The 270823-nt window shown below is 40.4% G+C and overlaps 1 protein-coding gene across 3 annotated transcripts; it reads right to left on the reverse strand.

The window, feature by feature from the left end:
• Positions 1 to 9325: 9325 nt before the first annotated feature.
• Positions 9326 to 209062, reverse strand: PTPRO (protein tyrosine phosphatase receptor type O). 3 transcript variants are annotated; one of them, XM_037033894.1, is made up of 27 exons: positions 208505 to 209062; positions 96417 to 96690; positions 86889 to 87047; positions 85107 to 85259; positions 83076 to 83519; positions 81028 to 81189; positions 78035 to 78231; positions 74252 to 74372; positions 73737 to 73930; positions 72710 to 72821; positions 70346 to 70497; positions 69019 to 69139; positions 54848 to 54987; positions 52762 to 52894; positions 50524 to 50644; positions 46168 to 46236; positions 43678 to 43761; positions 38457 to 38492; positions 35060 to 35141; positions 26523 to 26613; positions 25203 to 25279; positions 24479 to 24613; positions 24130 to 24252; positions 18085 to 18239; positions 16118 to 16253; positions 11513 to 11633; positions 9326 to 10511 (listed from the first exon to the last, which is right to left on the reverse strand). In XM_037033894.1, the coding sequence occupies exons 1-26, from the start codon at positions 208577 to 208579 to the stop codon at positions 11529 to 11531; spliced, it is 3651 nt and encodes a 1216-aa protein (XP_036889789.1). In that variant the 5' UTR covers positions 208580 to 209062; the 3' UTR covers positions 9326 to 10511; positions 11513 to 11528. The 3 variants fall into 3 exon arrangements, with proteins under 3 accessions (XP_036889789.1, XP_036889790.1, XP_036889791.1); XM_037033895.1 differs by lacking the exon at positions 43678 to 43761 and having other exon boundaries at positions 208505 to 209061; XM_037033896.1 differs by lacking the exons at positions 38457 to 38492; positions 43678 to 43761.
• Positions 209063 to 270823: the final 61761 nt, after the last annotated feature.

Below are 270823 nucleotides of genomic sequence, written 5' to 3' on the forward strand. Positions count from 1 at the left end.
AACTGTGCAGCCTGCCTTATTTTCCCTAGAGCTAGTCTTACGGATCTCCTAAGCCAAAATTCCGACCTGAGACCTGCATTGCTGAGTCCTCGGAGGCTGTGACGTTATCCTTGTGATGTTTACTTTTTCCCAAAGGGCAGGTAATGGTTCTGGGTCCAAGACAGGAATTTCCATCTCCATCTGTTCTTACATCTCTTTTCCACATCTGTTACCTTTCCATCATCTCGGTGGTTTCTTAATCCTCCGTTTCTGCAGCCTCTCCAAGACCTACTCCTTCACACATTACTCACAGCCTCCTTCCTGGGCTCTGCTCCTTGGCACTGTCCGAGCTGAGCGCAAGAAAAGCTGAAGGAGCCAGTTGCCTCGAGCTCATCTTCATGGGAAGGGCTCACTTGTTTTGGTGGAGAGTGACGCGTGCACTGGCCTGCAGTGCCCACGGCATTATGGATGGAAAATCAAGACAAATTCACACGGACTACCAAGTCCTGTGGAGGAAAAGGCATGGTATGGCTACTCCCTCAAGGGGGGAGCACCTCAGAATGGCCTGGCTACCCTCTCAGGGGAGAGTGCCGACCCTTGCCTAGATAGGCTTTTATTGGTTTTTTTTGCACAGGAGTTCAGGTACAACTTACTAATCATTGTCAGGCAGAGATAGCATACAAAGAACTATTAGGGCTTCTTCTAAGTCAGGGTCTACCAGCTAAAAGGCTACAAAACTTTGGGAAAACAAACTCATTTTCTGCCTGGGCCTTTATCATTTAACTAAGAGCATTCTTAGCAAAGCAGGCTTCACAGGATTTTACATATCCTTTCTCAGGCCTGACCACCCAGGGAACCGCCCTTTCCAGCACAGGGCCGCACTGCCCTCTGTCATTGTTTCAGGCTTAAGTCAGGCAGAGGAGGCAGATAGCCAAGGAATTCTTGGAGACTTTTCACGGACAGACTGAGGACTCAGGCTTCGTCAAAGCCAGGGGGCAAGGGTCCATCACCCCCTCTTTGCTGCAGCCCCCCCGAGTCCTTCCTTGAGGGCCTCCCAAGTGATCGTGTCTGGCTTAGGTTGCCCCCCTCTGAGAGGTCTTACCCGTCACTGACTAACTGACCAAGCGTTGGGGGCCAGAGATGGATGAAGCAGAAGCAGCGCTCCTGCCAGGGGGATAAGCTTTGTCTCCTTAGTGGCTTATGGTCTGAAGGTCGCTCACTCAACCTTAGCCAGGGTGGTGGGGAGGGGCGGTATACAGCTCCTGAAACCAGGCAGGGCAGTTCCCAACAGGAGAGGGTCATAGTTATCCATCTCCTAATACCTAAACATTCAGGTTTATCTCATTACATTTGTGAAAGAAAAGTTATAAAATGAAAAACTAGTAACATCCCGACATGATAAAAGGAATTACTAAGAACTACACTGTTAGACTCTAAACTCAATTGGGGTATGATATGGCTATGAGGTGCCCGGGGGAACTGAAGTACTTACTGAATCTGAATTTCTGTATCAGGATATTTTTATAGCTGCCTGAAGAGCCTTGGGCACATCACCTTTTTTTGGTGCTGGGATGAGGTGGGCAACGAACCAGGGCTCCTGCCAGGCCCAGATGGTCCTGGTCCAGGCCAGTCCCAGGGCCCTTTCCTTCCTGACTGTGGTCCCAGGCACGTGGCCCAATTTCTGCTGCTTCTCAGGGCTGCCCCGGTAGCCCTCAGGCAGGTGGTCTGGTGCCTCGAACCTGGCTATGGAGTGGGACGTAATTTCTCCAGCTTCAGTCATTTCTGTGCCTACAAATGAACAGTCTCAGATAATAGAAAAATGAGGAATTATACACACACATGTAGTGAGGAATTAACATCTATGGGTCTTCCATAGCTTATCCTATTCTAACATTTCTTACTCTTAGCTGGTTATGTATACACCAAGATGTTCTGCCCTGCCATCTGTTCTTAAAGAAAAGGAAGCAAGGACTGACCTCACGTGTGCTGCAGTGTTTTACAAGTATCCCCACTTCTACAGACAAAACAATTGAAACTCAGACACAAGTTGAGTAGCTTATACAAAATCACAAACTAAGTGGAACAACTGAAGTTAGACTCACTTCTCTTGAACTTCTATGTATTCTGCAAATATTCTCTCAGCTGTCATAGGTCAGTATATTTAAAAAAAAAACTTAAGCAGAAAGTGTTTTTTACACATGAAATTTTATATAGTGCCCCACCATATATAAAACAGGTAAAATGAGAGTTTGTCTCCTGAAGCTGTGGGGCAGAGACGTGGAGTCTTGTGTGAGACCACTGGTCCGGGCCCCATAGACCACCTCCTCCAGGAAGACTCTTGCAGGTGACTGTGAAGGTGGGTTGGGAGCTGCTTGTTCATGGCAACAAGTAGACCAGGAAATAGAGTTCTTGGTCTCAACAGTCATTCACGTCTCGGGGGAGTTTCATCAGACGGCTGACCAGGTCTTCAAAGTCCCATTTGTTTCAATAGGAAAGGTACCTCTGCACGTCATCTCCGAGTTCCACGTCAATTCTTTGGACTAAAAATTATATAAAATACCCCAAAATCAGGGCAAAAATGAGCTGATCCTGGTCCCAGTCTTGCATGGGATAGGCTGGAGCCGGGAATGGACACACCTTGACTGTGAGCTAACCCTTGGGATGGCTTATTCAGTTCCCATAGGAACGGCAGGGTCTTCGGGTCCAAGAATTCCTGTGGCAAAAGGGTCAGTTCGACTTGTGCTAGTGAACGAGTGAAAGCGGCAGATCTATTGGACCACAGGCTCAGACGGTGGCCACGCTCTGTCGTCCAGCCTTCAACACACAGCCCTTGGCCAGGGCAGAAGTTCCAGAGTATTAACTTGTAACAACCCACTGTCCTGCAGCCACTGAGTGAAAACACATTTCATGTTAGGAAAATGGCACCGGAAAGTTCATTGCCTCTTCTCTACAACCAATCTTAAAGGAAGAATTTAGACATTGGGACAATTCATTTCACTTATCTTGCAGCAATAGAAAAAAATGAGGAAATGACTTCTTATTTCCTGCTTTGGTGACAGCACCATGGATTTACAAAATGCTAATTAAAATAGCAATCTGGGAATTACTTGGATGCTTCGCAGTTCTTTTAGCATTTGCCAGACTCACTCTCCCAAAGCCCCATCAGACGTGTGTGAAGAGACCTCCCTGACCAAGGTGCAGACTCCAAGTTTGGCTGCACTTAGCACAGAGCTTTGCTGCCCCTCTTCTGGGGAGCAGGCCTTGGCCCGGTGTTCGCTCCTGGGGGACCCTGGATCCCGTGGGCACGCTCGCCCCGGAGCTGTCTGGCGCTGCAGTGAGTGGGAAGGCTGGGTGGTCCAACTGTGCTGAGAGAGGTAGGGGATTGTGCATCATCTCTTCGTGCTGAATTCCAGCTGGTGCTCTGCACATCCAGTTCTGCATTTTACCACAACTCCACAAGGTAGATGCTCCTTTCTTTATTCTTTTGTGGGAAGACTTGGCTAAAAGGTAGTAGGTGACTTCTCTAGGGACCACGGCTCCCAAGAGTCAGAGCACAGCGTTTGTGATTCAAAAAGTCTGTACTCTTCAAGGCTGTTACCTACATCCTCAAACCACCAGGCACCATGCCAGGGGCTTTACATTTCATCCCTAGTGCAACCCCGTGGAGGAAGCACTTCTTATTCCCACTTACGAACAAGGAAACTGGCTCAGAGCAGGTTTACATGGTGTTCACAAGTGGCGCCTGCTCACGCCAGGCTTATGTGCTTAACCCCATGCAGGCAGACTTAATGTATTCCCTTTTGTGCAGATTAGCTCTTTGTCTTAGAACAAGTAGCCTGCTTGTCAGACGGTGTCAGTGCAGCGAATTTGCACAGACTGCCTGCACAATTGCAGATACTTTTACTGAATCGGAAACAGGTGCTGGCATAGCTGTCTGGGAAACCCTCTAGCCGTGTGTGAGGGACACGAAGCACACACATCACTGGTGCACTTGAGAATAGAGAGTCAAAGCGGAAAGCCAGGCCCGGGCAGCCCAGGACTCTGATTTAGAGGTTCGGCTCCTGCTTTGGCACCTCTTGCCCGAGACTCCAGAGTCCTCGCTGGGTCACAGGCTGTACCTCCTTTCCATTCTGAGGTCTGAGACTGTGTGTGAGGCAACAGCGTTTCAGGTGCCACCCTAGGGAAACTGAGTCAGTCCAGCTCAGGGCCCAGCTTCAAGTGCTCTTACAAAATTTCTTCCAGAATTCCAAGATGTTCCTCGGAGACTGGGAGGTTTGCTTGTACCAGGAAGCCATGTAATATAATTTGCTAGGTTACTCCACGTCTTGTTTTTAGTCCCTGACGCATTATCTCTCTTACCTTCCTGAAGCCCTATGAGGAAGCTACCATCACTGAGTCCATTTCACAGATGAGACCACCAAGTCACAGTCAGGTGCAGTCTCAGCTCAAACCTTTCCCGATCCAGTCCCTCATCCTAACCCGCTCTGCACGGCTCCACCACTGGGCCCTGTGCGTACTGCTGCCCAAGGTCACCGGTCAGGGGAGGGCGTGATCTGGTTTGGTTTTGAACATGAAGGAACCGTTCCTGGACTGTTCTGTTTTGTGTTTGTAGAGGCAGTAATAGATGCAGTTGACCCTTCCTAGTTGAAACAGCCCTTTGAACTCTGTGGTGTTCTTAAACCTGCACAAAACTATTCTGTGTCAGCTGGCTTTGGACTCCTGTCCCTGCCCTGGAACTCTCCATGGCACACAAGCCAAAGGCCTGGCTTGCTCAGCGTTGTCCACGTGCCAAGCCCCTTGGCCTCCTGTACGTTTGGGCTCTTACTGATGTGAAACCACTGTGGGGCCTATTGTTCACAGGAATCCAGGGCTCTGAGTCAGAGCCAGGAACCTTGCGTAAGGCTAAAACATTCTAGCGAGTTGCTTAAGCAATGGTCTTGTTGTGGGGTTTGGAAAGGGACAAGAAAAAAGAGAGAAGGAGAATTCTGACTCTGAGGAAATCCACTTCCAGGGAAGAATGCATATATTTTAATAGAAAAGTTTGTTTATTAAAAGGACCCCCCCTTTATCTTGTGGCCTTTTCTGCAGTCCTTGTGTGCGCTGTGGGGTAGCCTGGCTCTGTCTGTTTCACCTTCAACCTGTTGTCTGGGAATTTTGTTAGTCACACACCGCTGCCCTGAAAAACTTCCACTGTAACTGGGGCCATAATTGTAAAGGTGTCCTTTTGCAGCCGTATGAGTTACGGGAGGTTGACTTCTACAGCCCACAATCCCAGAATGTGCGAGTCAACAGGATAGCAATCTGTCCCTTGATTGCACCAGGGCCCGTGAAGGCAGGGGCTCCTCCCCCAGGGGGTGACTCAGGGACCTGTCTTTTTGGCACCACAGTCTCTGCTGGGGGTGGGAGGAGGGAGGCAAATAAAAGGGTGCTGGGTGCTGAGCAGGGGCCAGGGCTGGCGTCACTGCTGCCTACCCTGCTTTAAGCAGAAGTGACTGTGAGGGGCTCGGAAGCGTAGCCCCAATGTGCACCGTGACATTTGCCGTGACGATAAATCGAGCAGCTTCTGCTGAGTAACACACGAGCATCTGTGGGGCCTGGAAAGACGTTTTCGCTTTGGAGTCAGCAGGACAAGGAGCATCAGAGGGCAGGGCAGACAGTGCAGCTGCCCACGTGGGCCCGGGACGGCGGCAGCAGGTGTTGGATGCGCGTTTGCCGAGGGCAGGAATGAGTGCTCACGGTCAGCTGACCTGGTGTGGCTCCACGGTCTCTGACACTTTGATGTGGTACCACAGTCTTTCCTGGGCCTTTCAGAAAAAATTCCCCCGCGCTTCCCTCGGGCCCACATTGGATGCTTTCTGTGTTTCTGTCACAGCACTTGGGACACGTCGTTGCCCTTTGTTTCCCCCACCAGCATGTTACCTCCGGAAGCAGGACCTGTCTCATCCATCCTCACTCCACAGCCCTCCTGCAGACCCTGACATGGGGTGTTCAGTAAAGTTATTTTCTTAGAGGGTTAGACATAAAATATTTCCCACAGTGAAAAGTTACCTTCTACAATAAACTCGTGGCCTACAATGAAGCTATTAATTCTACTGTATTTTAGTTTATCAATCATAAATATGAATGAGAAGCAGCATGAAGTGGAAGTTAGACTCCCCAGTGGTGGTTATATTTTACGTAACCTAAGTGCTTCTCCACTCCTTCACCTGTTGTATGGGTGTTCTTAAGAAATTAAGAGAATAGGTATATAAAGAGCTTATCACATTAGAAGAAAAATAAAACACCGTTACTCCCCTGGGAGTCGTGTGCAACGGCCACAAGAAGAACCAGGCTCTGTTTAAAGCTCTGGGCAGCTTCCATGGAATGACTTGTCATGCCCTGAGCGCTGGCGTGCTCAGAGCAGCCGCCCTGTCACCCAAATGGGGAAGTGGAGGTGGGCTTCCAGCCGTATCCACGAGAAGCACGGACGCATATGCCCTCCATGGTAGAAAGGTCCTTAGCTGGGCGAACAGAAGGAAATGCGCTCTGACAAATGAAGGGATGGGCTGCCGTGTGAGGTGGCAGTGCCACATACTGGAACTGTTCGGTAGAAAAGAATTGGCCGTCTGCCAGGCATGTGTTTGAGGAGGGCCCTGTTTGGAGCAGGAGGCCAGGCTACCTTGGGATAGCTCATCTAGAAAGTGGTACCAGGTCTTGGAAAAGAAGATTTTTGGGGTCCTTTCAAAAACAGCAATGCAACTTTGATTCCATAACATATTTTTAAAAATCAGCACATAGCACCATGTGTACTTGTATAGTGCCTCCTGTACTGCACGTAGCGGAGAATTCTTTCATTGATTGGTGGGTCGATGGATGGACAGATTCAGCATGGTCAATAAATATTTGCACAATAAGTGACTGACTGAATGAATGAATTTCTCTACTCCGGGCTTAACACCCCCACTTTTCCCAGGTGCTGTCACTCTCACCCCTTGTTTTCAACATCCCTCATGGTTCTCGTGACCCTGTCCCGGACAACCCTCCGTTCATTAATGTCCTGCTTATGATGCAACTCCTGGAGCTAAACATTATATCCCATCTGTAATCGAGTGACTCAGCAGGACCAGGCCTTGTGATGAGCGTCAGTTAAAATTGATGCTGGGAGGCCAGGCATCAGAGACGTCCTGGCTGAAGTTTCCTTCTGGTGCATCCAAATGGGGCTGCTAAGGCACCAGGGGTAGACATTTGCAGCTTTCGCACGTGTTGTACTTTTGTTGCTTTATAACCCCTTTGGCCGAAGTAGATGCTGTGTTCCATCCCGGGTGTGGCCTCCGGACTCCGAGCCTGTGCCAGGTGCCAGACTAGTGATCTGCAAGCTAGGAAACGAGCCAGCCAATGTGAAGCACATTACATCAGACATTTCCCGAGGTGGAGAGGAAGGCCTCCTTGCTAGAAAGCAGGGAGGATTTTGGCTCTTAGAGATTGGATTCAGTAACTTTAACTCCTTGGCTGAGGTCCAGCCCTCTCGCAAGCGGCTATCATATGATCTGCAAAAACTTCAGAGCCAAAGCCACCAGCCCCTGCTCCGCATACCGACACCGCAGCCTGCCTGCCTGAGGAGATACACACCTTGTGAGGGGCAGGGACAGCTTTTAGAAAGAGGGGCATTATAAAATCTGATTTAAAATTTTATAAAAGATTAAATAGGTTCTATGAGAGATCTAAACAATCTTACTATTTTAATTTTAAATCCAGAGGCGCTGAGGCAAGGCTGACTTTGTAGCGGCAAACTGTAAACCCAGAATTAGACCATTATCCAAAAAAAATGTTGTCCTCTATCCCTTTCTTTTCTTTTCAAGTTAAATAAATTTATATAATCTGCAGTGATGGATATATTGGGGTTAACTAATTACATTTATAAATCAGACCCTGATGGTAGTTTTTCAGTTAACTTCAGAAACGGGCTTTGCACCATGGAGACTGTTAGGAAGTGCATGTTCTAATGCCTGTGCAACAGTGGAAAAAAAACACTGCTGAGATGAGTTTAAAAACTAATGATAATAGAGGCCCCGGAAGCCTCCCCTCTGACTGTCTGAAACTAAGTCCTGCAGAGGACATTAAGCTGGTAAGAGTGGCTGTACACGAGAGAACAAGACAGAAAGCACCTTTGGGAAAATGATCATATCTGATACTCCTTACACCCTCAAAATACGGAGCTGTTATTAGGTTTTTCACAAGTTTATTGACTGAGACTCGGGAGAGATGAATTTCCAAAGTCATCTGTCAAGATTAAAACGCAAGTCTTTTGACAGCTTGGTGCTTTTCCCACCAGTGAGCTCACAAACCGAGGGGCACCTTGTACCAGTGCAGGAACTGTAACCCAGACCCAGGGATGAGGCCCTGACGGGTGGCCCGGGAAAGTGCCTCAGTGTGACCTTCCCGCAGCCTAAGCTCTGAGTCTTCAGTCTTCAGTCTGGACGCTTCATCTTCTCTTTTGGGAAAACTGATCTGGTACTATTTGATCCCTACCGTGAAGGGGCGCTCAAGACCAACCTGAAATATTTATGAAGTGCTTTAGGTTTCAGGGGACGTAAGGTTCCCATCTACGGAAATTGGAAATGTGTTCCAGCACAGCCTTGCATCCAGTCAGCTCACCCGGGGTGGCAAGCTTCCCTTCCCACCCGGCCCTGTGTGAAAATCTAAGAACGGCGCCCATCCATGTGCCACCTTTCTTGAGCGGTGTGCGTACCTGAGAATGGAGTGATACGTTATCAACATGCTCAAGAAGGGAAGAAAAGGGTGGGAGAGGGAAGAGGGGGTGGCGGCAGTGAGGCAAGAAGGTGAGGAAGGGAGGTGAGTGGAACTGACAAGCCCCAGGAGCCCAGGCTGTTCCCCAGCAGGCTGTGGCCCCCTCCCCTCCCCCCTCCCCTCCCCCTGCAAGGCGAGCCTTAGCCCCGCTGGCCAGCACTTGGGGAGAACCGCGCCAGGGCCTGCTGCGGCCAGGTATTCTCAGTGACAAGAGACTGTGGGGTGCCGAGCTGTTCAGTTGGCATCCTTCACCATTACTAAGGTCACCGATACAATGTTAATCTGATCCTGCGGGCACGGCTTCCTGAAGATGATGGGGAGTGGAGGGAAGCCAGGGCGAGGGGCCGTGATCTGAAATGCAGAGAGGAGCAAGGCCTGCTGAAGCCCACGGCGGGAGGGGGGGGGGGGGTGAGGCTCAAGACAGCCACGCCGTCATGGCGAGGCAGCCAGCTTGGGTTTACTCTCCGCTCAAACTGTCTTCCTTTGTAGATTCATGCTGTCACCCCTTATTTCTCAGGAAGGGACACAAAGTAACAGGTTTCACGATGCCGTCAATGTCCGTTTTGACAGCACTCATGCCAAATCGACAATCGTGTACTGTAATTATACAAAATCTAAAGAATGGGATAAAGTGTTACTAGTTACAGTGGTTAAAATAAAAATGGCAACCAAGAAAGAGAAAAAAAAGCCAGAAACAAGAAGAAACCTCTGTCAAAATTCATAATGACACTTGACAGTATACCAAAAAAAAAAAAAAAAAGCCAAGTCATTGTCCCAGCATGCTGCAGGTCATTGCCATCAGCTCATACACTCCCAGCTGTTTGGGGGAAAGAAAGTGCGCTTTCACATCCGGTATAGTTCTCACAGAAAGAGCTTTCTGTGTATGCGGGTCAGCAGAGAACGGGGTGCCACGTCCAGGCACTGGGGACACTCAAACAGCCACGGAGGCGGAGGAGTGGGACTTCCGACTCCTCTGAGTCAGATCCGGTTTGCAGAGAAAAAACCCAGACTGTGACATTAGCCTAAAAGGGCCACGGAAGAAACACTTAACAGTTAATGCAGAAGAAAACCATCAGGAACTAGAACAATGAAGACTTAAATAGTTTTTTTCTACTCTACTTGGAAGCTGAATTACAGCTTTTTGTATTTGAGAAAGAAAGGTGGAGAACTCGCTCTTCCCACTTTCAACCTCCCCGCTCCTGACCCAGTAGCTTAATGTCGGGGTGCAGGTATCCCCGGTTCAGTTTTCGTGAAGCAGAATTACCATTTCTCTGTATGTGGCCACGCCTCTTGTTAACAGTGAGGTATAATTTTAGACTGACAATGCCTATTCCTTCCTGGGCTGTGGGGTTAATCAGTTGTGTGGGCAGAAAAGAATTCCACTTCCTGATAAAATCACACAATACAAAAACTATTGCACTTAAAAACAACAACAACAAAAAACCTCAGCCCAACCAGCAAAGGGCCAATGAAACTCTTCAGAAGAGGCTGTGTTCCCTGCCCTTCGCAGAGCGTCTGGACGTATCGGTGGTCGGTTGAATTTGGTCCATTATTAAATGTCCAGGTGTGAAAGAGTCCGAAAGACACTGTAGGTCTCTTAAGGCTGTTTTTCCGGTGCTTCTACGAGATAAATGATCTCCTTGGCTACATATTACAAAGCAGGGGCTCCTTTCGGTGAAGTGGCTAGCAGACCCCCCTCCTGAACTCCGGAAGCAAGGGAGGAGGGGTGCACACCGTGTCCTGTCCTGTGAACGAGAGAGAGAAATGGTGAGCAGCCTGGGAGGGCAAAGCCGCACGTTGGCAGCCTGGTAGCTGGAAGTACAGCAACTTCCTCAGACCCCACCACTAGCTCTCATTACACTCGCCCCCCAGCCCAGGTGGAGGTAGCTTATCTGTGCATCTACCTGTGCATAATTCCTACTTCCTGTGGATCTGAATGTCTCTATCCAAAAACTTGTCTTTCCTTCCTCTTTTGCCTTCCTGCCTCTTTGTGCTCCCTGCCTCACCTTCTTGATGGAGGTAAAGGCAGGATGCGGGTCCTGTCCAGCCACCCACTGGTCCCTATGCTGCTGCTTCTATGTTTCTCCCACGATGCACCCCTGTCTTCTCCCCACCCTGTCTGTGGTCCTGCCCGTCAGTATATCCAGGCACGTTCCGCACTCTGCTGACCGAGTTGAATAGGTGGATTACTTTTTACTTCAGCCAAGATTACATACACCTCCAAAATCTCATCTCCTGGTCACAGTTGGAGCACATGACATTGAATATGTTACTCATGCATTCATGAAGTTCTCAAGGAAGTGCTTATGATGGATAGGATCGGAGCATTGCTAGACTCTGCCATCCTGAACTACTGTCAATATTTTCTTCTTTGGGGTGTTTATTCCAGCTCAAGTTGTCTTTGTAATCCTTTTTGAGCCTTCATAATCAATAAAATTTTACACAAAATGTCTAGATAGGGTGGGTGATAATATCCTGATGTTCCAGGCACAGAGCCAAAATGAGAGTAATTTAAGCTTCATGGTGGAAGGAGAGGAGGTCAACTCATCGTGAGGGGCCGAAGCCTCTTCGTAGTGCCCGCCAACCAAGGCGCACCGAAGCCGTGAGGTCTGCCGAGGCGTTTGTCTCTCCCTGTGCCCACCGCCCCGCGACCCCCTCTGTGGGCCCAGGGCAGCCCAGGCGGCAGCTGCCGCCCTGTGTTGTGTCCCCTCACGCCCTCTCCCATGATGGGCTCTTCCCTACTTACTGCGCGGGACTCGGAACTAGGACTTGCTAACGTTCTCGTAGATGACGTCACTGATGCAGAATTGCTGCTTCTTCTTCATCCATATCAGTTGCACACACTGATGGATGAAGATGTACTGCTCCTGGAGCGGAACACAGGGACACGCAGGGCGTTGTGCACAAACACACGCAAAAGTAACATGTGGACGCTGTGACAGCGTCGAATACGATCTGATGCCAAAGGAACCAAGTTCCATTATTTAGGAGACAGTTTTCTAACTAGAAAATCCAAGAGAATCGACTGTAAATATATTTTGAATAATAACAGAGCTTGGACCATTCTTAATGTTAAAGACAATGGACATTCGATCTATAAATCATGGATTATTTTTTAAAAAGTCTTCATAATATACCAAAATCAATTCCAGGGAGTTGAGTAAATTAAGTCATAAAAATATTGAAGAAAATACAAGTTAATTCCTCTCTAATTACACTGAGAAAGGGCTTTCTAAACATCAAAGCAATGGAATAAGTGACAAATAATTTTAACCTACTGTATATATTTTAAAAAGTGAAAAGAATAAAAAGCAAACTAGAAACAGGGAGGGAAAATATTTTACAAATTATGACAATGTTTATACCTTTATTTTTGTCTAATATTCATCCAAAACCGTAACACACACACTTGGGCTGACAAATATACAAGTAAAATGCATTGGCCACCAAACCAAGCATCTGTGGACAGCATGGATTGTGCCTTTTTTTATTCTTAAAGCCTATTAAGTGTTTTTTTAAGGAAACTGAGGAAATATTAAAATATATGCAAAAATGGCCAAGTAATGAAAAATGTAAATGAAAACAGTTGTTTTCATTAAATAGTGAGCAAAAGCTAAGGGGAAAAAGTACCAGCGATGACCTGAGTTTGTTGAAACAGTCGTTTTTAACTATTGCTAATGGAGGTATAGTAAATAAAGTGCTTATGAAATGGCATTGTGAGCACAGATAATAGTGAAAGGGGTGGAAAAGAACCCAATTTAATATCCTATAAAAAGGAGAATGGTTGAAGTAATCAATGGTATATCTATATTGAAACATTATTCAGGCTTTAAAATGAAATTTATATCATTTTGGGCAATTTGTGGCAATTCCCATAGCAGAGCGTTAAGTGAAACATTAGAATTTAAAATTAGCATATGGACACATAGTGTGTGAGCATGAGCTTGTGAAAGTCATATCTGAAGGACGGCTGGGTGCAGTGTGCTGAAATATTGAGAGTGGTGGCCTTCTCCTTTTTCTTCACTCCCCAGACTTTCTCTGTAAGTAATGCTGTCAGAAGTGACCCTGCAACAGGAAGCAGTCACCATGCCCACAGGGTCTTAAGGAGCATTTTTGTATGACAACTTTATACAAAGGAGAAGGTTAACTTTTGAACTTCACTGCTTCAAAGATTGAGGTGGGGCTGCTTCCTCAGCCTCACCTGTACTTTCCAACAAGATCCAGAGAAAACTTATGCCCTAATATTGTGATAGTAGCACATCAGTAACCAAGCCACCCTCTCTCCTACCGTCCGTCACGCCTCTGTTTCCATGTTGTGTCGGTCCTGGGCATAGATGAGGCCCAAGACCACCAGGCTTCTCAACCCAGAACTAGTCTGTGGTCAACCTTGACTCAAAAAAATTGTAGCCAGATTACAGAATAAGTAAATAAAGACTATTTATGGACGGGACCCCAAGAGTTCCTGAGAAACCTAAGCTGCCCATCAGGAGCCTGGGCTACTCAAAGCAAAGCCCTAACAGACCTCTGGGGAAAGCCTATTAGAGAAAATCAAACGGAACATTTGATAAAAATAGCAGAGAGCCTGCAGAGAGGCGGGCGCCAGCCACACGTAGCACTTTAGTTCCAAAGCACTTAACTAGATGTTGTCATTTCACGTGATGTGCACTTCGCAGCAATTCGTGAACCCTGTCGTTCACCGTTTACAGGTGAACAACGGGGCTTGGAGAGGCAAGGTGAGCTGCACAGCGGCCAGACCGGGACCCAGGCCTTCTCGTGGGGCCTGGCCAGACCACCCCACTTTCCTTCGCCTTGGCTGCTCTTGTGGGGAGGGTGGAGTAGCAGCCCGGGTAACAGGGTGGGCGGAGCTGGAGGGGTGGGAGGGGCTAGTGAGGAGAGAAAGGGGAAGAGGGCACATTGAACACAGCCCATGCCATAGGCTGCGATGACCAACACGGGCCTCTGAGGACATAACCAATGTAACCAGTTACTTCCACTGTTTCTCTTTATTTTTTACGGGAGGCATCTCCCTCTGAGTGGTGCTCTGTGCCTTCTGCTTTTGCCAGAGGACTGAAAGTGCTCAACCATTTCTGCGGTTTTAGAAGGGAGTTGAGGGGTGGAATCCAGGTGACGGGAAGTCAAGAGAAGACAGGAAAATTAGAAGCCCTGATAGGAAGAGACCCAGTACACAATACACAGGCGGTCGATACATTTTACGTACACAGAGTCAGAAATCAGCTGGAGGATCATTCTGGCCTCTGGAGAATCGTTAGTGTCAAAGGGGTACACTGGGGTGAGAAAGCCAAAGAAAATAACGATCTACTCTGCTCTTTACTTGTGAACATCAGTGAAGTAGAAGGCAGCAGGCCTGGGCTGTGAGTAGGAAAATCCTAACATCCAAAGCACAGGTCGAATCACGAAGAGCGGGACAAGGAGGAAGAACAACGGTGCGTGGGGGAGATGCACCGGACATAAATAAATAGCTCGAACTAGAGAAGAGCCACTGCCAAGTCCCGAGGGAAGTCAAGAGTGACACAGAGAAAAATAAGTAACCCGCGGGGACCTTGGCTCTCTTGCTGACTTTGAACTTTCCCACGAGTGTCCAGGGGAGGGATATCATACTTAACCAAGGCCGTTTCCCTAGCGATGTCAACCTGAAATGCTGCCAAACACCCGAAGGAGCCACACCACCAAGGTCCGGGGCAAGAAAGTTGGGAGGGAAACGCCGTTTTCTCGGCTTTGCAGAAAGGCTCATGGAGGCTGGGCCAGTTTTGTGCGATCGCTGCACGGGAGGCTAGACCCGGGGCTGAGCAGAATGGGGGAGAGGGCTGCCTCGGGAAGGTACTGTTTAAAAACGGATTAAGACTCCATACTTGGAAAGTCAAAAGCAAACAGGCTATAATCAAAGTCTATAAAGTTATAAAAGGTATCAATTAAGTCAGTGTGACAGACCATGTGTCAAATCCAAAATACTTAAAATAAGGAGCAGTCCTTTGAAGCATGGGGATTAATATACATAATAGGAAATTTTAATCACGTAGTAGGATATCAGTTTATGGATGTGAAAGCCAAAAAGACGGACCGGCTCATAAAGCACCGTCTAATCATCAGATAGTGGGCCTCTCGGGGAAACCTGGGCCTGTTAAAGGAAGTGAGGTTCGTGTCCACACGGCAGTAAATTACAAGACTGGGGACCTAGTGGCTAAGGAACTGAGGACACAAACACATGTCTTGCTTCCTAATGGTGCGTTGAGACACTGGATGTGAATGGGGTTGCTTTTCTGAAGTGGTGTGTTCCTGCTTTGGCTCAGAAGTAAACGCACTGAAAGGGTTCCCATCCAAGCCTTGCTCGGATGGGAGTGTAGGGGAGGCTGGAGAGGAAAATTGAAAGGAGAAACCAGGGAGACCTGGAGACCGCAGCCATTGACGCAGGTTTCTGAGCTACACTGACATCTAGTGCTGCTTCCCGTGAAAAGCACGGGGAAGACCAGGGCAGGGCTGAATTGGAACTTTAGGAAGAGGCTTCTGGCCAGGGTGTGTTCTACTCTGCTGCTCTCACGAGAGAGCCTTCGAGACAGGGACTACCGTGCACCTGATGCTGAGGAGCTGCGGGCATGGGTGGGCGACTGGGATTACATTATTGTGCGTGGGTGCTGAGGCCCACAGCGTGCACACCCACCGTGGCTCTGAGGTCGTGCATGCTATCTACGGGCACCCAGGCTGCCACTCCTGCCTGAGCACTTTCCAAGCTTCAAGGGAGGAGGCGGCTTGGGTGAAGAGGGGGAGGAGGGAGGGATGTTTCCAGGGATGCTGCCTCGTTGTTACAATGCTAAATGGACTCATTTCGAGGGAATGGGAAGTGCTAGTAGGTTGGGGGCTGGAAGTCCTTAAAATCACGATGGGCACACAAAACATAAATCCTACCCAGGATCACAATCTGAAGTGAACTGGGACAGAGTCACATGGTGGACAAACCAATGACAAACTTTTGAATCAAATCTAACATTTCTAAAATAAATTAAATCACATCAGTTCCACAGTCTCCATGGGGTGGCATTTTCCCAAACTGGCTGTCCTGAGGCTCTCGGTCGGTTCAAAGAGGTTCTGTTGTATTACAGATATAGCCATGCGCTCTGAGTTACTGAGGGCTTATGGCAGCAAGAAAAGTTCAAGCACTGTAAGGATTTTTAGAAGCCAGTGTGATACTTTGAAGAATGTGAGCAATAAGAAACTGGGGATAGCAGATGCAGAAGAAGAAAAAAAATTGAGATGATTGTTTTGAAATAGGAGATGGAATAATGGGAAGTTTTCGGTCAAGGGCAAATGTAAAGACGCATATCGATTACATCCCTACCTCTGTCTGCACCATGGACATCCGGTACGACCTCATTTCCGACACCAGCCCTAGGATGTCCACAAACTCATGCTCCCGAATGTGCTGCAAGAGCCTGTCCAAGGCGATGAATGTTCCCGTCCGGCCCACGCCAGCGCTGCAAGAGTTCAGACAGCACGTTAATCACACGGTGCTTCCCCACTGCTGGAAACAGAGGTCGGCCACACCTCTCTGCCCCACATGAAGGACCCTCAGAGCTAAGCCCTCCCAGGCAGCTCAGAAGTCCAGGTGAGATGCCCCCACCTTAGCTCCTGCCCTGGGGCCACACCAACCTGTGTGGCTTCAACCCTAGCTTGAGTTCACCGTTCCACACCTTCCTTATAGCACATCTTCCCTCCTGGTGAGTTGTAGAGCTGCTTCAGTCTCCCAGTGATGTTTTAGGTGACTGTCTCAAAATCAAACTTAACATGTGGACCCCATCAATGACAGCCCCCGTGCCCTAGCGCTCAGAGAGAGTACAGGGAAGTGAAGTGATCTGCGTCGACCGATTGCCATTTCTGGTTCATGTGTGGAAGTCAGCTCTTCTTCAGGCTAAGTAGTTGGAATTATGATGGAATGTGAGAGAAGAGGAAGTCAAAATTAATTTCTATGCAGAATTCGCTGGAGGAGAAATCCAACAGTAAAAGCCCCTGTTCAGAGCCCCTGTTTGCTGTTTGTATTGGACTACCCTTCCCTCCTGGAAGTTGTCTTCTCAGGTCGAGCGGTCTCCTCCCCTGGGTGGACACCTGTACAGTCACACCCAGAACTGTACCGCTGCCTGCACTGAAAGGAAGCATGAGCTGGACCACATGGCTGAGCGACTTGACTTTTGGCTCTTGGGAGGAACCACTGTGAGACTAGGTAAATCCATTGGGTGAAGCACAGTTTTTCATCTGTGAATGCTGAAGGTGGACCAACAGAGATACCCTCCCTGATCAGGAACTTGATAGCTTAGGCAGCATTTTTTCTTTTTTCCAGGGAGACACATACTTTCTCTCTCTCTCTCATATACCACCCCCCCCCCCAAATAATTCTAGTCCACAGAGGCCAAGGTGCTAGCTGGATCCAGGACTGTAGCTCTACTTGCTTAGGCTGATACAGTGGCCACCACTTCCTCTAACATCTTTATCATACTTCTATTTCTGATACACAATGGGATCATATTTTATCCCCTGCTCCTCAGAGATTGCATAAAAATTTTACAACAATATGCCACACCAATGGCTTTTGGTGGAGCTTGTTCACTTGGTAGGAAAGAAACTTAAATTTGACAATAACTCTTCCCATAAGGAATTAGCATGGTCCTCGATTCTTTGATAATGCAATGGGTCATAATACTCCCTTTCATTTTAACTATCTGGCAATTTAAAGGAGATATTGAAAAGCAATCATTGTAACTATGTGTGTCTCCATGAGCTGAAGAGTCTCGTTTCTCCTTTCCCTCACCTGGCTTATCTGTCTGTTTATATCATTTTGGGCTGTGGTTAGCTATTTTTAATTTGGCCTTGTATTTGAACGTTTTATAAACCACTCAGTGTCCTTGGTAGGATAGGGTAATATCACACAATGCTTAAAGGCCTGGCTGTGGAGACCAGTGTGCCTGGATTTGAACCCTAACTTGTCCATGTTAGAGTCCATGCACGAACCTGTATGAACCTTTCAACCCTTCTACTCCTCAGGGTTTTTTTTTCTTCATCTTGAAAGGGGAATAATAAATGTATCTTAGAGGCTATAGGATATAAGGTGGCCATACTATCAGTAGAGAATATATCTAGTAAGACTTCAGTTAAACACAATGTTTTTTAAAAAATCACAAATCTTCTTATTGTTCATTCAACCTGATCAGGAATTTATGGGCTGACGGGCTCTTTTCTTTGTCAAACAGAACCGGTCGTGCTGACCGGACGTGAGGACGTTAGAAGTGCATCCGCCGCATCTGACGACGTTACCTGCAGTGCACCACCATGGGGCCCTTGCTCCTCGCCGCCTGCTGCCGGACCACGTGGACAAACTGCAGGATGCTTTCTGCTGCATTTGCCGTGGGCACTCCGTGATCGGGCCACGCGGTGTAGTTCAAGTGCATCACATCCTGCATCTCGTCAGCCTTTAGGGGAGAAAGACAAAGTGAGCATTAATCTCTCAGTCCAGTGTCAGAACGGACCTGGGCCTCCACCGCAGCCCACACGCTCATGGCACAAGAAGGTAAAGCCGCCTTCCACCCCTGGCCTGTACACGTCCCTTTCCGGCTCTGAGCATTGTGTCCAGCACAAAGCAGGACCTGAAAAAAAACACAACTAACCATATAAAGCTCCGAATAGGAGGATGAATAGGCTAATCCATGACTTAAGCAGATTAGGGTTTGCACCGAAGCTTTTGCTATTTAGTAATTGCATCAGCTTTGCCCAATGAATTAACTTGGTGGAAAGTGGTGTTGGTGCCCTGTGGGCCCCCCTGCCCAGCTGCTGTCAGCAGCCCAGAGCTGCACCATTCTGACAGTCGTCCCCACTGAGGGGAGCCGCCTTGAAAATGCCTAAGAGCCTGTGTTCTCCTGCTCAGGGCACTCCGCAGTAACCGGTGACTGATAATGGGGTATAAGAAATGGGCCCCGTTATGGCAGGGTGGGACAACTAACTACAACGGTGCCATTTGTGCCCCAGCACTCTCCTTGGGGCCCAAGTGACATTAGACTTGGCTTCCTCCTTGTCTTGTCCTTCCTGCTTTCCTTGTTCCTTCACAGAATTTCCCCAAGATTAGACTTTCAAGAAAGAAAAAAATCACCCCCTTAACAGTCCCTGTCTTGGGCTCTGATACTAGGTGCCTTGACCGAAGGCAAACTCAACACCAATTTTCTCATATCTAATAAGGGTCTTTCCAGACATTGTAGGGTAGCGTAACCTGTGACGGGTTGTGGTGGAGGTGGAGTGTGCTCACGTTTGTGAAGGACGGTACCTGTTGGCTGTTATTATTGTCATCTCTGCTGCCTCGTTACTGCCACTCACTTGACCCAGCTCCGGGCAGGTGTATGGTTGGTCCCGGGAATCCTGGCAGGTGGGTATGTTTTGTGTGTTCATCCTATTCGTACAAACCCATCCAGCAACTATGCAGGGGTGGGCAAATGTAGGTTTACCATGCCACTGTGGTATTCTTTTGAGTTAATAAAGCTATTGTGAGCATCACAACCTGCAGGTCTTTTCCCACCCAAACAACTGTTAACCTACTTTTGCCAGCTCGTATTGTTCCCTCAGTGCTGAATTACTATCAGTTAGGATGTGCATCTCTCACGGTTTACTCTTTATAGTCCCTGCTAATTCATAGGCATAAAGATTTATTCTGCACTTGTTATCACTATTCCAAACCCAGGCCTCACAAAGGTCTAATTCATCTCCCCTCCATCAGACTTGGTAAAGGCCTAGAATCCATTCTATGGATGAAATCGTATATAATAATTTAGAAGAGTATGGCTTGACTATGACGTTGGAGTTAAAGTTTAGGTTCAGGTATAAAAGAGACATGAATTCTAAACAGTCAGTCGTCTTGGGTGTAGTAAAATTTATGTATGTATAATTAAATGTATATATAACTTATCTTAACAAATACATAATAGGATTCATATAAATATAAATGTTAGCACTTCAGCTAGACCCACGGTCCCCGCAGCATCCAAGGCCATCCATCCCCAGCTGTTCTCAGCGCCTCCCTTGCCGGGGGCTCTTTCTTAGACACCCAAGTCTCTGTCGGTGTTGGCTACCATGACTGCTGTCTGCAATGACTATGGCAAGAAGAGGACCCAAGCATAATAAATGGTGCAGAAGGACCCAGTTACTCAGCAAACAGTATGAGGAGTTAAGGGCACTCAATCACTGGATAGCTTTGCACCCAAACAGCTCACAGAAGTGCTCATTCTTTCCAAATGCTAATGGCAGACTTAGTACAAAGATTGGAACAGTGTAGGATAAATATATATAAATATTACAGTTCACCTGAAAATGTATCCAGCTAAAGTATTCAAGATGCTTCAAAAATAGGAAATACTTAAATCAGTCTCTGTAGCTGCAAGACAGAGGTCTTTGAATCAGGGTGATCCCTGTCAGCTGAATATCAAAGCACATGCACCTCAAAGGGACAAAGGACTTATTGTGGGTTTTTTTTGGGGCGGGGAGCTCCAGTTCTCGCTCAGTTCATACAAAGTGACAAATTTTGTCATGGTCATGTTCCTCCTTCTGGTTACAGCCCATTTAGACTTTACAAAGTTTCTCTTACCCTGATTTCTTCAGTTATGTAATTTTACCTTGTTATAGTTGAAGTTTCCAGATATCAACATGGAGGGAATAAAGAAAGGTATAAACAAAAAAATGGGACAAATAAAAACTCATATTTGATAGCACAGCACAAGGTTCTTTGGCAATTTAACCTTCATCTAGAGAGCTTAAAATTTAGATTATGTCCGTTTATGGCCAAAAGGGGGCACTCTGGCACCTAATGCTTATAGCTACTGTATAAACACCTTATCAGATTCAATACAATGATTTAACCTTTTATTCCTGTGTTTCGAGCCCCTCACATGCTTGTCCTTGAAAGGTCATCATTTAAGACCAAGGACAAGAACCACATAAATGACATAAATCACCATGCCATCATCTATGTGATTCTGCGCCATCAATGGGATGTACCCTATTTTGTGCTCTGAAATGTTTTCTCCAAGACGCAAACCTGGGGAAAGATTTGTTCTCTATTTGTCTGTTTCCAGTGACTTTCCTACCGAAATCACCAAGAGTTCAAATTGCTTTCAGATTGCCAAATATTTTTGATGGAAATCTATTGATGCTTTCCAAGCACTTTATTATTTTTGAAATTATTCACTGCTTTATTCACTCCACGAGTACTTTTTAAGTGGCTGAGGGTTGGGTTTCAAGGATTATTAACACAGGGTACTTGTATCAAAAACTCACCAAGGGAGGCAGACATGAAGCCAGTGAATTGTAATAATCTATGGTGTGCTGTGATGGAAGAATACCCATGAGACTAGAACAGAAGAGGAAGGGGCCAAAGGTCTTCTGAGACTCGGGGAAGGTTAACAAAGGAGATGATAATGGAGTTGAAACTGAATAGGAATGTGCTTAGGGAAGAGAAGAAGATGAGCATTTCAAAGAGGTGGAGCAGCATGACGCACCGGCCTCCAGTGTCACATTGGGGTTGCCTGAATTCTCAATGTGGCCAAAACCAAGTTAACTGCCTGTGGTTAGGAAGTGATTTGTTGCTTGTAAGTATCAATAAATGGGTAAATAGTGAATGCTTATGTTGTGCTAATAATGGACAATCTGGTTGTACTGATAATGGACGATCTTTGGTTCCATTGTCTATATGAAGCTTAAGCAAACATTTCTGTGCAGGGCAGATAATAAGCACATTAGGGTTTGCAGGTCCTGTGGTCTCGGTTGCAACTACTGCAGCTTGGCATGGCGTGAAGGCTGCCGCAGATAACATGTAAACACACGTGTATCAGTGTTGCAATAAAATGTTATCTGTGGGCACTGACATTTGAATATACAATTTCCATAGTGTATTTCATGTGAAATACCATTCTTCTTTTGATTTTTTTCAAACACTTAAAAATATAAAACTTATTCTTAGCTCACGGGCTTTACAAAATAGACAGCAGTCAATTTGGTCCCAGGCTGTTAGGAGGGCTGTTTCTAAGCAGCAACTGTTTAAAGAGGACTTTCCTATTATACTTTGTTCTCAGTCATGAGTACGTTCAAGTGGAGGAAACCAGCAGAAGTGCCCTCCTATTTCCTGGGCTTCTCTACGTGATGGCCACAGCAGGGCAGCTGTGGGTGGGCAGCTCAGTGCCTGGCCTGGCACACGAACGTTCTGCTTGTGCACCAAGCTTGTCCTCAGAGAGGTGGCGGGCCTGACGGGAGAAACAGACTCTCTGACAACCTACCAATCAGAAATCATTAGCATTTCAAAAGAGATATGAAACTATGATTGGTAGTGCCTCGAAGAACCTTTGAAATGATAATAAACAAAACCCAGAACAAAATAAGAAAAAACGTCAAACAAAACAAAATCTAAACTATTGGGTTTTGTTTGAGCATTTAATTTAAAAGTTAAGTTTGCCTCGCCTTGGCCAGGTTGATCAGTTGGTTGGAACGTTGTCTGTTAAATCATAAGGTTGTAGGTTCGATTCTTGGTCAGGGCACATACCCATGTTGTAGGTTTGATCCCCAGGTGGGGCTGTACAATCAGAGATAGCCGATTGTTCTCTCTCTCTCTCTTTCTCCCCCCTCCCTCCTTCCCTCCCTCCCTCCCTTTCTCCCTTTCTCTCCGTAAAATCTATAAACATATCCTGGCGTGAGGATCAAAGACATTTTTGTGTGAGCCTTGCACATCCTAATCACACTCAGATACATTAGTGTAAGTAAGGAGAACATGGCCCTCCTCAGTCAGGCCTGACTGAGTCAACAATGACTCCCCGTGGCTTCTGTCACTGGGATAACCTGAGTCAGAACAGGGCCCCCTCTCCTCCTGTCTCCTCAGGCCCCCATGGCCAGCCAATTCCTCCACATCATTCTTGATAAAGGGGGAACCAAGTGCGTTAAAAGTGGACTTTTTCTCTGGAAACAAGCAGGTTGCAAAGCCTGAAGAGTTCATGACCTTGTACAATGGTGGGTTGGTCTTCTCCCACCTCGGGGGGCGGAGGGGTGTTCCCTCAGCATGGGGACAACACCTGAATTTGAGCTTTGTGACTTACATAGCTGATCCGGAAGTGTCTACAGGCCCAGTCATCCTGCTCTTCCTCCGAGGTCATCTCCACCGTGATGTCTCCATAGGCTATGGGTTCTTCCGAGAATGGCCAGTAATGGTCACACTTCACCTGAGGTGGGAACAGTACAACGTTTGCAAACACATGCACTGGGGAAGAGATGAAGTCTCTGTGCACTTAGAGAAAATGAAAGTACGTGTGTCCGTAGCACCGTAAATGTTACTGTGAGGGGAAATATGAAGTGAGAACAGTTTCTGGTGCAGGGTAAGCCCTCAATGCATGGCGGTGGCCGGTGCGGGTCCCTGGCTAAGTGGGGACAGCCCCCTGAGGCACTTACCCTCCTTTTCTCGTTGCACTGAGTGAGCATGACAATAATCTGGGACTTCTGTTGGAGCACCATCTTCCAAAAGTCGTTTCTGGTTTCAGGCAGTGGCCCTTGTGTGGCAATATACTCCTGAGATGAGTTGTATCCCTGAAAGGTAAGTGACACCGCTGTCACCCAGGGAACGGCCGCTTACATCAAATGTTGTTCTGTGCAAATGAGAAAACACTGCAGAGGTCCTGGGATAAACCTGACAAGGGACCACACACCCCTGTGACCTGTTCTGTTNTGGTCAGGTTGATCAGTTGGTTGGAAGGTTGTCTGTTAAATCATAAGGTTGTAGGTTCGATTCTTGGTCAGAGCACACACCCATGTTGTAGGTTTGATCCCCGGGTGGGGCTGTACAATCAGAGATAGCCGATTGTTCTCTCTCTCTCTCTTTCACCCTCCCTCCCTCCTTCCCTCCCTCCCTTTCTCCCTTCCTCTCTGTAAAATCTATAAACATATCCTGGGGTGAGGATCAAAGACATTTTAGTGTGAACCTTGCACATCCTAATCACACTCAGATACGTTAGTGAAAGTAAGAAGAACATGACCCTCCTCAGTCAGGCCCAACTGAGTCAACAATGACTCCCTGTCTCTCTGTCACTGGGATAACCTGAGTCAGAACAGGGCCCCCTCTCCTCCTGTCTCCTCAGGCCCCCATGGCCAGCCAATTCCTCCACATCATTCTTGACAAAGGGGGAACCAAGTGTGTTAAAGGTAGACTTTTTCTCTGGAAACAAGCAGGTTGCAAAGCCTGAAGAGTTCATGACCTTGTACAATGGTGGGTTGGTCTCCTCCCACCTGGGGGGGGTGGTTCCCTCAGCATGGGGACAACACCTGAATTTGAGCTTTGTGACTTACATAGCTGATCCGGAAGTGTCTACAGGCCCAGTCATCCTGCTCTTCCTCCGAGATCATCTCCACCGTGATGTCTCCATAGGCTATGGGTTCTTCCGAGAATGGCCAGTAATGGTCACACTTCACCTGAGGTGGGAACAGTACAACGTTTGCAAACACATGCACTGGGGAAGAGATGAAGTCTGTGTGCACTTAGAGAAAATGAAAGTACATGTGTCCGTAGCACCGTAAATGTTACTGTGAGGGGAAATATGAAGTGAGAACAGTTTCCGGTGCAGGGTAAGCCCTCAATGCAGGGCGGTGGCCGGTGCGGGTCCCTGGCTAAGTGGGGACAGCCCCCTGAGGCACTTACCCTCCTTTTCTCGTTGCACTGAGTGAGCATGACAATAATCTGGGACTTCTGTTGGAGCACCATCTTCCAAAAGTCGTTTCTGGTTTCAGGCAGTGGCCCTTGTGTGGCAATATACTCCTGAGATGAGTTGTATCCCTGAAAGGTAAGTGACACCGCTGTCACCCAGGGAACGGCCGCTTACATCAAATGTTGTTCTGTGCAACTGAGAAAACACTGCAGAGGTCCTGGGATAAACCTGACAAGGGACCACACACCCCTGTGACCTGTTCTGTTTTCGTGGAAAAGGCTGCCAGAGTAGCTGGCTGTACAGGTCCGTGTGATGAAGCGTGATCCTTGGGAGGCCTGTGAAATCACACCCACCCTTTTTTATGATAACAACTGCTATCTTTATGGACGTGTTGGAAACACAGGGGTTCAGGGGGAGCCCTCTGAGTTTGGCTGCTAAAAATATTTAAACCCAGGAACCATGGTCTTTAACTTAACGACCTACTTTCCTGTTCACTGGTATTTCACCAGGAAACACGAACTACTCTCTGAGCTTCTGTTTTCCCTGTGGTTTATTCTGAAAGGGAATAATCGGGGATGTTCTTTAGAAGGATAATGGCTTTCTTCTTAACTGTTTGGCATACTTCTGTATCCCTTGTGGTTCTCCTCTACCTGGGCTGAAATTCGAATACCTGATTTTTCAAATTTTATTATTATTATTATTATTATTTTTACTTACAGGAATGTAGTTGGCATTGATGTAGTCTGCTCCTTCCTCTTCATTCATGGAGATTAATCTTACTCGGCTAAAGTCATCTATGAAGAATAAGAAGAAAGAAAAATGAAAAATCACAGTGGAAGGAAGAATTGTTTCGATCAGAGGTTCCCAACCTCTGGGCCAAACACTGGTACCGGTCAGGCCTGTTAGGACCATGCGGCACAGCAGGAGGTGAGCTGGAATGTCATGCACTTGAACCATCCCGAAATCATCCACCCATCTGTGGAAAAATTGTCTTCCATGAAACCAGTCCCTGGTGCCAAAAAAGGTTGGAAACCGCTGGTCTAGATCCTCTCTTCCCAATATCAAGTCAAAATAGTGATAGAATAGATAAAGTTTCTCTTAGCTTGATATTTTAGCCATGTCTCTATCTTAGTTTCCTGTGGAAACAAATATATAAATATCTCTCAATCATTATTTTCTCCCACCGGTTCTCCTGTCCTCAGAAGAATTAGGTCCATATTTTGGGGGAGATTGTGCAGAATAGTTAGAGAAACTAAAATTTTGGTAGATTGTATGGGAGGCAATAACCTAATTACGTGACTTCCACTTCACGTGGGGACATCTGAGAATTCACTATCTTTGGGAAACCTAGAAGAGAAGATTAAGTTGCATGGGTCTTTTGTGAATGGACTTCACATGAGCAAAGTGAATTCTGAAACATGTACAGGTATAAGATGTTACAATGATAATACTACCTACTATTATCCAAAAACCTTATTAAGGAAAAGATTCTCTTTCTAGAGCTTTTTCACCCTCCCTCTTTCCACTTTTCCCTTCTTTCTCAGCTCCCCTGAGAGTAGAGCAGAAAGTTAAATCTATGTAGGGATATATTTTCATTGTCTTACTAGTACTTTATATTACTTTTCTTTAAATGTTGCTTTTATTTAAAAATGCTAAGCAACAACAGAACTTGCCGGAAGTTAGAAGGAGGGGGCATTTTAGACCATTGAGTTCCATTTCTATTTGCCTCCTTCCATGGCCAATGAACTGACTGAAAGTGTATGTTATTCCTAGTTTGGTTAAGACATTTTGATTACCAAAGGGTTAAATGGTCAATTTTTCCTGTTAAGATGCAAGTCCCTTAAAAGCATAATGGTTATATCTTCCTACATATAATAGGATCTTAGGACATCGGAGCATGAATTCGGTCAGAGATGGCCTCGAGGATCCAGACCACACCTGGGTCTGGCCAGAGACTGGCGAAACTGATTAATTTGCAGTAATCAACCTTCAACCTTTGAAAGACATGGGGAGGATCGGCACAGTTGACAGTCTTACATGGTAGGATGTTTGTGTAACGATTTTTACATCGGTTCAGTGGAAGGTCTGCAGCAAAGTGCGGAATATCCAGCCCAATCAATTTCAACTCCTGTAAGTGACAGAGAAAACATTTGAAATTTCCATACATAGTGTGCATTGGATTATTGTTCACCCTGAACCATCCTTCACTCACCCCCAGCCTATAACAGAATCATCACATCCCCTTCGTCATAGGATGTTGTGGTAGCTCCTTTTGGGGACAGAGTGTACTTCTCCACCCCACTTGTCTACTTGCTTTAACCAATGAACTTGTGTAGAACTCATATCCAAAAAGAAGCTTTAAATGTGCTTGTTTGGTCTGGTTTGCCCTCTTGTGCTTCTGCCGTCTGCCGTGAAAAGAACATGAGCAGGAGAGCTGCTAGTCCCTGAGAGGAGACACGTGAAACAGCCCTGACCCTGACCTATGGCCTGAAGCAGAACGGTCCCTGCTGCCCCACAGGCCCCAATGAGAAAAAGAAATGTTGTTGTAGGCCACTAAGATTTTGGTGTTTCTTACACAGCATTATTGCAGTAATAGCTGACTAATACAATACATAAGTACCATGGATAGTCTAGTGATCATTTGGAGAAGATGAGGATTATAGGCACAACACTCAGGGTGTGAACAATTTGAAAACAAACTTGAAAAAAATCCATTTTAGATTTTTGAAGGTACAGAGTAACTGAAATTTATGCAATAGCATAAATGTTTCCTATTCTATGAGGAAATGTTGGTATGCCTCTCTCAGGCAATGAGCCACAGAGAAAACAGTAAAAGAGAGAGTGAGAAGCAACGTAGGAGTGTTCTCCATGTAACAAGATGTAGGATAGACAGTTACTAAATACATAGTAAAGAAACCTCAAAAATAAGGATGAATCATAGCGGGTAAGCAAAACCTTCAGTGAAAATAAGAACATCCAGATAAAGGCTTGTGTGTACCAGTACTTCTATAAATCCTATTATCAGAAGGTGCATTAAAAGAGCATTTTTTTTCTATAAACTGATAACCATCACTCCTCAAAAGGTTATGCTACCGGAAAAGGGGATTTCTAAGCTGCTTTGTCGTGTGTCTCTGAGGAAACCAGGGTGTGTGGCCAGGCTGCCTGGATTTCCGTGGGGTGTCACTCATGCTGCGGTCTCGGTGAAGGCGGCTCCCTGCACTTGCACAGGGCGCAGCCAACGCCGCAGATCTAGTTACACTGCTGAACGCATCAGAGGGAAACGTGACTAAGCAGCTAAAAGTGGGATTATTCCCATACAGTAAGTAGCACTGCACCTTCCTGTAAGACTGTGGGGGCAGTGGAACAGCCACTTGTACATTGTATTTACTTGGATGGGAGGTTAATGTTGCAAACGAGTTTTATTCTTCACAGTTCCGACCAACTAGACTCCAATGCATCGATACCAACTATATTGCAAAACTCAGGGGAATGCGTTTTCGTGTCTTTGAAAGACTTTTCACAGCAAGTCGGAGACATTTGACCACGTTTTGAGAGATTGCACTGTGATTGCTCTTTCATGCCCTTTGTGTCTGGATTCCAGTGCTCATTGAAACGCATGTGCTTCAGAGAACTGGTTCTTGAAACCTTTGCGGTTTCCACCTCAAAAGCCCCTGGATAGCTTAGTGCGAGTGTTTAATGGCATGGGGGGATAAGCCTGCAGTCAGCAGGGATGAACCGATGGGAATTGTCCAGATTTCTCTGCGCCTTTGCTCGGTATCACTTTGAGTTTCTAGCTCACGAAATCTTAAGATTTTTGGCTTAAATTAAAGCCATTGTAAAAGAAAACTATGTTAACTTTGATCCCCAATTCACTAAAATTAGAAGTTTTTCCATCTTAAGCAAAACCCTTCTTTGCCAAATGCCTTTAAACACAAGCTCATGACTGTTACTTTCTTACTGGTTTTCCATTTTAAAGGGCTTGCAATGGCTGACTATATTGTTCTTGTAAGAAACGAAATAGTTTTAGCAACTTCAGCTACATCAGTGTTAGGTTATTTCCTTTTGGCAGCTCCAAGTTTATTTAAATGATGTTTCTATGGTTTAAAGCATTTTGGAAATCTCCCTCCTTTAGAGAGTGCCTTATTGATAGCTTGTCAAAACATCTGGCTTATTTTGGAATACTGCTTACAAACTGTACGGCCTTCGAGATGTAGTTCAACTCTCTTCAACATCAGTTTAATTACTTGTAAGGTAAGGCTGATCATTTCTCCATACCTCACTGGTGCATAGTGACTACCAAACAAAATGATGAAACTCAACACATATTAATGCAGCGCTAGGGATAATGGTTGTGAAATGTGTCTGTTTTGCTTGGCTTGGCTCTCCATAATTCTCTCTCCTTTGCCATTTGTACTAACAGACTGACAACTCTCGCCCCAAGTCCCCTGCTTTGAAGGCAGACTGATAAGCCCCAGGAAAGGGCCTCAGATAGGAAAGAAAGGGTGGAAACAGATTGCGGCAGAGAGCCGGAGCACATATGGAAGCTGACTAGCTGATAGAACTTTAATTGCGCTGCCCCCCTGCTGTAAATGCCCTGGGTTGACGAGAGAGGTTTAATTGGCTGAACGCTGCACATGTAAATTGCCAGAGCTGAATTGCAGCAAAGCAGGAACCGCACGTACACCCTAGTGCTTTGCAATCTTTTATAATCTGGCCTGTCACTAAGTGGAAAATTGAACACAAAGTTTCCGGTTCAGGAGCTTTGCAGCTCCTTTCCTTCTAATCATATGGAATCTCCAGAGGCTTAAATCTTCAGCAAGTCCGAGTATGAGGGCGTGGCCTGAAACCAGCATAAATCATGATTGAATTTTCTCTTGCCGGTTTTGTCTCCAATATAATTTGTCACTGTGGGTTTTTTTCTAGGCCATGGAGTCATTCATATGAATGGTGGTCTCCCCAAAGATATATCACATCCTCCAGAACATCTGAATGTGGCCTTATTTGGAAAAGGGGTTTTTACAGATGTAATGAAGTTCAGAATCATAGTTCTCCAGGTGGGTCCTAAAGCTAATGGCAAGTGTTCTTCTAAAAGGGAGGAGGGGGAAACCCACAGTGGTGGAGGCACCAATGTGAGTTAGGCACCTGCAGGCCATGGAGGGCCCGGAGCCGCCAGAGCTGGGAGATTCTTCCTGACGGCCTTCAGAAGGGGCATGACCCTGCTAACACTTTGATTTTGGAATTCTGGCCTCTAGAACTGTGACAAAATAAATTTCTGTTGTTTAAAGACACAACATTGTGGTAATTTGTTATGGCAGTTTCCCTGGGAAACTAACACAGTCACCAAGGCCCAGTGGAAAACTACCTTGTGTGGCTACGTTTGAAGCATGCAGGTCTTGGAAAGCAAAGCAGGAATATATGCCCTGTATTAGTCTGCTGGGGCTGCCATAACCAAATACTGCAGCCGAGGTGGCTTCAGCAACAGAAATTTATATCTCGAAGTTCTGGAGGTTGGGGAGTCCAAGAACAAGGTGCTGGCAAGTTCGGTTTCATTCTGAGGTTTTACTGGACTTTTAAAGCCAAGTAAAAATGGCCACCATCTCCCTGTGTGCTCACATGACCTCCTTTCTGTGCTTGTGACGGGGAGGGGAAGGAAGAGCTCTCTGATGCGCAAGGGAATCGGGCAAAGTTCAGTTATGCTTCAGGTAAATACAAAGGAGGAGAAAGGATTTAGAACAAGATGTTTAGTGAGGTTCTGTATTAGTTTTTCCATAACAAAGTAGCATAACCTGGGTGGCCTAAAACAACACACATTTATTGCCTCACAGTTCTTGAGGCTGGAAGTCCAACACTAAGGGGTCAGCAGGGACAGTTGCCCTTTGTAACCTGCAGGGGCATTTTTCCTTGCCTCTTCCTAGCCTCTGCTGGTTTGCTGGCAACCTTTGGTGTTCCTTCATTTGCCGCTGCACCTCTCCAATCTCTGCTTTGTCATCACATGGCAGTCTCCCCATTTGTCTGTATCTTCACATGGCTGCCTTTTCATAAGGACACCCACCCTCGCTTAGTACGTCCTCATCTTAACTAATGACATAGGCAAATGACCCTCTTTCTGAGTAAGGTACTATAAAGGGAAAATGGGATGCGGTAGTGATTGGGATCCTGGGCAGGTGATGGGACATGGCTAAGAAGAAAGGCAACCTCGGGAGCGTCTAGCAGTAGCTCCCAGAGCCCTGGGCTCTAGGATGGGATTTAGGGACAGCCCTTCGATCAATAGACAAATCACTGGTACAGGTATTTGGAAACAGAGATCAAACCTAGGGAATTAGAAATGAGAGGAAAGAAAACTCAGGTCTCAGATCAACCTGAGTTAGACCTCCAGCGTGAATACTGCCAGAGAGGGTTCAAGGTGACTTTTTTCAACAGGAGGGCAGGCGGGTCCCTAGTGAACTGGACTGAAACACAAGTAAAAACAGTGCAAATGGCAGCTACTCTCAGAAATCAGAGGTCATCTCTCATAGACTGTGTGGAAGGTAACGTAGTTTTGTTTTCATCTTTGCAGACACATTTCTGAACAAAGAAGGTGAGGCTTTCACGGGCATCTCGATCCCACACAGAGCACAGAAAACAGTGGCAGAACGAGTGATACATTGTATGTCTCATGAGCTCGCAAACTTCAAGCTCTAAGTCTGGCTCTTCAGAACCTCTTCCAAAGGAGACAGAAGAAGTGCAAAACTGAGTCTGATCCCTGGGCCTCCAGCCTCCTCAGGAAAAGACGTATATTTTTGTTAGAGGAATAATCAGTCTTTTTAGTGATTCAAAGTCAGACACAGGGTGAAAGGGAAATTTATTCAGTGAATGCAAATTAGCTACTGGTATAGCTTCACGAACAACTTATAAATGTACTGGTAATATATGTAAATCCAGACATTAGTCTCAATTTGCATTGTGCTTATAAATGATGAAACTTCTCAGTATGAGTGTGAGCTTTCGGTGTCAGAGTCAAAATGAATACAACTGTCCATCATTAATATAAACAGAATAGATATCCATTCAGCTACTGGACTTAGCTAGACCTGCTGACTGAGCCATTTAACACCCTCTTGGGTTTTCATTACAGAAGGAAACCTTTTCCTTCCTTCTTGAGCCTCAATTATCAATTTCAGGAAAGTTTGAGGGCTGCAGTGTGGAAGTTCTGACAAGCGCCCTGAAGTCAGGTAGGGGAGCACGGTGCCTCTTTCACAATTGATGAGGACCCTCTGACCGTGAACCTGAGCGGAGGGGAGGGCTGGGAACTGGAAATGTCTGGAAGGCTTTCAAATGAGAAGGCAAGTGAGTCAGATCAGTGGGTCACTGCTTGAGCACAAGTTGGTCCAAAGCAAATCATCTGAGCCCGTGATTTAAATAGAGCAGACTTCTGGAGAGTGATTTGCATTTTCTCCCCATAGCAAGGATGCAATATATCAGGACTTGGCACCAAATAAGTTATATGCATGACCAATAGTGTTCTAAGAACAAAGATATATTTTAAAAGCTTCATAATAAATAAAAATACTAAACACTCTCTTCAAATTATGGTGTGGTGGTTCGCTTTATGGGTCAGCTTGGCTGCGGTGCCGAGTGGCCTGTTCAGACATCAAGTCTAGTTGTTGTAAGTAAATTTTTTAGACATGATTAATATTTTAATCAGTAGACTCTGAAAAAACAAATTACCTTCCAAAATGGGGGTGGGCCTCAGCCAGTCAACTGAAGGTCTCAAGAGGAAAGACTGAAGTCCCCTGAGGAGGAAGGAATTCTGCTTCCAGGTTGCAGACTTAAGTGGCAAGGTCACCTCTTCCCTGGGTCCCCAGTCTGTCCTGGGAATTTCAGACCTGCCAGTTCCAACAGCCAATTCCTTAAAATAAATCTCTCCATCTTGCTTTCTCTAAATCCTATTATATCATCTATCTGTCTGTCTATCTATCTGTCATCCACCTACCTATCTATGTCTTATTGGTTCCGTTTCTCTGGAGAATCTTGACTAACACACATGAGTTATAAAGCTGGGAAGTGTCCTTGTCCTTCATTTAGCCCAGTGTCCTCAGTGGAGCATACTGCCTCAGGACAACTCTTTGTTACGGGGGACTGTCCCACTTACTGAAGAACATTTAACATCCCTGTCCTTCTCCCCACTAAATACCACTAGCAGCTTATGCCCGAGCCATCACAACAACCAAAAACCACTCCAATGCATCCCCAAACCCACCTAGGTAACTGCCCGATATTGACCCCATTGAGAACCACTGACTCAGTGCGAACTACCATTTTATAGATGACGAAACTGAGGTGATGAAAAATTTGACTTTTTTCAATATTAATTAGTGGTGATATGGTAGTGAGGACCCAGGCGTTCAAATTCCCAGCTTAGTACATTCCTACCTCTTTTATAAGTCCTATAAAATAAGCCGAGACGTGCTTATTTTAACATTAAATGTATAAAAGCTCTCAACATATTATAAATTGAGCATTTAGCACACACAATTTGCCATTCAACTTGTTCATGTTTTTGCAGCATGTGCATCTAAGACTCTAATCCCGTGTGGTTTGGCTATCCTGGACCTTCACTTTGAAAATAATGCTCTCCTTTGATTTAGCTTCATGCTTCCAGTAAGAGCTATGGTTCTGCCCCTCCCCCCCGGGCTCCTCCCCCCAGCACCTGTGGTTTCAGTGGACATTATGGCCCAGACCAGCCAATTGGAATCCTCCCCTGTTATTTTTCAAACTACGAACAAGAAGGAGAGTCAGTAGTTCCCTTTGGAAACCGTGGAAACCATAGGCTCTGACCCAGGAGCTGTTGGTGGTCACGTTCTCCACTGAGGCAGATGCTGGTCTGCAGTGAAGTGAAGCGAAGACAGAGAAGCAGAAATGAGCCATAAAAAGAGAAGGGCTCTTCAGGGGTGTGGCGCCTCCTCCCTGTCCTTCTCGTGCGTGACAGGGCTGCTTCCCCGCCCTCCTCCTGGTTTAGCTGCTCACCCTTCCCTTTGAATGTTGGACACAGCAGTATCTTTTGAACAAACCTCCTTCCTCTGTGGTCTAAACTAGTTTGAATTTTGTTGCTGTCACTGGCAACTCAAACAATCTTTTCTTTTTACCAAAACATGACTTTGAATTATGTTATAGTGAGGCGATTCAGACACACAGTAATAGTTACACCTCCCAGCAAAGGCAGCGATTTAGCCGTGTAACCAAAATCATATATTCTTGCAGAAATGAAGGGGCCGTGGCTTCAATGAGGTCAAAAGTGTGCCTATATCATAATTTTCATCACCATTATCAGAATTATCTGGATATTCACTTTTCCTGAGCTTTGGCTTATGTGTACTTATAAAAATCTCCTCTCTCATTGGCACACTTTTGTGAAATGCCATCCTCAGTGTAGATCTCCAATTCACATCAAATGGCTGCTCTCGGAGATGCAGCGTTTGGTGCAGCACCTGCAGCTTCTCGGGCACCTGCGTGCAGCGGCTACCTGAGCCAGGCTCTGTGTGGGATCGCTCACAATGCAGGCAGCCGTGAGGGGCTTTGCCTCTGATGACACATACGGCTCTTTTCGTCCTTAATTTCCCTGTTAGAATCTTCACACCAGGACTCCTGCTGCTATTTGCAAACCAAAGCTGTCCTTGGCTGATGGGTGGAATGAAGGAGTAAATATGTATAATGAGGAGAAAGCTACCTTCTACAACCTGGTATGTCACAGGAAAAAGCACCTCTGATGCTTTAAAAAAATCTGCAGTATTTGGAAAAGTCCCTGCACCTTCTCCTTTCTGTTTTCCCTGAGTCACGGACCACCCTGTAGTGACCTGAAGGATGTTCGCCATCCAGACTGTCTTACATGCTGTGCAACGTGGGAAGAAAACTTAAGGACCTGTAATAGTTCCCATCCGGCTGAGACCCAGGCTTCCACATGCCCGTCCACTCTGACACATGGTGTGGGACCCACGCACAATGTGTGCGCTTCAGAAAAAGGTGTTTGCCATTTTTTTCTTTGACACAAACTACGTGTAACTCTCTTCCCCCTAATTTCCTCAAGAAAAATCACAGAGAAATATTAATTGGAACACCAGGAATCCTATAGGCCTAAGAACCCCACTATAGGCTCTTATATGCCCAGAGGACAAATGGGTCCATTTCACCCACCGTGTGCTGTGGCCGACGTGGCATGAGAAACACGAGAAATCCCCTGAAGGTGAAATTCGGTTTCAGATCCCAGCCTGATCCCAGCTTGCTTTCCCCTGCAGTCTGAGTCACCTTGATTTTCAATGGTGGCTTCTCCCCTAACCGTGTCTATTTACCCCGGCACCTGCATCTTTTTTCCTTTATTTCTGCCCCCCAAGCCCAGACCTAGTTCCGTAATTAGGGGTGAGCATCCTATCTCTAAACCAGCAGGTCAGACACCCTTGAGCCCAACCGCCGCTCTGCTCAGCATGTAGCCTTGTCCCACGTGCTGCCCAGGGAGCTGGGAAACGACCTCATCACAGACTCGCCCCTTCTCATGTCCTGTCTCGTCTGCCACAGAGGGCAGGACCTGCTTAATCACTCACCTCAAACTGAAGAGAAAATTTGTAGTCAGAGTCTTTGGCCATGTCCCTGAGGTAGGCATCGAAGTCATCCAGTTGAACCGGGCTTTGTCAAACACAGAAAAACATATGTTTTACAAATCTTATTGATAGGCTTTGGTTAATAGTGTACTTCTCAAATATGAACAACTTACTTGGATAAAATAGAAGTTTTGCTTCTCAAAGTTTAGCGCTCACTTTTTTTTTTGTTAAAATTACCAGGCCTAATATATGGTGATTAAAAAAGGGAAGCACTATATTAAACTTCCTTGAGACAGGAAAACCCTCTAGAGCTTCAATTGGCTCTTATTCTAGCAGTAAGACGTCATACACATGCACACCCACACATGCGAGTGTGCTGTTTCTAGAAAGCTCTGGGAAGAGTTTATGGATGAGAACAAAGGATTAGACTCTGAAGAGCTGTGTGAGTTATGGTTTTACTTTATTTCCTGTGTGACCTCGTAGAATGTACCTAACTCTTCCAAGATTCAGCCTTCTCATCTACAAAGTACTACTATCATACCAACTCACAAGGTTACACACAGTATATGATAGAACTTTCAAGTGCAAACAAGCTTTACAAACAAGGAATTGTGCTGCTAGTTACACTGTCTCCCCAGAACCAGGCACGACTATGGGTGGAGCACATCGTACCCGCAGACTGCTCCCCAAGCCTCCCTCCGAGAGAGCCCTGCCTGGAGGCTTGCACGCCCGCCCGCCGACACAGAGAGGTGCAGGTTCAGAGACACAATCAAGTAAGACACCTGAGCATATGTTTCTGCCTCTGTAGAAAACGTTCTTACCTCCTTTCTTGTTTGTTTTAAATAAGGATTATGTTTTATTTCCTGTAGTTTTCTGTAGCTGCTTACCGTTTCTCGAATCTACCAGCACCAACCTGCTCCCTAAACTTCTGCGGAATGCTGCGCTCTGTCACCTAACCCAAGCTTTTCCATTCGTCCGGGTCCACACAGCTGACCCTCCCTTCAGTTTTGTTCCACGTTGCTCAACTCATGTCATCTACATGTGGCCTTCTGTCCTCATAGCAAATACACAGTACCTAGTAGTTACTTGTTTAAAGTTGTTGAGCAGCTAATCTAATAGTTCATTTATTTTAAGATTTTAGTAGATGTTAAAGGGCATTACACCTTTCAGATAATACATTTAAACTTTCATGCTTTTTCTTAGTAACATCAATGACTTACATATATATAACACTATAGATCTGAAATATTTCCATATGTTACCTTGCTCTATTGGTGGTTGAGGTCGACATGGCCAACACTGCCCCATGCTCCAGAAGTGAGAGTCAAGGCTATGGAAATCAGGTGAGCAGTCCATGGTCGCATGGCTGCCACACCGTCACACCCTGGGTGCTAGCCAGGGACGATGGTGCCTGATTAAAAGCTTTTTCCCTTCAAACTTTCCCTCCTTCCCCAAAATGGCTAAACATGGGAGGACCCATAGAGACAGCAAGCCAGAGAAAATGTTTATGGGTTAGAAAAACCAAAGGCAGGAAAAAAAGGGAAAAGAGATACAGAGGAATAACCTCAGGGAAATAGAAATAGGCACATCGGGGAGAGGAAGAGGATAGTAAGGAGGAGAAAACAAGTGCCTGGAGGGGACAGAGCTCAGCAGGACAAAGATTTAGAGGGAAGGGGGAAAGACAAAGTGAAGGAAAGAAGTGGTAGAACAGAGATGAGTGGACATGGGAAGGGGGGCACATGGTGGTCGGGGGCATTTGGAACAAAAGAGCAAAGGTAAAAACAAAATGACTAGAAAGGCGAGGGAGGGGGAAGAAAACCCCTCAACACATGACTTTTAGAGAAGGAGATGGGATTAGAGGCAAAATGAGAAGAGGGAATGAGGAAGCTGGTTTGATGCAATGTTTTGGTTTGTGGGCAGTTTCCGCCACTCCTAAACTCAACTCAAACTTCTGTCCACATCCTGCTTCCCTTTCCCCTCTCTGCCTGTGTCTTGGGAGAAAAAGTCCCGACAGAGTCTCAACTTTCAGTCCCGAGACCTTGTCCTCTAATTAATCTAGTCTATGCCTCCCTACCCCACTTGACTCAACCAGTAATTTGGGCAACAGAGTGTTTTCCTTCCAGTCAAATCATTCCTTCCAGGTGCCGGTACCTCTTCTCTCTTTAGGCTGGTCTTGTCTCCCTTGCATCACTTACATATGCCAATGGAAGGCATACTGATGTGAAATAGATTTAGGAAAAAAATAATTCTCTTACTTATATGTGCCACCATATTATGTCATTCAAGGCTAAACAGAAATATTTTTGCATTGACTTTTCTTTTGTATTACACAGTCCCTGAATTTATCCCATTGGCATGGGTGCCCTTAATCTGGCTGGGACCCCCTGTGCCTCATGTTAATTCCCTCACATTCTATCCTAGGCAAGTGTCAGGGATGAACACTATTGGTAGGGACTTTCTCCTCTTAATATGCACAGTTAACTAAAGGCCTGGAGGTGATCATCTAATTAGGTTTTTGAAATCAACTGATGCTTAATTTTCATCCATCAGAATCTTAATTCTCAAGAATTAACAGTTCAGTAGTTAAGGGAAACCTCAGGCCAGCAAGAGCAATTTCCTTTTTCTATTTATTATGAAGATTTCCTGAGGCAGCATCTCTCAAAGCATTTACTACAGCTTCAAAAATAGGAAAAGCCCTTCCCTGCAATAAGCACAGAACTTCAAAATACAAAATGGCAAAAGTTTTTTGAACAATTTTGATGTGGCCACAAATTACATTTTTGTATAGATTTAGAGTAACAGGCTTTCTTCTGAAAGACTTTTATAATTCCTAACCCATTCTCTCTCCGATTTCATATGTTGATATGTTTTTTAGCCCTGACATGGTTTCTGTGACATACTTTCTTAGCAATCACGTCCATCCATATGTGTAAACACACAAACACACAATAGCTCGGCTATGTGAATATGCATTTGCTTCTTCCTTTCTTTTTCAAGTACAATTTTATAAGAGTTTATCTGAGCCAGAGTGAGGACATATGCCTGGGAGGAAGATCTCCAGTGCTCCTGGCCTCTTTCTTAAGCATCTCTTCTATTTGAACAAGCAATCTTTTCAATTTGTAAAGTTACCATTATGAAGACCAATTTAAAATTAAATATTTTAAAATCAAGTAGTAAGAAAATCTTACTGTATTATATACTTCCAAACGGCTGAGAGACTGGTCCTTAAATGTGCTCACCACAAGTGGACAGTGACGATCACGTGTCACAAGGGAGGCGTTAGCTAACGCAGTGGTGGGAACCATGACGCAGAATATAAACGTACCAGGTCAATGTATTGTGCACCTTAAACTTGCATGATGTTAATTATCAATTATATCTCCATAATAAAAACACTTACTTAGTCAGTTTTCTCTTCTTTAAACCATTTTTACTCCTGAAAATTAAAAAAAAACAAGACAAATTTATCTGGACAAAAAATTGACATGATGGTTAAACTTGAAATGTTTTAAATAATTACATCAGGGACCTCAATATTATTTAATTTTCATTAAACATATCTCAGGTTTGTTTAATTACTTTTCTTTAAATGAGAAAATAATAATAAATTCAGATTCACTTTTGAAACTCTATTAGATTGCAGGAATATACCTACATTGATGTTTAATATTTGCAAAAAACAGAATTCTGGAAATATAGAATTTTTTGCTAGTGGTGATTAGGTTGCTGAAGTATTTTGGAAATATATACAAGTACTGACTGCCTGAGTGCTCCCAGTTCTGAGGCAAGAAGTGTAGACTCAGGGAATAGAAGAGAGACGTCATGTGGTGAGGGTGTATGCGGGTCTCTGATTGAAGACTGAAAAAGCTTCTCTGGACATTTTCGCTGTGACTCTGTGCTCTCAGTGTTGGCCTGTGTCTCATATAATTCTACAAGGGCACCTTCATATTCAGTTTTAAACCAGCGTTTAAGCTACTGAGAAGTTGAGCTTATTACTTTCTTGTCTTAATTCATTCTTAATTGTCCTTAAGTCACCTGTTCTAGCTCAACTCCATGTGATGCTAAGATATGCATCAGCTAATTATATTTCTAAAGGTGTATTTAGAGTAACAGTTTTTAACCAACAAGTAAGATAACTAACTTAATGCTAAGATAGAATCTGCTGAAACACTTCAGCATTGTATTTTAATGTCTTATATAAGTAATAAATATTGCAAATGATTGTGAACGATACTTTTTTATGAATAATTTTCAAAGGTCTTTACAAATAGATGGAAGCATCCAAACCTTTAGAAAATGAACAATCTGCGGTACATAACTGGGTGTGATTTGAGTGCTCTCCTGGGCCAAACTATTTCTTTGCAATGAGAAGTCTGAGTGTTCGGATACCCGCATCCCCAGAAAGCCGTCAGCAGAATAAAGCGCCACTTCCCCTGTGCCTTCACAGCGCTTTACTCAGTAAGGGTTTCTCACGTTGTCTGACCGTCAACCTGTCAGTCGGTCTGACTGCTAGACCACCCCTCCCCGCAGAGCTGAGCACAGTTCGTGGAACACATAATGGGTGGTTAGTGAATGCTTACTCAATTGAATTGAAACAGATGTTTTTGCTGCGTTACCCTGACCATTTTACTGAATGATTCAATTAAGAATCTGATACTGGACTTGGGCTTCCTGAGGTCCCAGTGGGGAAATGGGACTTGTGGATGGGGAGAAAGTAAAGCAGGACAGAAAATGTAGAGAAGTATCCAGAAGGCAAGGAGTGTTTCCGGTTTCAAGTGGTTTTTATTTCTTCCCAATGATGCGTGAAGACAATTCATTCCATAGGTCCTGTCCTCCTGTCTCTCCTTCACCCCCTCTTTGTCTTCTCTCCTTGAGATTTAGATGGAATAAATATTCCAGTTTTTACTTTGCCTTTCCCTCACCCCCTCAAAAGGCCCTGCTGTAATATGAGACAGAGCTGTGTCCTAGAAGCATTTGGGAATCTAAAGAAATACCTCTTGAATAATTTTGTCCTCAGCCCCTGCAATGAGTGGACTTTAGGGATCCCACAGTTACCTCATGTAGCAGGAACCAATTACTGAAGTCCTTGGGGAGAGCAGAATGTGAGCACACATGACAGATCTGGCAAAGTCAGAAGGCGGCCAACGTATTTTATGTGAATACAATATGTATTTTTAGTGAGTTTTTTTTAAAGGAAGAAACCTTTCCTATCCAAACAGACTTGGAGGGAAACTGGGAAGAAAGAAATGTATGTGGGAGGTGACACTGAATAAATGCAGCTCTGAAGCACTAAGCTGCTACTATTCAACGTCTGTGCAGAAATCGAATTCGTGGGCCAGGCACACTCGTTTTCCTCTTCATCTCATTCCCTGGTTGAATGAACTTCAAACCGATACAAAATTTTACCACAGGTTGCATACGACTTTCTGTCATACTCTTATCCTTAAGTCTGTGTCTTCATGATTTGTATTCAACTTTCATTGTTATGCCGAGATTCTGTTAGATTCCTCTAGGTGTCCCATGGCTAGGGGACATGACAAGACTGAATTATGAGACTCCATAGCAATACTGATATAATTTTCCCTACATTTGTAATTGCTGTGTTAATTCTAAGACTAACATCCAGGGAAATTCACTTTTAAACATGTGATTTAAGGCTTTGCTAACAATATTAATGTTAGCATATTGTGAAAAAACCTAGGGTGTGTGCATGCATGTTGCAGTGAGCGTTTTGGGTGATGCGTAGGGTAAATTCTTGTTATTGCAATAGATTTTCTGAATAACTGATAAATAACAATCATCCATTATACATTGTACATGCATATAGGATCATCCACTTAAAATTTTTTGCCCTTTCATTTATATCATGGCAGGTTCAAATCCCTAATGATTTCAAGAAGCTGAGACACATTATTTGTAAGTTCTTCATGGTATGACAGTCTTAGAAAGCCACCCAGATTGGAATTCAGACTGGAATTCAGTGCAAAGAAGGATATGAAGCAATGGCAGAGACATGGGAGTTATGAGAGTTAAAAACAAAACCAATGACAGCCCCCAAATTCTAGTCATCTCTAATTCCCTGAGCACCACTTACTTTCTCATGAGCTAAATGGAGATCACCCCCAAATCCTAAAGAAAGGTCTTTAGGGCTATAGCATTCTCTCAACAGACACGCAATAACCATGAGTGAAGCTGAGCATTCTAAAGTCAAGGTTGCTTCATGCTTATAATGTCAACTGTTGACGATTTAGAATAGGCAGAAGCATATTTGAGGACAGCATGAGGGTGAATATGGTAGTAAGAGAAAGGAGAGTGATGACATTGAAGCCTTGAACAGGAGAAAACAATCGGAGATCATAAAAGCCAGAAATCCTGGCAGAAAACAATCTGGAGACTCGGCCAATGGAGCACTGGGGTTCTTCCCTGGTCCCTCTACAATCTTGGGAAGAGATTCGAGCAACACTGTGAGAAACAGGACAGATTTCCACGTGAACCACTAGACACACTGGGAGGAACCTAGAAAATCAAGAGCAACGTATCTTCTCGTGAAGGCAACAGTTCAGGGAAGGACCTTGGCAGTCAGTGAGCTGGAGGGGGTGGGTGAGTCGGTAGATGACAAGGAGCAACCCGGGGGTTTGGGTGGCTTGCTGAGCACTGAGCTAGGCTAGGAGCAGGGACCATGAATTTACATCTTTTATGTTGGCATGGCACGAGCCTCGGGCTGAAAACAGAGATTACAACTTTTTTCCAGTATGTTTTCACTGGTCGACAAGTCTGTAGTTTACTGAAAGTGACAGAAAGCACAAGGTTCTATATTCTGCCTTCCCTTCTGGCCTGGAGACAGCCCGTTACAATTTCAGGACAGTTCTGAATGGCACTGCAGGGTTTTGACCCCTAGGGTGGGTCTCCTGTTATTTGACAAGGGCTGTAAATAGTGAACTTTGAAGGGATTGCTGAAATTTGATCGTGTATTCACCAGAGAGGTCTGTTAAAGAAGATATGCAAATAAGCATAGGCCTGCCTGATAGAAGCTTAAAATGACTGGTGGAAAATGAGAAAAATCTGAGAATTAATTAGGGGAATGAATATAATATTATATGCATTTCCTCTCTTTTAGTTCAGTTGAAATCTGTGAAGAGTACCTTGAGGGTATTTATTAAAAGTATTTTAACGATAGGTAGAATACTCAAGGATGATTAGATGTTGAGTTAAAAGTAAACTTATATTTTGAAGGATGAAATGGAATTTATGTGCGCTTCTCATACTTGAGAGCTATTGGATATTAAATACTTAAAAACATTGTATTGACTCTGAAGAACCCCTTGCTGAACACTGCATTGAAAACAAACAGGGTGATGGCGGACGGGTCCTCGTCAGCTGGTGCGTCCTCTGACTTCATTACTTACTCACTGCTGTCTGCCCCCCTTCAAAAGTTTGTCTCAAGTCTCTCTTGTTTTCCTCTCTCTCTTTTTAAAGAAAATACAAATTCTAGCATTGACAATCTGTATTTGAGAAAGTCCCTTTTTTATATTTCTTCCACTGAAACTTAAAGCCCTAAACTTTTCCAGCTGTATTTATTTTGTCCTCACAGGAGCTGGAGAACATTTGATCAATTGTCCTTTTGGATAAATAACTCTCCAGGTTGCTTTCCATTTTTCCTTCTTCTGCCTCAAGCGTAGGCCATTTTTTTCTCAGTCCATGAACTTTTTTAATTTTCTTTTTTTCTGAGTCCTTCTCGAGTTGTCCACATTTCTGGATCCATCTGTTTGCACATAGTTTAAAGATGATACTTTTTGTCAGTTCTCTGGGAAAACACTACCTTTTTTATGCTTAAGGGAAAGAAATAGTACTTCTAGACTATTTAGTCTCAGAATTCAAGATGATCATGATTAATATTATTATTTTATAAAACTAAAAAAGATATTCTTCAAGACTTGGTTATCAAAATAATTCAAAAGCCAAGAAAACAAGTATTTAAAGGAGGGCACTCCTTAGACAAGAAAGAATAGACTTCAGAGACACCTGGGTTTGGAAGCTGAATATTCTATGGAGTGTGATGTTAAGATAGTTAATTTCTCAAGCCTCTATTTCCACATTCTTAGAAAGGGGTGAAAATACCCTGGGCACAGTTGTGGGGACAACAATATAAGATAATTACTGAAAGAGGCTTGAATATGGTCAGTTGCTCCCTATTCATGAAAGAGTTAGCATTTGTATTCAAAAATTTTGGAGGCCCCAAATACAGGGTATAATACTCTGGGTTTCTTTACCTTAATATATTTCTTTCTTCTTGGCAATATGGAACTCCGAAATGGATGGAGATGGTAAGGAAAATGGAAAGCAGAATTTATAAAGATGAGAGCCAATGGATGGCCTGATGAAGAAACAAATGACTAGTAATGAATGGAAGGAGAGCATGCCAAGAACATCACAAGGAGAAAATTTAATTGGAAAACATTGTTAGCATCTTGGTACCACTATGCGCTTTGATCCATTTTAATGTATAACTAATAATTTTAGGTGCTGCCATCACACAAAAGAATTCTTCTCTTTTGCTTATTTCCTGAGAGCTCAGTTTTAAAGATTGTGTTAGGTAAACAGTAAAAAAAAAAATCACTTACCAAGGATTAATATAAAATGCCAAAAGATAATCAGTCCAAAGACATGAAGGTAGCAGGGTTAAGAAAGCAAATATACTCCTACGCCTGTGAGCATTAATAGATAACAGATGTAAAGATGAGGAAGTGGCAAGAGTTAGTAATATAAATTGTGAACAGACAGCAGTACATTACTTACTGAAATCAAGTATAATAACCACCTTAATTATGATTAAATATCATTCCACTCCGTGAAATTTAAATCTGAGGGCTGAAGTGTTATTGTCAAAATCAGCTTTATTCACACACAGCCTTTTATTGTAATTAGATACATTTTTTCAACTTATTTTGTGCTAATTAGTCTGCCGTGAGGTGATTACATTCAGCATTCAGGTAAATGAGGTGCTTCAATGCCTCATTAGTTATCTTGAGGCTTATTCTTGGCTATTACCCTTGCAGTGCTTAGGCCTATTTTAAGGAGCCTGCATAACATCATTGGAGAGCTAACAGCAGCTTGTGGGAGGAAATATAAATGGGGACTTTACATAAACCGATCCTGGTGGAGACCCTGAGCTTCCGGAACATGTTCTTCTAAAGCTGCACTTCTGGTGCAGTACTGTGACTTTCCATATTGTTTTTATATTAACTTCTACATCATTTCGAAAAACTAACCCTTAACATGGAGGTACAACGTGACACTCGGGAACCATTCATTCAAGAAAAGCAGCCCCTCCGTTGCCTAGTCGGTAATCTGAACCAATACTCAGCTGAGTGGGAGCCCATGATTTCGTTTCACTTTGGTTCTAATTCAGACGTTTGGTTGAAAATGCGCGGTTCGAAACCAATTTCAGACATTTGAATCACTTGTATACTGGAATATGCATTGATGCAGATTTTAGAGTGCCCTGTGGCTGCATCTACAGTTATTCTGAGAACCGGGGGGAAGTGCCGTCACCTTGTCACGTTAGCCACCATACATCTCCACTGAGACGTCTATTCTCCATCAGCCAGAAAAGGCTGGTGCTGGCAAGTCTGTCTGCCAAGCGTTGCATGAGAATTTTCTTGATTTTATGGGAAGGTCCTGAAGTGAATGCTCTTTTGCCTCACTTCTCCCTAATGGGTGCCCCATATTCTGTAAGTTGTGACTGGGTGTGTAGGCCATACATAGCTCTCCCCAGTCACAAGTATAAATGCATCATTTCTTTCATGGACCACTTGTCGCTGCTCTGTGACTGCGCCTTCTTTAAGGATGGGCCAGGTGAGAAACAAATATCAGTGAATTAGTCTCTTACTCTTCAGAACAGCATTAATATATCTGAGCAGTGCTAATACTTCAACAGAGCTAAGACATTTGAAATCTAGAAATGTTTCCTAACTTTTCACTGTCGAGGGTTTAATGGGTTCATTTCTCTTCACAGTTGGATCAGTGGTATCTGAATAGCAAAATTCCATTCAGGCTAAAATGTAAAAACAGCACAAAAGAATCCTATTTCAAGTCGACTTTCAACTAGAGTGGGTATCAGGTACATAGGTGCTAACTCAGGGAGGTAGAAGTCATATTTTCAGTAAAGTCCTCCCTGCCTCATTGATTCTGTTGAGTAAAACGTCCCATCTTGAAGAACTAGGTGCCTATTTCTTCAAGATGAACCATTTTGGGGAACTAGTAAAAACAGAAAAAAGATTACTTACTAAGACTTAATATGAAATATGTGTATTTAAATGCACTATGCCCAGTTGCTTGCACCAAAGTCAAACCAGATCCTATAGCAGTGTCAGCTTCATAGGAAATGGTTACTTAATTAGCAGTCTCACTGGCTATTGACTGCAACGCACTGTTAATGCCCTTTTACTATGACTGTTAAATACAATGTCAACCAATTTAATCTCCTGACAATGCTTTCTGAATTCTCAAAGTACCTCCTCCCTCCGCGTCCTTAATATCTGAGAATAAAGAAAAAAATGATGCCGTGTTTTCTCATGGGACTTTCCTGGCTTTGCTATTTATTCATTTATTTATTTTGGCTTTGGTATTTATTTACCGGTAAGTGTAAGAGCTGAGGGGCCTGGGCCATGTGATTCTACTTGATTTATGAACAGAACGGGTGGCTTATGTCCCCGGGCACTGAAATGAGAGTTTTAAGTAGAGACTATGTTCTGTCTCGTGCTGCGTCCAGAGGGTACCTTATCCTGCCTTCAGCCGCCTGTGTTCAGGCTGGCTCCTGCATTTAAGCCCTTCTTGTGCACGGTTATGGGCTACTCGCAGAACTGATAATTTAGTCCTTTGTTTAACACAGTAAGTACAGGGCAGACTTGACATTTTTGCCATTTCATAATTGCATTAAACTAGCATATGCCAATATAATCTGTGAAGATCTAACCTTTGAAATTCCTTGTCAAAGACATTTTGAAAGAATAATCAGATGAAACCATTTATCCCCCAAAGACTAAAATAAAGTTTGCAGAACACACAGCACACCTAGGTTGTCTAGAGGCTTGTTTCGAAAGAGCACTCACCAGTTGTATGGGAGCTTTCCATCCCTCTCCAAGGACGCAAAATTGACAAAAGTTCCTGCGCCACACTCCCTGCGTGAAAGGAATCGCAAAATCAAGGTTACTGCTTGATGGAGACACACTCTTTCACCTTGACCCAAGAGGCTTTACCCACTTATCATCATGGCATTTTTCTAAAAGTTAAAATAAATTCTATGGGTTTTTCAGTTGCATAAAATACAAAATAGAAAGATAAAACAAAAGTTTTTCCCAAGGTTGCACACATCTCTATAGCAAATAATTTGAGGCCCAAATGTTTCAGTTCATAATCTTTCCAAAGGGCACTCAGGATCTTGAATAAATCTTTAACTATTTTGGATTTAATATGTTTTACAAAGTAAATTATAGTAAATATCCTAAAAATGAAGGATTTTTTTAGAGAACATGCTTGATGGGGTTTTATTTTTTATAGCGTACTGGTTTCCTCTCTATAATGCTGATGGATCAAGCTGTATGTTATCTTCTGGCAAAATTCTCCCTCCAGTTGGGACACCCATAGCATTCATCACTTGAGATGCGGTGGAAGAGGCTGTGCAGAGCCTCTTACCCAGAAAATTGCTTATTTATCTGTCAGCAGAAAATATGGTTAATATTTTTTCTAGAATTGGAGTTAAAAGGTAAACATATTCTCATGCCTTCACCATCTTTTGCCTAATACTATGTATGGATAACATACTCACTGGGGCTCACGCACCTCATTTTCCCTCTACATGAAACTGATGGACTTATTCAGACTTGCAGCAACAATGTTGACATTGGCAACATGTTATCTTCCTGTTCTTATTAGATGGTCTGAGAATAGTTTTTTTAAAAAATGCACAAATATTTTATTATAGCATATTGTATCTTAAATTACATATCCCCAATTGATTTTCCTATGTTAATTTCCTATAATATATGAAAATTTATTTGCATTTAAATTAGAAGGATAATTTTTACCTTCCAGTTCAAGGGTTCTTAAATTGGGGTCTAAGGAAGGAATTTAGGGCTTTATGAACATATGTGAGGAAAAAGTGTATCTTTATTTTCCTAATATCTCACTAAAATTCAGCACTTCCTTTAATTAATAAAGTAGGTAACAAGTCATAATATTATCAGTACTTGTGAGATTTGCTAACAATAGATATTATAGATATTTTCCTGTAAAAGACTTGCTGCAGGTATTGTTCACACTTATCACTCTGGTGAAATAGGAGAATTACTAGACACCTACTACATATTGTGATCTAATGTATTAATAGAAAAGCATACATCACATTTGTTCTTTTCAATACCTCGATGACCATGCTTTAACCTAATCGTTTGTGACAATCCTGTGTATTTTATTTTATGCACTTGAAAAGAAAGCCCTGTCCTCAGAGGAGGGCTTTCACCAGATTGCCGGGCATCATGGCACGAGGTGTCACAAATCTGTGCGCTAACCACCAGCAGGCTGAAGCAGAGCCACGCCTCCGAAACATTGCGCTGTATGCAGCCCTGAGGATGCACCTGCAATAACATCCTCATAAACGCCACTTTTTCCATTGCTGCATCACTGCCCCCTCCACTGTTACCATTACAGGCTAACATTGATTGCACGCTCCCTATGAGATGAGTATTATGTCATAGCATTATTGCATGATTGCTCCTCACTATCCACTAATGTAGGCGTCATTATCGCCTTTTGATATACGTTTTTCCCTGGCCTCCAGGCCACCTCACTCTTCCTTTTCCTTCCATTGCACCAGAGGTCTCTTGTCAGTCTCTTGCTGCTACCTTTTTTCCTCCATGAAAATCTTAATAGTATATTAATCTAGGGCTGTGTTCTGTAATCTCCACTTCCTGGATTTCATTCCATCTACAGCTTTAATATCATTTATACGGTAAGAACTTCCAGATTCATATCTTCAATCCAGACTTTTTCCTGAACACCAGATTTTTATGTTCAACTGTCTCTCCCCACCTGCACTTGGAGTCATCTCAAACATAAAATTTCTAAAACTAAAGTCTTTTTAACATATGATTTCGGTTTTTTTAAAACATTTTGTTTATTTATTTATTTATTTACTTATTTATTTATTTTAGAGAGAGAGAGGAAGAGAGGGAGAGAAACATTGTTGTGAGAGGGAAATATCTATCGGTTGACTCTCACACCCACCCCTCCGCCCAGCCACCCTGACCCCAAACTGCAACCCAGGTATGTGCCCTGACCTGGAATCAAATCAGTGACCTTTTGCTTTACAGGATGATGCCCAACCAACTGCACCACATTGGTCAGTTCCAAAACTGAAGTGTTGATGTTCCCCCAACTCAGACACCCTTTCACCCGCAATCCCATTTTAGTATATGGCAATTCCATCTTTTCCGTTGCTAGGGCTGAAAACCTTGGAGTCATCCTTGACTCTCATTCAAATCCATTCAACATGCAGCTTGTTGGCAAATCCTGTTGCCTCTTTTTTCAAAATTTATCTGGAACCTGATCATTTTTTCCCTACCCGACATCGCTGCAACTCTGGACCAAACCACTGCCATCTTTGTCTTGCCTGGATTACTGTTGTGGCCCCCTCCCCCAGCTCACATGCCTGCCTTGGTCCTCGTTTCATTATAGCTTGTTTTATATAAAGTCAGAACGAAAATGTTGAAATGTAAGTCAGATATTTTTAATCTTCTGCACCAACTCTGCAATGGCTGCCTACTTGTTTAGAGTTAGAGCCAAAGTCCTTACCACGGTGTAGGAAACCCTACATGACCAGATACCATCTGCTACTGCTCCTTCGTTCATTTCCTCCACGTTAGCCACTCCAACTTCCAGCTGTTCTTTGAACCTGCTAGTCATGCTCCTACCTCTTTGGGGCCTTTGCCTTGGTTCTGCCTTCTACTGGGTACACTCTTTCCCCAGATGCCAACTCCCTCATGTTCAAGTCTTTTCTCAAGTGTCACCTTTTTAGTGAGACCTACCTACCTCCCAGAGCTCCTCTCCCCACATTCCCCACACAGGCACTGCCAATCTCTCTTGCCCTGCTTTGTTATGTGTCTAGTATTGTCTGCTAACATACCATATAATCTCCTAACTTTGATCTTTATTATTTATTGTCTATCTTTTCTATTGGAATAGGAGCTGCACGGAGGCAGAAGTTTTGGTCTGTTTTGCATACTGTCATGTTCCAAGCACCTGGAGGAGTCTGACACACAAAAGGTGTCCTCTGGTATTTGTTAAAGGAGTGAGTGAAGTTTCAGTGGAACACACAGAACACACAGGTTATAAATCAGGGTTTGACCCCAAGCAGTATGATTTCAGAACTTTATATTCTAGCTGCAGCGCTATAGCACTGCCCTCCTGATCCTTCTAAAGTTCATTCTAATGCCAGCATTAAGGTGCTTGACTTTTATGTTCTTAACTAATCTCTTTTCTTTACTTTCATGTTATCCCATTTTTATTTCCTTCCTGGCACAAGTCCATTTGCACCTTTAAATATATTTATTTATGTACATCTCTCCAGCTAGGTTCTGAGTGGACGGCTTGGATGTCTGATTTTTGTTTGACTATGCCATGCAGGCACACCATAGAATAGTTATTGGATGGGTAAGTTTATGTATGAATAGGTAGCTGACAGAACTTTGACAAAGGAGAAGGATGCTTATCAATGACAAGTCAGCGGGCTAACACTGGGCAAATACACACTTGAATCAAATTTCCTAAACCCCATAGTACTCAATAACAGGTTTCTTTTTTTTTTTTGGAGAATTGATCATTGCTTTTATAATATAGGAGACCGCAGAAGGTTCTTGACAATGTACTCCAAGAAGAAATGCATCAGTGGTCAAAAGAATAGAAAATCCTCAAGACCATAAATCAAAAGACCTCTCTAACAGCAATAATGATGAAACTGCCTACGACTCTGAATAACATAAAGAAAAATGATAGGGGAATCTCTACAGACCTAGCCATAAACTCTACACATACTTTCTCATGAGAAATAAGGAGAGGGAATTCTTTTTTCTCCTTGTGGTCTCCGCATATATTAACTTATTTTATTAATCATACTCAGTAGATATAGATTTTTTTATTCCAAAACAACTTTGAAATTATCTAAATGTAATCTATGGAATACTTAAAATTACAAGATCCACAGTTAAGAGGTCTCACTTTGTGCAAACCAATAATCTTTTGCTTTACTATCCAATGGTAGTGTTTTCTAAAATAATACTAAAAGTCTTCTTAGAAAACATGAAATAGAGGTAGACACTTACTGCTGTAAAACTGAGGTCTGCAAAAACACACATGCATGATAAACAGAATATTTTAAAGGCTGTGGGTAACATTAACCAAACCCAACTCACCTAGCCATCTGCAGGTGCTTTTTCCTAAGGATGATCAGGGTGACCAGCAGCAGTCCAATCAGCAGTGTGCTGAGGATGGCCAGCACCGAGATGACTACCACGTTGGGATTCATCTCTGTAACTGAACAGATCATCCATACACTTTAATCACAGCTCCCATGGCATGAAAATTAACAGAACCATTCACTGTTATCCATCTGATTTTAAGAGCAATGGACTGCCCTGGCTGGTGTAGCTGAGTGGATTGAGCGCGGGCCTGCGAACCACACGATCTTGGTTCGATTCCCAGTCAGGGCACATGCCTGGGTTGCAGACCAGTTCCTGGCAGAGGACACACCAGAGGCAACCATACATTGATATTTCTCTCTCTCTCCTTCCTTTCCCCTCTAAAAATAAATAAATAAAATCTTTTTAAAAAAGTTAAAAAAAAATAAGAGCAATGGACTTATGATGACAACAATGGCAACGGTGATGCTTCTCCAAGCTGACAATGTCTTCTTCCTGTCCTCTTCCTGGTCAACTCTAAGTTACTAGACTGACAAAAATATTTAAGAACATACATTCTGGATGTTCTTATAGAGGGAAATGATTAACTGTGAATAATTCCTGTGACATGGTTTAAATTCATTTGATAACAAAAAACACTCTAGAAGTCATTATCGTGTATTCTCATTTTTTTACATTTTCAGAAGCTTGCAAGTTCTTATTTCATGCCCATGAGCTTAAAGGCAGAAAGCACAACTGTCTATTTCGCTCACAAATAATAATGTATATGAAAAAGGCATTAGCACGCTACCATCTGCTACAGCACTTAACGCATTGCTAGAAGCAGGCACTGATAATCTGTAGCCATATGTTGAGAGGTTTCCATCTGTACAACTCAAGAGATCAAACATATTAATAAGTTGTAGGGCCCTTCAGAACAGGGGCTGTGTCCCTCTCATATACTTCATGTGATAATTGGTCTACCATGGCACTTACACATTGCTCAGTTCTTCACACTTCATGGAAGAGCAGAATATTAACAGTGGGATTATAGGTCAACTGTGTTATAACGCTCTTAACAGTGGATGAGAGGAGAAGAGGAGAGTGCTGACATCCTCTGTACTGTTCATAAAATCATGGAATTGGCCAGCATACACAGTCCTTCAGTCTCTGGGTATCACCACTTCCCATTTGAGACAATGAGGCCCCCGTTCCCGGGCAGAGTACTTGAGCAGAAAAAACATCAGACTCATGGTCAAAAGAGCTTGTTCAAGTTCACGTGCCTACTAATTGCCATTTGAGGAGGCTATTTTATCTATCTTTCTTGGCCTCATTTTTCTCATTTGTAAATAAGTTTAATAATGTCAACTGCTTCACTGGTTTGCTATACAGATGACAAGAAATAATGAACATTCTATTATACCAAGTAGAGTGCAAAAAGATGTAGAAATGAGAGACCATTGATATGATAGATCAGTTAGATCTATTGTTGTCCTCTCTTCTGAAAAAGAATTAAAAAACCTAAACACACAAATACAAGAAGTCCACGCTATTCATCATTGGATACAGTGGCTAAAGATATGACAAATGTTACAGAAATGAAAACAGGTCCCGTGAAGGGTTATGTGATAGCAAGCATGGTTTCATTACAGGTAGTTTCGTGGGAGATCTGAGATTGTGGGGTCAGATCTAACATACTAACATACGGGGGAATAAAACATGTAACTCAGAAAAAGAGTAAGAACACTACATTATTCTAGACCTTTCATTATTTTTAAATTTCCCCACTCATAGTGTCTGCTTGATTAGAAACTTTGCTGCTTTGATTCAGTAATTGAGGCTTGCCATTATGTTTTATCTAAGGGCCGAGGCTGAAATAGATGAAGCACAGCTAATTAGGGCACTGCGGCTACTAATGAAGAGGATGATGAAATTGGTAACAAGTAGCTTTTAGACAGCATATGCCAGCGTTTTGTGCCCTTTATTTCTAAGCCTCAAAACAACTCAATAAGGTACAAATTATAATTCTAGTCTCACAGATGAAAAAATAAAGGTTTGGAGATAGTAAACATCTCCCTCTAAGCCATGTAAGGATTGAAGTTAAGCACTCCCGGACCTCAAAGCTTGGAATTTTTCAACAGAACAAATACGGGTTTCATTAAAAGGATAGATTCTATCTATTAAAAAAAATAGGAACAATTTGGGAAGATGTGACTTTCAGAAACACCAGACCCCGCCAAGGTATGCAGTTACCCATTGTTGAGACAGCTATGAACGCGGGGACGCTGGGGCTGTCGTGGCTGATGCTGGTGACACTGCAGTTGTAGGAGGTGGCCGGGAGAAGGCTGGAGATGGTCACAACGTGAGAAGAAACAGAAACCGGTTCCTGGAGATGCAAATGAGAAAATGAATGTCATGTAATCTCCCATTTTGATTTTTAAGTTTTTCATAATTGAGTTGGTAATGTAGAGACAGAGTAAAAAATTTAAAAGATGGAAAAGGAGAGCAGCAAAAGAAAGTTATAAACAACGTTACAGTGAATGTAATACTGCAATTATGGGGACATAAGTAGGTGTTTGCAAACACATAGTGTTGTGTGTGTGTTTACATTCCTAGCAGTTAAATTGCTGGGTCAAAAGTCATGTATTTTTAATTTGGAAGTTATTGACAAAATATCCTTCATAAACATTTTCAAGTTATTCACTGACTATCTATGTTTGAGAACACTCTTTCCCAGCACTACTTCTAACACAGGATGGCGGCAAATTCTCTGAGGTTTTCCAATCTTGTTAGTGGATTTGTGTTGCATTGTAATTTCACGTTGCCTGTCATTCACCTTTTCATATGTTTAAGAGCCTTTTGCATCTACTTCATATAAAATATTTGTTTTGAGTTGTTGTTCTTCATCTTTTTTTTTACTCATAGTAGTTCTTAGTTCTTTGTACGTCAAGGACACTATCATTTTTATCTGTATTCTCTCTTTTTAAATGACATCCACCAAAGGCACAGTGACTTTCCATCTTCACAAACACTTCGTACGAACCCATTATATGTAGAACAGGTTGTTAATGCAGTGAGCCAATAGTCGGGCTAGGGACAAGCACTACCGTGCAATATAAAAAGGGGAGTAAGCAAACACTCTTTCAAAACAAGGATCTGAAGCATCAGCACCTAGAGGCCCGGAAGGCACCAGCACTCACTTCCCACTCCCATCTCTCCTTAGCCTATAAAGGAAGGCTTCTAAGGAAAGGCTTTTGCTAACAAGACTCCGTTATAGTCAGTCGCTGCCATCGTTTTCTTTGCAGCTGCAGGAGGAAAAATGTACCACTAGCGGAGCAATTATTTCAAAAAGGATTCTCGGCATTGAAAAAGGATTCAGCTGTTCAGTACAGATCAAAAAGAGATAAGTTAATAGAAAGGAATGTAAAAAAAGGGCAAGGAATAAAGCAAATTATCTGAACATTCAGTATAAAAAGATTTGTACTCCCAGAAATCCTTTAATCTTCTCAGTCTCGGGGACTTCATTATTTAAAAAGCATCAGTTATTCATGTTTTGTGGTACTCATCTCTATACTGTGTTGTTAATATCCCTCACAATGCTCCCTTTTCCTTCCATGTCTGACTGTAAACTATTTTTTCTTTTGTGGCTTTGTTACCCTGACAGCTGCTGGTGCATCCCCTTCCCTCCACTTGTTCTGACCTGGTGGACAGTGCCGTCACCTCTGCAATCTGTGATTCTGAGGCGCTAACAGTCATCTCTCTCAGCCTTCATTTCCCCAGTGAAATTGTCTTCCTTACTAACTGCATACAGACGCTTTTTTAAAGTTTTCTTAGTACTATGAACCTCTCCTGTGGCACTTGGCTCACTGCAATCATTTCTAGACTAATGAAATATCAACAACGGTGTGAAAAAAATTTGTGAAGATAAATATTAGTTCTACCAATCGTGTTCCATATAGCGACTCTCACAAAACTGGCAACCAGTTGTATTTGTTAAACTATGTTTTATTATGGCAGTGTCTTCATCCCCTCAATTAACTTAATGCCCAACAGGAAAAATTAACCACTTTAATTCTTCAATGTGAACTAGAGTGGCTCAGGTTTATGGACAAAAGATAAATACGAAGATGAAAATAAACTTCGCAATTTAGCAAGTTGGTTCTCAATATGTTTTCTGCTTCTTCTAAGCATATTGGTAATTTCTATCACTGAAACACAAAAGCATAAATGAACAGTTTTCATTTCTATAGTTCAAAGACATTAAAGATTGGTATTTTTCTCAGATAATCAGCTTTCATCAAAATTAACTCAGTAAAAAAAAAATCAATGTCTACAGTACCTGGTGCCTCCTTTCCTGGCCAGAGCCCATTTGTTGACAGAAGACCTCAAAGAAATCAGCTACTCCCTCTTCCACCCACAGCAAAGTCACCGACGTCTGGGTTTTATTCACTGCAAAGAGTGATTTGGGAGGAGCTGGTTCTGAGCAGAGAAAAGGTTTTAAAAATTTAATTCAATGTAACATATTCTTTCTTCTTTATTGATCAGCAGGATCTAATAGCCAGACAAATTCAAAGTTAGGCACTTCAGACTGCTGCAAAGATTTTCTATTTCTTTTGAAATACGTCGTCGTTTCACGAAGATCGTCATCTAACTGTGACTTTCCTCCTCTTCTATTTTATACTTCTCTTTTTTGGAACACTTCTGTTTTCTACTTCAGGTTTACTATAGACATAACCTATTAATAGTTTGTATGCATCTACACAGGAGTTGGCATTGCTCTGATAATCCAGAACTTAATGGGAGAGAAACAAAAATCTGTACTTACGAGGCTGAGAAAAGTAAAAGTGATGTGTTCCCTACTAAGGGAGAGATTCAGTCTGGTGCTCAGCCAGCAACCTGCCTGCCTTTCTCTGGAGACTATTTACAAAAATTTAGTTAGGAATGACTTCCTGAAAATATAGTCAGAATTAAAAGGGGCAAAGCTAAATAGATGATATGATTTCTTGTTTAAAGGAAAGGATGGAGGGAACAAAACCAGACTCACAGATACAGCGAACAGACCGATGGTTGTCAGAGGGGAGAGAGGCTGGGGGAAACGTGAAGGGACTAGGAAGCACAGATGGGTAGTTACGGAATAGTCGTGGGGATGTAAAGTGCAGTGCAGGGAATACAGTCCATAGTATCCTAATAACTGTGTATGGTGCGAGCTGGGTACTGGAAATATCAGGGGGAATGCTTGGTAAAGTATATGATTGTCTAACCACTATGCTGTACACCTGAAACTACCACAAAATAATATTGAGCTGCAACTATAACTGAAACATTTTTTAAAAAGAAGAAGATTCGTAGAAAGGGACTGGATGGTTAATAAAATGTTACAGAACTGATTTCTTTGTCTTCCTCTTTTAGGCATTTTATCTTGGCCAGTAAATGAATTCATTAGTCATGAAAGCCATGCAGCCCTGTCCCTTCATACTCATTTTTAGTTACGCAACTGACTCACTGAACTTGTGGGCTTGAGACCCAACCCCTGCCTGTTCCTGCATTCTCGGAAGTGATCTGCTGCCTCATCCCTCCATTTCTGAATCTCTGCTGATCCCCTCGCTGGGCTGCTGCCCTTGTAAACCAGAGATCTACAAAGCGCTATGCCTTAAACCAGGTTCCCTGTTACCTGCTCAGACCTTTGCACCTCACATTGTACATATCCCGTCTTGCTGTTGGATTCACATCCCAGTGTACTCTGCTCTCCTGCCGGTCTCTGTCAGACCACTACTCACCCTGTTTATGTGTTACTTGGCTTTCTTTTTATTTTCTGCCCAATCTCAAGTCTGTCNGAATCTCTGCTGATCCCCTCGCTGGGCTGCTGCCCTTGTAAACCAGAGATCTACAAAGTGCTATGCCTGAAACCAAGATCTTAAACCAGGTTCCCTGTTACCTGCTCAGACCTTTGCACCTCACATTGTACATATCCTGTCTTGCTGTTGGATTCACATCCCAGTGTACTCTGCTCTCCTGCCGGTCTCTGTCAGACCACTACTCACCCTGTTTATGTGTTACTTGGCTTTCTTTTTATTTTCTGCCCAATCTCAAGTCTGTCTCAAGTTCCTGGCTTTTAGAAGTGCTTGAAAAAGCCCTGGAGGCCCTTTCACTTCTTTGGCAGGTATATGTCTTTGTATGGGAAGGCTTAGGCCTTCTTTGTGGAATAGCATCATCATGGCCTTGTCCAGAACCAAGAAGGATGTCAGAATCCTTTCTGACATGATTCATTGCAGGTAACCTAAATCTGTGTCCAACTAAAAAGAAGGCTTTGTTCCATTCAGAGGCGACTTGACAAGGTTAGGCAGAAGAGTTGAAGGAGGAAAGAGATGAGTTAGTCTTGGGCAAGATTAATTCACAGAAGAGGTCAGGACCCCTTTCTCGTTTGCAGTGAAGTGTCTACTCTTCTAAACATCTTATTGTCTTTCTTCCCTTCAGATGAAGACAGTTGCTAAAACACAGAAGCCAGCTTCCACTTCCCACAGCCTTCACAACGGTCACTGTTAACAGGACTGTGAGTCAGAGGATAAGTCCGCCAGTGATTCTGGCTTGGGTGGAACTTGGATCTTTGGAAGAAAGTATGAGGTTGTCTGGAGCACAGATGAATGATTTGTTAGGCTGAGCCTGGGGTGTTTCTCTTAAAAAAATACACACCACTGAAGGGTATGCTTCTTGGACAATGATTATAAAACCTGGGACATCTCTATATATTTTTTCTGATGAGTAGATGAAATCAATTTAGTTATCTGATAGGAACATTGCCCAAATTCGAATCTCCAGGTCTGACCTTTTTACACATGTATTTCCAGTCATCTATCATCTGTGGTCACTCAAATACCTCACTGTTACCTCAGACTCTGTGCGGACAAAACAGACCTGGAGTCCTGGCCTTCCCACAGATCAATTCTGATTTCCAGCTCCTCCTGATTCCCTCAGGAGAACCACCACTCTTCCAATCATCTAAGCTGACAGTTCTGTAGCTCTCCTCTTGCTTCTCAGAACCGGATAGCATGTCTTTTGATAATTATTGTCAGCTCTTCCTTTTGTCTGTTCTTTTCACGACGTTTCAGGCTTTGTCGTCACACTTATCAGACATGACAGTAGTCCCTTGCTCCTTTTTGCTGCCTCTACTCGGCTTCTTCGTTTCTCAATGATGGCTCAGGTCACTTTAAAACACACTTGGCTCATGTTAAATCTCATCTGTGCCATGATCATGGTGACTTTCAACCTTTTTCACCTCATGACACACATAAACATTACTAAAAATTTTTAGTGTACCCCACACTATATTATATTTTTGTCACCTTGACAAAAAAGTAGGTGTAATTTTGATTCATTCACACACTGGATGGCTATTGTTGTGTTGGCAGTTGTCATTTTTGTATTTGACAATCTAAGGGAAAAGAGGTCAGTGACCCTGATGAAAGAGTCATGTATTGTCTATTTTAAAAATTCTTGTGGCTCCCTGGTTGAAAATCACTGATCTGTTGCGATGGCGTCTGTTGTGTCAAATCCACATGGGCCAAGTTTTACAAAGATCCTGTTTCCATTGGCCACAGGTTACCCCTCTGCCATAACCACCACCCGTCCTTCAGAGACACGCTGCTCCCAGGAAAGCCAGGCTTCTCGCTGACCATCACACAGGCCACACTGTGTCTTAATTCATGTATTTCCCCTTACTGTACCCTTTCTTTTATTCTGACCATTCCGAGGGCACAGTGAAGTCTTAACTCTTTCTTGAAGCCTTACCTGATGACTCTTTCTTGGTGACCCTCCTATCTCTGACCTATTGCCATTCATGCTTTCCTATTTAATCTCTATGAGTGAAGTTCTGATTCTACTATATCCTACTAGGTTATTTAAGAGCATGTGCCACATGTTATAAAAACATTATATTCTCTTTGCCTTGAACCAGCCACCTGTAGAAACTCAATATATATTCTCCATTAAGATTTAAAACATAGGTCAAGATGCGTTAACCAGAGATGTTAGAATTCAAGCATCAGTCAAGACCAGACATGCCAGGGTTGAATTTTGATTTAGTTTGCCTTTTTATTGTAACAGTGTTTATAAAAATCATCAGCTTTCAGTAGCAGAGTCAAGAATTGTGTCTTGAAAACTGGAGTAAAGCTTTCTTTTGACCTGGCTGAGGATGTGGATCTAAGTAACAGCTAAACATTGCTTATTATAAATAGTATTAATTTCATATGATAGGAAATACAATTACACACAAGAACCTAGAACCTTTTTATTGGTCTCTGTCTTTCAAAATTGTATTTCCAGCCCTGGCTGGTGTAGCTCAGTGGATTGAGCGTGGGCCTGCGGACCACACAATTGGGGTTCGATTCCCAGTCAGGGCACATGCCTGGGTTGCAGGACAGTTCCTGGTTCCCGGCAGGGGACATATGAAAGGCAACCATACATTGATATTTCTCTCCCTCTCTCCTTCCCTTCCCCTCTAAAGATAAATAAATAAATAAATAAATAAATAAATAAATAAATAAATAAAATCTTTTAAAAAATTGTATTTCCACAAAATTCATTTGTTGAAACCCTAACCCCCAATACTTCAAAATGTGATGGTACTTAGAAGGAGGGCCTTTCCAGAAATGATGAAGGTAAGACGGGGCTGTCAGGATGTGCTCCAATCCAACATGACTGGTTTCCTTCTAGGAAATGTGGGCATGGAGACACCAAATATGAATGGGTACAGAAACAGCCGTGTGAGGACACAACTAGAAAGAGGCTGTTTGCAAGCCCAGCACAGAGGCCTCAGGAAAAACCAAACTTGCCAACACATTGATCATAGATTTTTACCTTCCAGATCCATGAGAAAATATATTTCTATTGGCTAGGTCACCTAATCTGTCATATTTTATTATGACAGCCCTAGCAAGCAAACTAATATAGTCTTTTATTATTCAAAAATATCAGATATAATCTAGCTTATAAAAGGGAGGGACAAGAATACCTTGTTTATGTTATAAATAATAGATGAGCTTTAAGATAATGTATATAAAAACACTTTATGTAATATAAAGAATCATGTAGATATTATAGAACATCTTTTGATTATCACTTTCTATCTTTATAGCACATTTTAAATCTTAACTTCTTCAAAATTGCCCTGTTCCACAACGTCAGATTTTCTTTTGGTTAAAATAATTTGAGTCTATGATATTTGATGTGAGGATCTTGTAAAATAGATAGACTGTTGTTACAAAACAGGGTATGGAGACAGCGTGGTTTGGTGTTAAGCACTCTCAAAAAGCTTTCTCACATTGCTGGTCTTGCAATAGACTACTGGGCCCTCTCCCTTTCCTTGTTTTCTCTCCCCTTCAGTGCCTCTCCTATGTGAGCTGGCAGTGCAACCTCATTTTATAAGGAAATCCAGCACCATTCACAGAGCATGCGCAGGCTGGAAAGCTGCAAAGCTATCTTTACCATTTAATTTAGATTGGATTAAGAGAGGCTCGGGCTGTTGCTTAGGCGCTCTGGGGAGCGAAGGTGACCTTGGATGAAGTACAAGCGAGTGTCTGACTCTCCTTCTCTGCTCTGGCAGCAAATCTCTTATTTCCTAAGGAATTCCAAAGGGAGCCAGGTGTAATATTTAGCCTTGGAGCGGAGAGGAATGTATTTATTGCCTAAAAGTTCATCTTTTTCTGACAGCTATTACATTGTTCCTTATTTTAATGTGACCCATTAGTTTAGCTCTTGTAGAATGGTGTTAATGAGGCCAGAATTCTACCTAGGAGGGCCAACTAGGTTCATGCTGCTTACATTTCATACCTCTAAGCTGGGTCAGTCATTTTACAAGTGTGTGGCATTGGAAATACAGGGAAGGCAAACAAAACCATTGTAAAAAAGGATCAGTTGTGGCAAAATCTATTTTTAATAAATCCTCAGTTTCACTAACAGCAATTTACTAGTATCATAGTGTACAAAGGATGGTATTTAACGTCTATGTTACATGTCTTTAAAGTCTATTTTTATTTTCTTCAACTCAGGCAGTTCCACCTTAAGCAGATTAAGTTGTACAAACTTGGCCAAAAAGCAACTTGGCTTCAGCAGTGTAAACTGCGTAAGTTATGTTCAACTTGGTGAAAACATCTGCAAAAGGAAGCACTATTTTAAAAAAAAAAGAGAGTAGAGAAATTATTGAGAGTAAGTTAACATTGATATGCAATAAAATTAAGAGTAAAATTATACTGAAGAGCCAGAAACTTTGGTTAGAATTACAGTTTATTAGGCCTATTCTCTTGTTGACCTTGAGAGATTCTCTCCCTAGATACATTTAACAAGTAATTAGACCATTTAAAAATGGCACTGAGAACTTTTAAAAAACTACAGTCAAATACTTAGCATTAAATTGTAATTAGGCCCTATTCATAAACAAAATTTCTTCAGGAATTAGAAATACTTGTCTTTCCACTGCAGTTTAAATAAAGCGTTTACGGCTTAATGATAGCAAATGTAATGTCCCCCCGTGAATAACTGGCTATGTTTATGGTTTTACCAGTTTATGTAGCTTCTGAAGATTGGTAGAATTTTCCAGAGAAAGGTCTCATTTAACTTAGTTTCAAGACAAAATGTCTGAGTTCCTTTTTTTGGCTCCAGGAATATGTACTTTTACTTAGCACTTTTATTTAGTTAGGAGTTACATATTGCACACTTCTTAGAACAAGATCACTGCTCTTAAGGATCATTAACCTTGTTGCCTTTACTTACGTCTGAATTAAATTCTAAAACTTGAAGGAACATTGAAGACCAGTTAGTCCAGACTCTCATTTTATAGAGGAGGCAAGTAGGAGCCAGAGGGCCTGAGCCCCCTTTCTAAGGTAACACAGCGTATCTGTGAGAGTGACAATCGGGATCCAGGCCTCTGTACCCCTAGTTCAGGGTCCTTCCTACACGGGCTTCCTCCCCACCAAATACGGGTGTTTCCCCCTCATTTCCAAGTCAACTGGGGATGACGATGCCCCCTTGAAAAAGTTCCAGAAGACCAACTTATCCAGAGTGGGCACTTGCATTATGTACATAAGTTAGTTCAAAACATCACAATCACGACCTTATGAGTCCATCATTGAGATTCTTCTAATACATTCCACAGAAACTTGCAAAACATGCAAGTCACTTTATGATGGACAGGAGAAGTACTTTAAAGGAAGTGCTAAAGTTGTGTGACATGACTGTGGGCAGCTGGCACATTGCAGTGAAACTTAGAGACCACAGTGGCAAACGGGAGCAATATACAAGCATATTCAGACGAGGTATCAGTTAGCCGCAGATACAGGAATAGAGCCGTGGAACGTGACATGCCTGGCAGTCTAACCCAGAAAACACTGCCTGCATGGGGCTGCTGGCCATCCAGGTCTATACAGGAGGAGTTGCCCAGCAATGATCCTCTGCAAACCTGAAGGACATGTGTGCATGTATAAGGAATCAACAGAAAAGACTTCCACAAACTCCCGTCATCACTCCCACCCTCCTCACCTACCCCATTACTGCCCTTAGACTCTATCCTTCACCATCTCACAGCAGGTTCGCTCAGTCTAAGGCCGCCTCCTCCACGGGCACCCTGGGCCGTCTCCTCTGGCTCAGTCAAGGACATCACTCTAGCAAGTCTCACCTGTAACTATTCTACATAACCCATTTTCTGCTCTGTCGAATCATTCTGATTAGCTCATGGAAAAGCTGTTTCCAACTATTTAAGGAAAAAGAAAAAAGAAAAACGAAACAAAACCCAACCTAACAAATGAATACTCTTGGATCCTCTCCTTCAGATCCTCCTTTTCTCTTTATAATAACACCCTTCACAAGTTTTACTACTCCAGCTGGCGTCAGTCTTGAAATCCTTTTCATTGTATGTTCCCCTCAGCACGCTACCTACGTGCCTCCTCTCCAAGTCACCAGCGACTTCTTGGTTGCATAGCTCAGTGGTCGGTTCTCATTTCTCATCCTGACTTTGCAGGCTGGACAAGTAGATCACTGTCCACTCACCAAAGCACGTTCTCTGCTTGGCTCTAAGCATGTAACATTTTTCTGTTTCTCTCTGTACTTCACTGTGCTCCTTCTTAGGGTTTTTTTGTGTGTTTTTTTTTTCTGATTCCTGCTCACCACTCTGACTTCTTAAAGTTGGAGTGCCTGCCTCTAGGCTTAGTCCTTGGATAGCGTTCTTCTGCTTGGCTCTTAGCACCCAACATTTTTCTATTCTTCTTTGTATTTCACTAGCCACTCCTTCTTAGGTTTTTTTTCTTCCTTTTTTCTTTTTGCTGATTCCTGCTCACCACTTTGGTTTTTTAAGGTTGGAGTACTTCTGGGCTTAGTCCGTGGACAGCATTCTTTTTTCTTTACTCATTCATTCCTCCATAACCTCATAGAGTCGGTTTTCTGACTACCCACAGATTTGTACTTCTAATCCTGAAGTCTTTGAGCTCCTACTGCCTACCCAGCGTCTGTTCTTTGATGTTTAATTGACACCTTCAAATGACAACACATTCCAAAACTTCTGTTCATTTTCCCAACCTGCCTCTGCCATAACATTTACCAACTCAATAAATAGAACTTCTGTCCTTCCGATTGCTCAGGTCCCAGACCTTGGCATCTCCCTAGACTCCTTTCATTCATTCTGGACAGCACCTAAATTTATCAGCAGATTCTCTCAGCTTCGATTTCAAAATAAAATTTTCATCAACCTCATGACTACCATCATGATCCAGGCAAGAATAGTCTCTTCTCTGGATAGATGCAAGAGCCTCCTAACTTTGAGATGACCATGTAATTTATCAACAGTGTCCAAATTAAAATACTTTGGGGGAAGAAAAGGACTGGTAAGGAGGATGACTACTTTGTAAGTGATCCATCACAGATGTAAACTAGTGTTTGAGACAACAGGGATGTATGGTCATCTTATCTGTCTGCCTTTACCCTCACCCTGGAACAGTCTGCTCTCACCAAAGTGATCCCATTGTGACTTCTCTGCTTGAACCATCCAGTGGAGTGTCATTTACTCGGAGTAGAATGTCTTTTCAATGACCCTTCATTATCTGCTCTGTTGCTGCCTCTGGCCTTTTTATTTACTACTCTTCTTGTTTACTCCATGTCAGCCACACCGCCTTCCTGAGTTTTCCTTGAACTTGCCAGGTACATGGTTGTTTCCGGAGCTTTGCACTGGGGGTTCCCTCCCTGTTATTGATTTGGCTCACTTCCTCCTTCAGGTTTTGATTGAAATATCATCTTTACAGTGAAGCTTTCCCTATTCCTACTCCTACAAAACTGCACCCTGCCCTCCATAACACTTCCTCTTTTTTGTTTCACTTTTCATAAATGTGTCATTATTAGACATTCTATATTTAGTCTATCATCCCCTTTTCTTCACTGGAATAGGGGTAGACACTTTGGTCAGTGTGTTAATTTCCGTACTCTCTACACATAGGTTAGTGTATAGCATATAGTGAAGGCTAAATGAGTATCTGTTGACTGACAGAATGAATTAGTTTTTTTTCTTTTTTTAAAATATATTTTATTGACTAGGCCATTACAGTTGTTCTAATTCCCCTCTTCATTTCCCTCTACCCTGCACACCCCTCCCCCACCATTCCCCCCTTTAGTTTATGTCCACATGTCTCAAGTTCTTTAGATTCTGTATTTCTCCTACTATTCTTGCCCTCCCCCCTATTTTCTACCTACCATCTATGCTACTTATTCTCTGTACCTTCTCCCTCTTCTCCTCCTCCCACTCCCCTGTTGCTAACCCTCCATGTGTTCTTCATTTCTATGGTTCTGCTCCTGATCTAGCTGTCCTCTTGGTTTGCTTTTGTTTTAGGTGTGGTTGTTAATAACTGTGAGTTTGCTGTCCTTTCACTGTTCATATTTTTTATTTTCTTTTTCTTAGATAAGTCCCTTTAACATTTCATATAATAAGGGCTTGGTGATGATGAACTTCTTGAATTTGATCTTATCTGAGAAGCACTTAATCTGTCCTTCCATTCTAAATGAAAGCTTTGCTGGATACAGAAATCTTGGAATGAATTAATTTTTTTAAAGTATAGTACCTTAATTACTTTATTAACTTCTTTTAACTGATGGGATGTATATATCTCACACTTTCTTTTCTAACTTTCTTCCTTCTTTCCCTCCATTCATTCTTTCTTCTTTTTTTCCTTTTCTTTGTGTTCCATTGACACAATTTATTTGTGATCTTATTTCATGGAACTCACTTCCCCTCTTTTGGTGAAGTTAAGGAGGATAACAACTTAGTCACTTAGTAGGAGACCATTTGAAATAAGTATGGGTAGATAGGGAGAGGAACTTTGGTTTGCCATGACTCACAACACTTAACTTCCTTCTTACCAAGAATAAGGACTGCATACACCCAAGCAACTATTTCAAAAATTATAAACTCAATGATTTCAACATAAGAATAAACAAATTTTCTCAACTGGGAGTGAGACCCTGAGGGGCAATACCATGTAATGCCTGGACTTGTATATAGGTAGAAATTACATTACATCCAAATCTCTGTGATTATTTGTACTCTACTTGAATATCATGATAACCAGATTCTAATATCATCCAAATTCCTAATATTTGAAAGTAGTTTGATTCTTTTTTGTCCATAGTCAAATTATGTTATAAAGATTTTTAACTGATATAAAATCTTTCATGACTGAGATAGTCAAGCCACCATCTCCAATGTCATTAATACCTAAATTCTGGAACAGAAACAGAAAGTCACACAAATGGGTGTGGTCAAATGTGTTAATAGGAAACAGAAGTTCTTATGGAAAAACACACCTAAATCTAGGAAAATATAGCCAACGGATGGATATAAAGTACTGAATCAGTGTTTCTAGATGTGGGCTCAGCAGTGGATCAAATTTCTCAAGGTTCCAGCTTGCTCAAGTGGAGACATTGCACTACATTACAAATTTCTTCCCACACTAAAGTCATCTAATTCCTTATCTTGAACCTGCCGGAACACATCTGTGATAGGGATAAGACAGAAGTTTGACAACGGTGCTGTGCACATTTTTCTGTCTTGGTTTTCTCTGACCTCATTAATTGTTTCTTTCCAGGCTCTCTTGCTGGCTTCTCCTTCTTTGCTCAGATTCTAAATGCTGGGGTGGTTCTTCTAGTGTAGACTCAGGCCTTCTCTTCTTCTTCTTCCTACTTCCTTCTTGGTGATCTTATCCAGACACCTGTAAATTTATGTTTCCCGGCTAAAATTCTCTCCCAATCTCCAGACACTTATAGCAATAATCTCTTTATTTGACAACAGAAAACTTGGATGTTTTCTCAATATTTTTATATACAAGGAAGAAGCCTTGATTCTCACCTTACCCCAAATTTACTTCTTCTTTGGTGTTTCCAGTCTTTTCCCCTCTCAACAGATTGTACTACTATCTAAATAGCTGGTCAAGAGGGAAGCCTGTGAGTCATTCTTGATTTCCCTTTCTCTCGTTTCCTATTTTCGTTCAATCAGAAAGCCCCATGAGCACAGCATCCAAAATAGCTCTTGAATTCTGTCCACTTTTCTCCATCTCCATTCCTACCACTTTACTCAAAGTAACCATAATTTCCCATGGTACTTGTTTAATTTAGAATGCGGTTGTTAAAGCTAAGGACAAATAGTTCCTTAATTGGTCTCCCTACCTTCATTATTGACCCAACCATTCTATCTCCCTTGAACAACCAGAGGGATTCCTTTAAATATAAGTTGGATTATTTATTTTAAATTCTCTAAATGGCTTCAAATTGCACTCAAAATAAAATCTCAATTGTACGCCTTACAAATCCGGTACACAGTAGTCTGGCCTCTGCCTATTCCCTCTGCCTGGGAAATTATCATGGTTTTTACTCAGGCTGCTATGGAGTATGAATAGTATCGTACCAGTTCATGACTTCAACCCACACTCGCTTGATAGATCATCCATAATGTCAGATAACAATGACGCAAAGCACACAATGGGCCCACTGAATGCTATTTTTGTGAGATCGCCTTTGAACTTGCATGTTAGCTGGGACTAACAAATCAAATGAGTTGGTTACGGCAGCTAGGACCTGAGATCCCTTTACCATAGTGATAAAGTTTTGGAAAAGAAAGGCACAGGGCACATGAGCACAATCTTCAGGTAGTTCTACTTATCCAGAAATGAGTTTTAAACTGACATTCATATATGGACAAAAATTACAGGCAATGGTTAGAATTAATAGGCAAGCTATTTTTTCTTTTCTTTTTTTAAAGCGTATGTTTTTATTTTTATTGTTGTTCAAGTACCGTTTTCTGTCCTTTACCTATATCCCAGCCCACTCCACCAGCCCTCCCCACCTCCCTCCTGTCTCCACCTGCCACCTTGTTATTTTTTCTTAATAGAAAGATCATGCAATGTTGGAAGCTGACGATCTCCACATTCCTAAAATTCCAGTGCAGACTGCCCGGGAAGAAGAGCAGATTGCCAGCAGTGCCCCAAGTTAAACTCTACCAGCAATTCTCAACATAAGCAGTACCGCCCCCTTGAGGGCATTTTGAAATATGCAGAAATGATTTTAATAGTCACAACAGAAATTGACTGGACTTCTGTGAGCAGGACACAGAAATGCTACATGTCCTGCAATGATCAAGAAAGGTCCAACAAAAAAATTTGTCCCACATCCAAAGTACTTCATGACTGTCTAATGTTACACCAGAATTACTCCACTATAAATATAATCGCAAGTACTTTACCATGCAATGATATTGGACTTTTTTCAAGAAGTTAATTAACTTAGAAGAAAACTGTCAGTAAGAAAAATATATACATAGAATTAAGATGCTATTTTAAAAAATTAGTTATTTACTTTTTTGCTCAAAATGTCATGTATTTCCAACTACCTATGTAATTTTAAAGGGTTTCCAATATGAGAATTTAGTTTCTGCATGGCAAAATGATACCAAAAATAATTAAGACAGTGCAATGAATTAAAGAGAACTAAAATTATCAGGTAAACTAGGGAAATACTATGTTTTGTATTGTTTGGAGAATGTTCTAAGAGTTTTCTAAAGGTACCTCACCACCAACCATGCTATTCATGGTATTTAAGCTGCTAATAAAACACCCTCCATTGCTCTCTACCTAGAGCTGCACATATGAACACATGCAGCAACAGTGGTGATTGGAGACTCTGATGAAGACACTCAGACCCAGAGGACAAATCAGCAGACATATGAAACAGTGATGTCACTACTGTATTAAGTGTTTTGAGAATACTTTATTGCCCTTCTGTGTATTTTAATTTTTAACCTACAAAATAAGCTCTCCCCTGTGAAAATCACACTTTAAATTGGAATGCATTTATTTGGGGGTTGGTACTTTGAAACCAATACTGCCCCATGAGGTCTACCAAATGAGTTTTGCCACTCCGTTCTCTTTTGCCTGCTGCTGATTCTAGGATTGTCATCTATGAAGTAACTATCAGAAAAGAAATGTTTATCTCAATACATGGTAGATTGTTGAATGCACAAGCTGTGTTTGTGTTACATAGTATCATATCTTAGTTGTGTTTCATAATACAACAACTATTTTCACACTATACTGTACAGTAAATTCTAGCTCATTTTCAAGAATATCATACTTTTCTGATTTTCCCTCATCCACATCCTATTATTTTTTGGAATGTTATCTAAACTTTAATTTAGGTTATTTACCCCCTTTCTTTTATTATATAAAAATACATTTAGTCTCTTACTACTTATCTGAATTTTTGTTTTTAATTCTCAAGTTTACCTGTACTTACACTTGCTCAGTTATTTATAACTAGTCAATATGAACTTGTTCATTTCTTCACTTACTTTTATACTTTTTATATAGAAGAACTATGGATCCTTTTACTTTATGTAAACTCAAACTTATTCATATAATAATGTGTAGCCATCAGGCAATTTCATATGATTTTTAGAAGGATACTGCATATGAATATATACATGGAGTATCCATATTCTTTTATTATAAATTATTTTATTTTATCTTGAGTTTACATTAGAGTTAGGACATTGTATCAAGTTTTTAAAAATTAGTATGTGGGTTGTTTTACCTACGGATTTTAATCGGAGATATTAAAGGGAGCCTCACGTAACAGTTACAGGAACAAGGAACGGCTTCTGATGGGACTGAGCACACCGCTCTAGATAGTCTCCAAGGTCCGTCCCTCTTTCAAGTCCTGAGACTCCTTAGCTCCTCCTACCTTTACCGTGAACGAGGAACACTCCTGTCTCCCAGTACGGTAAACACTGCATTCGCAGAAACTTGTACTAAGATGAACACACTCTTTTGGTAGCGTAAACAACTATTTTGCCCTTATTAAAGAGAGTGAGCCCTTTTTCCATTGTCTCATAGAGTTGAGAAGACCATGCTAAACTGAAAAATGCAAATGGTAGTTCCCCCAGCATGTTATTTCCACCGCGTCCCCTCCCCCACTGCCATGCACTCATCTTACCGAGCTTGACAAGGTGGAGCGTGGAGGTATTACTTCCTCTTTCAGTGCAAGCAGTTACCGAGAGATTGTAGATATCTCCTGGGGGCAGGCTGAGAATTGCAGTCATGACATTGCGTGTTACCTGTAAGATCAGGAAAACTGAGGGTTTAACCTCCTAATAAACCTGAACTGTAATACCATTCTAAACAACTTCAGGACTATCGAAGACATGGCCTCTCTGTTCTGTGATACAATCTACAATTGATTACAGCCTTATAATATGTTATTTCCTCTAAAAATGACATGAATTCCTCACCTGAGCCAAATAAATGCAAAGTAGCTCTAAACACACATAGCATGTATCAAAGCATGTTTTCAATTAATTCCCTTCTTTGGAATATGTATCCCTCGGATATTTTTCTCCATAACTCACAGACATTTTTAGAAAAGACAATTGGTGTGTTGCTCCTGATACGTGTATTTCTCAACCCTAGTTGAGACACTCAGAAGAAACCTAACCATGTCTGGATACTTGTCTTCTTAACCAGAGATTGCATTTCCCAGCCTCCCCTGCAGCTAGAGGAAACCAGGTGACTCAAATCTGACCCATGAATTCTAAGTAGAAGTCACTTGGGCAACTTCTATTTAGTTTCCTTCACATCCTATAAGTGCTGGGCTTTCCCATCCTCTCCTTCCCCTTTTGCAGGCTGGTCTGTGAATGAGATGCCAATGAAGGGCCACCTCTGCAGATGAGAACTACGTAGCGCGGCCCCAGGAGCAACAAGGGAGAGAGAACCCTTACAGAAGAGGTGCCCCAGTTGCCCTGGGCTAGCATGACAGAGACATAAACTGTGATTTTCTTTGAGCTATTATCATTTTTGTTTTGTTTTGCTTTGCTTTGCTTTATTACAGTCATTTAATCTGTACCCTACTAATACAATGTCAGTAAAGTTAATATAGGAGAAAAGAAATCACAATTTCCTACCCCAAATCACTATTCCTAACATACCCAAATATTTAGGTGTTTGGGGATAAATGAAGAAAATGTTGAAATTTATTAACTGTGGTGTTCTTGAAAATGTTTGGCATCCCAAAGAAAAAGCTCAAATCATAACTTTATAAGGGAAGTCAATAGTTACAACTATTTCAGCTATTGGAGATGAAAAAGTAGGCTCCATAAAAAAGGGGAACTTAATTTTGGTCCACTAGCCAATCTTCAGAGCCCGATACAATGCCAACTAGCATACAAACATTTGTTTACTATTTCAGTAAACTTTGCTTAGTGGTTTTCCATAGTTTATGCAAGCAAGTGTCCACATGCTCAATAAAGGGATTCAAAGAAACATACGCTCTTTTTAATTTTCTTCTTTCCTTCGGCAACGACCACCCAGTGCAGCATTCTGGAGTGGGAGAGATCAGTAGTGTCGTCCCCGTACGTCCAGCTTATGTATAACAGACTGTTGAAATATTCCACAGAAGTGATTTCTGGAGCCACTGGGGCTACACGGGGGGGAAACAAGAAACTTGAGTATAAGAGACTACTGAGAGTAAAGTACTTATCAATAGAGCATGAAACCCCATATAAGGTTAAATAATTAAAATTCACACCCCATGGTGGTCCTGGACACCCTTGGGACTCTGAGGACTGCAGTGAACATACGTAGTGCAAGGTTTCGTGGGCCCTCACCTGTACGGCTCTGACCAAAGGCAGCACTATCCGAACCCAAGAATACCAAGGTCTACTATACAAGTTTTGCAGTTACAAAATTCCTGAAATGTTCACTTGTTCAGGTATGCTTTTGCATCAATGAATTCATTATTAAGCACTGGTGAACTTATGTTCAAAGAAGTACTGGAAACTCTGGGATTCTACAACAATATCTTTTTCACTGGGAGTGGCGAAGGTGTGTATTGGAATAAAGGGCGGCAGGATCCATGAGCAGAGGAGCAGAAAATAAATATTATTTGCATAAAATACAAGGCAACGTCACTGGCAGTGTCTTAATTGAAATGCTTTGCAGCAGGTAGGTTTTTAATAAATGCTGCTGAGGCAAGAATAATGGAAGGAAGAAAAGGTATTTTTATCATGCTGCAAAGTTAAATTCTCTCTAACACTGAGTTTATTAATTTATTTTATATTTTTATCCATGACGCAGCATAAAGCCCACTAAAATATTTGGCGGAGAATTTCTACAAATCATAATGAATTATTTTCTTTGAAATGTTACTGATATTCCAAACATACATAACTAAAGATGCTTTGAAACTAAAAAGAAGATGAGTAAAAACACATTTCCTGTTTGATGTGAAATAACAGTAGCATTTCCATATGTTTGACAATAAAATCTTGAAATATCAGCAATGTGCCTTAGCAAGTAACACAGACCCATATCATACTTCAGAATATTCTAATAAAGGATAATAACCCTGGCTGCATTATAGCCTCTTAATATATTCCTACAGCCTTCATCGTATACAGCTACCTACACTTACATTTCTTCAAAGGATACTTTCTCATGTCCTAATTCTAGTGAGGACAAGAAGCATATTTAAAATTGCAAATGCAGAAGTATATATCTCCACTTAGATTTTTGTACTCCATCCTGTTCCTCTAAAACCCAGCATGGTACTGAAGGACCACAAGATGTCACTCTCTGTTTATTAAACACCACCTGGTAGCCCAGCATAATCATGAACGTGACTTGCAGACACCGGAAGTTGCCTAACAGTGACAGTAGACTTGATGTCTAATAAATCACACCTTACTCAAATATTTTGTTACTCTTTCCTTTTATACTGCACATTGTGGCAATTCGGGTCACAGGCAAAAGCACAGGAAAATGAAGTATGAGATCCTTAGTTGCTTTAAAATTGAAATGTCAGAAGACAAAGAAAGAGCTAAGTTTAACTAATTTTAAAAATAAGTGTAAAAACAAAACAGCTACCATTACATATTACTAATGATTTAAACTACATAATTTCATTTGCATAGTATCCTGTGGGATATTATGCCCATATTATAAATGTGAGAATTGAGACCTAGGCTTCAAGATCTAGAACGAACATTTTTAAAATTTACTTAAAACTTTGTATTTTGCTAAGTAGCTTATTTAATTGAGGCAATAATAGATAACAACAGAGAATGGATCATTTATCATCCCTGTTTTCCCCCATAACAAAACTGAGGCTTAGAAAAGTTAACTTGCTCAAGGTTGTACGTGCGTGGTATGCGGCAGAGCCATGATTCAAACCCAGGTCTACCTGGCTCCGAGGCTTGTCTTAACTCCTGCAGAGAACAATACTGCAGTCAGCCTGTGACTTTAGAAGTGGCTTAAATAACAAGGAAGGGGAGGCCCTGTAGCAAATACAGTCATCAAATGGGTGAAGTCAATTGAATGCAGTGTGAAGCTAAAAGCTTTGCCTGCGCCATCTCTGGTCTAATCAAATTCCAACACAGGCACATAACTCAAGGGCAGGGACTCAGAAGAAAAACAAATCAAGGACAGTAACTCAGAATAAGAATGATATTTTAATTTTTAAAGGCTATTGTTTAAACAAATAATGATGTTCGGACTCCAGCACGTTATGTTCCATGAAACTGGAGCGCGGTCAGTCCTGTGTGAGCGACTGACACACTCCGGAGGTGCCTCCCTTTGGAACCGCCACCAAAGAGTGTTCTCTCCTTGGAAGCCATTCCCCTCGCGCCGCTCACCTGTTATGAAGCTTATGGTGGAACCTTCACAACAGCTCAGTTCCGGGTCTCCCCACGTCACCATGGTCACCCGAAAGTTGTAGTACCACGCGGGGAACAGGTTAGCTATTCTCTAAAAACAGCAAGGGGACAAGAGTCCAGGGGGCAAAAGCATATTTTTGGAATAGAGTTATTTTTACCTGCCATAAAAAGAATTAATAACTAATGTTTGTCTTTCTTTTCCGTGGCTTGTTGTATACACCACATTTTCCATTAAAAAACACCTCTTTTTGGAATGAGGTAAGGTGTAAATAAAATGTTATGCAAAAATGTGATAGAATTTTCAAAAGTGATTCAAAGGTATAGAGTCAACTATTTCCAAAGCTGGTTTTATTTTGCACTTTTCTAAGTTATGCTACACAAGTGAAATAGTACTTATTTGCAAGTGATTGTTTGTACACATCTCCCTATTTCTATGCCAAATGACTTTTAACAACTCTGTATTCTCCCAGCTTGGACCATAAGCACATGCCCTTTATGGGTGGCAATTACCAGAGCTATCTGCTGGGTAGAGGGCAATTGTGTGTGACCAATAGGTAACCTGCACTGTACAAATTATTCAAGTTTTAGAAAAAGCAGTCTTTATCTGCTCCCTAATGAGGTGACATTACAGTATTTAATTGATTTGTAGATGTCAAGAACTGTCATCGTTACAGTTAAGCAGCATCAGCCAATCATTAAATGATGAAAGGTAATCTGTTGTGTTTTTCTCCCTTGGAGTGGTAACAAACAGTAAGTGCTTGATAGCTCTACTAAAATACGGACTAACAAATAATTACGGGTGAAAGCTAGTTTCACACAATTCTCTCTCTTCTTCCAAACAAACAAATAAACAAAACCAGAAAACAACCCTAACACCAACAATGAAAAAAACTTGATAGTAGCAAGCTGCCTGTGTGTATCTACAGATACCTTTTTCTGACCCTTGGTACACACAGGCATGTCCATTCACACAGAAAAGTGTGCTAGACAGTTAAGGAGAGATTACCACGGATGCAGTTAAGGAGACAGTCGCTGCTATTTCATAGTAGGTCGTCCATTCTGATGTCATTGTTGCAGGGTTGAAATAAAACATTTCAACCACGTATTTTCTGAACACTCCTAAGTAAGGTCTGGTCCAGCTCAAAACCACTGCTGTAGGGCCCAAGGGGTAGAGCATTAAATCCTTTATTCCAGTTGGAACTAAGGAGAAGGGGGAGTGAAAAAAGAAACCCAAGAAGAAATGTTTAACATCTTAGTAATGGCTTCAAACTTCTTTTTCATAACTGAAGTGTTCACTCTTCTGATACAATCATTGAAAACTAAACATAGTTGCCCCTGATTCGCTGCTCCCCACCAGCAATAAATGCTATAACTGTCCACCAGCTGCATAATTGAAATAGTTTCTTACTCCGAAGGTAGGATATTGGGTGAACAAGATGATGATAATAACATGAGCTTGGACATTGCACCCCTCCACACAATACTTAGATGAAGTTATTATTCTTATGGTTGGCAACTTACCAATGGCAAATGTCACGGGGTCTGAAGGTGGTCCAATCAAAGGGCCTTTTCTTAGGTACATCACCACCTGGTATTGGGCACCAGGAACCAGATTTTCAATAACGGATTTGCTCGAGTTCACCTTTAAAGCAAACACCCAGTAAGATTTCTTCAGAGCTGCAGTTTTAGAATGTGACACAGAGGCTACCATTGTATTCAGGGATTTTTTTGTGAACCCACAGATGCCTTTGAAATCCAGAATCCTTTCCTCAGGCCAGGAAAGGTCAGATTCCAAAATCAGGGTGATTTATAGTTTGTGTGAACAGTGAAGAGGGCCCAGAAGATTTCAATTCTATGGCTGGATTTAATAAGCCCCGGGAACTGCTTTATACCCATCAGTGTCAATTGTAACGATGTCCACAAGAGACACATCAGCCTCTAACTGTAATCAAATCAGCAATACTGTAAGGATAGTCTGATACCCTAAATTGTAGTGTCAGCTGATTACGTTACAAAGATCAGTGCAGGAATGCCCTCAGTCCCTTGTCACCGAGAAGCACACAACATCTAATTATGGAGATGGAAACGACTTCAGAAATTACCTAGTCCAAATTTCTCGTTTAATAGATCAAAAAAGTAAAGCCAGAGAATAGCCAAGGTCACATATTGAGATTCTGTGGGGGTCTAGAAGCTGCGCCTGTGCCCTCTAGTCCACACTTCCGGCTCAGTGTGGAGACCAAACAGAACACAGTTTGCAAGGCCACTATGGCTCTGCAAAACACCGTTGTCCGGAACATTTCTCATTGGATGAGCTCTTCTTTACTGTTTTTTTAAACTCTGGTCATGTAACAAACACCCTATAGAGAAGCACAGAGAAAGCAGATAAATAAAATGTAGCCATTCAAGTTGAATGTTGCTGTGCAGAGGAATGATGATTAAGAAGCGTACTGCTTTAACCTTTAGTACTTCTAATTTTAACACAGTCTTGCTTGGTGGAGAGAACGCAGGTTTTCTATTCAGACTGCCTGAGATCAAATCTTGACTCTACCTTCACAAACATGGGAATTTGTTGATAATTTAATTTATAACTTTTAAAGCAATTCTTACCTTGGCTTCCTGATTGATAAACTATAGATAATACTCTTATCTACTTCACAGAGAGCTGTAAGGATGTTTAAGCCAGAATATTAAAAAGTTGACTCTTATTACTCAGCTTTTGGCCCCGAGATTACATAAAATTGTAAAACTGCTGCAAAGGGGCATGAGTCAAGGGAAAACAATATATTGTTGATGGCTTATCTGTGCCATAATTTTTTAAAGTCTCAGCACTATTTTAAGAATGAACATACAAGACATGAAGAACATACACATGGTGAGGACAAATTTAAATTAACGGATACAATATACCAACGTGGAAGGCCAGATGAACTTAAGGTTCGAGTCAAAATTGTTCTATTCCTAACACTTCCCACGGGATCCACCTACCACAGAGACCCATGGAGTTGGAGGAGGAGGAGGATGGGCACTAGCGGTGAATCTCACGGATGATCTGGGTGAGAAGTAAAGCAAAGACCCTGTGGTACAGTTGATGGTGGAGGCAAAATAGGGAGGAGGAAACCATGAAATAGTGAAACATTATGGTAATTGTTAATGTGTCTGGCTTTAGAATCACACATAGTTTTGAGCTGTATTTTGAATTTTCTGTTCAATGTAGTCACAATACCACTGAATATAAAAGTGAAGACATATTATTAGTATTTTCTTTCTGTACAATGACTGCTTTAACCCAGGTCAGTCAGACCAGTCCTGGCGAGAACACCTCCTGGATTCCTCTGACTAATGGCCATGTGACTGTAGGCCAGTTTTTGAGACTTTTTAAACTGATGTTTCTGCACCTGGAAGTGTGTATGTGCACATGTGTAGTGGGGCAATGGATGGGGGTGGTGTGATAATACCACAATCCTCAAAACATCCTTGTGGCAATTGAGACAACACCTAGCACACTGGTTTTTTAGTTCCCACTCTCCACTTAAAATATCCATCTCCCTGCCTATAATCTTTAACAGTTTCATGTTCACACTTCAAAAAGGTAGTATCTAGGTGCACTTGGGTCAGCCTTTTCTGGCTCATGTATAATGTATACTATCTCTCTGTACCTTTAGGCTTTTGTTTCCATGCAAAAGATACATAACTTGTACATTACCTGGGGAAAGGGAGAAATGTCTCTTGGAGCAGTCAAGTTGTAGGACACGTTTGTAAAAGAAACACATTTTTCTACCAATGTAGACGGTCAGTCATCTTGGGCGCGCTCAGGGAAGGAAGCTTCTAAGCTGCACAGTGAGCTGTGATTTCTACGGTGAATTGGCTCAGCCTATTTACTCCTTAATTTAATTCAACTCAAGGGGGGGCCTCATTTTAAGGATGGGCTTATCTCAGCACTCCAAGACTTTCGACTGCTCCGAGGGCCACAGACCCTGAATTCATGTTACCAATTCACAAATCCTCCCTCTTTGAGTTGCATTAAATGCCTGTTTTTTGTGGTGTAAATGGAAACATTTTAAATAGCTTTTATATAGCATACATCTCTTTTGATTATTATATTTCCAGTGTACTCCACATGAATTAAATTTTTTTTTGCCTTTAGGGAGGTAAATATCGTGTTTGTAAGACACCAAGAAACAGTAAATTGATCTAATGAAATAATAAAGTGTCATAGATAACAAAACAAAATAATAAAATGTAATAATAAATCTAGGTTTTAGGAAAATAGGATTGGGCTCCACCCAGACTTTTGGTGGGGAGTCAGGGCAGGGGAGAGCGAGGTCTGCTCTCAGGCCCATGCGGCTTGGTTCCGCGCAGGACCCATGACTGGCCTCTGCCTGCATTCTGGCCCTCACTCCCAGAACTATGGATTCTCCCACTAGCCACCCCGCCCCCTCCCTCTCTGTGCTCCCTAACTCCTAGTCATCCTTCAAAACTCTTATCAGTTGTGATTATTNATAACAAAACAAAATAATAAAATGTAATAATAAATCTAGGTTTTAGGAAAATAGGATTGGGCTCCACCCAGACTTCTGGTGGGGAGTCAGGGCAGGGGAGAGCGAGGTCTGCTCTCAGGCCCATGCGGCCTGGTTTCACGCAGGACCCATGACTGGCCTCTGCCTGCATTCTGGCCGTCACTCCCAGAACTACGGATTCTCCCACTAGCCACCCCGCCCCCTCCCTCTCTGTGCTCCCTAACTCCTAGTCATCCTTCAAAACTCTTATCAGTTGTGATTATTGAGTTTCTTACTTTATATACTTCTAACTTTAGAATTATTTTTTAGTCAGCCTATATTACTTTTACAGTTAAAATAACAAGAAAGAGAATGAGAAAAAAGCAAAACAACCAAAAACTCCCCTAAGCCTTCTGCACGGTTGCCTCCTCCGCTGGGGGAAGTTTGTTTCACCCGGGTCCAAACCCTCTTGCCCCCATCCAGGCCTCCTCACGCCCCCTTCCTTCCTTCACATGGCCTCCTGATCACTTACGTTTAGCCTCGGCCTTGTTTTATACTCCGCAGCAATTATATGTCCCCCTATCCAGTGCTCTCACTAGATCATACTCTCTGCAAAAGCAGGGTGAATCAGAATGACCTAGACCCCCAATACCTGTCCCAGAACCTGGCAAAACGACAGCGAAAGGAAGAAGGCCAACCAAAGAGGGAAAGGGAGGCTGACTGCGGCCCACGGCCCCGCGCATGGCCCCGGGCCGCGCTGCCTGCAGGGAGAGCCCCAGTGAGCCCCAGGGCACGCCGGCTCCTTTACCTGCGTGCAGTACTGTTTTTCCAGCCTCTGGCTCTCCTTCTGTTTCTGGCAGGTGAGTGACACCACGGACACGATGGTGCCGTTGTAGTTCTCTTGGGAAGATGTCCAGGACATCAGGGCGGTGGTTGAGCTTAGGACATGGACACTCACGTGCTGCGGCTTCTCCGTGAGTTCTTCAATCCACTCTCCGGAGGGGCCTGCGTGTTTCAAAAGAGAGCACAAGGGGTGTTCAGGCTGAGATGGTTGAGATGAAAGGTTCGGTTTTAAAAATCATGTGGCTTTCCTTCGCCCTAACAAAGACACTCAAAATAAGATTGGCAGCCAGACTGGCAGGTCTGTACACCCCCGGCCCAGCCACTGCCCTCTGCGGCCTCAGTCCTCATCGGCCTAAAGGGCCTAAATAATAGCAGCCGCCACAGCCTGTCTGCTGAGGGACAGAAGCTCCACTTCCATCGTCATGTGCATCTGAGTTACTCTCGAAAATTCTTCGCCACACAGACTTTACCCCTCTTTTAGCAAAGAGTGGACATCGCAGTGTGACACTTCATCCGTGTTTGTAATTTCCTTGCTACTAGGATCTTTGGTCTCCAGAAATAATTACTTGGACATTCAAGCTATCTCCTACTACAGCTGATGGAAAACAATTCGAATTTGGCAACAGCAGGATGGAAGAGGCACGGCGTGACTATATGAGAAAAGAAATGGGCAACAGGCTGGCTTAATTAGAGAAGCTGGCAAAAACCTGTGTGATAATTTGAAGACACGGTAGGTTTCTCATGCTAAAATATCACCGTAGCAGTGGCCGCGTTAGTTTTGTTCCCTTCAGTTTCTAAAGGGGTTATTAGCACAGTGCCTCGCACATAGGAAAGGCTCTACAGTTGCTATGGTGACTATTATCTGCAGAAACATGCCAATGTGGAACTTCCTTTTATTTGCTTAGGAAACATGTCTCTGTTCCTTAATGGAAAGCTGTATTCCCAGGCTGGAACCCAGGACAGGAAAAGGAGCACCGGCCCGTGCTGGGGACAGCAGCGTCTGGCTCACCGAAACTGGGGCACGGGAAATGATGACAATGACGATGATGACGATGACGATGATGATGATGGCAAAGAGGTATAGCATTCACTATATACTAGGCTCTGTTTTAAGTCTATAATGTGTCTGTATATTGAATCCTTCAATTTCCACAACAAACCTGTAAGATCAGTACTAGGTATTAATCTTACCCTCAGATGAGGTAACTAAGGCAGAAGGAGAGTGAGCTGGAATTCACACAGTCTGTTTCCAAAACCCATGTAGTGGTTGAATAAATATTTGTTGAAGGTACAGCAGAATTAATAAATATGCAAATAGTAGAACCTCAGGCTACAAGCAGATGTACACAAATAAAATAAATCTGGAAAAATAACACACACACACACACACACACAAGCTCTGTGTTTTGTGTCATGTGCTACAAAACAGTAGAAGCTCAGAGAGGGGAAGAGCCAGTGTGGCCAGCGTAGCTGAGGGAGTTTTCCCGGAAGCCATCCCCACTTGAGGGGGATCACTAGGAGCAGCTAGGAAATCTTTTGGTAAATGAAACAATTTTAGCCTCCTGGGAAGACCTGAATAATAACCTTTGTTCTTATTCTCAAATGATCTCACAGCAAAGATCTCCCGTAACTGGAAGACACTAAAGGCAATCATGATTATTCTTTCTGCATGTCTAATGGTTCTTCGAGGCCTTCTACCAGTGGCAACATTTTTGGTTTCTTAAGAAAAAAGAGCCCTGGCTGGTGTAGGTCAGTGGATTGAGCGCGGGCCTGCGAACCACACGATCGAGGTTCGATTCCCAGTCAGGGCACATGCCTGGGTTGCAGGCCAGTTCCCAGCAGGGGACTCACGAGAGGCAATCATACATTGATATTTCTCTCCTTCTCTCCTTTCCTTCCCCTCTAAAGATAAATAAATAAATTCTTTTAAAAAAAGATTACAGTGGCAGATTGCGGCATCTGTTTAAAAAAAAGGTTATAGGACTCATGGACATGGACAACAGTGAGGGATTGCTGGGGAGAGAGGGCTGGAAATGGACTAAATGGTAATGGAAAAAATAGAATAAAGATTAAATTTAAAAAGTTGTATGGGACATTTCCAATGTTGTTAAGCTGCTAAATAAATTGATCTCTTCCTCTGCCCTTGTCCTCCTCATCTTGTGCTCCTTTTGGAGGATTATTGGATGAACCATGTAGTGTTCTGCCTTTGCAGATAATGACAAAGTGTATGGTGGTCATCCTGTTTGGAGAACAGTTTTTATCTATTCGTTTCTGTGTCTTCTTCCTGCTTACCCAAGGCACCTTGAAGTCCTGATGAGCTACATAACTGATTTTTAGTCTCTGAGCTGCTGGTAAAGGTGCTCAGGTTAGAGAAAAACATCACAGCCATGCTCTGCAGGTACTGCATTTAGAGGCTACTTACTATTCTGCCCGTCCTCTTTGTGGGATCAGTAGATGCCGCCCCAAGACTTGACATTGGGCCTTTGAGGATGCTCTAGCTTTTTCTTTTTGTAGCAACTTTATGGTGACCACCCAGGTCTTACTAAACTCCAACATTTGTGTTTCATTTGAGCTCTATAAGCTCATACCTTAATGAGACTTTTCACATAGCCTAACAATAGTACGTTTCTTTACGACCTTAAACGCAAGTCATAGTTCCAAGACTGCGTGTTTATATCCTTTGAGAGTTTGTGTGGCTAGTGTGAAAGGTCAGGTTAAAAATTGTGCGATTGTTACGATAATAAAAACAATTCTTAAGTTAAATGCATGAGTTTGTGACTATGAAACATACATATATTTCCTCTGCTCTCAAAGTGGCATGGATTTGGGATTCTCCTGACCTTGAAGAATTAGTGTCACTAAGGTTTGATAAGTAATTCATGCCTGGGCATTATCAGTCCCACCAGTTCCATTGTTCCGACTCCCCTGTAAGTGACACATGGTCTCGCTGGTACTTACTGATGTAAAAACTGAGCGATTTTGCTGACTGACTCTTTCGCGTTTGACAAGATCCCGAGGAACTAAAGGTTGTCACAGATAACTTATATTTCCCAGGCTCCTTCAGTTCTGTAACAAATTCGTGTGCTTCTTCAGCCACTGTCAAATGTTCAGTAAAGTTTTCTGAATCATACATGAAAAGAGAAGATATATAAATTGATAACTGGAAAAACCTCAACTATAGACAAGTCAGTTAATACAAAAGTATTTTTATTGTCTCTTTCTTTTTGTTAAATTCAATTATATCTCTAAGCTAAAGGCACTATAAATAAAAGATAGTCAAGGGTTTAAAATGATTTCATAGTACTTTTAAATGACCAAAATAAAGTATGGTATATAAATAAATAAAATGAGGGTGAACATATTTGATTTATTACATACAGTTACCTGACTAAAATAAATGCACAGAATAGAAGTAGAATGTCAGAAGATAGCAATAATTGACTTTCTCATCTGAATATAAGTAATTAAAAAAATAACCAGCAACAAATATTTTAAGAGTTCTTTGTGCTAACAAAGAATATCCAGAAATGCCTTAAAATATATTGAATTACTTCTAGTTAGAAATAATTCTTCTGCACATATTTTCTGACACTTGTAATATTTTTATCTGCTTTTTCTCAGAACTTTCAAAAGTAAAAATAATTTTTATATTGCTTCAAAGTCCATCTCCTATTTCTTATTACTCCATTTTATTTTATTTTATTTTTTATTTTATTTATTTTTTTTCAACCCTGCCTGCCCCCCACCCCATGCTCCCCGCCTCCCTCCATTTGATTTTAATAGCCTTCAACAGTTGGTGATTATAATCACTTCCAACAGAATACAGTAAAGTCAGATAAAAGCATGCTTGAACCTTCATGGAAATGAGCATTAAAAAAATCCTGAGTTACAAGACCCTATTTTCCATAAAGTATATTAGGGAACAGAAAAAAAGCCAGATTATGGGAACTTTTTTTTAATACAAGTAATTTCAGGCAAATGTTAAGGCTTGTGACTCAAATAACTGGAAATGAAAAGGATTTCAATTTTATACAATATCTGGGTATGGTTTACTGCTCTATCCTCTAGTGTATAGGAATCCACAGATTTTTGTATCTCGTTCTACTAAATAAAGTAGAAGTGAACAATATGTCAAATGTGAAACTGCATGATCCTAATGCTCTACACTGAAAACGACCTGTCATTTTAACTTCAAATTTTGACAACTTGACAATCTTTACCACCCAAACTACTAGACTGGAAAGCATAAAATGAAGTATGTTATCGTAAAAACAAGACAAAGAACAAACAACTATAAACATCTATCAGACAACAAGTTAGATATTATTCATGACCCCAATTTATTGAATGCCGAGGCTTTGCTTTTTATGAATCAGTGGGCTAAAAGATAAAGAATGACTCTCAGATGCTGGCTAAGTGAATACAATATATAACATAGTCACTGCAGTGGAAACACCGGTTGCAGTGCGTTTTCTGTTTTACCACCAGCTCCTCCTTGGGAGAACACACATGCGTAGTGTGCATTCCCAGGAGCACACCCCAGGGGAGATTAGGAGAAGCTGGGTAAGCAGGACACAGGGTTGGTGCTCTTGATAAAGTAGCCGTTTTGTCAACATGATTCTTTTATTGCATGCTTTGAAAATGTTTGAAACACAAAATTTCTCCAGAATATTTTGTAATTTGTCATGGTGGTTAGACCTGCAGATGCAAATCTTTCCTGAGTAGCCTGGGGTCCATAAAATGTTGGGCAGTGAAATGTTTCCAGTTGCCAGTATTTGCAATGTAAGAACTAACCGAACCTGCAGATTCTGATCTGATTTGTTCATTTTGTTTCCTAGTCTCAGTTCACATTGGAAACTTAGTTAAATTCTTCCCTTTATCATTTTTCTTTAGCTATTAACTGTCTCGCATCAGCTTCTCTTTCTAAACTTAGATTCAAAAATGTTTCAATTCCCTTTCCTTTGATCGTATCATTTCTCATTTCCTCTGATTTCCCATTGCTTTACCTTCTCTTTCTATTTGGATATAGAACCCATCAAAGGCAGTGGGTGGCTTGGGGGGTAACCAACTCAATATCATTTGCACAGGGAAATATGAGAAAGGGCTTGATGGCGACTTCTCGGTGTCAGAGACTGTATTGTTATTTTCGTATGCCAGGGGAAGTACACTGACAAGTTCATCTTCAGTTTCAGGAGTTGCAGATGCACTGTCCCACCAATGTGGCTGGGATGTCGTTTCGTAATCACTGCTGTTAAAATCAGGCCAACCAGAAGAAATGTTGCCTGAGGGAATATCCAGAGTTTCATCCGTGAAGTGGAACAGTTTGTCTTTTGCCATTGTATCTTCCGACCTCATGAACGATTCCTCAGGGAAACTGCCACTCTGTTCTTCCCAGTTGTTTCTGTTCAAGTTTATAATACGAACCGAGATATTTCGAGGTGGGTAAGGGGCTGTAAGAGAAAGAATTTTTATTTTCAAGTACTTTTTAAACTCTATTATAGTGAATGCTTAATTGATTAATGAGTCAGATCCATGAGCAAGTTAACAAAATAGAGTTCCATTTGCCTTCTATATATTTCTGTTCTACTTTATGATTCCAGCACACATACCTCTATAACTTCCTACGTAGTGTGCACATTAGTCAGCATCTGTGTTGGCTTGTGATGCCGTACTTGTCCAAATGGTAATTTAACCGCTTTCAAGACATGGACTTACATTAGTATTTTTCAGTTATCATAATCTCCTTTTTTAAAAATCTGAATCTCTGTACCTGGATTTTTCTTACAAAAAAAAGCAACTACACATCATGTGCTTATAGGTATCAAGGCAAAAATACTCCTTGTGCCATAGCTTTACGTAGGTGCATGCACGGATGAGTTGCCTTTTGAATCATTACCACCCAGGTTAGAAATATGACTTCACTCCTCACCTCTCAAAAGTGAAACATATGAGCCCAAAATTAGTTTATGGATTATCAAAGCATAATTCTCTAGAGGTAGAAAATTATAAAGGCACATTGCACAGTCTTTACCTGCAATAATTTCCACCCGTTTTTCAAGTATAAACTCAAATATCACCTCTTCCATGAACTCCTCATAAAATTAATCTATTCTACCTTTGGGTTGTTATATAACTTTATACATCTTTTATAACATGCATTGCAGTCTGTGTTTTATTGCCATTTGTACAGAAAGTCTACCATTTTTGCGGACAGAGAAACTTTCTCACCAGTCTCTGTCTTCCTCCCAGTACTTAGAACAACTCTCAGGTAAAAGGTTCTCAATTAATGGTTCTTTACTTGAACTGAATAATGAAAAATACAAACAGAATCTTAGATGTTGACATGAGGTGAATTATATATTCATTTTGCCTTGGCCTAATTAATGAGAATCCTGACAACTTTGAATTTCATATTGGAAGGGTCTCTGGGATGATCTCACATAAGCCATTCCCAGTGTGCATATGAACGGCCTCTTGAGCTTTCCTATTGAGTGTTTAGGCACATTAGACACATATTTGTATCGGTAATGGATATTTAGTAGGTATATATTTGTTTTACCCATCTGTTCTTTTATCCATCCATCCATCCATTTTATAATAGTGTTTCATATTAGTTGTGCTACTAAAATTAAGCACTGTAAGTTTTGGATACATCTGAGTCCCAAAATTCTCCTTTAACAATCTAAAAATCTGCACTCAAACATCTTCAATCTCTTTTTCTGCTAGAAAGTCATATAGAAGTGATGTCTGCTTGATCTAGTTAAGTTATTTAAGTCTAACTTTCACAGGATTATGTTCTTTTTATTCAAAGAGTGTAAATCTGTGATAACATTGACACATTTTAGATTTTCCTTATTGAATACTTTGCCAGGTTCCCTTTACATGAATAGAAACTTTATTTTAGATTATTAAGAAATACATTTATTTTCTTTCTTAGCTCCGGAGCAGAATTTTTCTTAGAATGATAAGAAGTATACATACAATAACAACATACAACTTCAATTTTTTCACTAAATTTAATTTTTCAGAATACTTACCGGTTCTGTGTAGTTTGGGTTCATGACTGACACCACTGTACTCCACAAGAGTACTTTTATTAAAAGTTGCCTCTGATACCAGCTGAAAGGTAATATTACTATAACATATTCCTGGCAGCCAGTGATTAAATACTGTTTTTCCCTTAAAGAAATCTGAGAAGAGAAAAATGAGCTATGTTAAAATATTGGTCTTCTAAATGACACATTCTTTTAGGAAGTTCTAACCAATCTGATTCAATATCAGTAAATAATATTTCCTTCAACTTCTGGCATAGAGAGTAATAAATATTTGGTATAAAGGTACAGACAAAAATTTGGATTTTTAGAAAAAATTTCCTGAAAGTAATAAATATTTGGCATAAAGGTACAGACAAAATTTGGATTTTTAGAAAAAAATTTCCTTTCAAGAAAAGGCTTTTTTTTCTATAAGAATTGGATATAATTGGAGTTAAATTTTGATTATAGGAACATTAGGTATATTAAGTGGAGAACATGTATAGAAATTGTGAAAATTGGGTTCATGTTAGCTACTTAGTTTAAGATAAAAACCCAAGGTATTTTGCCACTTTATGACTTAGAAAAAAGTAATTTTACAAGAAATGTTTTCTGTAGGCTCACTCATAAAACTTAGTCTATTTTAAAAGTAGAAATCCAATGCAAGTTAGAAAAAAATGAGAGAAAAAAATAAAAAGTATCTCTTATGTAGTTAAAAGCCACAAGTAATTTTAAAAATTGAAAAAAAATGAGCACATTCACTTATTTTTAAACTCATGCCTATTAATTCAGCAAAACTTCCAGTGGCTGCTTTTCAATCATTTGTACTTAAGTGTGATAATCTGTTTTCACTGAAAATAAAGAATGCAATAATTTGTGGAATTTATATTTATTTTTGTTTACATGTTTTAAAGTATTAAAAACTGTAAAATGCACTGTGCATGTTTCAAACGGTGTCTCATTAAAAAAGAAAACAATCCATGGAAGAAAGGAATTTGTAAAAGCATCAGTCAAAGCGGTATTTTTCTGGCCAGCGTGCCCTCTGTGCTTCAGTACGCCCTCTCCACCTCACCAGCATGTTTCCTGTTGCAACCAGGCAACTCTCACTCCATCATCCACGGCCCTGCAGAGACATGTGTGGTCTGGTGTCCTGAGAGTAGGGTACTTCCTCCACCTCAACTCACTCCCAGTGCAGCTGAATGGTCTCTATTCCTTCCCTTTCCACCCTTTGCCCCCACACCCTTGCCCACAGCAGTCTACTCAGAGAATTTGGCTTGGTTCTGTTGAAATTATTAATTCCCCTTGGCTTTTGTCTTTCTCCCCACAGGTTTTCTATTAAACCAGTAAAAACAGTAAAACTAGTTTTTGTATATTAATGCATTTAACATCACACAGATAATAATTTGGACCATATCCAAGAAAAAATTGGTGAGAGACGTCTGTCTAGATTCCCAGTTCTAGAAGTGCCCTTCTCACACACCCAGAAGGAAACAGTGTGAATTCATTTCCTGTACCACATGTATTACCTTTGTCAAGAATAACATGTAAGTGACAATAATTGGAGTATTTCTAAAGCCTATTCATGGCACATGACTCTAATGAAGCAAACATTCTAAGACTCCTCACAACAAGATTGTCATGAATCAAAAATTCTTTTTAATGGTTTATTTGTGGTCAAATAGTGAATTTATAAGATCTCTTTAGAGCAAGAGAACAGACCATTTAGTAAAAATCATGTAAAAAAGTAATAATTACTCATCATTTACTCAATCTTCCTTTGCCTCTTACCTTTGTATAACATTGTCCGGAAGTCTTTACCTTCCCAATAGCTTATGTTCACTCTTGTGAAAACATTGTATTTTTCTGGATAATGAATTTCAAACAGGACTCCTGTTTCAGGAGAAGGTTTATAGTCATATATTGAAACACTGGTTACAGGTAGAGGTTCTGTAGGGAAAAAGTAAATGAAGGAAGAGGAAATGGAGCAAAAGGGAGAGAGGCCATTATTCACACTTGGAAGTACCAAAGATTACCCCTGTGAAGACCTTACACATATTTTTATCATCGGCGAGCACTAAATCCTTCAGTGCTCATGAGCTGAGCACTCTCCCTAGCAGTAATTAACAAAGTATACTTGATGTGGAGTTTTCTGCCTTTCAAATAACTTCGATGCTCATTTTTCCACTTGCCTTTTGCAACAACCCTGAATCTAGGAAAAGCAAACAAAACAGAACCTTGATGACTCAGAGACTTCAAATTACTTGTCAGAGGTAACTCAGTAAGCAGAATATGTAGCAGAATCGGTGTCTCCAGATTCCTAGACCATTTTTCTTCTCCCCAAGTCAATAAAGTTCGATATGAAAAATAGGCCAGTAACAGAAAATATGTTTTTGCTCTGATCAAGGATAAATGTTTATTTGAAGATTTATTTATTTGGGCAAACTTAGCACTTATTTTTCTATTTTGAGTATAAGATTACAAGCCATCCTATTTTGTGAGAATGAGAGTTTATGGTGTTTATCAAATTACTCTTTCTTTGGAAGTTTTAAAAATGTTTATTTCTATTTTGCTCGAGTTGATAATTAATCACAAATACTCATTTTTAAAAACTGATGGATGTATGTCTGTTTTTCCTCCACATCCCACCCTTCAGCAAAATCTTTGTAAAATGACAGTGCTACTCCCCTCCCTGCTTCTGAAGGAATTATTAGATAATTTTCACTTTCATGTATTTTATTCAAGAAAAAATTTAAACTAATTTGGGTGGCAGCTAATCATTCTATTATGGAAGAAAAAATATTTTGATTCAAAATTTTAGAATAGAGAGGATATTTGGACATCATCTATAGACTAAAAGAAAGCAATATCCTTAAATTCTACACTTTTTCTGTGCAAGATTTATTTATTTATTTTATTTTTTAATTTATTTATTTATCTTTAGAGGGGAAGGAGAGAGGGAGAGAAACATCAATGTATGGTTGCCTTTAGTGCGTTCCCTGCTGGGAGTTGGCCTGCAGGGAACCGGCCTGCAACCCAGGCATGTGCCCTGACTGGGAATCGAACCTCGATTGTGTGGTTCGCAGGCCCGCGCTCAATCCACTGAGCTACACCAGCCAGGCTCAAATTCTACACTTTTAAAATTTCAGCTTAAATAATGTAGAAAACCAAAATATGACTTAGTTTGTTGCACAAATGATCAAATAGCTACTGTGTCTGAGTATGTAGCTAAATAACTTTCCTTTTGTTCCTCAGGATCTTCACCTATTTTTGCTTTTGCTTTTGATTGAAGAGATCCAGGGAGGACTGGCGTTACATGTTAAAGCTATGATTTTCCCTGGAGTTTTTGTAAATACAAGCCGACATCTGCAAAAATTAAGGAGGCCTTTAGACTGCCGTGTATGTTGTGATCATGTCTCTGCAGAGTGAATTAAAGTGTCTCTACCATCTCCCTGTTCTTCTTCCTAAAGGTAACAGTGACAGACTGAATTCACTTAGGTGTCCCATAAACGAACGAAAAAATAAACAAACAACCTCCCCCTGCTGACTCTCTCTCTCTCTGATTAATACCAAAGAAGTTTTGAACCATCTGAAGGTCCTTCGACTCAGTCTAATTGCGAACTCAGAGAGTCTCCCAAACGTAGCTATTGGCCGTGGATCTAAGAGAAACAAAATGAAAGGTAACAGCAAAGGCTGCGGCGGAGCAGGAGCGCTCCATCTCTGCAGTGGGGTTTCTCACCCTCACCGGCGCTCTGTCTACCCAGCAGGGAACTCGGGGGTCTGCTCAATCTTTCATGCCCTGAGAGATGAAGTCGGGCACATCAAAGCTACACTCAAACTTTGAAATTCAAGGGATACATGAGGATTAGACACAGATACTTTATTTTGTGATTTGTTTTGTGGCTGCACACTACTTAAATTTTAAACTAAGGGAATTTTTTAAATGCCCACTTACATGTTTGCGTTTTATATTTCCCTCGACTTCAGCTTCAGTGACCGAGGTCAGCTGTACATTCTGACATCCAAGCCTAGGCATTACTGAGCCATATTCAAGCCAAGAATTACTGTTTTCTATGGAACTCAAATGCATTCCCTAAAGATATTTTACTATATCTCTCCAGTTAATTTCTTTATTATTATTAACCATTATTATGATTGAATTAGTGGTGCACCATAAACCAGAGCTGTTATTACTGTGTGCTTTGCAGTGATGACAAGATTAAATCTTTTTTCATCGTTTTTTATTGTTATTCAATTACAGTTGTCTCCATTTCCCCACCACCACCCCTCTTCCCCTCAGCCATCCTACAAAATTAAATCTTGAGTTAATCAATTAGCTTTTCTTTGCCAGACATCCTCTCATTTCTTGCTTTAGAAATCAGGCTGGACAGAGAAATGGGTATGTTAGAAACTGTAAATCTTTTTTACATTTATTTGTTTATTACATCTTTTGTCCTCAGATCTCTGTTTTTTCAGATATCAAGCTTTACAAACAGAGTTTAAACTCACCCATATTCGTCCAGATTCCAGGTGCTTCTCACCCTGACCAGCGGTAAATTGCTGCTCTAAATTTGCTCTTTATCTTCCCATGTATGTTTTTTACTTTCATATTTGTATGTGTCCAGTTTACACACAGGATGTCATTTCACATTTCAAAATATTATATTAATGGTGTTATGGTATATGTTTCATTCTGCAGCTTAATATTATCACCTAACATTACTTTTGAAATTTTTCCATTTTGATGCAAGTGTCTATAAAAACTGTACAATTTATCTATTACTCTTTTGTTAGGTTGTTTTCAATCATTTATTTTTGCAAATAATACTGTAATAAATGTTTTGAGACTTTTCCCTGCCTGGTCTGTTCGATTCTCTTTTGCTCCCAACCCCATCAGTATTTCCTAATTAGTGGCATTGGAATTGCTTCTATTTATTGAACTTATTGTGGGCCCTACACATGTTGTCAAGGATTTTGGTTTCATGTTTTACATTCCCAAAGTTTTTACATTACTGTATAGCACTCTCTACCAACTCAGCAAAATAGAGCCCGCAAGCCAAACCTGGCCTGCCACTCACTTGCTTTTGTGGGATTGTCAGTGCAGAATGGTTTTACATTTTCAAAGGGGTGACAAAAATTCACAGAGCAATACTATTTGATGACACATGAAAACTATGTGAAATTCAAAATTCAAATCTAAACTTCGATGTTTAGAAGAGCACTCCTGTCTGTCTGTGACCGTCTATGGCTGCTTCTGAGCTGCAGTAGCCGCTGGTTTGGATCATGGCAATACAGACCGGATGGCCCACTAGGGATAAAATACTTATCATCTAGGCCTTTACAGAAAAGGACTCTTAACCCCTGGAATAGGTTATATATCAGAAAACTAAGATTTAGAAAAAGTAATAATCTACCTAAGGATACGTTACACTTTCCAGCTTTCTCTGGCTCTCAAGTTCATGCTCTGAACCACTCCTCACAATACCTGCTTGCTCATTTGTCTGTTCCAATGCAGGACAGAGGAGCCCGTGGTGTACAGCTCCGTGGCTAGAATAAAATACCTCCATCACATCATACTACGTCATTTCTTTGTATAAGATCTGACATCATTCCTTATGCCTTATAGATTAAGGCCTTGACTCTTCTGTAAAGTATTCTAGGTTCTTCCCAACTTTTCTAGCCACCTTTCCTGTGATTTTCTGGAACCACGAAGCTTGAAATCTTAACTCCTTGCAGTTCATAAGCATGTCATACTGTTGTATGCCTCCATTCTTTGCACACATGGTTCCCTTTCACTTCAACTGTAACACTCTACATTTTATATTAGTTTGGCACATTTGCATTAATTTTTCAATGATTGTTTTTTTCTCTGTGACGCCTTCCCAGTGTCCCCTAGGAAGACTAGGAACTACCTCTTACATCATTCTCATATAGCATTTATCATTTCTTGAAATGGCTTGTTTATCTGTCTTTTCCACATTAATATACCATCTTTGAGTGTGAGTATTTTTATTGATCTTTATTTCCCTGGCACCTGGGACATGGCACAGGGAATGTAAGCAATAAATAAGATAGACACTTATGAGTTACTTTTATTTATAATAGATACATTTGTGTAGACTGTTTTATCTGTGGAGTGTCTCATGTATTCTGCAGTGCGTGCAGACACTACCCCCATGACTATCAACAGAGGAGACAGTTGTGTGTAAATAGCATTTCCCCAAGTTCTAAGCAATTGTTTTCCTGTGTTATTTTTCTGTTAAGAAACCACTTCTTCTCTCTGAAGTGTACACAACAGACTGAAAGTTCTCAACCATTTACATATTAATCAGATGTCAGAGCCTAAGGGCTGTGAAATTCTTTTGAACTGGCCAATGTATTTGTGTTAAATTTATTCTTTGCCCAGTTTCTCAGCTTTCTCCCAGAGGGCCAGCCTCAGAACAACTATAAAAAAATATCAAAGGAGTGCCCCAGGGCCAACTGCTTTGTCATTTCTTATTTCATCAAGACAAGGTACCCTTTTATCCTCAAGAGCAATGTGGCAACTCTGCGCATAGATACTACAGATGTTTCCTAAACTTTTAAAGAAAACTTTTCATTAGAAAAATAAAGATGGCAAAATTCCATCATTAATGAGCAAATAATAATAATTTTAGAGCTCAAAAGTAATCTTAATATTTTTTTTAGGTTTTTTAAAAATTTATTTATCTTTAGAGGGGAAGGGAAGGAGAGAAGGAGAGAAATGTATGGTTGCCTCTCGTGAGTTCCCTGCTGGGAACTGGCCTGCAATCCAGGCATGTGCCCTGACTGGGAATCGAACCGCGATCCTTTGGTTCACAGGCCTGTACTCAATCCACCGAACTATGTACGCCAGCCAGGGCCTTAATATGTTTTAAATCTCTCTATTTATGAAGAGAAAGCTGAGCCCCGAATGTTACCTCATGCCTAACGTCACAGAAATAGCTATGCATTGACTGACACAGTGTTTGTATTCCCAACCTGTCAACCCTTTCGAAATCTGAGATGATGTAACTGAGCCTTTAAAAATGGGGTAGAGGAGGAGACACAACAAACCCCATTCATTTTTAGTTTTTAGACATTTAGGCCAATTTCCTCTTCAGCCTAGGATGTAGAAAGCTGAAAGTCAGTCTCATTTCCCAATACCCAACAATAAGAAGAAAAAGCCAAATAACTCAGGAGATCGTAACTTTTCTGGCATCTATCAGAAAGGTGAGATTGCAGGCAACCACATTGAGTAAATTCCAAGGAGCGACAAACTCCTCTGAGGACACAAGGGACACACGGTTTTACCTTTAGCAGAGGTGGTAGGAAGAGGGGGGTACCAAGAAGGAAGGAAGAAGACTAAGATTTTAATGCATTCATAAGGATGAACATGTTCAAAATGACAGTTTAGAACTGTTCTGTCCAATAAGTTACTAGCGCCTGTGGCTATTTAAATTATATATCTGCATAAATCAATCAACATTAAATAAAACAAGGGTCAAGTCAAGGGACATGTATAAAGGACCCATGGACACAGACAACATGGAGGGGGAATTGAATGTAGAAGAAAGTGGGGGTGGGTAGGGCGGGAGAGAGTAATGGGGGATCCTGGGGACGACTGTAACTGAACAACAATAAAAAATTAACAAATAAAAATAAACATTAGTGGTTACTGCACTAGATAATGCAGATAAGGAACATTCCCATCACGGAAAGTTCTAGGACAGCGTCGGTTCAGAACGACTGGGAGTCCGCAGGTTCTCTCCGGCTCCTTTCATGGGCCTTCATCGGGCACTAAGGGGAAATAGGGCAAGAGAGCCACCCTCTGGGCCACAGGCGTGCAGGAGATAACTGGTGTCACCAAGAGACCAGCGAGAAAACTTACTTAATTCTCAGGACCTTTCTTCAGGCAAAACAGAAGCTTTAGGGTATTGGGCGGGGACAGAAAAAAATGCTCCCTCCCATTTCTCAGGCAAAGGCACGCCACATCTGAGGGACAGGCAGAAGTGTAAGATGTCAGGTCCCAGGACAGGGGCAGAAACGCTTGGCCCCATTCATGGCGCACTGATACAGCGTTCTGCTACCCACCTGGGAAGGGGCAGGAAACGAGCTCCAGACTTTCCACGGATGTGTCGGTTTAAAGGGGGAGTAGAAATGCCAAGAATGCCTCACTTGGGATCACAGGGTCTGCCTAGATCTGAGCCTGGATCAGGAGAACCAAGAATCTCCTTTACCCCCACCAAAATCTTAGCACTTATGAAAATCGGCAGTATTCCATTGTTAGGGGAGGGGTAGAATGACGGAGCCCTTCTGTGGGGCAGGGGTTCAGGACTTGCTGAGTGAGCACTGCAGCTGACACCGGAGAACCGGGAGACACCCTCCCCCTGCTGCGCTACAGCTGAGGAAGGTCAAACCTGTGACGAGCTAAAGATGACTAACGCCTTGAACCTAGTTCAACCACTACCTAGATCGACTCAACCTCCCACACGAATGGTTTGGTAACACTGTTGATTTAAATTTAACGATAGACATAATTACATTAGGTATAAATGCACTAAACTTCCACTATCAAAATTGGCAGCCACTAGCCACAAGCCACAAAAGGCTCAGAATGAGGCTAGTGCAACTGAGAAAGTAAATTTTTAATTTTACTTAACTGTATGTTAAAACTAAAAGAAGCATTATTTTACTTTATTTTTATATTATTGTATATTAAAGTAATATTTTGGATGCAATGGATTAAATAAACTGTGCCATCAAAATTAATTTCACCTTCTTGAAAAGTTTTAAATATTTTCTACCAGAAAAAGTAATATTACATATGTGATTAACATTCTATTTTTATTGGATAGGGCCGATCTAAACACCTCAGTTAAGGGGCAGGGATTTTCCAGATTGGAACAAAGCAAGACCCAACTCTATGCAGTCCACCAGAAACCCAGGAAGACATAAGTAGATTGAAAGTAAAAAGATTGCCCTGGCTGGTGTAGCTCAGTGGATTGATCGCGGGCCTGTAAACCAGACGATCGTGGTTCGATTCCCAGTCAGGGCACATGCCTGGGTTGCAGGCCAGTTCCCGGCAGGGGCCAGTTCCGAGCAGGGGATGCATGAGAAGCAACCATACATTGATGTTTCTCTTCCTCCCTCCTTCCCTTCCCCTCTAAAGACAAATAAATAAAATATATAAAAAAAGATAGAACAAGTACACTACAACAATGTAAAAGAAAACTAAAGTCTATGTTATGACCAGACATAATAGACTTCAACACGTGGCATATTACTTGAGATAAAGAGGGACATTGCATAGGATGAAAAGCCTGGCTCCACAAGAAGACAGAGTAACCCCAAGAAACTTGCACCTACAATGTAACCACAGAGCTGCAAAACACGTGAAAGCACACACTAAGTGCAAGGAGTAGACGAATCCACAGACACAGGTGGAAGCTTTCTCACTCCTCCATCAAGCATTGTTAGAACTCGTACACGGAAAAGCAGGGAGGGTGTGGAAGAGTTGAACAGTCAACCTGACCTCACTGACACTAAAATTTGCCCAATGAGTACTCGCAGCCTATACAGCAACATACACAATATTGGGGGCCATAAAACAAATCTCGGTAAGTTTCAAGTAACCAAAACCACACAAAACACATTCTCTGACCACAACAGCACTTAAGAATCAACAAAAGGATCTCCGCGAAGTCACCACACTGTTGGTCTTTCAGCAACGTCCTACCAAGCCCACAGGTCAGAGATGAAATGATAAAGGAAAATAGAAAGTATTTTAAATAGAACTCACTCACGTGCTGAAATTTCGATGAGATATTCCAGAAATCCTCTAATCAAATGTGTATCAAATTTCTTCATGAACCATCAGCTAACTCTGGCTTTGTCTAATTAAGAGTGGCTGAGGGCATGCTAGTGAATGTTGAGTCAGCAAGTCACTACGGGTTTATTTTGTTTTGCGTTTTGTCTTTTTTTTTTCCTGGTTCTTTCTCCTATTATTTGCTGAACTAAATTGAATTAATATTTATTGGTCACCTGGTAAGCATAAAGTTTATGTTAGATGTTTGTGAAATTGTGAAAATGAGTAAGGCAAAGCTTCTGATTTCAAGGAATTGTGTTATAGGTACTGTATCCCTACATCTGCTGCCTGGATCTATTAACTCTCAGTTTACCTTTTATGGAACTTTTTAAAGACAGTGTTTAACCAGGCAAGTTCTTCCTTAGATTCAACTAGGTCCCTGCATTGGTTCATTACATCTATAAACATTGAACATCTTGGGTCTGTGCCTTTCCTAATTTTTAGGACTCAATACAGATCTTGGGACTCTGCCAAGGGAACATTTCAATTATTTTTTTTACAGACATGTTAAAAAATATGCCCTCTAGCTTGATTCTGAGTTCTTGCTTCTTGGTGTTTTGCTCCTTTACTCCAACAGAAAATATGTCCTTTTAAAAAACACAGTTGATAGAATGATCACATATAGTTGGTATGGTAAAAATTGCAGCTGCTGAAAAACTTGCACTGAAGAACGATGAGCAAAAAGAACTTTGTTGAGCCATTAAATTGCCCCAGCGATTAACTCTGCCATGTCACAGGTAACAGCTTTTCTCCCACACCTCAACGTACACAGCAGAGTTACATCTTACTTGGAGATTAGGTATGGAAGTCAGAGTAAAGTGAACATCCAAGTTAGAACCACTCCTAAAAAATTCCTAATATCAGCATTAACTCTTTAAGGCGTGGACTACTCAAGGTTAAATGCCAATGAGGGTTTTTTGGCATTTTTTTTCTTGGATGCTGGATGCCAAGGGTATCATGAGGATGTGGTAGGGAATAGAGCTGATAAATCCTGATATGTTTTTTCTCTCAGCTGAAAATGTAAAATGGAATTTGAGAAGGCTAAATATGAGTATAAACTCATGTTTCAAAAACCAAACTGCTTAATATGAGAATACGTGTTATGGCAAAAATAACTTAATTATGATTGTACTATTAAGTAATAGAAAATTACATGGTCCAATCATGAATCTAAAATTGTCAGTCAGTCTTAAAATACCTCATTCAGGTTTACTTTCTTTTAGTTTTAAACGTTTTAAACATGATGCAACAGTAAAATGTTATTACGTTTGAGCAAGAAACTATATTAGTATAAAACAGAACTTCGAATGTACGTGACTTGACTTCAAGGAGAATGTATGTCATTTGACTTCACTTGATCTTGCCATTCTGGGCTAATTTTTCTTTTAATTGAGGTTTCATAAGAATATACGCAAACACTACACACGAAGAACAATATTACGCACGATGCTTACTTGTTAACACAGTGATTGATCTGGATGGCTTAGTAACCACATGTCCATTTACCACCACCAGAGTGATTATGTAATACAGGCCGTGATAATTGGCCTTAAAGATAACAGGAGGAGGCAAAGTGCTGTTGAATTGCTCAAATTCGAAGAAGTAATTTTTTGATTCACCAGTTATCTTCACAACATACACAGATGATGGACTCATGACATCTGAAGCTTCTAAAGAGACAACGATGCTATTATCATCTTGAACAGTTACATGGAATGTCGTGGCATTCTGTTTAAGAAAAGAGAAAACACGGAAATGGAGGTCAAATTCATATCATTGGCAATAAAGTTATACTGAGGTAATTTTTCCAAAACTAATGATGTGGTAAGCATTACTTTGTAAAATAGAATTATACAGTATACAAGGAAAGGCAGCAAAAGAGATTAAATCTCTTATGTCTCACGATTGTCTTGGGGTTTTACTTTGAGGATTCTTCTGCATTGAAAAGGTGCTTCCAGTTCATGGGTTGTGTCATGTAATAAACACAAAATAACCGTCATGGAAATGAGCAAATAATGAATGGATGAAAATCATCTTGGCATTCAACTTCCAGAGAAGGCCTTGTTTTCAGCTCCACTAGAGAAGCTGTATGGTTTGGAGAAGCTCCCTGTTTTACCTTGGAGGGAGAGATGCTGAGATAGTCCTGGGAGAATTCTAGCAGACTGTTTGAAGGCCTTTATTTCCTCCCTCACCTCTCACTTGTCAGCTCTAAAAAAATAAAAGCCAGCACTGAAAAACCTGTGATAATCCTCCTCATTAATGGTTAGCCAGCTCTTAATGACCGAAGCTAAGATGGTCTTTGACCGAGGATCCACAGTGTATGTGGGAAAGTCCACAGTTAGCGGACTGGAAACTTTGCCCCTACTCTCCAGGTGAGTGTTTACGGACAGTATTTGAAACAGCATTTGTGTAGTTGGTTTAAATAGCTCTTCCTAATTTTTTCTCAGGCCCTACCGGCAGAATCAGTCCTTCTGCTCTCTGGTCTCATGCCAGACTCATATATTTTGTACCATTTTCTGCTTTGTTTTTAATGTATCTCCTTGGTGTGCAGGAGCCAGGACAAGTGATTTCATGACTCTGGACCTCAGACTTCTCTTCTCTGAAACCGGGACAGAAGAACTGCTGCAACTTGTCACCGACTTACAGGGATCCAGAGGCTCAGCCGGGCCTTAAGTTGAGTTAATCATCTCAGTTAATACCCAAATGATCAAATACAAGAGCATTATTATTTTCTCCTTTTAAATTTTGTCACCATTTTAATTGTATTTTTTCTATTACCATTTATCCCCCTTATGCCCCTCCCCCTCTGCAATCGCCACTCTGTTGTCCATGCCCCTGGGTCCACACGTATTGTCAGCAGACAAACCAAGCATACAGTACCTATCACTACCCTAGAAAAAACTGCACAGACCTAGAATGTATGAATATTTTTTCTTCTTTGTTTATTTTTAGAAATCTAGTTCTTACAAGTCCTAGGACTTTTAAAGACAATTTCACCCGAACAGTCACATGCTGCATTAACATGTAATGGGCTTAATTGTGTTCACCCTACTCTAGGCACACTGGACCCTGAGTCCTCTAAGGACAGAGACTGTGTCTTATCTCTAGCTGCATACCCAGCTCCAGGACCAATGCCTGGCATCTGCTAGTTTCCCATTATACTTGGGAGGTTCCTGGCCAGTTTGCAAACCAAGAGTACTTTTGGGACCAAACACAAAATGTGACCCATTCTATACAGTTATGCACTGTGTGATGATGTTTTGGTCAATAGTGGACCACACATGTGATGGTGGTCCTATGAGATAACAATGTAACTGAAAAACTATAGCCTAGTGCGGGCGGCAATTGTGATATTGATACAGGCTGCAGCCAAGAGGGGGGCCCCCCGAAAGATTTGGAATGGTGTCCAGAACTCAAGGTGTATAGGGTTATTGGAGAGGCATATAAGATGTCCTCACCCCTTCCCCAACAGGTGAGTTGGGGGAAGGGACACATGGAGCAGGAACATGCAGGGCTGTTTTGTACAGCCCCAGCCTTGCAGCTAATCCATGGCCTGGTCATTTAACACATCTATAACCTTTGGAGGGTCACTTGGATATGTTAAATGGCTGTGGCCAGGCTTGGAGCCAGGGGAATAAAGTCACTTTCCTTCAAGATGTAACTGGGGGGCAGGTCCCCCGAGTTACAGCGCCTGCGTGGGAGCTTGGAGGAGACTGGCCCTAGGACATGGGGCCATACTTGCCCAGACTAACGACGGCAGCCCAGTAAACTTGTAATAATACAGAAATACTGGCAGGTGTAACTGATTGTGGGAGGAATCGGAAATAGGAGTACAGAGGAAGATTGGCATGAGGATTTAAAACCCGAGACACAGAAGCCATTGGAGAGAGAGCCATGCGGTTTTGGGCAGAGTTAGGATGCCCTCTTGCCCAGGTGGGAGAGAGAGCCACATGGTTTTAGCAGAGTGGGGACCCCTGCAGCCAGGTGAAGAAGAAAGACTCGCGCTTTTTGGTGGAGTGCAGACCCCTGCAGCTTTGGTTGAAGAGGCCCACTTGGCTTTGGGGCGCTCCCTTTGGCCACGTGGCCTGGAAAGCAGGAGAGACTTTGCCTGGAAAAATGGGTACACAGAACTCTTACCAGTGGATCATGAGAAGGAGCCTCATGACTTTGGATTAATTGGAGATCCCGCCTGGACGGCGACACAGCTGACAGTACCAGTGGCCTAGAAAAACGGACATGTGCTCTTTTCCTGATTTAAGGTACCTGGAGTTAGGACAGGGGGAGAAGGGAGCGCTGTGCGTGTGTGTGTGTGTGTGTGTGTGTGTGTAGGTGTATACCCTAAAGGACTTTGATATTTTAATAAAGGCATTAGGCCTGAATAGCATTAAATAAACATTTTGTTTCCTTTTCACAAATCTCTGGCATTGAGAGATGTTTTTCCAATTGGTGACTGACCATCGGGCCCAGTAGGGGGCTTCGGACGGTATTAATATACCATCCTCTGGAGTCTGGGCCCCCATGTATCTGTTCTGTGACAGTTTTTTTGGCATCCCTGGGTGCCAAAAAATATTGCCAAATATTGTCCCCCTTGGGCCTCTGGTCAGTTACAATATCATAACCTTTTTTTTAAAAAAGATTTATTTATTTATTTATTTACCTTTAGAGGGGAAGGAGAGAGGGAGAGAAACATCAATGTATGGTTGCCTTTTGTGCGTCCCCTGCTGGGAGTTGGCCTGCAGGGAACTGGCCTGCAACCCAGGCATGTGCCCTGACTGGGAATCGAACTGCGATCCCCTGGTTCACAGGCCCGTGCTCAATCCACTGAGCTACGCCAGCCAGGGACAATATCATAGCCTTTGAAACGCTGTATTTTGCAATGTATTACTCATGTGTTTGTGGTGATGCTGGTGTACACAGACCTACTACTACACTGCCAGTTGCTATAGCACCTAATACTTGATCGTGATAATAAGCAACTATGTGACTAATTTTTGTGTTTACCAGACTATACATTTTATCATTACTTGAGAGTGGAATCTTTCTTTTTTTTTTCTTTTGAAATTTGCATGTTATTGAATCTTTTATAGTCATACCTGAAAACATTCTTATATTTTAGGTGAACAATGGTAGGGATGCACACCAAGAATATTTGACTTATTGGGGACACGGCCAGTACAATTTAGACACCACTGTTCTAGAAGATCAGGATGCTGTGTGTCTTAGTCACCTTGTAACTCCAGTGCCATTTTTTCTTCTTTCCAGTCTGTTTATCAAAACTCGTTATATGATGGCATTTGTGATCACCCAAGGTGTGCACGTTGCAAAGATGTTAACCTCGTTTGCCACGGCATCTTCATCAGGAGTTGATGGTTTTTTTAAAAATATATTTTATTGATTATACCATTACAGTTGTTCTATTTCCCCCTCTTCAATCCCCTCCACCCGCACACTCCCTCCCCCACCATTCTCCCCCCCTTAGTTTATAACCACGTGTCTCAAGTTCTTTGGATTCTATATTTCCCCCACTATTCTCGCCCTCCCCCCTATCTATTTTCTACCTACTGTCTATGCTATTTTCTGTGCCTTCTCCCCGCTTCTTCCCCTCCCACCCCCCTATTTCTAACCCTCCATGTGATCTCCATTTCTATGGTTCCACTCCTGATCTAGCTGTCCTCTTGGTTTGCTTTCGTTTTAGGTGTGGTTGTTAATAACTGTGTGTTTGCTGTCCTTTCACTGTTCATCTTTTTCATCTTCTTTTTCTTATATAAGTCCCTTTAGCATTTCATATAATAAGGGCTTGGTGATGATGAACTCCTTGAACTTGACCTTATCTGACAAGCACTTTATCTCTAGAAGATCAGGATGCTGTGTGTCTTAGTCAACTTGTAACTCCAGTGCCGTTTTTTTCTTCTTTCCAGTCTGTTTATCAANTCCCCGTTTCCTTTCCATCACTATTGGTTTCCTGTGCATCTCCCTTCATTTCAATTAGTTTAGCCTTCATATGTTCCTCTAATTTGTAACTTTGTTCCTCTAATTTGTGACTATAATCTACCAGTTCTGTGAGCATCCTGATAAATAGTGTCCTGAATTGTGCTTCTGAGAGGCTGGCAATTTCTCGGTCGCTTAGAGCTATTGGCTCTGGGACTTTGAGTTCTTCTTGCGCCGTCTTTCGGGTTGTTCGTGCCTGTTCCATAGCAGGATCAGAGCCCTAAAGTGTTCACTAGAACAGGGCAACTAAGTCGCTGGGTTGTGACGCTGTATGTGGGGGCAGGGTCAAAGAGGGACTATGCCGTCCTGTCCGCTGCCTGCCACCACGGCCCTCACCGGTGCCGCAGTTGCTGCCGTCACCTGGCCCACGCGTTTCGTCCCACTGCTCACGAGTGTGCCACCGCCGTCAGCCCTCGCCCCCTGGGGCCTGCGTGGTCTGTCTCACTGTGCGCGAACATGTGCCCGAGGTCTGCCCCACACCCCAACTGGTTCCCGTCTGCCTGCAGGCCTGGGTCGGGGGCCCTGTCCTGCCCGACCCTGCTCGCTGCTGGCTCCACCCCTCTTACCGTCCCCATTGAACGGTTAGATGTAGTCGGACTTCCGTATAATTCAATTTTCTGTCCTTTGGTTGTGTCTTTGTTTCTCCAAACCTTTGTTGTATTCAAACTTGGTTGTGGGAGAAGGCACAGTGTTCACCTATGCCTCCATCTTGGCGGAAGTCTCGAGAGTGGAATCTTTCTATGTATAAAGAAGTTTGCTGTGGAACAGTGTGCTGTGGAACGCCAGCAGCAGCCTCACACACTGTGCTGGCTTCAATCTCCTATTGTTTTGTCCAGGAACGTGCTGCACAGGCTGGCAGCCCAGGGGCCATCAGCTGGACCACACAGCTCAGGTGTGTTGTAGGCTAGACCACCAAGGCCTGGATGAGGGCCCTGTGTGACGTAGGAACAGCAGCAAAATTGCCGAATGATGTTTATTTCTCGGAACGATTCCCATCATGTTAAATGGAGGGTGACTCCATTGCCAGTGGCCCTGGTGAAACTGTGAGGCTGAACCACGTTCTGAATGTGCAGTAGCACTGAATTCTGGATTTTATTAATTATTTATGATATTTCTTCCAGGAGCTGATCCACTAATTCAGAAAACAATAAGTTCACAAACATCACATTCATATTTATTAAGAATTTTTTGCTCTATGTTTTAACAGCCAATATCTGAAAGTTTTATGATGATCAAAAGAATCAATTCAATTTTGTAAATTGTTTAACAAATGCATGTCTGTTGTGTCTGCTTCATAGATGCTGAATCTTCCAGAGAAAGGAGTTAATCTTTTGAAATCCAAGGATATCTTTGGGGATGGTTGTATCAGCCATGAAAATAAACACTGGCTGTGTGCTTGCATGTTGCCAGAAATAAATCAGGGTGGGCTGATCAGATTCAGTCAGTGGGACTAACGAGAAGAAAGCAATGGGTCGGGTAAGATCTAGGCAGTGAGCCTGAAATGATGCGGGCATCGGCCCGCAGTGTCTGCGTCATTGTGGATGAAATGAGACATTCACACAGACTACTGAGTCCTGTGGAGGAAAAGGGACAGCGTGGCTTTTCTCTTAAGGGAGCAAAAGCCTCGGCCCTTGCCGTGACCAGCCTTTCTTGGGTTTTTCGGCACATTACATGATGGTCCTTGTTTACTATACACAGGTTGCTTTAGGTGGTTACCTTTTACAGAAAACAAAGGAGAGGTTGCCAGTAATCACATCACAGAAGAGGGATATTTGCAAATGAAAAGACAAAATTGGTTGAACCAGTTACACTCGTCCTTGGAAGGTTTAGCATGGATTTTAGGAAGTTACTTTGCAGTAAATGTTTGCCACTGGGGGCTGGGCCCACGCCACACAGAATGGTCTCCTATACTGAAAAAAACGTCAGCATGGGATTTCTCCTCTGTCCTCTTTGCTTCTGCTTTCCCTGGAATCTCTATTCGGGAGAAAATTGTAAATATACGCTGCAGGCATGTAACCTCTGCTGAGAAGTGGAGAAAGAAGGCAGAGCTAAAAGGAAGGGCAGTGCGATCTGACAAGCTTAGGCAAGAACAACACTGATAGGTTTGGTTAATGGAAAAATATTTAAAATGTTTTTTTTTTCTGAGATGGAGCAATCGCTTGACTCTGCAGTGAAAATATTTTCACTAAAATTTCCTTTGCATAACAAACTTTAATACAGAAATTTCTCCAGCCCACCACCGTTATTTCATACTCGAGAGAACAGTGGTGAAAACTGATGCAGAACAAGGTCTGGGATCCACGTGTCCTTAGGGTTGTTGGTATGATTCCCACGCTAGGGTTAAGCTGCTTGGGGCAGTGAAAGGGGCCTGGGTGCTCAGCTGCAGCGAGGGTGGGAGAGCCCAGGAGGGTGCTACCTGTTCCATAGCCAGTCCTGGCGGCTATAGAACATCCCTGAGGCAGAGTGAGCAGCACTGAAAAGAGGAGCAAAGTGCAGGATGAGTCCCTAGGGTGTGAAACCAGGAAGAGGACTGGACACAGACACATACGGAGGCGCATACAGTCAGAAATCCTTGGGCAGTCCTCCAACCACCCGACAAATGTAACAACTATTATCTATTGATCCCCTAATCTGGACCAATCTTCAGAAACAAGTGTTGCTCTCCTTATTTTACTCAGCTAGCTTAAATACGTTGCTTAGGAGCAGAGCAGCAAACGTGGAATCAGCAAGCCTGAGCTTTCTTTTCTGTGGCCTATAACCGGTGAGAGTTTGTGGAAGCCCACGGACCTCTTAACACCATCTTCTTAATTTAGGAAATAGCGGTACTTCCTAGAACTCATGGGATTTTTTGTAAAGATTAAGTGGCTCTTATAAAAATGATACCAGTATGAACTCAATGGTTATTAGTTATATTTCAGAGGTTACTGTGTTTTAGTTAAATCTCAAATCACTCAACTTCATAAGGGTTCTATAAACTTTCATTTAACTAACGTCAAAACACTATAAAATTCTATAATCATGTTCCCTGGATATTTTATTCACACAACATTGGAGAGCTATCCACTTGTTAATTCACAACAAACAAACATTAGCTAAGTGTCAACTTGGCATGAGGCATCCTTCTTCGGGGTCTGGGGGTCGACAGCAGGCAGACAGGGCAGGCAGACAGTAAGGCAGGGCTCCGGGAGCTCAGGCTCTGGTAAGAAAGACGCGTTCAAATGCATAATCACAACACAACTTGCATGTTATTAGCTACAGGCTTTGAAAAACTACCTGGGTAACACCTGTTTTGTCTGCCTGTCTGGAATCCCTTCTTTAAGATTATTCCCTCTTCTTAGGGAGCCCTGCTTCTTTCCTATTCCAAAGCCAATAAGGGGCCTTTGTGGGGGGGTGCTAATTATGACAGCCCACTCCCAGGTCAGAGCAGGAGGCACCCTGACTCAGTCTGGGTGAACCATTGTCCCCAGTCTCCTCTCCAAGAAGAGAGTGACAGAGAGGCACATGTGGACCAGGCCCACCAACTAGAAGCCTTCGTCTGAAATTTTATGACTGGGATTAATGAGAGGGAGCCTTCTCCTCTGGTTTCAAGTATGGATGGGTGCAAAGCTGGACAAGTCAGTGTCTGTAATTTCTGCCCCATGAAGACAGCTGCTTGGGGGAGAAGTCCTGGTCTCAATCATCCTAAGGCCCAGGCCCTGTGCTGCGTGGGGACAGGAGTGAATAAATCTCTGTTCATGGCTTAAGTTTTTAAAGCTGGACTTGCCGAATTTGCAGCCAAATGTGCTGGTCTATAGAAGAGAGTTTTTCAGTGATGTAGACAGAAAGATGCAATTAATTCTGCTTTTGCAGGTCAATGTGAAAGAAGGCTTCAGAGTAGAAGTAATGCTTGAAAGATGCTTGGGAGTTTCCCAGGGAACAAGAGTCAGAAAAGTCATCTGGAGAAGGGGGAAGAGAGCCCATGGTCCACTGGAGTGGCTGGATAGCAGGAGGGTGCTCAAGGGAGATAGCCCCGTCCAAGCAGGGCCTCGTTAAGGAGTTTGGATATTGTTTAGGCCAAAAGGAATTATGAATGTTTCAACACAGGAATGTGACACGATTAGGTAGTTCACAGTTTAGAAAGACCGATATAGTTCGGAGTATGGACCTGTATTAGTTAGGAATTGGCAGATTGAGGCAATGGGAGGCCAGTGGACAGTAAGGAGTCTTTTGCAACAGTTCAGGTAACACAGGATGCGAATGTGAGCAAGTGCGGGCTGCACCAAATCTGCCTGTGTGACGTGTCTCTAGAACGTCATCAGTGCTCCAGTTGGCATCCCACTCAATGGTTAGACATATTAGAGGGCATTTTGGAAGGAACGCTTAGAAAATTCTGCTGTGCTGAGCTTACCCACACCGGAAGTGATGGGATGTTCAGTTCTTTTGAGTCATAACATTGATGATGTTCAGAGCTTACATAGCACTTACGGACAGCCATGAACCTCGGCAGGCATTGTGTAATTCATCCACTTAGCCTCCTGTTTGGCTCCCAGGGAACTTTTTCAACAAGATACTCATTCTTTTCATTCTGTTCAGGAAGATCAAAGTCCCAGAGCTGCCCTGCGAGAGCATGGCTTCCGCTGATACTGTCTAAGAATTATTTACAGCTTTCTTTCAAAAATTGTCAGAGCGGAATTTGAAAGTTGATCTCAAAGGCTAGGAATGGCTTCCCCAATCTTCCACTGTTCATGCAGCTATTCTTCTGATACGTTTTGAACAATAGCTGCGTGGCAGGAACTTTGCAGGGTACTGGGGATGCGCTCTCCTTGGGACCAAAGAGAGACAGGCCTAATGTGCCTTTCTCCTTTCTAGAATTGTGCCTGATCAATAATAATAGCAATGATGATAATAAGGACAATGATGGTAACATAATAAAGACCGTTAACTTACATAGTGCTTATTATGTGTTGCCAGAAACTGCTCTGAACCTCAGACACCAGGCCCTTGCTAAATCAATATATTTACAATCTGCTGTGTAATTCCAGGCTTCTTTATATGCAGCCTAAATGTATCTTTTCATGGAGAGTATGTCAGTTGTCTCCCCTTGCCTGAGTCCACATTCACGCCAGCTCTGCCTTCCGTGTTTGACATGCTCAGATACACTCATCCCTGTCTCTACCTTTCCATAATGCAGACTGCTCCTTTCTGATGCCTCTCTTTTGGTAAAAGGTCCAAACTCCAGTGTCAGGCAGGTCATGTAAATGTGAGAAGCAGTCAAATGTAAGAAGATTGGATGATAGAATAGTTAGGAAACAGGAGGATAGCTGCATTGTCTAAAAGCATCATAAAAAGCACAGTTACAATGAAATACAGCTACAGTGGCCAAAGAAAAACACGCAACAGGCCAGTCTCAGCCCACCGCTCTCACATCACAACCCTTAAATTTGCTGCATTGTCGTTTCCCTGATCAAATAGCTCAACTTTGGACCTTCAGCTTCCAATCCTGCTCCATTCCTTCTGCTCAGCTAGAGTGCAGAATAACAACTGAGTTCTGCTACCCATTAAGCATTAACTTAAACTAAACACAAATGATGTTTCCTCATCAAGTTGCCATATATATGCAGTGTGTGTAAAAATGTCTATATATGTACATACGCATTATAAATATATACTATATATATGCAGTAATTATTTTTAGATTTCCAATAGGAACTTGGGGTGGAAGCTCTGCAGAACTCTTACTTTTGAAGATGAAACAAACATGTTGAGGAAAGAATTTAACCTGGCATTTTTATTGGAAAGGAACTGTTGTGATGAAGGTATGTGCCAAGATATTACATGATATGTAAGATAATAGTATTAACTATAGATAACATGTCACATTTTATAAAGCACTTTCAAATACATGTTCTTAGTTGATCCTCAAAACATCCTATTATTATCTCACTTCACAGATGAAAACATTGAGGTGCAAAGAAATTAAATGGGTCTCCCCAGGCTTCTCTATTATACTGTGGAGGAGCTGGCATTCGAGGCAATTCTTTAACTACACATTGTATGACTCCATTGTGGGGGCAACTTTGCCCACAAAATGCCCTTGTCAACCGCGGATGAAAGTGAAACTACCAAGACATGATCTGCTTGGGAGGAAAGGTGGCCGGCCAATCTCTCAAAGGAGAAGGGCCAAGAGCCTTTTCCTCAAGGGGCTTTTATTGGGTTTGTTTTGCATAAGAATTCAGGTAAGAATCAAATAATAGATAGCATTCAAAGAACTATGAGGGTTTATTCTCAGTCAAGGTCAGATAGCTCATGAGCCATAAAACTTTGAGGAACAAACTTCTTGCTTGGACCCTTGTCATTTAGATGAGAGCAGTCTAAACATAGCAGGTTTCACAGGATTTTACATATTCTTTCTTAGGCCTGATCACTCAGGGAACCCGCCCTTTCCCATCATGTTTTCAGGCTTAAGTGGATTAGAGCCAGGAAGCGCTTCTCCCAGAGGACACGGGACTCGGGCTATGTCAGAATAGCTGGGGGGCGAGGGTCCATCACTCCCTCTTTGTTGCAGCCCCCCCATTCCTTCCATGATGACCTCCCAAGTGATCGTGTCTGGCTTAGATTGCCCTCCTCTGAGGGGTCGTACCCATCATAGACTAACTGACCAAGCATTGGGGGCAGGGGACAAGCTTTGTCTCCTTAGTGGCTCGCATTCCAGAGATTGCTCACTCAGCCTTAGCCATGGGGGCCAGTGGCAACATCCATTATACTACAGTCCCCAACTGTAGGACGCTGGAGCCAAAATGATTTGCCAAATGCTACCTTTTATATCTGTATTTAACTGACTGTATTTATTTGTATTAATGCCGAGGTGAGCTCCCTCAGCACAAACCATGACTTACTCCTCTAGAATATGATTGATAGATGCTCAGGAAAATGTGGTATCATGAAAAAGGCAATTTGGGAGGTAAAAAGAAATTTGGGAGATAGCCAAACCTGGGTTCACATCCCACGGAAGGGATAGTCTCTCATTGTAATTCCTTGAGCTTCAGTTGCTTGAGATAAATTATGGAAATACTAAAAGCCAGTGTAATGAGGTTTTTGTGGGCAAACAAAGATTATATGTGTGTATTTCCTAGCCCAACACCTGCTATCTAAAGGTCCTCCAAAAACAATAGCTAATTGTTGCTACAAAATTTATGGTCTATAGTTTCTCAATGAGTTTCCTTGGAAGATCCACGTTTTAGAAGTTGTATCTTTTTAGATCACTAATTCTATGGTTCATATATTGTTCAACAACCATTCTGACTTCGTATTTATTCAACATCAGCATTACCTTTTTTGTGGTATTATAAACAAGAGAAGGCAGCGTTTCTTTTTCTATCAGGCCTACATCTCACCACCTGAGCGAAGCTGTTTGACTAAAGGTTGCCATAGGAACAGTGTCTAGGACCTACTGTGCTGAGAAATTCAGGAGCCTGTGACACTGTGCCCCACTGATGACTGACTTGACAGGAAGTGGGTCCACCACCTAGAAAGCCACAAAATACATTTGTTCTCCACAACTTAGTGATCTGGCAAATTCTAAAATTGAACAACATTTTTCTGGCTTAATGGGTTATGAAACATAAGTTTACCTGATGGGTTAATTCTGCCTGTGGAACAAGTGTTATTTTCATAAAATGGAGCACTGACAAACGTAAGTTTGCCTGATTTTTAAAATTCTCCCTCCTGTTTTATATTCTTTTCTCTATGTGGAGTTTTAACATAGTTTTACCTGGGAAAGACTCTTGTAACAATGCAGCTGTCGGACTTGCTGAAAGACACTGTGAAAGACGATGGCGCTGATCATTCATGGTAGGATGGATGAGTTCAGTCAAACCTCCCCACAGGCACGGAGTGTCTCTCCCACTGCGACGGCGGTTAATTAAATGCTGATGACAGCTAACAAAGAGCCCGGTCTACTCACCAAACATGCGGCTCACAACACAGTTAGGGACGTCCCCGGGGACCTTTTGTAAGCACTGTGTTTTAACTCCCCTCCTCGTCAAGTCGTTCACAGTGTCGACACCACTGTCAGAACCTTAAAGCTAACAGCTTCTTGTGTCTGCCCCCACTGCTGGGATTTTACGGTTTTCCTAAAAGGCCGATCCCCCCAAGTCGGATGAATCAAGGCCCAGACATTAAGGGAGGTGAAGGGCAATACTTTACATACATGCTTTGCTCCATGTTTACCTTCGGGCAGTTCTTAAGAACGCAGTGCCTACTGTATGCCTGGTGCTAAGGATATGATGGTTCAGGAAAAAAATATGGTCCCTGTCCCAGTGGTGTTTGCAGTCTACAAGTAAAGAGAGAAAATACACCATTTTAAATAATAAAGTCATTATGAGAGAAAAGGCACTGCTAAGAAGTGTGTGATGGTAGTAGAAGCCTAACGGGCAGATCTAACCTGGAGGAAGGAAGAGTCTCTAGACAGGTAAGTACAGGCTTGGTGATGGAGTAGAGGAAGGACAGGATCTACAAAGAACATGTACATGAAGATCTGGGGGCTGGAAAAAGCACAGTGCATTTGAGAAACCAGAATAGTATCAGAATGCCCAATAGTAGAGATGAGATCATGGGATAGTTTGTAGGTCCTTCTAAAAATGTTGAATTTTTGCTAGAAACAGGCTGTCATCTATGGGAGGCACTTATGTTTTATTAACCAGAGGAGTGGAATGATAAGATTTACATTCTGGAATAGAAGAAAAAATTATTATGTTAACTGCTGACTCCCAGATTCCTAGTGGGGAGAACTTGTAATAAAAAAAATAGATGATAATGAACCACTTGGAATAGACATAAACACTGACAGTGTGAGCAGAGGGATCTAGGCAGAAAAAAAAAAGAACCCAGCCACATTAGTATTCACATTTCAGAGAAAAATGCTTTATTCTGGAGAGTAAGGGGAAGAGGGAAGGGGCTAGACAACACATGGAGAGAAGAGCCAGCAAGATGGTGCGATGCTGGGATAGGGAAGGGGCGACAGCCAGGGGAATATCCAGATGGTGAGGAGGTCAAAGAACATTTACAACTGGAAATGGCTAATGTGCCATTTGAAGTGCATTTTCAGTAGGAAACACCTCTCCCCTCCNGGGATTTAGGCAGAAAAAAAAAGAACCCAGCCACATTAGTATTCACATTTCAGAGAAAAATGCTTTATTCTGGAGAGTAAGGGGAACAGGGAAGGGGCTAGACAACACATGGAGAGAAGAGCCAGCAAGATGGTGCGATGCTGGGATAGGGAAGGGGCGACAGCCAGGGGAATATCCAGATGGTGAGGAGGTCAAAGAACATTTACAACTGGAAATGGCTAATGTGGCATTTGAAGTGCATTTTCAGTAGGAAACACATCTCCCCTCCCCAAATCCCAACCTTCACAAATGTTTGCTGCGCTCACAAATGTTCCATGTGACTGCAACACTTGTGATTTGCTGGAGGGGCTAAGGCACAGAAGCTATTTGTGGAATTTGGAGCCTGAGGGAAGAGGAAATTGTGAGAGTGAAAATGTCCCCCCAGTAGACAAAACTCCCGAGAGGATTTGAACTTCTGTGAGAGATGGAAAGGGATTTAAAGCCAATTTTACTTAGGTCTCAAGAGGGCAGGAAGGTCAAGAGCTGGTTGGTGAGGACAGGCAGAAGTAGGTGCGATTGAAGTATTCTAGGGGAGAAATGATGGTGGCTAGGACCAGGTGTCAGGAGAAATTTACAGGGTGTATTTCTATAAATTTAGGGACTTGTGATTTGGTTGGTTGTGGTGTTGATTTTACACATAAACTCTTATCATCATTATCAGCACCATTAACATATAGAGAAAAGGTGGCAGGTGAGCACATAATATTAACAGGACAGGAGTAAGGGTGATATGTATCATTACTTTGTTACATGAATGTCACTTTAAGATCAGTCATCTTCATTACATGGGAAGTTAGAGGACGTTCAGGGGTAGGGGGAAAAATAGTGACTTAAAGCAAATAGAGCTGAATGTGAATATCAGTTCCATTACATACAGACTACCACTTAGAACCCTCTCCAAACCTTAGTTTCCTCCCATGTAAAATGGAAAAAGAATGCCTACCTTACAAAGTTATTCTGAGATTAAAATGAAATAAAAATGTAATTAAGATACATGCCTTATTTTAGGTCTTGCACATATTGAGTCTAATTTTAATGTTTAAAAAACAGTGGAAATGACACGTGATAATCTGGCTAAAGTAGCTCTTGTGAGAGGCCTGGCAAAGCTTCTGCATATCATAAAAAACCTAACAGACAATAAAGGAAATGTAAGTTTTCACTTGTATGAAAACCCCCCACATTGCAACAAATCTCTGAAGTAATAACCGTGCAATTTTTTGGTATGTACCCTTCAGGAACACTGCTCACATTTCTTGTTACCTGAACTAGTTGTACATATAATTCAATGGGAAATATTATTTCTCATGCTTATTAAAATCATGTCTAAACTAGTCTAATCCTCTTATTTCTCCCTTCTTCAAAAACACAGAATTATGAAGAGTAACAGAATTATGAGATTACAGGATCTTGGTAAAATAATAAAAGTATGAAAACAGGATTTTGAAGAATAAAAAGCATAAAATTCAGGGTAAAATTTTTTTTGCTTATTCAGTTGCTGAACATAGGCAAGTTATACTGTCTCTCTGAGAGAGTTTTCTCATCTGTAAAATGGGATTAACACATTTTCACTACCGTTTTGTGATGGTTGTGTTGGATACTGTCTGTTTACTGGGTGCATTCTAAGTGCCCAATGAAAGCATAATTCTGGGAGGAAAAAAATCGCTGATGTTATGATTGATTGTCAAATAAAAACCAGATTTAGAGAAATAAGAGGGTTTTTGACACCCAAAATTTTCCTCCTTCTTTCCCCAATAACCATCCCCACTTACCCGCCACTACTTCTCTGTCATTAACTGCAGGAACCCCACAAACTAGTCAAACAGTCCACCCCATAAGCTCCAGTGCGCTTCTGCTCTGTGGTCCTGTTTACATATTCCTTCTGTCTGGAATATGCCTTCCCTAGTTTCAAACATCCATTCTTTATCTCTCACTGCATCTCCATCAAAGGCCACCTTCTTTGGGACGCCTTTATGAGCACCCCAGAAAGAATCAGTCTCCTGTAATCCCACAGCCCTCTAGCTAAATCTCTCCCAGGATGCATCGCTGCACATGGGATCATACAAACCTAGTAACTGGCAGACTGCTTGTCACTAAGAAGTGGGAATAATTCTAAATGGCTCTTCACGCTTACCAAGATCCTGGTTTCGTCACATCAAGTATTTGTAACATCTATTGAAACCATTTGAAGTTAACATTTTACATATTCATCTCCATTTGACAATGTTAACTTTAAATCATCACCATTTCTGACTTTCCACGGCGTGAGTAATATATTCAGCCAGCAATGATACCATTTTGAATCACAAGAAGGCCAGAACAACAGTCTGATATTTATGTTTTATAAATGAAGCTCAAAAATGTCTTTGTCTTTGGGAACAGCTGTAAAAAGACAGAATGCAATTTACTGCACCAAGTGAAAGGGTCCCATTCTTTGGGAAAGGATGGCATTTCTATAAATCAGGCTGTGGCATTGGGTAAGGAAGTATCATTACTTTTTCTTGACATACTACCCTTATTGTTAATTGGCATTTCACCATTAAATGTTTGCCTGTTGCCCTGTACAAGATGTATTTTAAAAGGTAAAAAATAGAAAGGTTTGCATCATTGAAATAATTTTAAAAAGTGGATTTTGCCATTAGAAAATCCTGCTCATACAGAATCTAACTGCAATGGTGAAAATTTTTCATAGCCCTCTTTACAGAAGTGTTTAAATCTCTTTCCACACCTTTGTCTATTATTTTCAAGTTTTTGCTCTTAAAGGCGGCAGCTGTTCTTGGTGGGCTGACGCAAGTGCCTTATGCCAGTTCGCAGTAATCTACACTGTTTACATTCAATGATCTTTATTTAGAAAGTTTTTACTAAATTGATAGTAAAGACTTAATTAAGTCATAGCATGCAGTACTTTTGCCACTAACTGAGTGTGGAATCCATAAGATTTTGTAAAAGCGATACCTTCCTTATCTTCAATGCCCTGAATTACAACACTTAAAATCAATATTAATTTTCCATTCGCTGACTACTCTATTTCTATCTCCTCCTCCCTGAATAGGATTACCTTTCTCCCTTATTTACCTCTTTTTTCCTCTCTTTTTGTACTGCTTCTCATAGCCTTCTTTGTGTTATATTTGGTCGGTTTTGTATATAGATTTCCCGGCAGATTTTAACTCCCTAAGGATAGACAATGAGATCTCATTCATCATCTGTCATAGACTCTAGCAGGGGTGTCCAACCTTCTGGCATCTCTGGGTCACACTGGAAAAAGAGTTGTCTCAAACCACACATTAAATACACAGATACTAAGGAAAACTGAGGAACCAAACAGAAGGTTTTAAGTGAATCTACGATTTTGTGATGGGCCACATTCATAGCCATCTTGGCCCACAGGTGGCCCATGGGCCATGGGTTGGACACCCCTGCTTGGAGATTTGCCATAAATGAGGAATGAGGATTTTCAGTGTATTTAATGAGCCTCATAGTTCTTGGTGCAGAGCTGAACACACAGAGATGGGCTGAAATGAATAAGTGGGTTGGGGATTCCTGCGAGTCTGACGTAATACTTTGCTATTTGGAAGTCTATAAATATTTGTAAACGTATACCCATATATCCGTCCATCCGCCAGACCACCCATCTACATTACATCAATGAACTTTTAACTATACATTTTTACTGTGTGTCAAGCCTACTTTTATGTGTCAGAGTATTTATTTTTATAGCTCAGTTCCTGGATTGTTAGGGTGAAGTCATATCACTGTATTATAGAAATAAAACAATACTTGGCCAGAGAAAGAGAGATATTAGGGAGTGGCAAGGAGGTGAGTGGCCAGAGAAATGGCATGAAGAGGAACAACTAACGGAGCTGTAAATAAAGAATGAATGGAAGGTAATGGAGAAAATTTATGAATTGGGAATAAGAGCTAGAGTGAACAATAAAACATGACAGAATAAGACTGACATTCTGTATCCCTGTTGCTTATGACTCTGCCTGTTATTATTTAATACCCGACAGAGAAGAAAACCAGGCTAAATTTTGAGTATCTCAGTGTTTCCTTATCCACAATTCACCTTCCTTTTTTCTCCTATGACTATATTTTAATTTGTTTCTGATTTGCAGAGGATACATCTTAAAGACTCGTAGATAAACCATTAATAAATCATATGTTACTATGGGAACTAATAGAGATTTAATCATCTAACTGCCCAGGCAGAGGCCTTTCATCTACTTGGCTAAGGGTGTGCTGCGGAGGTTCAAGTAATAGGTGGAAGATTGAACTGCAGGACCCCTTTCAGTTCATAACTTTGAAGAACTATGAATTAATAAAAGCTGAACCTATGAGTAATTTCTAAGACTATTAAGAGATGCATGCCAGATTTCCTTTTAGGTAATAAGTATCCAGGGTCTGTTTTCTTCAAAATGACAATTTCTCCCAAGCCTTTTCCATTAGCTTAAACTTCGAGGAAACAAAATCATGGAACATTTACTGGAAGAATTTAATAACACTCTAGGATAATTCAATACAATATTTTCTGAATCTATTGCTCCATAATTTATACTAAATATGATTAATGATAGATATTTAGTACACAACAATATGACTCCGTTTCATTGGAATAAGAAATACTGTGAGCCCGATAACTGTTTGGTTGGTTAATGTGTCTGCTTCTTTGTGTGTTCCCTTCAGCATTCAGAATGAGAACGAGATGGTTTGTTCGCAGGTAATTACAACTAAGCTCGTACTAACCGCTACAATTAAAGAAAAGAGCAATAGCAACAGTAATAGCTCGCATACATTAAATGCCTGATATACTCCAGGGTTTTTTCTTCCTGGTACTTTAGATGAATTATGCCTAACCCTTAGAAAATATTTAGAGTTTATTATTATGACTTTATAAAAAACTCTAAACCAGAAGAGTAGGAATTCAGATAGGAGTAATTCAAACAACAGTTTGAGTTTTGTTTTTTATTTTATTTATTTTTTATTAAAACTTTTTTCAGTCACACTTTACACTGAATGTAATTTTGTATGAGCAAATACAGCGCAGTGGTTAGGGACACAGCGCAGTGGTTAGACAATCCTACATTTCGCCACAGAGGGGCGAACCACAATTTGTAACGCTTACTCGGTGTCAGCTACAAGAGCATGATTGTGAGCCAGGGAGACTGGTTTCAGCTCTCAGGAAGATCAATTCTAAATAAGGAATAACACCGAGAAGCATCAAAATTATGACAAGAAGCACAAAGTACTCCGGTAGCGAGAACACTTTACAATGATGGTGGAGTTGATGCTTGAAAGATTTGCTGGACTCAGCTGGCAAGGAGACTGAAGTCTGGGGGATTTTTCAGGCAAGAGAGACAGGGAGCCACAGTGTATTCAGGGACAGAGGACAGCAGAGATCCTGCAAGACCAAGAAAGGCCTGGAAGGTCATGTCTAGGTGATTGGGCATGACCCTGGGGCAGCTGCAGTGTTCTAAGCATGATGGCCATGATTAGATTTTCTTCTGAGAACAAAAGAGCGAGTGGTAGTATGGAGCCCTGACTCGGGGAAGATGAAGCAGGTGATCAATTAGAAGGCTGAAGCAATAAGCGAAGCAAGACTTATCCAGATTTCCCCGTGGAGACAGTGATGAGGGGGACAATGAGAGATCATTAAGGAAATAGAATCCTTAGTAGAATCAGAAATAAGTGCTCACAGTGGGAAGGAGCCTTGGAGATTATGTTATCCAAATTTCTTAATACAGATGAGGAAATCCAAGGCCCAACGATGGGAAGGTGCCTACCTGAGGGTGTCTGGCTGGTTAGAGGAAGACATTAAGTCCAGATCTTCTTGAACCTATTCCAGGGGTATTTCCATTACAACGTTTTGCCCTTCCAAAACCTGCCAAATCAATTGTTTCCCTTTTTGTCATAAGAAATAGAGATTGCTGAGGTGGGCTTTCTGTGCATGCCGTAGTGGTTGGAGGCAAATTTGGCACTCAGATGAATGGCCAGAGCTACTTTCTAAGAGGCCATGAAGACTGCCTTTGGAATGAAGACATTAAAAACAATAGCACATAAACGGAGTTTTGTCAATGCATTTAGTCACAAACATCCTAAAAGTTATTATATTGTAAAAGAGGTATCTTAAATGCTTACAGTGCTTTTAAACTTAGGGCTTTTTAAACTTAAAAGACGTATGGATTCAGGTGGTCTGTGATGGGGCCCAAGACCCTGCATTTCTAAGATCCCCTGTTTGATGGTAATACTGCTGCTGGTCCACAGAACACCCTTTGAGCAGCCAGGCCTTACTCTTCAGTTTTTACTCACAGGTTGCAGGCATGAATAATCAGCAAGGCGCTGAGAGTGGGGGCTGAGCTGAGTCTGAGCAAGTCAGTCCCGGTAACTGGACGGCATGGGCCATGTGAAAACAGATGAGCGCGGGAGCAAGATCATTTTCTGATCAGCCGATGTGAAGCCAAGTTCGGAACAGGATGGCGTCCCTCACTGGAGGGACGTGAGACTCAGAAGCTTTCAGTGAACACAGAAAAGCACTCGTCTTTTGCTGCCACAGTTGAAAAATCTCCCTGACACCCTAGGTGTCACCCTAGGGGAACTGGACTCTGAGTCACATAACTGTGTTTAAATCCTGGTACCAGCTTTATGCCTATGTTAAGCCATTAACCATTTTTAGCCTTAGTTTTATATTTAACTTTCTATTTTACACTTCAGTTTTTTTTTTAACTTTATGTTTAGGATTATTCAGAGGAGGCAATAAAATAATATGCATGGAAATTGTCTGTCACATGGTTAGTGTTCAAAAGAACTAGAGGAACGTGTGTTTGAAGGCTGTGTGTGTGTGACTCTTTCAAGCCTTGGATCTAAATGTTATTCTTCTCAGCCCAGGTTTGGATAATTTGTGAAGTCACTTGCACATCGGGCAGTTAAATGTGATTGCTTTCATGTGGAAATGGTACATTAATGAGTCAGAAAAGAGGGCTGCACCTGTACATTTCTGGGGGTGTATGGCTTGTGAATCATATTTAAATTTAGAAAGAGCAGTGATAGAGTTGATAAACTCCATGTAGCAGAGGCAGGAGACTTGGACTTTAAGAACTAAACTTTTATTGGTCAATTATTGACAGAAAGACTTAAAATGCATGTGCTCAGTGTTACAGCCAGGTCTCTGTAAAGCAGCCGCATCATTACAGCCAGCGTAGAAAAAAGGGCCAAGGAAACAAAGTTGCGTGGGATCTAAGTCAGGATTGGGAAAGAGCCATTTCCCTGAGCTACTTCAGACCTAGGGTTTCTAATCCCCTAAAGAGGAAAAACTGGTAAGGAAGCTACAGCATTCAAGTCCTGTATTGTCAAGGGTGTTATTTAGTCATTCACTGCAATTCAATAATCAGAGGGAAATTTCTGAAGGCAGGGAAACTCTCATGAGGTTGTAGGAGACACAAGCTGAAAAACAATGCAATGTTGCTCAGAGAGAACTTGAAAATGCAGCAGGTCGAGTGGAGAAGCAATTATTATTATATATGCATGGTAGAAGATTGTTTAATTTGTTAAAGGTGAGATCATATGGTATTTGTCTTTCACCGCCTGGCTTACTGCACTTAGCATAATGCTCTCCAGTTCCATCCATGCTGTTGCAAAGGGTAGGAGCTCCTTTCTTTCTGCTGCATAGTATTCCATTGTGTAAATGTACCATAGTTTTAGGATCCACTGATTTACTGATGGGCATCGAGGTTGCTTCTAACTCTTGGCTATTGCAAATTGTGCTGCTATGAACATTGGGGTGCATAGATTCTTTTGGATTGGTGTTTCAGGGTCCTTAGGGTATAATCCTAGCAGTGAAATTACTGGGTCAAAAGGCAGGTCTATTTTTAGTTTTCTGAGAAAATTTCATACTGCTTTTCATAGTGATTGTTCCAGTCTACAATCCCACCAACAGTGCACTAGGGTTCCCTTTTCTCCACAACCTTGCCAGCACTTAATGTTTGTTGTTTTTTGTTTATGATGGCCATTCTGACCAGAGTGAAGTGGTATCTCATTGTGGTTTTAATTTCCATCTCTCTGATGGCTAGTGATACTGAGCATCTTTTCATATTTTTCTGGACAAATACCATGTGACCTTACCTTTATCAGGAACCTAAACAACAAAACAAACAAACAAGCAAAATATAACCAAAGACATTGAAATAGAGAACAGGCTGACAGTGACCAGAAGGGAGAAGGGAGGGAATTTCAGGGGAAAAGGAGAAGGGTTTACAGGAACTAGTATAAAGGACATATGGACAAAAACTGGGGTGGGGGGTGGAAATGGAAGGGAGGTGGGGAGGACTGGAGGGGGTAGGCTGGGATGGGAGTAAAAGACAGAAAATTGTACTTGAACAACAATTAAAAATTTTTAAAAATGGTCAGAAAAGAAGATTTATGTATAAAATAAAATAAAATAAACATTAAAATAGGGGGAAAAATAATATGTGCTTAGATCCCCCCCCCCACACTAAATTCAATGCTACTCATAAGATATTCACTTGCAGGCTATTTGGCTATTTTGTGCAGCACGATTCAGACTGTAACAATGGTTGTCTTTATGAAATACAATCATTCTCATAACAAGGGATGGGCTTTCCTAAAGTGCTAATACATGTTTGCTTAGGCACAGAAAAGTGTGCTGCCAAAAATGCTCTATTGTTATATATTTAATTTGGAAAAAATAAAAATGAGTAACATGAAAAAATACAGCAGGGAATATAAAGCAGGGACCCAAATACGTAGCATGACATTAACAATAGGAAAAGGGAACTAAACAGAGGGATTATATTCAGCTGGAGGAATCAAAGAATATTTCCTATAGGAAGCGGCATTTTCTTGAATCATAGTCATTATATTTAAAAGTAGAAGGGATCCAGAAAGTAATTGGTTCTGATCCTCCGGACTGGTGAACATAGTAAGTTAAGTTTGCCAGAGGCGGACAGTACTAGATATATGCCCTGTTCAGATAAGTTTAAGTTTTATTCAGTGATAGCACAGCGCACACGAGAAGAAATAAGAGACAGGCAAAAGGTTAAATTAGAGGAAATGAAGAAGAGTCTTGAATGACATGCTAAGAATCAGAAAATTGTTCCTATTCAACAAGTGCTGGACGAGAACCCACTCACTGCACAAGGCTGCCGACAAAGGCAGGCAGGTAAATGCGGGTGCTCCATCCTTCCCACCCTTCCTTCACAAGTAGTGCTTTTTTCTAGGTGGGTCAGGATAGAAAAGGCAAAACCATAACCATAGATGGAGTCTTTTAAATAGAATTCCATAAGGAAAAAGTGCCTAGTATTAGAAAAAAATCCATTTTAACACATGTTGTTACCTAGTTATACTGGGTTGTGCTAATCTGAGGCAGTGCATATGAATGTAATGTTTAGCATTTCAATATCTTACAGCTCAAGAAATGAGACATGCTTCACACATTTCAGAGTAGTTCTGCATTTCTGCAATATTGCTGCAGATTTGAGACTCTGTTACAGTCACCACAAGTAAAAACAATTTGGAATTTTTGAAAACCGAAATCATTCTTGAACCTCAATGACATTGGAAGCGATCTTCCATGGTTTCTGTGAGCCAGCTCAATTGGAATTACACTTGGAAATAAAATAAGTATTTCCTGAGAAGACTGACATGAAATCAATAATTTCTCTCTTATAAATGACAATCCTTTTGAAATAAATGAACCTTATATAAGATATTGAACCATTAGTTTCAAAAGAACCAGCCAGCCAATACTGTTGCTTCTATAATTGTCCTTTTTGTTTGAAGACAATAAGACGCAACCTACTTAGGTAGCTGGCAAATTTAGCACTCAAAAACTTTGCTTTCAAGAGCCTTTTATTTTGGTGTGAAAAATGATAATTACAAGGCATGGGTTTGTGGCAAAGTCTAGAGTCAACTTTTAAATGCATCCATCAGGAATTCCACTAAGAATTCATTAGTTGTCTTAGTAAGGTTAGTAATCCCTTCATCAGACGTGCTTTCTTATTCCCAGGGCTAAGTTTGTCTCAGAGCAGCTTTGTTATCCAAACCTTCTCTGTCTCTTGGTCATTCTCGATGGAGAGCAAGTGAGATTAATGAAGGTAGGTGGTAAGGAAGTCAATCGTAAATGCAATAGCATTTAAAGCTAAGGTGGCAAATTCCTGCTGAGCTCACATTACCTTACTCTTCACTTACATTGCTTTGCCTTTTTATTCTCAGCAAATCAGCTGGGATTGAGAAGTGAGATCCTGCTGTGATATTTGGGGGGGATTAATTTAAGCTCAGTTTTGGAACTGAATATTCATTCTTTTGTAGCATCTATGCTTTCTACCCCCATGCCCTTTCTGTCCTACTACCGATTCACACAGAGAAATGCCTGGCCATTTGTTGTTAGATTAGTGCACTTGGGTGCTAAGAGCCAACCTTCAATCCATAGGGTGGGATCTCTAAAGCCTATGTTCCAGGCAACACTGCTGGGGGCGTGATGATTCACACGCTGAATGCAGGGGGAAGGAGCAGCTATGAAATGAGGTGCTGGAGGTTGGGCCCCTCACTGTGTGCCGACATGCCAGGAATGACATGCCAGGAACAGGGTTGCCAGTGAAGTGTGGTAATTATCCCAAGCATGAGTAATGTAGGCTCCTTGCAGGTGTTGCTTTCTGTTTTTTGTTTAGTTTCTGTCATCTGCTGATAAGAAAAAGAAAAGGGAAAGGGCAACCTGAACTGCTCTTTCCCAGCTCGCTTGCACAGGAGAGTGCTTTCCTTAAACACTCACCACAGGGCAATGAGATGAGTCTTTTCCTACTTTGCATTTGGACCCCAGGGAAGAAAGAGAGAGAAAGGATGGATTCTCCCACTATTTTAGCTGTTACAGTGGCTGCTGCTTTGAGTACCTCTTTCCCCCCAACTCTTTGGTGAGCAGGACAAGTGACTAACTGGTTTTGAAAGGTATATTTTTCTGATTCTGCTACTTCTAATAATTCCCTTCACCCTGACCAGGAGATTTTACTTACAAAGGTGTGGGTGTATTAGTAAAATGTTAACCTCAACATAAAATGCAATTTTAAATACAAACCCAAAACTTTAAAGGACAGGTTTGGGATTCTTTATTTGTTTTTAAATGAAAGAACACTAGAACCATCTACTGAGGAAGCGCACTGCTATAGGCGTTGTTCTAAACAGACTAATGCCATTCATAACAGAGAGGCATTCGAGTAGTAAGTACATTGCTTTAAAAAAACCTCTGCATTTAGTACTTTTTATTAATATGCTACAAATTCTACTTCACAGATATCAATTTCATAAATGCCCTCTGTCCCAGAAGAAACAAATTCATCCAAATTGGATTTGGCTGCTATGTCTCAGTTGAGCTGTTTCTGTCCTTCCTATTTTGACATTTGGCTGAATTTTATCCCAGACATATGAAAGCCTGCCCTAGGGAGATAAGGACTGATTAATAAAGATAAATTAGGATCCAAAACCAAGCAGAGGTTTGCAGAATTGTTCATGTCAGTTCAGGTTGGTTCATTTGGTGAAGCACATTTGTTTTTCTAAATGAAGATACAATGCATGGTTTGAGAAATAGAAAAAAGCAATGATTATCTACATGTTACGGGGACACAGTGTATTGCTAGTTAAAAAGAGGAAAGAGAATATATTACTTAGCTATAACTCCATGTAAGGTTAGCTTAAGTCAAATGAAATTGTGGATATTTGAAAAAAGTTTATCTTGAGAGCTAAATGCTTTGAAAATAAAAACTAAGTAACACTAGTCCTTCCACTTCTATACAATAAAGGCTTACTATGTACCCACACTTTGTCATGTTCAAAGGCTACATAGATTATTTATGGGGATGAAATATGGCCAGTTATCAAAACATAGAAATACAGTGATAGGCCTTGAATTAAAATACAAAAATACTGAATAAATGATCAATTTAACAATAATAATCCATTTCCATGAACACTAATATTTTAACAAAAGAAATACACAATCACAGTACAAAAATGAGGGTATAAGATAAGAAAATATTAAAAGCAAAGGAAAAATATCTCTCATAAACCCACCATCCAGAAATAACCATTGTTGTACTTCTTGATTCTTTGATCATGTTCTGTTTTTTTTAATTATAATGAGGTCATACGTCTTTCTAACTATCATACTTCTTTGCTTTTCTGAATTAGTACATGGAAAGAAAGATCTCTGTACATACATAAATATTCTCTGCTTATATTAATTTAAAATGACTACATAATATTCTACTTTGGTGAACTGGAAACTTTACGGTGCTTACCCCCAACGGAGCCCACAATAAGATAAGTGGTCCTATGCCTCTTGATTATTACCCCTCCCAAAGTGGTCTATGGAAAAATGCCCGTCTGAAAACTGTTTACTCATCATATGTGATGAAGTAAACACATCAATTAAAGGTAAGCAATTGAAATCACTTACAACAATTTGTCACAGACGTCTGCTCTCATGTGATAATCATAAAAAGATTGGGCCCTGTATTTTAGATGCCTGCTTTAACATAATTTGATTTTTCATACATTTATTTTTGGTGAAAGCATTGGTCCATATGGATTGGGGTAGGGGGTGGTAGGGGTTGTTCCTTTAGGGAAGATAGTTCAAAAAGATGAACCAATCTAGCTAATATGACTAGAACTCCAAGGCTAAGAAATCAGAGTCTGAGCCAATGGTTGGCTTATAGGAATGCTTTTAATGATAATAGCAACTGAAATTTGGGGGAGCATTTGGGGCCATAAGCTGTGCTATCCATGGTGCTGAACCATCATTTCTCAGGGGGGCATGGCTATTTCTTCTAACCTTGGATACCTGGTTACTCTAGACCAATTTTTCTCAAAAATTCTGAATGAGGAGAGAGAAAACAAGTGACAGAATAGAAGGGGGGACTATTGGTAAAAGAACAATCAATAGAGGTAAAGAGGTTTTTTACAGAGAGATTGCCAAGAAGAAAAATAGATGCTAATTCATTTACTAAGACAACAGGCAACCTTAGCCAAAATGCCAAAAGAACAACAGATTTATATCCCATGTAGTGTGAAGCTGCATTGGGATTGATATTAATAAATAAGTTTTTTGAAAAAATGACAGCAGTACTAGCTGAGACTCATGGCCTGTGTATCATGTGAGACTCATGGCCTGTGTATCATGTCAGTTCAGTTACACAAAAATTCTTATAGTTTTTTTTTGCTGTAGTTTTCAAGATAGATGAAAACTGCATTTTGTTTTTTGGTTTTTGGTTTTTTAAATTTATTTTATTTATTTTAATTTAATTCTTGTTCAAATACAGTTTTCTGTCTTATATTTCCAGCCCTGCCCACCCCCCAAAAACTGCATTTTGAAAAAAAAATATTCCAAATCGTATAAAACCATGACTCATATTATTTTCTATTGAGTCATTATTTTGCATATTTCACAGACTTTTCAGAGATCTCATATTTTTTATTTGTCAGAATTACTCTTGTCCTTTGAAAGTTGGCAAGGTCTGTTACCCCATATCAGCTTCCTGTCTGCATGTTATGGTTATGTGAGTTACTTGATGTGTTGTAGTGAGTGGAAAAGCCAAACAAAGTATCTCTGCTTATTATGGAAGTTAAGTTAGAAACTAGGAGCCCTGTATCTTCAGGGGCTGTACACAAAGAGAGACTCTTGAGAGGAGAGGATGAGAGCCAGGGCTCTTGTCCTACAGCAAAGCTGCTGATGTTTCTTTGCAAAACTCCTATTCTTTTTAAATTGACTGACTGTCTGTACTTCCTGTAGGGTAAAGGACAAAATTATAGATATACAGAATTTGTTTAATCAAACTCTCATTTTTTAATTTAGGTTGTTCCACATTTTCATTGCAATAATTAGTGATAACACTGAGCACCCCTTTAACTATATCTGTGCACACATTCAATTGCCCTTGCAAATTTCAAAGAATTTCCTGACATTCACTTAGTTCAAATTTTAGAAACTGTTAAGAGAGATCAACCTAATTTTGTCAACTTGTCAAAATATTGCTATAAGTTGTGTTTTATTAATCATAATAGCACTTGCAGAAGTTGGGGGAAGATACCCATGTGTATATCTGTGAATAACAATTTTTATATGTCTGTGGGAAATGCCTGATGCTCAAATAAATTTGCAGCGCCTTGGCAAAAGCATTAGGTTTCCTCATTTTCTCCAGGGAATATCGATCTTTGCTACTTTACCATTCACCCTGAAAGAAAGTAAAGCACTTACTTGCCCTCAGTTTCTTTACTTTATTTATGTGTTACATGTCACCAAAATTAATTTACCCTTGGTGTTGCTTTTTTGCTTGTGAATCAAAACCAAAATGCTAAATAAAGATCTACATGTCTGCTGAAATACGATGTGAGATGAGAATTTAATGCATTTGAACATAAGGTATTTCATCTGGATCTCCATTTGTTTTTACATCATAAAGCAATAATTTTTAATTGTTGAAAGTGGTCTAGCAGCTGGGCTCATACTTGATAGGATTTATAAGAGAAGTGAAGGAAATGATTCTGTGAGAGACATTTTGCTGGACTGTTCACTGCCAACAAGTAACGCTTGTGCACACTGGGTAAGAAGAAAGACCTGCGGTCCAGGCCCACGCACAGAATTCGGCAGCTGCACTGGGACTCAGAGACCCAGAATATATTGAGCAAATGGACAGGGACTTCTGGAGAATTTTTGAAACTTAAGATACGTGACAATTTGATTTTGAAAAAAGAAAAAAGGAAGTTTCTGAGCTGAAGATCACAATGAACATTAGTGTAAACAAACTGAAGCTGCCCGAGGGGTGACAGAACGCACGGATTGCCATGTGGGAATGAATCTGCAGCCCAAAGGTGGGGAGAGACTAGGCATCTCCTCCCGGTTGAGGAGCAGGTTTCAAAGATGTGATTAAGCAAGACTAGTAAATAGCTATTCAAATAACAGGTGATCCTTTTGGTTAAGATCCCAAAATCCTGTGCAAAGTTTTTCTAATATTAATATTTTTCTAAACTAAGAAGCCAAATATAAGAAAAATAAATCCTTTGAAAGTTATGTGTTTGTAGCAGTATAGAAAAAACCATGAGTTTCTTATTGTATTTTTATTTGCTTTTACAGTGTCTTCCATAGAAAACCCATTTCACTGAACTATAACAATTATTAGAAGCAGTAAAGTTATAATTGCTTCTTAAAATAACTGTTAGTATCTCTTAGTTTGGCAGTTAGGTTGTTCATCTACCACAAGTGTTCACCCTTTGGCATCTCTGGGCCACACTGGAAGAAGAGTTGTCTTGGGCCACACATTAAATGCATTGTGACATGCAATAAAAAAACTCTTATAATGTTTTAAGTAAATGTATGATTTTGTGTTGGGCTGCATTCACAGCCATCCTGGGCTGCATGCGGCCTGTGGGCCACAGGGTGGATGCTCCTGAGGCTAAATTGTTTTAATTACAAAAGCAGATCATTTGAAATGGCTTCTTATTGTAAAATCTTTAAAAAAATTGAAGTGGGAGAAAAATTAGATACTTCATGATATTTTGAGTAGAGAGAAATAATTAATTGGCACGGCTCTCCAAAAGCTAAACTTTTGAAGGTAAATTCTTTTAGTGTGTGGGAAATAATGAATCACTTTACCTTTTTGAGTCACTGTACTCCTTCTTCAAACCCAGCTCCATTCTCTGGGAGACAAAAGGTAGAGGGATGGTGGGCTGCAACGCCAGTTTCAGACTCCAACATGGCTGTGGCAGTGCCCAACAGTCTAGGCAATGTCCCTGAGGGAAACCCACTGTTTTTAGTCGAGGACCAACCAGGAGCTCCTCGGGTAAGCACTGTGTGCACCTTGCTCTGCGGCTGGAAACGTCAGCTGTTCTATCCCCTGAACGACTGGAAGCTTATGAATTGATTAAGCATTTTGTTCATTGAAGATACCATCCAAATATTGAGTACAGTTTTAAGAAACTGAAGACTTTACCATTTCCAGATATTCTATGGAAATGCTACCCTCAACAAAGCTAAATCCTTAATAGGATTATTTAAAAATTTGCCATTAGAGTGGACCAAACACTAAGGCACAGCACGCACATACATACACCACTGCTTTGAAGAGGTGTTTGTCACACCTTATTCTTGTAGTCACATTCCAGAACTTTTTGTAGTCTGAAATTTTAATCTTTGGCTCTGGTCTTCCTTGACTTCTCTGTAGGATCTAAGTCTGTTTAGTGCTCTCGAGGGCTACCCCTTGGTTTCCATCACACTAGGAGCTCCTGACTTGGTCTCTACCAGCCCAGCCACCCCTCAGTCTCCTGAGCCTCCCCTTGCCATCCTCCTTCCACCTGTTTCTTATATTTAATACCAAAATTCCCATTTCCTCCCTCTCTATCATCCCTGTGGGTAATGCCATCTAGGACTTTGTTTTAGTTACCAACTACCTGTGTGCCAAACACTCTGGAGTCCATTTCTCTAGCCCTGGTAGCCCCCCTCTCTAAGCTCCACGCCTGCGTATTTAACTGCCTCCTGAAACCCACTTGGATGTCTGAAAGATACTTCAAACAAAAAAATAAATAAATAAAAGAAAGAAAACCAAAACTAAAAATCAACACTTTTGCCCTGAATCTACTCTTTATTTGGTATCCTGTGTTTCAGAAAATGGTCCACCATCCATGCTTTGTACAGTCTGGAAATGTGAAAATCACCTTCAACTCCTCTCTCACCCTCACGCTCTCTCTTCTTCCCTGTATTATCAAGTCCTGTTGTTCTGATCTTCTGTGTATGCCTTGATTCTGCCCACATTTGCCTCTCTTTTCTTTGCCTGGATTTCTAGAGTATTCTCTTTTTACACACTTCTAGGTGTTCTCTACATTGTATTTAGAAAATCTTTTCAATTTATAAAATGGGTCATTTCTGTTTTTTGTTTTTCTGCCTGAAACCTTTCAGTAGATTCCTATTATGCTGAGAGTAAAGACAGTGACCCGCCTTAGTTCCTACATCATTTCAACCTTGACAGTCCTTCCAGCTTCATATCCACCCACTTACCCTCTTGCTTTCTCTATTCCAGCCATACAGGTCTTCTTTTTTTTTTGTTTTGTTTGTTTTTTTACTGAAATATTCTCCTTCCCTCCTCCAGATTTATACAATATGCTCTTTTCTCTAAGTGAGCTTTCCACTCCTATCCTTCCTTGGAATAGTTTATCTCCACTCAGAACTGGGAGTAAGGACTATATTTCCCAGCTTTTTTTGCAGTATGGTGTGACATGTCACTGAATTTCATTCTTTGGTATATAAGCAGATGTATTATTTTTATGTATTGAGAAATTTCCTTAAAATACAAGCAACATGCACCCATTATCTTCCCCTATACCCTTCCTGTACTTTGTTGCTTAGAATGTAAAGTGATAGCTGAAGCTTCATTTTGAACCTTTAACAGATTCTCACAACTATGGTAAAAACCACTGTAGTTGCCTGTATCAATAAACCCAACCCTTTATTTATAAACTTTAATGTGTATAAATAAGAATGGAAAACCAAGACTTTCACATAAAAAGAAGAAGCTGATTAAACAGAATTGATCCCAGAGGAACCCCCAAAATGCAACAATGAAAAATAACTTAAAAAGTCATAGAACAAGAACAAAATGCTATGAAAAAAAAAGGAATAAGCTGAGATTAAGAAAAAATTCTTAGAAATTAAAACCATGATAAGTAAAATTTAAAATTTTTGTAAAGGTTTAAGTAATCAATTGATTTGGTTAAGAGAGCTCCCAAACATAAGCCATAAAAGACAAAAATATGAATTTAATGGAAAATTAATGAGAAATACAGCACAGACTCAGAATTTCCAAACTGTGTCTTTCCAGAAAACAAAGACAGAGAGAAAAAAGAATGAAAAAACCCACCATTTTCTACTATCCTATCATGTAAGCATTTTAGAACCTAAGATGCACAACCAAATTAAGAATAGTTTGTCAGAGCTTAAAGATAGTACTATATTCAATAAACGCAATGATTTTAAGAACCAGTTTTTTGACCTAGTACAAAGTGTTAGAGAAATAAAAAATGTTTCTGTGAGCTGAAAAAGAAATTTAGTTAAAAAAACTCACTAGGTATCCAACAGTAATAATAGTAATAGTAATTGCAACTACAATGATAAATCACCCACAAAGATTGTCAGATTTGCAAACAAAAGTACATATATTTAAGATAGTTTTAATTCCTTGTATTCTTGAATTTAAATTTAACTGGGTGTTTGATATTTTTGTCTAGCTACCATAATTCCAAATCTACATATATTTATTATTTTTAACACTTTATTTTATTTCATTTTTAAATTTAATCTTTATTGTATTTTTCCCATTACCTTTTAATGCTCTTATAGCCCCCATCCCCAGCAATCACCACACTGTTGCCCATGTCCATGAGTCCTTTTTTCTTTATACATTTAGAGGAAATATTTGCACTCCAAAGATAAAGACAATTCTAGAAGGTAAAAAGAAAGAGTAGAGAACACTAATAAGTCACCTCAATGGATTGCCTCTCAGATTGGCATCACAGTTCTCCTCTGAAACACAGGAGACTCTGTTTGGAAAGATGCTAGAAAGTTCAGACGAAAGGTTGGAGACCCTACTAGCCAAAGTGTCAGGTAAATTTGTGGGTGAAATTAATTGCTGTACAATAAAAGTCAAAATTCTGTTCAAGACCATTCTAAATAATGAAACATTGGAAGCATTTCAATTAAAACCAAGAACTAGAAAATTAAAATATTACCACCATTAGTTTTCATTATACACACATACATACAAAATGAGGCAGTATAATTAAAAAGTATAAATATTACAAAAAAAGTGATAAAGCTAACCATTTCCTTGGGTATGACTGTCTAGGAAAAATTCCAAGTTAACTAATTAAAGAACTGCAAAACTAATGAGAATGGAACACAGGAATTATATACAAGAAAGACATGCAAACATTAATAGGTTTTCTATATATCAGCAGGATCCAATTAGAAATTTTAATAAAATTTGAGATTTTTATTAAAGGTGAAAAGTAATAAAAAAATAAAAATAAGCTTGGCAAATACTGTGTAAAACATTTAAGATAATTAAAAATGGAATGAGGTAATAGAAAAACTTTAGTAAATGGAAAGACACATTATATTACAGTATGAAAAAGATAATCATTTTCTTGTTATTAGTTTTCTTCAAGTTAATTTATAAGTACATTGTATTGCTAGTCAAAATGCATCCCCCCAAAAAGTACTTTATAGGGCTTAAGGAGCTGATTCTATATACAGAGTCAGGCACAAATAACACCCCCCTGTTTATGAGCTGGTAACCTACACCAAATCTTTATTACAAAATCATAAGCATGTAATTCTAACATAACAATATTACACTCAAGCCACACCATATGACATTTTAGGTAAAATGTTCAAATTGTTGTTCATCTTGTGTGAGACATTCATGTACACTACCAACCACGCTCAATGGTATTACTTCTGCCAGACCCTGTATTTCTTTGGAGGAGTATTTCTTTGGAGGAGAAGAGTGACAAATGTTTTGAAAAAATATGACATTATCATTTATTAGCATCAATGGTATAAATTTACAGTAATTAGAATAAAATAGTATTGGTGAAAGAATGAACAAATGTAACACCGAAATGGAATCAGTGGAGTGTCTTATAAAGGCACTCATGTACACATGCAAGTCTGTTTCAGAATAAATTTATTAATTCAAATCAATGAAAGAAACAGTGCCTAATGCAATGTTACTATGGTCTCTAGTTATTGGGAGACACAAACGTAAAGAGCAGTGAAATAACTGCAGCTTTAGGAAGGAAATACTTGATGCCTAAAGGAGAAAGGCAGACATCCAGCCTCGCAGATGCAACTGGGTGACCTGTGGGGTGATGAACATCTGCATTGAATGGGCATCACCAGTGGGCTCCCGCTCACCTTCACCATTGCACTTGAGCCATCTTGGTCTGGCAACCATTCCCTGAATACTCTACAGCTATTTCCCAAACACTCCACACACCTCTTTAGCATCTGTCGATGTTTCTTCTGGCTGCAATGCTCTCCTTTCATTTCTTTATCTGGGAATATTCTCTGTATCTTATAAACTCAGCTCAGATAATTTCTCTTCTGGGATATCTTCCTTAGCTTCACAGAAGAGTTAAAGTTCCCTCTTTCATGCACCCATTATTTTTTTTGTTTAAATAATAACTATGGGTTGATCACCATCTTCTGACCTGTTTTATCATTCTGTGTACCTGTCTCCAAAAGACTGTATGCTTCTTAGGGGCCAAGGCCATTTTATTTCCCAGAGCTTATTTCTCTTGGACTAGCATTCAGTGAGTTAATAAATTTTTGTAAATGATGAACAAATATTTATTTAAAATACTTCCTTTTTATTTTCATTAATACTTACAAGTTGATTCCACTGTCTTTAACAGATCTATTCCTATTTAAAACATAGTTATATAACATAGAAAATTAAATGTTAAAGAAAAAGGCTATTTTCACCACCAATCAATGTCATTTTTTTAAATTTCCATCTTCATACTCTAGTGGAAAAGCCTTGAGAAAAAAACTACCTTGTGAAATGTGTGAATGTTGATGTTCTATAAATACAATGTTTAAAATAGAATGTGCTGTATATAAACAAGAATATATTTCCCATAAAAGATAATACATATGCTACATTCTTGCAATATTTATTTGAGAACATTCAGTTACAACTTAAAGTGTCAAGAAAATGTGGATAATTGGAAATCTGTCCAGCAAGTCAGAGGTGCATCTCCTTGTAGGTTGCATGTCCCATTAGCCTGTCGTATTTTAAAAGGCTAATGAGTTCTTTGGATGATTGGACTCTTCTCTAAGTTGTGCCCTTAAATTCTCAGCTGGAAGAAAAGCCAAAGCAGAAAGACAGGATGGAACTACAATGAGTTCTCTCCCTGACATCATCTCTCATCATCGATATTCATGGCACTGACCCCGAACCAGCTAAGTAGGTTGAAGAAGTAATTAGGATACTGATGGGCAGAAGCAACGGATGTGAGAGAACCTAGGATTATCCTGTTGCTAACCTTTTTCAGAGTGATGCTGAAAGCAAAGAAGAAACTCTAAAACTAAATAGGCTGAGGTGCCACTGCACACATGAAAAACCAACAACAAAAAATCTCTTCTAGGCCCCACAAATTATGTTATGGGTTCAAATGAATCTGAATGTTTGCATTTATCTTAAGGCTTAAGCAAGTCTTGAAACTGGGTTTATAGACAGAATGGTGAATAATATCTAATTTTCCAAAAGTATTTAAAAGTACTTAGTGATTTCCAGCTATTCTTTTCCGAGGCTGGTCTAATATCGGTTTAAGTAAAACCGACCTCAGTTTACACTACCACAAGAAAAAACAATAATTAGAAATGAAAAAGATTTCTGACTACAAGCTAATTCATGTGTTTCTGTTTTATTTCTTTCATCTTAACACGTCATAAAGCATAAATTTAAAAGATAACTAATGGTCTAGTTTTACAAAATTATTTAATTAGAAAAGCTATTGTGGGATCACTTTGTAGATTAAATAAACCTCTAACCACTATGCTGCGCACGTGAAACCAATATAAAATAATACTGAATGTCAACTATACATTTAAAAGAAACCCCAAACTCATTTTCTAAAGAAACAACAGCAAAAGAATCTCCCCAAACTGTATGAAACCTCAAAGAGCACCTGGTCTACCCATCTTACCTTCTACAAGAGGGACGGGAGGCCCAGGACAGGCAAGGATTTACCCAGTGTCACGGCGGTTAGAGAGGAGTTGGTCAGGAGACTGCGCTCCTCCCTCCCAACGGACAGCACTTGCCAGGCAGAGAGCCTGCCTTGCACCTGGCTTTTGCTTCAACCTTTCTAAAATGATTTTCTCCCTGAATGTGTAATATTTTCTCCTTCTCACTTCCCCTTAATAAGTTAAGCAAATAGATAAGAAATGCTATTTGCATATCAATATGATCATGATGTTTTAGAATTTAGGGAGAAAGAATGTGCAACGGGATACACAGAAACTGACAGATGGTGATTATCTCATTACAAGATAGAGGAGGAGAAGGGTTCTGCCTGTTTTTTGTGATACGGCACTCCCATCGTTAGTCCTTATCTGCTGAAACACGCCTTGTGCTGCCTTTGATCAACCGCCAAATATCTACCTTCTTTCAAATATTTACTGTCTTATTGCTCAGTCTCTCATTGACTACAGCCAACATTTCTTACATGATGTTTTATTGACATGACCAGGAAATATGCAAACAATGTTGGACTAAGCCGCTAATGAGATGGGCCCCCAAATCTGGGCCCATGTCCCCAGGCTGTCATTCACAGCCCTGTGGTTAAGTCACCTGTAATCTCCATAAGCCCTGGTTTCCTTCTTGAAGAAAATGAGAACACTATTAATGGAGGAATGGAAAAAAATATATTTAGGTTAAACCTTATTACATGGCTATTTTCTCATGTTAAAAATCAAACATTGGTGGCCTTATTTGGTTCAACCTAATATCTGAAACATTTGCTACACTGTAGGCCCTCAGTTATAAAGTAATTATTATAATTTTTCAAGCTTTCCCCCTTATTTTATTCATTATAAAGCCACGTCTGCACTGAGCTGCCCCCTTAATATATATGTAGTGGTTATCGTGTATAAGTTTTTCTTATTACTATTTATTTACTTAAAAATTTTCATTGCATTTTCTGTTACCATTGATCCCCTTTATACCCGCTGTCTCCATCAATCCCCACACTGTTGTCCATGTCCGTGAGTCCTTTTCCCTTTTTCTTAGATCCCTCTGCCCTCTAACCCTCCACGAACTGTCAGCCTGCTCTCTATCTGTGAGTCTGTTTCTATTTTGCTTGTTAGTTCAGTTCGTTCATAAGATTCCACATATGAGTGAATGGATAAAAGAACTGTGAGACATTTACACAATGGAATACTACTCAGCCAAAAGAAAGAACAAAATTTTACCCTTCATAACAGCATGGATGGACCTGGAGAACATTATGCTAAGTGAAATGGGCCAGTCAAAGAAAGACAAATACTATGCGATGTATAAGGTTTTAAAAAGACCACAACTGCCCTGAAAAACAATCAGTTAAAAAAAGTGAGAAAAGAAAGTACCTCATTTCATGAGGTAATAATATCTTTTTTCCCTATAGCAAAATCACCTCTGACAGAGGTGAGAATGAATTACAATCAAAAACCTTCTGAAATCCTCAGTTTGGCAATATTCAAATTCTACTTCTTGAGTAAATTATTTTGGAATTGCTGCAAAGCTTTGTTTAGCAACTTTGTGGCACAGAAAGTATATTAAATAAAATTATTCTTATTTTTCTTAAATGGAAAACTTTGTAATTTCATTGTTCTGTTGTAAGTAGATAATAATAATAGCCAAAATTTTGACTAGCATCAACTAGCAGTCCTAGCAGTCCTAGCATCAACTGTGGTCCTAATCATGTTACCTGCTCTCAATAACACCACAAGGTAGGTGCTAATACCGTCCCACTTCAGAAACAAAGAACTTCAGAAAGCACAGGGAGTGACTTGTTCAGGTCACAGGGCAGGTGAAGGCCAAGCTAGATTTTGACCCTTGGCCTGATGTTTGAACTTCACACACTCTTCTGCTTTCCACTAGGCATCACAAGGCATTAACCATAGGAGTCCTTCAGTAAATAATATCAAAAATTATTGGGAGTGGCGAAGAGATACAGATCCAAAATGAACACTCTGACACCTCTGTGATACAGAATGACATTTTAATCTTTGCTTTCTTCCTCCCTACCTAGCCTAGACAATGAAATAACACCCTGTCGGCAAATTAAACCTTGCTGTTCCTTGGTCTCCGAGTCAGGGCTACAGTATCCGGCACCCTACTGCCATTCGGGCATGAATTGTGCTACAGTGTATCTTTTAATGTAGACTATTACTTTGTTAGGTGAGCTTCTTTTCTTCCTTCTTTCTCTCTCTTTAAAAGAAAAAAAAAAACCCTGTAGTATAGTGAACGACTCTGTTCTGGCCAGTGGGCTAGCAGCTAAGATGAATCAAACGGAACCACTGCTTTCAAACATTCAAAAGCCCAGAAGGAAAGACGGGGATATAAATAAGTTCAATAAAATATCATAGATATGAGGATGCAAGATAAGGGTGAAAAGTGTATTGTTGGGAAATGTACTGAGGAACTCAACATTTTTCAGAAGCGTATTTATAGGTGAACTGATATGCTGTCTGGCATTTGCTTTAAACTATTCTAGTAAAAATACCTGGACAAAAGAGGGGTAGTGAAGTGAGATAATAATGAAAAATTTTTGATGACTGCTAAAACTGGGTAATCAATACATTATGTTATTGGCTCTATTATATCAGTAACATTTATTGAGTACTTACCACATGGCAGGTTAAGCGCTTTCCTGTACAAACTCATTCAACTTTTCACAACTACCTTGGGAGGTAGGGATTGCTATTGTATCCATTCTGCAGGCCAGGAAACTGACGAAGTAGTCCAGTAAATGGCCTAAGTTTACAGAACTAGTGAGTAGTAGAATCTGACTCTACAATTTAGTCATTTAACCACCATGTTATACTGTCTCTCAGTATAGGGTAATTATTATAACATGTTATAGAACGATAGTCACTGTTTTGGGGCACCATACTAAATACTTTCCATATAATATTTCACTTAATCTCTGTCAAAATATGAGGACTTAAGTGTTGGGGTTCTTTCCATGATGGTGTGGATAGGTCAGGGAACACGATAAAATGGGAAAGAAGGAAATGATGCCCGAGCCAAGTTTCTATAAAGGAAAGGCTGTCTCCTAGGTTCAAAAGGATGTGATCCCATTGCAGGGAGGGGGAGAATCCTGACCAGGTGCACAGAGACATGGTGACTCTGACCCTGCTGGCTGCAGTGGAGGAGGGGTGAGGCGGGAGGCAGCTGGTACCAGAGTCCAGCAAGGCTGGACAGTTAGGCATAACTGGGATCTGGAGGTTCTTAGGATATGGTAAACGACTGGGGCTTGGTCCAAAGGTTGAAAAACTGTTCCAAAAATTATGAAAGTCAGGATGTAAGCAGGAAGTTGACGATATCAGACTTAAATTTTAAAGGATCAACTAAAGAGCCCCGAAGAGTGTGAATCAGAGGGGGTAATATCCAATGAGTAACTGATTCAATTGATTTATTCAATGGATGGTTTGAACGCACAATTTATTAATCTTAACAAATTCTGCCCAATAATAGATTGTTTCTCTTTTCTCTGAAAACACAAACAAAGCAAAGCCCATTACCTTTCTTTTTGCTTGTACCCTTCCTCTCTCACAAACACAGTGCTGCTTAAATGATGTGCTCTCAAAGGACATTATATAAATATGGTGCACCAAGTAATATTCTACCATTGTTTGTTTATTCATTAAAAATATTCCCATATGTCAAATTTTGAAGTCACCACGCTGCTCAGTGGCTTAGATGGGTTGAAGTTCACCTGCACTGTTAGAAAAATGATTTTACTTTAGTTTCAGTTAAATATTTGGCTGCATTTCTTAAGCATAATTATATTTATTTCCAGGTGTCTTGAAAGAGAAGAGAAGCAATCTGAATGGCTTCGTCCTCTGGTATGTACTCTTTCCCCAAAGTTTATGGATGCTATTTTTAATAGATGGCTTTACAACCACAATGACCACTCTCCAAAATTCTGAGTAGAAAAATTAGATCACATCACTCAGCCCCCTTCCTAAGAATCACTACTGAAACATCTTTATGTGATAAGTGAACTTGTTGGCACGAATAAAGGAAAAGGAGGCTTTTCTCAAGAAAAGCATGAATATCTGCTAAAAATTATAGCTAATCTGTGTTTATTCATTCTATGATTCAAGCTCACCTTTGTTCTTTCAAAACTGCATCTATTTTGATCTGCTTAAGCTAGCTTGAAAGTCTGGTTTAATATGTATTAGCAATGCTCTAAATTTTACATTGTAGAAAATGAGTCATCTGCCATGCAAGGTCTTACTCTTGAAGTTTTCAAAGTATCACAAATTTTCTACTTTTATGGCAATATTTAATACTTTTATATGTGTATAGTGTGATTGGTCCCTAAACTCACTTCTGCTGAAGACCCTTTGAGTATAACCAAGCGTATCTATACCTCAGGAAGCTCATGATCCAAGCCAAAGGAAAGAAAAAGCAATAATAGGAGTTGGACCAGGCAGTTCATTCATTCAACAGACATTCATTGAAGTCCATCTCCATGCTAGGTTCTAGGAATCTAACAGTGAATACAATGGGTGTTATAAAGTTTACAAAGAAATGACTCTATATTACTAATTCACTTATGCTATCACATGAAGAGCTTGGAATGGTTAAGCATGTTTACATTGCAGCAAGTAGAGAGGCCCTTTGTATTTAATCTCTGCCTGCAGTACTCAAAGTTCTTGTCCATGAGGAGTTCTGTGAGCTTGTGCATGAATGAAAATCAACACAGTGCTGCTTTTATTGAGAAAGTCTTACTAAGAAAAAGAAGCAGCCAAAATTAACAGTGTGCATCATGATATAAGTAATTTACCTTCTGGCACAAGGTCCTTATGCCATCATACACATTCTGCCAAGGTCCTTATCTTGGTGCAGACTAGTAAGAAACAATTTGAAGATGGACTGCCAGCCTTTTTGCATTCACTTTTCATTGCCCTGCTCTAGTCTATACTCCTACCTGGTTGAGAGCCACCAAATGTAGACTCAGTTCACAAAGGCTGTGATTTCACTGCATTTTAAGGAAAGTCTAAGTGTGAAAGGCCCTGAAATATCTCAGTTTAGAGTAGACTTTGGGGATAGCACAGACACAAAAGAGAATGTGGGACAGAACGATGTCCCCATCCTCCAATTACATTCCTTTATTTACACTGGTTAAGACTGTATAAGTTCCTCTGTGAAAAGAAATTGGAGTGTGATCAATATGTACTGTGTGCTTGTTAGAGTAGCTTCTGAACTATAATGTGCCCACACATCCCCTTGTTAAGAATTCAATTCTGATTTAGCAAGTCTGGGACATGCCTAGTTTCTATATTTGTAACAAGCTTTCAGGTGAGTCCAATGGTGCTGGGCAGTGGGTCACACTGAGTAAGCGAGGCTTGATATTTGTGCTATTTACATTTCATTGCACACATCACCACAGCAAATTGGGTTCAGTCATTCTCAATACATTTTTTGGCTGTTTTCGTGAAGAAATGATTTAAAGATCCTCCATCTAACTGCTGTGTTCAAGATCACTCAATTCAGGGTTATTAAAAACTTATAAGTAAATTGAGATAATTCACTTCTGGTATCCTTTTTATATGTGCCCAGATATTACTGTGTTTTTTTTTTTACATTGTACTGGATAGCTCTGCGTTTGGTTGGACTGTGTAGGAACAAAGCCCTGACCTTTCCCAGAAAGTTGTTCAACTAGTTCCACAGAGCACGAGATTTTAGATTCCTGCTGCTCTTGGGAAGACACAGATAGGACCAAGGGGAATAAGAATAAAAAGCTTACAATTATATCCAATCGGCATAAGTGTGTATAGACAGGAACTTAATGTAAAATTTATATTTCCAGCCACTGTTCCACATCTGCTCATATGGAATATTGATTTTGTGTTACCATTTGTCTCTGGCCATCCACTGCCACAAAAGCAAATTCACAAAGATAATGAAGAGAAAGTCAGGAAGCTCAAGTGTTACTGTTCTTATTATTTTATAAGAACAGTAACACTTGAGCTTCCTGACTTTGTCTTTATTATCTTTGTGAATTAGATGGAAACACTGTGCCTTCTCCCACAACCAAGTTTGAATACAACAAAGGTTTGGAGAACAAAGATGCAGCCAAAGAACAGAAAATTGAACTATACGGAAGTCCAACAACAACGAATCGTTCAACCCAACTGGTAAGAGGGGTGGAGCCAGCAGCAGAGCAGGGTCAGGCAAGAAAGATCCCCCGACTGCAGGCACCCAGGCAGCTCCGCGTCGGGCTGACCCAGTGAGGGCTCGGGGTGGCGGGCTGGCTGCGGTCCCACATTTGTGGAAGATAAACCAGCAAAGGAGTGAGCAGTGAGACAGACCACGCAGGCTCCAGCGGGCGACCCCAGTGGCAGGCTGACTGTGGTCGCACATTCACCCGCAGTGGGACAGACCACGTGGCCCGTTGTGGCAGTGGGAGGCAGCAGAGGGGGCCCACCATTGCTTTCCTTTGGCCCTGCCCCCACATACAGCATCACAACCCAGTGACTGAGTGGCCCGGCCCTGGTGAACACCTAAGGCTCTGCTCCTCCTACGTAATAGGCACAAACAGTCCAAAATATGGCTCAAGAAGAACTCAAAGTCCCAGAGCCAATAACTCTAAGTGAAAAAGAAATAGTGAACCTCTCAGATGCACAGTTCAAGACGCTGGTGATCAGGATGCTCACAGAATTGGTTGATTTTAGTCACAAATTATAGGAACATATGAAGGCTAAACTAATTGCAATGAAGAGAAATGCACAGGAAATCAATAGTGATGGAAAGGAAACTGGGACTCAAATCAATGGAGTGGACCAGAAGGAAGAATGAAACATCCAACCAGAAAAGAAGGAAGAAACAAGAATTCAAAAAAATGAGGAGAGGCTTAGGAACCTCCAGGACATCTTTAAACGTTCCAACATCCGAATTATAGGGGTACCAGAAGGGGGAAAGAAACAGCCACGAGTGGAAAACTTATTTGAACAAATAATAAAGGAGAACTTCCCCAGTCTGGCAAAGGAAATAGACTTCCAGGAAATCCAGGAAGCTCAGAGAGTCCCAAAGAAGTTGGACCCAAGAAGGAACACACCAAGGCACATCATAATTACATTAGCCAAGACTAAAATGAAGGAGAGAATCCTAGAAGCAGCAAGAGATAAGGGGACAGTCACCTACAAAGGAGTACCCATCAGACTGTCGGCGGATTTCTCAAAAGAGACCTTACAGGCAAGAAGGGGTTGGAAAGAAGTATTCCAAGTCATGAAATCCAGAGACCTACAGCCAAGATTGCTTTATCCAGCAAAACTTTCATTTAGAATGGAAGGACAGATAAAGTGCTTCTCAGATAAGGTCAAGTTCAAGGAGTTCATCATCACCAAGCCCTTATTATATGAAATGCTAAAGGGACTTCTATAAGAAAAAGAAGATGAAAAATATGAACAGTGAAAGGACAGCAAACACACAGTTATTAACAACCACACCTAAAACAAAAGCAAACCAAGAGGACAGCAAGATCAGGAGTGGAACCATAGAAATGAAGAACACATGAAGGGTTAGCAACAGGGGTGTGAGGGGAGGAGAAGAGGGGAGAAGGCACAGAAAATAGCATAGATGGTAGGTAGAAAATAGATAGGGGGAGAGCAAGAATAGTGGGGGAAATATAGAATCTAAAGAACTTGAGACACGTGGTTATAAACTAAGTGGGGGGAGAATAGTGGGGGAGGGAGTGTGCGGGTGGAGAGGAATGAAGGGGGGGAATAGAATAACTGTAATGGTATAATCAATAAAATATATATTTTAAAAAATGTTCATTTCTTCCTTCTGGTCCAAACCATTGATTCGAGCCCTGGTTTCCTTCCCATCACTGTTGGTTCCCTTTACATTTTCCTTTATTTCACTTTTCATAGTCTTCACTTTTTCCTCTATTTTGTGACTATACTCAACCATTTCTGTGACCATCCTGATTACCAGTGTTTTGAACTGTGCATCTGATAGGTTGGCTATGTCTTTGTCACTTACTTGCATTTTTTCTGGAACTTTGATCTGTTCTTTCATTTGGGCCTTTTTTTTTTTTTGGTCTGAGCATGCCTGTTATGTAGTAAAGGGCGGAGCCTTTAGTATTCACCAGAGTGGGCCAACCCACTTTACTGCTTGTGACAGTGTGGGGGAGGAGCCTGGGAGGGAACAGCGGGGCATGCTCAGCTCTCCCCCGGCTTTCAGTCATTTCCGCCACTACCCACAAGCATATTAGGCGCTTCTGGTGCTAATTCCCAGGTGAGTGGGTTTTGTCCTACTTCTAGGACCCTGTGGGTCTCTCCAACAAACTCTCCTGTGAGGCTGGGAGTTTGTCCCGCTGCCTCAACCCCCACAGGTGTTTTCAGTCAGAGGTTTGAGGCTTTATTTCCCCTCAGTGGAACCCTGGGTTGTGTGGTCTGTCTCACTTCCCAGTTGTTCCTCCTGGTTTATATGCATAAAGTTGTGGGACTGCCCAGTTCACAATCCTCTGCCTCACCTAGTCCACCAGCTGCCACCTTGCCACGTGTCCTCTCCACCTGGCTTTCCATCTCTGCCCCTCCTACTGGTCTGGGTGGATGTTTCTTCTTTAACTCCTTGGTTGTCGGACTTTCATATAGTTCTATTTTCTATCAGTTCTGGATGTTTTTTTAAAATTTGTTGTTGTCCTTCTTTGGGTTGTATGAGGAGGCACAGTGTATCTACCTATGCCTCCACCTTGACCAGAAGTCCTCAAGTGTTATTGTTTATAACTTCCGAGAAAAATCTGCAAAACTCCAGAGTCACAGACAAAAAACATACTAGTTCTAAGAAAAGAGGAAGTGATAAGACCACTCCCAGGATATAAAGAAGGTAGTCATATCCTAGCAGAGGGCTATGAGTAAAAATCCTGGGAAATTGGATTAACGGAGAGGAGTCATAATTTAGACGACCATTAATCATGGCATGTGGGGAACATTCAGTAAGCTTGAGACTCATGATTCATTTGCTCATTCAACATCAAGACAAGGACCTTGCACTAGAGAAGGTTTCAGTCTTAAGTGTGTGCCTGAAAGTACCGCTCAATCAAATTTCTTCAATAAGTATGAGCTAGACACTGTGTGTGCAAAGGAAATACAAATGTAAATGATGGTCCCTGGCCTCAAGGGGGCCACTGCTATGGGACTAGCAGACAAATAAATTACGGATTACAGTATGTGAGAGATATTATTTGTCTCAGGCTTGAGTTATACAATCTCTGATTTTAAATAGGAAACTTTATTGGGATTCTGACTGTACAAAAACTCTTTATCATGGCAAAGATTTTTCTTCTTTTGATTACCTGTTGATATAATTTGGTTTTCTGTGGTGAAAAGGAGATGTTTTCTCTCATCTTCACAACAGCCTTTTAATATTTGAGGCTGGATATCATAATTATAGTTAGCCTTCAAACTAAACACAGATCTTTTTTTCAGAGAATAATGAACATAGTTAATTTTTAGCGTATTACTTGACTTACATAATCAGTAGAGTGTATAATAAATTCATTTCACCCAATAAAACCCCTGACTTATATAAGAGGAAGTGGAGAAAGAGAGAAGAAAAAGCTGTGGGCAATGTGAAACAGCAAATTTTGCTTATCTTTTCTTGAGAAAGCTGTTGACTACCTGAGGGAATGCTAAGAGGACATTGAGGGCATTTTGTTTGGGGGCAGCCAGATATGTCAGCAAAAAAACCAATTTAGGTTATTTATGGATTTCCCAAAAATCTGAGAAAATCTAAGTGTTTTCTCATGAAGTGTAGAGAGCAGCTGTCCCTGTCCTAGCTGGGACGGCTCTTCACCATTTTCCTTATTAAAATGTTTCATGCTCATAATGCTTTTTAGTTTTCAGCATCTTGGTGGGACTAGCTTTTGAGCTTTCTCTTGAAGAAATTAATGGGCAGTATTGGCCTTACACTCTCCAAAGTAACATTATAGGCTTAAAAAATAATCGGGTAGATTTAGGCCCATTTAGCTTACAAAAGCAAGTACACATTCAACAACGGTACTTTTCCAAATGACTGTATTAATGACTACATTCCCTTTCCAAGAAAAAATAATCACATGCATTTTCTATTCTTCTGTGTGTGCTTTTTAAAATAAAACGTGACTTGCTACTTTGTTTCTCCTACAGGTATTCAGATAATGGAGTTTCTGGCCAAAGTAATGGCCAGAGGAAGAGAAGCCATCCTGTAAGGTAATTTATAATTATGATTGAAGCAGCTAAATAAATTAAAATTTAAAATACACACTGTCAAGAGCATGAATCAGACGGACCATTATGACTCAGGATACTCAACAGAAATGGCATACCTCCAAGAGAACGAACATAAGTGCTCTATTTATCAGGGTAAAATAAAATGACTTCTGTGCAGCATGGAGTTAGGGCAAAGGCGAACAAAGGGGAAAGAAAAGGCAATGCGTTAGGTCCATGTGCCCAGCTATTCTGACTGGGCAGTAAACATTGATGGAAGACCCTCTATGTGGGGAACCCCTGCGCACACTCCGGAATGCTTTGCTACCCTGTGGCCCACAGAAAAGCAAGCTGCATTGGTGTCATTATGATAAATGAATCTAAATTTGCATTTTAACAAGATCCCTAAATCTTACTCATATGGAATTTAAGGTAGAGGTGTCTACCTATAATGCAGATGGGAGTTCAACATTTCTTAAATGTATGTCACAAAGTGTGAAATTACTTCTGGGTACCAGTATTTTATCAAGGGATCACGGGGATCCTTATGGTTAGATAAGTCTGATAAAAAGTCAACGAAATAAATACCTGTACAGAGGCAGACGGGGTAAAGATCAACTGTTTCCATTGTAATTATTTTGCAATTTTGATTTTTATTTATTAAATAGAAATATTTATTTAGCATGTTGATGCTCACACTTCAATTTTTAACATGTTACTTGTCCCTAAGTCAGTTGTTTTAAATTTTGCTCATTTAACTGTGGAATCCTTTGCTCAAATGAAATATTTCTGCCACCTAAAGGAATCATTTAAAAAAAATTTTTAAATCTCAAAAACAGTGAGATTTAAGAATCTATTAGTGCATTATTATTCAAAGCATATAGTCATCCACTATAAAAATCACACACAATCATTGATTGTATCAAGGACATCAATCTACTGGCCTGTTATTTCTACAAGTACTAGAGGTGTTTTATAAAATGCAATACTATTTCCAGTAATTAATAGCTAGAATTTAAAAGCACAAATTTTTCAAGAGAATGTAAAAATCATCAAATATTCATTTATAAGGAGGTACATAATAAAACATTATCCAAAACAATTACTTAGGCTCATTTACTGTCATGTTCTTATAATGACTCAACCAGTTATAACTAGGATGACAAAAAAATATAAGTCACAGGAACGTTAATTAAAGGTTTCTTCATTTCCAAACAGCAGCAGCTAAACTAATGTTCTAACAAGCAGAAAAAACATCCTTGGTGATTTATCCAACGACCCTATGACACCCTTTCTCTTAGTGAAACATTTCATTTTATAACATTGAAACAGCCAGGTTATAGAACTGTTAATAAAAAAGTCCTATTTGTCTTGAAATATGTATACAATATTGTCGCTGATATTGTACCTTGGTTTAAGGACCTAGAAAATGCTGAAAAAATCTGATTTCTAAAGATTGGTTTTCAAAACAAACAGTGTCCCCTAGGGCAAGAAATACCAACATTTGGTGCTTTAAAATATTGTAAAGCATTTTTCAAATGCTATTCTCACCAGAAAATCTGAAATTTCACATTAAAGATTCATGGCTTCAACCATGTGTGAGTGACACCCAAAACTTTGCAATTTTGCTGACAGGTGGGTCTGAATAAGGCTCTGAAAGGGAAAACAATAAAAATGGTAGTAAATAATCTTGGCAGAAGATCCAACATGCCCCTCTCAGGGCTGGATGGGTTCCTTTGTTCTTATTCAGTGATAATTACGAAGATTGTTTTTAGATTGATTGAAGAATACTACTTGACCAATATAACTTATTTTTCCACAAATTGTGGTAGGGGTCGGTTAAATAAAGTAAAATAACCCCAAATTATATTTTGAGTCTCTATAGTAAACCATAGGCTATCTGTGGATTTTTTTAAAGTATATTTTATTGATTATGCTATTATTACAGTTGTCCCAATTCCCAGCCCCCCCTTAGTTCATGTCCATAGGTTGCACATATAAGTTCTTTGTTTTCTTCATTTCCTATGCTATTCTTAACCTCCCCCTGCCTATTTTGTGCCTAACAATTCTCCTTCTTATTCCCTGTACCTTTCTGCCCCATTCTTCCCTTGACCCTCACTGATAACCCTCCATGAAATCTCCATTTCTGTGATTCTGTTTCTATTCTAGCTGTTGGCTTAGTTTTATTTTTTTGTTTTTCAGGTTCAGTTGTTGATAGTTGTGAGTTTGTTATCATTTTACTGTTCACAATTTTTGATCTTCTATTTCTTAGATGAGGATTAAGGTCTTCTAAAAAAATAGAGTAATATGAAATCACTTTCCAAGTAGATCGTATTCTGATTGCCTAATTTAAACATCATAGTAGATTTTAGTATTGTTCTTTAGACTCTCCATCTCAAATATTAAAGTGTCCTCCAAGATCTTAGGTTAGGTTTGAATATGCTAAAGTGTCATGTTCAGATTTGGTAATGCTATGAATTGTTTCAGAACAGTATCAATACAGTCACTGTTGATTATGTTTAGATCCTAGAACCTCAATACTTTGCTTTTAGCTTCCCCATAGACATTCACACTTTTCCTGTTACCTTCCCAAGGGTTAAAACATATGCCTAGGAAGGGCAAGGAAAGTAGATTTATTTTGGTCACTAGGAAAAATACCTGCATATAATTCTATTTCAAACACAGCCCATGTTTTATGAGTAGACAATGGGAGAAAATATCCAAAAAAATTAGGCAAATGATTAATTTTAACCATGTATAATTATCTGAATATACCAATTTGGCGGTGGTGGGATTAAAAACTTAAATAATTGCCTCGATTGACTCTGGTGATAAAGATAGATTCTGAATGGACATTTTTTTCCTTTTAATTACAGAATGATCTAAAGGGTATTCATTAAGATACAATTCAAATATCACTTTTATAGTAATCAATTTCATATTTCTCATAGCAATTTACTTCCTCAGACTTTAACTTAGTGAGTTAACATTTTCTCATTTCCAAGAATATTGCATAATCGTCCATGTAATTCCTTTAGGAAGTTAATTAGCATCCTGATCTCAGCTTAGAAAATTAGCTGTCAGGGACACATAATTTCCATGTGACAAGCTTTAAACTACTATCTTCCTAATTTTATTGTCAAATATGAGATGTGGAAGTCAATAATAAATCACTCCTTTAATAAGGAACCGATGGTATCCTCATCATGAGTGATCTTAAATCTCAGTCCCTTGGCTATAGTGTTCTCTACCACAACGCTTTCACTTCTGCTAAGATGCAATACTAGTTTTATAATTGGCAGGACTTTCTATCGACTGATGATGACAAGGATATTTGAACCTTGTTTATAGACTACAACTATTTATATAGGAAAACTTAAATTTATCTTTGCATTTATAACTGGAAAATATTAGTGAAATCCCTTTTTACCAGAAGTACATATAACTTAATTTATATAAAATATATAGGCTTACACTGAACTCTACTTTGTTTTTCTAGCATGTATTTGCTTCTTCCATTCTCAGTCTCTTCCCCCTTTGTTAAAAATACATGTCCTTACAAGTCACAAAAGAGTGATTTACACATAATCACTTTTGTATGTTTGCATTATGAAAATACAGAGAATATTTATGGAAAGTAAATGGCACATAAAAATAATTAATATTGTTGTTATGTTGATATTACCTCAGTTGAGTTAATGCATAGATATTGATACCTGATGTTTGCATTAGAAATGAAACTAAGCAAGTCTAATTACCTTAAAGAATCTCTCATAATGTAACCTTGTTTATGAACCTTGATGATTATTTCAAAAACATTAGCATTACCCTTCCCCTTCACCTCCTAAGACCTAACCTAACTGCTTAGCTCTTGTTCGAAGAAAGTCTTTGGGTACTATACATATTTTGTTTCTAACATAGACCATTGCTATTTCCTTTCAAAATTTAAATGCATAATTAAAAACTTTCCCCCAACCTACTCAGAATCCATATGCCTTTGTTCTTGGGGGACACCAGGCATACCTCAAACTGGAGGGCAAATAGAGTGGGGCTGGGAGGACTGGGCTCTGAGTCTCAGGAATACTCCATCCCTCAAGGCTTCATCCTGAAAGAAGGCGGTCATTACACTTCAGAGGCTGTCTGATACCTGGTAAAGTAGATATTAGAAAAAGGCAAGTTCTCTGCTATACCTGATGTAAAATGTCTTCCAAAAGAGGATGGTCCTCTGGTGGTTGAGAAACTCAGCTTAATCACAAGAGCACACAGTTCCGCCTCCTTGGCCACAAAGCCCTACCCCAACCATCCCCACCACACTGGCCACCCCGGGCCCCAGCCCCCTTCTGAAACCAGCAACCCTGCCCCCAACCCTGCGTTATCCCATCAGCAAGGTCTTTGAACTCAATGTACCACTATCTGGCCCTTCTTCCTTCCTTCTGCTTTCTGGATTCCTCTGTCTCGCAACCCCCCAGAATAGGTCTCCTTCAGAGTTTTTCCAGCTCTCTAGTTTTCCCTCACAGCACTAGCCCAGCTCGCGACCCCAGCAGATACTATTTGCTACCCCTCAAATTGTAATCAAAATGCTAGGTTTGATTATCATTCTTTAAGTCCCAAACTTCTGTACAAATACAACACAACAGAAGCCACCATATTGAATGTCAAACACTGCACATTTGTTTAAAAATGCTCTCAACCATCAGTAAGAAAAAAAAACTCTCTTATTACACATTAGGATACTGAGTCTCAGTAATTTTCCATGGCTACACATTAGGAAAATGAATGAGAGAAACCTGTTTCAAATTCAGGACCATCTATTTTTGCATATTTTTTCTTTCCCTCGACACACTGATTGACAACGGTAATAGACTCAATAAAAATTCAATTGACATAATTATGCACCTGTGAGGAAAAAATGATCATGGAGTTTTTGTAACAGTTCTGATTAACATTTGCTCTTATAACAAAGGCCAAAGATCTTATATTTAGGGAACTGTTTTCCTTATGTATGTTCACTAGTTGTGTCTATTGATTTGATACTTCTGTCAAATTGTGTCATTTTCATGCATGCATATATTTCCTTGTCTTACATTGTAAATATCTTTTGACCTTCTTTCTGTCATTATCCTTTAACTAGTAACTCTAGTGTACTTTAAACAGACAGGCATCATTACCACCAGCCTCTCTCTTACTACATTTCCTAAGCTTTTGAATCTAGTGGTCCCTGCTCTGAGAATAGAGAGAAACACCTTGTAAGCTAAGGCAAGGATGCTTCCTGTGGTTGTCAGTATAACAAAGGTTACTTTGACATTTTTTTGTCTACTACTTATAAGAAGTATTGATGTTGCACTGATAAACGAAAGCAAATACTCTCTTGGCTGGTGCTGTTTCCTAATTGTAAGTGCCAGGAAAAACTGCATGAACCTGTGTTTCTCAGCAGAAGCGACCTACACAGCATGGGTCTATGTCAATTGGCAACCCCTCTGAGTCCTCTGCTGTCAGGCCTCTCAAAGCTGGACCATCTCGGGGAAGGGAAACTGGCAGAGAGAGACATGGCCAGGCTTTGAAATTGGCGACAGTGTTTTGACACAGCTGTGATATTTTCTGGCTGACTTCCCCCAGATCCCTTTTTCCTAATAGATTCTAATGAGAGTTTGATTTAGAGTCACCTCAGTTAATTATTATAAAGTATTAATTTAAAAATCATAATTCTAGGAGGTTAATATATAAATCTTATTTATTCAATAAAGTAAGAATTAGAAACGTAATCAGATTGCCCTCAACTTCTATTGAGTTTACTGGCAGCAGGGTACTCCTTGAGGTAGGTCCTGGAAGGTCAAGGTGGCATTATTTATCTACTGAGGTTTATAATCTAGACACACATATGAAAAGAAAAACATAAGTAAGAAGTAGCAGATGTCAAAATACACATGACACATACAGACAAGTGTTTAGAGTATGTAAGGATCACAAAGGATATTTTCAGGAATGATTTTCTAAAGGGAACCAGAAGGTAAGACATTAATAATAATAGAAACTATCATTTATTGGATTCTTATTTGCCAAACTTAGTTCTTTATAAATATCTAACACTCTTCACTACCCAGGGAGATTGATATTAGTATTGCCATTTTACAGGTAAAAAAACTGGGGCTAAGAGAAATTAGTGTGCTTGATTACTTTTAAAGTGGAAAATCAGTTGCATTTTCTTTTATTTTCACACCTCAGAAATAATGTTAGTGGAAAAAAATCTCTATAGAAAATTTGACTTTCTTCAAGGTTAAAACACTTTCTCAAGATGACATAAAGAAAGAATGAAACTTCACATGACTTATCCGCTCTCTAATAGTTTGCCATTTTATCAAACACTTGATGTCAATGATATTATTTGAGGAGAGATACTTGAGAATACAGACTTGATAATACAAACATCTAAAGCAAAAATGACCAAATTTATCTCTCTTTTTCTGATCTGGGATAATGAAAAAAAGAATAGCAACAATACTAGCAGAGACCCATAATTACTCACATCATTAAAAATTCCCCCACATAGAGAACTACCTAGGCATACCCAAAGAAGGGAAATATTTATGTGGTTAATATAACACATGTATTCTTTCTTGGGAAAAATAGTATCTCCATCTTAGAGACTAAAATTCAATAATGATAAGACAGAATACTCAAGAAAATAATCATGAGCTAGAGTCCTGGATTTTAAAAAGATTAAATCCATTTTTTTTTCATCAAATGCCTCTTCCTAGTCCATCAGCACCTGCTTGATCTCATCATTTAATGTCCTTATCTGGTAAGAGCAGTCAACTTTGAAATTACGAGGAGGGCAAAGTGAATGAGCCTGATGAATAAATAGAGTGTTTCAAGTCTCTCACACAAAGATCAAAGAAAATTTTCAAGGAATGGTCATGCATATAATTTTCCTTTTTAGTTTTTTATTTTCCCCTCATTCCTTTGGAAATTCTGCTACTTGAAGGGAAGACATACATCTTCTGCTTTTTCTGTTTCTCTCACAGGACCCAGGATTGCCCCAAGACTATTATTTGGAGTGTTTTTGCATTAGACACTGTACTAAATTCTAGGGATTCGATCAATGCTGAATTGGCAAAAGAAAATTATGTACCAAGTGAGTTTCCATGAGATTTGAAATACACTGAATTATGAATAGAAGACATACTGGGGTCTACACTAGTATCTGCCATAAAATTTTTCTAAATAATGCTGAGTCCAAAAAAGCACTATGCAGGAGGTCAGAATATAATTTTACCATTAACTGAGAGATGAAGCTTGTGCAAGGCAAATGTAGAGGAACAGTGGCATTTTTATGACCCAAAGCTCCTGGAAATTACTCAAACTGTGACCGAATTAAATAGTGCAAAGAATAGTGGCTGTAAACTACTTTATGTATCTAAGCCACTGACTGTTTCCATATCTTGTTTTAGCTTCTATTTTAAGCAGGATAGTGTTATATACTCATAATCTCTAAATGCATACCACTTTAGTGACTAGAAAAAAAACAGAAGGCAAAATATTGTACTATTTCACTTCATGTTGGTGCAAAATTGTTCTCATAATATGCTTTTTAAAGTTTTTATTCTTACAAACTGAGAATCAGAAAGTGAACAAACTACTATAATGATCCTTTCTCAGCCTCGTCATCTCGGTGGCATTTTGTACACTCTCTGTAAGCAGGATTACATCAGGCCACTTCAAATTGGTAGTATTTATTTTTCACTGTGACCTGCTTTCAAACCCTTGAGGAGAGAGTCATAAGTAAACTTACTTGAAGGTCATGTCATTATTACCTTTGTTTTAACCAAGGAGGTTCACTAAAGGAAAGTGCATATAAAATAGCCTCATCAGAAAGTTAGCAAAGGGACTATACTTCAAAAAAAGATGAAAAACAAGCATCTAAATTACTTTTTTAAATGACAGTATTTGAAGGTGGACACTGGATACAAAACTATAAAAACATTGATGCTGATCAAAGCATGCTCTTATCTTGAAGTTTCTGTGTTCAAGATTGATTTGGCTATTTCAGAAACACCAAGTTTATTTGAAGTTTCCTAGCTCTCTATATCTCTACTGGGCTTATAGAAACCATTTCCCTGTATGTAACCTTAATGTGTGTTGTGCAATTTATTTTAACAACATCCATGTGCAACAACTGCACACTCAGTGGCCAGGAGATTGATTGTGTATGTAATTGTGATTAATTACAAATCAAACCATCTTCTGAGTTATGAATAGTGAGGTATGGTTTCTAGAATCCTACAGTGCACTCCTGAATTCTGGTCCTAACACCATCACTAATTTGTTATAGTATGGTAGGCAAAGGGCAACTCAACTGTACCAGAGTTGAAAATGAAATAATTAAATATTAAATTATACAATAAAAAATTAAATTAATTGATTTTAACATCTTAATCTGAAATGAAGTTTCCTTAAGTGCCTATACAGAAATATGGGGAACGTGACTTGACCCTACAGTTGTCAGTCTCCTAAGTCCCGTTTCTCCCCCACATTTTTCACTGCCCCTCACGCCTTGCTTCTTCCGTTCGGCTCCACTGGCAGGACTATACAGCTCCATCAGCCTTGATGCAACAGAGCAGTTCATCATTAACTCATCTTCTAGCACAAAAAAGCTTGTGGTTGGGGATATATTATTTAGGATGGTGATAAGGAATTGACTTTCAATAAACTAAAATTGAGAAACAGTCACTTTTTAGGATCCTTTTTTTAAGTGTAGTATAGTCAAATGAGAATAAAGATAATCTTGGATAATAGTTTACCAATTTTTTCACCCAAAATAATACCATTCATTTTTTTGTCCTCTCATGGACTCTATTTTAGTAGGCATTTTTGTCTATCTATGGTAGTTAGAAAATAATGCATTTTTTCATTTGAGTTTATCAAAGTTAAATAGAATGACCAATTGGAGCTTCTGATTAGCATGAGGTATGACTTTACCACACTGAGGTGGTTAACAGGTTGGCCAAAAGCTCAGAACTATCTTTCAGCTGACCCACACAGTCTTGATGCTGGCCACTCAACAATTTGCATTAGAAACATCATAAGAACCTTTCTAAGATTTAGAGTTGTTGATCCTACATCTTTTATGAAATGCCATTCATAATACATTCATGTGAATGTGGCCATAAGACATTTATTTCCTCAAATATATGTATAGAAATGAATGTTTAGTTAACTATTTGCTGCAAACCGTTGGGGCATACTGTGTGCAGAAGTCAGCTGACATGTAGAATGCAAAGAATAAGGATTTTGAATTAGAGAGATCTTAAATTTGAATCATGTATAAATTTTTTCTTAGTCTCAGATTATTTAGCTATGATCTATGATTAATAACGTCCACCTAAAAAACATTGGCAACTTTCATGCCATAAAGAGGAAGTATTTGGTACAATAAATCACAAAATATTAAAAAGTCATATTTTTTTTAGAAAGATAGTACTAGAGACTAGTAAAAGATGCATTTTGTTATTCAGTCAAATAAGATTTATTGTATATGCCAGGCACCCTTTTAAGAAATGGGGGTAAAATGAATAATAATACGGGATTACTGTACTCAGAGACCTAACATTCTGAAGTAAGTGTGTGTGTGTGTGTGTGAGAGAGAGAGAGAGAGAGAGAGAGTGTTTGGTGTTTGTGTGTGTGTTTGGTGTTTAAGGCAATCAAACAATAATTAGGTAAATAAAATAGTTATAAGTTAGCTAAGTACCATGAAGGAAATGAATAGGGGACTTTGATAGAAAATAATGGTAGTGGAAATAGGGAGGTGACGGAGGGCCCCTCAGAAAGAGTATATATAGTAAGCTAAAATTGGATAGATGAGAGTAACTGACTTTGTTTGAAGCCTGAAAAAGTCTCCAGGCAGCTGTGCAAAGGCATTGAATTGAGAGACGGCTGCGTGTGCTTTAACAACTGTCAGAAATGCCCACGGAGGTGGAGTGTAGGGGGCCAATGGGAATGTGACGAGAGGAGAAGGGGCCAATGGGAAGAGGCCAGCTCATTCAGGGCCTTGAAAGATTATGGTAAGGGGTCTGTCTGTCTGAATGTTATTCTTAGTATAAAGTCAAACAGATATAAACTCTTAGCTGAATAACAAATCAAACATTAATTGTACATATATACTATAATATAACATTTAGCAGTCAAATAAAAATAAAACTAGAACGCTGATGATATAAATTGCCAACATTAATGTAATGTGGCAAATAATCTTTGCTGACACTACATTGCATTTGATGCATGCATTTAGTACCTAACCTTCTTTTAGTGATTTTGAAACTATCCTTAGCTCATCATGTATGTTTTGTTGGTTCGAATTCACTATTTCCTTGTCCCATACTAGTTTCTTTCATCCTGTATATCAATAGTTAGAGTAACTATTTGCTTGGTGGCAGTGACATTAGAATCTCTAAGAGATTAGCACTCCATGCTCATTGTAGCACTGTTCACATTTGCCAAGGTGGGGAGTGTGTATCAACGGATGAATAAGAGAACAGAAAAACAGAGACAATGTGCCATCGCATACCGGAAATACTATTCAGCCATGAGAAGGAAATGCTGCAGGTGAAATAAGCCACACAAAGAAAGATGAGTACTCTATGACTCCACTTACGAACCATGGAAAAGAGATTCATAAAACCAAACACTGAAATGATAGTTCACCAGGAGGTATGAGGAGGATGAAATGAGGCATTATTCATCAATAGGCATAAAAATTCAGTTAAGTAACATGAATAAGCTCTAGAAACCTGCTATAGAACGTTGTACTTACAGTCAGTAATAATGTATTAGAAGAGATCTCATTTTGTGTTCTTACCACAATAGCGTTTTAAAAAATTCAGACATAGAGGAAATGTCAGTATGTGAATGTAATGTAGGTGTTTATTTGCATGCATTTGAATTGTTATCAAATAGGAACTTGACAGTTAAATTTCTATGTAAATTGTTAAATTTACATAGAAAACTCTCAGTGCCCTAGGAGTGTGTTCAGAGACCCCAGGTAGAAGGCACTGCTCCAAGGCATGGTGGCATTGTGGACAGTTGCTTCAGAAAGTGGCTTGGGCTTCTCGGAAGTCTGTAGGTGGAATCTCACCAAGTGGAGGCAAACATTTCACAACAGTCTTATTCCTCAAGGAAGAATTCCTATTGAGCTTTCTTATTACTCTGGCTAAACCTTTTAATTTAAGTTCCCAAAGCTCCTTTCATGCCCTAAATTAAAAACACAATTTAGTCAAACAAATACCAAATCCTCATCTGGACACCGAAATAATCCTAACAATTGCATCCACTTCATATTGAAATAAAATGCTAGGCCATTCCTGTGTTTAAGAGGCATGATCCATAGTTAGGACTCAATGGAATAATAAGATACAATTTATACTCTAACACATTTTAATTTGTTTTTAATTAAATATAGAAAACTGAATGTTCAGGAAAAATACAAAATTACTGTTGGCAAGAACAACTATGCATTAGATCTCGCCTTTCAATCACCACCACAGAATGTGTCTAAGTCTGATTTGCAAAATAATCCAAAAACAGCAGCCGCTGAACCAGTCTAATGAAGTCTGACCTTTGAAATATTTTGACTTCATTTGAAGAATCAACTTTTAATATATAGTAAATTCTGTTATTTGCCTGCAGGATATCTACTTTATATTTTGTGCATAGCAATTTTGTCATCCTTGGTTGAATTTAATCAAGCTATGAGTAGATGATGTGAGCTGAAGCAATGGAAACTCATTTTGTTGTTAGCCTGCTCTGTACCCGCTACACACATCACACCAACACATGCAGGATGGATCAAAGTAGGTTTACAGTGGTTCATACAGAAAAAATACGGTAATTAATACATACTAATGTAAGAATGAACTCTGTGTTTTGCATACTGATAACTGTAAACTTACTTCTGCCCCACCCTGCATATTTCACAGAGAAATTCACACAGATGAAGAGACACGGCCTTTATCCTTGTCCCAGTTACTCTTCATTGTGATTTAGTCATCATTTCCTCAAATATTAAGTTGTCACTGTCATTGTCAGTAGTGACAGGCATCAAAAAATTATGATTCCTCTTTTTGGCTCCTGCTATTTAGGTACAGCCAGGTGACTAATTTTGACTAGTAAGTTGTAAGTGGAAGTGTTTCGTATACTTATGAATTGGAATATTTAACTTCTGGTTAAGACCTTGGGGATTCATTTAACTCCTGGTTGAAACTCTGGAGTCCTTTTCTCTCTCCTTCTATCTGGCATAATGCCTGGCAATATTCGAGGTGATGGCTGTTGTACTGAGTTCTGTCCCTGAATGACTGTGATTGGAAGATGGGAAGAGATTCAGTCACACGGGAGGATCCCAAAATAGACCTGTATTGCTTTGAGCCACTAAATTTCAGGGTCATTTGTTTCCATGTTATTACCCAGGCTCTTCTAATTGATACAAACTACGTGCAGCACATTTTACTGTGTTCAAGGGATGCATCTGTGAACAAGACAGAAGCAGTCACCCACCACACAGTGCTTGATTTTACTGAAGGCCCTTAGCTTTCCACTGCTAGAGTGGGAATTACCTGAGGGTAGGTATTGCTGAGCACTTTCTTCATAGCTCTATCTGAGAGCTAAAAAACTACCCAGGGCACAGTTGATGCTGATCTATAAATATCTGTTGAACAAATGAAGAAGAAATTGAGTGAGCTAATTAAAATATTGACACTTCCCATATTGGAAATGTGCAAAGTAGGACAGCAGCCTGTAATGATTGTCACAGGGTGCCCAGTTCACTGAAGGGGAGTAGGGGCGACATCCGAGAGGGTGGCTTTTGATAAGCAGAATGCACTAGGTAAGGGGTGGCAGAGTGGGAAGGGAGAGCATGTCCCAGGCAAATGTGATGGCACCTGCAGAACCGCTGACACGGAAATGGCACTTCCAGGAAAGGGAAGTGACTGTGATGCAGCCCAAGGGTGGGAGCCATAGGTACGGTGGTACAAGACGTGGTGGGTGTCCTGGGTGGTGTAGCTCAGTGGATTGAACACAGGCCTGTGAAGCAGAGGGTCGTTGGTTCGATTCCCAGTCAGGGCACATGCCTGGGTTGCAGGCCAGGTCCCGAGGAGGGGACACATAAGAGGCAATCACACATTGATGTTTCTCCCCCACTCTTTCTCCTTCCCTTCCCCTCTCTCTAAAAAATACATAAATATTTTTTAAAAAATGACATGGTGGGTGAAACCACTGAGGGGCCAATCATGCTGGGCCTTGTGGCTTTTACTGAGGACTGTGGGCTCTTATCTAGGAAAACAAGGGGTTTGAAGGGATTCAATTACACTCAGGTTGCTGTGAGGAAAACATACTGGGGAGATTCAACTTATTGACAATTCTAACTCAGAATTAAACAATGGCTTGGAGCTTAGCAGTTTCTTCAGCTTTCTGACTATGAGCACTGGCTGGGTCCAGAGGGAGAGCCTGAGGGTTGCTCAGCTCCCCGTGCTCCAGTGAGACGGGGTTTGGTGCCTCAGCCTCATATTACGAGGCAGTGTGGAGAGTACACACGCAGAACGTGGAAGACGTTGTTTATTCCCTCAACAGGGTCTCTTTGGAAGATCTTGGGAAGAGATTTTTTTCCTAGTTTGATACTACGAATAAGTTTGTTTCTCCTTAAAAATATTCTTTTTGTATTTTAAGGACAGGTAAAAATTGAAACATCCATTTTCCTCTCCCTGTGACAATGAAAAAGCTTATGACAAATGTGTGACCCGCTTGAAGCGCCTGTGTAGGCCAGCATGTGAATTTATATTAACCTGTCTCAGTAGTATGCTTCTGCCCTTGGTTTTGTTTCTTGCTATTATTTCTTTCTAAATTAGATCCTCCTACCATGTTTTATATATAGTCGTGTTATGTCATCTTCAAGGTCTTTTGGTACTAAGTATAGTGTATACAAACATTTCTGAATCACTCCTTACCTCCAACCAGGCAAATAATAATCTTGGTATAAAAGCTAAGAACACACTTTTCTAAGATATACCTTTTAAAAGGCATAAAAAACAGGGACCAGATTAATATTCAAATGATTCACTGGTTAGCAACTAGTGTACAAAGTATGACAGCAGCCTGTAATGATACAAGGTGCCTGGTCTACCTAAGGGGGGTAGAGGTGACATCTGGTCAGATACCCTAGGTTCAGTGGTGAGTACTAACAGATACGGTCTGTGCCTTCGCGGCACTTCTAGTTTAGGGGGCCGACCCTGAATCTTTGAGAAACAGGACTGCACTGTGTGAGGCCCTTGTACTGCATACCAGTGGGATGCCGAGCTGCACTGCCTGGGTTTGAGTCCCGACTCTGTCACTTACTTGATCATAAGCAAGTTACTTAAGTTTTCTGTGCCTCGGTTGCCTCATGTGTAAAGCAGGAATGCAAGCAGTACCTACTCATAAAATTTTTGTAAGGATTAAATGAGTTCGTGCATGGAAAGAATTCAGAATAGTGCCTGGCAGGATTATATTACCATTCAACATTATTATTACCTATGAGAGGAATTTATATGATTTATCGAATGCTTAGTGTCCCTGCACAACATGCAAGGGACAGCGGTTTCCTTTTCCTTACGTGCTTCTCAGTGAAGCACTGTGTGCGATTTAGAACTATGAGATCGCTGAGTGAGAAGAGGCCATTTTCAACTCATTTAGGAATCTCTGCGGCTTTTCTGATGGGTGCTTCTTTGTTAGCATTTGTAGAAACGTGGTTCTTAACCTCTGAACCGGCCGATCTAGTCCACCGTGGGGCATCTGTACTGGTGAGAAAGCTTTTCTAGGTTTGAGCCAAACTCTAAAGAAAAAAAAAAAGAAAACCCTAATACGCCTAAAACATAGTAACTACAAAGTTGTACATGGTTACTTTCATTGAGTGTATTACATTGAAAATATTAGAATTATAAAATAGGAACATTCAACCTACAGGTATTTATTGAAGACCCACTGTCAATCAGAAATATGGTTAAAATAAAGTTTGTATAAAGGATTGCAGTCATATGGTGTTGAAGCAGAGCAGATATTCTACGGATTTAAATAAATTTATCAAATGCCTACTTATGTGACAGGCAATTTAAATGTAATGTGATTCTCAGAACCCTCTGTGGTAGATAATGTTGTTCATAGAGTGCAGATGAAGTAACTAAGAAACCAAGATTCAGAAAGTTATTTTTCTGAGGAAATACAGCTGTAGCTAGTATATAAATAGCAGACCTGGAATTGGAACACATCTTTGTCACTTTTTTTTTCTCACTGTACCCAGAGGATCAAAGAACAAAATAATAAAAGAGTAAAACTACATATGGGAAGAAGAGTCAGTTTCAGGCTGCCCAAGAACCATTATTTTTAAAAAGTATGCCAAAAGGGGGGTTATTAACAGACTATTTCTGAATGTTTGAACAATGATGTGCTTCTATGAACAACTGATTTCACCAATACAATAAGCATGTATTTAATGTGGTACTAATGATATGGCTAGCACTTAAAGTGCTCACTGTGCACATACCCTGGTCGCATTGTGGTCAGTTAAGATTTCTCCTTACCTCTCTTATATCTTCACATTAAAGATGGGAGCAGAACTGTATTGGGAGCATCAGTTAATTCTTGCCTTGCTCCCATGCTACCTGTGTTGTGGGTATTGGTTTTGATTTGGGGTTTATTCCTTTTACTTAATTCTTCAGGGTAACGAAAAGCAGGGTTTGGAGTCAAGGGAGGTAGTGCATTGTCATAACAATGCATATTCTCAACTTCCACAAGACCTACCTTAGAAGGATTTAAGCTCTTAAATAGCTAAGTGTTTGGCTGCTATATTAGTCAATTAGTATTCAGATATTTCTTGTATGTTACCTGCATCTCCCCCTTTTCCTCCCATAGGAACCAACAGGATGTAAGATCCTTGAGGGCTTCAACTTTTTCTATTTTTTCCCTAGTTCCTAAAATAATAGATGGCACATTGATGCTCAATAAAGGTTGGTTGATGGATGAATCAACTAAGACCAAAGCCACAAACCCTATCCCCTGTGGGCCATTAGGCCTTCTCAGTGGACTGCATGAAGGTTATACATATTCATGTTCTTACTTAGGGGTGAAGTAAGCTTCTGAAATCCAAGTTCACTGAAGTGTGGCTCTTTTGGAGGGCACTGGATAACCGAGGCCAATTCAAAACAATCTCACTGAAAGTAAGTCTTCATTCTCTCTGTCAGCCCAAGATGGGCTTTTAGATCAGAAAGATCTGGCTTAGAACCTAACTTCTTCATTGTATTGTCTATAATGTGGTACAATACAATTTAGGTGCAATCAATGTGGTACAATCAATTAGATTGTATCTAATTGATACAATCTCTTAGTGTTACTGCAGGGAGTAAACTACACATGTGAAAGCATATTTCAGTTATTGGCATACAGTTGTTGCTTAACAAAAGCCTATTTCTGTTCTTTTGTACAAAGAAAACACACTTCTTAGAGATATAAATATTATCAGTTGCTTCAATCTTGGTGGCTAAGAAGAGCAAATCTAATTAAAAGAAATGCAGCCTTTGCCTTAGAAATGTTGGTGATATGCCAATCACTAAAATATGATACCATTTCAGTGTGTCATAGCCCCTTTCTATTGAGAACAAATGTGGTTTTGTCTCAGTGATGCTTTATAAACCAAGAAAAAATATCCAAGAACTCATGCTTTGCAAGCTCTTTGATATTCAAAAACGATGAAATTCTCCAAGGTTACCTTAATTATATCAGTCATAAAACTCAGCCGCTTCCTGGTGGAGTCGTGTCTACATTGTGTGTGGTCCTCCTGTAATTCCAGTTTCTTTTGTAGACTTTTCATGGACAGGCAAAAGATGAGGTCTGTTGTATGTTAAACACTTACAGGAAAGGGCTATGGCAAAAGGAGTAAATGACCTGATAAACATGCTTCCTCGATTTCCATTTTATTTTCCTCCTCTACAGAATCATAACGTTGAGGAGTGAGCCCACGTCAGATAAAAACATAAAGGAATGAACCTCTAGATAGCTGACCTGGCACTAAAAATTTCTGTTTCTGGATTCTTCATTCAGTGAAGAGCTTCCTTTTGACTTTCTCCTAATCACACCTTATTATCACATAATGTTGAGAATCAGATTTTGGACCTAAATTTTTACAGTTAGTTCTTAGCTATATAAAGAAGGCTGACTCAAAGCAGTTTCCTTCCAGTAACTCCAATTAAAAAATGTAATTATTTAGTGACAGTTAAGGCTATGCTATTACTAAAGATATCTATATTTTTCTCAAAATAAATCATATATGCCTAAGTAAGTTATTTTCCTGTATTTTAAAGAAGTTTTAAAAATCACAATTAAAGATACAAGTGTGATTCAAAATAAGTCCAGCAGCTATATTTAAGCATTAATATGCACATGCAAACATACAAATGTATATACCCAAATATGTACATTTACTTATCCAAACCTGAATATTTCTGTACAAATTCATATACACATTTGTACATCCCACACTGCATATGTAGATGCATTACTATGAGAACACATGCAGAGGGGCACGCTACTTGTAAAAAGAAATAAATGGGCTGCTATAGAATACAGACCTTCTAGAAATGGTGTACCCCCGCTACACACACATTGGTGTTCTGTGTTCTCAATGGTAAAAGGACTCATGAGGAATTAGACACCTCCTTCTGTTTATAAACTTAAGAAATCCCAAAGGCCTGATTACTTCGAAACAAGCATACACTAGCTTTGGTTCGTTGCTTAGTCAGTCTTTTCAAGCACATCAGAATATCCCGTTTTCCAGTACGACAGCTTTCATCCTAAGTGTCTGATCCTTAGTTCTGCAGTGCTGTCATACATTGAGAGACAATAAAGTGAAATGGGTTGTTATCTCTCAAAAAGCACTAGTAATTCAAATTTGGACAAGCTTCTATTTAGGCAAGATCATTGTGGAAATGTGCCTTTCTTCTCTCATGCTGCAGACTAACATTTAATAGTTTGGCAAATCTTACTGCACTAAAGCTACAGGCAATAAGAAAATAAAATTAAGACATTGGTCATAAAATCAGCCAATATAAAAGAGTAGAGATTCAATTCTAAAAGGGGGTTATGGAAGCATTTTTATTAGAATTGCATATTAGCCTTGGAAGAATGAAGGTTTTTAGGGGAAAGACATCTTTTATTCTCTTACCTCTCCAATGTCTCTGTGTCATCCGACTAAAATTCATTTCTGCTGTCGCAGTCCTAAACCACAGTCACCACCTTGGTCTGCTTCCTCCTCCCCTTCAAGCTATCATCCCTTTCCTCTTTGTCTTTCCAAGAGCCAACTTAATAAAATAGTTTAAACCCATTGCCAAAGTTTCCTTATACTCCCCAACCCCCTGCAATCTGACATCTGCCCCTGCTTTTCTGCTTCAGTTGATCAAGCAAAGTAAAAGAGCATTCTTATTTTTTATATCTATTGACTTCATTTCGTTCTTCATTTCATTGTTATACTCAGTGATATTTCACACCGATGACCCTTCTCTCTCCTTAAAATATTTTCTTCCCTAGATTTCTTGAATTTGGCTCTCACTTTATTCTCCTCTTTAATCTGTCTTCCCGTGTCTCTATTACTGCATGTTTTCCCTCCGCATCCCTCTTAAATATTAGTGTTACCAGAGTTCTCATCTGTTCTCTTATGTGTGATTCCTTCGACTCCCGTGGTGTCTTTTTCAGGTGATAAGCAGAGTTGGGGTTCCAGTCCCTCTCAAATGGACATCAACAAACCCTGTAGTTATTTCTGCAGGCTCCTGACTGTATAATTAGGGTGGTTACACTCTGTAGTTGGAAGAGCCCTCACATTGGCTACCTGATTAGGGAGCACCAGCCAGTGTGGTAGGAGAGGCCATGTAAAAGCCCTTGGAACTGCAGAGCCCCTCACCACCCCCAGCAAAGAGAGCAATCTGGAATTCAACTTCACGCAAAAATGAATTTCAGACACTGACACAACCGTTATAAACTTTAGAGTTACAAAAGGGGAGATTCCCCTTATAATGCCAATTAATTAACATTTTTGGTCCTTGAATAAACCAGATGGATCATGGCATATGACAGTGAACTCTCAAAACTTAACCAAGTGGTAGGCCTGATTACCACATGTTGGAGGTGGTATCTTTTCGGTAACAGATTAATACAGCCTCTTGTGCTTGCTATGCGGGTGCCGCTGATCTGGCGAACATGTTCTCCTCAGTCTCCATGGGTAGGAGAAATCAAAACAAGATCAGTCTTACAGGGGAAAGACAACAATATACAGGCGTTGTCTTGTCTCGGAGCTTCATTAAACATCCTGCTCTCTGTCACTATACAGTCTGCAGAGACCTTGGTTGTTTTTATATTCTGCAGCACAACATGTTGGTTTACAATATTGGTGACATAAAGGGTAATTATTAGCAGGACATGGCCAGTGTTCTAGGCGTCCCAATTAAGGGCAGACCTCAGTGGAAGACTCACAACAAAACCCCTATGGTACTAGAGCAAGGCCATTTTTCATTCAACGTTTGGAAAACATAATTCCTATATGATACCGGATCCTAGTAAAAGCCTAATACCCAATCTTGGAGTACCAGTTTACTATTGGAATAGAGCTGGAATATTAACTAGTTCACCAAGTCATAAGTTTGGGCAAAAAGAGAAGCAATCTATTATAAACGTATGGTTTGAGATTGGGCCTGAGAAGATCCCGATGATACAAGTAAATCCATAATGCCTAAAGTTGGTTCCCACGACCCATAGTTACAGCCTCATGGGGTCCCTATAACTAAATGGCAAAGGAGAATCACAGCAAATGACCACTGAGGCCTCACTCTAGATAAGTTGGTGTCATTTGTTCATGTTCGCTTTACTGAATAATTGTTACACTCTAGGCTCACTTAGAGGTAACTCAAAAGGACATGATGCTGGTAATAAATCTTCAAAGATAATATTAGAAAGTTCAGTTTCTATGGAAGTATAAGTGGTCTGAGTTTGGGGCTTCTGGGCAGAATGAATGGTTTAGCTAGTTGAACAGTTAGAAGAGAAGAGACAAAGAAATCTTGGGAAGACGCATGTGATTGACTCTATGGAAGTGGACACACTGTGGGCATTTGCTTGTGTCTCATGTTAACGCCCACAGGGAGCATTTACTTCAGAAGAAGCAACCCAAGAGCTCAGAAGAAGGGAGGCTTGTCCTGTGGATGTCAGCCAGCCTCTTCTTTGGCAACCCCAGAACTGGCAGAAGGGGACCAATGAAGTGGCCACAGTGGCACAGATATAGTCATGCAGGTTCAAATGCAGGACTCCTTTTTCTAAAGTTTGTCTAGCTACTTCCAACTAATCAAGAAGAGAGAATAATATTGAATCCACATTATTACACCACCCGTCACAGAGACCAGTCAGCCACGTGGTGATAGATTGGTTTCATCAGACTCAGTCTCCTTAGAGGGAGCAGAAATTTATCCTTTCATGAGTTGACACCTTCTCTGCGTATGGATTTACTTTCTCTGCCTCGAGAGCCATTACTAATGTCATCATCCCAGGGCCTTACACATTGATACATATTTTCATGGTTCCTCACACTAAGTTATCTCAGTTTTATGATACAGAAGATCGAAGAATGGGCACATAAACACACAACCTACTTTTCTTACCATGTTTTTCATCACCTAGGAGCAGAATAATGGAATGGTCAGTTAGAAGCCCTGTGAAGACACAAATTTAGGTGTAAACTCTTCACTCTCTAGGCTGTGGCAGGTGCAATAAATCGACGCCTAATATGTGGCGCTGTCTCCAGTAGCTGGGATAGGCGGGGTTCGGAGCCAAGGGACAGCAGTACTACTGGTTTATCTCACCATCCCTCTTAGGAACTCATTTGTGGAATTTATGCTCGCACATCCACAAACATAGCTCTTGCCGGATTAGTGGCCTTGGTTTCAGAAAAACACTTTTTAGCAGAGGACAGAGTGGAACTACTTGTGTTTTACTTTAACTTAAAATGACAACTACCACTAACTAGGCCACTTGGGTTGCCCTTGGCATTGTAGCAGCCAAAGTGGGGACCTTCACTGTTAACACTTTATGGATATGCTCACTGATAATAGCTCTTTTTTAACTTTCTGAAAGTAATGAGATAGAGCATTTTAGATAACATTGTAAAATTCCCACTAAATTTACATTTAAATTAATCACATTGTTATCTATCCTACTAAAAAAGCACATATTTATTAATAATCGATTAATGTTGAATACTAAACATTAACTTTTCCCAGTTAAAGAGTTATTCAGCCCAGACACTAGTATTTTATCATTTTAGGATGATGATGATGATGATTATTATTATTATTTCATTTGCTAATGGCAGAACTCTGGATATCACCAAAGGTCAAATCTTATAATTTCTGTGCAGTTTAAAGTATGGGAAGTCTCAATGTCTTAATTAAAACACAGAACGTTACAATATAAGTGGGGGTGGTTGGATGGTTATCTCTTCTATATTAACCAAAAGAAGTATATAATACTTATGTGTAGTATCTATTCTCACATTCACATAATTTTTCTTTGAATTTGTTTTAAAAATAAAAAATTCATGGGTAATCCATATACTGTTTCTCATGTGATGAAAAACAATCATATTTTCACTAAGAAGACAAACCTACACACAGCTTTTTACAATTAAAAAATAATCTGTGCTTGCAAGAAAAAAAAATCACTCTTTGTTTTAGCATTCCCTGAGGCCCTCTGCACTGGCCTGGCTGGAGGTTGTCCTATAATGAGCACTGTTTTCAGGTAAGTGGATCTCTTCTGCTTTCCTTATTGTATCACAATTCACACAAATAAAACTGTGAGATTAGGAGAATAAGCCCTATAGATGTACAGCTATAGACCCTGGGAGAATCAGAAAAACCCTTGTATTCTGGAATAAAAATAGTAACGCAGAAAACATTTGTATAAGACTGGTATCATCAGGGAGACATGCTATGGAATTTGAAAATTACTATTTAAGTTTTTTCTATTTTTTATGCAGTCAAATATTAGTGTTCCAGCACTATTTCCCCTATTTAAATACTTTGCATTATTGGCCTTCTATTCCTGTGTTTGTTAGCTCATTCATTCATTCAGCACAGGTATACAGTACCGGGTTATGTTCTGGAGACTGGCATCCTCAGATCCTGTGACCCCTGCCAAGAGTGAATTTTTGGTCAAGTGGCAGCAGAAGGCAGAAATATGGGTGAAGTATGAGGGGAGCATATAGGGAAAAGCATAACCTATGCTGAGGATACAGGGAGGGCTTCACTGAAGAAGTGACATGTGAAGAGGAGCAGCAGGTGCCACCAGGTGGGTGAGAACAGCTCACAGAGGCAGGAACAGCAGGAGCAGAGGCATGGGGTTCTGGAACAAGTGTTCGTGTGTGGGAATTTGGAAATTCCGTGGGGGTAAGGATAGCCCCCTCCCCACTGTTCTCAACAATATCTTAAGGAGTTTGAACTTTTCCCTGGGGGCAGTAACTTTTACTGGAGGAAGTTAAGGATCGAATTCATTTTAGAGGTCATAACTGATGGCCATGTGCTAAATGCTTCAATGACTTGGGTGTAAGATTAGAAGTGAAGACTGGAGGCAGGACTGGATAAAGGAATTTAGATTGTGCCATGGAAGCAATAAAGACTTTTCTAAGTGCTTGAGCAGTGGGGTGGCATGATGAAAGCGATCTTTTTCTTGATACAGGTGTACACAGGAAATGATTTTTCTTGAGGTTGCTCATGTTATTTTAGTTCTGAGATTTGCTTATATAAGTTCTCATGGGCCATGTAAGTTGGAAACAGAAAAGCTTTCTAATGGATATTTCAAGCCCATCCTCTATCCTCACCCTAGCAGAATCTGATAACAGATGTCACTAATAGTTGGCAGTCTAAAATAAATGGCAAGGAAGTCATAGCTATTTATACAAGCACTTTCTGGAGAACTAAGAGCCTTAGGTCTAGAGTCTTGTCTGTTAGGGAGAAAGAAAGGGAGATAAAGGCAAGTGTATGCCAAAACCAGGGCAGTACCACTGAGCATCATTATCATGAGCAGAGTTAAGCTATACAACCCTGTGTTTCACATCTTGAAAAAAAGTGTTACTACTATTGATATTTAGGCTACTGCTATCAGACAGAACTCTAAGAATACTTAAAGTACAAAGATTCTTTGCCTTTATATAAAAACCTATATTATATAGTGTATGTTCCATCTAATATAAAGATACAGAACTAACCATATGAAATTGCCTACATGAGACTCTTTGACACATGAATTGGCAACTTCATAGGGTTCAAAAGAATACTTGCACACACATATGCACATACATGGATAAAGTATTATATATCAAGCTATACATGCATGCTGTTTTTTTATTGCCATTTAGTGAATTTCTGGGATGAATTCTGCCAAGAATATATTCTCTACAGTGGGCAATTAATGTAGTTTCTTATTAGCTAAATGCCCCTCAAATAATTGGTCAGAAATTGTCTTGAATGTTTTGAACCAGTAAGTCTTCTACCCTTTGCCAAGGAAATTTAGGTGTTCAAAAACTCTACTGATACTTAGGTGATTTGTAATTTTGCCTTTGCCATCACTTCCAGTTTATAAAGGGCCTCAGCCAGAGATGAGAGATTGGACACCCTTTGGTCTTTCCTCAACTGGCTCCCAGCCCTACTCATAGGTACAGCCTTCTAAATTCCCAGAAATATATTAAAGCGTTTCAAAGCCCTCCTTTTATATTATTGTCCAAACTCTTGCTTGCCCCAAATAGTGATGCAAGCATCTGTGATATTAAACAATTCCTGCCAATTGTTTTCAACAAATGCCCCAGAAGCAGGGCTTTGAACTCAGAGTAAAGTCAAATAATGACAATCAATGTCTTGTAAATAAGACATCTCCAAGAAGCTTTGAGACAAATTAAATGCTAATGATCTCAGGATGAGACTATTTGAGAAGGTCTAAACTAGGCCTGCCTCCTCCTCCCTGGCTCGAAGGCTGTTGTTTTTCAACACTTCTTGAGGACTGAGGAGTGGGGGATAGGTGTAGGTCAAGTTTAAAAACAATAAATCCTGTTATTCTTATTGGGGTTTAGTAGTATTTCTTGAATAAATATTCTTCTGAATACTACAAGTCTTGGTTAATTCCTAGATCTCTGGAAGAGTTTGTTTAGATAAATATTTCTGTGTTTTCATTGCTCTATGGAGGAGGAGTAGATTTATAGAGGTTCTCACTCTAACACCCCAGGAGGTCCCAGTCCCTTCATTGACTCATATTTTTACCTGACTCCCTTCCCAATATTTTAATGACTCAATTTCTATTTAGGAGAAAATGTCCTCCCTAAGGATATTACACTTGCCTCAGAAATTTTCTGTGCTATTTCAAAACTAAGCAATAAATGTACTGAGCTTAAATATTTTCAAAGCAATTATTAAGGAATGTCTATACTAATCAACATTTTTTCTACCTTATCTGTAATCCTCATTTCTTTTCTTCAATCAATTGTTCTTTGCATTTTGGGAATGGGAGAATCTTTGAAAAAATATGAACAGTATGGACTCTCACCCCCAGATATATTCTATTCAATACAAAAATACACTTTTTAAGGATTTCATTTATTTATTTTATAGAGAGGGGAAAGAAGAGCGAGATAAAGAGAAACATCCATGTGTGAGAGAAACACCTATCATTCATTCATAGGGTGAATGAATGATATCAGTTGCCTCTATCAGTTGCCTCTCACAAACCCCTAACTAGGGACCCGGCCCATGACCCAGGCGTGCGCCCTGATAGGAATCAAACCAGCAAACTTTTGGTTTGTGGGATGACGCCCAACTCACTGAGCCACACCAGTCAGATCCCCAAAATACACACTTTTAAAAATGTGATCATGAGCCTGAATCTCTAAGTTACTGGGGAATACAGACTAAGAACTTGATACTTAGAACTTGATACTAATTTGTTTATAATCATTTTTCTTCTGTTTTCTGCCATCTTTGTCTCTGAGAAAACTTGTCCTTGGTAGTAAAAAAAAAAAAAAAAAAGAATAAAATCAGCATTTTTTTGAGTGCTGACTAAATGTCAGTCACTATGTTGAGAAAATGATTTGTACACAGTAGGTGCCTAATAATTATATTTTAAATAAATACTACTTTTCCTATATCATTTCCACCTCCCTGTTTCCTTGTTTGACAGATAAAGATTGTCCTCAATGAAAAGCTACATATTTTGATAATACGTTATACTCAAGGAACAGCAAAGTTGTAGGGGAAAGAAGATGAAAATTACTGTTGAGATTGAGAATAGATTTAAAGCAGACATTGAGAAGTTTTAGAAATCTCTGTTTCTATCATTCCTAAGATCTGCCCCTCCAGAGGATCCTTCAGTTTGAAACAATATAGAACCACTAACGAATGGTTAGATTAGTTAGATTTGTTATCAGGAGCTTTGGTTGGGATGCCAATCTCAGCCACCCCAATTATTTCTCCTGTGCTATTGTGTGTCTCTCACAGGACAAGTTGCCATGACCATGGCAGCAGCAATGGTCCAAGGCAGCAAAGCCTATGCTCAACTATGCGACTCCACATTTATACTTGTTCCCATCAAGCCCCTTTGCCACTTGACTTAGCATTTTAAATATGGAGCAGAATGGGGTAACAGCTTCTCAGAGGTACTGCAATAACTTCTACTTTAATTTTTCCGTGTATTTTAACAAGATCCCATGTAAAACATCTGGAGACACTAATTACTGCCTGTCCTATAAACTTACACTCCAATTTGCCCTTGTGACAGTCATGTCATTAACTGGCTCAGAACCAACTCTAATTAATCAACTGACAAATATAGATGGTCCACCTGCACAAGTTTCCCTCTGAAGGCAGCACGAAATAATTCTCTGCAGCTTTGCCTGTGAAAATTCTTGGTACTGGTAAGATAATCAATTCATTTTCAGGCTCAATTATAAAGGGAAACTGAGTATTTTCACCGTATCTCAAAACCAGTATCTGGCTTACCTTTAATGGTGAGTTCGGTCCACAAACCAGAAGGGACAGTCCTGTGGATCCTTCTCATGCCCCCTCCCCCAGCAACTTATTAATAAATGCAGGCCAAATTCGTGCATGGTATTGCACTTTAAAGTAGTCGGCTTTATCGTTTGGGCTACATTCAAATCCGTATGATTACACTGTTCTTCCTCCTACAGAAAAATAAAATTCTACCAAATCATTCTGGTTTTAATTAGTGAGGTTTTCTTTCTCCATTTCCTGCTTCTTTCTTGCCAACCATATCCTGCCACTACGTACACCTCTGTCACCTCGGGCGGGTTGTCCAACCTAAACAGACTTAAGAAGAGAGAGAAGTTATTCTTTACTCCACCTCTTAAGATAAGCGAGACACTAACAAATTGCGTTGCCACTGCCACATAGTGGCTGTGGTCACACCGGAGGAGCTGGGTTTTATAACCTGTGAGAACTGCCTAATCGGTTCCATAACTGACTTTAGAGTCTTTACGATCAATGGAATCACAGAACTAGGAAGTTATGCTCTTGTACAAGTGGCTTCTGCTATGTACAGCAGAAGGTGAAGAGCTTCCTAGATTATTCTTTTTAGGCCCCAACTATACATTAATTGACTACCGCAAGTTCTCAATTGCATCCCAACAGGCTAAAAAGGCAGAAAACATTCTCAGCACAGTGAACAAGTGACTCATTAGGAACACACACCAGCATTAACAGACCACCAATACCTGCCACAGAAGAGTTTTTGAGGAGAAACTGGTGAACGAGATGTCTTTTACAGGAGCTTATAATTTAAAGAATTTTGCAAAGTCCAACTCTTTCAATTAAAGGCAATTTTAATTAGTAACAAATTTATAAGCCATAGCATTCCTCTTAACACTCACCCTAGGAGCTCTGTTTTTTCTCGCCCTTCTCTCAACTTTGTCTCAAACTCAGACTCTGTGCTAAAAGCTTTCCCTTTTCTTTGCCAAAAGGACACAAATTAGGAGTCACAACATGACACACCTAGTGGCCAAACGCAGGTTTTGGTAGCAAGGTCAGTGCTTGCCATTTTCCACAGGGAGGGCTTCTCACCTCCGTAGCAGCCACGGAAGCTTGAGAGAATGGGGAGCACCAGTCAGTAATCGGAGCTGGTGCGGTTGCCTCCCGTCTCCTGGGACTTGGCTCATAAGGATGATGGTGAGAGTGAAGGGAACTCACCATCTCCAGGTGTGCTCGGCTACTTGAAGCTATTTTGGGTTGTCTAGTTAAGCACAATGAATTGTGCTCACACTGTCTTTCCCTTTAATGTAAATGTGTTATTTAGATAGGACACAGCTTACAGGCACACCCACTCACCCAAGGTAAAATCTTGCTTTTCTAGTTAATTTAAAACCACATCACCCTTTAAGCCAAAGAAAAACCATGTGACATTAAGTATGTTTTTTAATTCCAAAGACCTAAACACATTTCGAACATTAGGATTCAAAAGTCTGAATTGTTCTTACTTTTGAAAACAAATTCTTCTATACTTTTGTTTGAAACTCACTTCTATAAGTTGAATGATCATGTGGATTGGCCAGGTTTGGCTGCAGGGGGTGGGGGTTGGGAGAAGGGGAAGACACCAGGGCATCCAGAATTGGGGGTTCCTGAAACCACTGAATGGTAAGGGGACGTGTCCATTATAGAAAAAGCAATATTGTCAAAATTAGGTAGAGAATTCTTGGCAAAGATAGACACAAATGGCCCAAGCTGGAGAAAAAGAGTCAGGTTCAGAAGGAGAAAGAATAAAGAATAAGTCAAAAGGCAAAAGTCAAGAGATTTAACAATCAACCCATTAAAAATGGCTTTTTTTTTTGTTCCCAGGCCAGAAGACTCTAACTGCAATGAATTGGCATTAGAATAGCAAAATTTGGCATATCTGTTTGCTCAGAGAGTATGTTCATATCGTCCAATTAGTGGGACCAGGGATTCTAGGGTTCGGGTGTGTTCTAGGCTTCTAGGGCTCAGCATCATCAATGCCTACCACTCCGCTGCAGAACAAAATCATTCAATCTTTTCTTTATTTAGCCAAATGTGTACAGACACTGCAGAAATTCAGAGAAAGTTTGGGGGGCAGGCATCCAGCATTGTTGCTAAAACTTAACAAGCCCTGGAAAACATCTGCCTCCTTCCTTGTCACACAAGGATGACTCCCCTGTGAGTGTAATCACAGCCAAGAGCCTGGCTCGCCGGGCAGTGTGTGGATGTGCTTCTCTGCTCCTCACACAGCTCTAGGGTGACAGCACTGCTTTGACCTGTCATGATACAGTAATAGAAAACTCGGCCATTACAATGAAATAGACAGAAATATGATAAATGAGGTTTTGGACTAAAGCATTTAGGAACCCACGGAAATCAATTATGGTAAATATTTCCAGAAAACCCACCTGACATTCCTTTGAGCGTTTTTACAATAGTGATTCATTTGTAGAGAGAGAAAAGCCAAGAAAATGCTTTTTCCACCTGGGAAATATACCAATTCTATAATAATGAGTATTCACCAAGGTACATAAGCTTAGAGGCTTATTCCCTCATCTCCTGGCACACGCATCATTGTGTTGCAATCTTATACTCTGGAGTGAAGCCTCACAGAATGTCTTATAGGTCATATTCCCAAATTCCCTTGTGCTTTTTGCTGGATTATCTTTTTCCCTCTCTATTGTGCAATGATCAGTTTTTATTGTTTGCCAGAATTATGAAAGTAATGTAGATTTAACAAGGGTGGCATAAGTTGAACGGATAATTCTCCAACATAAGCTTATTTTAATGATTTGTGTATGATGCATATGCTAATAATATTTTAATATGCAAACTATGCTGATACTACCAACTATCTATGAGTTTACCAATTCTATCATAAGAGGGATTTTTGGAGTTATAGTCAGACTAGTAAAATGAACATTATGTAGGTCAGATTCCTTGATCTCAGTTTGAAGAAATTTTAAATGAAGAGTGATGACATTTGTTTGCAAAGAGCCATAAGTCCTCTGCAATTATTTTTTATGTTTCGGCCTAAGTTTGCTCTTGAATATGATTGCTTTTGCTTCTGTGATATGAGTCACATTCTTGTCTTTTGTTAATGAGATCAAACCACTGACTTATATTTAACTGCTTGTCAAATAAAGCTTCTAAATTTTGTGGGTATTTTTTTTTAATTCACTCCGCTATTCTGTTGCTTTTAAGTCATATCTTCTCTACCCTGAGTTTCCTCAGTTGGTTCCTTGGGCCCAAGTCCAAACTTTCACATTTACCCTGGATCACTTTCATCTCATTTCCAGCTTATAGTGCTGGCCTATTAAAATCTTTTCGAATTCAGATTCTGTCACCCAACATACTCATTATCTTTGAAATCCTAGCAAGTTGAAGGAGGTGTGTTTAACTTGTAGCCCGGCCAGTGTCGCCCAGCTGTTCTTCGAAAAATAGACCGTAATTAAACACCATGTGGAGGAGAGGTAATTACTGTACTTTCTTTTGTCCCTGGAGAAGATAGTTTCAAAGTGTTGCAGAAGTAAGATATTGAAGAAGCTCAAGGAATTAATCTTGTAAATATTTACTTTCATTCCATAGTAATTTCCAACTTCATTCCATAAAAAAATGAAGTTTATTTTACTAAGAGTGCCAACTTTCCGCCCTAGACAGACTCAAGGACAGACTCAAGCATAGAAATTAAATTCCTGCTCTCCTGAATTTGTAGGCTCTTCCTTCTCATGAGATATGTTCCAGTCACATGTTGAAAGGTATTCCAAGCTTAGTTTAAATACTTAACTTTAAAATACTCAATAATAAAAATATATAATGTTTTAAAATATTTCAACTGAAGACAATATGGAAATAGGTTTAGCTTTTCTAATTTGGAATTAGAAAGTTCTGTATTTTTTGTCTATGATGATGAAAATACCTCAGATTAACATTTTTTAAAGTTTCATATAATTTATTAATACCAGCTAAACAACATAATGTTTAACTGGTATTAACATGTTTAAACATAATTCATTTTTGGAACTAGAATTGGAGTTCCAAATTCTTAAGTTCCAAGAATAGGAACTAGATATTCACATTTGGAACTAGAATATTACAGTTTAAGCCACTTCTAGATTAGGAAGTCATTCCTTTTGGTGTATTGGTTCCTATTTTGCTAGACATAATTCCTAGTTTCCAATTCACTTTCCAGTGAACTATAAGGCTTTCTAAACTACATCATAGGAAAAAGGCATGTGATAATATGGTACATTAACTTGAGAAAATCCTCTGTAGATAGCAGATATTTCCTATTTGCTCTTTGCTCTCTAAAGGTCTACCATATTCAGAATAAATATAATATTTAGAAAATAGAAACATTTAAGAGTGGATGAACTTTTAATATTGAAGTTATATTGCATTTGTAAAATAAAATAAGTATGACACTATCGTACACACCCTGGCATCTGGCTCTGATACAGGTGGCCAAGAGTGATTCACATAGACTCAACACTCAGTTCCTTATTTACTGTCCAATCAGGGCTACATTTCACTTTGTGTTGTTCACTCAGTAGATGCTGGTGGCTTTCACAGTTTCTGGTGAATCTGAAGTCCTCACTGATAATCAGGGATGCATCAGAATCTTGGAGAACAGGATGCAACACCAGTGTGTTCCAAGCAAGAGTAACACACAGAAATGTCCCCCCAAATGGGTCCATGGAATAGTTTGTGCTGATAGGTTATGCTGTTTCGGAAGAGCATGAGATAAATATGGGGATAATGAAGGAGGAGTTATTTTCCACACAGAAGTTTGATTTAATGTTGAACACCAATGGCCATATAGTATAACATAGCTTAGCATCTACATGATGAGTAAATATAAAGGATTTTTTAAACATTTGCCAAACATCCACAAAACAAATTTTAAAAACTCATTCATTCAGTCATTTGCACTCTTCAACAAACCCAGATACATGGTTGGATGTTCGGTTCATTTACTTGACAGATCAGAATAATTTATTTTTCTGTGTCAGATACAAGGTTTACTAACAGAACATTTTGTAAATGCACCTTGATCAAATAGGCCCCACTTTTTTTTACTGTCATGAGTTCCTGAAGCAACTGATTTCTGACCAATTTGCTAAATATTTTTAACATATTCTCTTGTGCCAGTAGATGTCTTTAACATATAACTATATGTTGTAGGTTAAAATGTATGTATATGAGTCTTTACATTATGAACTGTTTAAATTCTGTAGGCTAATAACATTGCTTTTTGGTTGTTTCTGCATACTACTTTGAGACAGTACTTGCACAGAAAGTTTTGCAATTTTTCTTTGTCATGGAGATTCATTATCATGATATATTATCTATTATATGTTGCTGTGTCTTTGGACAATGGGATGTAAAATGGGACAATGGGATAGAAAAGCGTATCCCAATATGCCTTGACAATGTGTCTTCTATGCTGCAACCACAGATCTTCCATCACTAGCCTCAGTCACTCTTCCTGTCTCCTATTTTCTAAGCACCTGCTATTCGTCAGACACTTTCAGGTGCAGTGGAGACACCAGTGCGCTGCACTAGGAAGTTCCTTCCCTGATGAAACTCACATTTTAGTGTAAACACATAAATAAAAACATTCTTCCAGGCTGTGAGACATTTAATGAAGGACATACATGTGCAGCTGGTGATTTTATAAAAGTGAACTAGACAGAAGGCCCACTTTAGATTGTCTGCTCAGGAGCAACCCCTTCGAATATGTTGATGTTTAAATGGAGAATGGAAAGATCAGGAAAAAAAGAACAAATCACTTGAAGCACAAGAAACAAAAAAAAAAAACCCCACAAAGTCTCTGTAAGAAAAATGCTTGGGGAATTCTAGAAACTGTTTAAAATGTGGGTATGGAAGCAAAAGCTTGGGCAGGCAGTGGTGCAGGCTGTACAAGATGAGATTATGAAGTAGAAAGACAACCTCTTTGCGCTAATGAGAGAGTTCTGCAGTAATGCTGAACACAGGGTCAATAAAAATCAACCCTGTGCCAGTAAGTCAACAAAATTGATGTGTGAGAATTAATCTAAATAAATTTTCAACAAAGGCATTGAAAATTAATAAAATGATAATGAAGGGCCTGAAAGAATGCTTGGGTAAATGGAAAGATCTATGTTGACACGCAGATGAGAATCAATATTACTATAAATGTTAATTATCTCCCAACCAAATCTATCCATTAAAATACAGTCTGCCTCTAGTGGTCTCCGAGGTAATGCATTCTTTCTTTCAGAAATAGCAGGTTGGGTATTCTGGAAAATACATGCTGTTTTTGCACCTCACTTGTATCGAACTTACTTTGGAGCGTAGCCCAGTTTCATCTGAGGTTTTATATTACAGAATTAGAACAAATTCCAGGTGCACCTCACATTCAACTTTGAGTGAACAAATCTGCAAACTGCACATGATCATTTTGATCTCACCCCACAATATCTCTCAGGAGGGAGTAAATGAATGAAAGTGACATAAAAATGCCAGGGCCCTTTGGGGAAATTTGTGTAAACTGAACATAAAATCCTTAGCAGATGTAATCAAAACTGAGCAGAAGTTCTGGAAGTGACAAGCTTTCATGTTGGCCTAGGATTTCAACCTGCCACCAGCCATTTCCATCTACATTCTGAACGAACAGGTAAAAGACACAGACAACAAAGCAAAGCAGAAAACGTATTAGATCCACAGACAGGAACCCTGGATATTGGTTCTATAATATAATATGGTTAGTGTTGAGTTTCTTTCATTTGTGCAACTTGCAAACTGGATTAAAGATTCTCTAAGCCCCCAACCTGACTGAGCCCAGTTGACTGTCTATAGCAGGAAGGAGGCCAGGTTATGGCTGAAGTCCTGTCTGGAAGTTTGGAGATATGGGGGAGTAGGTAAGAGTAGGGATGAAGCTGAATGATTGTCTTCCCTAAGAATAGGTAAACCAGATTTGAGAATGGGTAGATCGCCTTAACTAAACAATTTCTCGAATGGTTCCATTTCTCTCTGAACAGAGTCAATCCCCAATGAACACCTGCTGATTTGAAAATATTTTCTTCATGTTCATTTCCATTTTGTTTAAACCATTCAGTGTATTGAAATGAGTCACTCAAGTTACTGCACACACCATTCGGAGGGGTGAAGGCAGAATGAGTAGAATTCCCTTGAGCACAATCTGAAACACTCACCCAGAGCCATCAGCTGTTGACAGTAGCTTTAAGAATACATTGGCACTCAGTAATTAGAGATGAAGAGGCACAACTTCCACTAACATGTTCTATCATTAGTGTGTTTCAGCAGCAGAGCTGCTAAGAGAACAAAGGCAATAGCCTGTCTGTTTATAGTGAATCCCTGAGACAGCACGACCTGTTTATGCTCTGCGCTAGGCCAATGTTCACACCACATGCACTGCACAAAACTGCTGTCACCAAGGTGACAGCCACCCCCACACTTACCGGGTAGGGGGATAAACAGTGGAATGAAGGCAACAAAAAAGCTGGAAACAGCTTTTATCCACAGCCTTGACCGTGACTCCTAAAACCTCTCTAACTGAAACCATACCCCCTACTGGTCTAACACTGCACAGAAAAGATATATAAGAATAAAAGAAAAGATGATTTAAAAACGGTCACAGAGGAAAGACATTAAAATATCATTTTGAAGCAATCACTGCATTTATGATTTAAACATGGATTATTCCATTTCATCCTTATAGAAGAATGAACTGATTTTCAGAGAGGTTGCAGTACCATGCTCAGGTTACAAATAAGATGAAACATTTTGTTTGATGTAAAACCTATGGAAATTCTGCTACATCATTCAGCTATTAAGGGCAGAAGAAACAGAAAGAAGATGAAGACAATGTCTCAAGAATGAGATGCTGCTCCATTTCTAGTGAGTTCTATCTCCTAAGCACAAACATTCAGATAGGAACAAAATCCAGGGCCCCGGGAAACTCACCTTTCCGTTTATGGGCATGACTACACAGCACTGTGAACAGAAAAATTAAAAAAAATGCAATATCTTTTCTTTACTATTAATAGACCACTTAGGATAGAAATTCAAATTGGGAGTGACTTCTTTGCATTGAGTGGAGAAGAAAATCAGGGGAAATAATTTAATTCTTAAAGGTGTCTCTAGAAACTTCACATATGTACAGCATTTCTTTCTCCAGGACAAAGACATGAACGAGATATCATTTCCTATAAAGTTCAGTACAAAATGGTTATTATGTGCCGTGATTTCTCTAAAAATGTTACGTTGATTTTATTTACATTTTCTTTGGCTGTTCAAAATTCTGAATTTTAATTTTTAGTTGTTAGTAACATCAATAAAATGTTGACACCAAAAAACCGAAAGGCTACTTATTAATTCAGAGTCTCTCTGAGCAGCATTTTCGCCTATAACAATGGCAGGCAAGGCTCCAGCCACAACTTACGCCTGTCATTTTCTGTAATTAAAAGTACACAGTATATTTATGCATTCTGCCTCCCAGCAGCTGCAGTTAGATTAACTGTGAACAAAGAAAACATTTTGACACAGTTAATTACATGGCAGTTCTCCTCTGCTAGCAAATACCGGCTACCTCCTCAAATGAATGAAAATACTTTTTTGCTTATTTTTCTTCTACCTATTATAAATAGCCATGACAATGTTCAGTCTATTCTTACAAAGAGTTTTAATTCTTTGTATTTAGTTTTAATTCTTTAACTTAGTTTTTCAGTCTGGTAACTTTTAACAGAGATGTATGATTACCAGCTTTAAAAGATCTGACCAAAAGGCCATCTCGTGGGACAAGATTTCAAGCACTCTTTGAAACACTTCAGATGAGGAGAAAGATGAGAAGATGACTTAGCTTTGTATTTGTAATAGGTTGGGATGACAAATGCATTCCTCCGTCCCTGGTCCTGGGCCCGAGGCCACGCTGCTTCACGGGAAGAGTCCTGCGGGGAGATAGATGCCCACACCGGAAGTGCTTTCTTTTCTCTTTTAATTTACTTTTCATCTCATAATTTAATTTTTAAATTGACAGTGACATACAATATTATATTAGAATCAGGCGTACAAACCTGTATTTATATAACTCACAAAGGATCATCCCTAGTAAATCCAGCACCCAGCTGGCACCACACATAGTGATTGCAGTATTACTGACTATATTCCCTACGCTGTACTTTACGTCTCCATGGCTGTTCTCTAACAACCAATTTGTACTTTTCAATTCTTTTACTTTTTTGTATACAGCTTCCTAACCCCCGTCCCCTGAAAGTGTTTTCTCGATAGTGGGAACTAAAATTGCCCAGCAAGAACTGGGCTCTTCCTGGGTAAAGAAGGGAGATTGGGAGCTGGGTCACCTGCCTGGAATCAATGGAAGAGGGAGAGAATAGTTAAAGTTTATTACATGAGACACAAAAGGACCTGTGACTGATGGTGAGAAAGGTCCTTTTCGATCACTATGTTTAGCTCACTGCAGGAAGAGGGAGTTGGGAGTGAAGCAGTGAGAAAAGATACGCAACCCAACCTGATAAAGTGCCCTGTCTGGTGACAGTGCGGGAAGGAGGCAGAGAGAATTATCACCAACATGAGTCCGAGTTGCCTTCATTTCTAAATTCATTTTAATCTGGGTGCTTCTTTCTTCCTTTCTCTCTCCCTTCATCCTCCCTCTCCTGAACTATCCTTTGCTACTAATAATTTAAACAATAATAGAATTGAGAAGATTTACTTAGACTAAAGGAAAATGTATTGGCAAAAAAAGGCAGAGAAGTGAAATGGCTGTGCTGAGAGAATTTTAGGACTCAGTGATCCTTTTTACAAATTGCCATGAACACAGACAACAATGTACCGAAATTTACCCAGTGGTTATGAGAATGGGCTTCGGAGTCCATCTCCTTTGCCCAGTAACTGCCTATACCTGAGGCCTGTTTCTATAGTTTGCAAAACGGAGGTCAGTTTGGGGACCCCAGGTGGGACTGTTGTGAATATTCAGAAAGACTATGTAGGTAAAGTGCTTATCATAACAATTACTCTTTAAAGAGTCCCCTTATTTTTCTTACTCAATAATAAATAAATACATATTTTTTATTGTTGTTCAAGTATACTTGTCTCCATTTCCCCACCACCACTTTCCCCCTCCCACCACCCTCACCTGCCACCCTCAATCTTTCCCCTTTTTGGCTTTATCCATGGAAGAAAAATGAGCTTTCTTGTTTCTACTACAGTCAAACAAATGCCCGAGATTCACTTAAGTGAGTAAAATAGTTTTGTGTGTGTGTGTGTGTGTGTGTGTGTGTGTGTGTGCTCGAGCGCACGGTGAGGGAAACCTCTAGGTCTAATGGGTGTTATAATCTGCATATGAATAGAGGTACAGAACTGAAGCTGTCCTATTTCAGGCACATCATGGAAGGCAGGGTCATTTGGAAAAGACAATACTTCTGGGAAAAACAAGGCAGAAGAAAAAGAGGAAGACAGATATGAGATGGCTCAAGTCTGCAAAATAAGCCTTAGGCATGTGTCTACAGGAGCTGAGCAGGGCTGTTGAGGATGGGACATTGTGAACATCGCTCACTCACAGGGTCACCAGGAGTCAGAATCAACTCAGTGGCATTAAGGCGACCATCTGTAAAATGAGTTATTTATGTGAAAACATAAATACCAATAACGATGCCAGAAGTCCGACCACGCTGAAAACAATTTCTTCAACAATCAAATTCCTCAGGAAGTACATAATAGATACTTATTCCTAACAATATATTTCCTGAGTGGCTGGTGAAATCTACCTCTGAGAGAAACTATTAATGTGGACTTATTGCTTGCTCAATGAAGGTAACTAAACCTGTTTATGTGAGCTCCTTTTCCACTTCCTGTGTGTGAGGCTGAATCACACTTTCTCTTTAGGACGGTCTGAGCAGTACAGCTTCACAATGGCAGGAGACACCTCTATTCCCTCTGAGTTTTCACAATTCTGAAACTCCCATCCCCTGCCCTCCATCTGTTGTGTTCTCATTTCTGAAAATAGTGACTACCAACCATGCATAGTTCCTTTCTCTAAAAAGGGCACTCAGATCAATGGGGGAGGACGGATGTGGTGATGGTAGCTGGTCTATGGAACGAGCTCTGTAACACATTCTCCTCATTGCCAGCTCCATTGCCAGGGCTGTATGCTGTTCTCAGACCCCATCAGGGTGCTCACTGGGCAGGAGCCAAGAGGCAAGACAATGGGATGCTTCCTCAAAGCACATCCACAAAGAGGGGCTTCCTTTTCCCTATAGAATAAGGAGTGGAGACACTGCATGCTTTATATTCTCTTTTAGAGAATGCACAGATCATCCCCAGTAATTGGTAAGTGACACGTTTCCCCTGAAGTTATTTATTAGAAAAGTTTCAGTATGTATAGCACTGAATATGAGTGTTTGCATGGAATGAAAAAAATAGATTTTAAAAAAATCTCTATAGGTAGCAAGTTTTAGTGACTCAACTCAAGCCAGCTTAAGAATAAAAGGGATTTCTTTTCTTTCACATTTGGAAAACCAGGAAGGCATAACTGGACCCAGTTATTTAAATCATATCATCAAACAAGGTTTTTCATTTTCCTCTCGGATGGTTTCAGGATTTGCTGTCAGGTGTTCTCTAAGCGGTAGAAACCTGTCCCTAAAGAGATAAAAGTTTTGTATTTTCTCATTGCCCGCTCTGAAGACATCTCTATTACCCCCAGCCCTTCTAATCTCTGAAACTGCATGCACAGATTCTCTCTCCTGGTCTCTCTGCCACCTCTGGACCACGTTTTGTGTCTAAGGGCTGGACAGCCTGCACAGTCTGACATGTGACCACATAATGGAGGCAGAAGTCGTGCTGGCGACAGCAGCACATGAGTCACCAGGACTAGAAAAGGAAAAATTCCTAAGAGATAGAATGTAAGGTTCACGTCCATGGGCGGTTTCAAATATTTACTGAAATACATCATTAGCAAATTGAACGTTGAACCTGAGAATTTTATGGGTTCAAAGTAATTTGTTTGTATTTCCAAGGGTAGCTGTGAAGCCAAACTGTTAGCGTGTCCCCTGGGCATTACAGCATTTACATGAAACTATTTTGTCAAATTTCTGAATCCAGAAACTTGGATGGTCTTGGTTTCTTCAAGTCCCTCACAAAGTTTATGCTATACAAAGAACCCTTTCTTAAGTTTCTATTTTGTATTTCCTAGCCAAGATAAGGAGGAAGAACAGAGAAAGGGAACCAAGAATCTTTCTCTACAAGCTTCTATGCTAAAGGATCTAGTCCTGAAGTTGTCAGAGTGAGCAAAAGAATGCCAAGCCTCGTGGCTCAGCGGGCCAAGTTCTGTTCGCAGCCACATGCCTGGAGCTTCCATTGGTATCAATGGGAGTTGTGTGTGTGTGTGAACTGAGGACAGAAGTTGGCTGTGTATAAATAGCTCTGCAATGGAGAAAATCTCTTCTTGTGTGTCTGCTACAACAGAGGTAGTCTTTTGCAGTTAGTGGCTGCTTCTCCCTCTAATAAAGTCACGAAGCAACTGCAAAAAATTCTTAACCAGAATTTTTGATGGCGATTATTTTATTTTAAAATATTTTGATCAGGAAGCATGGAGCAGTGTTTGCCCCAAATTTCTCTCAATTTCCACCAGCTTACTCAAGCTAGTGGACAATTCTTTGCAAAACCAGCCTTCACTGTTCCCTTGGCTGAGTTGTCAATCTGCTAATTGACTGATATGCTGCTAACTGGGGGTAGAGTGGGAAGTCAGTATGTTCACTGAGGGCTTAAAAAATTATAGCTCCAATGCAACAGAGCTTCATGGCAGAGCATCTTCCATAAGAACAGGGCTTTGGTCCCATTGGCAGGTCACCTGGGGTGGATCAAGGGCCCTTTGGTCATCTGCCATTCCGCCAGCAGCCCCAGTCTGGAATTCAGCTCACCGATGTTAAGCTGAGATATCTTCTATTCTGATGAGAATTTCTTTCAGATCAGAGTTAAGGATAAACCTGTATATTACTCCTTAGAAAGAGGAGATTTCTCCTAGACTTTAAAAATATATATTTTATTGCCCTGGCTGGTGTAGCTCAGTGGATTGAGCACAGGCCTGTGAACCACACGATTGAGGTTCGATTCTCAGTCAAGGCACATGCCTGAGTTGCAGGCCAGTTCCCAGCAGGGGACTCACGAGGGGCAACCATACATTGATATTTCTCTCCTTCCCTTCCCCTCTAAAGATAAATAAATAAAATCTTTAAAAAATGTTAAATTCTTTAAATATATATATATGTATTTTATTGATTATGCTATTACACTTGTCCCATTTTCCAGCTTCATTCCCCTCTACCCTGCATACCCTCTCCCACCCACATTCCCCCCTTTAGTTCATGTCCATGTGTCTTAAGTTTTTTAGCTTTTACACTTCCCATACTATTCTTACCCTCCCCCTATCTATTTTCTGCCTACCATCTATGCTACTTATTCTCTGTACCTTCCCCCCTCTCCTCCCACGCCCGTGTTGCTACCCCTCTATGTGATCTCCATTTCTGTGGTTCTGTTCCTGTTCTAGTTGTTTCCTTAGTTAGTTTTTATTTTAGGTGTGGTTGTTAATAATTGTGAGTTTGCTGTCATTTTACTATACATGTTTTTTTTTATCTTCTTTTTCTTAGATAAGTCCCTTTAGCATTTCATATAATAAGGGCTTGGTGATGATGAACTCCTTGAACTTGACCTTATCTGAGAAGCACTTTATCTGCCTTTCCATTCTAAATGAAAACTTTGCTGGATAGAGCAATCTTGGTTTTAGGTCCTTGTCTTTCATGACTTGGAATAGTTTTTTCCAGCCTATTCTTGCCTGTAAGGTCTCTTTTAAGGTCTGATGAGAAGTCCTTTGTAGGTAACTGTCTCCTTATCTCTTGCTGCTTTTAGGATTATCTCCTTCATTTTTATCTCGGATAATGTAATTATGATGTGTCTTGGTGTGTTCCTCTTTGGGTCCAACTTCTTTGGGACTCTCTGAGCTTCCTGGACTTCCCAGAAGTCAACTTCCTTTGCCAAATTGAGGAAGTTCTCCTTTATTATTGTATAAAATATTCTAGTTAAGAAAATTTGCCTATAAGTAGATGATTTCCAAATCCTCATCTTCAATCCATGTCCTAATTCTAAACTTCAGCTTCACACCTAACTGGCTTCTGGACAGCTCTACTTGGGTATCCCATTCATACTTTGAATTTTTCCAAAGCGTAGCTTTTCTCTCACCCTGCCCTGATCCGGAAAATTTCTACTATGGCCTTATTCTCTACTTAACAGGACCATCTTTAATCTAATAATTCAAGTCAGAAAACTTGTAGTACACCCTCACTTCCCTCCCTTCCTTATTATCCATCTAATCAGTCGAAGCCCAATTGATTTTACACATTAAACTTTCTCCATTCTACCCTTTTATTTTAATCCTCTGCTTCACCCATGCAGGTGGATTTGAATACAGATTTTAATCCCACTAACACCTGGGTTTGAGTCCCATTGTTGGTACCTCCTTAGGGAGTGAGCACATCTTTTTGGAGGGCACATCTGTCTAAACTTTGGTTTTTTAATCTGTGAAATGGAGATGACATCTACTTCACAGAGCTGATGAACAGGAATTAGATAAGTTAGATACATAAAACATTGGTATCATTGCTGACACTATAACAAAGTCTAGAAAATGGTAGATATTATGAAGCAGAGACCTCATTCTTTCTTGCGAACAATAGCATAGCAGTCTCCTCAAGTACAGTCTGGCCTCTTCTGTATTCTCTATGCTACATATGCTAGCTAGAGTAAACTTTCTAAAATGCAAAGCCTTCCACATTACTCACCCAAAAATGTTTTGTATGATAAGTAAGTCCTTGTGTACTTACCCATCTATTAACCTCCTCTGAAACAGCACATCTTCTTAGCCCGACTTTTTTATCAGCTGGTACACTATCCAATTATCCATACACCCAAATGGAACACTAGCATTTACCATCTTAAAATTATCTCTTCTCCAAAACTTTCTCCAATCACACTTCAAATAGAGTTGACTCTTTCCTTAATTTTAAAATATAAAATGTGTATATTTCTATTATAAGTTTAATTGCACTATATTGACATTGTTTGCCCATAAATCTGTTCTCCTGACCAGACTATGCTGTGGTCTTCAAATATGTTTGAACAACAGACTGTAATGAAGACTATGTCTTAATTATTGTTCTTTCCCAAGAGTTAATCCTCAGTATTATATTAATTTTCCATTGCTGCCATATATTAATTAAAATAACACACATTTATTACCTTGCAATTCTATAGGTCAGAAATCTGGTATGTACCTCACTGGGGTAAAATCAAGGAATTGGTGGTGTTTTCTCTCTGGAGGCTTGTTCAGGTTGTTCACAGAACTCAGTTCTTTGTAGCTGTAGGGTTAAAGTTTACATTTTTTGCTGGCTGTTAGCTAAGGACGTTTCTTATATCCTAGAGTCTGCCTGAGTACCTTGGCTTGTGCCCCCTTTCTTCATCTTGAAAACCAGCAGTGGCAGAAAATCTCTCTCACTGAGAGAGAGACCTAGTATTCAAGTAAGTATTCTAGCATCCTGACCTAGTATTCTTCTACCTTCTTATTCCAGTTTTATGGACTCATGTGATTAGGTTGAACCCAACTGGAAATTCAAGGATAATCTTGCTATTGTAAGCTTTTCAGTCTTAATAACATCTGCACAGTTTCCTTTGTCATGTAAGGTAACATGTTTATGGGTTCTTAGGTTAGAGTGTAGATGTCTTTGGGGGACCATTATTCAGCTTATCAAAATTGCCTAGCATATTTTAGGTAATCAACAAATAGTGCTTGTTTGTTTGTTTGTTTGTTGCATGTAGCTGTCCAGCTCTCCCAACACCATTTGCTGAAGAGGCTAATTTTGCTCCATTTCATGCTGATGCCCCCTGGTAAATGAATGGATTAAAAAACTTTGGTACGTTTACACAATGAAATTCTATGCAACAGAAAGAAAGAAGGAACTCCTACCCTTTGCAACAGCGTGGTTGGAACTGGAGAGCATTATGCTAAGGGAAATAAGCAAGGTTGTGAAAGACAAACACCATTACGATCTCACCTTTAACTGTAACCTAATCAACAAGATGAACAAGCAAGCAAAATATAACCAAAGACATTGAAATTGAGAATAGGCTGACAGTGACCAGAGGGAAGAGGGGAGGGGATAATGGGGGAAAAGAATGAAGGGTTTACAGGAACATTTATAAAGGACACATGGACAATGACAAGGCAGGGTAGAAAAAGGTGAAGGAGGTGGGGAGGGCTGGGGTGGTTGGAGGGGTTGGGGGGAAAAGGCAGAGTACTATTTTTATTGGACAACAATAAAAAATAGTACTTGTTGAATGGTGAAATAAATATATGCAGATGACATTTGAGGTATTTAGATCTATTAGGTGATTTTATAGGGCTACTGATCAATTACATGCTTTGATATTCTTATCTGATTTATTTGCTATAACTTTTTATAACAATTCTAATTATTATGTTCTCTAGATCTTTGCTCTTCATGTGACCATGCAAATAAATTTTAACCAAATAGATCAGAAGTATATATAATTTCAGATTCATCATAAATTATAAACATTATTAGTACTAAACATTATGTAAAACCATCTAGAACCCATTGCTCTGTCTTTTTTTATGACTACTTACGGAATGATTTATCATTTATGTGAAGTTAGCATGGACTCATGTATTTATTCTAAAAGTATTTAAATCTCTATACCTGCCAAACTTTGTCAAAGGTAGTAGGTAAAGAGTGGCGATAAAACATGCTCCCTTCCTTACATGGCTTACAGAGTGACTGGGAGACAGACAATTCAAAAGTAATTATCTGCCCTGGCTGGTGTGGCTCAGTGGACTGAGTGCCAGCCTGCGAACCAAAAAGTTGCCGGTTCAATTCCCAGTCAGGACACATGTCTGGGTTGCAGGCCAGGTGCCCAGTAGTGGGTGAATGAGAGGCAACCACACATTGACGTTTCTTTCCTCTTCCTCTCCCTCCCTTTCTGTCTAAAAATAAACAAATAAAACCTTTTAAAAAATACTTAAAATGTAATTGTTTGTAGGAAGAACAGGTTTTAGAATACAAAGATAATAAAGCCATATTATGCTCTAAAAGAATCTCTTTTCTCAAAGAGTTAATATTACAGACTGGTCTGGAATACAAGTATACAGACAAATATTGCCACTGCAGTGTAATCAAACCAATAATAGACATATCTTCAAGTTGCAGTGATGCACTAAGGAGGAAGGAGTCTACCACACTCAGACTGAGGCTAGCATATTTCAAAGAAGAGAAATTTTTGAATCATATCTTGAGGAATAAACAGTACTTTTCCAGATTGACATACAAAGATGGAGCGGGGAGGAGTTCTAGGGAGAAAAAAAACTTACACATTTCATCCTGCTTTTGGAGGAAGGATGGTCAGGAATGCATCTGTGGATAAAGGGTCATCTTAGCTGAGACCTGGAGGATGAGTACATGCTTGTTAAATTAAAGGGAGAGGGTAGGAAAGAAAGGAATTTTTCAGGCACAGAGACCTGCACATACAAATGACTGCAGGGTAGTAAGAATGAGTATCAAGTTTGAGAAACTGAGAAGCACCAGAATAACCATAGCACAAAATGTGAAGAGTGGGGAGAAAATGATACCAGACAAATAGTCAAAAACCATATCAAGGAAGAATTTTAAGCCCATGAATTGAGGTGGATTTTACGAAAAGAGCCATGGAAAGCCATGTACATATTGTAAGCAGGAAAATGAGATGACAGACTTTTATTTTGCTCAGTCCCTCTATCCTTTGACTAACTGAATTAGCTGGCTCTTCCCCAACCCCCATGATGGAACTACTCTATTCTTTCTATATCAAGAGATTGCTCCTTCATTGATCATCTTACTTCTTTTTTTTATTATACAAAGAATAGAACATGCAGGATTCTTGGGAAAGATTGGCTGATGTTCTTCTAGCCCACAAAACCACACCTCTGAGAAGTACTGAACTTGTCTGTGACCAGTATCGGGTCGGGTTTAGTAGAGGTTATTCCCTCAAGCTCTTTCAGCTTCTGACAAGCTGTGGACAACTTCCTGTGGCTTCACATCTGAGAGACTGAGAAGTAAGCCTCCACACAGAAAAATGATGCAGGTACACTCTCATCATATCCAAGTTGGGGAGGCAATGGGAGAAATAAAAGAACATATAAAATAGCATTGTGAAAATTTAAGTAAAAAGGAGATTTGAAATAAAGGTCCTAGAGGCAAAGTTCTGTGAGATACATCTTGTTCTCATAGTGGTAGCACATTTATGACTGTGCTTAAGATTAGCCAATTACTAATTAGTAATTAGTCAACTACTGCTAAATGAGAAAAAAATGTAGCAGGGACTTAGGCTTGGTTTTCAAAACAGTGATTTGGGGTTATGGGCAGTTCCTGTGTTTCTCGGAGACTACTGAGGCACTTGGCTGAAAATCAAGAAGGACAGAAGAAAGCAAAAATTTAGAAGCGAAAATCGAATACGTCAAAAGAAGGATGCTCCAGGCCAGAGAAAGGAGGCCTATCATATTTGTGAAAGTTTCTGATTCATGCTTTGTTCTTACATACTAAATGGGCAGAAGAAACTGCAAAACTTAAGAGAGGGGTTCAGAGAAGGAACGAAGGGAAAAGGGATGGGGGAAGGCATTCAGCTCAGGTTTGATCTCTAAGCTGAAAAAAGGAAGAAGAGTCCTTTCCATGTCCCTGTCTTTCATGACTTCTCTGCTGCCTCCCTAACATTTGTAGACAGAGAGGAAGGCAGAAGGAACTTAAGAGCTTCTTCACAGCCAATCATTTTCAAATACATAGTTATTCAATAAAATAATTAACACAGGCAATTACATTTCTTATTACAAGATACAATCAAGACGAATATTAGATTCAGGAAGATATTATCTCCCACACTGAGCTCAAACCTGTGTAGTCATTTCCTTTTCTTTTTTTTCCCCCCTAACTAGAAGTTTCCCATTGATCAGTGGATAAAATGTGTGGCTGCTATTTATCCACCAGGTTTTATTGCCACAGTGTAATGCCTGACACTGTAAGATTCCCTAAGACAAGAAGAGTCCTCTCCTGAAGGCAGTGTGATCGAGGTAGGCGTAGCTCTTTTGTAGTTATTGTATGATGTGTAAAGGTATATATTCCAGTGATTATATGAGAATAGAGAAAGGCCTCTCTCTATATGAAGTGCACATAATGAAACTATATAGCAGTTGGTGGAGAGAAAAGATGGAGTAAGGAGAGAAACTAGAGAGAGAGGATGATAGGCGGCCAGTGGGTGTGCACAGCTAGAATTCCTTCATGCTCTAAAACAGTTTAGCACCTAGTAAAAATGTATTCCAATTTCAACCTTGAGAAACAAAGTGGGACATGATTAACTGGTCCTTCCTGTCAGGCACTATGGAATTCTTCCTAAGTAGGAACATGGTATCAAAGCATCCCAGGATTTAGCATGGAGGTATGGCGCCATGCGAGGTGAGAGTTTGGTGTGCGAGGCCATCTGGTGAGAGGCAACTTGTCAGTCTCCCAGATGGTGTGCCAAAGAGAGAGGCTTGATACTGAACCGAGACCAGCATATAAAAAGAGCCATGAAATGACAAACTCAAAAACCCTTTTTTATGTAGCATTTTGGAAACTTGGTGAAGGATATGTGAAGGACCACATATAAAGGTTGTAATTTATAAAATGGAATTATTTTGATACTATACACCATGTTTGCTTTCATCTTTTTTGACAGGTATTTTACTTATCTTATGTTACTGAGTTAGGAGGAAGAAACTGATATTATTTACAGATTTATGTGTGTATATCCAAGTTTTACGACACTTCCGTGGAAGGAGGTCCAGTATAACTGGGCTACTCAGAATTGTTTCTTTGGAAAATCATGCTCTAGTCAGCGCCATGTTTGTGAAACACACTTTATTACTTGAAGATAATCTGCTCTTTGAATTTAAATTTCCAAATCACTGCATTGTAGAACCATTTGGATTATGTTCACCAATGATTCTGAAAATAATATAGTCAGCAAGCATTATATTCACAGTATGCCCTATTTCACATCTTCCCATACCTCTGGGATTAGTATTAACAGTGTTCAAAAGTGTGAATTTTGAAGGGGTGCAAATTTCTTATTAGTTCCTGTTTCATCAATACATAAAGCCTTGGTATTATATTTACTTTCTATTTTAGTAATTTGTGCTACTGTTTATGGGATGGGGGAGGAGGAGGGAGATCACAACTTCTGTCTGAATGGAATTGGTGAAATCCATTGGCGCAGAGCTGACGAGCTCTGAGGGGAAAGACAAAAAAGCCAAATGCAGTCTTGACCCTGTTAAGAAATCCTTAGACATGAACTCAAAGGAAGATGTTGAGGGCATCAGAGAAGCAAGCCATAGGGCTGGGGTTGGCAGCTGTACACCTAGCGCAGAGAGGCGCTATCTAATAGGAATATAGGACGTAGAGGGGCAGAGGTGATGGCACCCAGAAGAATTGGGATTCCATAGCAAATGTCCCACTGGGCAGTCTGAGAAATACCTGAGTGGGCACTTTATGGGAACAAGGCTAACACCTCATGTATACTGATGAGGTCAGCGGCTCTAATATGAGAGTTATTACTGTAAATATGTACACATTTGTACCCACAGATGAGTGAGACTCAAGGAAACTGGATGACCAGCATAGAATTTGTCATACAATTATTCAGCAAATGTTCATTAAAAAATGAATGATGGCTGGACATGATTTATGAAAGATGATTAGTGGTCATAGATATAAATACTGTACAAACAAAATGCTTGACAGCATAATTATGAAGTTGTATGAAAACCACTTTTATAGGAATTTTCTGATTGGTTAGATAAGACCTGAAGCTGAGCTGAAAATATTTTACCATTAGATATAAACATTTTATAAATATTATATATTAAGTTATTCTAGTCATATAAGAAAGCCCCGATTACAGGTGGCCCAAAGTTAACTTGGGTAAGACAAACTCTACTCTTTTGAAATATAGTGAATGTGCTGAAGTATTCATTATAATCCTTCATGACACACTAAACACATGGACAGACACACATAAAAGTGGAGAATGGAACCACCCATGTACAAGGCAATTGAAACAAGGGGATGCAATCATTTTTAATAAGATAATGCCATGCACCTACATTGTGCTTTACAGCTTACAGAGGACTTTCACAGACTGTCTCACTCAGGCTGCACAGTCAGCCCATGAGGTAGCAGTGATTATGATTCTCATTTTCACAAAGAGGGGAAGTGCCGGAGCGGTTGTGGACAGGTAGTCTTTTCTTCCTCTAGAAACCGTGGTTTTCTTTAACCGGAGGCATATACTACATTTTATAAAATATCTATTTAAAACTTAGAAAATATACTCATTCAGGAATTCTTTCCAGCTGTCACTTTGCTTCAAAGTGATAGAAATCTGTAAAGGTGGTACACCTTTAATAATAGGAGAGCACATTCAGTCACAAGCTGTCTGTTCCTTCAAAAATTAGCATGAAACAGACTGATAGCTAAATGTGAAATGCTGAGCTCTGCAGTTAAAGAAGAGATCTCATTTCATTCCAGTCAACTCCAGACGGATCAGACAGCAGACATGGCTGAACAATTATTCCATTTTTTTCAGTCCTGGTACTATACTTTCCAGCTCAAGGCTGAGACAATTTACAGAGGGGATGTTATGGTATAGTGTGGTCGGCTAATGACTTTCTCAGCAGGACATGTTCTAAAGAGGTAACAGTCAAATTCTGGGGTCTTCACTCTGCAGAAGCATCATTAGTTCAGCATTTCACGAACAAACAGAAGACTTTTTACAAAGGAAAAATCATATTCCCTCAGGCAAATGAAATAAGCTCTTTAAAATTGTATAAGCAGTTAATGTTCTCTCACATCCCCTTGCAAATACTCCAATAAATTAAGTTAAAAAAGGAAAAAAATAAACTCTTATCTTCAGGTATGCTTTTTCTTGGCAAAACTAATTTCACAGAACAGTCAGATGTATAATAACGGGCCTCTTGGGGATGTAATTTTTATGCAACTTGACATGTAAGTCACGAGTAATTAATTATGTCTTCTATTTATATTTTGTCAGATAAGAGTATTAAACTGAAGATCTGACAGTAACACAGAACACTGCCATTAATCTGTTTAATTTGCAAATGTAATGCAATCAAAAGGGAGACATTAGTGTTAAAATTATTTTTTGTCCAGGTGGTATCTTGCATGGAGGGAAAGGAATGCCTGAGGTGTAAAAGTCGCATAAAGGCAGCAAGCCACAAAATCTCACACAGGCTTCTAAAGCCAGGGCAAAAAAAATTGCCCGTCATTGACTGCAAAAGCTCTGGATATACAAAAATTGACAGCTTCTCCATGTCAGCACATTCCATTCCATTCAGTTCCATGCATTTATCTAACAAAGTGCCAAATCCGTTAAACTGAAGAAGGTGATAAACAAAGGGATAAGCCTGACACTTGTGAGTTTATAGGAATCTTCCGACAGTCAGCAGGCTTTGGTCTGGGACTGTATGACTGACAGATTGATTGACAGAAAGGAGAAACTGCAAGAAAGGTTTTGGACGAGCAGGAGCCCACTGACCCCGGGAATAACCCACAGCCTATTTCAGCCCAAATGGCAGTCCCTGCCAAGGACTAGAAACTGATTCAGTCCCATGTCTCAGGATGTTTCCAGACGAAGAGGAAGGGGCAGATATTGCGAGTTAGGGAACGCAGAAATAAAAGCCATGTCAGAATTTTCACATGAAACAGTACCGCATAGTGTGTGCAGAATCTATGTTCAAACAGGCGAAAGTTTCATTCTGAACCCCTTCGGACATTTCCCTCGTACTGAAATGGTGATAATGATATACAGGAGTGTAGAAGGACAAAATAAGATCCTGTATGTAAAGTCCATGGGACAGCTCCTGATAAACAGCAGCCACTCAAGAAATGGTAGTGATCGTCCGTATCATCACTGTCATGTCCAGGAAAGCAGTGAAGTTTGGAAGAATTACATTCTAATTTATGCCTAAGATAACAGTGTCGGTTGTTTCCTTCAGGACATACCTTATATACAAATACGGCACTGTTGTAGGACCTTGATTACTGAGTTGGTAGGATGCTTATGTATATAACAGACAGTTTTAGATAGTCTATTTAGTTTTTGGCTAACAAAATGTAATTTTCACTTGTAGTTCTAAATAAAGTATACATCTGTAGAAGAAATTCATTAAGGATGGGGGCATATACATGTGAATTATAATTACTATATTAGACATGGCAATTTTTGGTCACATGGAGTGAATACAAATTTGATAGTCTACTGACAGGTACAACTTGTCTTTGAAAAATAATCCATTTACTTTTCATTTATCTGTAAGAGTGCATACAGATTCGTGCATAAACAACATGATCCAGAGGAGTTGAAATCTAGGGACTAATTTACTAAACTACCCAAGCAACAGAGGATTATTTTATCTAATTAAGACAGAGCACACATACTTAGAATTAAGCATTTGCATTTAACAGCAAATTCAGAATTATAAAAGCAATTAAAGAGAAAATGAGGTGCGATAATTTCTTCCCACACACCATGGCTAAGCTAAAGCTCATTTTAACGTTTGCCTCTGTAGCACTGTTGAACAGAAGGTTCCAAATAGAAGCTCCTGGGTGGGCAAAACAATCTTTTCCCTCTCAACATCCAACCACTCATCCTCCTCATGACCCAAATCCATCCTCTCTTTTACCCAAGCCTCCTGAATATGACTTACATGTTCTCATGTTCTTAGTTTAGAACGTCAGTTTCTCTAATCTGTCATGTTTTTCTTTGCCTAGTCTATCTGAACTCTATCAGACAAGATTCAGATTGAGATTTGTCTTCCTGCATGAAAACAGTGATCCTTGGAGCCTAAGTACTCTCCCTTATCTGAATGCAGATAAATATAGTTGTCTTAGCTAAATATAGTTGTCTGTTCCATTCATTTGCACATTAATATATGACTACATTAGTCTTTTTATTACATTATTAAGTTATATATTGCCCTTTAACTTGCTACATGTTTATGATGTTTTTGAAAGTGCCTTCCTTACATGTCCAGTTTAATACATATTTGATGATTGACTAGTTGAAATATTTAAACATCCATTCACCTTCATCTTTTCCATTCATACTTCTTGTTTTACTCATCTCTTAAGCTTGTCTTAAACTCTATATTATACTCTTATTTATATTATTCCAAGATGTTGCTTAATAATTGCTAGAGAATAACATTATCTCATCAATCAATCAAGTATTTTGTCCTTAACTCCCACAATTGTAATTTCCATGACTTCATTTTTAACCGATTCTCTGAAGAGTCATTAAAATGTTGTCTTTACCATTGGTGTTATGGGAATTATAAATGATAATGCCTTAACATTCAGTCATTTCCAGAACTCAGTAGATAAATCTAATAAGACTATTGTTCAATATGTAACCTTTCTCATAATGCATTTCAGTTTGCAGCTAATGGTGCTTTATTGAGGTCCTTCTGTACTTTCCTGAAATTTTCACATTTGTTTAGATATCTTTACTTTTCCTGCAAAAGTAATTATTGTCTTTTAGAGACAGCCCCCAAGAAAGAAGCTCTAATTGTCAATGAGTTGGTTGGAATACTTAGCAGAGTGTCAGGCGCTCAAAAAATTTTTAAAGCTTTTTTGAAGTCATTATAAATTTATAGAAACTTTCCAAGAAAGGTATAGGGAGGTCCCAAGAGCCCTTCATCCTGTCTCCCCTAATGTTGACATGCTACATATTAAAAGAAGAAAATAGGCAAAACCAGGAAATATTCCAACTATGAAATTGACATTGGTGCAGTCCATACAACTTTTTCGGATTTCACTAGTCACACATGCACTCATTTGTGTCTCCATGTGTGTGTATGTATATGTATATATATGTATATATATACATATATATACACATACATACATAGGTATCACTTTATGTAACTACCATTAAGATCAAGGCACACAATTGTCCCGTTGTCACAAAGCTCCCTCATGCTATCTCTTTATAACCACATATACCTTCTCATTTCCAGTCCTTGGCAACCATGAATTTGTTCTCCATCTCCATAACTTTGTTGTTTTCAAGGATATTTTTAAATGGAATCACAGCATGCAACTTTTGTGATTTTTTTTTTAACTCAGCATGATTTTCCAGATTTGTTTAAGTTGCTATGTATACCAATAGTTCATTAGTTTTCATTGCCGAGTAGTATTAAGTGGTATGGAAAGGCCAGTTTAACTATTCACTTATTAAAGGGCATCTTGGTTGTTTGCAGTGTTTGGCAAGTACGAACAAAGCTGGTATGAACATTCCTGCACAAGTTTTAGTTTTTGATGAAGATAATTACAATTCATTTACTATGACTAATTCACCTTTTTTGAGGCAGAATTTTTCGGAGATGGGTGAGATGGATGAAGAACTAGTGACTACATACTGCATCAGACATGTTTGTTAGTATATTCCGGAAACAGTAACCATCTTTCCTGGTTTTTCCAGAACAAGTCAGTTATGTCTGTTGTCTGGCATAATGACCTCTTCACTGTTGGAAGTGCCCTGGCTGGTTTGATAAGTTATATAATCACTCCAATTCAGGTTACTTAAAAAATCCCAAGGATCACTAATATGCCTGCTCAGCTATGTGATGAAGTAAGTTGAATTTTGATAGGTTACTGGTTTGTAGTCTTTCTGAATACCTGTGAAGTGACTCTCTGAAGTCTAAAAAACGACACAGCCTTTATGCAATGTAAAAGTCTCTACAGTTACTACCTCCACCTTTTCTGCTGGAAAAAGGTTTTCTCTTGTGAGTCATTTTTATGGTTGGGGACAACTTCCAAGCTCATGTCTTAGGGTCACAACTGGAGAGAAGAGGACTTTTCCCCACAGCTGCCAGTTTGAAAATAATTGCAAGGACAGATTCCTATAGGTCTGGCTTAGCTCACATGCCAATCTGAAAGAAGTGGTCAGTGAGATGCAGACCCAATGAAGGTTTAATTTGGGTCACAATACATCGTTTGACTGACCACTCTGTGCATTGAGATCAAGTTGGAAGATGATATCCCCTTTACAGACTATGTGAGTCAAAAAGGAGATTTCCTCAAAGGGTAGCAGTTGGTGGAGGAGACGGTAGACTTGACCATTGGAGGAATGGTGACCTGGGCAGGCACTGTAATTTGTGCCTTCAGTTCACTGCCAAATGTCACACAGCTAACAAAGAGCATAGCCAGAATTTAATTCTATATCTTTTTACCTTGGAAACCCTTCTTGAGGGCTTTTCTTTTTGCATCAAATTTAACTATAGAGAAATAGGAAATAAATGCCTGTTAATATAGCACCTGAAGTTTCTCTATACAATTAATAGTCACATTAATGAAAGATGCAAGTATAGGCAATGATCCCCAACACTTCATAATTATGATCAATATCTATGATCACCCATATCTTCCTAGTACAAATACAATTGGGAACTGGACACAATTTACCCACAGACCTATGGCTTAATGTCTTACATTATAGAGGATTAAAAATGTTCACATCTTGAAAAATTACCATAATAGCTCTGGTTGGTGTGGCTCAATGGATTGAGTGTGGGTGTGCAAACCAAAGGGTCACCGGTTCAATTTCTAATCAGGGCATGTATCTGGGCTTCGGGCCAGGTCCCCAGCAGGGAGCAAGCAAGAGGCAACCACACATTGATGTTTCTCTCCCTCTCTTTCTCTCCCCCTTCCCCTCTGTCTAAAAATAAATAAATAAAATATTTTTTAAAAATTATCATAATATAAAGTAAAAGAGCATCTTAAAATAGTAAGACAGTTTGATACTCTTTCTTTTCCTTTTTACATATGCACTCAGATACACAGACATAGGAAAAAATTTGGAATGATGAACGTCCAGATGGCAGTTACTTTGGAGTGGAGTGTATAGGAAGTACTACTTTCTTCTTCATCTGCCTGTTGTATTTTATACATTTCCCATGATGAATATGTATGAAGTTTTCTAATTCTGAATATATTTTCACAAAATTTCTCTGTATGATCCATGTCTGATTCAGACTTAAAAATTTCACATTAAGAACTCCTTACTTCAGAACCACAAGAAACCACATAGTACAAATGCTGATTGAAGACGTCAGCATAGCAACAAGAATTTTAATAAAAAGATTCTCATGAGGTTCCAAATTAATCTTCAAAAACTAAAATTAAAAGGTGTTGCAGCAATCAGATGAAAAAGGACTGTAAAGATCGAGATGTGTTACTTGCAAATACAGTTGACCTTTGGACAGCATGGGTTTGAACTGAGTGGGTGCACTTATAAGCTGATTTTCAAAATAAATACTATAAATTGTATATCATTTCTTTATAGCTTCTTAACATTTTCTTTGGTTTATCTTACTTTGTTATAAGAATCCAGTATATAGTACATATAACATACAAACCATGTTAATTGAATGTGCATGTTATCATAAGGCTTCTGCTTAACAGGTGTATATTACTAGTTAAGTTCTTGGGGAGTCAAAAGTTACACTTGAATTTTTTACTGTGTGGGAGGTAAATGCTTCAGTCCCTATGCTGGTCAAGGACCAACTGTTTACAAAAAGTTAATTAAAGGAAGCAACCTGGAACATTTCTAAACAGTAGCTGATTTTTAGCAGATTCAGCAGTTTCAGCTAATTGAAAAGAAACAGCTTACTAGCTAAGCTTTTAGTCTGAACTCCACGGAACTTAATTCAAAGTCCTTGCCATCCTTTTAGCACTGTTTTGACAATACCAGAATTTCCATATTACAAATCCCAAGTACCTGACTATTTTGAGTGAGGCCAAGAGTCATTTCTGAGAGTCTAATTGAAAAAGTATCATTTAGTTAGGGGACATATAAAGCAAATTCCCCACAATGATGCAAAATAAATTGCATCACTCTATTTATATATGAATATCTCTATCATATCAGCGCATTTCATAATAATCTGATTTTTTCTATAATGCATTAGGGGGGAACCAAATGACATGCTGTTGAATAAAACATTACAGACAATATATAATTCTGTTGGCATTTTGTTACTCACCTTACTAACCAAATTAACATTAAGAAAATTTAGAAACCAAATTTTCTTTCTATATAAAATCTAAGAATTTCAAGTACATCCAAGTAATGAGGTGTTTCTTATGGTAATAGTGTTGGCACTTACTGTAAATATGCTTATACTTTACAGTATTTGGCAAGAACACTCCCTTTGTTATGATTACACTTTAGTTTTCAGCACATGATCAAAGTGAGTAGAAGTCCCATAGTAATATTATTAAAATGTATATTTTATGAATCACCAGCTTGACTTAAATAGGAATTGCTGGTTTAACTAAGAGGCTACCCATGACAGTTTAATTCTGATACAACAACTCAGAGAGGAACATATAAATGTGTTCTTGAAAATTTCCAGAAATTCTGATTTGGTATTAAAATTATTAAACTTAAGAAAAAATTTTTATTAATCATAGGTTATCAATGTTATTGTTACACTTTCCAGATGCACTTCTCCACATCATAAACCCATGGGCGGAAGGATCTTTATTTAGCCATATGTGTATGTGTATAAATAATCTGATCAAAATGTTCCCCCTATTTTTGGCTCTAGAATATATATTGATTCATCAACAAACACAAAATTAATGTCGTAATAAAATGAACCAAACTTTCTCATTTTTCCAATACAGTATTAGACTATGGATATAGATGAACATAAAATAATATAATAAATTTCAATCTCTAGTGAAATACTAAATTTTATAAGTAATAGCATTTGTTTTAAGCATGTGTTTTTTTTATTTTAGTCATTTGAAAATCTCTTTTTTTACCAAGCTTATTAAAATATATATTTATTATTATTATTTCTAAATGCTTTTCATTTTTATTGTTGTTCAAGTACAGTTTTCTGCCTTTTCCTCCCACCCCTCCCCACCACCCCAGCCTTTCCCACCTTCCTCTCCTGTTTCCATCCCCTTTGTTGTTGTCCATGTGTCCTTTATACTTGTTCCTGCAAACCCTTCACCCTTTCCCCCTAGTATGCCCTCCCTTTTCCCTTCTGATTACTGTCAGCTTGATCTCAATTTCAATGTCTTTGGTTATATTTTGCTTGCTTGTTTTGTTGATTTATTTGAAAATCTTGACAATCCAGTTTTTTTGGTGTATATTAAATAATTTAATTAAATACAATACTAATTTAATCATCCCATTTAACTAATTGTCCTTGTTTAAATAAAATATTTATTATACAGTATTTAAATGACCATTTTTCTTTTTCTTTTTTTAACTTATTTTTAAAATATTTTATTTATTTATTTTTAGAGGGGAAGGGAAGGAGAGAGGAAGAGAAACATCAATGTATGGTTGCTTCTCGTGCATCCCCTGCTGGGAACTGGCCTGCAACCCAGGCATGTGCCCTGACTGGGACTCGAACCGCGATCGTCTGGTTTGCAGGCCCGCGCCCAATCCACTGAGCTACACCAGCCAGGGCTAAATGACTATTTTTCATATAAAATTACCTGTTGGAACTTTATACAGAAAATTACATTCATTTTCTAAAATCCATTTTAAAAACTTCTATGCAGGACCCATGTGCTTTTTTTTTTTAACGATTTTTTTTAAGATTTTATTTATTTATTTATCTTTAGAGGGGAAGGAGAGAGGGAGAGAAACATCAATGTATGGTTGCCTTTTGTGCATCCCCTGCTGGTAGTTAGCCTGCAAGGAACCAGCCTGCAACCCAGACATGTGCCCTGACTGGGAATCGAACCGCGATCGTCTGGTTCGCAGGCACGTGCTCAATCCACTAAGCTACGCCAGCCAGGGCAGGACCCATGTGCTTTTTAAAAATAATTAAAATTATCATTTTCAGAAATAAAAAGAACATAAGTTTAAGCATTGAAGAGAAATAATAATTGATTATCTTAGCTTCAATTATTTGTATGAGTTTCCAGAAACAGCTTTAGAAATCTAGAGCCAATCTGCATCCATCATCATGCAGAGTGAGAGAAAAGTAAAGAAAAATTATTTTTAAAATTCTGTTTTAATTTCAAATTTTCTTTTTTTTATTCTTGTTTATTCTATTACAGCTGTCCCAATTATTTTCTTTTTTGCCCCCTTCTTCCCAGCCCACCCCCTGCTCCCAAGGTCCATCCCCACTCTGTTGTCCATGTCTGCGCGTCATTCATACGTGTTCTTTGACGGATCCCTTCCCCTGCTTTTCATCATTCCACCCTTCCCCCTTTTCCTCTGGCAGCTGTCAGCCTGCTCCCTGTTTCCATGTCTCTGGTTCTGTTTTGCTCGTTAGTTTATTTTTTTTTATTAGATCCTCCTATAAGTGAGATCACATGGTATTTGTCTTTCACCAACTAAAAACTCTTTTCATTTTGATATTTTTAAATTGTAAAGCCAAGAAAAATCACTTGGGCCCACATTTTTCCTCAGTGGTTTACTCTGGCCTAATTAATAGCAAGAAGAAAAATGTGTGAGGAACCTTATCTTGATGTCTAAGAGTTCATTTCGCCTGTAATGAAACCTTGCTCCTGCCATATGATCAGCCAAACAGCATTGCCAGCTCATCTCCCCATGCCGATGGCACATCCTCTCCAAGCCCTACTCAGCGTTGTCTCCCTGACAGACTCTCCCTCCTGGCTTCCCTCGCTGTGCATCAGCTCCATTCCTTAAACTTACATCCTGCCCTTCCTCTATCTTCAGTCTGTCCCATACCTTCTGTTTGACCTCTCTCACCCTATTTATTCATTCAACAAACTGAGCATTGACCACGAACCAGGCAGGCTTCCAGCAGTGGAGATACAGCAGTGAACAAAACGGGTCAAGTCATTGCTCTCATGGAACGTACAAGCATTCCAGTGGAGAAGCTAAGTGATAATGAAGACCTAGTATAATGTCACATACTGAGTGGTACATTCCCTAAGCAAATACACCTGGGTCAAAGTAGTAAGATTTTAGAGTAAAAGGGATGATTTTAGATTGACTGTTCAATAAAGATATATTGAGGAAATGCCCTTTGAACAGAGATTAGAATAAAATCTGCATGAACAGAATGCTCATTATGGGCCAAGCATTTTTCTCACACTTGTGCTCTCAACCCCTTACTATGACTTATCATTGGACCTCCAATAGGCAAAATGAAATCCCCTCCTACCCAACTGTCTATTTTGGCCAAGAAAGGGAAATAATAGGCAGAAAACATGGGCTCGTTTAAAGTGGCATGATGGGAAATTGAAGACAGGACAGAGAGACATCAACATTTCATATTTGATCTTTATAATCTGTCAAGTCTGTTATCAAAGTAGTTTTTCCTGACATGTAAGAAAGCAGAAACCATCACAATGTGGCATTCCCTAAAATGAAATGGAGATACAAGTAAGGTGGCAGAGCTGCAACCAGGAAATGGTTCACCCCAAGACCAAACCAAACAACAACACAGTTGTCCAAGTGTGGGCCAGCCAGCTCTCAGCTGTTAGTAACATCACCATTTAAGACCAATTGGAAGTAACATTACAAAGTCTAACTACTAGCTTAAGTTTTCAACTAGATTTTTCAAAAGTATAATTTTATGATTCAATGGAATATAACGAACAAAATATATTGAATTCCTGTCACATATTAAGATAACATTAAAAAATAATGTTAAATTAAATTGTCTATCTCTTTAATAGTCAAAAGTCAAAAAAACATTTTATGTACAATTATCAAATCAGAGTTAGCACAATCCATAAAATAAGAATAATATATACATTTTTTATTCTTCCAACGAAGTTTCTTGCATATCAGTCCTTGAAAAGAAAGTTGGGAATGATTGCTTTCCTCCATGCAAATTCTTCTGATTCTGAAATTTAAGTTAAAATTGACTTCACTGCTATATTTTCTTTATCATTAAGATTATATTTCTCATATTTAAAAAGAGTGATAAAGAAAAATTGTCTAGTGTACAAGCACAAATAGTGTTTCTTAGAACATACTCACTATTTCCATGAATATCCTTTAGAAAAAGATTCTATAGGCAAACTTGGTAAATGTTATACATCCACTGTATTTCCCTTTTGGAAAACATAATGCATATTAACACACTAAGTCCCATAACAGGATTTAGTATGTTAATCCTCATATCTGAGAAATTCTTGTACCTGAGAAATCCTGGTACAAATATAATGATAAATGAATTGACACTAGTTTAAACAAAGTTAAACAGATTAGTGCCCCAATTAATGTCATTACAGAAAGTGTTTATTTCCCATAACACCTGCTAACATTGGAAGTATCTAATGTTCCATGGAGCACATTTTGAAAGATTCTGCTCTGTACACATTTTTATCATTCTAGCTATTGATTTTGCTTTGGCCATTTTTACTGTCCTATTTTTTCTCCATTTTGTATGTAACACTTATTGAGTATTTACTGTATTCTGGGCACTGTTTAAAATGTTTTATGGTTATTATCTTACTTATTCCTGACAAGAATCCTCTGAGATACGTGCATTACAAATTAGCAAAGTGGCCCAAGAGAGGTGAAGGAACTCTCCCTACATACTGCTGCTGGAAAATGGCACAGCCAAGAGCAGAGATTAAAATCAGGTCTCCCCGACCAATGTCTGTGTTCTTACTAAATAAGTGACCAGCTTACTTTTCAATCCCAGAATCACACTACCCCTCTCAAGGTCTACAGAGACCAAAAGCCTATAGCCTCAAAAGCCTATAGCCCAGTTCCCAACCCAATGGTATCTTCCAGCCCTTAGTTTATAGGACCTCTCTGTTGCATTTGATGTTGTTGGCCAATCCCTCCTACTGGAAATTTCCTAGGCTCTGGGTTTCTTTGATTCTGCTCTACTCTTGGACCTCTCTGGCTGACCCTTCTTCATCTTTTTCAGTTCCTTATTAAATCTTGCTGCTCTTCAAGACTCCATCCTGGCTCATTGCCCTTTTCTCCTTTGCCTTCTGCTGGGAAATTTACTTTTATAGGCGTGTTCTCTCCCCTAGATGTCTGACCATATCCAAGGACCTGTTAGACACTTCAAATTCAAGATGTCTTCCTTGAAACTCACTATGCCCAGGATCAGTTGGGATCCCAATACTCAGTGGAAATTCTGGAGAGTTTAACCAAGAGACTACTAACAAAGTGTGGGGAAGGAATAGTGATACTGAGCAGGGATGGAAAAGCATCCAGGGACAAAGAGCAGTGAGATGGTATTGCCCCAAAAGGACAAGAGGAGGATGCTGTTTCTAGAACTTCACTAGAACTTTTTCTCGTGAGAACAGCAGGACTACAAGACTGGAAGAGGAAATGAAGCCAGTGCTTAACAGGGCCCAGCCAGGGTGGGCACTGGCTAAGTGTTCACTTTCTTTCTCCTACTAGTAATCTTCAGTTTGTGCCTCTTATTAGTCAAACTCAGTATAGACCAAAGAAGCTCTCTCAGTACAGAGAGCTTGAAGAAGCAGCCTCTACAGGGAAGTTTCCTGGTGTTGAGCAGGGTGGGGAAGAGGGAAAACTTAGCTGGAGGGAAATGGAGCCTATTTAGCACACATGCTGTTTAAAACTGCAACATCCCAGGCAAAGGTGTTCCTCACCTGGACAATCTAATCAGTCTTGCCAATTTACCTATTTTTTAAATTAATTTATTTAATTGTTGTTCAAGTACAGTTTTCTGTCTTTTACTCCCATCCCAGCCCACCGCCCCCCTCCACTGCTCCCTGCCCCCACAGTGCTCCCCTCCTCCCTCCCATTTACAGGAACTAGTATAAAGGACACATGGACAATTTGCCTATTTTTAACATTGTCTCTCTTCCTTCAGTTCCTTTTCCCATCACTCTGCTGTCAACGTTTGTCATCTCTTAATTGGACCATTACAATAACCTCCTGGCTGTTTAACTGCTTCCAGGCCTGCTCCCACCTTTGGGATAGCCTTTCTTACAGCCAAAGGATCCATCTAAAATGCAAATCTTACCTCACTAGGCCTTAATTACGTTCTTTAATAATTCTCTTTGCCTAAAGAATAAAGACCCTACTTTCTGGCACAGCATGTAGAAATCTCCCTCAGCTGGCTTCTATGGCTTCATTTCCCTTTGTATACATTTGTATTTTCCTAAACACTGTCGTGTTTTCACAGCACTGAATCCTGCTCGTTCAGTTTTCTAACCTAACCCACATCACATATATTCTCCAAGACTCAGCTCAAGCATCATCTTATAGGAAATCATTTCCTCGGTCATGAAATATAGTTGTCTTTCTTCTAGCACCCCATATTTTCTTCAATTGACACAATACAACAGATATGACCACATTTTAATGACATTTTGTTTTTCTGTTTATTTTCTCACTATGCCATTTGTGGGGATTCAACTTATTCCATTCTTATACCTATAATATCTAATATAATTCCTGGGACACAATAGAAGCTCAATAAATGTTTGATTAACTGAATGATATTTGCAGTAAATTAGTTTTCTCAGTAACAAGAGAAAGGCCTAGTATTTAAGAAAAAAAGTAACTTCCCAATTGGGCCATTCTGACTTTGGGAAGGATGAGTCAGCCAAGAAAGTTTATAAGATGCTCAAGAAAACTTAAAAAAACACAGAGAGATTAATTTAGATGTTAAAGCTGGGATCAAAAAGTGGGGATGTTAAAGTTAGAGTAGAATCCTGATTCAGAAAGTAAGGTACAAAGAGTTAGGGGCCAGACCTCAGATAAGACCAAATGTACAAAGGGCACCGAAGACTCTCTGCACTGCTCTAACAGCTGGTTTGTATATGCCAATCACAAGCCCCTATGGGTGGAACCAAGAGGGAATCACGATTTGGCCCAGGACACAGGCTCAGAGTTGGTCTCTGGTATGGGTTAAAGACAAAGGCAGCAAAAGACAGAAATTCCACTGCACTTGATTAGGTAAATAAGGGGGTCAGAATGTTGGAACAGGATTAAGGGAGACTCATGATATTTTCTTACACATATTTTTAAAAGTAGGAGGGCAGAAAGAGAAAAATAACAAAAGTCTCACTTTTATGAAAAATGCTTAAATGAGATAATATTTTAAAAGAATTCTGATTCTGGACCACTAAGTTGTACATTGCACTTATTCTTTTTATTTGCTGGTAAAATTACAAAATTACCAGGTTTATTTCATTTTAATTTACTTCATCATAGGAACAGTTTTGTTAGGAAAATGAACTCTACAGCATTTCTATTTAGGAAAAGTTAATGAAGTAAATGAAGAGTATTGACAGGAAAATTCACTTATTTTCATATAAATAGAATAGTAATGCATTTGTTTTCACCAAACATTTTTCTTTCAATTCCCTAATTTTCAGTATATTTATTTTTTACAGAAATTACTGTGTGCATTTATAATTTGTAATACAACTCTCGAAGTCACAGTTTTCATTCCAATTCTGATTCTCTGTTTCTGAAATACTTTTCCAAATATATATCATTTTTCTCTATTTCACATTAATGTTTTAACAAAGAGCAAAAGAAAAATATGTTAATTAAGAAATCTCTACAACCTTGTTTTAGATACCCTCTGGTTGGTGGTATCAATACATTCAGATTATTAGGTAACCAGAATGCCTATAGAAGGTACTACAGTATAGGTAGGAATGAGTAAGAGTGTGCATGGTGTGGGGTGAAGCTGGAGGCAGAACACAAGGCTCTTGTCCTCTTCTCTCCTTGTAAACAAATAAAAAATCAGGAGTATTACTTTTCTGGGAGAACATAACATCAGTATTTTGATCTACAACTCTAATAAGTTATTGATAGAAGGGACTGCTAATATTTTAGTGTAATAATTGCATTGTAACAATAATTTTCTCAAATTTTCTTAAAGATGTGTTCACAAGTCAATATTATGATATTTAACACATAGTAGTCAAAACTACTTATATGATGCCAAAAATATGGATCTTCTTTATTAAGTTTCTATTATATCCCCAATACTACATACTGAGCACAGTGGGAGACAAAAATTTACAATAAACATTCCTTTATTTCAAAAATATTTACAACATACTTGGAGTAACTAAATAAACACACCAAGTGCTTTCCAGTAAAGCTCATCACTGCATCGGGACTATGCTTCTGAAAAGACAAGTGCATTGGAAGTACGTGCCTAAAGAAATTAACTTAGGAAGAAAATAAAAAAATAAATGTCTGTGGTCATTGCTGTTTAGTTTCTGCTAAGCCTCGTACTTTGCCATACTGCTGTCAATCACATTTTACATAGGTTCCCTAACTGTATCTAACACCAAAGCTCCTTTGTACACCCTCAAGACTCAAATATATACATATAACTCAAATTTGAGTTATATTTATAAGACTCAGGAGTTGATGTGGTTACAAGTTTAAATACCTTTAGTTAGATATTTAGGTGCTAGAAATAGTGCTACATTTAACATAAAGTACAACTCCTATATTGCTTGTAATTACCTATGTATGTAGGCATATATTTTATGGGCCCAAATGAAGCAGAAGTATAGTGTGAATTTTCCATCCTTTCATAAAACAATAATCGTTCACACAACAAAGAACAAAAGCTAACAGTTTGCACAGAGGAAAGTACTGTCACCAATCCCCTATAGAAACCCATTCCAATGAACCTTTTCCAACTCACTGGGGATGTAGGATATGAAAGGGTTTCTCTAAAAGGTTGGCAAGAACATTTATCAAAGGGGTCAGTGACAGAGGCACCAACTCAGTGGCTAGGAGGATGGTCTAGGCTGCCCCAGAAAGAAGATGAGCCCTCAATGAGGAACATGAAAGTTCATGGTATGTGTGTGTGTATGTTTGGGTATGTGTGGGTGTGTGTGTTTGTGAGAGAGAGAGAGAGAGAGGGTAAGGGAGAAAAAGAACAGGTGAGGAGGACATAAGGAAGTGGAGAGAAGCAGCCTGACCTTTGAAAGTGTCTATTCCTCCTGAATAAGAGTACTATGGCCAGCATCAGAACACATGTGTTTTATAGAATTAAAGATAAACCTCTTTCAGAGAATATAATTAAGGCCTTCTTTTCAAATGTGATGTTCTTTGATTATGTCAGAAAAGAGCAGAAATGGAAGGAAATATAGAGAGGAGGTTGAGAAAGGAAGAAGGATTCATGCCACGCCTACGAGTTTAGGGAAACAGTCCAGTTGACTACTAATGAGCATCACTTCAGGGAAGGCAGAATTTACATTCCTATAACGTCATGGTCTACAGTGTTCATTTTAGTTGACAAAATCCTGACATACAGTGAACTGATACAGGAAGCAATTTTCAGGGAGAGGTTTAGTAAAGATAAGATAAGTGACAGAAGCTACATTGTTTTTGAGGGGAATTATGGGAAGATGCACAGGGGGGAGGCTCACCAGACAAATACTCCATTTACATTCATACGTGGGTAGAAGATTTTGAAATTGGTAGGCTCCCAGTATATTTGATAACAGAGTTCTACGTTTGCTTTCTATTTACATATATCTTTAATATTAATAATAAATTAAAAAATGTTATGACCAACATTGTGTTTACACAACACCAATTACACAACTATTCACCTCATAACAAACAGCGGACTATTTCCACAATGTGAGATGCCTGATTAAATGGGCCCAACACTGAGCCATGGATAGGGAATAGTTCAGAGAGATATCCATGGCCAGGCATGTTTGGAACGCCTCAGTGAAACTGGGTCTAGCTGATCACATAGATTCAAATCATCAGGCTTCCCTACCATGTAAACCAAGCTGCTTGCTTCCAATTTGTGAAAAAGCTAAAACTGTAAATCAAGCCTCCTGCTTGAGTTTCTCTAGGTTTTTTTAGAGATTTTCATTTTTATATGGAGGATATTTCAAATGGAGTAGTGAAAGATTTATTGACATATGAGAACCACAGAGATTTGGTGGGGGGGGGATGATTTGTTTCTCACTCAGCCCACACAGACCTTTTTAGATCTTATCATTGAGATTCAATTGACAACTCAATATTTAATAATGGGATTTTTTCATATTCCTGTCACGAACTGTATCTTAGGTGTATTTTACTGAGACACATTCATGACCTTAAATGCAACGGTTTCTACAAATTATAAAGAGATTATATTATGTGCCAAACTTACCAGGTAATAGGCACTATTCCCCAAATGTAAATGCATTATCGTACTCAACCAGTTTGCCACTTTGAACATCTCTTGTCAACTGTAACAAAATAAGGTTAAATGAAATAGCAAGTGTGAAATACTTGGAAGACTGTCTGGCACGCAGTGTGTCTTCAGTATATGTAAGACTGACTGGAAGAGTGGTTATCCTTCCTCTGGTGTAATTTACTTTTGGATGACATAAAATACTGCATTTTTATACAGTGAAGAGTAAAGCCCTACAACATTATTTGTCCCGTTACAACATTTACTTAAATGACACGCTTCATCAATGTGTTGACAATGTGATGAAGTTTACTGAAACTGACCTGGATCTGCAAATGGGCAGAAGCACGTCTATTATGGGGGACAAGGTGCACCTCTATTACAGTCGCTGAGAATACCATTATGCCATCATGGACTGTTTCTTCATTCCAATATCAAGTTTTAATTTGAACTTTTGCCACATTTTTTTTTTTACATTTTAATTGCAGCATTCTATGTCCACTCCCAAACCTTTTCTGGAATTCTCAGCCATTGTAAGGAATTCAAATAAAAACCTGCAGTTTTGCCAAAGGTTGGGTTTGGATCAGATGTCATACATGTAATCCTTAGCTGTTACTTAGGTAAATGTGTGGCGATTCCATTTGTCACTTTGGATACATGACAAGTGTTGCGTACACAAGAGGTCATGACAGAATTTGACAAATAAAAAAATAATAGAAAACTTAAGTCGAACACATTGTTGTACAGAGCTGCAGCCTCCTAGAGTGAAAGCACGTGACCAGGCTTACTATTAACCAGACTTTAAATAAAATTATTACTCAAACTCAGGATTCGTGAGTAAACATATTAAATATAATTCGGAAGTTTCTTTATTCGCTCTGTTGTTCTTTCTCTCTGAAACTATTTTCCTATTTTTCATTAAGATAAGTGAAAATATGGAATATTAAAAACTGACGCTGTTCTCAATCCGTCAATCCTGCTCCACAATCTCCTTGTCAAGCCTTCATAATTAATGGTGCACGTGAGCAAGAAGTGACTCTTTGATAAGAAAACATTTGCATCCATTAATGTTTCATCCATTTCTAAGGAAGCTATGTATGTGGTGCTGAAAGAATAGCTCCCCGTAACCAGTAGACACAGTTTGCTTTGCCGGGAATGGACAGGAAGGACTCGCGACAAAACTAAAGTAGACCCGCTGAGGATACAAGTGGCAGACAATTACCCCTTCACTTCCCAAGAAAACATCTAGCTAAAACTTCTTCAAAATTTTTCACGTACAGTGTAGTTAGTTGTCAAACTAGAATATTTTTTAAGAAGCCCCTTTCCTTTTCCTCAAAGTAAAACCCCTTAAGTAGATATTCCAAAGAAGACAGGAAAAAGTAAATTATATAGCTTTTTCTACCATTGACATTTAGAGGTACCATCCCCCATAAATATAGTGGAGAAAAGTCCCGAGACTTTGTAAAGGGTATTCCCCGATTGAAGATGGAAGACTGGGGAGAGAGGAACCCTCTCCGAGCTCAAGCTGACACTCATTTTTCGAAGAAAGCGATGCTCACGACCCCAGCAATCCCCCGGCAGCAGGGACCTCAGCGCCGGGTTTACGATTCCAACAGAAGGTAAATTAACACAATGCAGGGTTACAACTCGGTTGGGGGAGGGCGGAAAGGTTAAGCAGTGTTGGGGTGCAGTACATAGCGACCAGAAGTAAAAGTGACCTCATTTTTCCCGAGGAAGCATTTTCCAACAAGCCCACCTCCGATGCGAACACCAGCGGCGGTAAAAGAGCACAAAGGGGGAAAGCTGGAGGGGGCGAACTTCGCTATTCTCCCATCACCTCCCCGTACGATCGCGGGGACCACGCGCACGCCAGCACAACAAAGCGTGCGCTGGGCTGCACCGCCAGAGCTTCCAGCCGCCGGGCCCTCGCGTCCCGGGGCGCGCTGTTCCCCGGCGGCAGAGCGAGGGCGCTGGAGCGCGGGCGCTGGCAGGACCGCCGGGGCGGGGATGGAGGGCTCCTTACCTTGAGCAGCACAAAGAGCCAGAGCAGAGGCAGGAGGCGGCGGCCGCCGGGCGTCCCCGAGGGCAGGTGCCCCATCACAGCGTAGAGGGGGACCAGAGGGACGGTGGGGCAAGCCAGTTCTCTTGGGGGCGGCTCACAATGGCGAACCGGGACTGCAGCCTCAGACCTTGGGCGCCGAGGCTGGTCCCGGAGGGCGCATGCTGCCTTTCCAATCTGCCTGCTTCTGATTCCTTTCCCGTTTTGCTCCCGGGGTCCTCCAGAAACGTGCCAGGCGCTGCTGTTCTTTAACTGCTAAGGATGGAGAGGGTGGGGATTGGAGTGGGCGAGGCTCTGCTGCCTCCTCCACCACTGCTGCCAGAGAAGGAGCGGGGTCCGCGTGGTGAGCGAGAGGCGGGGAACCTGCCCCAGCCCGCCCAGACCCTCTGGCAGCAGGAATGTCCTCTGGGCTGCGGATTCATAAAGTGACAGCAGCCTCCCAGCCCTCCCACCAGAGTCCGCCCGTTGCCCCTTATTGCTGGCCAGCCCCTCTTCAGGCTCCGCCCCAACCCTTTCCACAATCTCGGACTCAGGAGTTCTGCGGTGGGGTTGTTCTCTGACTCCTCTTGACCAAGTCGGGAACGAGATTCCAGCCTCCTCTCAAATACCCTATATCTGCTCTCAGTAGTGGTCACAAAGGACCAGTGACACTCCGACGGGAGTGGTGGTTGTGACTGTAGTGATGCAGTGCATGATGTGTGTGTGTGTGGAGAGAGAGAGAGAGAGAGAGAGAGAGAGAATAACCCTTCCCTCTTTCACTCTCCCTATCCCATTTAAACACTCGCATACTCTCAATCCCACAGCACTGAGGAGGATATAGTGCAATTATATACGAGCCATTTGAAATCAGTTCTTGTAAATTGCAAGGACTGTCCTTTGCAGTGTCCTACCACTGTCTTACCACTCAACTTGTAGATGCAAAAGAACTTTCACAGTGATGCCTTTATTTATACGTGTTTTGCTCTTTGTCTTTCTGGTTTTCTCTTCACCATTTCCATCAACATTTGCTTAGCGTTTGATGCCTTTGTACATATGTACATATGGACCACTTTGGGGAAACATTAACAGTGAATGGTGAGCAGTAAAGCATTTTTTTCAGTAATTAGCATTATTAATGCTTCATCAAGTAACACTGTGATTAGATGGCCAAAGACTGTAGGTTATTTCATTATCACAGAAAATTTTCTTTCCAGCATAAAGCATTGTAAGTAGTTGTTGCTGGGTAAAATAGTTTTGGTTGTTTTTATTGCACTTTAAACAGCAACAGTCGTGTGAATCTTCCTAGGAGAAACTCCCACAAGAATGTGAATTATGTATCATCAACAATGTGGAGTTGTCGGTCCACAGAGCATGCTGTGTGTTTATTTGAACTACTGACGGTTTTCCAAAGCAATACTTTCATAATATGGTAAATCTTATTATGCTATTTTCAAGACTCTGAGTCAAGAAGAATGGCCATTGGCAGCATGTAGTGCAATAGTAATGTATGCTTCACCAATTGCTTCAAAATGTTTGTTCTGATTTCATTATCCCAGCAGTACTGTTAGGTAAAGGCTGAGTTTATTACCACCAACTATTTTCCTTGCAATGCTGCCTCTCTCAGAGAAAAGATAATGCAGAAAAGTAGTGTCTTTTACATGTCTTTTAATGCCTTAACATAGGCATTAAACATGAACTCTCATGAATTGAAATAAAGCTATTTCCGCTGGAAATATCAAGATTTTTAATGATCAAGAGATTGGAAGATTTTTGTAATCTATAGGAGGCCTTATTTTTGCTAGGAAAAATAATCTTTTCCTAATATCTAAAAATGTATCTGTGGGTATGTGGTTCACACAACCTCTTCCATTGAAAGAGAACCAATAGCAGCCACAGCCCAGGAGCTTCAATCCCTACCAGAGGTTTAATGAGGAATCAAATGGAACTCTTCCAGTGCCCTTGCCAATGAGGCTGCAGTCTGTCCTCCAGGGACCGCGTCTAATGTAGTTCAGCATGTTTAGCCCCGGCCTCATGGCCGAAATTGCCTGCAAGGCTGTCAGCAGTTTCACTACTAGAGAGTTGTATTTATGGGGGTTGCCCAATGACAAATCATTGCTTTATGTGCAGTACAGGAAAAACCCAAGCCATTGATCTCCAGACCGTATTCCACTTGAAAAGCACCGTAATAGCCATGTAGTTTGTCATCCATATCTCACAGAGTACAATTATGATCACATATGAACTGTAGATTATGTGTAATATGTTCCTAAAATGAGTTGCCCAGGCAGCATTTTGACTTTCAATTTATTTGAGCATTTGCTTTAGTTTTGCTCTTGATGAACATTGGGTTCTTGCCTAAAGGACGTGTTGACAATGTATAAATTCTGTGTCTTTCAAACTCAGAATGACTGACAGGTCCCAGGTAAACAGAATGTTTCAACTGCCAAGACGTATCATTTTTGCCACACTTGAAAAACAGTGAAATTTACTGCAGAAGGTCATTTTTGCTTTTACATAGCAATTCAACCCATTGCCTCTTTTTTCTTACTAAGTAATTCCTATCAAGGGACCTATTTTTTTAACATGACTCTTCCATAGTTTTAAAGAAAATCAAATAAGAACAGTGTATCACAGAGCATAAGTTTTATGACAAAAATCATCTGTTCAAAGGAATAAGAAAACCTGGACAGATATTTTTCATTGGATACAAACTGCAGGCCATGAAACAAATGAAAGATCCTAGGGTAGGAAGGCTGGATGTCATTTTTAGATACTATTCCCTCTATCAGTCTGTTACATACTAGGATTTCTGTGTATTGCTAACATTTCCTTCAATTTTCCTAAAAATTAAAAATTAAGGACATTAAAACAGCTTTAAGTTACACAGTTTTACCTCATACTTTGTTTATAGATGATGCATTAGCTAATGGACTTTTATAGTAATTTTTTTCTGAGCCTTTGTAGTTATTGTTATCACCTACTCACCTAGCTTTTGTTCATAACTAGGCTTCTTGACTGACTGTAATTTGAAGCATTAACATCCCGCATGAAAGAAGTCAGTTTAGCATAGAAAAAAAATATAACTAGAATGTGTACATGATTTGTCAGTGAAGGAAGAGGTATTGTTTGCTCAGCGGAAATGGTGCCTGCTGACCCAACCTTCCCCTACCTCTCACTTCCTTTCATGCTAACGATGCAATGCAACATTTACTATCAATTATTTTTTACACACACAGTCTCCATGTGTGTCACTTAAAAAGTGGTTACAAATATACAACTATGGAAAAGTTAGTCATGGTGATTTTAGGTGGTAATGTAGAAACTATGAAAATATTAATCACATATTTTGAAAATGCGCTACCTTAACAGCTAAGGATTTTAAGAATAGGCAGAATAACTTGGCATCGACAATTTTACTTCAAATCAATCCCACTAAATCAATTTTCATGCTAAAAATTACAAAGGTAAAAGTCTCAGCTCTGTGGGAGAAGGGGTGAGGATGTCTATAGTTTGGGGAGGGGCAGGGATGCCAATGATAGATTGGTGTCACTTCCTGTCTAAGCAGGAAAATCCAGAGGAAAAAAATTTAAGAAAACACAAATGTTCTAGGAGAAATTTCAGTGTTCTAGGGAAGAACATCCTCCTGATGAAGAGACATGAAGAAAATGCATACTTGGGAAGCTGTGCATTTCTAGATATGCTTATATAATATCGATATCAACAAGAGCAATTTGGAAGAGGGAACTGTATGTACAGATTTCACTTGTTTTGTCTGGTATTATTACAATGCAGAGAAATTATAAGGATGAGCATTTAACATACTCACGTATACAGGATGATTTGAATGAAATCCAATTAGGGATCAATATATGTCAAGCCTAAGACCATTCTCTGTTAACTGACTGTTTTACGCTGCAGTGGTCATATCCAATTTTTTTACTCAGTTCGGAACTGCACACCCCTGCGGTGCTTTGCTTCACCTTACCATGGAAATCAAGGCCATCAGGTGGCCACTTTTTCATCTTTCCCGACAGTGAACATAATCAATCTAAATCTGTTCCTATTTTTCTTGCTAAAAACAAGGATCTCTCCCTTCCTCCCCCTACTCAGTAACTCTTTAAAGCTAATTCTGCCACCTGTCTTCTAGAGCCCATTCCCTCCAGCTCTGTCTGTCTCTATTTTTAACTGCTTTCTCTTAATGTATTTCATATCTTGGCTTTTTAACAAGGTCCATATCTTTACAGTTAAAGGAAATAAAACCTCTACTAGATAATTCATGCCCTCAGCAGCTACCTGTTCTTTCTCTCACCTTTCACCCACACCACTGTCCTTTCGCAGTGATATTTTCCAAAGTGTAGTGCACACTCTCCATCTCCATTTCCCCCTCACTGCAGACATCCTCTTCCGACCATTGGCTTGTACCCACGTAGTGTCACCAGTACTGCTCTCACTGGGGTCGCTAGGAATCTCTCGGGGGCATATGCTATGTTGGCTGCTCCCTCCTTCCTGACTCTCATCTCTGACTTTTCTGCACATCCCTGGTTTTTCTTCAAAATCTCTGGCTGTTCTTTTGAAATCTGCTTGCTGGATCCCTTTCCCCTTTCTGGTCATTGAATGTTGCACTTGGCAGGGCTCAATCCTAAACACTTCTGTTTTCCTCTGTGCTCCTGCCAAAGTAGCCCATGGCCATACCTTCGATCTCCACCCCTTCAGGCAATCCACGGGCTCGTACCAACAGCCTTCACGGAACACTCTTTCGACCCAAGCAGACCCACGTAACGAGTGGCACATTCGTCTCTGCATTTGAATGTTTCCAATGGATCAAACTTTAAAGGTCTAAAACTGAACTCATAATAATTCTGCCATAATTTCTTCCTTCATAAATCATACTGACACCAAACCACCTGTGCAATCCAGACACCAAGGAGTCATCCTTGATGCCTCCCTCCCCCCACCCCAGTGGCACCATATCCAATTTGTTTCAAATTCCTATTATTTTGCCTCTGAAATATTTCTTACGCCAATCCCAACCACCTTCATCCTAGTTCAAAATTACCATTGCTTCTTGTCGAACTATTTGCAATCCTTTCCTAATTGCAAGTCTGCCTATAGCCTCTGTACCTCCTCTACTTCTCCCTGAAGCGTGACAGAAAACTATTTCCCTTAGCAGTCAGTTGGAACTTGTTATTGAAACTCAAATCTAATCACTCAGGCCCTTACATAAATGCAACCAACAGCTTCCCGACACTGCTTCGGATGGTGATGAAATCCTGGGCATGGTACATAAGGTCGCCTCTCCCTTTTCTCCATCTCCCACCTCTTTTGGTCTCCGAACTTCTAAAACTCATGCATACCAGGTTTCCTCCGGACTCTGAGATGCCTGCTCCTCTCTCTGCCTAGAATGCTCCTCCTCTCTCTCAATCTAATCTCTAATCTACTTTACTTCCTCTCCCTAATCTACAGTTTAAGGTTTCAAAACGCATCTACTATTTTTATTATTGATATTTTACTTTTATCACCGTTTGTTTAATTAATGTCTCATTCATTAGATTGCAGACTCTCGAATTAAGTCAAGTATTTGCTTGCCATTTTCTCCAGAGCACTTTAGTCAGTTACAGGAATAAAGTAGGTACTCAGAAAGTACTGATTCAAAGAAAAAAAACAGTATAATTGTCAATGATAATTATACTATCAAATATTAAAATTAAAAATATTTATATCAGTATTTTGGTTTGATTGTTCAAGATGGGAAATCAAACTCTAGTCCAAGCACACTTCCACTTTCTTTAGAAAACAAGGAGTAAAGGGCAATGAGGGCACCAATAGCTGCACATAAATTATCCTGGGACACCTTGTGAAGCACCTAAGATTTGTGAGTGATCAGGAGAGAAACACAGAAGAGGAAATCCTAATTTTTATTAGGATGATCATTTTACTTAAAATTAGTAAACTTTCAGGTAGGATTAGTAATCCTCCACTTTTTGAATGGATAAGCAAACCACAGTATGTGCATCCAATGAAATGTTACTCAGGAATAAAAACAAATGACCTACTGATGCACGCAACAACTTGAATGAACCTCAGATACATTATGCTAAGTGAAGAGAAGTCGAACTCAAAAAACCAGCCCACTATACAATGCTATTTATGTGTTGTTTCAGAAATGGCACAACTATACAGAAAAAAGCAGATTAATGGTTGTCAATGGCTGAAAGGGAGGGAAGGCTTGACCATAATGAGAGTGATGGAACTGTTCTAAACCTTAACTTAGTTGTTCACCACGTGATTTATGAAATTGTCAAACCTCATCAAATTGTACCCTAAAAAGGACAAATTTTACTATATTTTTAATTTTAAAAAAAGCAAAACAATCCAGGTGAGAATTAATTATGGTCAAAGACATTTAGTCCTGTGAGAAATTTATTAAAAGACAATATTGCTTTATGTTTATACACATAAGAACTTAAGAGCGTTTAACAATAAGTATTTTTAGGACAAATTTTGCTTTCTAATTAAATAATTGGCCCTCCCAATATAAGATATTATACTATCTTATGATACCAATCTCAAAATTAAGCTTATAAAATTCCTTAACTCTCTTCCTTTTTGTCTCTTTTCCGCTGAGTGATTTACATGGATTATTCATTAAGTCACTCACCAAGCATATATTTTTCAACTCTTCCCATGCCGAGCACAGCTAAGATAAAATGCAGCCATTTCCTCTGGGAGCTTGCAGGCTAGCAGGAAAGATGGTATACTAAAAGAACTACAAACTAGATAAAATACAGCAAGTAGAAGCAAAGAGAGAAACATCCTAAGAGCATTCAGGGGAGGAAGAGAGAATTTACATATGTAAAAATCCTGGAAGCTGGAAAGCCCAGAGGATGCCCTAAAGTAAGAGTACCATTAGAGGAGGGAAGGTAGACAAGCAGAAAGTCCTTAGCACATCTGTAGCCATGTCTGTCTCTTCTTCCAGGCAGCACACTAACTATAATCCAATTCCCAGTTTCTCTAGCAGTTAAGTGTTGTGGTAATTCTGAGTCTTGGTCCACAGAATGTGGCAGAAGTGATGGATACTTCCAGGCCTGGCCCATGAAAACCTCCATGCATAACCCCCACTCTCTTTTTCTCGTCCCGAATAGGGAGGACTCTAAGGATCCAGAGAACGGAAGAAACATAAAATGGAAGGAGCCTCAATTCCTGGACATTTGCAAGAAAAAGGGAACACCAGCTAACCCACTTTGGACCATGATCTGAAAATTGGAAAGGTATATTTAGACCAGGAGTTTATTATCCAAAGCCAAGGTAAGGGTATACCAAGGCTGGTAAACATTTGGACAGAGGAATGACATGATCAAAATTGGATCCTTTAGAAAAACTGGTCTCAGTACATTTTTTAGTAAGGTGGATTAGAAAAAAGAGTTTGAGGGATTAAAAATTCTAGTCACAGTAGAATTAAAATGATAGCCTGATTGGGAAAGGAAAGCAAGTGAATACAGAAGAAAATTAAGATCTATGAAGACAGGAACATCCTCAGACCTTCTCTGAGTCCTTAACATTTTCCAATCACCCAAGAGCCTGCAATACACAGTACTGCAGCCACACGTTGGCACCAGAAGAAACTCTCCAAGCTCTACCTCATATTCCTAGAACTGACTCGTTCTGTTGAGGTTTCAAGTTGTCTTATACCTGCTTATCACCTTCACACTGTTACTCATTTTTTGGTCTGCTTTTTTGTCTCCCTCCATTGCTGCTTCACTTCTACACATGTAGCTCATGTCTCCCTGAGTTTCTTGCCATTCAGCCATAGTATAATCCCATCCCTCAGCTCCCAGAACCCAGCCCAGCCCTTGTCTAGGAGTCACTCAGAGGAATGAAGCGGCTCTAAACATTCGCATGAGGGTCTTTGCATGAATGTAAGTTTTCAACCCAGTATTTGTTGAAAAATCACAGGTATTTGTTCAATTGGGATATGTTGGATTAGAAGGTATTTTAACTTTGTGAGGAACTGCCAAACTGTCTTCTGAAGAGGCTGTACATTATGCATTTCCACCTGCAACAAATGAGAGTTCTTGTTGCCCCACCCCTTTTTCAGCGTTTGGTGTTGTTAGTGTCTTGGATTTTGGCCGTTCTACTAGGTATGTAGAGGCATCTTACTGATGTTTTAATTTGTACTTCTCTAATGACATAAGATGTTGAGCATCATTTCATATGCTTATTTGCTCTCTGTGTATCTTCTTTGGTAAGCTGCCTGTTAAAGTCTTTGGCCCCTTTTAAAATTGGGTCATTTGCTTTCTTATTGTTGAGTTTTAAGAATTCTTTGTATATTTTAGAAACAAGTTCTTTATAAGATATGTGTTTTGCAACTATTTTTTCCTGGTCTGTGGCTTGTCTCTTCATTCCCTTCACAGTGTGTTTTACAAAGTAGACGATCTTAATTTTTATAAGGTTCAACTTACTTTCATAGATTGTGATTTTGATGTTATATCTAAAAACCCTTCACCAAAAAGTCTTCTAGATTTTATTCATTTAATGTTATCACCAATTATCCCTTTTGATATTTTAATTGTTGCCATTTAGTGTATATAGGCCTTTCCAATATTGCTTCTGAGTCACTTTTATAGCACCTCATTGATCTTTGAACACGTTCTTACTTTCTGGTACTATATGAACAATTTAAAAATATTTCCTTTCGATAAAACAAATTCAGTTAACATTGATCTTAATTTACAATTGATTCAATTAATTGACAGATATCTGTTGTGCCCTTATTGTGTGTCAGACTGTGTTCTAGTGCTCGGAATCCGGAGGAAGGTTTAACAGAACCTAGAATAACAGAATCGGGAAAGCAGTGATATACCCGACATGTTTAAGGAACATTAAGGAGGACAGTGTGTTTAGAATGGAACATGTAAGGGACATTCGTGGAGACGAGAGTGGGGAATATTGGGAGATTACGTAAGAACACAGAGATCATTGTAAAGACTTTGGCTTTGAACTCTAAAGATAGGAAACTAGTTTAGAGTCTGGAGCAGAGGAGTGACGCTCTCTAACCTGGATATTCACTTGGCTTCTGTGTTGGGAGAATGCTCTTGGAATTGAGATTGGAAGACTATTGGAAGGCTATTGAATAAAAGAGGTGAGAAATAATGTCAAGTAGAAATGTTCAGGAATCTGAGAATCTAAGTAGGTTTTTGTAGGAGAGAAAATAAGATTAGCTCATGAATTTGATAGGAATTTGATAGTATAAACAACAGAGAGGAATTGAGCTGACAACCCAGGCTTTTGGCCTGAACAGAAAGCATAGCCTTGCCATTGTTTGGAAAAAGGAAGACTAACGTGGTGCAGGTTTTGAGGGGCAAACCAGAGCTCAGTTTTGGACAGTCATTTTGAAATTTTATTGGACACTTAAGTAGAGCTGTTGAATAGGAATTAAACAAATTGCTCTGGAAATGAGGTTACTCCAGTAAGGATGAGATGGTACAATGAGGCATCTTCAGTGTATAAAATAATATTTAAAATTAAAATGATCTGAAATCACTAAGAAAGAGTGTACACACAGAACAGAAGAAAAATCTAAGGAGTGAGAATTAGTCTGATTTCTATCATCTGACTTTACAGAAAACATAAATAGTCTCTCTAGAATCGATACAGAGAAAATCCTCTTTTTCCCCCTCCATCGGGATGAAGACAAATAGGCCACCTGCACACAAGTTTATGGAAAGCTTCTCTTTCATAGTCAGGTGATAGTACAACCAATTTATAAAGTAAATGTCATAATCTAACTTAATGGAGCAATCCAATATGTACATATAATAGGTATCAAAATAAAACTTTCTACGTGTATAGATGCTTTATTCAACATTTTGTCAGCAGTGTTTTCAGTCTTTTTTGACTTAGTATTTATTTTATCATTAGCGAATCCTTCAGTAGACAACATCTCCCACGCAGTCATTTGTTCTTCTATTCAAAAAGTATTTATCAAGGGTCCACTATGTATCCAGTATTTCTGGCAGGGTCCTGTGGCTACATACATTGTTAGTTTCACTATTTTTCTATTCTTCACATTTTTCAACAACTCTCACTTAGACTTTTTAGCAGTAAGCAAGTGTGAAAACTATTTTTAGATAGTTGGAAATAGATATGCAAAAATCAAATACACATGCCTCTACTCTGTTTTATAACCATAGTGATGTTAGTAAAATTTCATGTTCAGTAACTTTGTTAGAAAAAATGATTTAAAAAAATCTCACTACTACTACATGCAAAGATTTCATAAAGTCAAATGAGTTACTTTGAGTTTAAGAAGCCAATTAAATATTGGAGCCATGGGATCCTTTGGCAATGACCTTGAATATCTGAAGGATGCCCTGGGAATCTCACCACTCTACCCTTGAAACTACTAATTCTTGCAGGCCTCCACTCATCCATATCAGCTACTACTGGGCTCTCAATTCTAAACTAATACACTGGCCTATCCTTGATATTAAGAGTCCTTATTGTTTCCATATACTTAAATATAAATCCTCAGTGTTGCTTATAGTCATTTTTCAGATGATAACAGCAAGGTGAGATCAACATTAAGAAAAAAGCTGCAGAAGATTTATTTCCAGACAATTTCTAGACTCCCAGGGTTTCACAAAATAAGTCAGCATGGTGACAACGATTCAGTGAGAGCGATTCATTTGGTTTGGTAATGTATGTCCCTTCTTAATCTTCCTTACACCCTTTGAACTCTACAATGGTAGAAAAATTAGGTTGACACTAAATTACCATGTGGCATAATATCAGTAACAGCAGCAACTAAACAATCTATATTTCTATTTCTTAAGAACAAAATATCCAAAAACTATTCACAATTTTCATAAAGAGTGAAATTACCTCCTGTTTCATGAGTCACAAAATGGAACTGGAGCAGAAAATAAATGTAAAGACCCCTGTCAACGTAAAGAACATTTGTCTACTTACAGAAAAGCTCAAGTATATGCCAAGCTCTGAAAAAACTTCAAAGCCACTAAGAAGTAGTTAGAGGCCTCACCTCTTGCAATGGAGTTTAGGAATTATTAATACAGGAAATTTCTGCTACAGAGACTGAAGACCAACACATAAACAAAAATTTTAAATGTCATCATTTGCACTCAGTGAGAAAGACATATTTAGGAAAGCTGAGAGATCAATAACTACATGTCCAACTTCCATGAATTATTCATGAAGTTACATCTACTCTCTCAAATGTAGAAAATAACTGATGTCCTGAAATTTGCTGGTCTGAATTTGGGTGTTACACACACTTAAAATATAAATAAGTAACTTTAACAGTTATCACACATAAAATAAAAATAAAACCAAGGCAAGTTGAAAGAAGGCAGCAACAGATAAGAAAACAAACATAAGTCAAAAAGTTCCTAAAGTTATATGTAAAAGTCAGACAATAATAGCATGACCTAAGATGCAATTTGGTTTTTTGAAATACTAATAAAAGACAAATCTTTGTGATGGACCAAGATTAAATAAAGACAAAAACACTGAAAATGAAAATAAGGTGTAGTTCTCAATGCTGAAATTTTGTTTTAAAAAACAACTAACTTGTTTAAAAACTTAGATGCAATATTTAATTTCCTGCCTTTTAATTTTTTAGTGTGTACTTCTACATTATAAATTTTCCTCTAATTTAGCTCTGCCTCACAAGTTGTAATATTATCAAGTTCAAAATAGTTGGTCATTTTCATTATGATTTCTGAACCCATTAATTTATGTAGAGTGGATTTCATTTTTGATTAATGAGTAATTTACGAACAACAAAATGGTCACATGTTAAGGATATAATTTTATGGGATTTTACACTCATGTAACCACCATTCTAATCATTATAAATATTTTTAACACCCTAGTCAATTTCCCTTTGCCACTTTGCAGTTGAATACCTCGTCTGCCTTCTTAGTAGCAAACACTGTTTTGATTTCTGTCATCCTATAAGTAGATTATAAGGTACATGGCTTTTTGTATCTGGTCACTTTTTTTCCAAATAGTGTATTTGAATTTCACCTATTGTCTTGTGCATAACAGTAGTTCATTCTTTTGTAGTGTTTATTAGTAAATTCCATTTTGTGAATATACTTTGATATGTATATTTACTCTATTGCTGATGGACATTTTGGTTATTTTCAGTGTTTGACTATTTATAAATGCGGATGCTTTGAAATTTATTGGCAAGTGTCTGGGGACATATGTATTAATTTTTCTTAGTTATCTTTCTGCTTGTTTCTGATTGTTTTTGTTGTGGAACTTGAAAGTTATATCTAAATTTTTTATGGACAGCTATATAACCAAATATTAGCAGACTACTTGAAGAAAAGAAGAGAAAGGGGGAAAAAAGAAAAAAGAAAAAGGAGAAAAAGAAAGCAAGTAGAAGGAAGAAAAGGAAGAGGAAAATTCTCATCAGATATTATAAAATATTTATGAGGCTATAAGAGTTAAGAAAGTATGCTATCAAAATAGCTGCAGACAAATATAGACTAGTGGAACAGAATAGAGAGACAAAAATCAGGCTTTCATAAAAATAGATACTTGAAGAGGCAAAAATCATCAACAGTAGTTGTAAAACAGCACTATCACTGTAGACCTTATTGTCATAAACGTACACATAAGGGAAAACCGGCATTTGCTTTTCAGGTTCTACAGCACCTACAATAGTGGAAATTTTTATTTGCAACTGTGAACTGGACAGCTTTACAGTATTTAAAGATCTTCTGGTGAGATTAGTGTTAATATTAAAAGATACTGACTTTTTGGTATTATATAAAGGTATGTTTCCTATTTGGAAGATCCACATGACAATGAACCACTATGTTCTAAATAACCAAAGAACAGCCCTGGCTGGTGTAGCTCAGTGGATTGAGCACGGGCCTGTGAACCAGAGGATCATGGTTCAATTCCCAGTCAGGGCACATGCCTGGGTTGCAGGCCAGTTCCCAGTAGGGGACTCACGAGAGGCAACCATACATTGACATTTCTCTCCCTCTCTCATTTCCTTCCCCTCTAAAGATAAATAAACAAATTTTAAAAGACATACCTAAATATTTAAAAAATAAAATAAATAAAAACAATAAATAACCAGTGAACAATATTACAGAATCATGCCCAGATAAAAAGTAATACAAATACATGCTGGGTCAGTATAGTTAATGTAATAGAATGTGAACGTACAGTTATATGGTTTCAGCTTCCACATTATAAGTCACTTTTTAAAAACTTTAGCTTGTCAAGTTTTGGTATAGTGTCAAAGAAAAATGTTATAATTGTCTAAAAAAGGTATTAAATATCCCTCCTTATCTAAGTACCTATCTGTATGGGGCTGAATTTTCTTCATATATTTCAACCAAAATAATTTATTTCAACAGATCAAATGAAGAAGCAATAATAATTTAGGCAATTTATATTAAACCAAACAAAAATGATATGCAAAAATATAAAACAATGCTACACTTTTCACTATAGTTTTAAAAACTGTTACATTTCTCTCAACATGGTATTTATATTAACTTGTAATAAATTTATTATATTTAAATGAATTAACAAATCAATATTTTAAAATTCCCTCTTTAAATTTGAATTTTCCAAATACTAAGATAAAATGCACATAAGCAAAAGAAACAAAGTATGTTAACATTACCAACATCTTTGGTAATCAGGAAAATGATAATTATATATTGGGCATATAGTATGTATGTGTGTATATATATATGTATATATACATATACATATATATATACCATTATATTGTATATATTGAATGTATACAATATAATATATTGGGCATATATTATATATGTATATATAGACATATACACATGTATATATATTGGGCATATGTTATATATATATTGGGCATATATTATATATATTGGGCATATATTATATATATCATTAATTTAAAACATTATTCAGGGTTTTTAAGAGTGTGAAACACTCATAAACTATTGGGTGTAGTGTAAATTGGGGGGATCATTTGGCAGAATTAATCAAAATGTGAATTATCCATACTCTTTGCCTCAGCCAATTTACATCTGTGAATCTATCCTAAGGAATCTCTGGATGATGGATGGAAAGGAACACTTTCAGCAATGTTGCTGGTGGGAGTAAACTAAGACAGAGAAGGTGAGCAGGATTGGCCACTGAATAAATGCCTCTTTGGCATATTGACTATTTTAACCTGGTAATTTTTAAAGACTCAAAAAGAACTTTTGACCCTTTCCCTTTATCTGCCTAAAAGGAATTTAGATGGGGGACCTGTGCCGGGAAGGAAGATATCATCACAGAAAACAAAGAAACCATTGTTATAATATAAACTGGTGCCTGATAGAGAAGAGCCCAGCCAGTCCATCCATTCAAGACCTCCCTGTGTCCCATTATTAAAGATGGCCCAACAAACACTTACTTACCAAATGTTTGTGTTTCTGTCGGCATGTGATTCCATCTTCCTGCCCTTTGAAATCCCAAACCACAACCTCATCTTCCTCCTTAGCTCAAAAATGACATACAAACCTCAACTGCCTGGAGTGCATCCTTGGATCTTACATTCTTAGGACACCCCCACAGGCACATCCATCATACATTTGGGACACTTCCTCCTGTTAACAGGCCTCATGTTAATTTGATTTTTCGGCTCAGGCAAAAAAATTTAGAAAGGTGAAAAAAATTATTTTTGACCCCCCCACAAAACAACCCACAGGGAAAGCAAGCTATGTTCTCACCCAGGGAAGTGAGCAAATACTTGGTAGAATTTCTCCTATTGCCACCAAAATTTGTTGAAAAGAATAACATACTCTTAAATGTTGAAATGTAAAGATTTCCAGGATATTGTTCAAGAGAAGAGCAAAATGCAGAACAATATATGAGGCCTGTCCAGAAAAAGCCCAGCCATTGTTAACTATTTGTGTGACATCAGTGTAATCTGACACCAAGGAAAGTAGGCTGGAGTGTGCATGTGTGAACAATGATGACTTCACTGTAGTAGTCAGTGGGGGCAGTAAAGGCCTTTGAGCAAGCATGTGTGGTGTGTGGCCATTGCATTCAAAATGACTGACCAAGTAGAGCAATAAATCTGCATCAAATTTTATGTTAAGTTTGAACACTGCTCCATGGAAACTATTCAGATAATTCAGAAGGCTACAGCTATGGGAAACTGGTGATTGGCAGCTTCATCATGACAATGCACCTGTTCATGCACCACATCTCATGCAGAGTTTTTGGTAAAACATCAATTCTCCCAGGTGACTCAGCCCCCTTACAACCTGTATTTGGTGACCTGCAACTTCTGGCTTTTCCCAAAACTAAAATCACCTTTGAAAGGGAAGAGATTTCAGACTGTTGATGAGATTCAGGAAAATATGACAGGGCAGCTGATGGCATTGGGAGAACTGTGGGAGGTCCCAAGGTGCCTGCTTTAAAGGGGACTGAGGCGTCATTGACCTATGTACAATGTTCCTTGAAACTTGTATCTTCTTCAATAAATGTCTCTTTTTTCATGTTACATGGCTGGGTGATTTATGGACAGACTTCAGTATGATGTAATTCCACTCATATGAAAATATGCACATGTAGAGGGGATAGGAAAAACTGCCAGGAGTATAGATTTCTGAAGAGGGCAGTGTAACGCACAGAGTAGGTACACAAGGAGGTATTCACATTTATTCTTTTATGCTGCTATATTGCAGAAAATGAATTTACATGGAGAATATGTTTAATGAGCTCATTAGTTTTATAGTATATAAGAAATTGACACAAAATAGTAATATGCATAAAGGTCACCAATTTGAAATATTTATGAGTACAGATTAATTTTTAAAATGAATGGATAAATTATTAAATACGTGGAAATATTAGAGATATAAGCAGGAACACAACACACTTGAAAGAAATATTGGAAGCTTAGTTATACAGTGGGACCTTGGTATTTGTCCTTAGTTCATCCAAAACCCGTGACGAGTGCTGCTGAAACCGACCAATACCAAATGATGAAACATGTTCTCTTGTGAGGTGTGTCGTGACTCACAGAAGTTCTAGCAAGTGCAACAAGTAACAAGCAAGTGCCGGGTGCTGAAACGTTTTCTCTCTCAAAATGCGATGAAGACAGGATTTGATGAGTTCTGAAGCTAGCAAGTGCTGAGGTATGACTGTATTTTTTAATATTTTTTTATTTATTTTTAGAGAGAAGAGAAGGGAGGAAGAAAGAGAGAGAAACATCAATATGTGGTTGCCTCTCATGCATCCTCCCTGGGGGCCTGGCCTGCAACCCAGGCATGTGCCCTGACTGGGAACTGAACCGGCGATACTTTGGTTCACAGCCCACACTCAATCCACTGAGCCACACCAGCCAGGGCTGACTGTATGTTATTTTATCAGAATAACATTTATAGAAAAAGTCCCTCAAACCAGTTCCGCATTACTAAGAACAATGACCTGGTCTCAGCTGGCCAATTGCACTTCAGCAGTTATGATAAAATACAAGCATAACAGTGACTATGAAGTTTTGAGTGGTGAATAAGCTACCTCTGTCCGTGTTTTAAAAAAATTGTTTCAGAGTATTACGTTGGAGTGGCAATAGCTTAGAAAATATATGTTCTTCTGCATAACATCTAATACATTTAATTATTTGCCAGTCCTTTATTATAAATTTCTTTCCATGCAATATTAATAAATTATGTCAGCATCACATATTTGTGCTGCTTAGTATTTCTGCAATAAGCCCAAAAGATCCTTCAATGAGTTTAACTTTCCCTCAGGATTATGAATATCAATAGAAACTAACAGCAATGAAAGATTTGTCTGAGAGAATTTAGTGACATCTGTATGGAAATAATGGAACCAAGAAGGTGTCCCCATTAAAACTCTCATAGTTAAAAGGAAAAAGAATGGTAAGAAAACAAGCAACATTACTTGGTGGTTTCCTTTCACACACACACACACACACACACACACACACACACACACACACACACATCTAAATCTACACAAAACGTATAGGAATAAAACATCTTTTATATTTCTAATTCAAGCAAGCACAAATTTTTACTCTAGGGCATTTTTTATTGGCACTTGTCCTTTCTGATATTCTAAATCTCAGAGCACGGTAATTTATTCCAGCGCAGAGGGAAAGAGTTCTTCATTTATATCTACCTTCAAATTATATCAGAGAGAATTTAAAGCACTTTGGCATCTCCATATTTTATGTGAAATGTTACTAAATAATTAACGAAAGATTTCAGAAAATTAGTGCTGAGGACTGAAAGCGCATGTGCAGCTTAGAGAGCAGGGTGAGCCAGCCAAGTGTTCTTTAAAAATAAATGACAGTTTAAAAATCCATCTATATTGTTGCAGTCAAGATACTGAAATAGACTCAGTTTTATTTTCGGGTGGTGTATCATACCCTGGTGCTTAGTACTGTGGGTCCTGGGGGCTCAGATCCGAACGATTCCATTTCTGACCCTTTAGAAGTGACTAAAACCAAATTCCCAAGTCACCTTAGCAATAGAACTGTGGTGAGCAGAGTGACGGTCCTAGACCCTTAACTAAGTGACAGCCTGGCAGTGTGTGTCATTGGCAGAGGAAATGACCCTGTCAACTGACACTACACAGAGCTTCAGAGCTCAGAGGTAGATCCAGGTACTTGAACTTCATATGATGTCGGGGACCTTTCTAAAGAAAAAGAATAAAAAATGGAAAATACAAAATCATGTGAGAAAGTATATATTTATTTACAATGAGGAAAAGACATCACAACAAATATAAAATTTGACATTAATAATTACCACACATATCATAAAAATCCAGAAAAATAATCTACACTTTAATTTATCATTATTTTTATTATAATTTTCCTACAACATTGGTGCCTCTTTGTTTGAAAATATATTGCAATATTATTTTTAACTGAAGAATAGAAATATAATTTAGCAAAGCTAATCAAAATGTATCTTTATTATTAATCTTTGGCATGCATAAAACATTTACTTCCCATACCTATTCACCTTATGAGTGTGGTTTTGTTTGGGCTCTAAAAATACAGAAATTGAGGAGTATTATTGTTTATAATTGTATAAATTTCTGTCCAGAGACTGACCTAGGGACAACCCGCAACCCAGACATGTGCCTTGACTGGGAATCAAACTGGCGGCCTTTCAGTTTGCAGAATGACACCCAACTGAGCCACACTGGCTGGGGCAGAATACTTTCGACAGGAGAGAACGTTAATTTTAACAAGTACTAAAGATAAATTCCTGTCCTTGCAATTTTAATGTCTGGTGACTGGAAGAATTTTTCACATCCCACATGGACTCAGACTTCTGGCATTGAGCACCATCTCTAGTATTTCACTCTGATGTTGCATATTTGTGTCACGCTGCTGCATTGTCAGGACGGGGGACATTATGGGTATTCCTAGAAGAAATTCCTGCACAGACCGTAACTTTATATTTCATGGAAGTGACTGTGGCCTACATAAATATGCTCCTGAACCCAAACTAAAGGCCTCTGCAGCTCAACGTTCCCTTAGCAGATCTCAAAAATGCCTGAGGTTATTCCCAAGCCATCTGAAGTGAGTGCAGACTGTGAAGCAGGGGAAGTCAGAGTAGAAAGAGATAGGTGTTGCAACAAATTTACTCTAAAAATCTTAGTTTTGCAAATTTTATAAGAACATATGACCATGACAACATGTTAATAGAATCTACCCCAGAGCTTTGGAACGGGCCTTGGAGCTTAAGCTTCACCAACTTCAGAGCCTCTACCAGCCACTTACATGCATGTTGTCAGTACAAAGTCCTTCTCCTCCCTCTCCGGGAATGGGAACAAGGCCGGCAGCCTACAGTGAAGCCTGCCTCTAGCTCCCTCTGTATTCTTTGGTTGTAGTCCCTCCCTGTTTCGTTTTTCTAAAATGTATTAGTAGGGTTAGTAGTGTTTATAAGCAGAATGAGTGATCACAGGTGACTCTCCCCACCCATGACTATGCCCAAGTAGCAGTTAAAAATGCAGAAGGTCTTCATCAGGACAACACAGGATACATTACCTTCAGTACTGCAGTGAAGCATCTCCTACTGTGAGTGCCAGCCTCTGGTGTACATTCACTCTAACTATCCCATGCAGACATGGTAAATGGTTGTTTGTTACAAGAGATGGCTAAGTGACTCTGAACCTTAGTGAGAGAATGTCGTAATTAAATTGCCATGCGATCACCACTACTTTAATTAATGCTAAAAATGGTCTTAATTTTAGAGCTTTATCCATTCGTTTTTTTTTTCTTAAAATAGTTTTGTCTGCTACTCTTTTCAAGTTACCTTTATGGCTACTGCATAACAGACACGGGATAAAATAATCCCTGAACTGCTGCAGCTAGGAAGCTAGAGAACGAGAACGCACAGGACAGGACCTGAAGAATACACAAGATGCAACTGAAGTGGTCCAGTTTCCAGCTCGATCTCAGAGGAGGAAATAACTCTTCCCACTGCAGGGAGTCAAACACATTCCTTCCGGCATCGCCTCTGCATCGTAGAAAATGCTCATCTGCAGAGACTAGAGAATATGCTGAACATGAGATAAAGAGAAAATAATAGGTAAAGATGATGGAGAACGTTGGGATTGGAGGAAAAAGAAACCAGTGCTAGGATACAAAGTACTGACATAGATTTGAATGTCTGTCGCACCTTGAAAAAGATACCCTCAAACATATATGCGAAGTGCATAGCTGTCCATGGTCACTCGGTGATACACTGACTGGCCCATCCCATCCATCAACAGCACGAAAGATTTTGTTGGAATGCAGCTGCTGTATTTCTGTCTTCCCAGATGCCAATCATTGTTCTGGAAAATAAATGGAAATATTTTTCATTCTTATATTTTAAAAAATTGGTTCAAAATCCATCAGAACTATTTATCTGAAGATGTTTGAAACAGCTTATATAAACCTGTGGTCACATACTTAAGTGTGCAGAGGTGAGAGTTTTCGTGGATGACACGTGTAGACCATTTCTGGCAGCAAAATCACACAGCGACGCAGACACAAGCTGAGAGCAGTCCCCAGTGGGTCCTGCATGACCAGAGGTTCTTGTCCAAGCAGGGCTGTTCTCACTCATGTACAATCTCACTTTTACCTTGAAGGAGCAGATTAAATCTGTGTTTCTTGGGAAACATACCTTACAAATAGAGTATTACTCAGGGTCACTTGTTCTCACTGAAAAGGTCAGCAAATTGGGTTTCATGGGGCTTGAAACATCAGTGGAAAAAATGGTAAAGGCTTGCCTGCATTTTCTGGATGCTTAAATTCTAAGTGTCTTACTAATTGTGGTGGTTCCACATTATCATCAGCTAACACTTCAAGGCAGAAAAACACACTTAATGTGAGATTCAAATAGCCTGAATAATTTTGAATTAGTTTGTCTCCCCTCATGTCATATCTGATTACATCCTCCTTGTTTCTACTTCTTTTTTTAAAATCCTCACCTGAAGATATGTTTATTTATTTTAGAGAGAGAGGGAGGAGGAGGGGAGAGAGAAAGAAGGAAAGAGAGAGAGAGAAACCTAGATTCCGTGCCTCCCATGTGTGCCCAATGCAGGGAATTGAACCTGCAACCAAGGTATGTGCCCTGAATGAGGATCCTGCCCACAACCTTTTGGTGTGTGAGACAATGCTCCAACCAACTGAGCCACCCAGCCAGCGCTGTTTCTATCTCTTCATGTGCTTGAAAAAGAGCTCAAACTAGGAACAGAAGTGTCTTCCAGTTCTTTATGTGTACTTGTGAATTAATGGCATTATGTCTAGGCCAAATTCTTCTTTACAGGATGGCATGGAGTCATCACTGTGCCCTCCACTGCACTTAGAACGTCTGCCCTTCCCCCAGGACGCCTCTGTCACCGTACGGGGCACATGCTTGTCTCACATATGGAGTAAATCACGACACCTGCATCTACCCATTTAGGACTTGTTAATAAAGCTTCATTTTCTCTTATTAAAACTTAAAATATATCATTGAAACCTTTGGTATTTTAATCCACATCCTACACCCCAGAGAAGACTGGGTGAGGGTGTGGCACTTACCTGGCTTAATCGCAGGGCTGCAAGAAAGGAGAGAAGGCCATAGCTAGCGAGTGATGGAAGCCAACACAGACCGCTCAAGATGATAATGCAGCAATTAAGAGCCTGCAAGAAAAAGAAAAATTCTACCTAGAATTGAAACTTTAATACTGAGGACATTTCTGGAAGTGGCAGATATAGGGATCATACTGAAAATTTTAAGCTTTTTGGAACTACTGGAAAATACAAATAAAACCCTTAGAAAAAAAAAACACCCCTTGCCACTTCAAAATGAAGCATGAGGCTTCAACATGACGGCCTTCCTGAACCAGGAAAACCCACAGCCTAAGGTGGTAAAATTGGTGCATGGATGCTGCTCGAGTTTGGCCACAAAGCAGACTTTGTCCTGCAATGAGGGGTGCACTCATGGATAACAGCAGCAAGTAGGATATTTTCTAAATGGGTTTTTATTTTGGAAAGAATTTGAAAATTCAAATAAGCAGCAACACTTTTACCCACCCTGTAGCCTTTCCTTTAATCTGTAGGTGCTACTTTTTCCTCAGTCTCTGATTTTAAACTTGTCCCATCAGGCTTCACATGAATGATTTTGGCGGTCTTTGCAAGTGCACAAAGCCAGCTTTTCAAGGTACAGTGAACCTCAGGCTTCCATCTCCTCGGTGCTAGATTGTTTCAGAAGGAATGTGTGAAGGTTGAATGGTAGAGAAGGACCATTACGCTGGAGATAAGATGCAAAAATCTGACCCCAAACTATCTTGTTAACCCCATCATCTTCCATTAAAATACTGTGGAAGGTGTCTGTGTGTCTCACAAGAGCCATTAGAAAGAAACCCAAAGTCAGTGCAGTCCCGACGGGCGAAGTCAGGAGGAAGAGCCACCCTTTCTCTGGGTCATCTGCATGCCTTTGGTCACCCACACCTGTGACACAGTGCTCCACGGTACAGGACTCTCTTTGAAGGTGGTATTCTTGACATCGGCCGCCCTCTGTGGGGGCTGTGACTCTGGCACCCCTTCTAACCGCCTTGTCACAGCTCTGAGGGCTCTCAGGAGCCTGCACGGTGCTGCTCAGACACTGGAGCAGATGGCACTGATGTGTTGTTCTCCCCTGAGAAAAGCATCTGAGTTTCATGAGGTCGGATGACCATCCTAGCAAGGAAAGTTTCTAGTTTCCAGATGCTCTCCTCGGTGCGTGCAAACTCTGGTTTAGTCGTCACTATGGGAGACGGTTCTGAATGCCAGGAACGAGCTGCCAGAGGATCCCGGAAAAATCCAAACATTGAAGATAGAATGTAAACAGCAAAGGATTTTAAAATTATTTCTGCTTTTTAAAATTTGATTTTTTTTCATCTTTTTACTCCATATCATGTAAATCTCCCCTAGGACTATTGGCAAGATCAGAGCCTAAGAATAGCCTTAAATATTTCTTAAATATTTATTTAATGGAAAAGGAGAGGGGATTGACTGGGGGCAAGATGGGTGGGCTGGGTGGAGGGAAAAAAGAAAAAAGATATCAGGACAACTGCAATAGAATAGGCAATAAAAAAATAAAATTAAAAAAAAGAATCAACAGGCATTTATTCCACATCCAATGTGGGCAGAGCTCTGCAACAGTATGATGAAGAAATAAAAACAGAATTTACTTCTTTCTAATCAGACAGAAACACACTGTTCATTTTGTTGTGTCTTTAAAGATGTAGTCTGTGTGCACACAACACAGGGCGGCTGATGGGGTGGTGTGTAGATGACTATGTATTTTACTGTGTGTTAAATTTTTTTAAAGGATTTTATTTATTTATCTTTAGAGAGGAAGGAAAGGAGAGAAGGAGAGAAGGAGAGAAATATCAATGTATGGTTGCCTCTGGTGTGTCCCCTGCTTGGAACTGGCCTGCAACCAGGGCATGTGCCCTGACTGGGAATCGAACCGCGATCGTGTGGTTCTCAGGCCCGCGCTCAGTCCACTGAGCTACACCAGCCAGGGCTGCTGTGTGTTAAATTTTAATCAGCACTTCAACTCATGGGTTCAGAAATATTTTCTAAGGGCAAGGTTAGTGTTTTAACAAAAGGAGTTAGTTTGAAAACGATTTAAAAACAACTGTTAGGTGAATAGACGCATAAGTAACACACAAACAAGGGAAAATAGCAAACTAGTGCAGGTGGCATGTGACCAGCTAAGGAGTGGGAAGGATTGCATATTATTTATAGTGTCATGTCTACAGTGTGTGGCCGTTGTTCACAAAGATTTTACATGCTGTTTTAGGCTGGGTTCCCAAGAAGCAGAACCTGAGGCGAGGATTGTTGTACAGGTTGACTTACTGACTTACAGATGGTGCTTTCAGGAAAAACCTGTAGGGGGAAGGGAAACAGGACAGGGCTGGGAAAACCATGGTTTTGGGAGAATCTTAGCTGCAGGAGGATCTCGCCATGGACAATGGTGTGTAGATACAACCTAAAAGTAGCCCTGCCCAGAGAGGCAAAGAGACTGAGCTGTTGTTACCCCACTGCAGAATGTCACGGGTCCCTTGGGGGAGCAGCGAAATTTCCATGGCATCTTCTCTGGTGAGGGAGCAGTCTTCTGGGCAAGAAATCCACAGTCACAGACACTGGGAGATGGGTGCCTGGGCCTGGTAAGGGGTTTCTGGAAGGGACACCGAAAGGCTCTGCCACACAACCTCACTCAGGAGAGAAAAATACTCAAGACAACAGTAACCACCCAAAACTCATCAACATAACCCCTAGGTTACAGTCCTGACAGCCCCTGAAGCCAGCTGGTGGTGTGACAACACATTGTTTGTGGGAATTCCCAACAGAAAAGGAAGCTCATGAATTCTCAGGGTCATCCTGACCCTCTTCATCCTGGCGCCGTGTTTTCTGTGCCAGCCTCCCCGACAGCCTCAGATGGCATTAGCTGTGTTGTAACACGTCCTAAGGAGGGCGCTGGCCTTGTCCGATGGGTACCCTGCCTCTGTGCTCCACAGATGTGGTCCTGCCAGCTTCCACTCTGAATTTCTGTTCCGTCATCACCAGAAAGGAATACACCTTCTACGTTAGAGGGTCTGCTGTAGTGGGTAAAATGTGCAGAACCAATCAGACGTGTGGCAGGCCCTCTGGGTAGAAAAAGATTAGGCTTCAGCCTGCAAGAGACTCCTGACTTCCGGCAATGGCTGGCCCACTTCAGGGCATGCCAATTCATTGCAGTTGACCACATATTTCCACCTCATATCTCATGAACACAAACCGGATGCCTCTGATGAAGTGTTCCCAGCTCTGGCCGCAATAAGTAACTCGTTGGCAGCGTGCCTCCTTGCAGCTATTCTGGGCGTCAGGCTCCGAGCTGCTGAGGTTTGGCTGCTCACCTCAGAGGCTCTCTCAGCTGGGCCAGGCGGCTGGCAGTACTCCTCACTTTCATTCAGTCTCCTTTTAGCTGCTTCTTCATCTTTTTTTTTTTTTCACTTTTCCCTCCATGCCATGCCTCACTCAGTAGACTTTGCTTCACCTTGTTTTTTTTTTATAATTAACAAAATTTTAAATCACAGCTGAACTACAATATTATATGTATTTCAGGTGTGCAACGTAGTGGTTAGACATACATATGACTTACAAAGTTTCCCCCTGGTGAGTTTAGTACCCAACTGACTCCATATATATTTATTACAACATTATTGACTGTATTTCCTGTGCTGTCCTTTACATCCCCATGACTATTCTGTAACAACCAATTTGTACTCCTCAATCCCTTCACCTTTCTCACCCATCCCCCTAACCGCCCTTCCACCTGGCAACCATCAATTTGTAGTTATCAGGGTTTCTGTTTTGTTTGTCCATTTAGTTTGGTTTTTAGATTCCACGTATAGGTGAAATCGTGGGGTACTTTGCTTTCTCTGACATATTTCACTTAGCCTCCCTCCGTTCTTAATGGAAGCTGCAGACCTCCTCTTGGCCCGGCTGGCTCAGTTGGAGCCGCGCAGAGAGCTCCACGCCAGGACCCGCAGGGGCTCTCCTGGGAGAGAGGGGGTTTAGCAGCACCTCTGGCAGGGACAGCCAGTTTGAGTCCCCGACAACCCAGTCCGCACATGTCATATGCGTTAGTGACTAACAGCACTGACTCCGGAGCCAGGCTCGTTGTATGTTGGCAATGACACTTAGTGGCCGTGTCAGCTTGAGCAGTTCACCGACTCTCCGTGTTTTGGAGGGATCACGTATAAAACAGGAATAACCGACCTCACAGTAGGTTACTGCTGCTATGCACAAATGGCTAGAAATAGTTCCCGGTACGCAGGAAAATGCTGATGAGGTATTAGCAATTTTTATTGTTAGCCAAACGAGTAATATAATTTCATTATTTCATAGCACCTCTGTACTAAGCAACTAAAAGTCTCTCGTATCTTAACCTATGGATTCCGATCATAATCCTGCATTCTTTGTAGAGTGAATTTCCTATGTGTAGACAATTGAAAAATGCTGCACTTAGCTTCAGGGTAGAAAGGTGAAGACACGGGTTTTCACTGGGAGACAGTAGCATCTGAATTATAAGTACATACGTAGGGGGAGATACATGTACAGGAACACACACAGAGAGCCCCCAAATGGGAAGAAGACACCTCAGACTATCGCGTGCTTACTGTTGGAACAGGGTGAGGATGAGGAGAGTTCACATTTTGAACTCTGTCTCGGCATTCCTTTGTATCTACCTATCCATCCCAAAGAGCATGTGCTTATGTTATGTTGTGTTGGTAAAACAAGCAGCTTGTTCCCATGAAATGCACCCGCCTTTCTCGGGGTTGTTAAACCTCGGATGTCACTGTTACCCTCACTCCAGTCCTGAGGAAGCGCTGGGGGCCTGGAGTGAATAAGTGTCTGCTCTGGGTGCCCGGCATGGGGGTTTCTTGCTTTCCTTATATCCTCTGCTAGTTTTTATGAAGCGCCTGGTGGAGAAGTGAAACACCCGGTGTTCCGCAATAAACAACTGTGTGCCAGGCACACTCACTTACACTTTGCCTTTCGTATTCTTACTTCCCAGGTTCGTCACTGTCAGCTCCATTGTACAGATGAGAACACTGGGGCTTCAGAGATTTGACCGATTGCTCAGGGTCTCACATCGAGTCGGCCCTAGAGTCACTGTGAAAACCCAGCTGTGTGGTTGTGAGGGTTACGTTGCTTTGTTTTTGTTTTTCAGTCCAGGGTCAGTGTCTGTCTCCTCACGCTGGCTAACAGTTGGCTAATGTGTGGTTGCCTCTTACATGCCCCCCACCAGGGACCTGGCCTGCAACCCAGGCATGTGCCCCGATTGGGAATCGAACCAATGACCCTTTGGTTCACAGGCTGGTGCTCAATCCACTGAGCCACACCAACCAGGGTGTCTTCCTTGTTCTTACCCCCTGCCTGTTGCCCTCTCTAATTGTCCCCTGCTTGAAATTTGGCCGGTTTCTTTCCCGACTGTTCTATAGTTTCCTCTGTCTTGTTGTAGTCTACTTGTCACGTGGAGATTTCCTTTTTCTCTGCATCACTACATACAGCCTAGTGGACCAGCTCTTTCAGGGCAGAGCTGGGCCTCGTTGAGCTCTCTGTTCCCAGGGAAGATCACACTGTCTAGTAAAGAGGGTTTGCAGTGAATGTGAGATGGACGAGTGAGGGAATAAATGTGGTAGCCCTGTGTCATTGTTCTTTGTCCACTCACCACGCTCCCCAAGTGCAAATACTCTACCCTCCCCCACAGCCCTTTCCTTTAGCGCTGCCATCAGAGTTTACCTGCCTTCCCTTCTCCCCCATTGTCCTGTGAAGCTGCAAAATTGGTGTGTCCATAACGGAAGCATCACTTGTCCCTTCGGAGAAAGTCTTAGCACAGGAGAGCAGCATCCGGATGTTTCCCCAGACCTCATCCCAAGAGAGAGTAGAGAGACACAATAAATAAAACTGGAGTCTGTTCCATAGTTTTCCATTTGTGGATTCAACTATATTATGTGCATGGCTGCCTCTTTATATTTTAATACTATAAAATATAAGTCCTTGCGCCATATTTGCATTTCACTTGTGAGAGTGTGAAATCTCTTGAGAATCAGGCCGAATTTACTGCCATGCGTTAACCCTGATGGGGGAGGATGCCATCCATCTGCAGGAACGTGTTGAAATCCTGCCACCTGGCGGCCAACTGAGACATGACACTTGTTAATTTTCTGAATTCTAAAACTGGGAATGGGGAACAGCAAGTGCTCATCGATTGCCAGCGTTTGCTTTTGAATCATTCTTCACCGCAGTGCAGGATAAACTAGCCTCCTTCCTTCCAGCTTCACCCCTGGAGGCTCGGCAACTCTTCTGAAAAACAAACAAACAAACAAACTATTTTACTCCTTCCAAAAATATGTTTGACCTGTGCAAGACTATGTCCTCAAGGCACATACTCAAATAAATATTGCTGCCAGAAGGTATACAGTAGGCTTCCCCCAGCCGCCAGAAACATGTGAGGTATATTATTTTCTTTGAGTCTTAAGAAACAAAAGGAGAAATCAATTTCTTGCCTGTGTGTTGCTTCACTTTTTTTTTCTTTGTCTGGTTGCACTTTCAATGGAAACATTTCTAAAAAAAATATTGACCAGGATTCTAACAAACCTGTAACAGACTTGAGATAAACACAAGATAAATAAGGGATGAGATCTTGATTCTTCCATGAAACTGTGAAAAGCCTACTATAGATGAAAATATAGTCTTGGATCTCAGCAACTTGTGAAAGCCGGGCTTAGGGGAATCTCCCTGCTGCTTTAATTTCCTTGATTGTCCTAGTAATGTGCAAAAAGCAGGAGGAGCCTTTTACTGGAAGCCTCTGCCACACGCTCCCCTGCTGATGGATGTAGGAGAGGAAGGGGGCGCAGGAACAATTGGTTTGATGTGTCTGTCAGTAAGCAGAGTGCACCGTGACAAGGTCCCCTGCATATCCAGTGGGTCAGGTGCATATTCGTTGTAATTTGATTAGGGATTTGAGTCAGTCTGTTGATAGTCTAGAAACTGGGTTGTTATTAATTTTTAAATATTATGATAGAGTGAAAATGTGCCATTTATCCTGCTAATTGTTAAAACAACCCAAAACCTGGTCAGAGGAATGAAAATCCTTCTAGGTGATTCAAATTATTTAGTACAAATTGTTCACGTCTCCTTTTCACACACATAAAAGCAAACTCTTAAATGCAATTGTAGAGACTGGGAATTGTTCTGGGGAAACTTGTTGACATTTTCTTCTGCAATTCATAACGGCAACGACACTCAGACGTCAGGCAAAATCAGGTGGCTAGCGTGTGTGCCAGGTCATTTTTCTCGGTACAAAGTCTAGTTGGTACTGGTTGTACTTTGTAATAATGACTCACTCTTGTGACTCATAATTCTGCAAACGCCTGAGCTGATGCACAACTTTTGAGAAAGAAAGTTTTATGACATTTGCAAGGTACACTTTGTTTTACCTGAAGTGAGCTCCTGGGGCCCCCGTGTCAGGAGCACGGGTGTGTTTATGTAGATTCCTAGGCCCCAGGCCAGGCCTATGGGACCCGACTCTCTGGGAATGTGGCCTGGGACTCTGCATTTTTAAGTCACGTTGGGTGATTCTTGTGCTCACCAATATTTGAGAACCCTTGTTCTAGAACAGTATTTCTTAACTTTCTAGAGATTTCTCAAAGATAATTTTTTAAAATGATGCCTGGTCCTACCCCTGAAATCTGAATGAATTGGCCTGGAGTGTGTCTTGGGCATTCAGGCTTTTAAAAGCTCCCTAGGTGTTGGCAACATGCAACCAAGGCTGGCAGCCAGTGCTCCAGAGTAGAGCCTGGCAATGTTTTCTATTAAAGGCCAGAGAGTAAATATTTAAGGCTCTGCAGGCCATATGGTCTTGACCACAGATGCTGTGCTCTTGTAGCTTGAAAGCAGCCATAGATCATATGTAAACAAATAGGTGCAGGCTATGTTTCAACTGAACGTTATTTACAATAACAGGCTGGAGTTTGCGGACCACTGGTCTCTAGATTAAGGCAGGCTCTTAAGCCGCACCCCAGGCCTAATGAATCAGACGGTGAATTTTGTCGTCTGCACGCACATCAAAGGCTGGAAAGCACTGCTGTAGGAGACAGCACGATGCCGCGAGGATGCAGCAAGTCTTTGTCTCACCCTGCATCACACTCATGAAAGGCATTCTAGTAAGTCATGGCACTCTCTTCAGCAATGTCTACAGTGACTTCAGAATCGTTCTCAGCCCAGTATTCCAGGTCATATTGCTTATTCACTATCTAATATGGGCCATAGCAGTTAACTTTCCTATTTCCTCATCTACTAAATGAGATAGTCTAGAAGGTTTCTAAGCTCCTCTTTGTTTCTAATGTTCAGTAACTGTGACTAAATATGGCCTAAGCAATGAACATAAATTAGCAAAGAATTAAACTAACTGAAGTAGAAACCAGAAAAAAATTATTTACTTTAGAAATTGAGAAAAATAGTCTAGTGCCCAATTACTAGAGGAAGCTAGGCAGAATGCTTGGACGAGAAAGATAAAAACTTTCTCCGAAGAAATACAACTTCTACATCCTAGAAAATATCATGTAACTTTCAGGAAGGAAATAGAGAAGATGTTGGAGAGTCATTTTTTTAATACCAAAAAAAAACCCCAAAATACAAAAACAAAACTGTTCCAAAGGATCAAAAGGGAAACGCACTTGTGGGTGACAAGACACATTCCCCAGAAACGAGGAGGGAATTTGACTACATTAAATACATTGACTACATCCAATTGGGTTTCTCCACAAATATGGAAAAAATCTGCCGCTTCCGCATGAAAGGGTGACTGACGTGGAGTTCATAGATTCATGGTTGTGTAAGCAAGCACATTCCCCACTTTCCAGCTGTTTGGATCAGAAACCAGACTGCACAGCACCCCGTTCAAGTTCGGTTCATGCTGGCCCAGGTCAACGCTGTGTCATCATTCCAGGCTGACTAGGATTTGGAGAACCGACATGTGCATTCTGGCTGAAGGGCTAAATGTCCACGCAGATTGCGAAAGGGCCATTCTTACGGCTGCTTTGATTTTCACAGGAAGGAGTGTTAGAAATTAAAAGCCCTTTTAGTCAAAACAGAACTAAATTTGAGTCCTCTCTCTGCCCATTACTATTGCTAGGCCCTTGGCCAAATCACTCACCCTCACAGACCTTCGGTTTCTTGTAGTACTGGTGCAGTGAGGATGAACTGCCTTAGCTTTTTCTTGTCTGGGCAGCTCTTTATTTCTCCTTCACTTTTAAATGATAGCTTTGCTGGGTGGAGCAGTCTTGGTGGTAGGTCCTTGCTTTTCATCACTTGGAATATTTCACGACAATTCTTTCTGGCCCAAAATACTTTTGAGCACTTAAGCTGGCAGTCTTATGGGGTGTTCTTGTAGATAACGAACAGTCTTTCTCTGGCTGCTTTTAAGATTCACTCTTTGTAGTTAGCCTTTGCCATTTTGATTATGAAGTTCTCCGAGCTTCCTGGACTTGTGCGTCTCTTCCTTTACCAGGTTAGGAAAGTTTTTAGTCATTATTTCCTCAAATAGTTTTTCAGTCCCTTGCGCTCTCTCTTTTCCTTCTGGTACCACCGCAATGCAAATGTTGTTATGCTAATTTTGTCCAGTTTGAGGGACCTTAAACTACCCTTGTTTTCTCAAATTCTTTTTTCTTTTTGCTGTTTTGATCGAATATTTTCTGCCACTTCATTTTCCAAATCACTGATTCAATCCCCTGCTTTATGTGATCTGCTGTTCTACCTTCTACTATCTTTTTCATTTCTGATATTGTGTTCTTCATTTCTGAATGATCCTTTGTTATGGTTTCTCTAAGTCCTGTTTTATGCTTCCCATCTCTCTGTTGAGGTTCTCGCTAAATTCCTCCATTCTTCCCCTAAGTTTTTTTAGCATTCTGATAACCTTTGTTGTGAACTCTGTATGCGGTAAATTGCTTGCCTCCATTCCATTGAGCTTTTTTGAGACAATTTCTCCTGTTCTTTTTGGGGGGAACATGTTTCTTTGTCTTCCCATGTGGCTGCCTCCCCGTGTTCGTTTATCTGTATTAGGTAGATCTGTTACGTCTCCCAGTCTTGGTATGGTGGCCTTATGTAGTAGGTGTCTTGTGAGACTTGGTGGCACAGTCTCCCTGGTAACTTGAGCTTGGCTCTCTAGGAATGCACCTTGTGTGGGCTGACTATGAGGACTGACTCCGACCACAGTGCATGGCTGCCGTGCAGGGGCTGACCCACAAAACAGAATTTGTCCCCACAGGGCCTGGTGCCTGCTGAGATCTCCTGTTGGGTGCACTGCTTGTGGGGGTGTTTGGGTCATGCTCTCATATAGTCTAAAGCCTGCCACTGGGTGTGTTGGTTCTGGAACCTCTTTGAAGGAACTCTGGTACAGGTCTATGTCAGATACTGCCTGTGCCTGTCACCAGCCCTGTGTTATCTGTTTAGTGATCCCAATTTGTGGCTGTCTCTGCTGGGCCTGGAGGCACATGGGAGAGGCCAGGCCATATACCAAGGTTGGCTTCCACCAGCACCCAGCCCAGAGGCATCTCAAGATCCTACTCTGCCTGCCAGTTCCCTGTAAGGCTCAGTCACTGGAAGACGCCAAAACTCTCCGGCAGTATATGAGTTGTATGCGGTAGGTTCTGAGTGAGTAACCAGGTAAGGACACGTATTGTTCACCAGGTCGACACAGATTCAAATTTAGCACCAGTTCTGGGTCTGAGGCCATTCGGATAATGCCTTGGTATACACCAAGGACAGTACACCTTGTCTGGGCCCTGTGGACCTTTGTGGTGGGATGGGGTCTCAGGGAGTCATCAGGGTGAGGTCAGCAGAGTTCATCAGGCCAAAACAGGCCAGGATTTGGCCACGTGAAGGGAGAGCTATGCACAGGAATGGTGACGCCGGTCAGGTATGCAAGGGAAAAATGGTCCTGCCTTCAGAGCCACATAATTTAGTCTCCTTCTGTGCATCTCTGCCATCCTGTGCGTCTTCCTAGATCTCCTCAAGAGCCCTCCAAGGAAGTCTGAACCGAAGCCCAGTAGGGCCACAGTCAGCCAACTCCTCCGGTGGTGTGAGCTTGGCTGGGGGCGAGGGTCATGGGGAATCAGTGGGGTGGAGCTGGTGGGTCTCCCGTAGGGGAAGTGCCACCAACCAGGTATGCAGTGGAAAATGGCTCTCGCTGTAGAGCCACACAGCTCAGGCTCTCCATGTGTGTCTCCACCACCCCTGAGTCTGCCTGGACCTCCCCAAGAGCCCTCCAAGAAAGTCTGCTCTGTGGACCCAGGCTGGCCACAGCCCGCTGACTCCTCTGTAGGGCAGGGCCACAAGCGGTCAGGTGGGTGGGGCTAGTTTATCCCTCCAGCTGAGGCCAAATGCAGAGGAGTGCTCCATCCAGGAGAGATGGCACCTCTGGGTGGTGTGGGGGACAGACAGCACAGGGAGCTTGGGGGCTGCCTCTTCAGCCCTCTGCCAGAAGCCACACTAACCAGTCTCTCTCTATATGACTTCAGTCTGCTCTGAATTGCCTTTCCCTCTACCAGAGACCACAGTGAGTGGTCATGAATGAGATTTTGTGTGTTGGCCTTTTAAGAGGGCAGGAGGATCCCGGCGTACTCCCATCTCTCCAGGGCAAAGGGAATCCCCACTGCTTTTCACAGCCAGGTATATTAGGTGGCCTCCTCTCCTGGCTCTGGTGCTGCTGGCGGGGTGCCCAGCATGCGTTTGAGATTTCCCACTCCTCGGGGAGGAACCTTTGCAGCTGAGATGCCCCTCTGGATTCCGAATGGCTGCACGTGATCGTGAGACCAGCCCTTTTTGCTCTGCCCATCTTAACCGTCTCCATGTGGCTACTTCTGGAAATCCCTGGTTATAATACCTCTGTTTAGCTAGTTTCCAGTTGTTTATTAAGGTCAATGGCTCTATAATTTAATTGTAATTCTGGTTTGGTCCTTGGAGAAGGCGATGTAATTTCCATCTACTCCACCATCTTGGATACAAGGCCCTACTCTTTCAAAACTATTGCGTGGAGAGTCACTTCTCTAGAGTAAAGAAACTGATCGCACAAAAGATGGTAAAGAGATAGTGGAGACAGAGTGCCTGTGTTCAGCTCAGTGAAGGCAAACGCATAGGACTCTTTCAGAAGAGCATAGACAGTGTGACAGTCATTACTCCTCCCCTGACAGGGAAGTCAGAGCCCCGAACAGATCACTGAATCCCCACACCCGTTCCCACTCATGAGTTGCCGAACAGCATGGAGGGACTCAGCATCCAACTTCTCTGAATGCATAGGATCACTGACCGGTCCGAAAACCTTTCCTTCATCATCCACAGCACACTTGGTGATACTGATGTGTGTAATCTAATCTTATGTGTTGACCGTAACCCAAGGAGGTGTTTCAAATGGTGAAGTACAGGAAAAGGCTTTGCATGTGAAGGGCAACCTAAGACCCTGCACACATGGTGGAGCGGACATCAAAAAGCTCCCCGCTACGTGAACACAGACATGAAACTCCTGCTCATGTCCTGACGTTACCTCGAAGGATTTAACTTGGCTCTCCGAACTTCACCACGGGCGCTTGTGGAAACAGGACTCAGCAGGAAGAGCAGGACTCAGCACGGAGGTGACGCACGGAGGTGACGCACGGAGAGAGATGAAAGCAAAGTCATCCTGAGATCATAGGCACCGCACGAGGTTCGGAGGCTGTTGGAGGAAGCAGAGCCTTATAAAGCTATTGATGTTAAGGTCTGGGAGCAATTAAAATTTTACATACTGAGAATCATGAATGGCGATGAAGTTTCTGGTACATGAAAATGGTATTGCAACACAGACCAGATGAAGACCATTGGAAATCTGGAGGAGATTCAATATCAGTTAGAAAGTAAAGAAAAAGGCAAATGCAGATTGGTAAATAACTAACAAAGATCTTTTCTCTGCTGCATAATATATTTATTAATTTCTGATATCAGGAGTGAACAATTTATTTCATAATATATGTCATTTATTTCAAAACCCCCCCTCTCTCTATATATATAATTATATATATGCAATTAAATAGATGTGCAGAAAAGAATGTATTGCTCAACATTCTTTTCTGCACACCTATTTAATTGCATATGCATTTTTAAACACTGACTCTGTAAAACCTTCTAGTAATTAAGCACTTTGGAATAATCTAAGCTCACAGGCAGTGGAAGAAGTGAAATATATAAATGATTTCATTATGAACCAGCTGTGATACATACAATGACAGAAATAAGAATTCCATTATAACACCAGTTTTTTGAAGACAGAAACTTTCCTAACTCCCTAAAGACAGATATATGTTCAGTAATATGAATGAATGTGATATGAGAATATATAAAAGGAAAGACAAAATTCCATGAAACACCAGGGGATACCTTATGATTTCCAAAAGTTTCAAGATTTAAGCACTTAGATGCTGTTGATAATAGCATCATTGAAATGGATTTCATATCTCACCCTTGACTTATAAAAATGTTATTATCCTTATTTAACACTAGGTGGCACTACAAACACAGGCATCAGCATTGACATCCTTTAGATTCGTGCCTATCTACTCAGCACAGGATTCACTTTTGGCCTGAGTCAGCCTGAGCTAGAGGAAGAAAAATACTGGAGTAATACAGAAGGGGATTTTCTGTGAGAACAGAAATTCTATGTAATACCTGGGGTTTATTCAATATTTCTTTGATTAAACTTAGCATTATATTTTCTGAAGACTTTGTTTGCCATGTAGATCTTATTTTGCTTTTAATATGTAGTACTTTGGGGGGGGTGCTTTCAGCTCAAATTCTTATTCAAACATCTAACATAATTAAATATTTAATCAAATTGCCTTGGACATGCTAAACTACAATGACAATTTTAATGCAGCTGGAGTATCTCAGATGTTTAATTGCTTAAGTATACAGATTTTATTTGAAATACCCAAACAAGATCTAACAACATTTATTAACTTATAAAATAAAACAAATCAAACTTACAAATATAGTAGTTCAATTTTTTTAAGTGTTTCAAACAGTTTGAGACCCAGACCACACACACGGCGTTGTACTGACTCCCTGTCCACCAGACTAAGCCTGCGATGCTCTGAGGACTCTTTTGTGTGATCACACTTTTGACTGTCACCCAAATACGAACTTGCTAAACTTTCGTCTTTTGCTCTGAAATTAACTGGCTATTTAAATTTATGTAACTGCCCCCCAGTGTCTCCCTGCCACCCAGGTAATTGATCCCCTAAATTCCAAGGGGAATTTAAGACCTTGGGTTTATAATTCCTTTTCTGTAATTGTTATGTGATACCCTCATATCACACATGAGGTCAGAGTAAACTGATGGAATTCAGAACCTCTTTCTTGGGCTGAGGTTGCATCTCTTTTCTCTTTCATAATTTATGTGTCACAATTACCCCTCCTTTACCATCATTTCATTGACACCAACCTGGGACTTTCTCTTTATCCTAAAGCAAGGAAAGTAACTTTGTCTGAAATCGAGTTCCCAACATGAGACACTGGAGTCAAGATATGTAGGTTGGAACCTTTGATCAGAATTGTGTCAGACATCACCTTAGCAGTTGGTTGTGGCATATGATGACGGCCAAATGAATTCCTCTAACTTTCAACTCACTTCTGCTTTTATTTTCATGTTGTCCGTTTGCCCACCCTGACCAGAAGAATCAGATGCTGTCAGAGATGACAATCAGCCAATGGCCCAGTTTGCACAGAAGAAATTTTGCAGTTCCCACATTGACTTGCCCAAGGTCAAATAACTGGCCAAGGGCAGAACTGAGACTATCACCCAGGGATCATTCTCTCTTTCTGCAGCTCTACTGTGGAGATGCGAATTCATGACAGCAGCAACTTTGATGTACGCAGTTATAGAATATAGGGACTTATTTTGTAAAAAATGAAAGAAAGAGAAGGTCCCTTTGTATCGAGAAAGCAAAGTTTTCCGAGGAGCCTCATGTAACCAACTTCCCCTCTGTCTCTCTCCACCCTCATACCACCACCATTGGACAGAATGCTACCAGGGAGAAGAGGATTGTGGGTAAGCACTGGTTTTGACAACCCACGGCAGGTGAATTACCAAAAATCTTTGTGGCTTAGAAAAAGAGTGGGCAAGGGATGAAAATTCAATAACAAGTCCTGAAAAGTATAAACCCATTATATCCTTCAGATCCCAGAGCCAGAAAATACCTCAGGGGCAGCCATCCTCTGGAACGTTGTGCCAAGTTGGCAAAAAAGCGAAATCCACAAACTGGGACAGTCAGTGTCCGTCTGTGTCACAGGGGTCCGTTGTAAAGTAGGCACACTTTGTCTCGAAAATCCTTCAGAGACGAACCAAGTTAACCACTGACATTTTAATTCTCAGTAAACTCCATGTAGTACATTTCTACTTCAAGTTTTGGGAGAAATCTCTAGTTTTTGTTGACCACTGGATACAATAGTTGTTTCATTCATGCCCACTTTTGTATGAAAGCAATACACACCTGTAAAACTGTCAGTGCGCTCACGTGTTTGCAGTGCTGACTAGCACGTGTGCACCAGACACGGCTCACTCCCTATCTGCTTTCTTCCTTCTCCTTAAACTGAACCTCACTGGCACTGCTGTCGTGGTAGTTTTGCCCTCTCAGACTCAATTTGGGGTGGGCAAGTGACTCGTTTTTGACTAAATACTGAACCATTGAATGAAACCCCTCAAATGAAGAAAAAAAGAATTTTAATTGTGAAATGTAATTGAATAAGATAAAAACACATAATTTGTACATCCAGTTAATAAATAATTATGAAGCAAGCACCTGGGTAACTGTATCTGTCAGATTTTTTAAGTTTTGTCAGGAATCTATGTTCTCTTATGTAGCTTTAATTTATATCTTTCCATCATTGCAAGATGTTACATTGTATGAATGTACTCCAATTTATTTGCCTACTTTGTCAACGTCTACTTGTTTCTTATTTTTCTTCTTTTCTTTTAAATTTTATTTGCTTATTTGTTTACGTATTTATTTTTAGAAAGGGGAGGGAGGGAGAGAAACATCAATGTATGGTTGCCTCTTGTGTGCCTCCTACTGGGGACATGGCCTGCAACCCAGGCATGTGCCCTAGACTGGGAATCAAACCAGTGACCCTTTGGTTTGCAGGCCTGCATTCAATCCACTGAGCCACACCAGCCAGGACTCTCATTTTGTTTCTTATTACATATTCCTATGTTTGTATCTTGCTGCATAGAAATCATGTGTACTGATTAACTCCTGTGGTATATACCCAAGAGTGGAATTATTGGATTAAAAATTAATCTTTAATGTGCAATTGCTGGATCCTTAATTAGATGGTACCAACTTCCACACTGTTTGAAAGTGGTTGTCAGCAGTATTGACGATAGTTCCTATCGTTCTGATTCTCACCATTAATTGGTGGTAGGTATTGTGCTATATTGCTGAGCTAGCTGGTGTGTAGAAATAGATCGTTATTATTTTACTTTTCTTAAGTACTTGTTCAATCACGTTTTCCTAGGTTTACTGGCCACATATTAGTTTGCTAGGGCTGTTGTAACAAAGTTCCACCCACTGGACAACTTAAAGAGAAATCGACCTCTCACAGTGCTGGAGGCTGGGAGTCAGGTCAAGGATCAAGGAGGGTGGCTCCGTCTGAGGGTTCCTGTGGGGGACAATCTGTCCCAAGACTCTCTCCTCCATGGTGGTTCCCTCACACCTTTGTCTGATTTCTTGCTACTTTAAGAGGAAGTGTAAAACGAAAATTAAAAAATTATCCATAGAGCTCCAAAGAGCAAAATAATTTACATAGAAATGGCATTGAAGATTCCTAGAAACAGCTTTTGCATTATTTAAACATTACGATATTAAAACATTTACTGAAGAGTGCAAGAATCTCTTCCTCTGCCAGGAATGAAAGGGTTTCCAGTCCCAGAGCCTTAGATTTTTTTGCCTCATCAGAGAGAAGATTCCGGAGAAGTGGCGGATGATTTGTGCCTAATTCCCAAAGCAACCAGTCACCTGCTGGATGACTGCACCACTAAGCAGGAGAGTTTGCTCCAATTTTTCCTCTTTAATCTTCCCCATGAGCTGCTAGCAGAGAGCCATGGAAAAGAACTCACAAATGCGTGTTAATCTTCCCTTTGTCTGAGTCCTCCAGTTACTTCAAACTGAAATGCTAGCTGAGTTTGGCTTAATGAATAAATATAGACGCCAATAATCAAAATCTACTTCCCAGTCAGTGTAGGATCATCTCTGATAGGAGTCACTTTTCTTAAAATGTACTTTCTCCCCTAGAATGGGAAATTATTAGGCCTATTTTTTCTATTTTATAAGATATATTGGGGTGACATTGGTTAATAAAATTATATAGGTTTCAGGTATATAACTCTATAACACATCATCTGTATATTGTATTGTGTGTTCACCATCTCAAGTTATCTCCTTCCAAGGGCTAATTTTATATGTAGGTTTAGTAATAACAAAGTTTATTTATCTGTTCATTCATTTAAAAATTCATTGTCTGCCTACTTTCTGCCAGGCATTGTTCTCATTGCTTTGGATACTATTTCCCAATATAGAGGTGACTCACTTCAGCTATTTCAAGTACCTACTCAAATTTCACTCTCCCAGTGAGACATTCCCTAAATCTTCGTACATTGCCAGCTACCTTGTTTCTGATTCCCTGTTCCTCATTTCATTTTTTCTAAATGTCTCCTGCTTAAATGTCATATTGCTTAATATGTTTGGTTATTACTTTTTTGAAATAGATAGAGTGTTTGTTCCTTGAAGAAATACATGCTTGTACATTTTGGTATTGCTGTATCCCAAAAGTAAGTGTGTGTGTATGTGTGTTTGTGTGTGTGTGTGTGTGTGTGTGTAATAGCTCCTATAAAATGTCATAGTTTACTTTAAAGGTCTTTGATTTACCCTACTGAGAAGAGCCACAGCAGAGGTTTGACAAAGCAGTGATGTGATCTGAGGTATGTTTTAAGGGCGTTGCTGTGACTGCCATACTGAGAATGAGGTGTGTAGAGTCAAAGGCTAGAAGGCTAGGAAAGTACTTTAAGGAGAGAGATGATGGTTATTTACACCAGAGTGATGACAATGAACGTGGTTATCAGTAGACAGGTTCTGAAAGCATGGCCAACAGGATTGGCTGTGGGGTGTGGGATGGGAGAGCTGGCAATGGGGCCTAAGGTAGAGGAGTCAAGGATGACTAGAATTTTGTCTCGTGCAAGTGGAAATAAGGAGTTGCTGTTAACTGAGATAGGAAAAGGTCCTAGAACTCAAGCCCTTGGCTGCTCTAAGGATAAAAATGGGGGAGAAGAAGATCCGCCAGAGAAAATATGCCCAGTGCTTTAGGGAGAGAAGCAAGAATGTGTGTTCTGCAAGGCAAATGAAGGAAGTGTTTCGAGGAAGACAGAGTAGTCTGAATGGTGCCATTTGCTTCTGGTTGGCTAAGTGTGCTGAGAACTGGCATTGTTTTGATTTAGCAATATGGAGGTTGTTGAGAGACGATTTAGAAGAAAGAGAGGAAATAGATTCCAAGAGAAAAAAGAATGCCTTGGGAAGTCTTGAGAAAAAAATAAAGCACAGGAATAGTTTATGTGTAGGGTATTTAATAATCTTCAAAGTAATTTCTCACTTCTTTTTCTCCCTTTGAAACTCTGCATAAGATTTTCCACTTCATAATTAAAAAATGAGCCCTCAGGAAGGTGAAGTATCTCACATATTATTATGCAGCCTGCAGGTGACAAGAGCTGGGGACAAAGTCCAGCTTAGAGTCGCAGTCCAGACGGTCTCAGAATGCACACTGCAGATTCCACCCTCAGTGAAAACAAGTTCTGCCTACCTGATGGATCTGCTTGGGGCCATGTTCAGCTGGGTTCGTTGTGCAGCTCAGTCCATGATCAGATGTTTTGCAGACTGATGAAGTAATTTGTTTGTTCAGCTCCAGGAAACTTGTGGGTGTTCAATATATATTAATTCATTGAGTCTCAGAAGAGAGTGATACATCCCAGCATGGTTTCTTTATTGAAGAATATAATCACAAATTCACACATAATCATTATAATCACATGTTTACTCCTCAAACTTTGATTTTCTCAGTGACAACTGGGGACCTCATTTCCGTTGATGCTTGTGGTATAGAATTATCCAAAGGGCTATTATTGCCATAACCAGCATATAAATTAATTTAATGTTTATGGCAGGCAGAGGAAGTTATTCAAACACATAATATTCTTCCTTGGCCCCATGCAATTTTTTTTACAGGAAACTAGTTCAGTGCAAATTAACGGCCACCAGATATGGAAGGGACGTGTGCCAGAGATATGTGCAAATATGCATTTATGTTCTTACACTGCAGACAAGGCACTTCTGAGAGTCTATCAGACCACCAAGTGGCATTGCTGACCAGGTTTTGTGCTGCTCTGCTCCAGCATGGACAGAGGAAGCAACAAACTCCTGGAACAATGTTTAAAAATGTTAAATGATAATGCTATAGAAAAATGAATGGAATTATCCTTCAATCAGACACACACACACACACACACACACACACACACACACACACACACTACTAAGTAGGGAGAATAAAGAATTAGAAAGAAATACATACTAAGGGCCTGCCATGAACCTATATGTTCGCTGGTGCAAAGATGAGAGGTTGATCTCACAACACCACATAGGGTTTTGCAGTGTACCCAGAGATCCAAGGTAGAAATATTTCAATGGAATAGCACTAGGAACGGTATCAGAGAGCTGAAATCAAAGAGCTCTCCTCAGCTTCTAAATAGTTGGAGAGCTATCTGAGTGGGTATTAGAAGTCTGGGACACAAGTTCAGGAAGAATCCCCGACCGTCAGTGATGTTCATGACAATTCAAGGGGAGATACGTTTGCTTGAAAAGGCTCTTCTTTCCACCCTTGGAAGACACTGGGCTATTTCTTCTCATCCTTGCTTTCTTCTTGCAAAGAAACTTCTCCTTTCCTCCACATATGGAAGCACATAATAATATCTTTAACAAGCCTAGGCTTTTATAAAGCACAAGATTGATTGTCTTTACACCTTTTCCACCATCCACTAGTTCAATTGCAAACTCCCAGTGTGGAGGCCATAGAATATCAAGTGCCACAAGGCAGAGAGAGAAAGAACACTGCGAGTCCATTATATTAGGTGTTCTAGAAATGCTTGGTGAGATTCGGAGATGAAAGGGATGTCCCATAAGCCAGTTCTGGTCTCTCTGTGGCACTAGTATTTGACTCAAAGGCTGTTGATTTTGTTAATCCCCTCACAACAGCCTCTACTAAGGCTTCTTTTTGAGTGTCTTTTCTTCTTCCTCTTCTCCTCTCTTCCTCCTCCTTTTTCTTTTCCTTTTTAGAGGTTGCGAAGCATAGGGAAAAGAAAGGAAGGATTCCAAGGAGATCAAATGTCAGCGTAGGAGAGGGAATGGGAGGTCACAGGGAGCTTCCGTGTCCAGTAACTTGCTACTGAAATCCTCCGATGCTGCAGCTACCAATGCGGTTGGAAAGCTTGCTTGCGTTTCTTCTTTCAGCAATGCTTTTTCAGGTGATAAATGATACGGGGGAAAGGGAGAGTGGAGAAAATGGAAAAACATTATAAAATCAGGGGATGGAGAGAGAAAGAATGTCTCAGCCTTTTTAAATCTTTTGAAAAAAATGATTGTGAGCTCTCTCTGTAGCCTTCCCCTTCCCACTACCATTCCTCTCCCTTTTCCTCCTCCTTCTGCTACACACGCGCACATGCGCACACGCACACACACAGAGTCTCTCATTCTCGTGTCCTCCCTTTGTCTTCCCTGATTTCTAGAATTTTTCAACTGTATGAAGTATTTATAATTTTACTGTAATATATCTCTGAACACTAACCTGAATACTAGAACACAAAGTAAGTTCTGAACTTGGAGAATTTCAAATATATTCTCTATTTTCTACGCTTTAATTTCAACCAAACCTTTAACTAAGTGGCCGAGAAATCCAAATAGAAGAACCCAAATGTTTCTGGGTCCTGTTTTATTATCTTGTAGCCAGATAAATTAGCATATTTTCTCCGTGGGGATGAGAACACTTTAAACACATTAACCCAAAGCCAAATTCGGTTGAGGGAAAGGCAGTCCTTCAGTTCATCCTTACTTAACAAAGAATGTTCTTGTTGGTACATATTGACCACTACTATCAAACTGAGATAAACCCTAAACCCAACTGATTTTAATTTACTCCTCTTTATTTTTTAATTGGAAGGAGAGTTTCCAACAGATTGCACTTAGAAAAATGTGCTACCCCATTGTATAAACATTTTATTCCTTGTTTCTCTTAGTGCTTGCTTTTTCTTTATTTTTTAAAAGATTTTATTTATTTATCTTTAGAGGGGAAAGGAAGGAGAGAAGGAGAGAAGTATCAATGTATGGTTGCCTCTCGTGAGTCCCCTGCTGGGAACTGGCCTACAACCCAGGCATGTGCCCTGACTGGGAATTGAACCTCGATCCTTTGGTCTGCAGGCCCGCGCTCAATCCACTGAGCTAAACCAGCCAGGACAGTGCTTGCTTTTTCTAATGCGAGCTGATTCACTAATTTTTCAGAACAATTTTTTTTAAAGAAAGAAGTCTTATATAACCTGTAAAGTGATCGATGTAAAAAAGTGGAAATGCAATTTTATTATAAACTGTAAAGAAATTTAAGCACAAACAATAGTGCATGAAATTTTTATTGAGGATCACAATCTATTCGGGGACACAAGAGCATAGTCTAGGAACTGTAATACATGTTCATTTAAGTTTAAATTGCATTCCAAGCAGCACAACTGAAGAAAGCAGTGGTAGCTGGCAGTATGGTAACGAGTAAATTGGCCAGGTGGGAGGGAGAGGAGAAGGTGCAGAGAGTTGATTGGTGTGGGAAAGAGAACATCAGTGGAAGGGAAAACGAATTATCAGCTAAGAGAATCAAAGTTGTAGAGCTGAGTATTTATGTGCTTATGTTATCATCTACCACTTCATATACTAAGTTTCAGGCAGTTTACAGAGAATATATAATATATACTTATATAGAATTCTTGAACTGTTTCTGTAAGAAGACAGATTTCTTCCTCTTTCTTCCTCTATTCCTCTCCTATTTCCTCTCTCCCTGCTCCCATCCTCTCCGCTCCTCCTCTCCTCGACTCTCTCCCTCCCCTCTCTTTCCCTCACCACCCCAGACCTCTACTTCTGGAGAAAAAAACAAGAGGAATGAGCCCTGGCTGGTGTGGCTCAGCGGGTTGAGTGCTGGCCTGCCTGAATGGATTACCAGAAAAATGAAGTATAAAGAAAACACCAAAGCAAGCCTCTTCCTTTTTGAGCAAGGTGAGTTCACTGATTACTTGTCAAATTGCCCTCAATTCTAAACACTTACTATTGCTGTCGGTACTTCTCCTGTCGTGGACCATGCTTAGTGGCACTGCCCTATTCAGACCCTTATTAAAGCAAACAGAACAAAGCAAGCAAAACACAATGGGTGCACCACCCACAAAGCGACATACTCGAATAGGAAGCGCTCCTGTTGAGTTTGCGCTTACATTTGGTCCTGGGCTCCGTTTACATTTATTTAGATCCCTGCATGTTAAATGCAGTAGGGTCACTGTTTGCTGGTTTCTGAGGGATAGAAGCGTAACTAAACGGGCTTCAGTTAGAAAGGTATTAATTTACGTAAATCCTAGAAAGACTGATATTAGAACTGATCCGAGAGATTCTTGGAACCTGATAATGCAGGCATTGCACAACCTCCATATTCCTGTCTTCATCCTTCCTATACCAGCATCAGGATATATTAGGGGTGGGGAAGCAGGTGCAAGAAGAGCCTGGCAATTCAGATGCAGTTAAATGAGAGCTTTGCCAGTGTTTGGCCCTGTGCTACGAAATAAGGGTATAATAAATTAGAGGAAAGGGCATGTGAGAGCCTCCACCCCCCCCCCATCATTTCCAGTTTCTGAGACATGAGGACTTTGGACCTCACAGCCCCCTGCAGAGGTCCTAGAGGTTTGGAGAAAGGATGAAATTGTAGGTTAGTCAGGGGTTGGGTGAGGAGCGAGAGTTGTGTGTGTCGTACCAGTACAGTGTGGGGCTGCTGCAGCAGGGTGTCGGCCTGCAGACGTGGCTGAATGTGACAAGGGACTGCCAGTGTCCAGGAGAGTGCTACTACCTATCCCCTGCAGGGGGGCAATGAGCTAGGACATCAGTTACCAAGCAGACAAGGAGATGGCTGTGGCCCTGCAGAGGTAGTCACGGAGGTAAGCACTCTGTCACCCTTGTCTTTTTCCTTAGTGCGGATCCAGAGAGGAAAGAGTCCAGAAAAGCAGGAGGCCCTCCATTCAGAGCCACATAAACCACTAGTGCCGTGTGGGATCATGGGGTGGAGAGAACAGCCTAACTGGGTAAAAGTATTCAAATGAACAAAACTGAGTCTTAGAAGCTGAATGGGATGGCATGATTAAAAACTGACTGAAAACTTCAGGAATGGGGCCGAGATATTGCCCAACAAGATGCTACCTAACAGGAAACAGCGGCTTAGCAACTATTGGCAGAAGCAAAACCTGCTTTATGTTTAGACCATAGGAGTGGAGACACCTTAATAAAATGGTGGCATAACTAATCACCGTGGCTGCTATGTCGAAAGATTGAGAAAGGGCCCCCAAAGATGTGGAGAGGCCCAGCAGAGCCATATTTTCATGTGTTCTGGGTGAAATCTGATTAAATCCTGAAAAACAGTTATAACAATAGTTATGGGCGTATGAGAAGGAATTTGTTGTGTATTTTGCAGACAGAATCAGCAAGACTTACTAACGTATTAGATAGGTATGGTGGTAGTAGGGGGGATCCTCTTTGGTTTTCTGGTGTGAGGGGTGCGAGGGTGATAAAGCCTTGTAAAGAGGTGGGGACTGCAGAGGGAGACCCTGATCAGGGCTGAGGTGCAACTGTCAGGTTCCAGGCTGGGAGACTCACCCACCAGCGTCTGAATGCAGGTGTCAAGGGTTCAATTACGTACTGAATTCTGGAACTCAGGCCTCTCTTCACCCCTGAGTGCATCACGAATCTGCAACCATTATTTGGAGGGATCTCCACCCACTTGGATAAAAGTAGAAAGCAGCTTTGTACTTTCTTCACCCTGCGTTTCTTAGCTTCCTTCTGTTGAATTGTTCTTTCTCTCCATCTGAATGGGAAAATATCAAGTATTTTTGAAACCAATATCAGGCAACATAAAAATTCATTATAGTTTTTGAACTATTAAAGTTCTAGATACTCATCCAATTTAATCTCTCTGCTCTCCCCCATCTGTCCCACATTTGGACTCTGAGCCGCATAGTGGCACTGCCCGGAACTCTTCCAGTAACTTATAGATTGCTCTGGGTCTCTGAAGGACTTCAGGGGTCTCAGGGAGCAGAGGAGACGTAACTGGGATTATTGAAATGAGGCTTCAGTGCCCTATGGCTTGGGCAAAAGTGAGCAGCTGGCATACTGAGTCAGTTCCTACAGAGGTCAGCCCACACATGGCAGAAAGTCTTCCTGAGAAGGGCCTGCTTCAAGACAGGCCACGAGTCCCCATTTGACACCTAGAAAGCATACATCTTTAGTCCAATGTATATTTTCTAGGAGTCAAATGTGGGTTTCACAAACTATCTTCTCTCACACTCCTCTTGTCATGACATCTAAGGAGTCTTCTCCTGTTATCGCAGACTTCTTGGAGCCTGAATTCTTTCCCTCATGTTAGTTCTAAATGTAGTCAGTTTCCTGATTCTACAAAACAACTTGCAACTCACCCTACCACACCCTCTTTCTCTCACCATCTCTAGAGTGCCTCACATGCCCTTCAAGGGAGTTTTATACCAGCCCTTCTCTGTTTCCAAAGCCCTCTAGCTGAACACTGAATGGTTGTCACAGATCCTCACGCAAATGGTTTAAAATGACAGGGCAATGTCCCAGACCCTAATGGCTGAGTGGAGAACAGGGGAGAAATCTATTACACCCTGACAATTTCCCCCAAAGAAAACTGTAATTTTGGCTGCTGCAAACTCCCATAGACCTGCTGCCTTCCCGTATAGCTTCTGAAGCCAGGTGATGGGCTAATGCCTGGTATTACAGTCCCCCGGCATGACTGCCCAGGTAGTTCAGCCTTTACCGTGTGGAGCTCCTTGCAAAATTTGGTGTTGTTCTCAACCTCTGGGGCCTGGCAACTTCACAGTACTGACAGTGTTGTGTAGATGTAGGCGTCATCTGCACTGACAAAGCCTTTACACTGTAGGACTGCCTGTGAACATTTCAGTAGAGAGAGAGAGAAAAAAAAGAGAGGCCCATCTCCAAGCAGTGCCAATATTCGGAGATGAACTAGAGGAGGAATCTGCTGAGTGTAGCAGGGACTGAAGAGAGAGATGAGACAAAAAATGGCATCTCATCCCTTTGAAGAGCAAAAGGCAGAGTTGCCATCTAGGTCCTTCTCCACCTGAGATGAAGTTTGCTTTTGCAAACTTTTATGTTGTTTCTCAACAGACACAAACACATTAGGCAATGTCAGGATGTACTGTAATTTATAGTAAGATTAAAAGCCTTGGTAAACCCAAATATCAGGAAACAACCTTTTGAATAGAAGTAAGCTGCTTTTAAAACTAAAATTTAAAGTTGCTTTGTTACTTTGATCAGTAACAAAGTCTAACCAATGGAAAGCACCAGGGAGCACATTTTACTTTCAAAGTTTTGTAGGGCAAGAAGAATTTAAATAGAAAAGCAAAAATGAAATGAAAATAAAAACAAACAAAAAAACCCAACCAACCAAACAATAAACCATTAGGAAAGTGGCCAGTATTCATTTTCACTCTCATATCTAAACACTGAATATACAGAACAGCTGACTCTTTTATTTGGTTTTAAAAAGTTGACATTTGAGTTGAGACATTCATTTCTAGGCAGAAGCAGAATAAGCATATTATATACATTTTTTACTGTTCAAATACATTTAAAAGGAATGATCTTTAAAATGTTTGTCTGGCATGAGTGAATACAAATGAGTGAAAGAACATGGGTAATATGTACTGTTGACGTAAGAATATCCAAACTTGTAGAAGCTTTTTTAAAGTATATTTTATTTTTTTAAATATACTTTATTGATTATACCATTACAGTTGTTGTTTTATCCCCCCTCTTCATTTTCCTCCACCCTGCACACCCCCTCCCCCACCATTCCCCCCTTTAGTTTATGACCACGTGTCTCAAGTTCATTAGATTCTATATTTCCCCTACTATCTTGCCCTCCCCCCATCTATCTTCTACCTACTGTCTATGCTATTTTCTGTACCTTCTCCTCCCTTCTCCTCCTCCCACTCCCCTGTTGCTAACCCTCCATGTGTTCTTCATTTCTATGGTTCCACTCCTGATCTAGCTGTCTTCTTGGTTTGCTTTTGTTTTAGGTGTGGTTGTTAATAACTGTGAGTTTGCTGTCCTTTCACTGTTCATATTTTTTATCTTCTTTTTCTTAGATAAGTCCCTTTAACATTTCATGTAATAAGGGCTTGGTGATGATGAACTCCTTGAATTTGATCTTATCTGAGAAGCACTTTATCTGTCCTTCCATTCTAAATGAAAGCTTTGCTGGATAGAGCAATCTTGGTTGTAGGTCTTTGGATTTCATGACTTGGAATACTTCTTTCCAGCCCCTTCTTGCCCGTAAGGTCTTTTTTGAGAAATCCACTGAGTGATTATGCTCTTACAGTTATCCCAATTTTTCCCCTTTGCACCCCTCCACCCCGAGCCCCTTTCCCTCCAGCAACGCCCCCGTTCAGTTCATATAAGTTCTTAACCTTCCCTTGTTTATTTTGTACCTACCATTTATGCTTCTTAATCCCTGTACCTTTTGCCCTATTTCTCCCCTCCCCACTGTTACCCTCCATGTGACCTCCATTTCAGTGATTCTGTTCCTGTTCTAGTCCTGTTTGCTTAGTTTTTGTTTTTGTTTTTTTAGATTCAGTTGTGGATAGTTGTGAGTTTGTTGCCATTTCACTGTTCATGTTTTTTAACTTCTTTTTCTTAGCTAAGTCCCTTTACATATAATTAGGGCTTGGTGATGATGAACTCCTTTAGCTTTGCCTTGTCTAGGAAGCACTTTATCTGCCCTTCCATTCTAAATGAGAGCTTTGCTGGTTAGAGTAATTTTGGTTGTAGGCCCTTGCTTTTCACTACTTTGAATACTTCTTGCAAGTCCCTTCTTGCTTGCAAAGTTTCTTTTCAGAAATCAACTGGCAGTCTGATGGGAACTCCTTTGTAGGTAACTCCCTCCTTTTCTCTTGCTGCTTTTAAGATTCTCTCTTTACCTTTAAACTTTGGCATATTAACTATGATGTGCCTTGGTGTTGTCCTCTNCCTTTGCACCCCTCCACCCCGTAGCCCCTTTTCCCTCCAGCAACGCCCCTGTTCAGTTCATGTAAGTTCTTAACCTCCCCTTGTTTATTTTGTACCTACCATTTATGCTTCTTAATCCCTGTACCTTTTGCCCTATTTCCCCCCTCCCCACTGTTACCCTCCATGTGACCTCCATTTCAGTGATTCTGTTCCTGTTCTAGTCCTGTTTGCTTAGTTTTTGTTTTTTTAGATTCAGTTGTGGATAGTTGTGAGTTTGTTGCCATTTTCACTGTTCATGTTTTTCAACTTCTTTTTCTTAGCTAAGTCCCTTTACATATAATTAGGGCTTGGTGATGATGAACTCCTTTAGCTTTGCCTTGTCTAGGAAGCACTTTATCTGCCCTTCCATTCTAAATGAGAGCTTTGCTGGTTAGAGTAATTTTGGTTGTAGGCCCTTGCTTTTCACTACTTTGAATACTTCTTGCAAGTCCCTTCTTGCTTGCAAAGTTTCTTTTCAGAAATCAACTGGCAGTCTGATGGGAACTCCTTTGTAGGTAACTCCCTCCTTTTCTCTTGCTGCTTTTAAGATTCTCTCTTTACCTTTAAACTTTGGCATATTAACTATGATGTGCCTTGGTGTTGTCCTCTTTTGGTCCAAGTTGTTTGGGATTCTCTGTGCTTCCTGGACTTGTGTGTCTATTTCCTTTGCCAAATTAGGGAAGTTTTCTTTCATTATTTTTTTCAAGTAAGTTTTCAATTACTTGCTCTTCCTGTTCTCTTTCTGGCATCCTTATGATTTAGATGTTGGCAGGTTTGGAGATGTCCCAAAATCTTCTCATTCTCTCCTCTGTTTTTTTATTCTTGTTTCTTTATTCTATACTGATTGACTGTCTATTTCTTCCTTCCCTTCACTGTTGGTTTCCTGTGAATTTTCTTTATTTCACTTAGTGCAGCCTTCGTTTCTTCCCTTATGCATTTGCCCTCGCTCCCTGTCTCTACCCCTCCCATATGACCGGATGAGTATTTCTTTAAATAAATCCTTGGTCATCGGGCTTCAATACAGTTCAATTTTCTCGCAGTTCTTTTTTGTTTTGTGGTTAGTTATGATCCTTCGTAGGGTTGTTCAAGGAGGCAAAGCATGTATACCTATACCTCCATCTAGGCCGGAAACTTTTTGTAAGAGTTTATTTGAACCAAAGATAGGATAAACCTGGAAGCAAGATCACAGCAGAAGGAGAAAAGCGCTTCCCAGAATAACAGTTTGCAGTTTCTTTCCTGCATTGGAAAGTGAGGAAGGAACATAAGGAAGATTGCGTGAGGGTGGGAGAGAGCAAGCTGGGAATTGGCTATAGGATAGTCAGCAAGATTATGTTCTTTCCCAAGGGTGGTTACTGCTTCCAAGGAGTATGAAAAGGAGAGATTTCATAGGTGTGTTAATCTAGATGCACAGAAACAGTGAACAAAGTTTCTTTAAGGCAAAGATAAACCTTTTAGTAAAGAAGTTATATACCTGAGGCATGACTACCCTACCTGGCCTGTCCAGGTGTGATCTGATCACCCTGTGAGGTTACTTTCAGTTAGATTTATTTTTTTTGTCCACAATACCATACCCTAAACAGCACAGAGAATTTGAAAATGTGTCAAAAGACCAATTAATATTTCTCTATCTGTATTCCAAACAGGGCATCACATTCTAGTTAAGAAATGTGCTACGACTTATCCTAATACACTGTTGGCTCTGAAAAGCTTTTAATTATAAATTTTGTTTTTACTTTGTGGTTCAAATTATTTTAACTTTTGATAGGGACAACAATTGTGTATATAATTTTAAAGGGAGGTTTAGTGGTTAGGATTAGATTTGTTTAGTTGAAGACTCTCCTTAAAATAATAAAAGACTCAAAAGTAAGACAGAGGGACTTGAACAATATGTTATGTATCACTTGAACAAAAATTATTGTCTGTGAGGCAATTTTCAACTAAAATAAAGTTTTCAGCATTTTCTAAATTCTAGTACACAATTTTAAACATTGGAATCTAGAAATTTCAACTAATGCATCAACTCTCTTTCTGAGCAGTGGTACTAAGAGCTTCGCCAAGTAGAAAAGGGGCTTTTTGGCACAAAGATATGCCTTCTTGATCATGTAAAGTGGCAATTATTTCCACTCAAGACTATTTTTAAGTTGTTTGCACCTGCTTTCATGTTTGTGAAAATCCGTTCTGACCATAGTAAAGCTGGACCTAACTAGATAGCTGTTATAAAAATCATTAATGATTTGCTCGAAAAACCATAAGTAGAAAAAAAGCAATTCCTGTTTTCTTTGAAATTCTTCATTGTAGGAATTCGCATTTGCAACGTCACTCACTATCCTTTGTTCTCAAGTTGCTCACTTGCCAGTCACGCATCTCAGTTCACTTCTGCAGATTTCCTGCGTGTGCCCTGCACTGTGGCCAGTCACCCAGAAAGCCTGGCGAGACTTCGAGTCTCAAGAGGATGGATCTGAGCACAAACTGTACATCTGAGGAGTCTTGGTTGGTCCTTAGTCCACCTGGAGAGTTCAATTGCCAGGAAACAGGAAAGCGGAGCCACGCCAAAGAGTTGTTTATTGGCACTGGGACCATGGTCAGTGTCCCCTCAGGTTGCCAGGAGTCACTGCAGCTGAAGTCAAAGGGAGTCAGGAACGGCATACTTGCAGGCTACATAACAGCCAAGAGTGTGGGCAGGGGTCAGCACTGCGGAGTTCTCTCCGGCTTGGAGAAAGACCACCAGCTCTCAATGGGTTACTTCTGATCACCTTTTGTAGCTTTCCTTAAATTTAAAAATTGTAATAGGTGCAAACTAAAATACATTAAAGGTGTAAATAAATGGGTAGATGATGAGAGGTAAGTACCTCCCGAAGCCTTCAGTTCCCTTCCCCAGAAGACACAGTGGCACCAGCAGATTATATATCCTCCTTCCAGAGAGAGTCTATGCATGCATGAGTATGTGTGTGCATAAAGACATTAAAATGTACAAATTTTATTGTATTGGTTTGTTCTTTGTCTTCTGTTCAATGCTTGGAGTTTATTTCTCATTGGTAGATAATAAGGTTATTTATTCCCTTGAAGGACTTCTGCTGTCTTTTAATTTTGTTACTTGGGGCTGCAGCTTAACTTGATTTCATCTAACTCATTTCACTTAAATAATCTTTGCCTTATATTTAAATTAAATCAAATGCATTAAGCATGGACCAGGTTCTGCTGTTTCTGGTTGTGTGACATTGAGGAAGTTCTCCAATTTCTCTACACTGCAGTTTTCTCATCTGTATAATGGGGACACTACCTACCTTGTTTACACGTATGTGCCAGTATGGCTGGCTGGCTCTCAAATGGGTGTTCTGTCTTTCAAAGTACAGAGGTAGTTTTGGGAACTACCCAAAACTACATTTCCCAGAGACTACATTTCCCAGATCCTTTATTTCTAGTTTTACCAATTTTTAACAAAATTTTGCCAATGGAACATGAAAAGAAATAATAATATATGGCAATTCAAGGCCAAAGCATTAAAATTGAAACTATATACTAAGCATATCATTGGGGTAAATATTAAATTCAGGAAGATAACATGAAGAAGACATTAAGCTATGGTAGTGCTAAGTGGCATCTATTTTTAGGATTGAAACCCGTATGTGGCCTTCCATATGATAACCTATAGTTTTTCCTGCACCAGCTTTAACTGTGACTCAGTACTCGGTCATATGCTCCACAGTCAAGGGCATTTCATAGAAGCATTAACAAGCAATGCAGATTTTAATTGATAAAATAAAGGAGAGAATTTACACTGCACATCTACCTCATAGCAAACAACTTAAGAATAATCTCCATTAGACTTTTTTCTCCAGGAGTGATTCTTCCACCAATAGCTACACCAGCCAGTAGTCTTGCTTTCTAGATTTTTTTTTCTGTCAGTGTGTATATTATTCACTAGTGTCTCCAAAAGTCGTTTCCATCTCACTTAGAGAACTGCTCAGGGTAACTAGACCCACTCTCCTTAAGAAGTTTATCAACAATCCACTCTTACTCGATTTGCCTTTTGAGAGCGTCTCAGAACTTTTCTAATCATATTATTAAAATATTCACCCAACAAAAGCAAGTCTTTTACCTAGAAGGATTTTCTGCTAAAAAAAAAAAGATTCATTTCTCCTCCTTTCTATTTCATTGAAATTATCAGGAGGTTTCTCATCTGACTAGTTGCAGTCAGGAGATTGAAAAGAATGAAAATGCTCTCCTCTTTTAGATTAGAATAGAAAGCCCCAACAAGGCTCTCAAGGGAAGCTTTGAGTGACCCCATTAAGGCAGCATCTGTCCGTCAGCCACCTTCTGCACCACGACTATCCTTTTGAGATTCACTGTAGCCTGTGTGACTGACCATCTCTTGGCCACCGTTCACCCTCTTCTACTGAATGTAGTTTATGGACTCTGACCCTGCATATGCAGAATTTGGTCCCAACAACATGCTCTTCCCTCCTTTCCTGCCTTGGACAACTCTGATGTGCATCCTTGCTCAGGTGTACCTCTTGGCCTCTGTATTGGGTTTCAGCCTCAGAGTCTACCCATTGCCCTGAATTTCCGGATACTCAATTTCAATCCCTGTCCCCTGAATATCACCAGCATTCTTGTGTAGTTGACGAGTTGGTTCTTTCAGAAGTCACCACCTTCCTAATGTTCAATGTACATGGGTCTCTCAGTATACTGTAGGGCACAAGGGCTGGGTGGAAAGGTACACACTATATCTGTGACTAACCAGGGTGAGTGCCTGGCTGCTGTTCCAGGAGAATGGGAGTGTTGTGCAGAGAGTGGTAGGGATGAATAAGCTGGAATTCTAGAAATTATCAAGGGCTGAATTCCTTTTTTTTCTTGCTTGATCTTTCAGAAGATATGATTTCAAATGAGGACTAATGTTTTTCTCTTGTAGCTACATTTGCACTGGGCAGCTGTCTTGGCCTGTCCTGGCCTGCTTTGGGCCCATAGCTCACAAGCTACTGCCCTAAAGATTGTATCTGGGACCTCACTAGAGATGTTTTGTTGCCAGAGTTGAATAGGTCACCTGTAGGGTGCAGGCTTCTTCCAGAAGAACTTTCATGTCCATTTGGCCAGGGACAAAGATTATTTTTGTGTTCAATTTGGCCAGCAAGTCTTGTTCCAGGAGCAGATAGGGAATTCGGACACATATAGAAAGCTGCAATTCAGGTAAGTTTTTCCCATTTTACAGTCCAGAGTTTGGAGGAATGTTTTTTGTTGGGGTTTCCCTGAAACTCATATTATTAACATCTTTCCACGACAGTTTTGTCAATCTGGTACTTAACCCAGAGTAAGTGGCTGCTATGTTGATTAGGAAGTCAATTGATCTGCTTCCAACTGCTAACATGACGTGGAGATCCATGTGCATGGTGTTGAAGAGGCCATTAAATTGAAGTGGAGCCCCCACGTGCCTTCCTTCTTGATTACGCTCTGTAATCTGGGGCATTTGTAGTGCGTTCTGGCTAGATCTTGAGTATCCCGGGTCCTGACTTAGGAGCGGGAGATTCACTTTACAATGCCTTTGTTTGCAATAGGTGTGTTGGTTGGGGCCTAATTTGGGTTACCCTCTGGAGGTGGACCGTTTAGGTGGGGAGGTACGGTTGTCTACCTCACCGGCTGTCTTCTCATGTCCTCCTGGCTTCCGAGTGATAGCCAGCATTTGGATGAGTGGCTTTATGTATTTTCTCGTTTCCTTCTTGGAAGCCTGGTTATTGAAGACTGGGAAAGCAATCTCCACTAGTCGTGAGTTGGGATGTGGGCATCCCATAAGCCCCCTCAACCATTTGGAGTTCCCTCTGCACATCTCAAGTACTCTGAGTTATAAAGGTCAGTCACTGACCTTTGAGTTTTTGGAAGTGTCAGGATCTAGGTCAGTGCACTGATAGTAGCCCTCGCAAATCCCCAAGAATTTGGATGCATTTTCCGTGGCTCCTTGTTGGAGCATTTGAACTTTATGGAAATTCTTTAGTTTAGGTACCCCCTTCCTTATCCCAGCAAGGATACACTCTAGATAATGTTCAAGTTTCGGTAAATCCTAGTCATTAACATCCCAGCTGGGGTCAGTTGCGGGGATGACCACAGAATCTTCAGCTTTTGGGGGGTTTTGAGGATTCTCATTGTGCAGATCATTGGTCTCTTTTCTAATTCTTTCTAAAACGATCCCCCACTCTATTTCAAGAGGAAGAGTATTCAGCGTTTGCTGAGAATCTATCCAAGCTGAGTTATGGGAGGTGAAGATAGAGACAAAGAGACTTTCTACCCTTAAAGGGTCCTCTCAATGTGCCCATACAGTACTTCTGCAGGTTAGGAGGTCTGAAGTGGAAAAAGGAGTGTATACCCACACCATTCCTGTTGGCTAGCCATTTGCACCCAGCCCTCACACTGGCACCTGTCTTAAAGGGAACTGCCTGTCTGGATTGGAGCAGTTCCCTGACCCAGTTGGGTGCTCCTTCAGGTATGAGAAGGGGAGTCCAGTCCTATACCAATAGTCTTGGGGTCCCCTCCTAGAGGGCCTGGCACCTGTACTGCACCAAATCTAGTTATCCCTGTATGGGGGTGGGGGTTGGGCACCAGGAGCATGGGAACCTTTGCTGAATTTCATTGCATCATCCTCTTCAGCTAAAGGGACTTCTGACTAAATAGGCTCAGTCAGTTTTCCCATCTTTTGTACCAGAATTTTACATTGTCTTTGAAGAGGTCTTTTCTGATGTAGTAAATGGACACCTGGACACAGGGGACCTTATCCCATTTCTCTTCTCTTGTACAAAATAACTCAGTTTGTGAGATGGAAGTGTAGTTTAGAGACCCATCCTCTGGCCACTGTTTCCCTGAATCTAAGGCACACTGTGGCCATGCCGCTCTGCATAGAAAAATCATTCCTTTTCTTGTCATGGGTTTATAGGTAAATGTTCCCTGATTCTATAAAATACAGCCCAAAGGGCTACATTGGGCTGTGAAGGTGCAATTATTCATGTATTAAGGCCTAAACCAATCAAATTCATTACTTATTTTAGCAGCTGGAGCAGTGTTAAATAAGTCCTAGGATTAGACAGTTTTTAATAAAGACAATAGCAAACAGTTACAAGACTTAACAATTCAGCAACTGTTATATCTTTCTAAAGCTTGGCAGACAACAAGTCAGACACAGCAGACAAAGCAGTGGGGGTGGGGGGTGTGACCAAAATTTTCCCTTATGCCTCAGACCCTGAGTATTATGCCTTCACCGGGGAGAACACGAGTCAGCTCGGGACGGTTGAGATTAGACAAACAGCTGCTTCGAGTTAGGCCAGTTGAGCCTGCTGCCCACTCCTTCAAGGCATGCTGAAATGCAGTCAGAATTAGCCCCCTTCCCACAAAATGAGACACAGGCGCAACAAAAACAAATAGAGTTTTAAACAAACTAGCAAACACGTTTTCTCTCTGAGTGTCCCCTAGTCATGATATAACAGCGGAAAACTGTGATGGTGGAAAATTGTAACCGACCCCACTAGTTTGATGTTGTTTCTGTAAGTGGCAACTCTGACTAATAGGTAACCTGTCAATGAACAGAATGTTTGTCTAAGAATCCTAGGAACTAACTTCAAAAGATACAGACACCACTTTTTAAGCACCCCAGCTGTGGAAGATTTGCTGACCTTGGACTGTGGAGTGAGGATGATCTAAAGCCAGGATGACGTGAATCCGGGATGACTAAACCAGGATGGTGCACACCAGACCATCCCTTGCCTTGTCGGAATGGACTGTGCTCGTCTGCACGCAGGGAACGTTTCAGCCCCCTTCCTCAATCTCTTTGTTCTGTCCCCCTCTCCCTCTTGTAAACACCTCTGCCTGAACTGAGATGTGGAAATGGGATTTGAGACACGAGTCCCCCATCTTTCAGGTTGTCAGCACCTGACAATAAACCACTTTCCTTTACATCAGCACCTGCCTCTCCATGTTGGCTTTTGTGGTGTCAGGCAGCTGGACCTGCATTTGGTGATGAGACCAAACAAACTAGCGAGGTTATTAGGGATTCGTCTACCTCTTATTTCCTGCTGAGTTTCCTCAAGTTCAGAGAGACTAGCAAAATCAACTTAAGACTTGGTAAGATTTCTCGGTAGTGATCACCCTTTTCATCCCCATCGAATTGCCGCCAGGCCAGAAATGGCTCATTTATGGGGGGCTGTCACCATGAAACCTTACCGGAAGATCTCTTCAATCTTCCAAACCAGAAGATTCCAAATCCAGACCTTTTCCAAAACCCCTCACTTCCCATGCTGCAAACAAAAATGCTATAGGTTGGGGCGCAAGCAGTCATGAACTGCTAATCAGCCTCTGCTTCTAGGTGGCGGGCACAGTCCAGGGATCACTAATGCCCAGGCCCTGTGTTGGGTGCCAAGTTGTTATCAGACTAAAGGGCTTCATTTGCCTCCACGCATCAAATCCCAATCACACCTGAAGAGTAGTTCACAACAAAGAAAGTAAAGGCCTGTTTAAGGAAATGGTACCAAGTCCAGAGACACGGGCGAGTAGTGCACTGAGACCTGACTCCCTGAGGGCTTTTTGGGGATGGGTTGATTACTTAGGGAAAAAAAATCATCATTACTCATGGTGACTAAGGGAGGTTGGATTAGATTTCTATTTGGCTTCGCAAGGCTGTGGTCTTGCTCCGCTTCTCTGGGTCTAGAGCTGAAATGCTACGGATGTTACCTTTAGTTTGACCAAAACTCGATTTCTGTGGTCAACAGACTCAAGGCTTTGTTCTTAAGACTGTGTGATGCTGACCAGAACCTGATGTCCTAAGGGCTTCACGGTTAAGGGAACTGTAAGGAGAGAGGGAGACAGGTGAGTCACGATACTGCTCGACTGGAAGAGGCCAGTTTGAATCAAGAGGAAAGAAAGGAGAAAAGACCGTATTGAAGAAAGTTTCTGCACAGTTACTAGTGTTTTATAACAATCAAAACATACTCAGTAACTGTCTGTCCCCACCATGCTGTAAAATCTATGAGAAGTGACCTGTGTCTGAATTACTCCCTGAAGTACCCTCAGAATCTAGCACAATAATGTGGGTATATTAGGGTCTCAGTAAAGTTTGTTAAGTAAATACACGATAAAGATAACCTAGAACTAAAAGATTAAATAGTCAAATGCACATTTTATAAAACAAAATCCACTTTTCATATTTAAGAAAATATGATTAGGTGGTATTCAACTAAACAAAATTCAGCTGAGTAAACTGGAAGATCCCATGGGCTTTACAAAGCAACTCAGGAACCCAGCAGCACCCCATCTGGAAACTAGGGAAAATCTCCAATGGGTTGTGTGAAACAGACGGATTTTAGAAGCTGAGGGGTGTGGCGGGGGCCATGTTAGCCAAAGAAAACAAAGGATTATTTTTAGGTCACGTCATCTTTGGGGGGGAGGAGAATGCCAGGTGGGTTTTTGCTGTTGTTGTTTTCAGGGGGTGGGGGCGGGGGGGGTGTTTTTCCATGCAGATCTGCCTCTGTAGTACTGATCAGGTTCCAAAGTGATAGGTTTGAAAGTCCACTCCTGGGCCCCATAGTGTAATGGTTAGCCCTCTGGACTTTGAAAGTCCACTCCTGGGAGAGGCTAAAGCTGCAGTTTAAAGCTGCGTTAATTATTCAGTTTTGGTTTGGTAATTGACTTAGGAAAAGTGACTTCATTTTGGCCCATTGTTTCTTCCCTCTCTCTTTTTTAACTTTATTAACTTCGCAGGTTTAGACAAGATACTGCTTGGGCCTCTGCTTCTTCACCCCTGTAATGAAGCTGATCATAGAGTGGAAGAAATGATGGCATCATTGACGTGTTGTCTGACTGTTAGAGATTACTGCTTTTACTCACAGTGACAAATTGAAGTTGATGATTTATTTGTTAGTCTGAGGTTATCGATCACCTGGAAGCTTATTGCATTACAATAAAAGTAACATATCTCAGTGACAACTTTATAAGAACTCATTTCCTGACTTTCTCGCTCTGATATACTAGGCACATAGGGCAAATCACTTATTTTTATTCCTTACCTTTATAATGAGAGTATTGCATAGCTTCCTCCTAGTTAGGTTGCATATATTAATTCAAGCATGTGTATTATCAGTTCATCAATCCTAAGATTTTTCTGCTCTGTGGAGCAAAAAAGTGTCCATGGTTAAAAGAAATAGAAAATTATTTTTAATTTGATTTTATCTGTAGTTTATATTTGAAGTCTGCTGTTTTATATCAAAACATAGAAACAACTGTTAAAAACTTTATGAAGTTTATCTAATGCAGAAATGAAAACTCAAAATTAGTTATGTTTTCTATTCTTGCTGTTAATGAATTATTGTTATTGAAGTCACAAATAAGATATAACCTGAACTAAAGCAATATAAGTATATTGCCACACATATTAATAGTGAAATTTTGTCATGGTTTTTATCCATATAGGCTAAGCCTGAGGATACTTCCATAACTTAATAAGTAACTTAATAAGGTCACTTCACTGTAAAGTGAAGGTGTAGGCTCATAAAGGGCAGTGTCTTCCAGGGGGCACCCAAACCCCAAACTATTTTTATTCCAGCAAAATCGCTAGAGAATTTTCCACCTTGAACAGCCTTCCACACCACAGCAGTGAAGGGGATGGTGGGAAACCGCCCTCCTCACCACTGTGAAAGCTTCATGGACGAGAAGCACCTTAATCTCCTTAGACTAAAGGTCATATCGTACAGAATGTTTCAAGGTCATGGAGGATGATGAAAGTCAAATTCCAAAAGTGCTTCTTCAAAGTTTGTGTTAAAAAAATTAACTGAGTATATTTTAAAGATCTTATTTGCTTTATCCAGTGACTCATGATTAGGACAGCATCGCATTTAACAAAGAGAAAGAAGCTCCAAGGAGCTGTACAAAGTAGAAGACTTTTATAGGGAGAAAGGAGCAGGATGAGGAAGTTGTACTAGCAGACTGGATGTGTCGAAATCACCTGCCTTGCAGGGGTGTGCAACCTGCCGCCTGCAGACTGCATGCAGCCCAGGATGGCGGTGAATGCAGCCCAGCACAAATTTGTAAATTTACTTAAAATACGATGTTTTTTGTGATTATATGTTGTGATGAATTTAATGTGTGGCCCAAGACAACTCTTCTTCCAATGTGGCTCAGAGATGCCAAAAAGCTGGACCCCCCCACCCCCCTCGCTGGGAGAGCAGGGGTCTGTCAGGCAGGTTACCTCACTGGTGCTGACTGGGTAAGTTCAGATGGGCTGGTTTAAGATTTCATTCCTTAGAGAGGCTGAAACTGCCATGGAGTTAGGTATTAAGTCTTGGTTAGGTGAGGTTGGTCCTGTTGTTCCTTTCTTGACCCTAGAGATCAGGCACATAGTGATAGGCAGACTGCAGGAAACCAGCCAGGCTGAGGCTCTGACCAGGCCATCCCTGACTCCAACGCGGGAGAGGGTGGGCCCTCTAAACACTCTGTCTGCAGGATACACAACTCTAATACGATGTTATGAATTTAATGATTATTTAATGTGTGCGGGTATTTTCTTAAATGATCCATCTATGTCAGTAGTGTCTCTGCCTAACAAAAGGCATACTCAGTTATTGATAAATATGCCACAAAAAGAGAACAATGCTAAAATTGGTATCTCAACCTTCATGTCACAGAGTGACCTTAACAAGGTTCCTAGGTGGGCAAGCAGCACTGAGGTGTCCCATGGAAAGCTTGGGAATAAGGGAAATAAATGAACTGTCTGCAAGCTAAACTAGTAATACCTGCAATAAGAAATAATGGACATTAGAAGAAACCAATACATTGTCTGTAACTGGATGTTGATAGAAGTGTGCAAAGTGTCTTAGCTCCCAGCTGGGTACAAAATTTTATTGTAACAAAATCAAGCTGCCTGATCAAATTTATTGTATCCTCTCCAGGGAAAGAGAACAGAAGAAAGTAAAGAAGAGGAAAGAGCAGCTGGGTTCTCTGACCTGGGTACACGGTGAGTGTTAAATATACAGAGAAACCCCTTTCATTGCATATGTACAACTTGTCCACACTTCTCAATTTAATAAGAAAAATAATAGAAAACATAACTAAAAATGAAAAGTTTTCCATGGTCTACTCCCAGTGAAATAAATATCTCTGCCAATGTTATATTATTTAGAATCCTGGTGAATGCTATTTTGCTCGCCAGATGTACAAGAAAGAGAGTGACCTGAACAGGAAACTCAAACTTTCTGGTCACAAGAAGTTGATGCACACCATTAAAATTTAAGAGCCTGATGCGTGCGCTTCCACATCTTATGGGTGTGAGTAATGTGAGTGAACTGAGCACAGTCAATTCTGAGAACTGAAGCCTGAGAATCAGACCATGGTTCACTACACAGTCTGAAGATAATGCTACCCTTTGAGGGCTTTTTCTAAGCTGGTAACTAGAGTTCTTTCGATAACACCCCAATCTCATTGCCCTCCAGGTTTTTTTTAGCTTCACAAACATGTGAGTGGTATTCAGCTTCTACTACACACACTGGGTACCTGACACAAATGATACGAGGCAGGAGAATTCACCAAACTGAACCAAGACTGCAGCTCCACTCTCTTTCTAGAGGAACCCAAATGGGGAAATATTCCAACTTCTCTATGGTCTGTAAGAGCTAGATGGCAAAAAATGGCTTCCAGTTCACATTCAAAATCTGCACCTGGAATCTTGGATCAGGTAAAGCCAGCTCTTATGAGTCCTGCCTACAGCCAGCTACCCAAGGTCAGGTAGACGGATCTCACCGTGTAAGATGTCTCAGTTCTTGCCGTGTTTCTAGTCTATTAAAATTCAGCACACGGTGTGCCTGAAGCACTCCTATCTCATAACTGAGGTGCTGGTTTTGAGGCCAGGCAGTCAGGTCAGACTTTCTCATTCCTTATGGTGTTTCCTCTCAAAAGTCTGATGATACTTATCTGCTTTCGCAGCTCATGGCCTCTATGAGGTCATCCCAATTCATCAGTCAGGTTCAATACCTTTCAACTTCAACAGGAATGTGGTCTAGTTCACAATGCCATGTTCCCCTGAAGGCTCCATTTACTTCTATTTTGGAGACATGGATGCAAAGAGGGCTATAGGGAGACAACCTTTATATGCCTTAAAGACAGTAACTAAACCTCAGGCCCTTGACAAGAAAAAACAAAACAAAACAAAACAAAACACACTCCTCCCTTTTTACTCTTTTCCTAAAACAACGGCTTGGTTTCTCATAACCCAAATGGCCTCCCAAGCCATTCTTCCTAGAACAGAAGGAATCTGCCCACTGATGTTTCAAGAAACAAAACGATTAGCCACTTTAAATGTCAGCTCTGGCTTCTCTAACCCCTCTGAAAATAATTAAATTTTGATCACCACCCAGAAATCCATGTCATACCTTATCTAACGCTATCCCCACAAGAATTTCATAAAACAAGCATTTTTGTCCTCATTTTACAGACGTTGCAGCCCACGGCCCAGACACGCAGCTATCACGTGGCCAAGCCTGGAGATTTCAGCGAATGCTGCTCTTCGTTTTATCCGTGATGCCATTGTCCCAATTAACAACGGACAGGAATTAATTTATCCAAACGTCGTGTCACAGAGCCAGGGGCTAAGAAATTGAGACACCTGGCAGGTACATTTGATGGAGGTGTAAGTGAGGGACGGAAGACAAAGGGAGATGAGCCATGCAAGAGCTCTGCTCTGAAAACACAGACTCCAGATGTATTGTAGCTGAGAGCACGGGGGCCTTCGGCATCTGGGAGGAAGTGGAAAAGAGGATG

This window comes from Sturnira hondurensis, unplaced genomic scaffold (genome assembly GCF_014824575.4).
Source record: "Sturnira hondurensis isolate 20B ecotype Veracruz unplaced genomic scaffold, ASM1482457v3 Scaffold0021795, whole genome shotgun sequence".
Classification (NCBI taxonomy): domain Eukaryota; kingdom Metazoa; phylum Chordata; class Mammalia; order Chiroptera; family Phyllostomidae; genus Sturnira; species Sturnira hondurensis.

What these genes read in the sequence shown, in the direction of transcription:
- PTPRO (XM_037033894.1), bottom strand. Translation starts at nt 208,579, where the DNA reads ATGGGGCACCTGCCCTCGGGGACGCCCGGCGGCCGCCGCCTCCTGCCT. An exon ending in CACCATAAGCTTCATAACAG is followed by an intron (nt 70,498 to 72,709) that starts GTGAGCGGCGCG and finishes CCCCCCGTGTAG; the next exon opens with CCCCAGTGGCTCCAGAAATC. An exon ending in GGAAAGCTCCCATACAACTG is followed by an intron (nt 43,762 to 46,167) that starts GTGAGTGCTCTT and finishes TAATGCTCACAG; the next exon opens with GCGTAGGAGTATATTTGCTT.